The sequence below is a fragment of the Hakea prostrata genome, chromosome 4, assembly GCF_041222555.1.
Source record: "Hakea prostrata isolate BN-2017 chromosome 4, UWA_Hpros_2, whole genome shotgun sequence".
Classification (NCBI taxonomy): domain Eukaryota; kingdom Viridiplantae; phylum Streptophyta; class Magnoliopsida; order Proteales; family Proteaceae; genus Hakea; species Hakea prostrata.
The window spans coordinates 33,073,172-33,301,466 of NC_142603.1; the positions used below are offsets into that span (position 1 = coordinate 33,073,172).

The 228,295-nt window shown below is 39.8% G+C and overlaps 1 protein-coding gene across 2 annotated transcripts; it reads left to right on the plus strand.

Annotated features, from left to right (window-relative positions):
- The first annotated feature begins 67,495 nt into the window (after positions 1-67,495).
- LOC149018704 (P-loop containing nucleoside triphosphate hydrolases superfamily protein) lies at positions 67,496-168,826 on the plus strand. 2 transcript variants are annotated; one of them, XM_089152862.1, is made up of 22 exons: positions 67,496-67,987; positions 90,333-90,717; positions 110,986-111,102; positions 111,227-111,309; positions 129,491-129,637; positions 129,735-129,883; positions 129,964-130,094; positions 130,241-130,363; positions 130,669-130,742; positions 131,225-131,806; positions 132,032-132,143; positions 132,297-132,434; positions 132,553-132,885; positions 134,836-135,109; positions 135,238-136,694; positions 140,112-140,514; positions 140,615-141,540; positions 141,645-141,710; positions 141,792-141,917; positions 150,712-150,956; positions 151,049-152,238; positions 167,572-168,824. In XM_089152862.1, the coding sequence occupies exons 1-22, from the start codon at positions 67,863-67,865 to the stop codon at positions 167,640-167,642; spliced, it is 7,257 nt and encodes a 2,418-aa protein (XP_089008988.1). In that variant the 5' UTR covers positions 67,496-67,862; the 3' UTR covers positions 167,643-168,824. The 2 variants fall into 2 exon arrangements, with proteins under 2 accessions (XP_089008988.1, XP_089008989.1); XM_089152863.1 differs by lacking the exons at positions 67,496-67,987; positions 90,333-90,717; positions 110,986-111,102; ... (2 more) ...; positions 129,735-129,883; positions 129,964-130,094 and having other exon boundaries at positions 130,288-130,363; positions 130,656-130,742; positions 167,572-168,826.
- Positions 168,827-228,295: the final 59,469 nt, after the last annotated feature.

Here is a 228,295-nt window from a genome sequence, read left to right on the forward strand (position 1 = left end):
AAAAATTCGATGATTGGTCGTCTTCGATCGGATTTGGATGATGCCGGGGAGAAGATCCGGCGATCGGAGCGAACAGTTGGAAAGTCGGGAGCCAAAGGATCTCAAACGTTACCCGAAAGGCAAGCTGTCGTTCCTTTGCCCGAATCCCTTCCAACCGATGTTCGCAGAGCCTCGCGTCTTCAAGTATTTACACAAGAAGCCTTTTGTTGATATGCTGAATGCTTATAACTTGCAAAGCGTACGGGATGGTGAGAACGAAGTATGGGAATCAATATTAAGGAAGGATCCTCATTTTGATACGACTCCCTACAAAGTCTTGTTTGCCATCCTGAAGTATTTACCGACCCGGGTATTCCTCCTCCCGACCGGACCAAGGATAAGATTGATCCTCCACCTTCCGATCCAGATATTATGCAATATCCGGAAGATTCTCCTGTTTATTCTCCGCTAGAAGAAGTCAATTATGACGAGCTTGTACTGAATGCGAGTTTGGTCGAGGACCATTCTTCTCCTGGACAAGTAGGACAAAGAGTATGAAATTGCGGAGGATTTTATGCATACCGAAATATTTTTGTAATCCTCCTTTCTTCTCTTCTTCCCCTCCCTCCCCCCACACCCCCCCCAAAATTTTTTTTTTTTTATATTAATGACGAACCACTTTTTTTTTTTTTTTTAAATTTTATAAAAATTTTCTTTTTTTCTTTTTTTTTTTAGACTGCTCTCTTCTTTTTTTTTTTTTTTTTCCCCCCGCCCCCTTTTTATAAATTAAAAAATTATTTTTTTTTTTTTTTCTTCCCCCCCCCCGCCCCCTGGTATGGGGTTTTATTTTTTCCCTATAATCCCTTCCTTTTCTTTTTTTTGGGGGGGAGCCCGACACCCCCCCCCCCCCCCCCCCCGCCCCCCCCCCCTTTTTTTTTGGGGGCCGCCCCCCCGCCGGAAAGAAGAGGCGGCCTGGGCCCCCCCCCCCAAGGGGCCTGGGGGCCCGCTTTGAATCCATGAAGGTTGATGATGAGGTGCTATTTATGGAAACAGAATCCTGATGAAGATCTAATTAGTTGATGGACTTGGAGTGATCTCTATCTTGGTTTGAAGGCATTTCTACCTACTAGGTAAGTCACTTGACTTGTGTGCAAAACCCCTTTAGGTTTGGATTTGATCTGGGCCTTCAATTCCCTGTTTTGGCCTTCTTTGTCTGCATTGGTCGACTGATTGGTCGGCCAGGCCGATCGACCAATCCACTCGACCAATGGGTCTTGTCTTTGGCAATTAGGTTGATTCTTGCTCTATTTAAGCCTAACCTCGAGTCCACTTCGTATTTGCTGCCTCCAAACCCTCTGGAGCAGACCAAAGACCTCTCGCAAGTCATCTCTCTTGCATCCTTGGAGTTTTCTTGGCGGATCTTCGTCGGAACTCTTCTTTTTGCATCAAAAGGTATGTCTACTCTCTCTTCTTCTCCTACATCTTTGTTTTTCTTTCCTTTTTGAGTTGAGACAGTAGAAGAGATGCTGCATCCTCTGTTGCAAACATCTCTGAACATGTTCTCATGATCATCCTAAGGATTAAAGGCTAGAACAATGATCTTAACCATGATCATTGCAAGCTTTTGAAGGATTCATGATCAAACCATGATTTAATCTCTGTTAATTTCCTAATCTGAATTCCGATCTCTTTGGATCTTCTTTCATTGATCATGTTAGTGGTTAATGGTTGTGTTTTCTTTCTATGATCCATAATCCATAGAATTCTAGTTGTTCTCTTCTACCTTACTATGTGTTCTTCATGATGCATGATAGTACATATATGGTAGGTTTTATTTCCTTATTTAGATTTATGCTTCTAAGCCTTATACCATGAAGACCTATGCATGTTTTCATGTTTTCATTACCAAAGCAATGATCCATCTTCCTATTGTTCTTGTCCTTGTTTTCTATTTCAAACTTCATCAAGATCCATGTTTGATTTATTTATGGTAACTTTTTGTTTCCTAATTTGGGTCTTGATACCTTGATTTGATTAGTGTTTTGAGGTCCCCTATATGCTAGAATACTACTGATGTAGTCTACCCCTTGATTAGTATCCTCTTGAACCATCAAATTCGGATTTCATATCTCAAAACTCTGATTTTCTAAGCTCTTGTCTGCATTGGTCGACTGATTGGTCATTGGACCACTCGACCAATCCACTCGACCAATGAGTACGGCAACTCCAGAATTGGTGCATTTCGGATGCTTTGCTATATTTTCTGTTAGGGATCTTTCCTAATATGTGGTATATACTTGTTTAGGACCTTCTTCTCAAGTTTGCCAAGATCCTACTTGATTTCTTAGGATTCTTTGCGAGTTATAAAAGGTAAGGATGGTTATTTCCTTAATTACATAGATAGCATGAATCTAGTTTCTATATTTGAATATCATTAATATGTTTCCTAAATTAGATTCTTACAATGATATACTACTTGTTGCATAACTTTGATTACGGTAGCATTACTTATTCATATTGAATTGATTCATGTATGATTTACTTACCAATGTTATACAAATGTTTGTAAATATTGATTTCTTTCCATATATGGAGTTACCATATATGTGATGATATGAATTGATGCATGTGTATGCTTACGTATGGTTTGGGAAGGAGAGGTGTCCTTTTGACATTTCTGTCCTTGGACTACTACGGGAATATTATGGGATGTTTCCGGAGATGCCCTCTGGACACCTTCCTAAAGCTGTTGGATGACATATCTAGGATTGTCTAGTAGTGTTTGGCTAGGATGTCCTGTTATGTCGGACCCTAATCGGAGGGGTATTGAGACCGAACGACCCGTGGTAGCAATGGGGATTCATGGGCGCTCAAGACCGGTAACCAACCCGTGAGAGGACAGGAATCACATTGTGGGGGCCATTTATTGGTAGGGTTGCATATGGTTAGACTTGGGCTCACGGGCGCTTAAGACCGGTAACCAACCCGTGAAAGGACGTGAGAGCTTCCCGTTTACCATATGTGGATGATCAATAGGGTTGGTGAGTCCGTAGTCGGGGACTATGAGGACTCTAGTGTGAAGGATACCGGAAAGGATCGTCGGGGACGAGGAATGGAAGTATCTGGATCGACTTGATGTAACCAAGTAGAAGACTTGCATTTGGCTAGGTATTACACGACATGCGCCGGTACTTATACCAAATGGTTGTGAGAGAGTGTGTTGACTTAACCCCCTAGCCATGGAATGTCCCGAGGGATGCCGGACCCATTACCAACTGGATGATGAGTGATTGAGACTTTCCTACGAAGTACGGTGCTATGACTTAAAGCATGTCCGCCAATAGGAGACCAGCATACATAGAGTTAGATTCATTCATTCATTGCTTGTCTCATATCATATTGCATTCATGATTGTTACGGAATCCTGCCATTTATGTTATTATGGATTTTTAAGCGCCTTCTTGAGTTTCTTTGAAACTCATTCCTTTATTGTACAATGTTGTTAGACTATCCTGCAGTCTTGAGTACTATGACGGTCCCTATGAAGAAGCGCAAGGCGAAGAGGCATATCTCCGGGGAAGGTGATTGCGGTTACCACAATTACTACGAAGATTCCGCGGGTGGTTATGCTCCGTACAATGCTTAGTCCGACCATTGAGTGGAAGCGTCCTTGTGCTATTTATGAGATCTACACCTACAAGGATGTCGTCTACAAAGTGGAGAATAATTTAGTTACCCAATGTACTTGCTCTTGGGATTAGCTTTTATCTAGTTTATTCTTTCGAGCTACTTTTCCATTTGGATGTAAAGTGGGATTTTTGCTTCACTTTACTTATCTGTTGACACTACGATTATATATTTATTATTCCGTTTCGTTTACGATTCATTCTTTCTTTATTGAATCTATGATTTATCTTCCGCACTCTTGTTATGGTTGTTCATGATTATGTTATTGCTTATGTGGGAGGTTGATCACTCGATACCGATCTTCGGGCTGTGGATCACACTCTCGGGTATGCCGGATAGGGTACCGGCTGGGAGGGCGTGATGATTGGTATCGAGCCCAAGGTTCGAGGAGATCCTAACCACAAAAGGCAACAACTGAACATTCTGAGTCATTGATCTGAAGTGACTCTTCTACTCTTAGAAGTGAATAATAGAACAACTTGAATTAGAAACTTGAACTTTGAGGCATAACGAACATTTACGAATAACATACCATAATTATACTTGAACAAATGACACTAATGCAAGGAAAAGAAAAGTGCATAACATACAATAAATAAAGAGAAACAAAATGAACTTCATTAATTTCAAAAGTTTTACAATGATTACATCCGAAAAGCATAAATGGAAAATCCTAAGGTACGGTCTATCTAGGTGATCTACTCGATCTCTATATGCTACGAACTCCTCTGCTAGGCGAGTCACACGATGCTCTATCTGTCTGTCGAGACTCCATCCTCTCGTACATCTGCTCTGTCGACCTCCATCCTCTCTAGCATGGAAGTCATCGATCTCATCTGTGCACCAAGATCCGAAGTCTCCGGAACCGCATGTGAAGGGCCACACTGCCTCGAAATGTGATGAAGGAAACTCGTGATGCACGAGCTCGGCCTCGCGCATATCTGTATCATCTCCGGCCTGATCATCACTATCGGGACCGATATCCTCTCCTCCATCCTCGGATCCCTCATCCTCATCCTCGATTCATCATCATCCTCACCCTACTGGACCGGAGATCTCTCTAGCGATGTAGTCTCATCGTCGAATGGTCCGAGTCCCAATGGGGTATCCACTGTGATCTAGTGTCCATCGGAGTATCCTCGAAACTCACCCCGAAATGCACGAAGATCAAAGTCGAAGCCTCCCATAGCAAAGGTTCCGCATGCTAGGCCGCGAGAACTAAGTCCGGCATGACCTGCTGAATGATGTAGGAAAGATCGATCTCGAAGCCCATGTAGATGCGGTAAATGACCAAGGCCTCCATCAACTGTGACCCGATGGTGATGTCCGGCTTTCGGCATGATGTTTCGGCCGACTATGCGACCGATAATACGTGCGAGAACCCGTCATCCGTCCGCTAGTCCACGGTGTGAAGCATCGGCGGCTATCCCATAGCGTAGAGCATATCTCGCATGGCTCGTACGGCATCGGATGGCTGTCCCGGTGCTGCTCCGGCGGTATCCACACACACTGATGTGGGTAGTAAGGGACCTGCGGGATCTCGGCCCGATGTCCGGGTGGAGAAGCGAATGCGAGTGCAGTGGACCACTGCTCCACGAGGACAAGTCCGAGTGGATGTCCACGGCCCCGAGCCTCCTCTGTGTAAGTAAGGTTGCTTTGAAGAACAACCTCACTAGCTCCGGGTATACCGGCAAATCCTCGGTGAAGAGGTGAGTCCATGCATGGGTGTCGAACCTCTGCCGGATCTGAAGGCTACGAGCTGGCGTAAGTGAAGTAGACGCCCCATCTCGATGTTACAATAGCTGAAGTAGGCCTCGTACGAAACTCGGCTTCGAGGTGTGTCAAATAGGTCCGGTCTCCTAACCTCCTCTCGGGCTCGAAAGGAACCCGACCTCGCCCCCCCGAGAGCACCTACGATGCGACCTCTACCTCTACCTCCTCCTCGTCCTCCCCTCTGCATGATGTATACGTGAAAGAGACAAGAGACAATTCCAATTAGTGCTATTCAAGATTTTAGCCAAAAGGGTATTTTCGTAATTTTTCGGAAAATTTCAAATTTGGGGGAAATTTGATTTGAACATACTAGCATGTGCACAATACTTGGAATTTCATGTCTATGATGTTGTTTTGATGAAAATCGATCGAAAACTTGGATTAAAGCGAAAAATTCAGCAAGAAGAAATTTGGGGATTTTGCAATTTAGGTCAAAATTGGATTTTTGAAAAGTTGAAATTGGTTAAATCAAATTGTATGGACCTATCTACAATGTCATCTTGAGCATGTAGCATTTGATCTCGTGCGAAAATTTCAAGCGGTTTGAGAGAAAACGAAATTTTTCTAAAGATATCGATTTCGGTATAAAACTTTGCGAGATGAGCACCAAATGTGTTAAAACTTGTTGTCTATGCATGTCATTGTGTTTAAAACCTAGGGAATATGTTTCTAAGCATTCCTAAGCATGATTTCTAGCATTGGATACAAGTAAAGCATGGTTTTATTGAAATGCAAGCATGAGAAGATGAAAATGGAAGAAAGAATGAGAGATTTACCTTGTTTATGAAGATGGTGTGTTGTGGTGTTGTTGTTGAAGCACTAAATCACCTCAAGAACACTTGTGGGAACACTTGGATATTTTCCCTAGAGCTCTCTCACCTTTGGAAGAAGTTAGAATGAGGTTGGAATGTGGAAATGAGGCTTATAATGCGAATTTTCGTATTACATCTTCATTAGTCGGCGATTGGTCGGTGGGTCACTCGACCAACCACTCGACCAATGGTCACGGTGACCTCATTTGCTGTTGAATTTTTGGAAAATGTGATTTTTGCCTTATGGAATATTGTTTGATGACTATATGGATATATTTGATCATGATTTAAGTTTTCAAATCATTTGGACTTGTGGTTTATGTTGAATCTTCGAAATTCGGTATTTTGATGTTCTCGGTTTTTGCGAGAATGGTTACTACGAGAAGTGGGCGTGGTGAATCCGGTGGTCATGGTGGTGGTGAAATACCTCGGGGAGGTGGTGAAGTACCTCATGGAGGTGGTGAGATACCAAATGCTGATCGGGGTACTCATGAGATCCACTGGTGCCCCGAATGTTGGAAGTTTCGAGAGATATTGCCAATATCATGGGCAATATGATGCGGCGACAAGCGGCTCGGTTCAACCGAGATGTTGGTGGGTTTCATGACTCTGCATAATGAGACCCGGGCTGGTGCTAATGTGAATCCTCATGCCGCGATCCTGAATGCGGGAGGTTTAGGTGGAACTCCTCATACTACTTTGATGGAGAGTTTTACGAAGATGCAAGTACCCACTTTCTTGGGGGTTACCAAGGACCCCTTGTTTCCTAACAAGTGGCTTCGTGAGTTGGAGAAGGCTTTCCGGCATCTGCAATGCTCGAAGCTCGAGAAGATTTTGTTTGCTTTGAGCGAGAAGTTGCAACAAGAAGCTGATGCATGGTGGATCTCCACTCGTCTGTTTTGGAAGGTTTGCATGCGGGAGTTGTAACTTGGGAGTTATTCAAAGAGGCTTTTTGTATGAACTACTTTCCCGAGGCGGTGAAGGATGCAAAGGAAGCGGAGTTTATGATTCGACTCAAGGAACTTTGTCTGTGTTGGAGTACCAACGAAGTTCGAGGAGCTTCATTTCTTTGCTCCAGATTCTTTGAAGGAAGACCTCGCCAAAGCAAAGAAGTTCTTCAAAGGACTGCGCCACCTGCCATTAAAGCTTACCTCACGGTCCGGCCTATTGTGAGCTATGCTCAAGTGGTGCGAGAACTCGAAGAAGTTGGAAGAAACGAGAGAAGGAAAGTGCTCGTGTGCAAAAGCCTTGGCGATCAAGGAATTCTGGTTTGGTGGATCGCAATGACCGTCGTTATGTGAGACCTACACCCTACCCCACTCCTACCTTTCGGGCTAAGAGTGTAGGTCGAAACACGGGTTTTCAGCAGCCCGGCCGGTTTAAACGGTATGGCGGAAACCGATCACCAGCAAATGCAAGTGCAAGTGCAAGTGCGAGTGCAAGGCCTTTTGTTCGAAGTCCTCTGTTGCAGCCACCCCTGTTGGATCCGGCAATCTGTTTGCTTCTCTTGCAAGCAAGCTGGTCATTTTGCTCGTGCTGTCCGAAGCGGCACACTTGACAGCTTTGCCCCGGTGGTGAAGAGTGCTCCTGCTCCTCCCTCTGGTAGAGTTTTCAGTATTTCGATCTGCGAGCGGGATCCAAACCATGATGTGATTACGGGTACATTGTTAGTCGCTTCTATTTCTGCATTTGTCTTATTTGATACGGGTGCATCTCATTCGTTCATGTCATCTGCATTCATCAAGAAGACTAACCTAATCCACGAGAAGTTGTCTAGTTGTTTATTGATTAGTACACCTCTTGGTCTGTTGTGAAACTAGATAAGGGGTTATCTAGATGTCCTGTGTTGATTGGTGAAAAGAACTTGGAAGCCAATTTTGTGATTCTTGACATGAAGGACTTCGATGTTATTTTGGGAATTGGTTGGTTGACGAGCCCACAAAGCTGTGTTCCTTTGTTCCTCAAAGAAGATTCAGTTCCATATTTGTGGAAGTCCGGTCTTTGAATTTCAAGGTGAAAAGAGAAGGGTTTGTAAGAAGGTGCTTTATCTGCCTCTGATGCAAGTCTATGCCCTAGTGGATGATGCTTCATCTGAAGGCAAGGGTATAGTGGAGAAAAGAGTCGATGAAGTCGAGTTGTGCTGCGACTTTGTTGATGTCTTCCACGATGATCTATCGGGAGTGCCTCCGGACGAGAGATGTCGAATTCTCTATTGATCTCGTCCCTGGTGCCGCTCCTGTATCTAAAGCTCCGTATAGGATGGCTCCTACTGAGTTGAAAGAGTTGCAAAATCAGTTGAATGAGCTCATTGATAGAGGTTTCGTACAGCCTAGTGTGTCACCTTGGGGAGCTCCGGTCTTGTTCGTCAAGAAGAAAGACGGTAGTATGCGCTTGTGCATCGACTACCGTGAGTTGAATAAGTTGACTATCAAGAATAGATATCCGCTGCCCAGAATCGATGATCTCTTCGATCGGTTGAAGGGTGCGATTGTGTTCTCAAAGATTGACTTAAGGTCCGGATATCACCAATTGAAAGTGAAGTCTAGTGATATCTTCAAGACGGCTTTCCGAACGCGGTATGGTCACTACGAGTTTAGAGTCATGCCTTTCGGATTGACCAATGCTCTGCGGTGTTCATGGACCTCATGAACCGAGTATTTCATGATGTGCTTGATAAGTTTGTGATTGTTTTCATTGATGACATCTTGATCTATTCGAAGAGCGAAGAAGAGCATGCGAGTCATCTAAGTTTCACTTTGCAAAGGTTGCGAGAAAAGAAGTTGTTTGCTAAGTTTAGCAAGTGTGATTTACGGCTTAAGAGAGTAGTTTTCCTTGGTCATGTAGTTTCAGCCGAAGGTATTCGTGTCGATCTGAAAAGGTCCAAGCTGTGGCTGATTGGGAGAGACCGAAGTCGATAACGGAAATAAGAAGTTTTCTTGGATTGGCGGGTTACTACCGAAGGTTTATTGAGAACTTTTCTCGGTTGGCTGCTCCTATGACTAAGTTGACCGGGAAAGAAGAGAAGTTTGTTTGGTGCGGCGCTTTGTGAGAAGAATTTCCAAGAGTTGAAAGATAGATTGACAAGTGCCCCGGTTTTGACTATACACGATAGTTCCGGTGGTATGACGGTTTATACCGATCGTCAAAGATTGGTTTGGGTTGTGTCTTGATGCAACATGGCAAGGTCGTAGCCTATGCTTCTCGGCAATTGAAGGATTATGAGCGGAATTACCCCACTCACGATCTAGAACTTGCCGCCGTTGTCTTTGCTTTGAAGATTTGGAGACATTATCTTTACGGTGAGAAGATTGCCATTTTCACGGATCATAAGAGTTTGAAATACTTCTTTACCCAAAAGGAGTTGAACATGAGACAAAGGAGATGGTTGGAACTCGTCTCCGATTATGATTGTGATATTCGGTATCATCTGGGAAAGCAAATGTTGTTCTTGATGCTCTTAGTAGGAAGAACCGAGAAGAAGACTTTGGATTTGAATGCTTTGAGTTTACCATTGTGGTCTTCTATTGAGAGTTTTGATTTGGAAATCGTTCTCGAGAATTCTGATTTTATTCTTTACGCCATGACGGCAAGATCTGGTCTTAGAGATAAGATTGTTGCTCTGCGGAGTTACGATCAAGAGTTTTTGACCAAAGTTGAGAAGATTTCTTCGAATCTGAGTCGGACCCCGACTTTGGTATATCCATGGATGGTGCTTTGTTGTTTAGAGGAAGGCGTGTGTGCACCAAAGCGATGAAGTTAAGAAAGAAATATTGAAGGAAGCACACCGGTCGGTCTTTCTTTGTACACCGGGAAGCACCAAGATGTACAAGGACTTGAAGGAACATTTTTGGTGGATTGGTCTAAAGGCGGATGTTGGCGATTTTGTTGCCAAGTGTGAGACTTGCCAACGTGTGAAAGCCGTTCGACAACCTCCATCTGGATTACTTCAACCCCTTCCTATTCCTAGTTGGAAGTGGGAAGATATTTCCATGGACTTTGTGACTAGCTTGCCTCGGACAAGTAAAGGCAATGACCTTTGTGTGGGTGATTGTTGATAGGTTGACCAAATCAGCCCATTTCATTCCTATGAAGATCACTCATACTCTGGATAAGCTAGCCGGGCTTTATGTGGATAATGTGGTTAAATCTGCATGGTGTGCCATTAAGTATTGTCTCGGATCGTGATCCTAGGTTCACCTCAAGGTTTTGGAATAGTTTGCGAGAAGGCCTTGGGAACCCAATTGAACTTGAGTACAGCTCATCATCCACGGTCGATGGACAATGCGAGCGGACAATTCGGACATTGGAAGACATGCTCGGATCTTGTGTGGTGGATATGGGTGGTAATTGGGATGAACACCTAGCTTTGGTTGAGTTTGCCTATAACAACGGTTATCAAGCAACAATAGGCATGGCTCCATTCAAGGCTTTGTATGGTAGTACTTGTAGGACACCTTTGTCTTGGGTGAGGCAGTTGAAAGAAAAGTCTTAGGTCTGAGATGATTGAAGCTACAAGTGCTATGGTAGATATGATAAGAGAAAGGATTAAGTCTGCCTTGATCGAGACAGAATCTTATCTTGATAAGAGAAGGACCGATTTGGAATTTCAAGTTGGAGAGAAAGTCTTTACGAAGGTCTCACCAATGAAGGGTGTGATGAGATTCAATGTTAAGGGAAAGCTTAGCCCTCGTTACATTGGACCTTTCGAGATTTTGGAAAAGGTTGGACCCGTTGCGTATCGATTAGCATTACCTCCGCCTCTTGCTGGTGTGCACAATGTGTTCCATATTTCGATGCTCCGAAAATACATAGAGAATCCGGAACACATTTTGCAGCAAGCACTGAAGGACTTAGTGCTGATTTGACCTATGATGAAGAACCGGCCGAAATCCTCGGATAGGAAGGACAAGCAGCTGCGGAATCGCGCCATTCCTTTGGTGAAGATTCGGTGGAAGAACCATACCCCTGAAGAAGCTTCTTGGGAGAAGGAAGAAGACATGAAGGAGAAGTTTCCTTACCTCTTTGGAAGCACGGTACGCTTTCAATTTCGGGGACGAAATTTCTTTAAGGGGGGAGAATGTGAAACCCAGCCCTAACCTTGACCCGGAAACCTTGTTATTTGTAGGTCCGATGACCCGAAGTAAAGTAAGAAGTCAGCTTTGGGCCATCCCAGGTAGAGGACTTGGTGTACGGCTTTGAATCCATGAAGGTTGATGTTGAGGTTCTATTTATGGAAACAGAATCTGATGAAGATCTAATTAGTTGATGGACTTGGAGTGATCTCTATCTTGGTTTGAAGGCATTTCTACCTACTAGGTAAGTCACTTGACTTGTGTGCAAAACCCCTTTAGGTTTGGATTTGATCTGGGCCTTCAATTCCCTGTTTTGGCCTTCTTTATCTGCATTGGTCGGCGATTGGTCGGCGGGGCCGATCGACCAATCCACTCGACCAATGGGTCTTGTCTTTGGCAATTAGGTTGATTCTTGCTCTATTTAAGCCTAACCTCGAGTCCACTTCGTATTTGCTGCCTCCAAACCCTCTGGAGCAGACCCAAAGACCTCTGCAAGTCATCTCTCTTGCATCCTTGGAGTTTTCTTGGCGGATCTTCGTCGGAACTCTTCTTTTTGCATCAAAAGGTATGTCTACTCTCTCTTCTTCTCCTACATCTTTGTTTTTCTTTCCTTTTTGAGTTGAGACAGTAGAAGAGGTGCTGCATCCTCTGTTGCAAACATCTCTGAACATGTTCTCATGATCATCCTAAGGATTAAAGGCTAGAACAATGATCTTAACCATGATCATTGCAAGCTTTTGAAGGATTCATGATCAAACCATGATTTAATCTCTGTTAATTTCCTAATCTGAATTCCGATCTCTTTGGATCTTCTTTCATTGATCATGTTAGTGGTTAATGGTTGTGTTTTCTTTCTATGATCCATAATCCATAGAATTCTAGTTGTTCTCTTCTACCTTACTATGTGTTCTTCATGATGCATGATAGTACATATATGGTAGGTTTTATTTCCTTATTTAGATTTATGCTTCTAAGCCTTATACCATGAAGACCTATGCATGTTTTCATGTTTTCATTACCAAAAGCAATGATCCATCTTCCTATTGTTCTTGTCCTTGTTTTCTATTTCAAACTTCATCAAGATCCATGTTTGATTTATTTATGGTAACTTTTTGTTTCCTAATTTGGGTCTTGATACCTTGATTTGATTAGTGTTTTGAGGTCCCCTATATGCTAGAATACTACTGATGTAGTCTACCCCTTGATTAGTATCCTCTTGAACCATCAAATTCGGATTTCATATCTCAAAACTCTGATTTTCTAAGCTCATGTCTGCATTGGTCGTTGATTGGTCGTTGGACCACTCGACCAATCCACTCGACCAATGAGTACAGCAACTCCAGAATTGGTCTGTTTCGGATGCTTTGCTATATTTTCTGTTAGGGATCTTTCCTAATATGTGGTATATACTTGTTTAGGACCTTCTTCTCAAGTTTGCCAAGATCCTACTTGATTTCTTAGGATTCTTTGCGAGTTATAAAAGGTAAGGATGGTTATTTCCTTAATTACATAGATAGCATGAATCTAGTTTCTATATTTGAATATCATTAATATGTTTCCTAAGTTAGATTCTTACAATGATATACTACTGTTGCATAACTTTGATTACGGTAGCATTACTTATTCATATTGAATTGATTCATGTATGATTTACTTACCAATGTTATACAAATGTTTGTAAATATTGATTTCTTTCCATATATGGAGTTACCATATATGTGATGATATGAATTGATGCATGTGTATGCTTACGTATGGTTTGGGAAGGAGAGGTGTCCTTTTGACATTTCTGTCCTTGGACTACTACGGGAATATTATGGGATGTTTCCGGAGATGCCCTCTGGACACCTTCCTAAAGCTGTTGGATGACATATCTAGGATTGTCTAGTAGTGTTTGGCTAGGATGTCCTGTTATGTCGGACCCTAATCGGAGGGGTATTGAGACCGAACGACCCGTGGTAGCAATGGGGATTCATGGGCGCTCAAGACCGGTAACCAACCCGTGAGAGGACAGGGAATCACATTGTGGGGGCCATTTATTGGTAGGGTTGCATATGGTTAGACTTGGGCTCACGGGCGCTTAAGACCGGTAACCAACCCGTGAAAGGACGTGAGAGCTTCCCGTTTACCATATGTGGATGATCAATAGGGTTGGTGAGTCCGTAGTCAGGGACTATGAGGACTCTAGTGTGAAGGATACCGGAAAGGATCGTCGGGGACGAGGAATGGAAGTATCTGGGATCGACTTGATGTAACCAAGTAGAAGACTTGCATTTGGCTAGGTATTACCACGACATGCGCCGATACTTATACCAAATGGTTGTGAGAGAGTGTGTTGACTTAACCCCTGCCAAGGTTTGTCCTGAGGGATGAAGGACCCATTACCAATCGGCTGCTCAAGACCGGTGAAATGATCCGTGAGAGAATCCAAGATATCTTAAATGGTTGAGGATGTGAGTGGACTTTCCTACAGAAGTACGGTGCTATGACTTAAAGCATGTCTGCCAATAGAGACCAGCATACATAGAGTTAGATTCATTCATTCATTGTTTGTCTCATATCATATTGCATTTATGATTGTTACGGAATCCTCGCCATTTATGTTATTATGGATTTTAAGCGCCTTCTTGAGTTTCTTTGAAACTCATTCCTTTATTGTACAATGTTGTTAGACTATCCTGCAGTCTTGAGTACTATGACGGTCCCTATGAAGAAGCGCAAGGCGAAGAGGCATATCTCCGGGGAAGGTGATTGCGGTTACCACAATTACTCTGAAGATTCCGCGGGTGGTTATGCTCCGTACAATGCTTAGTCCGACCATTGAGTGGAAGCGTCCTTGTGCTATTTATGAGATCTACACCTACAAGGATGTCGTCTACAAAGTGGAGAATAATTTAGTTACCCAATGTACTTGCTACTGGGATTAGCTTTTATCTAGTTTATTCTTTCGAGCTACTTTTCCGCTGGATGTAAAGTGGGATTTTTGCTTCACTTTACTTATCTGTTGACACTCTGATTATATATTTATTATTCCGTTTCGTTTACGATTCATTCTTTTTTTTTTTATTTATTACTTAAATTTCTCACCCCTCCTCACTTTTTTTTTTTTTTTTATTATTATTATTTTTTTTTTATTTCTACCTACCACACCCACCACCCCCCCCTCACCCACCCCCCCCACCCCCAAAGCAGGCCACCCGACCGGCCGGCCCCCCCCCCCCCCCCCCCCCCCCACAAAACAAAAATTAAAAAAAAAAGTTAAAAAAAAAAAATGGGGTTTTATTTTCCTTTTCACCTCCCCGGGAATACGCGCCACCAGGGCCCACCCCCCCCCCCCATAACCCCAGTGAGACAGAAAACTCAAATTTTGGTGATTTTTGGATATTTTTGAAAATTGATTCTTGGATGATTATTTAATGATTATTTGATGATTTTAAGCCTGATTTGAATATGTTAAGCCTAAGGTAAGGTGATTATTGTTGAAATATTCAAATTTTCGGTGTTTGATTTTTTTTCGGTTTTGCAGAATGGTTGTGCTGAGGAATTGTTAGATTGGTTCTAGTAGCACTAGGAATGAAGAGATACTTCATGGAGACACACCTAATGGTAGTACTGGCCAGCAGCCCATGTGAATGGAGAGAATGTGACTAGTGCACCTAGCTCCAAAAGTTGGAAGTTTTCGCGATATTGCCAACATCATGGTCAATATTATGCAGATTATGCAGCAGCAAGCGAATCAATTCAACTAGATGATGATAATGAGACTCGTACTAGTGCGAACAGAAATCCTCATGCCGCAATCCCGAATGCGGAAAGGTTAGCTGGAACTCCTCATACCCATCTGATGGAGAGTTTCCTGAAGATGCAAGTGCCTACCTTCACCGGTGTTACTAAGGACACCTTGTTACCTAACAAGTGGTTGAGGGTATTAGAGAAAGCATTTCGTCATCTGCAGTACTCTGAGGCACAAAAGATCTTGTTTGCTAAACAGAAGCTCCAACACGAAGCTGATGCTTAGTGGACCTCCACCTGTCCTATTTTGGAACACTTGCATGCTAGTGTACTGACTTGGGAAATTTTCAAAGAAGCATTTTGTAAGAATTATTTCCCTGAAGCGGTGAAAGATGCCAAGGAAACTGAATTCATGGCTCTTGTGCAAGGACCTTTGTCTTTGCTAGAATACCAGTAGAAATTTGAAGAACTCTTTTTCTTTGCCCCGGATTCTATCAGACCTGATCGAGCCAAGGCAAAGAAAATTTTCAAGGGATTATGTCCTGCAATCAAGGCATATCTTACTGTTCTTCTGATTGAGAGCTATGCTCAAGTGGTTCAAGTTTCGAAGAAGATTGAAGAGACTGAGAAAGAAAGTGCCCGTGTGCAAAGAACTTGGCAGCAACGAAACCCTAGATTGGTTGACCGCACGAAGAGAAGGTTCACTAGACCTAAACCCTATCATACTCCTACATTTCAGCCTAGGAGTGTAGGCCAAAGTCCTAGTTATGCACCGGCCGAACAACAGCGTCAATTCAGTGGGAACAGACCGGCAATGAATGTTCCAAATTCTAGGCCAGTGAATGTGAACCCTAGACCTACAAGCTAGAAACCTCCAGTGGTAGCACATCTAGTTGGACCGAGGGACCCAGTTGCTTTTTCTTGGAAGCAGACCAGACACTTCACTCGGACTTGTCGTAAGAAGCCAAATTAGTCGTATGCCCCCATAGTGAAGAATACTCCTGCCCCTATGCCTGGGAAAGTGTTCAGTATATTTGGTATTGAACAAGATGCAAGCCATGATGTTGTGACAGGTATCATGTTAGTCGCTTCTATTCCTGCATTTGTATTGTTTGATACGGGTGCATCACATTGAATATCATTCATTTCATCTGCATTCATTAAGAAGACTGACTTGGTACCCAAGAATTTGTCTAGTTGTTTAATGATTAGTACTCCTACTAGATCTGTTGTGAAACTAGATAAAGTGATAGAAGAATGTCCTGTTTTGATTGGTGAAAAGAATCTGAAAGCCGATTTAGTGCTCCTTGATATGAAGGATTTTGATGTCATTCTAGGAATTGATTGGTTGACAGCCCATAAAGCTGTAATTGTTTGTTCTTCAAGGAAGATTCAATTTCAGATTGGTGAGAATTCAGCCTTTGAGTTTCAAGGTGAAAAAGGAAGAGTTAGCAAGAAGACTTTGACCACATTGATGCAAGTTTATGCACTGGTAGAAAGTGCTACATCCGAAAGTAAGGTCAAAGAAGAGAAGAAGAAGATTGAGGAAGTCAATGTAGCTTGTGATTTTAAGGATGTCTCTGGATAATTTGTCAGGTTTACCTCTGGATAGAGAATTAGAATTTTCAATTGAGTTAATTCTAGGAGCCACTCCGTGTCTAAAGCTCCATATAGAATGACGCCTACCGAGTTGAAGGAACTACAGAACCAACTGAATGAGCTCTTAGATAAAGGTTATATATAGCCAAGTGTATCGCCTTGGGGAGCCCCGGTTTTGTTTGTAAAGAAGGATGTTAGTATGCGTCTATGCATTGATTATCGTGAGCTGAATAAGCTAACCATCAAGAATAGGTATCCACTGCCCCGGATTGATGATCTTTTCGATCAGTTGAGAGGTGCAGCAGTGTTCTCGAAGATTGATTTGAGATCCAGATATCATGAGATGAAGGTAAAAGCTAGTGACATATGCAAGACAGCTTTTAGAACAAGGTATGGTCATTATGAGTTTAGAGCCATGCCTTTTGGTTTGACTAATGCTCATGCTGTCTTTATGGACCTAATGAATCGAGTATTTCATGATGTGCTTGATAAGTGCATGATTGTCTTCATTGATGACATTTTGATTTACTCAAAGAATGAAGAAGAGCATGCAAAACATCTTAGCTTCACTTAGCAAAGATTTAAGAGAACATTTTTTGTGGATTGGATTGAAAGATGATGTAGAAGATTTTGTAGCTAAGTGCTCAACGTGTTAAAGCCGTTCGACAACCCTCATCTAGACTTCTGCAGCCCCTTCCTTTATCCGGCTGTAAGTGGGAAAACATTACTATGGACTTCGTGACTAGCTTGCCTCAGACAAGTAAAGGTAATGATACGGTATGGGTAGTTGTTGATAGGTTGACTAAATCAGCCAACTTTATTCCTATAAAGATCATTCATACTATGGATAAGCTAGATAGACTTTACGTGGACAATGTAGTTCGTCTGCACGGAGTGCCTATCAGTATTGTTTCTGACAGAGATCCTAGGTTTACCTCAAAGTTTTGGAATGGTTTGCAAAAGCCTTGGGAACCTAGTTGAATTTGAGTACTGCTCATCATCCACAGTCTAATGGACAATCTGAGCGAACAGTTCAAATTTTGGAAGATATGCTTAGATCTTGTGTTGTGGATATGGGTGGCAATTGGGATGAACATTTAGCTTTGGTTGAGTTTGCCTATAACAACAGCTATAAGGCAACAATAGGCATGGCTCTATTCAAAGCTTTGTATGGAAACACTTGTAGGACACCCTTGTATTGGACCAAAACTGGAGAAAAGAAAGCGTTAGGTCCACAAATGATTGAAGCTACAAGTACTATGGTAGACATGATAATAGAAAGGATTAAGTTTGCCTAGTCTAGACAAAAATCATATGCTGATAAAAGAAGGATAGATTTGGAATTTCTAGTTGGCGAGAAAGTTTTCCTAAAAGTGTCGCCTATGAAAGGTGTAATGAGGTTTAATGTTAAAGGAAAGCTTAGTCCTGGGTTCATCGGACCTTATGAAATTTTTGAAAGGATTGGACCCGTCGCATACTATTTGGCCTTACCTCCATCACTTGCTGAAACTCATAATGTGTTTCATGTGTCAATGCTTCGAAAGTATGTGGAGAATCCGAAACACATACTGTAAAACCCAGCCCTAACCTTGACCCGGAAACCTTGTTATTTGTAGGTCCGATGACCCGAAGTAAAGTAAGAAGTCAGCTTTGGGCCATCCCAGTGGAGGACTTGGTGTCTGGCTTTGAATCCATGAAAGTTGATGATGAAGTTCTATTTATGGAAACTGAATCCTGATGAAGATCTGATTAGTTGATGGACTTGGAGTGCTCTCTATCTTGGTTTGAAGGCATTTCTACCTATTAGGTAAGTCACTTGACTTGTGTACAAAACCCCTTTAGGATTGGATTTGATCTGGACCTTCAATTCCCGTGTTTTGGACTTCTTTGTCGGCATTGGTCGTCCGATTGGTCGATCGGGCCGATCGACCAATCCACTCGACCAATGAGTGCTGTCTTTGGCAATTAGGTTGTTCTTGCTCTATTTAAGTCCAATCTCGAGTCCACTTCGTATTTGCTGCCTCCAAACTCTCTGGAACGAACCAAAGACCTCTGCAAGTCATCTCCCTTGCATCCTTGGTGTTTTCTTGACGGATCTTCGTCGAAACTCTTCTTTTTGCATCAAAAGGTATGTCTACTCTCTTTTCTTCTCCTCCATCTTTGTTTTTCTTTCCTTTTTGAGTTGAGACAGTAGAAGAGATGCTGCATTCTCTGTTGCAAACATCTCTGAACATGTTCTCATGATCATCCTAAGGATTTGAGGCTAGAACAATGATCTTAACTATGATCATTGCAAGCTTTTGAGGGAATCATGATCAAACCATGCTCTAATCTTTGTTAAACTTCTGATTTGAATTCTAATCTCTTTGGATCTTCTATATTGATCATATTAGTAGTTAATTACTGTGTTTTCCTTCCATGATCCACATAATCTATAAATTTCTAGTTGTTCTCTTCCACCATACTATGTGTTCTTCATGATGCATGGTAGTTACATATATGGTAGGTTTTATTTCCTTATTTAGATTTATGCTTCTAAGCCTTGTTCCTTGAAGATCTAAGTATGTTTTCATGATACCTTTTCCGGAAGCAATGATCCATCCTCCTATTATTCTTGTCTTTGTTTTCTATTTCAAATTCATCAAGATCCATGGTTGATCTAATTATGGTAACTTTTTGTTTCCTAATTTGGATCTTGATATCTTGATTTGATTGGTGTTTTGAGGTCCCCTATATGTTAGAATACTACGGATGTAGTTTACCCCTTGATTAGTACCCTTTTGAACCACCAAATTTGGATTTCATATCTTAAAACTCTGTTTTTTTTGGGCTACTATCTGCATTGGTCAACTGATTGGTCGACTGGACCAGTCGACCAATCCACTCGACCAATGAGTACAGCAACTCCAAAATTGGTCTGTGTTGGATGTTTTGGTATCTTTTCTGTTAGGGATCTTTCCTAATATGTTGTATATACTTGTTTAGGACCTTCTTCTCAAGTTTGCCAAGATCTTACTTGATTTCTTAGGATTCCTTTGCGAGTTATAAAAGGTAAGGATGGTTATTTCCTTAATTACATAGATAGCATGAATCTAGTTTCTATATTTGAATATCATAGATATGATTCCTAAATTAGATTCTTACAATGATATACTACTGTTGCATAACTTTGATTACTGTAGCATTACTTATTCATATTGAATTGATTCATGTATGATTTACTTACCAATTATATACAAGTGATTGTAATTATTGATTTCTTTCCATATATGAAGTTACCATATATGTGATGATATGAATTGATGCATGTGTATGCTTAAGTATGGTTTGGAAAGGAGAGGTGTCCTTTTGACACTTCTGTCCTTGGACTACTACGGGAATATTATGGGATGTTTCCAGAGATGCCCTCTGGACACCTTCCTAAACTGTTGGATGACATATCTAGGATTGTCTAGTAGTGTTTGGCTAGGATGTCCTGTTATGTCAGACCCTAATCGGAGGGGTATTGAGACCGAATGACCCGTGGTAGCAATGGGGATTCATGGGCGCTCAAGACCGGTAACCAACCCGTGAGAGGACAGGAATCACATTGTGGGGGCCATTTATTGGTAGGGTTGCATATGGTTAGACTTGGGCTCACGGGCGCTTAAGACCGGTAACCAACCCGTGAGAGGACGTGAGAGCTTCCCGTTTACCATATGTGGATGATCAATAGGGTTGATGAGTCCGTAGTCAGGGACTATGAGGACTCTAGTGTGAAGGATACCGGAAAGGATCGTCGGGGATGAGGAATGGAAGTATCTGGATCCGACTTGATGTAACTAAGTAGAAGACTTGCATTTGGCTAGGTTTTACCCCGACATGCGCCAAGACTTATACCAAATGGTTGTGAGAGAGTGTGTTGACTTAACCCCCGCCAAGGTTTGTCTCGAGGGATGAAGGACCCATTACCAATCGGCTGCTCAAGACCGGTGAAATGATCCGTGAGAGAATCCAAGATATCTTAAATGGTTGAGGATGTGAGTGGACTTTCCTAAAGAAGTACGGTGCTATGACTTAAAGCATGTCCGCTAATAGAGACCAGCATACATAGAGTTAGATTCATTCATTCATTGCTTGTCTCATATCATATTGCATTTATGTTTGTTCGGGAATTCTGCCATTTATGTTATTATGGATTTTAATCGCCTTCTTACCGAGTTTCTTTGAAACTCATTCCTTTATTGTACAATGTTTGTTAGACTATCCTGCAGTGCCGAGTACTATGACGGTCCCTATGAAGAAGCGCAAGGCGAAGAGGCATATCTCCGGGGAAGGTGATTGCGGTTACCACAATTACTCCGAAGATCCCGCGAGTGGTTATGCTCCGTACGATGCTTAGTCCGACCATCGAGTGGAAGCGTCCTTGTGCCATTTATGAGATTTACACTTATAAGGATGTTGTCTATAAAGTGGAGAACAATTTAGTTACCCAATGTACTAGCTACTGGGATTAGATTTTATTTAGTTTATTCTCTTTAGAGCTACTTTTCCGCTGGTTGTAAAGTGGGATTTTTGCCTCACTTTACTTATCTGTTTGATACTCTGATTATATCTATTATTCTGATTCATTTATGATTCATTCTTTCTTTATTGGATCTATGGTTTATCTTCCGCACTTTTGTTATGATTGTTCATGATTATGTTATTGTTTATGTGGGAGGTTGATCACTCGATACCTGATCTTCGGGCTGTGGATCACACTCTCGGGTATGCCAGATAGGGTACCAGCTGGGAGGGCGTGACACATACTACAGCAAGAACCTAAAGGACTTAGTGTTGATCTTTCTTATAAAGAAGAATCGACCGAAATCCAAGATAAAAAGGACAAAACAATTGCGGAATCATACCATCCCTTTGGTAAAGATTCGGTGAAAGAATCACACCCCTGAAGAAGCTTCTTGGGAGAAGGAAGAAGATATGAAAGAGAAGTTTCCTCATCTTTTTGGGAGCACAGGTATGCTTTCAATTTCGAGGACGAAATTTCTTTCAAGGGGGGGAATGTGAAACCCGGCCCTAACATTAACCCGAAAACTCTATTGTTTGTAAATATGAAGACCCAAAGTAGAAGTGGAAGTCAACTATGGGCCATATCAGTGGAAGACATGGTGTTTGATTCAGAACCCATAGAGATTGATGATGGTGTCCCATACTTGGAGACTTTGATGGAATTGGAAAAGAGACTACACCTTGATGAAAAGAAGCATGGTTGATGATCTTAGAGCTTGGTTAGACATGGTTTGAAGGCATTTCTCTTTGCTAGGTGAGTTATAGGTTGAGTTTTGAGAAGCCCATTTGATTTTGATAAGAGTTGGACCTTCATTTTCCTGACTTAGGCTTTGCTGACAGCCCGGGTCGACTGGGCCAATCGACCTTGTAACAAGCCCCATATTTCTAACCCGAGAACCCGAAGGTCTAATCGAGTTGATTTGTGGAGTGTCCAGATAGAAGTCCATGATCCATATCCAGAACCCATGGATCTGGATTCTCTCGATGATGAACCTGCCTTACTTGGAAGTTGGATCTCTAGAAGGCAAGTGTTGTCTGAAGATGTCTGAATTGAAGGTAAGACCGCCCCCATGTGTTGATTAGGGTTAGGTTGTATTTGGGATTCAACCCCTTGAGCAAAGCACCCTTGTATAGCAATATATTAGGGGGCAGTTGCTTGAGGCGGTTGATTGAACCAAGCAACCGCCCCAAGCGACCGCCTAGTTCTGCTTGTGAGAAAATACCCTAATTTGCCCCCAGACCTCTATAAATAGCAACCCTCGCCCACTTGATGAATATTATATTTGGGATTGCTGTTTTTTGGTGGTTAGGTGGCAATAGAGACATGCTGGAAGGTGAGCGAAGTGTTGCTGGTGATCTGGAATATTTTCTCTCCTTTTATTGTTGATCTAGTTGAGGTAAATGAATCCCCATTCACTCAGTCTCCTTTTTCAGTTATTAAAAAGAGTAGATTTGTTTTCCTCTTTGGTTGTTCATGGTCCTCTTATTACGGTATCCCCTTTTTAATGTTCTTGATGAGATCCTGTCCGAAAACAAAACCCTGCTTTCATGAAAAGGATGGATCTAATCAAAGGGAGAATTTTGGGTGATTGATCTGCGTTAATTCTAGGGTTTTGTTTTACCCCCTCGATTATAGGAGTGTTTAGTTCAAAATTCGGATTGAGATCATCCCAAAATCGGATTAAAATTGGATGATCAAAAGCCTGAGTTTCGAATTTGGAAACTCTCTGTTTTGGGGGCGATTGCTCAAGGTGGTCACTTGAGCCAAGTGACCGGCCCAAGCGACCGGCTGGGTCACAGTGAGTGTGTGACTTTTGGCTTTGATCCGATTTGGCTGATTTGACTTATGTAATCTTGTAACCCTATTTATAGGTGTTCTATGTTTCCACTAAAAGTCTTATAATTATTCTTGGTTTGCATTCTAGAGGACTTCTACTTATTTACAGGTAAGGATATGCATTCATGTCTTTATGTGATGACTTGAACATGCTAGATCAGTGTCTTTACTTACTGTTCTTTAATAGTATATCTTGTTGTAACTGTAATAAGCATGCTGATCTTATCATATACTTGTTGTTTGTATTGTTTTTACTTATACTTTATCAATTATGAATTTGGTATGATGATGATCGGTGTATTGTGGTTCTGATGGAAGGGGTATTCCATTGGGATATCTTGGCTTGAGATATCAGAGGGTTGTGGTATGGGACACATGCTCGCTGATGCCTCCTACACTATCATAACTACTGAATGACATACCTAGGTAGAGTCTAGAGTTGCATGGCTAGGAACCCCACATACTACTACCCTTTTAGTAGGGGAATTGAAGCCGGATGACCAGTGATGATGGTGATGTGACTCTGTTTCATCCTACAGCGGTAACCAGTACGTGCAAAGACTCAATGGTCCACCATTGTTCATGCAATGGTAGTGTTGCCTATGTTAGGGTTGGGCTCATGGATGTCCAAAGAGCGACCGGGTGTCATGAGGATTCATGAGAGCTTTCCGTCCCAACAATGTGGATGACCATAGGGTTAGGGAGGGGAGTCCAATTGTAAAATCCAGCTTTTACCTAACCTTGACCCGACCCGGACATTGTTGTGTTTGTAGGTCCGAAGACCCGAAGTGGTGGTAGAAGGGACTTATGGGCCTTGCTAGTTGATGACGTGGTGTCGGAACTCCGGTATATGGACATTGATGATGCTGCTCCTTCCTTGAGCACATTATCAGTGTTAAGTTAGAATCTGCACACTGATGAAGAGTGAGACAGTTGAGATATCAAACGGACTCCTGTGCATAATCCGAAGGTACCCCCTAAAACTAGACCTCTTGAGTGAACTGTAGGAGAAAACCCCATGCAATTTGACCTTGTATAGCCCTCCAAGTCCACACCTAAAGTTGCTGAACTTTTCTGTAAAATTCTGCAGAAACATGTTTTGGTCGATACTATTGGTCGATACTATTGGTCGATACTATCGACCAAATGTATCGACCAACAGGTTTTCTGAACCCAGGTTTAAAGATTCTCTGGAATATTCTTTTCTATTTATTTATTCCTCGAGACTGGAGCCCTATTCTAGCGTTTTCAACATCTGAGAACGTGGGAGAGCCTCTCAAGAACTTCTCCTTGGTAATGGTGAAGCATCTTCTCCATTAATCATTGCCAACCACTCATTTCCACTTTCTTGTTCCACTCTCAAGGTATGACTCTCTCTCCTAATCACTTTCTCACTCCTCTTTTCTCTATTTTACTATTGGGACCATGGCCAAGGTGTTGCAACCTTGCAAACACCTTGTCGTGAGCCTTCTATACCTCATACATTGATGTTTTCACCGATATGACTATGATTTATTCACCTCATGATCATTAACTACACATTTCCATGATTTATTGCTCACCAACTTGCTTTATTTACCAAAACTAAGATGAAGCCTATGATTAACCTAATATACACCTTGCATATGAGTTCAATGTTGCTTCAGAGTGATTCCCTACCTAATCCCCTATGTTTTCCCCCAATTTGCATTAAGATATAGCCAATGCCATGTTTAACAGCTCTTGACCTTGATAAATCAATTTGGGGATTTCTAAATGGACCATTGGATTATGTTAAATTCTTGATAATTAGTGTCCCTATGTTGTGCTTAGACTATTCCCCAAGTTTCGTATTGATCCGAGACCCGGAAGACCAAATCTGGGCCAAAACCCAAAAAGCCAGCTTGCTGTCCAAAATCCTTTTGGTCGATGCTTGTTGGTCGATACTATCGACCAAATGTATCAACCAACAGAGTTGCTATCAGCAACTTTTGCCTAGTCTTGATTCGTTTGATCTCCAATTGTTCTGAATTCTTCTCTAACCTTTCATATATGCTTGTTTAGGGTTTTAAGACTATTTGGGCCGCTTGCTTGTGATCTTGAACCATTCTCTTCTCCAATTCAAGGTAAGGATAGTTATCGATATAATTACTAAAAACATAAAATTTTGACTTGGTGTTCCTAACCTAGTGAACATGGTTTCTATTTCATATTCTTATCATGTTAGACTCGCTACATATGTCTTTCAACAGTAGCCTTGTGTTTACATTATTTTATTTCAATGTCTTATCATGCTTATCAATTTCAATATATGATGAATTATGTCAATGTCATGAATCAAATGTTTATTATGACGTTATATCTTGTGAATTAATATGATGAACTTGGGCATGTGATTGCTTAAGTATAACTTGGGATTGAGGAGTACCTTACTGGTGCTTCTGTCCTTGGACATCGGAGGGAATAGTATGGGATGTTCTCCGAAGGAGTCCATCGACGCTTTCCCAGGTTATTAGATGACATACATAGGACTCGTCTAGATGTATGGCTAGGATGTCCCTATCATATCAGACCCGATTCGGAAGGGCATTGAGACTGAACAACCCGTGGTAGTAGTGTGGATTTGTGGACGCTCAAGACCGGTAACCACTCCGTGAGAGGACATAAATTGCATTGCAGATACCCGGAAGGGGCCATTTATTGGTAGGGTTGCAAATGGCTAGACTTGGGCTCACGGGCATTCAAGACCTGTGAAATGATCCATGAGGGGGACGTGAGAGCTTCCCATCTACCATTTGTGGATGACCAATAGGGTTGATGAGTCCGGTGAGTAATTTTCGTGACTCTAGTGTGAAGGATACTGGAAAGGATCCCGAGAGGGGAGGAATGGACGTATCTGGAACTGACATGATATGATTAAGTAGATGACTTGCATTGGGCTAGGCTTTACCTTGACATGCGCCAATACTTGTACCAAATGGTGATGTGAGAGAGTGGTGACCGAAACCCCCAACCATGGATTTGTCCGAGAGGGATGCAGGACCCAATTCCCCCCGGTGATGAGTGACTGAGACTACCTAAAGAAGTATGGTGCTATGACTTAAAGCATGTCTACCATAGATGACCAGCATACTTAGAGTAGAATCATATTGCATTATATGTCTCATATCATCTGCATCATTTTATGATTATCTTGTGGCTTATGTGTTGAGGAATAACTTCCTTGCTGAGTTCTTTTGAACTCATTCCTTTTTTGTTGCAATATTTTGCTAGGCTACTCTGTAGGTGATTACTATGATGGTACGTTCCCTGAGACGGACCCGAATGCCTCATACTACTATCCGGAGGCTAGCTACAATGAAGACTTCGATGACGGTATCGAAGCAAATCCTCCGGCGTATTAGGGTTAGCCCTAGAGTAGTATGGGAACAGCCATGTTGGATCTCCATGGTCTTCGCTTTTGAAGAAGATTTATTTATTGTGGAGGAGACTTATAAGTAGCTGCCCCCCCCCCCTTTTTTGTGACAATTAAACTTGGAAGAATTGTAATAACTCTGACTTATTTTCATAACTTGAGACTTGTGCTTATTTAGTTTTGACCTCACTTCCTTTTGAAGGTGGATTCCCTGCCCTTCTTAATTTATTTGATATGATATTTACTTCCGTACTCTGATTATCTTTGGTATCTCATTTCTGAATTCTATTATTATCAATTGTTAGTTTAATATTGATTGTTCATAATTGTGTTATCGTCGATGTGGATGATGTGGTCCCTGAACTATGGATCTTTGGGGCTGTGGATCACATCCCGGGTATGCCAGATAGGGTACCGGCTGGGTGGATGTGACACCAATAGTGGCAGCCAGTTCATGAGGGTTCTCATTCCTAGGTTGCGAAGGATACTGAACCGAGTTGGTTGGTGCCATAGGGGATGTATCTGGACTTCATGTAGTGTGTTACTATTATGACTTGCATTGGATTGGAAACCCCGACATGCGCCAGTACTCATTGCCAATGGTCGTGGTGAGAGAGTGTTGACTTAACCCCAGTCATGGTTTGAGAGCCAGGTGTGGACTTACCCCTTTACCCAGGATCCCTATAGAGGTATCCAGTCCTTGCGGGATCAGAGTGACTAGACCTACCCAGAGGAGGATTGGTGTATATCTTAAAGCATGTCAACTGTTAGAGCCTTGCATGGTTAGATCTTAGTAGCACTCATACTTTTGCATATCATACATATCATAAATAAATTGCTAATCGTGTTGACATATGGATGAAAATTATGTTATCCTTCCTGAGTTTGTCAGAACTCATTCCTTTATTTCCATGTTATATTAGCCTGTACAGATGGAGGAAATGCGTCGGAAATTGGATTGGTACCCCATGAAGGAGCCTTCTCGTATGATGAGGATGTGGCACCAACAATGGGAGAAGGAGATAGCTTGTGCGAGAGCTCCTACGAGTGCATAGAGTGCGCTTATAGCACCCATTGATGGACGGAGGAGACAGGTTCCAGGCATTTTGCCAATCGTATGGAGAAGAATTGGAGAACCCCTCACCTTGTTAAACTTGAGTCCCAATTCTTAGCTTTAGAGAAAGAAACGGTAAAGAAGATTATTTAATTTATTTTGATTGCTTCCGCTGAACTCTTCATTCTTTTTGATCATTTATTTTTCCTTGATTATTTTATTGGAGTATTTGGACTCCTTTAATCTTTCTATTAATTATTGCACTTATTCTTGCTCTTGATTATCTATTATTTGCATTTATTAATATTGATGGTAAGACCGTGGATCATGTGACAATTCACTCCCACGGGTTGTCGCGGTCCGGACCGCGGTGGTGTGCCCCACGGTGACAATCGTTTAAGATCCTCTATTTAGGTTTATGATGCTCTATATAATAGAACTTCATATTTCTTAGCCTCCTTTGTTTCAAAACCCCTAGAGAACGTGGAGAACTCCTCTCAAAGCCTCTCCTTGGCATTGGTGAAAAACTCTTGCAAATTCTCAAGTTCCTCTCTTGTTTCTTCAATCAAAGGTTAGTAATCTCTCTTACATGATATTGATCTACTCTTACAACGATCTATTCTCTCTACTGACATTATGAAGAAGGTATTGCATCCTTGCAATCATCTTTTCTACTATCTCTATTCATTCTTTGGTGCTATGATCTTCATACTTGATCTTAACCATGATTCTTATGATTTTTTCATGAAACTATGATCACACTCTTGATTTTATTTCTCTAGCATGATTCATACATCTTCATGATTATTCTTATCCCTGATCTCCTGTTTTAATCTACTAGAATGAGATCTCATCATCTCTAGTTCTTCTCTTGAGTTCATAGCTTGTTTTCATTGAAAACAATGATTTTCACTAAATTAGAAAGTCATGTTTCTAAATTAGTAAGTATTGGTTTTGGTCAGTGTTTGATGTCTAATCTATGCTAGTTAGTCTTAGATTACTATTTTAGAGGTTCCCTCCAAGTTTTGTAGTGTTTCGGATCTTGTAGAATGAGTTTTGGATAAAAAATCAGATTTCTACTGCGTATTGTTCATTAGGTCAATTGCCTGGGTCAACTAGCAAAATCAACCCAGCCAATCTTCCCAGGAAGACAGCAAGGGATTTCTTCGTCCATCTTGATTCATTTGATGCCTATTCTTTTAGGATTGTTTCCTAATGACTGTATAATGCTTCTTTAGGGTTTGTTTGCTAACTTTGGATCCATTCTCTTGTTCACCCGGAATATCTTCAAAGTTAATTAAGGTAAGCACAGTGGTTTCCATATTAACATAGATTTCGTGAATCTTAGTTTCTATTTTGGGAATTTCATAGATTCACTACCATTCTTATACTTCTTTAATATGATGCTACTGTTGTAAGTACTTCAAGTCCAGTAGTACCTTGTTCATGTATTCCTTTATTACTTGAATCATGTATGATTACTTGTCCTTGTCATTTACATATGCAATTGATCATATTTATATGTATCTTTCTATATGATGAGATATCAGTTGTGTATGTTATGATTGAATTGGGAATGTGATTGATTAGGTATGATTTGGGATTGGGGAATGTCCTTTTGACATTTCTGTCCTTGGACATTAGTGGGAATAGTATGGGATATTTTTGATGGTGCCCTTTGATGCTTTCCAGGATTATTGGTTGTCATACCTAGGGCTTGACTAGCAGTGTTTGGCTAGGATGTCCCTGTAATATCAGACCCGATTTGAAAGGGTATTGAGACTGAGTAACTCGTGGTAGCAATGGAGATTCATGGGCGCTCGAGACCTGTGAGTTATATCCGTGAGAGGACATGAATCACATTGTGGGGACCATTCATTGGTAGGGTCACAAATAGTAGACTTGGGCTCATGGACGCTCGAGACCAGTGAGTTATATCCATGAGAGGACATGAGAGCTTCCCATTTATTATTTGTGGATGACAAATAAATGACTCCGTAGCTGAGAGGGATACGCTGACTCTAGTGAGAAGGATACCGGAAAGGATCCCGAGAGGGGAGTAATGGATGTATTTGGATCTAAGTTGATATAACTAAGTAGATGACTTGCATTTGGCTAGGTTTTACCTTGACATGCGCCAATACTCAGACCAAACGGTGATGTGAGAGAGTGGTGACCTAAACCCCAACCATGGAATGTCCGAGAGGGATGCAGGACCCATTACCAATCGATGATGAGTGATTTAAGACCTTCCCTGAAGTATGGTGCTATGACTTAAAGCATGTCTGCCCATAGAGACCAGTATACATAAAGTTAGACTCATACATGCATTGTCTGTCTCATATCATATTGCATAATGCTATGTTCTGTTATCTTGTTATTTATGTTGTTACGGAATAACTTGCCTTGCTGAGTTCTCTTGAACTCACTCCTTTCGTGCAAACATCTTTTGTTAGATTATTCTACAGGTATTGACGACTATGATGGCCAGTATGAGGAAGTGCAAACCGATGATGCATACTTCACTTAAGGTGCTAGCAGTTATGAAGATTACAGTGATGATCCCTTGTGTGATCATGCTGCGTACCAGGATTAGCCCTGTCTTGGAGTGGAAGCGACCATGCTTAGTTTCTAAAGTTTATGTTTATGAAGACATTCTTTATAAAGTAGAAGAAACTCTAGTTTAGTTAGATTATTTCTTTCTTTCTTTTGGAATCGGTTGTAATCTTCTTTTTGACCTTCGAGCTACATTTTCGCTGTAACTGTGGAGTGATATTCCGCCTCACTCTACATTTTGATTTATTATATTGGTATCATTTCTGCACTCTGATGTTATTTCGTTATATTGTTCTGATCACTCAATTAATATCGTTAACATTGATTTATTCTTGTTTTTTATTATATTATTACGAATATGGGAGGTTGATTTCCTCAATACTGATCTTTGGGGCTGTGGATCACACACTCGAGTATGTCAGATAGGGTACCGGCTTGGTGGATGTGACAATACCAATATAATAATCAAAGTGTAGAGTGTGTGGAAAATCACTCCAACACTACAGAGGAAATGTAGCTTGAAACTAAAAGGAAAAAGATTACAACCAATTCCCAGAAGAAAGGAAAGAAAAGAAATAATCAAACTAAACTAAGGTCTCTTCCGTCTTCATAACATAACTAAAGAAACTAAACATGGCCGCTTCCATTCCAAAGTAAAACTAATCCTAGTACGTAGCATGATCACATGAGGGATCCTTACCGTAATCTTCGTAACAACTAGCACCTTGAGAGTAGTATGCATCATTGGCTTGTGCTTCATAGTACTGGCCGTCATACTCGTCAGTACCTGCAGGATAGTCTAACAAAGATATTTGCAAAAAGGAGTGTGTTCAAAAGAACTCAGTAAGGCAAGTCATTCAGGCTACATCTTCTCTCAAAATCACACAAGGTTTCCATAATGGGATCTTCACTATCAATCTCCATTGGTTCTAGGTCAGAGCCAATGGGTTCAATAGAGAGGGTCCACAGCTGTCTTCTACCTTGACTTCGGGTTTTCGGACTTGCAACATAGATTTTCGGGTTAGGGTTTGTGCGGGATTTCACATTCAACCTTCCCAAAAAAATTTGGGATCTCAAGTTAGTGTTGTTCTACTTCCTTAGTGTATAGCATAGTGTCTCTCAAATGACCAACTATTATGAGTCTTGGTAAGAAACTACTAAGTAAAATAACTACTAAGTAAAATGGCATCATAAATAATTGCTAAATAGCAAAAAACTCTGACTCTACCAAATAAGGGCCAATGCGGGTCCATTTCTTGCTACTCAAAGCAACAACCATGTCATTCAAGATAAAGTAAATCCCAAAATGGACTCACACCATCTCTTTTACTGGCCAAAATACTTTAACCTTTCAATCCCAAATGTGAACCACTATAGGCGAGCCTAAGGTCTATAGCTCTACAAAGATGTCAGAGGATTCTCTTTATTGCTCGTCAATGATCTAAATACTCTGTAATGAATAATAACCACCCCAACTTTATAGCATACATTTGCATGAGTGCACATCATTGCGTGCATCAAACTATATATTGTATTTGGTACCTTGGACATGTGGTTTCTATTTCTCTTCATCAATCTCAAAGCATTGCTCTAAGCTCAAGATACATGCCTTGTCCATTTGAGTGTCTATGGGTTTCAAGTTGCTCATATGGAATCATTCAATGGATTTTCTTTATATAAGTCTGGTAAGACCTACCATAACAAGGAATTTCTTAATGCATTCCCTCACAAACTTCAGGCATAACACAAAGTTGGTCCCACTCATGTCTTTCATCTCAAGAAAATATAGGACATCCACTTCTAAATGGCGACAAGAATCTCAATAATGTCTCCAGCATATAGGATGTCAACATAATTAGATAAAGAAACCTTCCTTTACATATAGGATGCAATGAAATCCTTGAAATGAAAAGAAAAACAAATGGTAGTTTGAAAAGAAGATGAAAACCCTAATCCTTTTTTTTTATGAAAGGAAGACATCTAGGTTTATAAAGAACGGATGGATTTATTGGCTTTAACAGTAGAATTAATTGAGTGTAATTTAGGATTTTAAGTGATAGATGAAAACCCTAATCCTTTTATTATGATAGGAAGATATCTAGGTTTATAAAGAATGGATGGATATATTGGCTTTAACAATAGAATTAATTGAGTGTAATTTAGGATTTTAAGTGATTGAGGGTAATTTGGGGTTTATACTAAAATATCTTCCCAACTATGGTAATTTGGGATTTTAAAATAATGTTTAATAGTGAAAATATAATTTATTAGCAAATGTTAACTGATGGGAGGAGTTTGAAACCTTTGCTAGGTAAGAGAGGAGGTTAGTGATATTATCCAACTAAAAGAGGGGTCCAAGTGCTATTTGGTCAACTAAGAGGGAAGTAAGTGTGAAATCCCTCACAAACCCTAATCGGAAATCTATGTTGTAGGTCCAAAGACCCAAAGTCAAGGTAGAAGACATTTGTGGACCCTCTCATTTGAACCCATTGGCTCTGACCTAGAACCAATGGAGGTTGATAATGAAGATCCTACTATGGAAACCTTAAATGACTTTGAGAGAAGATGTAGCTTGATTGAAGATGGACTTGGGAAATGGACCTTGAGTACAGTGTTGACATCTTTGGAAGGTCCTATGAAGTCCTTAAGTTGGTAGAGGACCCATGCGGTGAATATGGCTTCCGGAGACCAAAATTCAGCATTTGACCAAGAGGGACTGCCATGGTCGATTGCAAGCTAGGCAACCAAAGTTGGTCGGGATAGAATTGTCTCTTTTGGGAAAATTTAGGTTTTTGGAGCCCTATATATTCAAACTTTGCCTCTTAGATATTGGAGAACGTGAGAAGAACCCTAGAACTTCCTCTTCAAGCCCAAGGTTGATTCCAAGCATCCGTGAGAGACTCCTCCATTGAATCTTCTTCTACAAGGTTGGTATTCACATCCATACTCTCTAGATCTTTCCTCATCACTGTTCTAACCCATTGTTGTGATTGTGAGGAAGGTCTTACACTACTCTAATGACATAATCTCTTATCCTCATAGTCCTAGAGTGAATTCCCATTCACTCTATTCTTCCGTGAAAATCACGATGTGATTTCGGTGTTTAACCTAGCATGATGACCATGATTTATTCTTACATTAATTGTTGATTTATAATCTATGTTAGATCTATTCCTAGGTTGTTTTATAACCATGATCTACTGATTTCTTATCTCTAGAATGAATCCCCATTCATTCTAGTCTTTTAGTGAGAATCCGCAGATCAAGCCTATTATGTGATTTATTAGAATATCATTCCAATGACTTTGTTTGATGTTTAAATCTTCATAGATATGCTTCATATGTTATTTTAGAATTTTCCTATTAATTTCGGAGTGTTCCGATCTCGAACGAAGAGTTTCTGACCAAACTTGGAGTTTGTTGTCCGTACACAGCAGGCTTGGTCACCTGCCTTGGTCGCCCCAAGCAACCAAAGGGATCTATGACAGCAACTTTGCCCTGTTTTGCCTTCATTTTGTCTCCAATCATTAGGGTTTGATCCTTATATTCTATACTTGTTTGTTTCGGGTTATGTTGGTGATTTTAGACTTACCCTCTGATCTTATACTTCGGAGTTTACGAATCAAATTCAAGTTGAGTACGTTCACTCACAATTAACACGATTACATGCTTTGATATGCTAGGACTTGTATGCAAGTGTTAGCTACTGTAGTTATACTTTTTCTATAATGTTATACTTCTATAATTCCAAAATATGTTTCATTATGTAAATTGCATACTTGTATGAATATGATTGATTCAATTGTGAGTTGGACCTTATTGTAATATTTATGGAATCATGATATGATGTGATTGGCTAAGTGTGGTTATGGATTGGGGAATGCCCTTTTGGAGTTTCTGTCATTGGACACCAGTGGAGGTGGTATGGGACGCATTCCTATGGTGCCCCTTGGCACTTTCCTCAACTATTGGATATCATACCTAGGACTTGTCTAGATGAGTTTGGCTAGGGAAACCCATTCATATCTGACCCTATCGGAAGGGGTATTAAGGCCGAGTGACCCGTGGCAGCAATGGGGATTGGTGGGTGCTCAAGACCGATAACCAACCAGTGAGAGGACACAATCACATTGTGGGGGCCATTCATTGGTAGGGTTGCACATAATAAACATGGGCTCATGGGTGCTCAAGGCCGGTACCAACCTGTGAGAGGACATGAGAGCTTCCCATTTATTATATATGGATGACCAATAGGGTTAAGAGCTACGTAGCCGAGAAGGAGACGATGACTATAGGGAGGGAGGTACCCGAACAGACTACCTAGGTGCGAAGGGGAGGCTATCATACCGGAACAGACTGTCTAGTGCACAGAAGGGAGGTATCCAACTCCGAGTAGATGTGACTCAGTAGATGACTTACATTGGGCTAGGTATAACCCTGACTCGCACCCATACTCATACCAATGGTGGAGTGAGAGAGTGGTGACCTAAACCCTAGCCATGGAATGTCTGAGAGGGATGCCCTAACCCAATTACCCGGAGAACCCAAAAGACGTGCTTAAGAGCCATGAGGGAAGAGTGACTGAGACTGCCTAGAGGAGTATGGTGTTCTATCTTAATGTATATCTAACACTAGAGACCAACATATTGTCACCTCCTCCCAGCCGGTACCCTATCTGGCATACCCGAGAGTGTGATCCACAGCCCGAAGATCAGGTATCGAGTAATCAACCTCCCACATAAACAATAACATAATCATGAACAATCATAATAAAAGTGCGGAAGATAAACCATAGATCCAATAAGGAAAGTATGAATCATATATAAATCAGAGTACTAGATATAATCAGAGTGTCAAAAACAGATAAGTAAAGTGAGGCAAAATCCCACTCTACAACCAGCGGAAAAGTAGCTCTAAAAGAGAATAAACTAGACAAAATCTAATCCCAGTAGCAAGTACAATGGGTAACTAAATTGTTCTCCACTTTATAGACAACATCCCTATAAGTGTAAATCTCATAAACAGCACAGGGGCGCTTCCACTCAATGGTCGGACTAAGCATCGTACGGAGCATAACCACTCGCGGGATCCTCAGTGTAATTGTTGTAACCGCAATCACCTTCTTGGAGATATGCCTCCTCGCCTTGCACTTCTTCATAGGGATCGTCATAGTATTCAGTACCTGCAGAATAGTCTAACAAACATTGTACAATAAAGGAATGAGTTTCAAAGAAACTCAGTAAGGCAGTTAAATCCATAATAACATAAATGGCAGGATTTCAGAACAAACATAAATGCAATATGATATGAGACAAGCAATGAATGAATGAATCTAACTCTATGTATGCTAGTCTCTATTGGCAGACATGCTTTAAGTCATAGCACCGTACTTCTTTAGGAAGGTCTCAATCACTCATCATCAGTTGGTAATGGGTCCGGCATCCCTCGGGACATTCCATGGCTGGGGGTTAAGTCACCACTCTCTCACATCACCATTGGTCTAAGTACTGGCGCATGTCAGGGTAAAGCCTAGCCAAATGCAAGTCTTCTACTTAGTTACATCAAGTCAGATCCGGATACGTCCATTCCTCGTCCCTGACGATCCTTTCCGGTATCCTTCACACTAGAGTCCTCATAGTCCCTGACTACGGACTCATCAACCCTATTGATCATCCACATATGGTAAACAGGAAGCTCTCACGTCCTCTCACGGGTTGGTTACCGGTCTTAAGCGCCCGTGAGCCCAAGTCTAACCATATGCAACCCTACCAATAAATGGCCCCCACAATGTGATTCCTGTCCTCTCACGGGTTGGTTACCGGTCTTGAGCGCCCATGAATCCCCATTGCTACCACGGGTCGTTCGGTCTCAATACACCTCCGATTAGGGTCTGACATAACGGGACATCCTAGCCAAACACTACTAGACAGCCCTAAATATGTCATCCAACAGTTTAGGAAGGTGTCCAGAGGGCATCTCCGGAAACATCCCATAATATTCCCGTAGTAGTCCAAGGACAGAAGTGTCAAAAGGACACCTCTCCTTTCCAAACCATACTTAAGCATACACATGCATCAAATCATATCTTCACATATATGGTAACTTCATATATGGAAAGAAATCAATAATTACAATCACTTTGTATATAATTGGTAAGTAAATCATACATGAGTCAATTCAATATGAATAAGTAATGCTACTGTAATCAAAGTTATGCAACAGTAGTATATCATTGAAAGAATCTAATTAAGGAAACATATCAATGATATTCAAATATAGAAACTAGATACATGCTATCTATGTAATTAAGGAAATAACCATCCTTACCTTTTATAACTCGTAAAGGAATCCTAAGAAATCAAGTAAGATCTTGGCAAACTTGAGAAGAAGGTCCTAAACAAGTGTATACAACATATTAGGAAAGATCCCTAACAGAAAAGATACCAAAACATCCAACACATACCAATTCTGGAGTTGCTGTACTCATTGGTCGAGTGGATTGGTCGACTGGTCCAGTCAACCAATCAGTCGACCAATGCAGACAGTAGCCTAAAAAAAACAGAGTTTTAAGATATAAAATCCGAATTTGGTGGTTCAAAAGGGTACTAATCAAGGGGTAAACTACATCAGTAGTATCCTAACATAAAGGGGACCTCAAAACACTAATCCAATCAAGCCATCAAGATCCAAATTAGGAAACAAAAAGTTACCATAATTAGATCAACCATGGATCTTGAAGAATTCAAGATAGAAATCAAAGACAAGAACAATAGAAGAATGGATCATTGCTTCAGGTAAAGGTATCATGAAAAGCATACTTAGATCTTCAAGGAATTAGGCTTAAAAGCATAAATCTAAATAAGGAAACAAAACCTACCATATATGTAACTATCATGATTCATGAAGAAAACATGGTATGGTAGAAGAGAAACAACTAGAGATTGATAGATCATGGATCATGAAAAGAAAACACAGCAATTAACTACTAACATGATCAATATAGAAGATCCAAGGAGATCAGAATTCAAATCAGAAGTTAAACAAAGACTAGATCATGGTTTGATCATGATTCCTTCAAAAGCTTGCAATGATCATGGTTAAGATCATTGTTCTAGCCATTAATCCTTAGGATGATCATGAGAGACAAGTCCAGAGATGTTTGCAACAGAGAATGCAGCATCTCCTCTACTGTCTCAACTCAAAAAGGAAAAAAAATAGAGATGGAGGAGAAGAAGAGAGTGTAAGACATACCTTTTGATGCAAAAGGAAGAGTTTCGACGAAGATCCGTCAAGAAAATCACCAAGGATGCAAGAGAGATGACTTGCAGAGGTCTTTGGTTCGTTCCAAAGAGTTTGGAGGCAGCAAATACGAAGTAGACTCGAGATTGGACTTAAATAGAGCAAGCAAGACCTAATTGCCAAAGACAGCACTCATTGGTCGAGTGAATTGGTCGATTGGTCCAATCGACCAATCAATCGACCAATGTTGACAAGAATTCCAAAACAGGGAATTGAAGACCCAGATCAAATCCAATCCTAAAGGGGTTTTGCACACATAACAAGTGACTTACCTAATAGGTAGAAATGCCTTCAAACCATGATAGAGAGCACTCCAAGTCCATCAACTAATCCGATCTTCATCAAGATTCAGTTTCCATAAATAGAACTTCATCATCAACTCTCATGGATTCAAAGCCAGACACCAAGTCCTCCACTGGGATGGCCCAAAGCTGACTTCTTACTTTACTTCGGGTCACTGGACCTACAAATAACAAGGTTTCCGGGTCAAGGTTAGGGCTGGGTTTTACACATATATAGAGTTAAAAGCATACTTGCATCATTATTTCATATCATTTGCATCATGCTTGTTCTAAACTGCTTGTAGTTGTTTATTGTGATTGAATACTTGCTGAGTTCTGTTGAGCTCGAATATTTTTCTTTAGATTCTATTGTAGGTACTTATGACTGCGAGATCCAGGATTACGAGACCACGACGAGTGACTCGTATTACATGCAAGATATTGGTTGTGACAAACATAACGGTGAAGATTTCCAGTGTGACGATGGAGCGTACCAGGATTAGCCCTATCTTGAAGCAAGTGCGTCTGTATTTGGATACGGAAGTCTTTGAGTTTAGACAAACATTATTTGAGTTTACAGAGTTGTATGAATAGACTTAGTCTTATTCTTGTTCTTAGTTTATTTCAATTGTAACACTTTAGAGTTACTTTAGAGTTTTGATCTGTTGTTCCACGTTTGACCTATAAAGTTATTTTCTGCTATACTCTATAGTTGTTATTTCTTGATTAGTATTATTTTATTCCGCACTCTGATTATACTTTGAGATTTATTCTGAGATCTTTCTTTGATTTGTTTCTTAATATAATTATCCATTGATTATTCTTTGCTCATGATTATGTTATTGTGCAATGAGGGTATATGATCGCCCTAAACTTGACAATGGGACTATGGATACCACACCTCCGGGTATCGCAGTTAGGGTACTTGCTAGGGGGATGTGTCTGGGTATCGCAGTTAGGGTACTTGCTAGGGGGATGTGATAGTAAGTGATGTTTACCCAATTATTTTTCATTTAATCCAAAAATGCATTCTTGAATTCATCTCACATTCTTGTATTCATCTCGTTTAAATATGCAAAGTAGAGAATGATAATTGATACCAAAAAGGCCCTAAAACTTAGTTGTTGTTGTTTTTTTTATTTTATTATTATTATTTTATTTTTTTATGCATTGGCACCTCCCTCCACTTTAGTCCCCTAATTTAAATGAGACTTTTAGACTCATCCATAGGGTTCCTCTGTCTTTTTCTCCCAAGGAAGATGTTCATCACTGGGTTGGGAACCCAAATGGTAAATTTTCAATGAAATCAGCTTGGGATTTGAGTAGGAAAAAGCTGAAAATTAGGGTAGAAGGCAATTGTTTGGGATAAACACTTGTTGCCCAGACAGTCGATCTTTGGATGAAAATCGCTTCAGGAAAAGGCTGCAGTAGAGGATGTAAAGTCTAAAGGAGTGGTGTTAATCTCACATTGTGACCTATGTGGGATGGCGAATGAACACCTTACACACCTCCCTTTGCACTGTCCTTTTGCACGTCACTGTTGAGCTCAATTGGCTTCTTCTTTCAACATTAACTTGGAACATAAGGAGTCGATGCATGAGACTCCAGTTTGGTGGTAGTAGCAGGCCAAGAGATGTGATCTTGGACAAGCTTAGCTGAATGGTTGTGCCCTAGTTATACATTTGTTGGGTGCAAATTTGAGATGCTTTGAAAGTTGCCAACACTTTTCAAACTGGGTGATGTTTCAAGTGTTTAGGGACAAAGGGCAGCAACCTTACTCCATATCTGGCAAATGTTTCACTCAAGGTATGCTTCTGAAATCTCACTCCTGAGGTCTAATGTTAAAATTCAGCAATGTGGAAGTTCCTCAATAGATATTGTCACATCCACCCAGCCGGTATCCTATCTGGCATACCCGGGATGTGATCCACAGCCCGAAGATCCAGATCGAGCGGCCATACCTCCCACATACACGATAACATAATCATGAACAATATAATCAATGTATAAAGTAAACAATAAATAGATCAAATGAATAACAAAAGGGTAATTAATCAGAGTGTGGAAACATTAAGTATCAACTTCTAAGTGACAAAATCTCAAAAAGAAAGAGTGATCAGAAGTCACTCCTTCACAACAGCGGAATAGTGGCAAATCAAGTTAAGTTACAACCAGTGTTATGAACAAATCCATGGAACTAGAGAGAGAATATCCAAATGATTATAGTCATCCAGGCGAATGGGGCCTACATATAGGTTTCCTCTATCCTAATGATATCCTCTTTGTATGTGTGGATGAAGTAAACCCAACGTGGCCGCTCCCTCACTAATGTGGGGCTAACCCTGGTACGCACTATAATCCTCCTCGGTATACCAATCCTGACTCTCCGCGTAGCCATCACCCGAAGGGTAGTATGCGGGATCATAACTCGGGTCATAGGACGTGCCATCAAGGTCTTCTATACCTGCAGTATAATCTAACAAATTGCACAAAAGGAATGAGTTCAAAAGAACTCAGCAAGGTAAGTCGTTTCATAATACACAGTTCATCCAACACAAGTCAAAATATGATGCAACATGATATGAGACAATGATGAATTATGATTCTAATCTTAAGTATGCTAGTCTCTAAGGTAGATATGTTTTAAGCCATAGCACCATACTTCTTTGGGTCGTCAGTCACTCCCCCTCAATCATAAGATATCTTGGGTCTGCCGTGGTAATTGGGTAAGGTCCTCATCAAGCCATGGTTGGGGATTTAGTCACCACTCTCTCACATCACCATTGGTATAAGTATTTGCGCATGTCGCGGCGAAGCCTAGCCAAGTGCAAGTCATCTACTCAGTCGCATCATGTCAGATCCGGATATTTTCCCTATGGCACCGACCAACTCGGTTCCGTATCCTTCACACTAGAGTCAGCGTATCCTATGGCACCGACCAACTCGGACTACGGACTCATCAACCCTATTGGTCATCCACAAATGGTAAACGGGAAGCTCTCACGTCCTCTCACGGGTTGGTTACCGGTCTTGAGCGCCCGTGAGCCCAGGTCTATCCATTTGCAACCCTACCAACAAATGGCCCCTTTCGGGTATCCGCAGTATAGTTCAAGTCCTCTCACGGAGTGTATACCGGTCTTGAGCGCCCTTCAACCATACTCTACCACGGGTCGTTCGGTCTCAATACCCTTCCGATTCGGGTCTGATACGACAAGGGAAAAATATCTTAACCATACACCTAGACAATCCTATATATGTCATCCAACAACCCGGGAAAGCATCGATGGACACCTTCGGGGAATATCCCATACTACTCCCTCCGATGTCCAAGGACAGAAGTGTCGAAAGGACACTTCCCAATCCCAAGTCATACGTAGTCAATCACAAACTCAATCTCATCATATTATACTAAATCAATGATTCATCATATAAACAAATACATATCATAACATGATTGATCATACATGAATCATAAAGTAAAACTGAACATGATATTCTAATTGACATATACATTCTATTACTGATAAGAAAACACGTAACAGTCATGTATAGTAAAGGATTACTCATATGAACATAACCATTAAGTTCCCATAATGTAAGCATGTTGATATAATTAACATACTTGAGTCAACAACTGTCCTTACCTTAATCAAGTTGTAAATAGATTCAATGATTACCAAGTATGGTTCCAAAATCAGTGTTGATACCCTAGATAATCATACAATTAATGTCAGAGAAGAAAGCAATTGAATTGGGGTTCAAACGGATCAAATTGGCTGAGTATAGGGCCTTAACAACTCTCGGTTGACTTGCTTGGTCGACTGTCAGTCGACCAAGCAATCGACCAAGACTTGTTATCTTCAGGACAGCAATGGAAACTTGATCCGAAACTGCCCTTCCGGTGCTCCGATCGTCATGAAATTTGGAGGGCATGTTTATAACAATAAGAGGATACTACACACTAATTTTCATGATGATCCAACGGTTCAATCAAAAATACCCAAATCGAATTTTAGGTCCTATATGATACTTAGCAAGAATCAATTTGGAATTTATAGAAATTGAAAAGGATGATAAGAATCAATCAAATGAGCGTTAAGAATCAAGCTAGAATCTTAATTTCATTATAGTCTAAGCTTATCATGCATCTACATATCAGATTTGAATCAAAATAGGTTAGATTGAATAGAATCAAAGTGATGGAGTGCAATTAATCTCATTTGAATCATAGCATAGCAAGAGTGGGGGAGGATTAAGAAATTGAAAGGGGGAAACTCATGGTTAAGTGTTTGCAAGGTTGCAGCACTTCAGCCATGGTTTCAAGATCATTAATTGATAGAAACATGAATAGATTAGGAGAGGAATAGAGGAAATCATATCTTGAGTTGATGATTAGTGTATACAATAATGATTGGAGTCAAAGATCTTCCCAAACATCAAGGAATAGCCCAAGAGAGTGTCCAACCTCGAGCTCTGGAGTGCCAATGATTAGTTTAGGTCCTCATTCACGAGTTCCAAAAAGGTAGGGGCAAAATGGGAAGAGATTTAGTGCGAATTAGAATTCCATTACTCTTGGTCGACTGGCTGGTCGACTGTCAGTCGACCAAGCACTCGACCAAGCTATGACAGCAACTTCAGGAGTGGATTCGGGAGGCCATACAAGGTCAAATCGAGCGGGGTTTTCTCCTACAAGTCAATCAACAAGTCTAGTTTCAGAAAATACCTTCGGATTGATCACGGGGTTCCGGGAAGTGCTTCAACTAATTCAATCTTCATCGATGCGCAGATTTTCACCCAATACTAACAATGTGCTCAAGTGAGGGGCATCATTGTCAATGTCCATAGGCTCCGCATCAAGCATCGAATCATCCACTAAGAGGGCCCACAGGTCTCTTCTACCACCACTTCGGGTCTTCGGACCTACAACAGTATAAAATCCGGGCCGGGTCAGGGTTAGGATAAGGCTGAATTTTACAAATATTCTAGAATCCTCCTTGTCAAGGTTGGGTTAAACTGAATATAGATAAAAGACCTTTAGACAACCTAACTAGGGATGGAGTAGGTGGAGTGTTTAGGGATCAAACGACAAAGGTATTGTGGTCCTTTCATTATATTTGGGTGTAAACTCAAATGTTGGAATGGGCATGTGCACTAAAGGTTAATAGCCTCTAGATTGAATGTGACTCTGATGTAGTTGTTGTTTTGGTATAGCAGCAGCGCATACCTTGGTGTCCTCTTAAAAAATGACAAGGTCTTGAGGCATATCTAGACTCTATATAGTGGAAGATTTCTCACTGTTATAGAGAGACAAATGTTGCAACTAATTTCTTGGCAGGATCAGTAGCAAGGTCCCAAATCTTTGAGGTTAATGCTTCTTAGTCAGTTACAATCAAGAATGAATTAGATTGGGATGCCTCTAAGCATCTTCACTATCGTTTATAATCATGTATTCAGTGCTCACAGGTTTTTCACCTTGAGGTTCCAATAATTAATCAAGAATGAATTAGATTGGCAACCATTGTTGTCAATTTGAGTGTTCGAGGTGGTTCCTCAAAACTTATATATGATTGTAATATTGAATATATGTGGCTTTACAATATTGGTTTTTGGGCACACAAATTTTATACCCGTTGGCGATGATTTATATAAAACTACCACTATTTAAAAATGTACTTTTTGCTATGAGCCCTTTGAAATGCCTAGGACCTTATGGTTTCTCGCCAACTTTCTTCTAGAAGTATTGGGATATAATACATATGGATTTGTATAATTTGGAATGTGAGATTTTTAATATTGGGGCTATTCCCTCGACTCTTAATGAGACTTTAATATGTCTTATTTTGAAGGTGACCGATCCTAAGACAACAATCAATTTCCCTCAATTGCTCTATGTAATGTCATATGCAAGATGCTTACTAAAATTCTTGCTACCCGTTTATGGGTTTTCTATAAGAGGTCATTAGTCCTTACCAGTCGACGTTCACTCCTGGGTGAAGTATCTTTGATAATGTTCTCATCGCTCATGAATTGTTTTCACTACATTCGAAAGTGCAAGAAGATGAAAACAAGGTTTATGGCTCACAAATTGGATATGAAAAAAACATATGGTAAGGTGAATTGGATATTTTTAGAGCATCTTCTGATTATAATGGTTTTCTAAGCTCAGTTTGTTAACTTAATTATGGGCAATTTAAGATGTATCACATACCATCTGTTGATTAATGGCGCTTAGAGGGGTTCTGTGACACCAAGCTAGGGTGTTTGACAAGGTGACCCGTTATCACCAGCTCTATTTGTTATCTGTTAACATGTGTTCTTACAGCACTATAAGAGGTTAGGTCACATTACCTATGTTCGAGTTTGCAATCATGGACAGGCAATTTCACATCTTCTATTTTTTGATGACTCCCCCATGTTTACCAAGGTCATATTTGATCAAATTCATCACATGAAGGAGCTTCTTGGCATATTTTACACAACGTTACGTCATGTAATAACCCCCATATTCCTAACCCAAAACCTAAATTGCAGGTCCGAGTATCCAAAGCTCTATCCATTTGGAAGAAGGTCAAGTTGGAAGATGCCTATGAGCAAAGTAAGAGCCCTTCACATGTTGGTTAAGGTTGAAGCAGATCTAGGGACCAATCAGGAGTGTAAAATGCCCAAGTACTAAAAAGTACTAGGGGTGGTTGCTTAAGGCGGTCGATTGGCCAAGAAACCACCACCCTGTCTATTGATTGGAAAACTTTGTTGAAAAACCCTATTTAGCCCCCGACACCCTATTTAAAGCCTTCCACGATCTAATTTCTTATTATTTTATTCCTAAAGGCTACTGTGGACTGAGAAGAGTCAAAGTACACATGGTTGGTAGAAGAGAGTCTCTTTTTGTGGAGAATCCTTCGAATTTTCTTTGACTTTTGGATCCTAAGTGAAGGTAAGTTTAACCACTCTCTTATTCTATTGAATTTCATCTTATTAGAGAATAGTCGTCCTCCAATTCTATTGTGGTGGATTGGAATAATATCTTTCTTTCCCATCGATGATCTCGATTAGATCATGCCAAGAGGACTAGAGTTTATATTCGATTTAATGGTGGATCTTATCGAAGAAGATGATGTGGATCTAGATTCTTCCTTCTAAGATCTATAGTTTGAGTGGCTTCTCTGGTGTTCTAATGACGTGGTTTAGACTAAGATTAAACCAAAATCAGATCGAGGATGGGTGATCAAAAGTCTAAATTTCGGACTTGAAATTATGCCCGAGATTGGAGTGGTCGCTTAGGGCAGTCAATCAACTTGACCAACCGCCTTAGGCAACCAGTTGGGTTCCAAAGGCTATTTTGAAGTTATTTCTGCTTAGTTTGAATCCTAGACTCTAATGTGACTTTAAGATCTTAGTCTAAGGGTTTTTTGGGATCTGCTAGGGTAATTGCTTGTGGGGTTTAGCATGTTTTTTCATACTTTTTATGCTAAGTCAAGTAAGGACACAATTGCATACGTAATTGTATTGCTTATTATGATGATTCGATAATTGCCCTGAGGATATTAATGACTTTATATCTTGTTGTATTTACTATCATGCTTGTTTACTCACTAATTATGATTTGTGAATAATGTGTATTGCATTTTACTTCTTTTGTGGAATGTTGTTGTTTGGTGTGACTATGAATTGGGGAATACCTGGTTTGGTACTCCTAGCTTGGGATATCAAGGGTTGAGGTATAAGACACTGTCCTCTGATGCCAGCAGCACTTTCATGGTTGTTGTACTTCATGACTAGGCTATCTAGAGATGCATGGCTAGGTTACCTACATGCTACTACCTGTCACATCCACCCAGCCGATACCCTATCTGGAATACCTGAGTGTGTGATCCACAGTCCCAAAGATCCAGTATTCAAGGAAATCATCCTCCCACGTTCACAATAATATAATTAAGAACAAGATTAAATCAAAAGTTAACTTAATTAAACAAAAGATCAAGATAAGGTTCAAGAATACAATCAGAGTGCGGAAAAATGATATCAATAGAATAAATCAAAATGTAGAGTGAGGTGGAAAATCACTCCACAATAGCAGTGGAAAAGTAGATAAAAAAGATAGGTTACAACCGGTTCCCAAAATAAAAAGGAAACAAAATACTAAGGTCTCAACAAATCTAATAAAGATAAAAAAGAGAATGAGACGATGTCCCATCATTGGCACACAAGTGAAAAAACCGAACTACTCTTAATAAGTATCAGTCTCGTACTGGTAGTCTTCACCATCGTATTCACCATAGCCAGTACCTTGAGTACCATATGAATCATCAACTTGGTCTTCATAGTATTGACCATCATAATCAATAGTACTTGCAGATAAGTCTAACAAAGATGTTGCTAAAGGAGTGAGTTCAAAAGAACTCAGCAAGGCAGTTCAATCCATAATAACATAATAACACATGAGAGCAAATCATACAGAATGCAAAATGATATGAAACAGACAATGCAGATATGCTTCTAACTCTATGTATGCTGATCTCTATTGGCAGACATGCTTTAAGTCATAGAACCATACTCCCATGGGTAGGGTCCATATCACTCTCCCTCAACCATCTGAGTATCTTGGGTTCTGCCGGTTGGCAAAGGGTCCTACATCCCTCTCGGACATTCCTTGGCTAGGGTTTAGGTCAACACTCTCTCACGACTCCGTTTGATCTAAGTCTAGCGCATGCCAGGGTTATGCCTAGCCAAATGCAAGTCTTCTACTTAGTTATATCAACTTAGCTCCAGATACTTCCATTCCTTGCCCTGGGCGATCCTTTCCGGTATCCTTCACCCTAGAGTCAGCGTATCCTATGGCTACAACCAACTCGGACTACAGACTCATCAACCCTCTTGGTCAATTACATCAAGTCAACAGGAAGTTCCCATATCTTCTCACGGGTTGGTTGCCGGTCTTGATGTCCAGAAACCCTTGTTCCACTTCTGCAACCATACCAATGAATGGCCCCTCACAATGTGATCTATGTCCTCCTCATGGATATTACGCACTGCTATTAAGTATCCACAAATCCCCATTGCTGCCACGGGTTGCTCGGTCTCAATTCCCTTCCGATCGGGTCTGATATAACAAGGACATCCTAGCCAAACACTGTCAACCAATAATTAGGGAAAGCGCCAAGGGCACCATAGGAAAGCGTCCCATACCACCTCCACTGGTGTCCAATGACAGAAACACCAAAAAGGCATTCCCCATCCCCAATCACAACCTAGGCAATCACATTCCCACATCAGTCATTTACAACCACAACTGATAACACAACATAAGTAAGTACGACAGTATTACAATTATAAGAAAGCTACTAGAATAGTAGTAATGATCATGTAATCTAATTCAATTACAAGTAAACATGCATATTAGGTTATTAGGGATCAACCATCCTTACCTTAAGTAACTTCGTAGAATTCCGTAGAATAATGAGGAAGAGGTCCAAGACTAGCAAATAAACCCTAAACAAGCATATAATAATAATTAGGAATAAGCCCTAGAAGATTAGAAGTCAAACGGATCGAATCGGACGAAGAAACAAGCTGCTGTTACAGTTGGCAGCTTGGTTGGTCGATTAGGTAAGTAGACCAACCAGTAGACCAATGGGGTATAAAACCCTAATTTGGTCATAACTTCTTCATTTGAAGTCTGAGCACCGAAATTCGAAAGGGAGCTTCCTAGAACATATTAAGACTATCGAAGAAGGTCAAAGCATCAAATCATGGTCAAAAGATAGGATCTTGATTTGAGCCATAAAATTAGGGTTTCATCATATATAATCCATGGCTCTCATGGAAAGGTTAGGGAGAATAAAGATTCACCCTAGAGAAAGAAGAGTAGAAATACATAATCAAGAAAGGTGTTGGGGAGGACCCAATGAATTAAAAGTGGATTTGGATTCCCCAATTTGGATACCTCTCATGAGGGTTACCCAAAATCATCTCTCAAAATAACCCAAGGTAGGTTCACAAGGGGTAAGGGAATCATAGAATTAGTATCTCAAAATCAAGAATAGCATTGTGGAGGATCCATCAAATTAACATAAAACATTAGTTTTAACCAATTTGGTTACCCTCTCATGAGGGTTACCCAAGGGTTCCCTCCCAAAATCACCCTACTTTTGGTTTCCCATGGTATAAAGGAAAATAGGGATCAATCCAACAATCATGGGGATAGAAGGAAAGATTGTAACACTATTATGAGACCTTTCCCACAAGCACCAAGATCAGTAGAAAAACAATGAGGGAGTAATCAAAGTCTCAGGTAAGATCAATTTCAAGAATCATTGCCATATGGCTTCAAGATCATAGAGTGAATTGGGGAATTCACTCTAGGGCTAATAGAATTGGAGAAGAGGCCATTATAGTAGTGTAATACATTTCTTATAATCAAAAGATCAAAAGAGTAGAAGAGAGAAAAAATCAAAGAAGAAACAAATCGATTACTAACCTTTTTGAAGAAGAATCGACGAAGAAACTCGGACAGATGCTTGAGGATCTTCCTTGGCTTTGGAGGAGAGGTTCTAGGGTTCTTCCCACGTTCTCTAGAGGCTTAGCACTAATTGCGAGTGAAAAACACGGAGTCCCCCCCCCCTTAAATAGCATAAAAAGTCCTAAAATTACCTGGATTTCCAATTTTGACCTTAATGACCCTGTTGGTCGATTGGCCAGTCGACCAACCATGTTAGCAACTCCAAAACAAGGATTTAAGGGCCCTATCTTCAATAACTTTGGATGGGCTTCTTTCAACACATCACTACTTACTTAGCATAGAGGAATGCCTTCAAACCATGTCCAGATAGGCTTTAGGTCCAACAACCAGGCTCTCCTTCATCAATGTGCAGTTTCTTCTCCAACTTAGATAGGGTTTCCAAGTATAGAGCACCATCATCAATATCCATGGGTTCTGGATCAAACACCATGTCTTCCACTGAGATGGCCCATAGTTGTCTGCTACCTTCACTTCAGGTTTTCAGACCTACAGACAACTGGGTTTCCGAGTTAGGGTTGGATTTCACACTACCCTTTCGGCATATTGAAGCCGAGTGACCTGTGATAGTAGTGACATGGTCTTGTGGGCATCCAATAGAGTAACCAGTCCTTGAAGAGACACAATGGTCCACTGTTTATCATACAAATGGTAGAATTGTATATGTTAGGGTTGGGCTTCTGGGCGTCCAAAAGACGACTTGGGTGTCGTGAGGAGGCATGAGAGGCATCCGCCCCCAACAATATGTGGATGACCATAGGGTTAAGGAATGTGGTCCAAAAGAGGTAACCAGTCCTTGAGGATTTACATTCCAAGGTGGAGAAGGATACTAGACCAAAGGAGCACTAGGCATGAGGAAAAGTATCTAGACCACATGTAGTGTGTTACTATATGAATTTGCATTGGGTTTAGAATGCCTGACATGAGTCAGTACTCATACCAATGGTTGTGGTGAGAGAGTGTGGACTTGTACTCCAACCATGGTTAATGATGAGGAACGTACCTCTTACTCAAGATCCTAAAGAGGTAGCCAGTCCGTGAGGGATCAAAGTGACAAAACCTACCCATAGGAGGGTTGAGGCTTATCTTAAAGCATGTCTGTCTAAATAGAGACTCGTATAGTTAGATTTTTAGATGCATTCATAACATATTCATCTCTTGCTTACTGTGTGATCATGGTAGATGTATGGAATTGTTGCCTTACGGATTTCATTAAAAATCATTCTTGTGGATTTTCTTCATTTTCTTTAAATGCTTTTGCACAAACAGGAGAAATTCCCTATGCATGGGAGAACACCACTGAATAGATACTGGAGGCGCCAGTGGGACCTAGTTATGTTGAGCATGAAACTTCTTGCAGGTGTATGGAGTGCTCTTATGGCACCCATTGATGGGAAAAGAGCCTTGGTCATTCACTGCATGGATAAGGGGATGAAGGAGGGTCTCATGACTTGTTTTATAGAGAGATTTGAGATAAAATACCCAAAAAAGCTGCAGGATAATAACAAACCATGATGAGACACCTTTTTGTTAATTTTTGCTTCCACTGATACATTCCTATTTGATTCATTCAGTAGTCATTCTCGAATTTTGGAACTTTATTTCTTTAATTAAATATTGAAATATTCTTTTTACTCTTGATTATGGGATTGTGTGTTTTATTTATTATTGATAGTGTAACTGAGATCTTGTAGCTGTGGATCACACCCATTGTCGAGGTGGGTGTGATACTATCGGGTGGGGTGTGACAGGTCAGGACATTAATCTTCACAAATCTTCCCTCACCTTCTCCCTTAATACACCATTGTGATTCAAACGATGGTTTTCTAGTATTGCACATTGATGCGTCCAAAATAAGCTCAGCCCTTGGATCTCCACGTGATGTCCAGCAAAACGAAAGCGTCAGATGTGGCCCGACCGCTGGGGTCGGAAGTCCACCTCCGAAGGCTAAGTCAGTTGATGAACTTAATCACAAACGGCTCTGCTAGAAGCACAGAGCTAATGAATGAAGAAACGGGAAAGGTGATCTAGATAGCAGGACGCTGATAGTTTGGATCTATCAGTATGTATCCGAACCTGAGTCTCAGATAGTATTCTTTTTGATCGATTGATCCCCTCCCTCACCTTGTATGGTAGTGAGGTTTATATAGAGTGTACCTTCGAATCTCCTTCGTTGGATGCACTCGAACCTTCTTCGAGTAGTCGTTGGATCTTATCAATAAGATCCGTTGAGCGATAGACTTCTACTAGTTTGGGCTAGTAGAGGACTCCTGAGATAACCGTTAGGTTATGCGATAGTTATCCCTTTGATGATGATTATCCGCAGCCGTCAGTTTGAGTCTGCTGTCATCAGGGTGATTACCCTAATCCATAAGTAAGATTAGGGCACGCTTGCAGCAGAATAATCTTTCTTCTTCAGCAAGCCATCTTCCGGCTCCGGTTCGCTCGGGAGCGATTCGGTCTTCTCCGTCTCGACCGGGGTTGAGGGTCGGACCAGGTATGAACCCGGTCAGATCATAAACTCTCCATATCACGAGCCCCCCAGACCAAGCGTTCGGTCGATCCTGAGGGCTTGGTTTTTAACTGGGTTCGTCGTCAGGTGATGATCTCTGCGTGCTTCATTAAATGTCATATCACATTTAATGCGGTGGTCACTTTTCCTCGAGCGTTGTGAGTGTAAGGCCACGTATTCTCGTTGCAGTTGATCTGTCGTGGCTCACATCATCCAAGCGACGGTTTCCGAACGCCTATTTCGGATTCGTGAGTTCAAACTTTCAAAACGTCTTTGAATCTTGATCGTTGATTTTGAATCAATCTCGATCGTTCAGATTCCCGAACACTCGTGCGGGAGTTTTAAAAGCGGTTCATTGTCTTCGTAGGTTTCATTCTTCCCGTCTGGAATTTGAACCTTTGTTGTCCGCCTTCGCGCCTTCCCGCTCTCAAGCTTCCGTCTCCTTGAATCGGTAAGTTTACTTGGTCTTTTCTTTTTGTAGTTTATCGTAACGAGTAATGGCGGACGATAGGGCTTCTTTAGTACCCCATGTTGGTGATAGCGAGTGATGCTTTTGCTTCTCCTGCTCCCGAACAGATCGATAGTGATAACAAAACCCTAACCGTCCTCTGGCGAGAGTTCGCTGAAGTTTCTCAAAAAGGTTTTGAAAGAAAAACCAAAACTTCTCCCTGTTCTTCTCGAGTCCGGATCTTCCAAGATTGTCGAGTCTTCTAGGCAGCCTCAAACCTCCGGGTCCAATGGTGGGCCCCGCTCTGTTCCTTCCATTTATAATGGAGAAACCCTTCTTTCAGCTGTCCAAGATTTTGACCTTCCTTCCTCATATCGAGTTAGGGCTCCCCACCCCGATGAGAGGGTTGATTCATCCCTTTCGGGTGAATTTTCTCTGTACATAGATGCACTTTGGAGAGCGGGGTTCGCTTTCCCTTTTTTAATCCTTTATTCTCCGCAGTTTTGAATCACTGGAACATTTGTCCCCGAATGCTCCTCCCCAATAGCTGGCGTCTCATCGTCGGCTTCTTGGGTTTGTGTTTTGAGCTTGGCATTATGCCATCTCTTTCTCTTTTTGTACATTTTCATGTTCTTTCTATCTCCCATCCTCCCGGATGGGTCTTTCTTTCCAAACGCAATAAGGCTGAACTTGATTGGAGGGGCAGCATCCTTGTCAAAGGAACTTGCCCTTCTAATCACAAAAGATGGCGCGAACGATACTTTTTCTGTCTAGCGCCTCCATCAGATCTTAACTTCCCGACCACCTGGAAGAGGTTTACTTCTTCGTCTGAAAGTAACCGGGGCCTTCCCTTATCCAAAGAAGACGAGGCGGCCATCAGGAAGATCAAATCCATTCCGTGGTATCAAGAGATACATGGATATGAAATGGAGTATAACTCCATCCTTCATCTTTGGGGCTTGGCTCATTGTGAGCTTCTAACCATCATCCTTTGATTTGACTGAAGTGATATGTCTTGAATTCCGATTCTTGTCCTTCTTCTTTGCAAGTGCCTCCCCGAACGAACCCCGAAAGCTGCGGGTGAAGGCCGCTAGGGCCGTTGTGACAGCCGAGCAACGATCGCCCGGGTCTTGACTGCAGATCAAGAGGCTTCTCTTCCCTCTCCCGACCCCTCTTACAGGGGTATCGGGAATATCGAGCCCGTAGCTGATGCTTCGGGTAAAGGAAAGAAACCAATGGTGGAGAGGGCTAACGTCTCCTCCTCCGTCCGAACCAAGAGGAGGCATGACACAATTGATGCTCCCTCCAACAAAAAATCCAAAGCTTCGACGGATGGTGAGGAAGTCTTCATCCCCCATTGGACCCTGAAGATGACCGACAGGGTCACTCGGGATCCCGAGAAAGGCTGCAGTGGAGCTCCCTCGGTCTTGCTCCTTCGATCGCCAAGAGTTTGAAGCCCTGGATGACACCTCCCTTGTTAGTCAATCTACAAGGTACCGGTCTTCTTGCTTACTTATGTTTTCATAATTTCTTATGACTTCTTCTGATATCTTCCGTCTTCCCGGGAATGCTTGTGTTGAGCTTTTATCAACACATGGAAGCATTGAGCCGGGTTGGTCGCACCAGCTCCTTCTTGCTGCAAAATTGTGAAGAGAAATTGGCCAAGGCCAATTCAGAAATAGACCAGCTGACTGCAGCTCTTTGTGGAGCTATAGAAAAAGCATGAGGAAGAAGTGATCTCCCTCAAGGAAGCTCTTGAAGCTTCGAAAATCGTGTCTCTGAGCGCGAGGCCGGGAAGCAAAAGGCAGCTGCCACGTTGTTTGGTGACAGCCTTGAAATCAAAAGTAGGGAGCTCGAAAAACATCCGAAGTTGGCAATCCCTAGCAAGCCCGAGCATATAAAGCCGGACCTTCGGAAGGAGTGCATTCGGAAATACCCGAACAGCGTACCTTTCTCCGAATTGCTAGGTTTCTACAACATTCGGGCTTATCGCATGGGGCAAAACGACGTTTGGGAGCAGATCCTTGGAACGATCCCCGACTTCGACACTTGCTCCTTTTCGTGAGGTATGCCACCCAGAGGTCTTCGGGAAAGTTGGTATGGATCTTCCGGACCGGGCTCGTGGGAGAAGATGATCCTTTTCCAGTGACCCTCAATATGAGGCATATCTGAATGACGAGCCGGCACTTCCAGGAGGAGAAATCACAAGCCGAGTCTCAAGTTGTTGTTGTAGAGGATTCAGCCGATGCCACTCTTGAGGAAGGCTCTTCTCATGGTCCTGAGAAAAGTCATCCCGACCAGGGTCCCTCGGGCAACAATGAAGAAAAGGCTTAGGGAGTTGTTCTTTTGTAAAGATGTACTCTCAATTTAATGAATAGACATTTCTTTATTCATGTTGGCCTCAAAATTTCCCCGTCTCCTGCCGAAGTATTGCCTTGAATATCAAAGTATTAATGATAAAACTTATCACTTAACTTCTCATTCCTCGCCGAATAATGATCTTGTAGAAATATTGTGAAGATGCGTTTCGGGAAGATGCATTAATCTTCCCCACTACTTCATTTATTGCAAAGTCCGCACGTTTCCCTTCTGCGAAGTTCAAACGTTTTCCTGCTTTTGTATACCATTCACTTGTTTCCAATGAATTGGAAATACATCCATTATTTTAATGGCGGTAGCGACGATTGGAGGTTTCTCTCGCATCGGTGCTCGCTTCCACATGTTTCCATGTGGCATCTCTTCGACCGTTGATCTTGCTTTTTGCGGATTTCGAAGCGTCGTTTCGATCTGGGTCGTCGGTTGTCCTTAGCCTTCAACCGTCGTCTTATACTTTAGGCTATTTAAAGCCTTCGTGGGTACTCTCCATCTATCCTGACTTTTGCAAGATAGATTTGCTAAAGTGCCAAAGCAACCTTTCATCCTTCGGCCTGCTTCCGTATTCCTCGTACTCCAACGACAGCTCTATCCATTTCCGAACAAGTGAGTTTTTTGATTTCTCATCTCTTTCCCCTCTTCCCCCGAAGTAAACTGCACAATAGTTATACTTGGGGTTTAGTTTGTTGGTCCATCCAAAAGCTTTAGAAAACTAGGGTTTCCCCATTGTTGCTTTGTTGTTTATTTCTCATCGATACGGCTGATTTTTTTTGTTGTTTTGCATAGTGGCTCCAAAGATCAACCCGAACTTTATCAGAGCAAAATCTTGCAAGAAAAGGGTTGCGTCGGTGGTGGTTGGGGCCAGTGTGGTGGTTTCAGCTAGTGAATCCTCCAAGCGTAAGGCGATCGCTTGGCGGTGAATCTTCAAGTCGATTCCCGCAGCTTCGGTGATGTCGTCCCTACGCCGCCTTTGGGCCGAAGTGATCGCTCGTCTTTCCCGGGAAGATCTTGATCACTCCGTTGCCGATGGTGCTGCCGGCACTCTCGCTAGTGAGCCTTTTGGTGAACCCCCCGAAGAAGACTCTTCGGGCATCCGAGGCAACTATGTTGGCGTCCGATGAAGGTGTGGTCCCAGCGAGTGCTGCTCCTATTTCTAACTCCGATGCTTGTTTGGCATCCTCCTCCTCTCCTTCGAGTTGGAGGATTTTGCCACCAGGAAGCGCCGTCGGGTGACAAGTGATGAAGCTCAGCCTTTGCTTGGTGTAGTTCATCCTTCTCATCCTTCGCTCAATTAGTGTCAAACGAGTTTGACAAAGCGTTGGAATGGTGTACTTTGCTCGAATGACTTCGAGAGCGCAGTTCTTTCCAAACTTCCAGATGAAGTCTTTACGAAGTCATTGGTGATGTAAGTCTTTCTTCATTATCCTCTCGATTTTGAAAAATTACTTTTCTGCTCCTCGCTAACTCGAAAGTTGTTTGCGGAGTCTTGCTTGGTAACTTCCACAACCAAGTGGAAGCAAGTACTAGACTCGATAGGTTGAGCAATGAAGTTTCTAGGCTTCGGGAAATCTCTGAAGCTAAAGATGTTGAGATTGCTCGCCTTCGGAATCTAGCTTGGGAGGTGGCGGGGAGAAAAGCATTCGATGATTGGTCGTCTTCGGTCGGACTTGGATGATGCCGGGGAGAAGATCCGGCGATCGGAGCGGACAGTTGGAAAGTCGGGAGCTAAAGGATTTGAAACATTACCCGAAAGGCAAGCCGTCGTTCCTTTGCCCGAATCCCTTCCAACCGATGTTCGCAGAGCTGCGTCTTCAAGTATTTACACAGGTAAGCCTTTTGTTGATATGCTGAATGCTTATAACTTGCAGGCGTCTCGGGATGGTGAGAACGAAGTATGGGAATCAATATTAAGGAAAGATCCTCATTTTGATACGACTCCCTACAAGGTCTTTTTTGCCATCCTGAAGTATTTACCGACACTGGGTATTCCTCCTCCCGATCGGACCAAGGATAAGATTGATCCTCTACCTTCCCGATCCGGATATTATGCAATATCCGGAAGATTCTCCCTGTTTATTCTCCGCTGGAAGAAGTCAATTATGACGAGCTTGTACCGAATGCGAGTTTGGTCGAGGACCATTCTTCTCTCGGACAAGCTGAACAAAGAGTATGAAATTGCGGAGGATTTTCCGAATATCGAAATATTTTTGTAATCCTCATTTCTTCTCTTCTTTTCCTTGACTCCCCACCAATGGTTGACTCATATGTTTGTTCTAGCAAAGTCGCGTCGATCTTGTATAACTTGTTAACAATCACTGTAATGACTTTCTTCTTTGATCAAAGATTGTATCCAGCTCTTGTAATTATTTTGATACTGGCCTCTTTGGATCTTCCCAAGAAATAAGAAATTACTTTATCTTTGAACTTTGCTAGCCACTTGAATCGCCGTTGCATTAGGTCTTAGTTGTCTGAAACAATGCCTTTACTTAAGGATTTCCGGAGAAATACAATAAGTCTGAGAAGGAACTCACTCGGGTTTTAAACCGATGCCTTATACTTAAGGATTTCCGGAGAAATACAATAAGTCTGAGAAGGAACTCACTCGGGTTTTAAACCGATGCCTTATACTTAAGGATAATTCAAAAATTCAATAAGTCTCGAAGGAACTCACTCGGGTTTCAAACCGACGCCTTGCAAAAGGAACTCACTTGGATTTTCATCCGATGCCCCGACTTAAGAAAGTTCGAAAGATTTTCCATAAGCGTTGAAGTGTTGAAGGACCCACACGAATTTTCATCCGATGCCTTATAGTTGGATCTTGTTCTTGAATGTGGTGTATGATGCCCCCCCAATCAAAAGATAGTTTGTTGAAAGCCAAAAATTGCATTGATTGAGTTGAAAATGATTACATCGCAAACAAAATTGAAATCATCCTCAAGGATAAAACTTTTTGAGATGCCTAGCATTCCACGAACGATCCAACTCTTTCTAGGAATCGATGTTCTTCAACTTGTAAGCTCCTGAACCGACCGGTTTCACAACCATATAAGGTCCTTCCCAGGAAGGGTCCAACTTTCTTTGGTGACGCGGGTCGGAAGCTAGGGTGTTTCTCAACACCAAATCTCCGGCTAAGTACCGACGATTCTTCACTCGAGTATTATAATGAGACGCTATGCTTCTTTGATAATGTTGAGTTCGTGCTATTGCCTTTGCCCGAACTTCGTCCAACAAATCAAGACTATCAAGCAGTCCTTGTTCATTTGCTTTTTCCTCGAACTCACGATCCCTTAACGTCCCCGCCATTATCTCCACAGGTGCCAATGCTTCGGATCCATATGCCAACCTGAATGGAGTTTCTCCTGTAGGTGTTCGAACCGTAGTTCTATAAGCCCACAATACATTATGTAGTTCTTCGACCCAAGAAGCTTTGTCGCTTCGAGTCTTCTCTTTATTCCTTCCAAGTAGCGTTCGGTTAGTAACCTCTACCTGGCCATTGCTTTGGGGTATGCCACCGAGGACATACGATGCTCTATCATATATGTTCCACGAATTGCTCAAATTGTGGACAATCGAACCGAGTACCATGGTCAGTGACAATTATCTTTGGAATCCCAAAGCGATATATGATTGATTCAAGCACAAATTTCTCCACTTTTTTCTCGCAGAATTGTCACCAAATGCGGCTTCTACCCATTTTGTGAAATAATCAATTGCTACTATCGATATTCCCGTCCGCTTTGATGCCTTGGTGAATTTGCCCATGATATCAATTCCCCACATTACAAAGGGAATGGGATTTAAAATTGAAGTCATAATTTCCGCCGGGCGCTTCGATATCTCGTAGCATGAATTTGACAGTTACTACATCGACGAACGTAGTCCATAGCAGCCTCTTGGATCTTAGGCCAATATAACCCAAGTCTTAGAATTTTGTGGGCTAGGGCTCGCCACCCATGTGAGCGCCACAAATTCCTTCATGAACCTCAGCCAAAGCTGATTTTACTCCTTCGGGGCCTATACATCTCATAAGGGGTCCAAGATAAGATCTTTTGTATAGTCTCCCATTCCGAATGACAAATCTAGCTGATCGAATCTTGATCAACCTTGCCTCTACTGGATCCTCGGGTAACTTGTCATCTCTTAGATATTCGATTATTGGATCCATCCAAAGAACGTTCGCTTCAATATAAGAAATTTCTTTCTCATGATAACTTGGAAAAGTTACCTCTTCAATGTAGACCGAAGGGTCTAGATTCTTTTCCTTGGCATTGGCTAGTCGGGATAGCTCATCCGCCACCGAATTTTCATTCCTCGAAATCGAGATATCTTCAAATTCCGAAATTGGTTCTCAAATGCCCGCACTATCTCCCGATATTTTTGCAAGCGTGGTTCTTTAATGCCATACTCCCCCTGGACTTGGTTGACTATAAGTCGAGAGTCACTATAAATAGTAACATCTGCAATAGCTAATGCCCTTGACAACCGAAGTCCCGCTATCGTGGCCTCATATTCCGCTTCGTTATTACTTGCATCAAATGCGAATCTCAAAGCATATCGAATAATAAATCCTGCTGGACTTTTTAATAGAATTCCAGCTTCTGCTCCATCTTTATTACTCGAACCATCCACATATACCTCCCAAGTGGTTGGTATAATGGGATCCTCAATGGTGGGTTCCACTGGTGCAGTAGTTTCTACTACAAATTCGGCTAATGCTTGAGCCTTGATTGCGTTCTGGGCTTAAAACTCACTTGGAACTCACTTAGCTCAACCGACCAGGATACCATCCTTCCGGACAAATCAGGTTTGTTAAGAACTTTACTAAGAGGAAAAGTTGTAAATACCTCAATTGGATGAGCTCGAAAATATGGCCTTAGCTTCCCGGCGGCCATCATGAGAGCCGAGCCGCTTCTCAATCTGCGAACATCTCGTCTCCGCATCTAACAACACGTGGCTTACATAGTAAATCGGCCATCGTTTCTTATCTTTCTCCCGAACAAGTACCGCACCGACCGACCGAAAGGGATGTCGCTAGATATAGCTGTAATGTTTCCCCCTTCTCCGGTCCGGACAAGATCGGTGGTTGTCCAAGTGCTTCTTTTAATTCCTCGAAAGCTTTCTCGGCACTCTTCAGTCCACTTTGCTTCCTTACTGCCCTTTAGGTCTTTAAGTGCCTTGAAGAAAGGCAAACATTTTTCTCCGGACTTGGAGATAAATCGATTTAAGGCAACAACTCTCTCCTCACAAACATTGTACATCCCGAATGGTTTTGGGAGCCTCCATATCAATCGAGCTTGTATTTTGGCAGGATTTGCCTCAATTCCCTCTCGTGATACCATGAAACCCAAGAATTTGCCCGAGGAGACTCCAAAGGCACATTTTTTGGGGTTCAACTTCATTTGATGTTTCCTCGATCGAGAAAACCTCGATCAAATCTGCAATGTGATTTGCTTTTGTAAAGCTTTTCACCAAGGCATGTCGTCAACATATGCTTCAACATTCTTTCCTATCAGCTCTTTGAAAATCTTGTTGACGGCCCTCCGATATGTTGCTCCCGCATTCTTCAGGCCAAAAGGCATGACCTTGTAATAATAGCTTTCACGATCAGTCATGAAAGCCGTATACTTCTCATCCTCCTTATTCATAAGGATCCGATTATACCTCGAGTAGGCATCCATAAAACTTAAAGTTTCATATCCTGCAGTAGCATCTATCAAGAGGTCAATCCGAGGCAACGGGTAGCAATCTTTTGGGCAAGCTTTGTTTAGATCCGTGTAGTCTGTACACATCCTCCACTTCCCATTCGCCTTTTTCACCATCACCACGTTGGCCAACCAAGTTGGGCACTCGATTGGTTCTATGAAACCAGAATTCTTAAGTTTTTCAACTTCGTTCCGAACGGCTTCATACTTTTCAATAGAGAAATTTCTTCTTTTCTCGTATCACCGGTTTCGCCTTAGGGTCTATCCGGAGTTTGTGCTCTGCAATGGCCCGATCTATCCCCGGCATGTCCTCAGCAGACCATGCGAATACATCCCTATTCTCGTTGAAGAAATAACTTCAACTCATCTTTAAACTCTTCCAAATGCTCGCACCCGACATAAGTAATCTTTTTCTCATCCTCGGTACACAGCTGGATTTGCTCCAGCTTTCTCCACCGGTTCGGGCCTTTGCATCTCTGTCTCTTCCCGATCATCTCAAACTTCTATGGGGAGGGCAAGTAACCTTCCTCGGACCCTCCTTGTCTTTTAAATAGGCAACATAACACCGCCGAGAGATCTTCTCGGTCGAGGAGACTTGACCGATTCCCATATCAGTTGGGAATTTTATCTTCGGGTGCTTTGTCGAAACAATAGCACCTATCTTGGATAAAGATGGTCGCCCGAGAATCATATTATAGGCTGGTAGTTCTCGAACCACCAAAAAATTGATTCGGACAGTTGTTTCTTTAGGAAAACTTCCAATGGAAAGATCCAACTGAACCGATCCTTCCGCTACCGCAGATGACCCCCGCAAAGCCATATAGGTGTGTAGATGAAGGTTTCATCAAGTCCCGATCCACCTTCAATTTTTGATATACTTCGTAAGAAATTAGGTCAGCTGCAGACCCTGTATCAATCAATACTCTATGCACTTCCCGCCGTGCAATCTCTACCTTGATTTGATGACTATAGCATCATCATGAGGTAAACAAAAATCTCTTTCGTCTTCTTCGCTAAAGGTGATAGAATCTTCACCATTCAGCTTCTTCCGCTTCTGCGCCTCTCCGACTCCAACAAATTTGGATTTGGTTTTTAAACTCCGGAATGATTCGGGCTCTGGACCCCCGAAGATGGTAAGAATCGGTGACCTAGTAGCAGCTTCAATCACCTCCTTGCCTTTTTTAGACTTCGGGGCCTCCCTCGATCGTTTTGAACTAACCGAACGATTCCTTTTAGGGGCAGCCACACGTGGCCCACGTGGCTCCTCCCTTCTCCCCGCTAACAAACCGGACAGATGTCCCCGAGATATCAATCTCTCAATATCCGCCTTCGATGACGACAAGTCATTAGTGTAATGACCATAGTCCTTGTGGAATCGGCAATACTTTTCCCGATCCCGCTGCTCTCTCCGGTTTCAAAAGAATTTTAGGCGGCCACTTCAAAATATTTTTTTCTTTTGAGGATATTCAAAATATCGGCCCGAGGAGCATTCAATGGAGTGTACTCACTTCTACCGGGGGATCTTTGGCGCCAAGGTTGGGATCTTCCAACCCGATCGTGAACATTCTTCTTTGGCTTCTCGTTCGCTCAGGAGCCTTTTGTTCCTTATTGGAGACTTTATTATCTCCTTGGCGCGCATCTAGAATCTCCATGACTTCAGCCTCGCTTCCGGCATCTCCGTACCAACTCAACATAAGTCGTGGGTATATCCCGTAGTAATAACTCCAGGAGTTTCCGATTTGTGAGTCCCGTGAATAGAGCGGTTCGGCTACCTATTCATCCAAGTTTTCTATCTCCATCGTCACTTTGTTGAATCTTTTCGGAAACTCTCCGATCGATTCGTTCTTTCCTTGTTTGACAATAAACAAGGTTTCTTCCGTTTTCTTGACTCGTATCCCACTCGGAATCGCCCTATGAATTGGTGCGCCAATTCGTCAAAGTTTACGATCCTTCCCGAGGGGAGGTTAGAAAACCACTTTTGTGCCGCTCCAGTTAGAGATGAACCGAAAACCCGCATAAAATTTCATCGAATTACCCGAAACCGCCATGGTCTCGTTGGTAATAGCCGATGTGAGCTGTTGGATCTCCGGAGCCATCGAATGTTGAGAAGGTAGGCAAACGGAAGTTATGGGGAAACCGATATCCCGCAATTGGCTCAAAGAAAAGGAGTCTTCCGAATGACCGAGTAAATATCCTCGCTTATTCTTCCCTTAGCCAATTGCCCTAACTTCTCATTGATGTTGGCCAATTCTTGACCAACTGGGTCGGGTGATCTTCAAAGAATACGATCACGACCTCGATTAACACGATCATCATGTGCTACTCGATCATCACGAACAGCCCGTCCTTCACGAACGTTTCTCTTGTCACGAATTGCTCGATCATCACGAACGGTTCTTCTGACAGAGGGTGAGTGAGTTCTTACCCCCGTATCCAACCTTGTATTTGAATCGCTTGTACTCTCTTGCGGTGCTGTCGAACCGATCGCCTCGCCTTGGTTGATCATCAATCCTCCGAAGTCCTCGGTCTCCTTCACGGAAATTCCGATCAACATTCCGGTCTTCAGCCATTCTTTGGTCACGTGGTATTTGATCACGTGGCAATGCACGTCTCCCTGAATCGTGTTGATCAGGTTCTTGTGGTAAAACCACTCGTCTGGTGAGCACGCGGAGTGCTTGGCTCACCTCCAAGAGTTGAATCTTTACCCGATCCAATTGATCTTGGATTGTATCGGAGGAAGATTATGTCCTCCCCGGCCATTATCCACCTCGATAGGATTTTGGCTTTCCTAGGGAATATCCGGATTATTCACCCTGTATCCCGAACACCGAAATTGCGTTGTGCGGCGGCTGCTGCGGCTGCCGATCTAGTCACCATGGCTTTTTCAAGTCGTTTCCCACAGATGGCGCCAAATGATGCGTCCAAAATCTGCTCAGCCCTTGGATCTCCACGTGATGTCCTCGCAAAAACGAAAGCGTCGGATGTGGCCCGACCGCCGGGGTCGGGAGTCCACCTCCGAAGGCTAAGTCGGTTGATGAACTTAATCACAAACGGCTCTGCTAGAAGCACGAGCTAATGAATGAAGAAACGGGAAAGGTGATCTAGATAGCAGGACGCTGATAGTTTGGATCTATCAGTATGTATCCGAACCTGAGTCTCAGATAGTATTCTTTTTGATCGATTGATCCCCTCCCTCACCTTGTATGGTAGTGAGGCTTATATAGAGTGTACCTTCGAATCTCCTTCGTTGGATGCACTCGAGCCTTCTTCGGGTAGTCGTTGGATCTTATCAATAAGATCCGTTGAGCGATAGACTTTTACTAGTTTGGGCTAGTAGAGGACTCCTGAGATAACCGTTAGGTTATGCGATAGTTATCCCTTTGATGATGATTATCCGCAGCCGTCAGTTTGAGTCTGCTGTCATCAGGGTGATTACCCTAATCCATAAGTAAGATTAGGGCACGCTTGCAGCAGAATAATCTTTCTTCTTCAGCAAGCCATCTTCCGGCTCCGGTTCGCTCGGGAGCGATTCGATCTTCTCCATCTCGACCGGGGTCGAGGGTCGGACCAGGTATGAACCCGGTCAGATCATAAACTCTCCATATCACACATACCCTCTAATTTGGGTCCGAAGAACTACTTGAGCTTACCTATGGACTTTGGCATTTCCAAGAAGGAGTTGTTCTGTGATTTATCTGCGAAGATTAGTGGCAAGCTTAATGGTTGGAGTCTAAGTTGCTTAGTCGTGCAGGAAAAGGAAATCTTCTTAAGTATGTTGTTTCTTATATGGAAAATTATGTAGGTATGCACTTCAAATTACCCTCTTCATATCATGACCATATTCAATCGATAGTTGCTTCATTCTTTTGGAGTAGGTCAGCCTATCAAAAAGTAATACATTGGGAAGTGGGATCAACTTTGTCGATCAAAGGAGCAGGGTGGTTTAGGCCTTCGTGACTCTGAACTTCAAAATCAAGCATTGCTATGTAAAGTTGCATATCAGATTTGGTCAAATCCAAATACATTGTCTGCTTGTTTTATGAAATTTGTATATTTTTCGAGAGGAAATTTCATGGATGCTTCCGTGGGTAATTCACCAAGCTGGGGATGGCGCGGTATTTTGTGTGTGTGAGGGGGAGGGGAGGGGGCCTTAAAGCAAGGATTGGGCAGGTCTATTGGCCGTGGTACCTCAGTGGATCTTTGGGCTAATAAGTGGATTCCTTTTGTGAAATCCACCAGATTTCTACCCCTTTAACCCATGGCTACAAAATCGAGAAAACCGGGCCTCGAGTTGACGGAAAATGTGGGCCATTCAAGTAGAGCCCGAAGGGTTGGAAATGGAACCAATGTTGGTGGATGACCCTTGTAATGACTCATCAACTCTCCTAAAGTTTAAGTGAAGAAAAAGATTAATCTCGATGGTGTAAAAAGGGTGATTTTGGAATGTCCGTAGATCGGCGATGGAGAATCCGATTGATGCAAATAAGGTATCAAATCGAAGATCGTCGAAAGACCTTTCCAAAAAGCCAAAAATCACCAAAATCGGAGTCCATTTGAGGGGTCAACTTGGGACCGGTTGAACGGCCGGTCGACCACCCCAACCCCCCAGCCATTTTCCAACTTCGGGGCAGAATCGGGTTTTTCATGTTTAAAACCATATTTTGAGTTTCTAACCTCTCATACTCGCATTTTAGAAGGCTAGTACGAAGATGAGGCTAAAGGAGGAAGAGAAACCAAGGGAAAGTAAGGTTTCTAACCCTTTGGACGCGTGCTAACACCCGGATCATTGCGGATGTTAGGAAATGTAAGAATCATCAAACCCTCTTCTTTAAGCTTAGTTTTTGGAGTAGTTCTTCGCAATAAATGATAGATTTGAGTAGTTTTTGCTTGATAGGTGTTTTGAATGCTTGCAAATAGTTTCATTTATGTTCCCTTTGGTTGGTAAGTGAGTTGTGCGAGTCGTTGCAAACGATTTTGCATTTTGGCTCTCAGACCCAGCCGAGAGCACTCGCGAGAGCCCAAAATTGGGGCTTTTTGATTAAGATCGAATTAGATCAAATTGAAGGTATACTTAGGACCCTATTGCTTCCAATTAGACATTCCCAAAGTTTCGTTTCGATTCGACTTCGAATCGATGGTGAAATTTGATTTTTGCCAAAACTAGGTTGAGAAAGGTGGGTTCAAAACTAGTTGATAGATTAGGCTTTTGTTGGGTTATTTTGGGAACTTTATTAAAACCCAATTGACTTCTAATTTATGTCTAATGATCCTCTTACATGATTAGGTTTATTTTGATTATAATCACCAACTTGTAAGTGTGACTTTGTGGAACCTTGGAGAGCTTATGATAACTAAAAAGGTGAGGAATATACTCAACCTTATCTTGCATGTTTAATTATGTAATTAAATTTCATTATTGATAATATTGTCTTGTTTTAATATTTATTATCTTGTGATTATGTGTGGGACTTTGCACGAATTAAAGGTAAGCAAGTATATTTGCTTCTATTTTCAATATTCTTTGAAAACAATATGAGAATATATGGGATGGATGAGATTGAATGGATTGAGTGTTTCTTTTACTTTCAAATTCTAAATCATTGATATGAAGATATATGGATGATGTTGAATTAAATTACTCTTTTTATTTTATGTTTCAAACTAGGGTTGTGGGTTCGCCCATTACCCTAGTGAACTTACATGAGTATGCATCTAGACTTAAGTACATGAATGCTAAGTGTCTAGAAGTGTTTGGCTAGGTAACCTCACGAGTACTACTACCCTTCCGGCAGGGGTATTGAAGCCAGTTAACCCGTGATGTTAGTGGCTGGGTCTTGAGCGTCAAGCAGGCCCACTATCATCATAGAGAGGTAGGGTTGCATATAATAGATAAGGGCTCCTAGGCGCTCAAGACCGGTGAAATGATCCGTGAGAGGACATGGAGAGCATCCTGTCCATTATATGTGGACGACCATTAGGTTAAGGGATGGGATCCAACAGATGCCTCCTGTTGAGGATTCCATTCATAGGTGGAAAGGTATTGAACTAAAAGGGCACTAGGCATGAGGGGAGATATCCGGACCATATGTAGTACGAGACTGTATGACTTTGCACTGGGCTAAGATTATCCTTGACACGTGCCAATCTCATACCAAACGGTGATGTGAGAGAGTGGTGACCTATACCCCAACCATGGCTTGACAGGACTTTACCCAACAACCACAGAGAACCCAATAGACGTCTCTTGTTGAGGGAGAGTGACTGAGACCGCCCATAGGAGATTGGTGTACAAACTTAATGCGTGTCTACCATAGAGACTTCATGATAGAGTTAGGAGCATAATATCATAATCATTCATACATCATATCACTATCATTAATTACATTATCGATACTTAAACTATATGTGTGGTGGATCTTGTGTACGAATGCACGATATGATGTGGAATCTTGTGGACGAATGTATGATAAGATGTTGAGTTGACCTCATTGAGTTCTGTTGAACTCATTCCTTTTTGTATGTTTGTTTCTATTAGAATATTCTGCAGGTTATGAGAACTCCTTCCAGTGGAGGATTCGTTGTCGGCAGGCTTTCTTGAAGGAGTGACTGAAGAAGATGTAGACTTGCATGGAGCTTCATGCCTATGCAAAGACTATTCTTATGAGGTTGGATTCCATTAGGGAATCAGTTTAGTTTAATTTCCGCTGCAACAAACTATGTTTCATTCAAACTCTGATGTCCATTTTGATTAACTTTAGATATATGGATGACTGTAACATTTTGATCAATCAAGTTTGATAACTTTATACTTGAACTTGATTTATTCTTGTCCTTTTAATTATGCTATATCTTGTGTTGTATGTAATTGTCACTGAACCTAGGTCTTGCGGTGTATCACCCCCACGGGTATTCGGGTATGGCCGGATCTGGCTGGTGGGGTGTGACACCTTTTATGTTTGGAATCACTCCTACTCGTCCATGAATGTTGTCTCCGCAATGTAGTTGGGTTGTAGAGTTGATTGATCAACTATTGATATCTTGGAAGGTAGATGTTGTTCATGAGGTGATCCATGGAGATGATGTGTAAAAAATCTCTTCATTCCACTAAAACAATTCCTAGGTGAAGATCACTTATTTTGGTGTGTCGGGCCAAATGAAAGATTTTAGGTTAGCTTGCTATCATCATTTAGCCAACCTCAAAGATTTGGCATCACAACAACAAGTCTCTACTTCAAGGATTTCATGTCGACAACTGATTCCATTTAAGGTTTGGAAGATGCTCGGACGTGTATGACTCTGCCTAAAATCCAACATTTCTTATGGAGAGGGTGTATGGATGGTGTTGCTACAGATGCTGCTTTGTCACAAAGAGAAATGCGAGTGCCTGATGTGTGCCTTCATTGTGGTGATAAGGAGATGGTAGGTCACATCTTGTTTGGGTGTCATTATGCTCACATGATCTGGTATGGTCGTGGATTAGGATATAGTCCCCCAACTGGTTCTTCACCATGCTTTCTGATTTTCTCCACTCATGGTCAACAATGCGTTCTTATGATAAGAGGTCTCATCGTTGGTAATGTACGCTGAGTTCTTTTATTATGTGGCAATTGTGGTTAACTCATTGCAAACTGGTTTTAAGCATAAGGAGATGCCTCCTACAATTGTTATTAGAAAGGCTCAAGAGGTCGGTGGTGAGTTTCAAAGTTTGCTAGAAAGTAGGCCTTCTCCTTCTAATTATATAGAGAATATGCCGCTGTTGATGGAGGTGGTTTCACTCCAACTTCATCATTGGTGCGAATTGATGTTTTTTGTGATGCGAGTTGGAATCCAAGGTCGTCTAAAGGGGGTAAAGGTTATGTGTTTAGGGACAACAATCGATCTTGTAAACATTATGTTTCCATAACAAGTGTGTTTGATTTAAGTCTACTTGGGGAGGCTCTGTGCTTGTGACATGCTACTGATGATGCTTTGGTATAGGGTTATCGTCGAATTTGCTTTCACTCGGATAATGCAATCTGTATTGCATATCTTCAATGTCACATTGCAGTAATACCAACAAGCGTGCAAGGTGTGTTAGATGATACTTTATGCTTATGTGCTTAGTTTGACTTATGTAATTTTAAGTTTCTTCTAAGGGCATCTAATGCTATGGTAGATGTTTTGACAAGGATGACCTTGTCTATCTCGGGTAGGTTAATTTTGCCACATTCCACGTTCCGGGACTGATGCGTTGACCCTATCTAGCTGTGTAACTGGGTAATTTAATGAAGTCCTTTGTTTACCAAAAGGAAAAAAAAAAAAAAATGAAGGTTTTTCTTGTAGTTGAGGCCTGAGGGTACACAGATTCCTTTCCACGGTTGAATCTTTGAATAAATCTTTAGCAAAAAAATATTTTTATTTCCCGCCAGGCGGATAGCTTTGTAGAATGCGCCTTAAACATCATACCCTTGAGGGGCAAATCCGTCACTGAAAGGCGCGGAACAGCCAAATCGGCATCGGTCACACCCTTCATTCCTTGCGTTTCTCCCTTCTCCTTTTCCCTTCCTGATAGTACTTCCATTTCCCGTTTAATGCCTTCTTTCATCGTATGAACTATTGTATTAGTTTTTCATGCTTAGAGTTCCCATGCTTCTTTTGGAACTTCTTTGCATGTTTTGAGAAAACCCTAATTTCCTCAAAAAGTTTTACATGGCGAAGAGGATTGCTACCAGAAGGGAGTTGTTGGACCGTTGGAGAGGCATTCAGGAGGATGATGAGGCATCTGGCTCCGATCCGTCTAAGCAGCGTCATCTTCTTGAGGCCAAAGAAAAATGGTTTGCCCCAATTTCGATTGACTTTTCTGATAAATTGTCACTTTAATCGATATCGACGTTTTTAATTTTAAATGACGACGAAAAAGATCGGTCTATTTGATTTTGATACAATGCACTTACTGAATTCAATGTCAGGTTTGTTTCATTTCAGTTGATAAGTTAGAAAAATTTGAATCTTGGGGGACTTTGTCGCGGTTTGTGCTCAAAGTTCAAATTTTGTTAATCCTTTTCTTTGGACCATTAATGCTGTATTGTTAGTTTTCGCAAGTTATGTTGAGAATCTTCTTCTTTTGTAGAAGAATGACTAGGCTACCAGTAAAGTATGCCATCTTTTGAGTACAAGTGAAATATGCTATCTTTTGAGCGTACTAGTTATTTTAAACAGGCGAAGGCACCATGTTTATAGGATTAAATTCTTCAATCAGTTTTAGAAGTTGAAGATAGATTCCTCCTCCTCCATTAAGTACTGCTAATCTCTTAAAGTAAATATATTTACTTGAGTGAGACAGAATGTCCTTGGCATTTTCTTGTTTGCTAGATTTGAAACCGTGCTGTAGGGGGGTATTTGTTGATATTTTGAGAAAGAGAATTGGTTTAGGTTCCAATTTTAATTCAGGTTTGCCCTCTTGTTGTCCAAGATCAGCTAGCTACTGACAGAACCATTAGTGAGGATCTGTAACAGCAAGCTAGAAGCTCAAGCTCTAGGGTTAAAATTCAAGATACGATTTACTGAAATGATTTATGTAAAAGCAAGACAATGAACAAAAAATTTTGAACTGAGAGATAATGAGAAATTAAATTTCTGGCTGAATAGTGATCAAACCAGATTGGAGTTTGTCAATTAGCCTACTGGGAAGGGCTACCAAGCAGTAATGGAACAGCTAAGTTACAGCAGCCAGCCCAGCTAACCAGCCCATGGCTATTTCTTGAACAGGCATTCAGCAGCCATGCAATGGGTCCTTCAGTTAGTTTTTAGTTTGTTTGAGCCCTTGGGTGTTATGTCACTTAGTCCATACTAGACTTATCTAATCAAAGTTAGAACTTAAGCCCAATTTTATCCATTAGTTTGAGAACTTGGTCAGACATGAGCTGGATTGAGGTCTTGCCTAGTTTGTGCCTTTTTCTTTTGACTGTTATTGAAGTGACGTGAACAGCAAAAAGAGGCCCAACAAGAGCTGCAAGAGAGCCTAGTACTTCCAGGCCCATCCGCACACCTCTAGGGGTATTTTAATTCTTTAGGCTTCCCCCCCCCCCTTTATTTAGTTAAGTATTCCAGTTGGGATCCTAATATGATTTTAAGAGTTCCAATTAAGTTTCTTACTTTAGTAGAGTTAGTTAATTGATTAAGGAATTCAGGTTGAAGTCTGGATTTGAATTTGATTTTGTCTTCTAGTCTTGTAAAGGCTATAAATTCTCAAGTTTACCACAGAGCAAATCATTTTTGATGAATAAAATATTGGGAGTTTACAACCAAGGAGGTAATTGGCAGGGTTCCTTTGAGGGGGACCCTGTGGTTGTCTAGATTGCTATTTTCAGTTTTCATCATTAAATCCTGCAATCCCATATTCAGCTTCGAGCTTCTTCTGGTAATTCCAGCATTCCCCAACTCATTGCAACCCTCCCCTGCCCTGCCCTGCCCTGTTTCTTCACAAGGCAGCCCCCCCCTGCAGCACGCGCAGCCCCTTCAGCCCTTTCGCGTAGTTAATTCAGGCCCATATCTACCCTCCCACCCCTCAACTGCCCTAGAACCCTTCCCAGCCCTCCCAGCCCCTTTGGTGCCCCCCAAAACCCTCCTTCTCTCTGGGTGCTCTGTTCTGGTGGTAAAGACAGAAAAGAAAAGAAAAGAAATTCAGAAAAAGAAGAAAAGAAAGGAGAAAAAGCGAAGAAGAAAGGACAAAGGAAGGAAGCCAGAAAGGAAATAAATGAAGAAAAAATAAAGAAAAGAAGAAGACAATAAGGCAAGAAGAGAGAGTTTGGGAAATATCTCATAGATCCTCCAATGAATTTCCCATGACCCATCAAATTCACCCAAACCAAGACCAAAACCCTGGATTTGCCCTAGATTTGACAACTCCTTCCCATCCTCCGTGGTTTACATCAATTGGTCTATGGATAGGGTGAATCATATCACCCCTCATGACGATATTTGCAACCACAGACCAACCATGAACATCCTTGCAAAGATTCTTGCATAAAAAATTGAAGATGAAGATTGGAGGAGGAGCAGCCTCTTCCATACTCGATTAAGGGCTGGTAAGTCAGTAGTAAGAGCCATCATAATGGGTGCTGTGCGAACATTATCTTTGAAGTAGTGTTACAAAGGGCTAGGCTACTGGTTGAAGAGCATCCAAAGCCATATTCGGTTGGGCTCTTGATGTGAACACAGTGAACCCCTTGGCTGAACCATAAAGTGGGCCCCAAGGCCACCCAAGCAAGCTGGCCAAACCCTCTAGGAGGAGTATTTTGGTCACTTTAGCCCTAATTTAGTGGCTGGTTTATATTTTCAGAGTTTGATCTTTATTTTCGGAAGAGTTTCAGTCAGTTAGAAAGTCTAGTTTGAGTTGTGTTTGAGTTGGTTAAGTTGTGGATAAGATAAGACTCTTTTACAAAGAGGGATCCTATCTTTTAGGTGGGTTCTTATCTTTTAGGAGTTTTTCTTTGATTAGAGTTTGTTTTGAGTTAGTTATTGAGTCCTTGGTTATCTTAAACTTTAGCACATGTGCCATTAGAATTTTAATTAAAATAGAATTCAGGCATGTGCTTATTAGAGTTTGAGAAAGTTACGTTTTATTTTCAGCATGTATCTTTTTAGATTCCAAAAAGAGAGATGAGCATTTAATTACTTTCAAAAGTGGATAGCATAGAAGCCAAATAGATTTCTTCCTAACTAGAAGGACTGATAGATTGTTGTGCAAGGATTGCAAGGTGATATCGGGGGAAAGCTTAACTGCACAACATAGACTTGTGGTCTTGGATATGTGCTTAGTCCCAAGAACACATAAAAGGTCCAAGGTAAACTATCCCAGAATAAGATGGTGGAATTTGAAAGGAGAGTACTCTAAATCCTTCATTAATGAAGTAGTCAAACAAGGAAAATGGGATTTTAAAGGGGATACCAATGCAATGTGGAATGAGATGGCTATGTGTATTAAGAAAGTGGCTAAAGATGTTCTAGGTGAATCAAAAGGAAAGATCCATTCTTATAGAGAGACGTGGTGGTGGGATAGTGAGGTTCAAGCTGCCATTAGGAATAAAAAAGCTAGTTTTAAGACATGGCAAAGAACTAAGGATGTTGAGGATCTTCAAAGGTATAGGTTAGATAGAAATGAAGCTAAGAAAATTGTGGGAAAAGCAAGGGAAAGGAAGTATGAAGAGTTATACAATAAGTTGGGCACAAAGGAAGGGGAAAAATCTATTTATAAGATAGCTAAGATGAGGGATAGGAAGAGTAGAGATCTTGACCATGTTAGATGTATTAAAAATGGAGATGGTAAAGTATTAGTTTGTGAGGAGGATATTAAGAAAAGATGGGAAACCTATTTCTCTAGTTTACTAAATGAGCATTCTTCAAGCACTTATGTTTCGGACGATTACACTTTTCACCAAGGCACTCGGTGTCCGAACTTATATACGTAGAATTTCGATGTCCGAAGTAAAAGAAGCCTTAAGGAGGATGAAACTCGGCAAGACACAAGGTCCTGATGAAATCCCAATTGAAGTATGGAAGAGCTTAGGAACCCATGGACTAGTTTGGTTGACTAAGTTGTTTAATAAGATTATGAGCACAGGGAAAATGCCAAATGATTGGAGGAGAAGTGTTGTGGTTCCAATTTACAAAAATAAAGGAGATATTCAAAGTTGTAATAACTATAGAGGCATTAAATTGATGAGCCATACGATGAAATTATGGGAGAGAATAATTGAAACCCGGTTAAGACACTTAACTACAGTTACGGAGAACCAATTTGGGTTTGTGCCGGGAAGATCTACAACGGAGGCTATTTACTTAATTAGGAGACTTATGGAAAGGTATAGAGAATGTAGGAAAGACCTTCATATGGTATTTATTGACCTAGAAAAAGCTTATGATAGAGTCCCTAGAGCGTTAATTTGGCAAGTACTAGAGAAAAGAAGTGTTGCAAGTAAATATGTAGATATAGTTAAGGATATGTATGATGGTTCGGTGACTAGTGTTAGAACAATGGGGGGACAAAGTAATGAATTCCCGATAACAGTTGGGCTACATCAAGGGTCAACTTTAAGCCCATATCTATTTGCACTGGTAATGGATGAATTAACCAAAGACATTCAAGATGAGGTCCCTTGGTGTATGCTTTTTGCAGATGATATTGTGTTGATTGATGAGACCCAAGTGGGGATTAATACCAAATTAGAATCATGGAGAGTAGCTTTGGAATCAAAAGGCTTTAAACTTAGTAGATCGAAGACAGAATATCTAGTTTGTAACTTTAGTCATGATCGGGCAGATGATGAAGTGGTGATACTTGACGATAAAGAGATTCCTCAGAGTGATTGTTTTAGGTACCTAGGTTCAATCATAAGTAAAAGAGGTGATTTAGAAGATGAGGTTTCCCAAAGAATTAAAATAGGGTGGATGAAGTGGAGAGGTGCATCCGGGGTCTTATGTGATCGGCGTATTCCATTAAAGCTTAAAGGAAAATTTTATAGGACCGTTGTCCGACCAGCTATGATGTACGGTGCAGAGTGTTGGGCTGTTAAAAAGAATCATATAGATAAACTCAGTGTAGCAGAAATGAGGATGCTAAGATGGATGAGTGGCAAAACTAGGATGGATAAGATAAGAAACGATCATATTAGAGTTGGTCTGGGAGTTGCTCCCATAAGTGATAAGCTTAGAGAAAGTCGTTTGAGGTGGCACGGCCATGTTCAACGGAGACCTATAAATGCTCCTGTTCGGAGAAGTGATATAATCCATATTGAAGGAACTAGAAGAGCTAGGGGTAGACCTAAGATAACCTTAGGAGAAGTGGTGAGAAAGGATATGTATAGCTTAGGCCTTGTATCTAGCATGGCCTTGAATAGAACCGATTGGAGGGCAAGAATCCATGTAGCCGACCCCATTTAGTTGGGAAAAGGCTTATTGTTGTTGTTGTTGTTGTTGTTGTATCTTTTTAGATTCCAATTGAAGAGTCCATGTTATGTGGTGGGATCCTAGTTTGTTATGGAATCCTACTTAGTGTTAGAGTCGTTTAGTAGGCTATAAATAGCCTAGTTTTTCTTTGTAATTCTTCTGGTCTGATTATCGAATAAAAAGTTATTGAGTTGAGGACCCCCGGGTTCCTGTTGGGGGGGGGGGCCTTGGCAGATTTTTAGTAAGTTCTTCAATATTCAGTACCTTCCTTCAAACTTCTTCAAGGTTCAAGAATTCTCTCTACAGTCTTCAATAATTCCAGCAGCCATTACAACCACAACAGCCTTCATCAAGTAAGTACAACCCCACCCCCTGCCCTCATTCCTATGACACCCTAATCCCTCCCCAGCCCCTTCCTATCCCCCTCCCTCTTCTTCTAGACCACCGCAGGTTTCTCCTCACCTTTTCATATTCTTCCTTTTATTTTCCAGAATATTTTTGGAATTTTCGAACTTTTTCTTAGACCTAAAATTCAAAGTCAGATCTACAGCAATCTAGCCGTTAGATCTGTCCCAAACTTTAGGAACATCATCCCCCTAATCCTACTGACCCTCTGTCCTAATTTCAACCCAATCGGATGAGAAGCCCTAACCCTAACCAAGAGTCCTAAGCCAAGTAAGAAACCTAGTTTGAACCATAGCCTTAAACGATTAATTCTTCTGAAATTGTAAAACGACAAAATCAGAGTTAGTTCTAGCCTAACCAAACTTTTGAATCATTCCATACTCAACCCTAGAAGCCTTAAAACATACAAAACCTAACTTGTGAAAATTCCAAGAGGGATTAAAATGATCCTCAGAATCAGCAATGCTTTGAGTATCTTCAATATAGCCAGGATTGACTGGGTGATGGGCAGCAACTTCAACTATCTTATGAGGATTGGGAATTAAAGCAACATCATTAGAAGCAACTTGAAAGTCGACCACTTCAGCTGCTATATTTTCTTGGCTTTTGGATTCAGCAGGAGGATCAACCTGCATATTAAAGACTGGGGGAGCAATATCTGGAACATCTGGAGCATGGTCTCCAATGGCATCTGGAACAACATCAACATTGGGAACTACATCTGGGACAGCATTATCTAAGACAGGAACAGGTGGAATAACATCTAAAATAGGTGGAATAACATCCAAAACAGGTGCTACAACATCAGGAACATTATCATTGGGAGCAATATTCTCCTCAAGGGCTTTTTCAAAAGAAGGGCCAAAGTCATTTCCGCTCAATAATCTCACCTGCAGCATGAGTAACAATTTCTTCAGCCATTTTCTTCAGTTGATCAATCAAATAGTCAAAAAACTCGTCACCTTGATTGCCAGGTTCAACCACTTTTTCAAAGGGGAGTTTATCACCATCAGAAGGATGAGCTGAAACTGGGGGAGTAGAAATTTCATGGTCTGGAGACTGGACAGATTCGGTGGCTCTTTCTACACTCTTTTTCTTGGGTTCAACATTTTTCTTGGCAGAGGATGACATAAGAACCTTTTTACCTTTGCTCTTCTTGGTCGCGGTCAATTCTTGACCTGAGGAGGGACCCATGGAGCAAAGTCTCCTCCTTGAGGTTCTTGCTTTTCCTGCAAGATTCTCATCAACCACTTCCTTAACAATTCTCACATCAGTACTTTCAAAGTCAACATTTTCTTGATCAGCCTTCTCCTGATTAGCTTGATCCTTCTCTTCAACAACTTTCTTTTTTACATTTCTGGGTTTCCTTTTTTTTGGGTCTCATCAGAACTGTGTTTATCCGTCGAACAATCGAAGGAATGTTTTTCTTTCCTTTTTCTCTTCTTAGACTTGGACCTAGTCTCCTTTTCTTCATGAACAACTTTTTGAAGTTTAGCAATGCTGGTGGCTTTCCAAACCCCTATTCCTGAAGAAGGTGTCAGATCAAAACAGAGAAATAGTAAAGGAGTATGCACAACTTAACTGTGGGAAAAAGGAGGAATGTACCTGGAAGAAGGCCATGACTGGGCAGTCCTTCATCAGTCTTGAAATCACTCAAATCAATCGGTTCTCCAGTGGGAATCAAATTCCAAGTATGTTGGTCATATTCACTGAGAACAGGACACTGATTCAGAGAAAGGAAAGAATCTTGGGTATGCAGACTCCACCGAGAGCGGTATTTGGAAGAGCAATGGCACAAAAGAAATACTTTTATCTCCACCCCTTATTGTCATGACGGATAGAAGAATCAGAAAAAATAGAATAGCTGCCTAACTCATTAGCAATGCAAGTTCTTCTGGAAAAATGAATGTAGCCATGCTCACTTCCCACTTTCAGGGTGTGATAATTTTTGAAGAGTTCAACAAAGGGGATGTGCCCCATTTTCTGAATGAAAGCAAAAAAACAGTAAACAAGTCTCCAACTATTTGGAGTAAGTTGGCAAGGACAAATGCGGTAATAATCAAGAAGAGATTGAACTATAGGAATTAGAGGAATTCTGAATCCAAACTCAAGGTGACTAAGATAAACATCAATGAGTCCAGGGTCAGTGGTATAGGGATAGTCAGAAGGTCCTGGGACCCAAGCTCTAACTTCAGGAGGAAAACAGTAATCCCGCAAGTAAGAAGGCAGTTCAGACTTCTTAATCTTGGAAGGATACCACTTTGGCCCAGCATATTTCGGGTTCTTCTTCTTCTCTTTTGTAATGTCTAAGGGCTGATAAGGAACTATCGCCTCATCATGGGCATAAGGGATAGGTTCCCAATCTGGCGGAGTTTGGTAAGAAGGAGGAACACTTAGGGTTTTTTCAGAGCCAACATTTGAAGGGGCTCCCACTTTACTAGAAGAACTTGAACTAGAAGGATTGATGGAATGATCCATGAGAAAAAAAAAAGGAGGAGAATAAAGACTCAGAGACTCGAATGATGTTTAAGAAAAATGATGAGATAAGTTGCAGACAACTTAAGAAGTTAAGAGAGGTCGAAGGAAGGTTATGGAAGAAGAGAGGTGACGAAGAGCAAATAAATATAAGGAGTGAAGTAATGTGATTGGAAACTCTTGAAATTTGGAGGGAAGATATACGATGATTCGAATGAAAGGTCATGGATCGATCGGAATTGACGTATGAAATTAATCACTTAATTTGGGAACAACACAACTAGACACGTGGATGACATAGGAAGTTGAGAAAAAGCATTGGAATCATGCGATGGAGAGTAAATAACATCTGGAATCGTGCGTCAAAGAGAGGATAGCGTCTATAAAAACCGAGGGGTTGCATTTATGAAGGGATGAAAAAGGCTGATGGATGAAGATTTTCAGCTGATACTCGAAATTGTTTGGGGGCTGAGTACAGTTGTTTGATGATTATAATGGTTGACTACTTTCCCAAGAGGAGAAAAACTCACTTTTCAATGAAGGTCAGGCCGTAAACCATGATCCGGATTTTGGAAAATCAAAATTACAATTTCAGAAATTAATTTCGACGGTGTTAGAAGTTCAAACGTTGATGAGTCAGAACTTCGCCATGTGGAGGATAAGATCAAAATTAACATCTTGGGTTGAATGCTTAAGCGATAACAATTAACTTCAAAAGGCAGATGCAAAGGGAATGGCTCTGATTGAATCCAGTATCCATTGATGATCTCTCCAACTGAGTTGAATTGAACGATACCCGATGAACTCCCAAGATCAAATGATGAGCTCTACAAAGCTATAGATTGACCTCAGAATCTCTGATGAACTAATTTGATTGAGGGCTGAGCTCGGATGTTTCTGATGAGCTCCACAGGTTGACAGATGAGCTCAGAATTCTGATGAGCTCTACAATGCTATAGATTGAACTCATAATTTTTGATGAACTCTCTCAACTGAAGGATGAACTCAGCGTCCAAATAATCCTTCATAACTGAAGATGAGCTCAAGTACTGAAGAGTTCTCACAGCCTACGCTTGACTAAAGCGAATCAGGGATGATTAAGCAAAAAGTAATTTATTGGTCAGAGGAAAGATCAAAACCTCCTGACAAGAGTCTCAATTTAATTTCAATCTGATCAACAGGCTTGGGGGCTCGTTTTACGAATAAATTACCCTAACTCCGGTTTATGACCGTTCGACCGGATTCAGCTAATGATACAAGTCATTTTACAGGTTTGCTCGAATCATGACCATCCGATCCGAACTTTCCACTCCGACGACCATTAGCAATGAAGAGTCACGTGAAAAGCCTATAAATAGGGACAAGATACTCACAAAAGGTAAGACATTCAAATTCTCACAAAAGCTCACACTATTCCCGCTTATTTTCCATTAAAGCTCCTCGGGGAGCTCTTAGTGAGCTTTGAAACACTACTTTTCGATCAACTACTGACTTGATCGTCGTAGACGGAACGTCGATCCAGCTAATCGGCTCCGTTTTTAACAGCTTCATTCATCTTGCAGGAAGTGTGAGTTCGAACCAGATTGATTAGATCTGAGTGTTTGGTGCGAGATTCTTGGTTCACAGACCTCGGTGAAATCTGCACCAACAATTATATTAGAGTTAATCTGGGAGTAGCTCCAATAAGTAATAAATCTACCAGAAAGTCGTTTGAGGCAGCATGGCTGCTCAATGGAGGCCTGTAAATGCCCCTGTATAGAGAAGTGATATAATCTAGATTGAAGGAATTAGAAAAACTAGGGGCCAAACCTAAGATGACCTTGAGAGAAGTGGTGAGAAAAGATATGCATAGCTTAGGCCTTGTATCTAGCATGGCCTTAAATAGAGCTGATTGGAAAGAAAGAATCCATCTAGCCGACCCTATTTAGTTGGGACAATTATTGTTGTTGCTTTGTTGAGGACCTGACACACCTTGTTGTATGGTTAGACAACAAGGAAGATGGGGAAGGGTTTAGGGAAAGCCCTTTAACCTATTCCGTTTACTTGAGTTACTAGATTGACTAGTCGATGCTTTTGGGCCTCGTCCCACTATGCTTCTACCCTACCGGAGGGTCTCCCTTTCTCCATTTCGTCTTGTTTAAATTGTTCACTCCTTAGGTATGAGGAAGTCAAGTCTTATGCATGGGTACAGTTAGAGGTAGAGTTAAGGTTTTCACTCTTACTCTCCTTTGTCTGAACCTGTGATCGATTTTCATGTGTTAAGGTCTTCGAGGGCGAACCTTTTGCTTTTAACACGGGCGAAGGAGCTCAAAAAGTATAAACGGCCAGCCCCCTCCTACGTTGACTCTGATGCGAGTTCCACAAGTTTAGGGAGTCTTACGACGTTCGCGTAGTATTGATGATTCACATAGAGTATATGATGTGAGTTTGGAGTCCCACACCTGTTGGAAGACTGAGGTTAGGGAAAGCCCCTAGAACTCTTGCCAAGCAGGCTGCAGCACCCTAATAAATGGATTACATTCAGTCCTTGGTTCTTTTACAGCATTCTAGTTTTAAACTCATTTGGAATTCATACCACAATTTGAAATAGCCAAAATAGAAATGTAATTGACACAAAACATTTGAGAGCTGAACTGTATGTTAAACATCACCTTGCATGGAGAAGGGCACATCTTGCTGTGATATTGGATTCTCATATCCCAAATAAAGAAACAAGTAAAACCAAAACAGAGAAAAACCATCTTAGAGTTAAATTGTCAAAGGTCTTATGTACATGAAGAGACCAATAAATATGAAGTAACTATCGATTAAAGAAATATTAAGTTCTCAACCTAAGAAGCCCTAGTGCCCGTAAGCGCTTAGTCCATTCACATGAAAGGAAAAGATGCCAGATAGACGTGGCATATATTCCACTAATCACACAACTGAGATCTGTTGAGGTCCATTTAGAGCATGGTTCGAGAACTCACAAGGTCTTGCTGAGATTTCACGAGATATGTCACTTTTTTAGCTAGGTGAGACAAGACGAGTGGTGAGATGAAAAATTTACATATGCTGAGATCTCACTCATATCATGTATCTCTCGGACATATTTCATGTATCTCAGATATCTTGATAATATCTTGGCCACCTTGGTTATATCTTGGATATATCTCGAATTCTCGTCAAGATCTCACCGATATCTCAGATATCTTGATAAGGTCTCAGAATTTTATTGTAATTTATACCCGTCATGTCATATGAACTTTGTAATTTGAACTTCGATGATGAACATATGCAGTGTATGATATATTATATTTTTTTCAAGTCTTGAACTGATGGGGGGGGGGGGGGGACAGAACACAGAAGAAAGAAACAAGAATGAAACCTGAGGAGACTTAGAATTGTAGCAAGGGAAGAGGGAGAAGAACACTCAAAAAAGAAGAGAAGAGGAGAGAGAGAAGGTTGAGGCTGATCTTATTAATAGAAGAGACATACTTCAATAATAAGACAACTATAGCAGGACTCTTGGCAGTCTAAAATGGACCAAAACTGATCTTATTAGGACTTTTAGCTTTCTAAAACTAACTAATTATCCTAAGTATCCTACCCAAATTAAAAATCTGATTACATAAATATCTCATAAATAAATAATAAAATCCTACATTATCTTTAAAAGTCTAATGCAAATCCTATTTTATCTCCTTAGAATCTGGATTTAGGGTCCACCAAATAGGAAGAATAATCTCCTAGCATATTGTTCAAGTTACTGTAGCATCAAAAGTAACTGGTTATGTTGCATCAGATTTTTCGTCTCATAAAAAACTCATCCTCGAGTTTCATAGAGAAAAGAATCTACCTCACTCGATCGGCATTGCAAAAACAGGATTTGATGGGTTGTTGCAGCATTATTCGTTCACAACCGTTGGGGAAAGAAATTAGAGGAAATAAAAAGGAAGGGACATAATAGAAAGAAAGATTTTAGGGAGGAGAAGAAAAATACGAAACAGAGATAAGAATGTTGTAGAATTTACGAGAGATTTGAGATTTACCAAAGTTTAGCATTTAATGCCAATTAATGTGGGACAGAATTGGGAAGAACAAAACAAGAAACCTGAGGAGACTCAGAGTTGTAACAGAGGAAGAGTGAGAGGAACACTCAAAATAAGAAGCAGGGAAGAGGAGAGGGAGAAGGGAGAGGGGACTACAAATGTAAAAAGCTCAAGATTTGATTCATCTTTTCTAGGGGTGCAAGTTTGGCCCTGACGGCGCTAACCCGCCGCCCTAAGCCCGCCTTGAGCCCAAATAGGGCTTGGGCTCAAAATTTTGGCCCTGAGGGCGGGCTAGGGCCAAAATATTCTAGCCATAACTAGGGCCAAGGGGAGGCCTGGGATTTCTCTTTGGCCCGTCTGTCTCAACCCGTCCTTGATTTTTGGCCCTTACCCTAGCCCTGATTTTGGCCTTGATTCTAGTCCTAATCCTGTCCCTAATTTTGTCCCTGATGCTTGATCTTAATGAATTAGGAGCAGGGACAGGGTTAGGGCCAATCAAGGCCAGGGCTAGGGCTAGGGGCAGGGCCAAAGACAGGGCCAATCAGGGCTAGGGACAGGGGATAGGGCCAATCAAGGTGGGAATGTGCTTGGCTTGGCCTGTAGGGTTTAGGGTTAGGGACAATAATCCTTGGCCTTGAATTAGGGTCAGGGCGGGAATTGACTTAGATTAGAATATATAGGGCGGGGCTCGGGATTGCAAAAGCCCAGCCTAGCCCGACCCTGTTGCAGCCCTAATCTTTTCCATCCCCTCCTTAATAAGCTGATTACTAGTGTTTAAATAATGAAAGTGGCACTCTAATGAGAAAACAACTACAATGGGTACCATGGCACTTTAAAACTAACTAAAACTGATCCCACTAGTACTCTTAGCAATTTAAAACTAATCCTAAATATCCTTTCCAAATTAAAAATCTGATTATATAATTATCTCAGTTAATAAATAATAAAATCATACATTATTTTTAAACTCCCATATAGAACAACATCTCCTTTTTTTCATCACCTCGCAAGCTAGATTTGGGGCCCAAAAAATAGGAAGAATAATTTCCTAGGTTACCGTTCACATTTCTGTAGTATGATTAGTAATTGGAAATGTTGCATCATGAACATTAATGTATTCATAAAAATTAAGAATATGAAGTGTACAATAGATTTATAAGCGTGCATCTTTAGTGCAGGGAATTTAAAGTTGGAGATGAAAAGGAATTCATATATATTTTTATCAAACCTATGGCCTCCATTGTCTTTAGAAGTCCTAAAATAGACTGGACAGCAAGTCTTAGCCTAAAAGACCTTTTATAAGTTACTTAGTTGGGCTATTGAGGTGGGAGAAAAAAATTACCACAACTCATCGAGATCTTGGTTGTTTGGCCAGTGAGATGGTTGGGGGGCGGGGGTGAGTTCTCGAACCATGATTGAGAAATAATGGCCTTCATAGTAGAAGATCTTGTAAGATCTGGGCCGAGATCTTGGTTTTCCAAGAGGTCGTGCCAATATTAGATACATGCCATAAAATACCAAAACCCATCCTAGTTCTCGCCTTCTCGGTCGAGTTGAGATCTTGGTCCATCTCGCCCCCTTTTTACCCAATCTTGCTCGAATTGAGATGAGATTCCTTATTTCACTCAACTCCTCTTGGTCTTGTCTCGACACCAGTGCTGTGTTCTTCATTTTTGGCGTAGTTCTAACTGGAATCTTGCTGGATTTTCGCTTGCAAGACTTCTAAGGAGTCCTTAGCTCATCTACAACAACAAAACGACTTCAATCAAGGGTATTTTAATGTGTTCTTCAAGCAAGAACTTTTTCCCAAATTTTTTTTCTTCCAAATACTATGTTATGAATAGTTTAAGTTATTTGATGTATCTTATCACTTGGTTTTCATTGATATGAATTTATGGTTTTGCATTTCATATTTTATAAGATAAGATTGCATGTTCATTCCTTCAGCATTTCGGTTTCTAACTTAGGGTCGAGTTAGAACTCATACGTAGGCTTGTTTTCTCACAAATCTAAGACCACCAGTGTGTTTAGAAGGCCTGAAATAGTCTAAATACCAAGTTTCAGCCCAACCTAACCCTTGACCCCCTGAGATGGGCCCTCGAGTTAGCCCCAATTTTTCTACCTTTTCCCTGCCAAGATATTGGTTTTCTGGCTGACTGACTTGAGGCCGAGATTTCTTACCATGATGGCCTTAACTGGAGCTTTGCATTCAAGACACACCAAAAAGGAAACACTTTAAAATTAGATAAATTAGAACGCCTTCAGAAAAACCCTTCCACCAAGAATTTAAATTTGAAGCACCTAGAATCACACTATTGATATATTGAGCAGTCAATTTAGTGAATAAGGAACAATGCTTAGAGAAGCAATAATCTACCTATCACTATTGTTAGAGAGGCGAAGATGATTAAAGAACTCAAAAAATTCAGGTGTAATTGATTAAGGGATATTAGCTAGGTTCCATTATTTCCCCACCACACTTAGCAACTCAGAGACAATAATTAAAACCAGGTTTGTATTAAGAAACAAGATTGTGGCCACGGATTGTAGGGGCTCAAGGGTCAAATAAAGAAGAAGTTGAGTAACCGGACTCAACAAGAGGAGAAAACTATTTTATAGAGCCAAGACAAATTGTGAGCAATACTCTTCCAAATCCAAGTTCTTCCCTTCGTCAAAGCCTTGGGATAAAAAAGTGGACAAGTTACAAAAATAAGGAGCCTTCAGCACTTGAGCCTTCAGCACTTGAGCCCACAGGGACTCTTCACCACTAAAGAAGATAACCTACCTTAATAATTAGAGAAAGGTTTCCCTTACCACTAGAGTTCCCATTCAAAAAATGTGACCTAACAGCATCAATATTCCTGCAGATTTACCTGGGGAACAAAAAGCATTGCATTGAAAGGACTGGAGGGCATAGCCTATAACACTGATTGTATAAGAATTTTCCTCCTTGCACTGGATAACATGTTGCTTTTCCATCCAGCAAGCTTCTCCCTCAGCCTGGCCACTAGAGGCTCCAAATCTCTTACCTTTGATATTGAGTGGAATAAATTTGCACCCAAATAGATTGCTTTTCTTGACATTTCTTTGATTCTGATCACACCATAGAGCATGAACCTATCCTCAGAAGACATTCTTGCTAATTTTTTTTTTCTCTTCCCAAGGTTAACCTCTTGACCTGAAAGATTGCCAAACAGCTCTAAAACGGATTTGATGGTCAGAAATTCCTCCTTAGAAGCTCAGCAAAAGATAAAAGTATCATAACCAAAAAAGAGACGCAGGAAACCTTGTGGTGCATTCCCCGGCAACTTGAGTCCCTTTAAAGAGGCCAAAGGTCTGAAGTTCGTTAAGAAACCTAGACAAAACTTCCATAACCACAAGAACAAGCAAGGACTTAAAGGGCATCCTTGTTGGAGCCCTTGAGAAGCCAAGAAATACATAAAAAGACTTTTGTTAAGCCTTATAGAGTATGAGGTAGAGGAAATAAAAGCCTCCACCAAGTTGCACCAGAGATCTCCAGATTCAAATAACTTAAAAATCCCTATTGAAAGCTCCATCAAGTTTGATAATAAGTATTGCCCGTGTCAAGCTTAAGAGCCACAAATCCAGATCTACGTTTCTTGCGAGCCAAGTAATGGAGAGTTTCCTTTGGAACAATGACATATCCATAACCTGTCCTAGAGGAACGAAAGTTGAGTGTAATGGTGAGGTAAGGGTGAACCTAGTACCGAAGGTTTCCCACACAAGCATGGTGGGAGATCTCGCGAGATATCTCGCTTTTTCAAAGAAGCGAGACGAGATGGAGATCGAGAGCAGAGTGTTGGGATATCTTGCCCTGGATCTCGCCATATCTCGCTGGAACTCTCAATTTTTGCCCCTTTTTTTGGGGATTTCAGCTGGATTTTCACTTACAACTACTCTTAGCACGTCTACAACATCAAAGGAAGATCAATCATTTTCTGCTTGTCTTATGAACTTATGATTTAATGACTTATATAGAACTTCTAATGGTTGTATAATTTTATTATTCTATTCTTGAAAATTGAGATTGTGATACTTATATGGATGGAACTTTGATGACATTTAAGTTATTTGATGCATTTGATACACTTGTTTTTCATTTATATGCCTTAAAGGTTCTATATTACATGTTGTATAACCTTGCATTCCCTAAACCTACAACATTTCGGTTTCACATGATGGGTAGACTTAGAAATCATACTTGGGGTTGTTTTTTGACAAATCCAAGGCCACTAATGTATTCAAAAGGCCTTAAATAGGTTAAATACCGAGTTTAAGCCCAATTGGGACCCTAAAACCCAATGAGATGGGCCATTGAGTTGACACCAAAAAATCACATATCTCGACCGAGATCTTGCTGAGATGGTTGAGATCTTGCTCGATCTTGCTCAAGAGCGAGATCTTCTACCATGCACACAAGCAAAGTCCGGGGGAGGGGAGGGGGGGGCATTTTTCTACGTAGCCTTACCCTAAGCAATTTTTGCTGAGTGGCTGCTTCAGTACCTTGAGCTCAGGCTACAACTGTGGTCTACCAACCATTGCACGAAGGTCCACCCTTGTCATGATGAGATAGCAGAAGCTAAAAACAGCTTCAGGTGGTTAGGAAGAAGCTTAGTGAGGAATTTGGAGGAGAAGAACTATTAACAGGCTAATATGCCGAAAATCAGAAACCACAGAACCCTCGGGCTTTTTATGGAATAAAGTAGAGGAGGGTACGATTAGCGTCAAAAGGGAGAGGACATGTGTGGGGAGTTATGTTTGAAGTTGTAATTCCAATATGACTTCAAAAGTTACTTTTTTCACAAGCAGTAATCTTAGTCTGTCTTTGAGTCCTAGTTTGAGTTTGAAAACTATGTCAGCTGTTGTGGCTATAAATATAAATGTTATTGTCTCTTGGCCCCATGATTTGAAGAACAAGAGTTCTGTTTTCAGCACAGCTGCCTCTCCCTCTCTCTCTCTCTCTCTCTCTCTCTCTCTCTATATATATATATATATATATATATACACACACACCCTTTAATTTTGGCCTAGAACATGTATCAGAATCAAACATGGCTGACCATATCAGTAGAGCTGCTACTATCTGATCTGACATCTAGGATGGGCTAATTTGTTATTCATTTTACATTGTCAGATTATTTATACTAGTATTCCATTGGACACTACAAGCAGGATCTAAAGATTGAGAAATAATTACATCTAATGAACAATGACCAAGGTTTAAAGAATTAGTGTTAGGTTTCATGTAAGGGTGATGTTAGAGACATATGGTATTATATTGTATCAAAGGCTATAGACATGGTCAAGATACAAGGTAATAGAATGTCTCAAGTTAAACAGTTCTTTCGGATTTTTGGGTGATTCATGACAGTTCCTCCACTCTTTCAAATGGTATCGAATACATCGATACGGTCTTAAGAAGCCCCTTCTATTAGGGAAACCAGCATCAACTAGAAAGAATTTCTCTTCAGGTACCTTTAGTTGACTTTCTCCATTCCTATGTATGGCATCATAAAAAACTCTTGAGTCTGAGGCTGAACCTTCCCAACCAGCGAAGATATAAGCAAACTTGTGATCATGATTGCACGCAGCCAAGATATTTTGAGTAATGTTTCCCTTCCTATCCCGAAACCTTTTTTGTTCGTCCACCCCTACCATTGCGAGGCACTGAGGGATCCATCTATGGCACCAATGCAATTCTTGAAGAACGGATAATGTTTAGCTTGGTACTCCCTCGTGCATGGAGGCTTCAACGATTGGATACAATTTTATTATTGCATTCAAAGCAAAATTAAAGTGTCGACTCACAGTCTCACCAGAATGAATAAATTGATGACCAACGTCATGATTCGAGTGGTTCAGCCCAAGTACTCTAAAAAACATCACCATTTGTTCCTCCAAACTCACAAACCTACTATCAAACATAAGACCCCTATCCCTCACCAATTTGCACAACCTGAAGAATGCCTTTCTACTCATTCCTAATTTGCTCTCGGCAAATGCGATTAGATACCCCAATAATTCTGTGTCTCTTGTTGGCCACGAAGAGTCTCGCCCCGGTATGAAGCTCTAGTTGGGAACAACAATCTTTTAATTTTTTCCATTGCTAGGGCAACACCAATAATCACAAATATCACGGCTTTTCTCCGCCTTTGTCTCCTTAACTCCTCTCTCTGTCTCCTAAGCTGTTCATCATCGTTCTCGTAATCCATTTCAGTAGTGGTCTACAATTAATTTCAATCAATTAGAATTATGTAGTATTTCTTCCTAACTAGAAGGACTGATAGATTGTTGTGCAAGGATTGCAAGGTGATACCGGGGGAAAGCTTAACTGCACAACATAGACTTGTGGTCTTGGATATGTGCTTAGTCCCAAGAACACATAAAAGGTCTAAGGTAAACTATCCCAGAATAAAATGGTGGAATTTGAAAGGAGAGTACTCTAAATCCTTCGTTAATGAAGTAGTCAAACAAGGAAAATGGGATTTTAAAGGGGATACCAATGCAATGTGGAATGAGATGGCTATGTGTATTCAGAAGGTGGCTAAAGATGTTCTAGGTGAATCAAAAGGAAAGATCCATTCTTATAGAGAGACGTGGTGGTGGGATAGTGAGGTTCAAGCTGCCATTAGGAATAAAAAGGCTAGTTTTAAGACATGGCAAAGAACTAAGGATGTTGAGGATCTTCAAAGGTATAGGTTAGATAGAAATGAAGCTAAGAAAATTGCGGGAAAAGCAAGGGAAAGAAAGTATGAAGAGTTATACAATAAGTTGGGCACAAAGGAAGGGGAAAAATCTATTTATAAGATAGCTAAGATGAGGGATAGGAAGAGTAGAGATCTTGACCATGTTAGATGTATTAAAAATGGAGATGGTAAAGTATTAGTTTGTGAGGAGGATATTAAGAAAAGATGGGAAACCTATTTCTCTAGTTTACTAAATGAGCATTCTTCAAGCACTTATGTCTCGGACGATTACACTTTTCACCAAGGCACCTGGTGTCCGAACTTATATACGTAGAATTTCGATGTCCGAAGTAAAAGAAGCTTTAAGGAGGATGAAACTTGGCAAAACACAAGGTCTGATGAAATCCCAATTGAAGTATGGAAGAGCTTAGGAACCCATGGACTAGTTTGGTTGACTAAGTTGTTTAATAAGATTATGAGCACGGGGAAAATGCCGGATGATTGGAGGAGAAGTGTTGTGGTTCCAATTTACAAAAATAAAGGAGATATTCAAAGTTGTAATAACTATAGAGGCATTAAATTGATGAGCCATACGATGAAATTATGGGAGAGAATAATTGAAACCCGGTTGAGACACTTAACTACGATTCACGGAGAACCAATTTGGGTTTATGCCGGGAAGATCTACAACGGAGGCTATTTACTTAATTAGGAGACTTATGGAAAGGTATAGAAAATGTAGGAAAGACCTTCATATGGTATTTATTGACCTAGAAAAAGCCTATGATAGAGTCCCTAGAGCGTTAATTTGGCAAGTACTAGAGAAAAGAAGTGTTGCAAGTAAATATGTAGATATAGTTAAGGATATGTATGATGGTTCGGTGACTAGTGTTAGAACAGTGGGGGGACAAAGTAAGGAATTCCCGATAACGGTTGGGCTACATCAAGGGTCAACTTTAAGCCCATATCTATTTGCCTTGGTAATGGATGAATTAACCAAAGACATTCAAGATGAGGTCCCCGGTGTATGCTTTTTGCGGATGATATTGTGTTGATTGATGAGACCCAAGTGGGGATTAATACCAAATTAGACTCATGGAGAGTAGCTTTGGAATCAAAAGGCTTTAAACTTAGTAGATCGAAGACGAATATCTAGTTTGTAACTTTAGTCATGATCGGGCAGATGATGAAGTGGTGATACTTGACGATAAAGAGATTAGGTCGAGTGATTGTTTTAGGTACCTAGGTTCAATCATAAGTAAAAGAGGTGATTTAGAAGATGAGGTTTCCCAAAGAATTAAAATAGGGTGGATGAAGTGGAGAGGTGCATCCGGGGTCTTATGTGATCGGCGTATTCCATTAAAGCTTAAAGGAAAATTTTATAGGACCGTTGTCCGAGCCAGCTATGATGTACGGTGCGAGTGTTGGGCTGTTAAAAAGAATCATATCGATAAACTCGGTGTAGCAGAAATGAGAATGCTAAGATGGATGAGTGGCAAAACTAGGATGGATAAGATAAGAAACGATCATATTAGAGTTGGTCTGGGAGTTGCTCCCATAAGTGATAAGCTTAGAGAAAGTCGTTTGAGGTGGCACGGCCACGTTCAACGGAGACCTATAAATGCTCCTGTTCGGAGAAGTGATATAATCCATATTGAAGGAACTAGAAGAGCTAGGGGTAGACCTAAGATAACCTTAGGAGAAGTGGTGAGAAAGGATATGTATAGCTTAGGCCTTGTATCTAGCATGGCCTTGAACAGAACTGATTGGAGGGCAAGAATCCATGTAGCCGACCCCATTTAGTTGGGAAAAGGCTTATTGTTGTTGTTGTTGTTGTTGTTATATCATAATCCCACAAAGTTGTAATCATATAGTAAAAATGATAAGGCGAGACAGTTATTACAAATAAGACAAGATAATATATGGCATACTGACTTGGTGGAAAATTTTCTATTTTTTGGAAGATTGCAAACCAAACAAAAAAGGAAACAGTAGATTCTTTTGCAGATTTTCTGTTAGATTTGGGTTTATTTGGCTTTCCTTTTTGGGACAGCTTTAGACCTTAGCAGATTGGTTTTTACTTTTTGGAATGTATTTAAAATCAGTGAGAGAGATTCCATCATTTATGAGAACTGATTTTAGGCTTGTACTCATCAATGAACAAAGCATTCATGAGGTGAGAGACGCTGCTGCAGAAGATGCAATACAAGTCTTACTACAAGTCTACATCTTTTATTGAACGAAAGTATAGCAAAAATAAAAAGGAAAATTAACTGATCTCAAAAGGGAACTCTAGATTCAGCAGATTTCTTGTTCATACAACTCGGCAATATGGCCAAGTTTCAAAACCTCCACAAAGAACTCATCTACGATGCATTCATGTCAACAAAATAAATAAATAAAAGAACTCAAATCACCAGAGAAAAAATAATAATAGTAAATAACAACAACCATTGAGCATAAAACACACAGCACAGAGCTCTCACGAGACTTTTTCAGGTTGATCAAGGGTTTATAAATTTCGACAGAAACTATTAAGCGGAAACAAACTGCAGCAGTCAAAAGGAGAAACAAAAATCATTGAAATCTAGTGAGAAGAAGATGTAAGCAATGACCTACAATTTTTTGCTGCTATTTTCGTTCAAAAAACCCTAGTATTCCTCAATCAAAACCAAACCTCCCATAGAAGAAGATGAAGAAGAACGAACTAGCAAAAGAAGATGAAGAAGAACGAAGAAGTAGAAGAAGATCTACCTTTTTCACTGTAGATGGGAACGAAGTAGAAGTAAAAACCTTTGGTATTCCTGAGTCGAAATGAAGCTCCTTCGACAGCTCCCACGTCATTCCGTCGAAATCGTAGACTTTCGTCTAAGTAAATTTGGTGAATGTGCAAATTCCTGTTTCTTTTATATTCAGGGTGAAAAAGGGTGAAATCTCCACACCCAAAAATCTACAAATTCACGATTATAGGCTAAAAACGTGAATCTCAAGATTTCATGAATCTGCCGATTCACAATAACCAAACGGGTATAAATCTTCCATTTATGAATCTAGCGATTTGAAATCTCTAGATTCAAGTGACCAAACAGGCCCTAATGTATGTACAAACCCATTTATCAATTAAATCAACCATATCGTGCTGGCCATCTGCCAATGCAATTTCATTTGCCATATTGTCTCTTTAGAAAAAGAAGAATCGGATTCTATTGTATTTGTAAAGATTGATACAATGGATATAAGCTGATATGGACCTTATGTCTAGTAAGGCCTTAAACAGAGCCTGATTGGAAGGCAAGAGTCCATGAGCCTGACTGGACAAGGCTTCTTGCTGTTTGGACATGATAGATATCAGCTGAGACAATATGAATGTAGGGAGGTAAAATTGTGTGAATGCATAAGCTTTTTGCAGGTTTATCATTTATGCTCAACCAGAGTTGACTCTTGATATATAATTATCTATATTTTAATTTTATTGTTTTCTATATGTGTAATTGTTCAAATATCTTACTAGTGGCATAATGGCTTCTGTTCTATTTGATATTTACTTTGCTTTTTGCATAGTTTATATTTCCCATGCTGGTGTTTTACCCTCTTGACCTCATTTGGCTCTGCAGGTTTTCTGATTGCTTCAATTTTTTGATATCATTATCGAAGGAAAATCATGTCTGGTGTGGGTCATGCGATTTAATGGGACCTCTTCTAGAAACCTTCTACAATTATCCAAACGATAAAAGCAATGATTCTTGTCTCAAGCTTCTATGGATTAGACTTTCTCAAGAAATGCAGCAATGTATACAATGCATTTGTCAACACCATCAAGCTCAGGAATTGTATAATGCTGAGTATGAATCAAGTAAAGTTAGCCCTCTTCTTAGCATTCTGCAAAGTTTGGATGAAGAAAGGGTCACTCAACACCTAAAAGAGCTTAATGCAAAGGTAGCCAGTGGGAAGTTTGATCCTGAGCGACATAATGCTGAAGTTGTGAGTATCATGTATGAGGTATGTGCGACACTCATCTTTTCTTATTTATGGTTTTTGTTTTTGGTTGGGATGGTTTAAATTTCTGAGGGAAGGGAGAGGGGGAGTGAGGTAGGCTTTGTACCCATGGTCCAAAATGTAATCTTTAACTGATTATACCTGGTTCTCCTTTGACATGTTATTTTGGGATTGAATCTGATGAACTATTGTCAGTACTAGATACCATAAATTCTTCTCTTCTGTTGCAATATTTATAAACACCTTCTGTGTAATATCTTGCTCGGATAAAGGGTATTCCAAGAATAAATAACTAAAATGGAAACTAAAATAAGGTCCTAAATCTCCCAAGAATAAAATCCTCATAAAATCTGATCTTGGCCCCCATAAAATCCTCTATGAATGTTCCCAATATGGCAAATAATGGGCTGTAACACTGTTCACGTGAACAGTGTTTTGACCTTCTAAAAGACCATCTGAACTGAATGGGCTGGCTTGAGATAGCTTGGTCCATTGCTGGTTCACTTGATTCTGCTTCCATGATGGCTGTTCTGCATCACTAACATAGTGGAAGAGGAAGGAGTGATTGAAGGCACTCGCACTGAACCCTTTGAAGTGCAAGATACGGTTCTTAAAGAACTCATGTATGGAGATGGCACTACAAGAGTTCAGGAAGGCACAGCCAAGATAGTAATATGTACAGAAGTGGTGGAACAAGAAGACCATAGGGGCATAGCTAATGACTTTTAGCTTGAACATGTTGGTTACATCATGCCCCCCTAGTTCTTTGCGGAGAAGGTTCCCAAACTTGAGTGTCTTATTCTTAGTGCTTCTATCTTGTTAGACTTTTGCCTAGGAATGGTGCAAGTAACAACACTCACGACACCCCCCCCCCCCCACGGCAAGATGTGAGGACGATTTCACATAGAAAATCTTTAGAGGATTGATCTGGAATCATATGATTAGCACATTTGTCATGAGATGACTGTTTTCAAGAAGGGGAGAGCTGATGTAACCCACCCAAAGCGGCCCAGAAAGAACCGAAAGAAGGCCCAAGCTCACTAGCATCTTGTGGCACTGCCGGGGGGCTGAACTCTTACGAGGGTATTTTGGTTATTATCCACCCCTAGTTCGAGCTCAATTAGTGATTGATTAATTCTAAATATTTTGGAGAATCTTTATCTACTTTTATTTTGTGCTTGGAGTCCTAATGGTCAAGTTTTCGGTTTTAGTCCATGTAGGAGTCCTAGTTGGAATTTAAATTCAAAAGATTCCCTTCTAGATAATTGTTACTTTATTTTCTTACTTCTTATGGTCCTTAAAAGCATGGTATAAATTTTAATCGAAACCACCAAAATTTCGATCGAAATTCAGTTTTTGAAAAAAAGAGACGAAACTTATGTGGAATAAAAAAAGCACCAGGTTTTTACTGAAACAGTCGAAAGTTTGAGTGAGATTTGTCGAAACTTGGTTTCGGTCTAGGCTGGATGGTCACTTTTTATAAAAATACACTCTTCTGGTCGAAACTTGAGAGATTTCGCAGGTTTTTCCCTTTCAGTTTCGACCCTTAGATCAAAATTTTGCTGGTTTTTTGTGTTTTCTACCTCTTTTTCACTCTAAATTAGTAACTCCTTTGCCTTCAATCAGTTCCTGGACAACTTTGGGCTAATATGTTATGGGCAAATTTTGTCTAGTATTCAAAGTACTAGTATAGACAAGGGATCGGTCCACTGATTCAGCCATGACTCAACTTGGAACTGAAGCCTAGTCTTTATTTTTGGTTATTGAATTATGTTGTATATGTAATTTTCAATCAAACAATTCGTCTATGCATTATGCAACACAATTTGTATTTCTTGGAACCTCTCATGTGTTAGTATACTTGAATGATAGCTTTTCAAAGGTTTTCTTTAGCAAAATACCAGTTCCAATGTATTCATTATGCTTTAAGTAGGTATTAGGCAATAAATTTGAAGAAAAACCCATCATATAAGGGTCAAAACCTATTGTTGAAACTTGGATCGAAATGTTCCTAAGTCTCAACCAAAATTTCAGTCGAAACCAGAATATCTTGCCTTCTAGCTTGGTCGAAAGCGGCCTTGAAACTAAGATTCCGATCCTTGCTTAGAAGTTTCCTTTCCTAGTTGTCAATTAGTTATTGAGTTGTAAAGGTTTCAAACCCAAATTGGATTCCAAATTAGAGTCCAAACTTGTTAGTTAAGTAATTTCAGCCCTGGTGTCTTTCCTTCTTGTAATTGGCTATTTGAAGGCTTCCATACCTAGCATCAAGGATCGTAGTTTCGGTTTTGAGGCCGGTTTCAACCTAGCCAAATACTGAAATTTTGGTCGAAACCTAGTACTTTTAGAGCAAAGTTTCGACCTTAGGTTAGTACCAGGTTTCAGGGTTATATAGACTTTATTTCATCTGATTCTTTGTCTCCTACCTATTTAAAACATAATAAACACAATTGAACTGTTAGTTTGCCTAAAACCATTGAAAAGTTATCATTCAAGTATACTAACAAATGATTGGTTTTGAGAAGTACAAGTGTATTGCATACAGGCATAGAATCATCAACATACATGGATTGTTTGAGTTACATATACAACAAGAGACAATTTAACAAAATACAATGACGAACAAGCAACTACGAGTGCTTGCCTGGAACCGGTGGATCCATCCCTTATCTGTAGTAGCACTCCGAGTACTAGACGAAAGCTTGCCATTTCATATGACTCATGAAGTTATCCATGAACTGAGACATTGTGTTTCTTTAGGTGGGATCATCCACATCATGAAGATATCCCATCCTTGGAAATGTTTCATAAGGGAAGATGCTCTGTATGACACCCCCTCTCGGACCTGGCCTAGGTCGCTCCTGGGTATTACTAGTACTGGAACTGGTAATAATGGTGCTCCAGAGATGGAATCAGCCAACAATGCATAGGTTATTGGTGGTACCGCTTCGTCAGCATAGGATCCATACCCTTATGTTGTCTGCATATTGCTCCCTGTGCCATCATCAAAAGTATTAGTAGACCCCCCAACTCCACCATATGCTGATGATGCTCCTCCATATCCATCACCATAGGGATCATATCCATATCCATAATAAGCCCCATATGGTGGTACAGCTGTAGACTTGACACCCTCCATGCCACTATACTATCCAGATCCTCTAGTAGACTTATCTAAGCTCATGGACCCCATAGCTTGCCAAAGCGCCACATCATCACCCGCGCCCACCTCATCTTGAGGTCCACGTTTTTGACGGGTATATGTATGTGGTGGTGATTCCTATGGCACGGGGGTGAATCGGTTGACGACTCTCCCTTGGAACCTCTTCATGTTGCGCTCGAGAACTTGCAGTGCTATTGCTGCTGGGTCCGAGATGGCGCACTATGTTGCATTTGCTACTTAAAACTTGCTCCACAGCTGCTCTTTGGCCCAGTGCAACCGGTGCTCGAACGCCACCATTACCATCGTCATCCTGGGCTAGCACAGTGGCCTCATCCTTAGTGTTGGAAAACTCTAGGTTATCTTCATTGTTTATGGATGCACTGAGGTGAGGCACAAATGGACGGGTGGGCCATATCAGCCCACAAGTCAAGAAGTCCTTGTCCCCGCCTTGGCCAAGAAGTCCTCCACATCAGCCCTCGTTTGCTCTACAATATGTCTACTGGACGACCTCACTCCTCATCTAGCAACGACTCTCATCTATCCCCGACACACTCATATTAGGGGGTTCATCATCCTCTACCTCAAAGATGTCGAGACAACTTGATCATGTTATTATATATGTCCATCCCTTGTCTAATATGATCCTCCCGGGGTCTTATATTGTAATGCACACAAACATGATCCTCTGGACGCTTCACACCCAATTGGATACACCTCTTTTAGTGGGTGAGGCTGCAAGTACTGCAATTCTGCTTGCACTTAGTAGCGAGCATGTCCGTGAGAGCACTTGTACATGCAATCACAAACAAGTTGGGTGAGTGGGTCCCATATAGCATTCACTATTCAGCTGCAACAAACATGTGGAATTCAATTAGTAAGGTTATAGTCCCATTAGAGACTTAGTGTCATACATAACTTAGGTAACTGACTAAAAGATAGAATATAAATACATAATGAATTAACTTACGCACATGGGTGGTTTCCTGTGCCGAAATTGCCACAGAGCGACTAGAACTTCCAATGGCATCTCTAAATGACTTCATCTAATATAAAGTGAAAAAATGACTATGTTAGAAATTTAGTATGAACTATTAAATATGAATTATGAAATGAAATAATTAACCTAAGTCACTAGTGCTCTAACAAATGAGAATCTTACCTTCGAATTAATTATTGCCTCGTTTAGTTTGCACTATAGTTTGGATAGCACTTATCAACTCTTGCCTCATCTCAAGCATGTCTTTGTAGTGGTACTTGAGATTTAGACAATATGCTGACAACTGACAACTGACAAGTGACAAGAATAAGAGGGAAGAGTGAGAATTGAAAAACATAACAACATAATAATAATAAATTGAAAATTAAATCCACCATTGGACTTAAATAACTCACCAGCTTTATGTAGTGGATTCTACAACTACTTCTTCCATCTATTTTAGATGATGTCAAGGATTTTTATTTTATTTTATTGCCCTTTGGGTAGGCCATTTGAACTTGTTTCTTCATCTTATCAATTGCAGCCCATGTGTGTGGTAGAGTTGGTCTTCTTTGTTGATCTACCATCCTCAAAACATGGACATGGGCTTAAGCAACTTCACTACAATCCTCTCATTACACTAGAAAGAGTCACTCGATATGGTATTGCTTGCTCTCCTCCCTCTTGTGGTTGAAGAACCCACCCAGTTAAACACTGCTCCATTGTGAACATGGACTTGAGGTTAACCTTCTTGCTCTCAAAGCTCTGTAGTGCAATCTAATTGGTCACAAATCTAGTTATGCTTGGCCTCACTAGTCATCTTGACATTTCTCACTTATCATTTGGAGTGCATATCTATAGTTATAAATGAATGTTTTGACATGTTGGGCTTTTTCTGCCACTTTCTTCACAATCTTGCATTGACCTATGTCCTTCAACATGAGGTCAATGCAATGGGTAGCACATGGAGTCCAAAAGAGCTTTTTAGTAGAAGGAAAAAGCAATGAAGCATCATTGCATCAACCGTGTATGTATTTAAAAATAAGAGAATATTAGGACTAATAGAAGCATGTATTTAATACCTGGGGTTCTCCATCTCTTCATCCTATCTTTTTTACTGTTGGATCCATTTTCTGTGACAATTTGGATCATATGATCTACTCTAACCTCCATCAGCTTTCTTCTACCTAGATCATCCACCAACTTGGGGAGTATTGTTCTCCCATCACAATTCAACATTAAATTGATGAAGAACTGTCTAGTGGGACCAATCCAACCCTCACATATAACAGTCATCCCATAGTGAGCCCACATAGGCTCAATCCTGTAATGTATTCATTTAGATCTTCTTTATGCTTAGGCAGGTCAACATTGTGGATCTCATGGTGGGGTGTGCTCGTGTATACCACTCCCAGCCTTGCCAATCTCCTCAAACATATTTGATATCTCTATAGTAGGGCCCTTGAGCTGCATTTGCTAGAATGCTGTGGTAGAAGCCCATTTGGAGAAAACAAGCCTCAATTTCTGCTTCACATTCCCCCACATGTGCTTTAACTTCCTCTGTTATGTTCTTGCATCCTAAATAAGGTAGGATTTGTACGAAGAATCATAATATCTGGATTTGTAGCTGATGCTGATGAAGCTCGGCCTCGTGTTGGGGCCAGTGGGGGTGGGATATGTGGCTCCTTCCCGACACTTTGGCACCTTCTTATAGTCCGGGGACTTGCCTCCTAGAGACTTCGGCTCTTTAGAGAACCTACTCCCATGATCCTCTGTTGCCTCCTCAAATCATCTAGCCTTTGCTGCTTCCTACTCATCATCATGGCTCTCTTTATTTGTGTTGCCTCCGAGTCAGGATCAAGTCCATACTCTTTTGGATCAAAGTCCTACTCTTCTAGCATTGGGAGGTCATCTGGGCAAGCATCCTCAAACTCCACTCTCTGTAGTCTCTTCTCCTTCCCCCCTCAAGTATTGTTTTGCCATTGACTGTTAATCTATATAGGCACCTTGAGGCATCCTATGACATTCCTATCTCCCCCAATTAGATGAACATTTAATCTAGCGGCCCCACCTCCTCCTATATGTTTCTTACAATAATTCCACTGAAGACTTCTTTTTATCTATTGTTAGCGCCTCTCGTGCTGCCAAGCAATGTTTGACTTCTTTTGAAGTATATGCCTGACATGAAATATACACCATCTTCAAAAGCATTACAAAAACTCCAAAAATTACATACATGCTCTTCTAATATTCTCTTATTTTCAAATATAAAACAAAATATATAATTAGTTTTTTTTTCAATTTTTAAATAATTCTCAAATAATTGACAGCAATAAATTCAATTTAACAATATTAAAGCGTAGATCAAGTGATGGTGTCTCATATATATTAAGTTCAAGCCCATGTATCATGTATACATATATTTTATCAAAATACATAATTTAGAAAATAATTTTTAAAATCAGAAAATTTAAAGAATTGTAGCAATAAAAAAAAAAAAGTTTAACTACACAATAATAGATCATAGTTCTAGACTAAACATATATTAATTTCAAAGCAATACATGATGATTTAAGGCATCAACAAAACAAAATTAAAAAAGGGAAGTTTGGAATCTCACATTGCAAGAATCTCCCAAGATCCTCAAAGGTGTTACAAAACAGGTGTTTGAAGGCAAAGGAATTATGGAAAGAAGGTGAAAATGGGATAGAAATCAACAAAAACCAAGGAAAAATAAGTTGGACTGTCAAAATGTCGCTAGGAAACAGAGCAAAAATGGTCAAAACCTGCGAAAAATCGCAGGTTTTGGCTAAAATCTTTGACTTCTATTAAAGGATTGGATTTGACCGTATTGGTTGAATGTCACACCCTACCCGACCCAAGTATCATTGCTATCACCCTCAATTGGTGGTATCCAGATCTCAAGTCGATCTTTGAGAAAACTGTTGCATCTTTCAACTGATCAAACAAGTCATCAATTCTAGGAAGATGATACTTATTCTTGATCGTCAGCTTGTTTAACTCATGGTAGTCTATGCATAGCCACGTACTACCATCCTTCTCCACAAATAGAACCGGGGGGGGGACCCTGTTTGTGAAATAAAATAACCGCAAACGCACAGTATCGTGTAGCTAACGAGTCGATCTCAGGGAGATATGCCACTTAAAATTCAATTTCTTAATGGTAATGCGAGAGTGGAATTAATCAATTTTGTTAACTAACTAATTAAACTAAACCAACGATCCTAATCCATACATCTAATGCAATCGAATTAAGACGAAAAATAAAGCAAACATAACCAACGCATAAATAAAATGCAGGAAGAAAAAAATGCAAACAATAAAAGGGAAGTGATCCGAGTGTCAGTTCTAGATCGAGGGAAGGGGAGTATAATTATAATGATTTTGACTGTGGACCCTTTGCCGTAGCTTACAGTCCATCGATCGGGGGAAAGGATATTAAAGAGAAAAAAAGAAAGAAAGAAAAATGCAAAAAGTAAATAACAAAGCAATAAACAAAGCAATAAAAGCAAAAGGGAAACCTTAACCAAAGAGAGGCACGACTGTAGGCATCTTTGATCAAGGACCCAGGGGAAGGGAGAACAGTAAGTAAATGCTGAAAGTAAATCCTAAATTAAGAAATGGAGGAGTAGATAGAAGCGAGAATGGAGGGGGGAGAGAAGATTATTGAAAAAGGTTACTTACTTGCATCTTTGAATCTTCAAAAAACACTTGAATAAACGATTCGAATCTCAACCAACCCTAACAACCAGATCTAGAATAATCTAGATCTGCAATTGCTAGACCCAGAGAGAAAGCGAAACCTCAAACTTGAAACTTGAAACTTGAAGTTGAACTTGAAATTGCATTGATAAAAATAAAGGAAATACACTTGCGTCAAATAAATTACACAACTTAAATCTTCCTTGCAAAACATTAAAACCTAAACATTTAATCTAGAATTAGAACCCACAAATTAATCAAAGAACTAGAGAAAACCTAGAGAAAGCTAAAGAGAATAGAAAGTGCAAGACTAAAATAAACTAAAGAAAAAATAAAGTGTCAACTAGACCTAAGAAGGAGGTAATATTTATAGGAGAAAGAGAATAATTTACAAACAAGGAAATAAAATAATAATAATAATAAGAATAATAATAATAATAATAATAGTAATAATAATATAAAAAAGAAAAAGAAATAAAAAAGAAAGAGCAAAATCCGTTAGAAATAAAAAGAGAGAGAGAGAATGTGTGGAGAAAGAAAAAAAATAAAAATAAAAATAGTAATACGTGAAGAGGGAAAGTGGAAAGAAGGAATAAAAAAAATAAAAAAACTTAACTTTACTTACACGTAGAGAATGTGGAGAAGAAAGAGAAAGAGTGGAAGAAGGAAAGAAGGAAGAAAAATCCATATTTTTAGAAAAACGATTTTGGGTTAATTAAGGAAAAAAATATAAAATAAAACAGTGAAAATAATAGAAAGTGGGAAGAGAGAGAAAACTAATTAGAGAAATAAATAAAATCTAGGAAAAAAAAATGAAATCTTCTAAAAAAATAGAAAATCCTAATCTTTGACTACTTGTGGGTCCCATACATTCATTCGATTACAATAAAGAAAAATAAAAATTCTAATCTAATTTTATAAGATATTCTAAGTTGGCCCATAATTGCATCTTTAGCACATCATGCTCCAAATCAGGCCCACTTTCGCACTTGAGAATTTGAACGGACCTCTTGACGTGTAAAAATTGCATGTTTCATACCCAAAACTCCAAATATTCGCTCCGGTCCTAAAAAATCATAAAATCTGCAAAAACAACATAAAACCCAAGGTAGCTCCACTTTAAGTGTGTAAAACGCATGCTTTATGCCCTAAGATTTCACACATAAATGTGTTCATTAGACCCCATGGTGACACACTAGGTTGGATGAACCCCTTGTCAAGTAACTCATTCAATTAACTTTGAAGTTCCTTCAACTTTGTCAGAGCCATTCGATATAGAGTTTTTGACACTGGAGCCGCTCTTGGAATTAAGTCGATGGTGAACTCTAATTCCCTTTTAGAGGCAAACCCGACAGATCTTTCGAATGTACATCCACAAAATCTCTGACTACATCAATATCCACCAAGTGTTTCTCACCTTCTGAGGCATCTATAGAAGAGGCAAGTAGTTCAGCATCCCTAGTCAATGCTTCAACTCTTACAATTGCCACCATGACCTTCTTGCTAGGTTTCCCTTGATTACCTTGAAATTTAAAAGGAGGAGCACCTTTAGGATGAAACTGTATCTTCCTTTTACAACATAGAATATTAGCTCGATGTTCCGTCAGCCAATCAATTCCAAGTATAACATCGAAATCTCTCATGTCCAACTTCACCAAACGAGCATTCAACTCTCTGCCGACGATGGATACATGGCAAGATTCCAACACCTCTTCTAGCCTTACTACTGATCTGGTAGAAGTATTAATGACGAGTCCTCTTTCCAATTTCTTAGGAATAATAGTGATGTGTCTTACAAAATATTATGCTATAAATGAATGCAATGCACCAGTATCAAATAATACTAAAGCAGAAATTGATGTTACTAGAAGTACGTCATGCTCATGTTCATATTCAGTTCCGGTAACACTGTACGCCTTTCCTGCCAAAGGATTTTATACCAGTCTTGTCACTACTAATTGTTGCTGGTTTGGCCTTTGAGGACAATTGCGGGAAACATGGCCTATCTTCCCACTAGTAAACATGTAATGTCCCTCAGAATTACTGATGCTGCAAGAGCTGAAGCTGGAGGCCTCTGGTTACTAACTGCCGAACAAGGATTTGTATACATTGGTCTAGTAGTCTGATTGCTTATGGCTGGATGCGTTGGTCCATTACTCAACCCATAGCTCGATCCATAACTCGATCCAGAACTTGCACCTTTAGATTGATAGGTGGGAGTAGGATAAGGAGTAGGCCTGGTAAATCTTCTATTGTTCCGGTCGGCAAAGCTATTTCTGTTCGCAATAGACTCGTGCAAATGATAGATTTCTTTTTCATCTTCTTCAGCCTTCTTAGCAGTTTGCACTATCTGAGCATAGCTTTCCACTGGATGTACTAAAAGATAAGTCGTGATCGAAGGTCTCAATTCCTTGAAGAACTTTTTTACCTTCTCCAAGTCTGCTTTTATCGATTTAGGAGCAAAGAAAAGAGTTCCTCGAATTTTTGTTGATACTCCAAAACTAAAGTGGAACCTTGAGTGAGAGCCATGAATTTCGATTCTTTAATATCTTTCACTAATTCAGGAAAATAGTTCTTGCAAAAAACATCCTTGAAAATGTTTCAAGTAACAATCTGATGTTGAGCTTCCAACATAGGTTACATTCCACCAAGCATTTGTTTTATGAAGCTTTTGTTCAGCATAAATGATCTTCTGAGCTTCGGTACATTGGAGGTACATAAAAGCTTTCTCCATTTCTCTTATCCACATGTGAGGCTGCAGTGCATCTATAGTAACTCCGTAAATGCAGAAACCTAGAGCTTCAAGAAATCCTTCATTAACTTGGCATGTGGTCCCATGGCAAAACAACCAGCATTAGCACCTATTGAGGAGGTACCGGCTCCATTAGGATTGGGATCTGCTTGTCTTGCTTGATGCATTGTCATAAACCCCTTGCATCATGTTGTTAAACTAAACTTTCTATTGATGCATTACATTCCCCAAGATATTCATCATATCTTCCATCAGAACAATTACGGGAGGATTAGGTGGAGCAGGATTCCCACCAGGTGGAGATACTCCTTCATTGCCAACATTTCCACCTTTTGCACCATGCAAACCTTTTGCTGCATTATTGGCTCCATTTTGCCCATTCAAACCATTTGCAACATTATTGGCACTAGTTTGCCCATTCACTACATTCCTGTTCCTCAAGTGAACCATCTTGAAAAACAGACTGTACCATTAGATCCAAATTTCAGTCTTTCATTTGGAATGCCTCAATTTATACAAACCCAAGTAGTTAGATGCAAAACAAAACAAAAATAATCCAAAACATCAAATTAGATTAAAAATTGAGCAAAACACCCAAACTTCCAACCAATTGGTTGCTTGGGGTGGTTGGTCACTTCAATCGATTGGCTTAAGTGACTGCACACTTGTTCGCGACGAAACTGAGTTAAATACGACTTTTGGGCTTCATTTACTCAATTCACACCTCAAGAACCCTAAAAGCTCTAGAGAAAACTTCCCCTTTGAGTTTAGAAGCGATTTTGAGGAGTCTGTTGGCTTCAAATCCAACTCTTACGTGATCTTTGTACGCAACTCTGGTAAATTGCTTGCCAAAATCTCATTTTCTTTCAGATAGGTCTTCAGTTAGAAACCTAACTTCTCTTCTTTGAATTTCTTTGCTGAAACTCGAAACTTTTCTAATATCTTTGATTTCAAATTATTGATCTTCATTCCTTTAGGCTTGTAATCATCCACTTTATAGTTCTCATGCAATTTCTGATTTCTCTTTTCTTTATTTTCTAAAATAAATTTAGATTCTTAACAAATGGTTGCCTGTGGAGGTAGGATGGTTCCCATTCGAGGTCTTGGGCGGAGGTGTGGATAGGGTGAGGCTCACTAACCTGTTGACCTAGGGTATTTCAGAACTGAGGAGACCCATGTATTGTACTTTACCCATTTCGGACATCTACCTATAGAGTATGAGCGCCCTATTATTACAGATGAGCTTATTGAGTTCAAGATTGCTGAGAGTTTTGAGGCTATAGGATGGGGTAGAATGTTGGCTTTGAACAATATTGCATATCCCATGTTAGTTAGGTTTTTCTACAACAGCCAGACCTTCTTCGAGCCACAAGTGGGCTATAATGATAGTAGACTTATCGTCCGGGAATAAGGTGAAGAACACAGAGATCCACTTCTCCACTTGGACTCTAGCTCACATCCTCAAGGTTCCCTATGTCCACTTAGAGAGGAGATGGTTTGCACCAGGGAACGATTCAGATGATGTCATTCACTGGGAGGAGAGGGCTCTCATTTTCTCGACCTTATGCGATGACACATGTAGTGGGTTCACTTTGGTGGTCGACAGACTCCTTTTGCCAGGCTCATCTCATGAATTGTTAGCATAAACCTTGTGCCTAAGGCGGGGCACTAGTGTGAGATCTCACTGATGCAAGCTTTGGTGACTTTTGCCATCTACATTGAGTACAAAATGGACTTGGCATTCGTCATCCATAATGCCTTGATTTACAAAGTGCAGCACCCAGAGGAGCGAATCTTGGTTATGGGTGTTTACTGACTCGGGTCTTTGAGAAGGGGATGCACTTCTAGGTGTGCTACTAACTTGCATCAAGCACATGGAGCAGCTAGCAGAGTGCCTTGGCATTCTTCGGCAACTGAGGCTAGCACCACCACCACCACAACATGACTAGATCTAGTTTCTTACCATATCAGCTCATTTTGATTCCCAACCTAGATAGTTTGACTTTTAAAGCAATTTTCAGCTTCCCTGATAATTTTTTGTAAAGCGTGAGTTCAACACGCTCTAACTTATGGAAATAAACTTTATTATATTAATGAAATAACCAATTACAATTATTTCAATTAGTATTATTGTCTATTATACACTTTATTGCTGTTGTTTTCTATGGCATGTGTTATACTTCATTTAAGGTAACTTGTGCATATTCAGAGTTCATTTTACTTTATTGTTCCATAAACTAATTCGTTGTTGTACCTATTATTCACTTCTAGTGTCGTGGGTCACTTCTGGATTTATGACCTAAATTGCTCAGGTATTATGTGCATTATTTCATATTGAGTCATGTAACCTGGGGCTTTGATACCTTTCTCACACCCCACCTAACGGTATTGGACCTACCCCGACAACCCATGGGTGTGATCCATAGCCACAAGATCAGGTTGCACTATTAGTAATCAATAAAGTACATAATCCCAAAATCAAGAGCAAGAAAAGAATGGTTCATCAATTGATAATAAATAAAATGTTTCAAAAATTCCAAAATGAATGCTAAGAGTATCTGAAATAAGAATATGCGAGCGGAAACAAAATAAAGAATGGTCTCATTATTGTTTACAATCCTCTTTAATCATTTTAAGGGTTTTCTTTTCCAATTTTTATATGAAAGGATTCATAAGTCCCTCTTTCATCCCTTTAACCCAATAATGAACAACCAAGGCCATATCCCTGTTAACGGGTGCTGTAAGAAGCATCCACATGAAGCTTCATGCTCATCGTAAGTAGTTCCCACTAATGACTTCAGTATCCTTTCAAAGGTGTCTTCCTATGGATACAAGATTTCTTCTCGTACCTGCATAATCATCCCAAGAAAACTAAGAAATCCACAATGAATGAGTTCAAAAGAACTCAGTAATGCAACAACTACATATATATACCATGGTCGCATAAAAATACAAGAATATGAAATAATGCAATGATATGCTAATTATGCATCTAATGAATCTAATTATGCAATTCTCTATCTAGGCAGACATGCATTAAGGTATACACTAGCGCTCCTTTAGGTAGGTCTCGTCACTTTGATTCCTCATGGACTGGTTATCTCTATTGGGGTCTTGGGCAAAAAGTATGGTCCACATCATCCACCTTGGGTATAGGCCACACTCTCTCACCATGACCATTGGTCCGAGTCTTGGTGCATGTTAGGGATTCTAAACCCAATGCAAGGTCATATAGTAACACACCGCATGTGGTCCAGATTCCTTTCCTTACACCTAGTGCCTTGTTTTTCCGGTATCCTTCTTTACCTAGGAATGCTAATACTCGCGGACTGATTATCTTTGTTGGACAACATTCTTTAACCTTATGGTCATCCACATATGTTAGGGCGGATGCCTCTCATGTCTCCTCATGACACCCAAGCCATTGCTTGCGCCGGTTGCTTGAGCCTGTTGGTCCAAGCGACCTTCTTAAGTAACCGCTAGGTTTTTGGGCAGAATTCCAAGTCCGAAATTCATATCTCTAATCACCCATCTCGGATATATTTTTGGGATGATCCTAGGCCTAAATCATGTTCCTTAGACACTACACAAGCCTCTCTAACCATGAGAAACGAAAAACTACTACAACGTGGATCTAGAAATTTCTCTCTTTCCGAAAGTATTCGCCATTAAGATATAAATAGGGTGTCGAGGGCAGAATAAGCAAATTTGCCTATACTATTCCAAGCAACCACCCAGGGTGGCGATTGCTTGGCTGATCAATTGCCTTAAGCAACCGCACTTAGTACTTTTCAGTACTTGGGCGCTTTGCACTCCCGGTTCATCCCTAACACTGTTGCAAGCTTAAACGTCATATAAACGGCTCTTACCTTGCTTATTGACTTTTCCAACCTTGACTCTCTTGCACTGGATATCCACCTGCCCAAATCATCCGACTTCCGACTAGATCTTCTTTTGATTCCAAATAAGGTAGGTTCTTCACCATCTTCTGCTAGGTCCATAGGTTATGGGGCCAAAACGTGGGCTTCAATTTGGGTGGCCCACAACTTCTTCAGACTAGAGGCTCGGGTACTTGGACCTGCAATTCGGGTTAGGATCTTGGGGGTTATCACATTGAAACTTAGGATTTTTGCGAAATCTAAGAATTTTCGTTTCGATTTTCCAAAAGACCGATATTTTGCTCAAAATTTCACATGTTTCGACCAAAATTGCTACCATGCCCAACATTGAGAGTAGACTTGATGGTGTAAATTCAATTCTAGGGTTTGGGTTTCATAGAAAGATTCCCTATAATTTAGGATTTGCCCAAAATCTTCCAGCAAATAATGTAATAATTGTATGGGATACCTAAAGGGTTGCTTTGAAATAAATGGGAGTTGAATGGAAATACTTGGGGAAAACTGGTGGGTTCTAAGGAGATGATGGGAATGGTTTTACGATATCCAAAATCAATATGGGATGTAGCAAAAATAAAGAGGAAGGGGAATTATTATCCCTAGAATTGATAAAAAGAAACTTACATCCCATAAAATAAAGAGGAAGGGAAATTATTATCCCTAGAATTGATAGAAAGAAACTAATTAATTCTTGTATTAGGGAAAAGATGGATATGGGTTGACGGAAAATTTGGAAATGGTCAATATGGGATGAATCTTGAAACCTCTCTTGAATTCTTTCTCTTGCTTCTCTTCTCTTCTTTTGTTCTTTTCTTTTTTCTTTCTATTTTTCATTTTTCTTCTCTTTTCTTTCTTCTTTATATATATATATATATATATTTTTTTTTGGGGGGGGGGTTTATTTTCTGATTTCCCCCAGAAACAGAGAACTGAGAGTGAGAAAGGGGATTTTTTTTTGGGGGGGGGGGGGGTGGTTCTCGCAGGGGCTTGGTTCTTGGGGAAATGGCCTAAGCGGATCACAGGAGGGTTGGGAAGATAGATAGGGGTCTGAAACAGCAGGGGAACAGAGTTCTAGGGCTTGCGGAGGTCTGGGAAGGGGGCTTCTGATGTGTGCAGAACAGGGGAGGGGGCAGGGACACTTTGTGGGTGTGGGGGAGGGTGAGGGAAGGGCTGAGGTCTTGCTGGTCTGAAGAGGAAGAGGGAAGAGAGGGCGCGATGGGTTTTCTTGGCCTGCACAAGGCAGAGGAGGGTTGGGGGAAGGCTTGTGCGAGAGAAAGGAGGCAGGGGATGGGGTGGGGAATTTATGTACTCACATGGCTGCTGGTGGAGTGACTAAAGGCTACTTGTTGAATGCCTGAAGATGGCTGGAATGAAGAAGAGGAGGCTGAACTTAAAGGTGGATGTGCTGATCTTGAACAAAAACTCTTACTCTGCCATGGCCTCTTGATGAGAATATAAGGACCTCCTGGCCAAAAACCTAAGTGGGCCCCCCAGGATGGCTCCAAGAAGCCACCCTAACCTGCCCAAATTTTGGGCATTTTGCCCCCTTTTTAATGTTGGAATTATTTCCATATAAATTTTAGAATCCTATTTGAGTTTAAATATTGTAAGTTGAGTTGTGTTCGGATTGGTCTTAGGAGTTGTGTTCGGATTGGTCTTAGGAGTTTGTTTTGATTAAAAGTTGTTTTGTTGAGTCCTTGGTTATCTTAAATTAACACATGTGCTTAGGAGTTTTAATTAAAAGAGAATTCAGCATGTGCTTTTATAAGTTGGCTCAAAGTCTAATTTTAGCATGTGTTTTTTAATTAGTAGATTCCAATCCGTCCTGGTCAAGTGGTGGGATCCTTGTCTATTAAGGGATCCCACCTAAGTTAGTCTTTTGAAAGCTATAATAGCTCATTAATCTTTGTAATTCTTCAGTCTTGATTACTGAATAAAGTTATTGAGTTTGAGGGTCATGGTTTCCTAGTTAAGGGGGCCATGGTTAGGGGATTTTGTTCAGGATCAAGCAACCTACTATCGAATTTGCAGCCTTTCTTCTTCATTTCAGCAACCTTCAAGCAATGAAGCAGTCTTTTTCTAGATCTACAGCCCTAATCAAGTTAGTACAGAATCCCCCACCCCATTCCCTGGCTCTTCTCTCTCACGCAAGACCACCCCCAACCCTCCCACCATCACTACCAGACCCCTGCAGGCCCTAGACCCTCCCCTTGCTGTTTCAGACCCCCTAACTCCTGTCCCTGCCGTCCCGTTATCCTCCCAGGGCATTCCCCCTTTCAGTCCCAACCCGTGCGAGGCCCCCAAGCCCTCCCTTCTCTCTCTCTTAGCCCTGATTCTGGTGGAAATCAGAGCAGCAGAAAAAAATACAGAAAAAAAAGAAAAAAAAAAAAGGAAAGGAGAAGAATGCAAAATAGAAAGAAAAAAAGAAAGAGAAAGAAGAAAAGAAAGAGAAGAAAAGATAGAAAGAAGAAAAGGCGATAAGAAATCAAGAAGAGGAAGAACCAGAAAGAAGAAAAAGCGATAAGAAATCAAGAAGAGGAAGAACAAGAATGAGATCTTTCAAGGACCAATCCGTATTTCTATCTTTATCTTTGCTTTTTCCCTTTTCCATTTATTTTTGTTACATGCCACATAGATAGAAATAATCTAATTTTACCCATACAGATTTTTTTTTAGAACCCTAAGCTTCTTTTCTCTCCCAAAAGCCTTCTCATATAATTTTAGGTTTGATACTTTCCAATCCATAATAGTCTTAAAATCAACCTTGGTTATTTAGATCTTTCCATGAAATTGTTGGAAGAGTCTGGGCAAATGTCAAGTAGGAAACCATGATTGTCAAACTTAATCAACTTTAGTCAATAATCAAAACTGAGAATTACATAGAATGCTAAGCTATTTATAGTTTTCAAAAGACCATAGGACCTAGTGGGAGTCTTTAATAGACAAGGATCCCACCATTTAACACGGACTCTTGATTTGGAATATAATAACTAAAGACATGCTGAAATAAGACTTTAACTTAATAAGCACATGCCTGAATTCTTTTAATTAAACTCTAAAGCACATGATCTAATTTAAGATAACCAAGGACTCGACAAAACGAACTTTAAATATAAACACAACTCCTAAGACCAGTTCATACACAACTCAACTTAAGAAATTAAATTCAAATAAAACTCTAGAATTAAATCTAGAAATAATTCCAGCATTGAAAAGAGGGCAAAAATGCCCTAAATACCCCTAGTAGGAGGCATGGCAGAAGATCTCGCTCTCGAGAGAGATCTCGCCACCTTGAAAAAGAGAGATCTCAACCATCTTGGTGAGATCTCGGTCGAGATATACAACTTTTTGGCGTCAACTCGGTGGCCCATCTCGGTGGGTTTTAGGGTCCCAATTGGGTTGAAACTTGGTATTTAGCTTATTTAAGGCCTTTTGAACACGTTGGTGGCCTTGGATTTGTTAGAAACAACCCTATGTATGATTTCTAAGCCTACCCATAGTGTGAAACCGAAATGTAGTAGGATTAGGGAATGCAATGTTATACAACATGTAATATAGAACCTTTAAGGCATATAAATGAAAAGCAAGTATATCAAATGCATCAACTAACTTAAATGTTCTCAAAATTCCATCCATATGAGTTTCACAATCTCAATTTTCAAGAATAAAATAATTATACAACCATTAGAAGTTCTATATAAGTCATTAAATCATAGATTCATAAGACAAGTAGAGAATGATTGATCTTCCTTGTTGTAGATGTGCTAAGAGTAGTTGCAAGTGAAAATTCAACCAAAATCCACAAAAAAAGGTAAAAATTGAGAGTTCCAGTGAGATCCAGGGCGAGATATGGCGAGATATAGCAAGATATGACGAGATATGGCGAGATTTTGAGCGAGATATCCCAACTCGCTGCTCTTGCCCTCCATCTCGTCTCGCCAAGGTGAAAAAACGAGATATCTCGCGAGATCTCCCACCATGGTAGGAGGTTCGGCCAGATCAAGGGGGCTTCTTGGAGCTATCCAGGGGGCTCACTTAGGGTTTTAGCCAGGGGTGTCTTTGTGTCCACATCACTTGAATAATTGAATAAAATCTGAGATTTCGAGGAAGTGTGGAGTCGTGGGTTCCTAAGAAGAAAGCTACGGCTGAGTGATTGTTGTCTGCAATTCTTCTTCTTCTTCTTCTCCACATCTGCTTCAAGCCTATGACAGCAACCTAATTCAAGCATTACAGCAGCTACAAGTTTTTTATCCAAGTAAGTAGAAACCTGCCCCTTTCCCTGCCTCTTTTAGCCCATGTAACCCTTCCCCATTCCCAGCGGCAGCAGCTTCACCCCTCCCCCCCCCTTCTTTCCTACTTCCTTCCCCTTTCTTGATCTTGCAACAGCATAGGAAACCAAGAAGCCCGTCACATACCCTATTTCTTCTTGATTCTGTGCAGAATTCCAAGAAAGAAAAAAGAGAAAGAAAGAAGAAAGAGAGAAAAAGAAACAATGTATACCTATATCAAACAATTCATGTATACTGGATGAATTGTATTTCGAGGCAGCCCGTCATAGACCCTATTTTGTTGACTTATTGTAAATGTAACCATTCTATCAAACAATCCATGTATGCTGATGATTCGAGGCCTGTATGCAATACAATTTGTACTTGTCGGAACCAATCATTTGTTAGTATACTTGAATGATAAATTTTCATTGGTTTTTTTTGGCAAAATACTAGTTTATTGGGTTTATTATGCTTTAAATAGGTAGGAGGCAAGAAGTCAGATGAAATGGACGTTATATATAAAGCCCGAAACCTAGGGTTGAAATTTCAAAAAAAGTCATATGTTTCGACTGAAATTTCGGTTGAAACCTAAAAATTTCGGTATTTTCTTGGGTCAAAATCCTGGTTTCATCCGAAATTTGTTCCTTGATCCCATCCCATCTGATATTGCTAAAACCCTAACCTCCCCTAGTCCTTCCCCATCCCCAAATCTTCAATCCCATCCCACCTATAGTGTCTTTCGGTAGTGAACCCCTACTTGTTCCGATCCTGATTTATTTTGTTAACATCCTAAACTTCTCTATCCGTCCGAAAACTACCTTGTCCCACTTTCCTTCCTGTAGGATACTAATTTGAGATTAAACCTCCCAGGGATTGTTTATTTGTTGCCAGCTGGTTCACAAAGAGAAGATCCTGATGACTGGCCCAGACCCTGGGTTACTTTAGGGTCTTATATTTAGGAGGCCCTTTGAAGGCCCATGGATTTCCCTTATCAATTTGAAAGCCTAAGTTGTGTAAGGGTGGAAGATGTCAGACCTGAGGTAAGATCTGGTAGAGAAATACCATCATAGGTAAGGATCCTTCAATTGCATACATCCAGCTCATAGGAGCGGTTATGACACCATCTAAATAGTTGATTCAATTAGCTTTTCTGGAACTTCAGTCTCTCTTAAAGGTTTTTTGTAACCCAAGTTTTTCTGTTCTTGTTGTAACCCTGAACTTTCACTTTATTGTACTAGCTCTCTAGTGTCTACCCATAAAGGTCAATTTAAATCATGATTTCTTCATTAACATTGTCTTCTTGGTTGTGTGGCTTGCTGTTACTGAAATTGTTACTTTCTCTTTTCTTCATTTATTTCCCTAGGACTTGTCAGATTATTTTATTTGGTTCACCTGTATATTTTATCTCCATTGCATGCTCTCTTTATGTCAAGCCCCATTATTTGGGATAATTTATTGCATACTGTTACAATGTGGTTGTGTGTATCATGCAGGTGTTAATGTTCCCAGGTTTATTAGATGATGAATCCTTGGTCGCAGAATTTCAAACACTAATTGAAGCAATTGATGATTCTCATGAACTAAGTTTGGCTGGACATCAGCAGTATCCAGTAATTGTCTTCTTGGACTGGCTGCCTCTGAAATTTATTATCATTTTTGTATATCTATTTTCTGTGTCTCTTTTTGCTCTTCATAGTTTTCTGAAATTAGCTTTCACTTTTTTTGTCCCTATAGGGTGTTTATGCACTTCTTTTTCTTAAAAGTAGGAGAACTCGTACTATCGGTTACCGCCTTGCTGGTTACATGGGAAAATTGAGGTATTATATCTTGTAGCTGTTCTTGTTGAAACCTTGAAATTGTTATTGTTACTATTTTATTATTATCATCATCATCATTTTTCTGGGATGGGATTAGGAAAGGGGGATGATGTACAATGACAAGGGCTATATTAAATGAGAAGGAAAAGTATACTGAAACCAGGGACACTAAAGCAATATCGGAGGCCTTCCGGAAAACCCCGTAATACTCCTTAACCTACATGCAAAAAAGTATGTGTGCTATCACGGAGCAACATCTGAAAAAAGAAACACGCTGAAACCAGAAGCAAATATGCGGCAGCCTACATCACTCCCTCCATCCCCAAGCACAGAACCGAGAAAAAAAGCAGGTAAAAGGTAATGGAAAACCAAGTGACGCAGGGGAAACCCTAAAAACTAGGGGACCTACAGCTACAAGGGTGGGTTGCTGTACTTTAGGGTTAGACAATTATTCATGGTAGATGGTAATAAATAAAAGGGAATTGCGGCAGTCCTAATCTGATTAGACATGCAAATTAGACAATCAAAGCAATGAAATAAAAGTCAATCTCAGCCCTAACTAATAACATAACTAAGCAAGGATCAATTAGGGAAACATGGGGATGGGGATCATGGCATTGTATCCCTAATTTGAATGCAAGTTTATCACGAAACTAAAGACAGATAACGAGGGAAATAAATATACCTACTGGTTCTGATGGGCTACAAAACAGAGGCAAGTGTAACGAATATTAAAGAAATAGGGATAGGGTTTCACTGTAGGATAAAAGAGTCGGATTTTAGAATGATTAGAGAAGTTGAAAAAAGAAAAAAAAGAAACTTCAGGATGTAAAGTTGCAGTAGGCTAACTGTAGGGGAAAAGAGGAGAATACCTCCTGCTGGGAAAGAAGGCAGCGGAAGGGAACAGAAGAAGAGAAGAGGAGGCAGCAGGGGCTGTTGACTGAGGGAGAGAAGAAGGGTAAAGAGGCAGCACATGCGAAATAAAGACATGAAGAAGAACAGATAGGGGTTCTTTTGCTGGACTGGAAAAAAGAAAAGAAAAGAAGAAGGCGTATTCATGCACACAAAAGAAAGAGCAGAGGATAAAGAGAAGATAAAAAGAAAAGTTCCAGAAAAGGGCTGCTGTAATGTGGGTAGGATAGGAGAAGAAAAAAGCAGAAAAGAGGAAGAAAAACAAGCAAAAAAAGCAGAAAAGAGTCAGACTTTTGAGAGAAGTGGGGTGGGCCCCAGAAACATTAAGAGAGGAGAAGCATGTGCAAAATGCCTTCTAACTTTATTTACATAAAAGAATACAAGCCCGAAAAAGGAAAGTGGGGAAACTAATTACAAACAGAGAAGGATTTGAATCCTTCTTTCTTCAAGGCTTCCCTTCCATCCGAACTGGCCCTCCATAAACTCCAAGAGTCCCAGATTTGGTTGGAAATGGCTGGATCTGAACTATGCAGTGGTTCTGGTCTTGGATTTGGAGTCTCTTCCCTTTCTTGACTACTTTTTAGATTTCTGAATACAGTACAGATCTGGTCTTTTGAATTGGCTGTTGGTTGCTCTGCATCAGTTGCTCAACTCTATTTGTATTCCAGGCCAAAAGAAAAAGAAAAAAAAACTGCATCTTTCTATTGTAAATATATAGGCACACACTCTAGTAAGTAAGCACTTGCAAATGCACACGTTTTGTATTAGTTAAATATATATTTTAAATTTGGATTATTTTAAATATTTTCATTGACTTTTGGGAGTTTATCTATTTAATTTAGCGCTAAGTTATGTTGATATTTTTAGTTAGCATTGTGTTAATTTTAGGATATTATCACTTCATGTGGCATTGATCATACGCAGTTTTATTTCCATATGTTCCATTCTTAACATCATACTAAATATAGTAAAGCAGGGTAATTAAGACCTTATAATGTAAAATAGATGCTAATAGATGATATAAACAACATAGTTAGTGTCTATATATTTGAAAGAGGAGTCAAGGGCATTTTAGAATTTGTATTGTCAAAGTGAATTCTCGTGATTCTTACTTGTAATGTAATTAATTTTAAAATTCTCTTTCTTCAATGGAATGCCAAACAAAACATATAGGGTATAAACTTTCAAGTATGTTTTCAATAACCAATTAATGTTTTTTTTTTGGGTAAAAGTAATCAATTAATTATGAGTTCTTTCAAAAAAGGTAATCAATGTTAAATTTTTTTTTTTGGATGATTAAATAATTCATTACCAAAGAGAATTAAAAGAAATACAAGAGCACAAGTGACAAAGCCTAGGCAAAACGAGGTAGAAGCCTCAACTAACAAGCAATCAGAGAGGCATTGTGCCAAGCAACTACCTTAAAGCAATAATTAATAATTAAAGCAAACTCGATACACAAGCACAAGTGGTCCAACGCCAATGTAAGAGGCATCGAGCCTAGCAACCATCTGAGAGCAACAATAAAAGCAAACTAGTTATACAACACAAAAGGCTCATAGCCATAAATAGAAAGGGCCCCAGCTAAACCGACACAGTCTCCCGTTCGATCCTAGCCATGAGAAGCCTTCCTTATAATAATGCACACAGACCTATGTAGTAGCACTAGAGTTGCAACAAAGATAGCATCACAAGATTCATACGAAGAACGAAGAGAACAGATTAGAGTCCAAAACACATTCGGAGAGTTCAACAATGATAGTCCTCATGGCTTTCCCCCAAAGCTAGAGAAGCCATCAATTGCTAGAACCCTCGATGAATTGAAGCGAACCCCGGAAGTAGGAAGGGAAGAAGAGAATAATTTGGATCTGAGGTCAAGCCTGAAATGGAGAGATCAACAATGATGGCTCTCATGGCTTACCCCTCAACACAAAAGAGGCCAAAAAGGAAAAGAACCCTCAACGATATGATGCCCTCAACGATATGAAGCTGATCCCAGAAACAAAAAGGGGAGAGGGAGAGTGAAGGAGAGACAAAGAGAGGAGAAGAATCCATAAAAGAGTTCGGATTCGAGTAAGAGAGAACGTCAATGATACCCCTTAAGGCTTCCATCGACACCAAGGAGCCATCGAGACTTGAATCCTCAACAAACAAAGATGAACCCTGAAACAGCCTTAAACACGCCTTTTTTTTTTTAGGACAATGGCCAGAAGAACAGGAGAAGATTAGGAGAAGAGAGAAGAGGAGAAGCGGAGAGGGAGTTCGGATCATAGAACTGAGATGTAGCTCGACCACTCCACCAAAGAAATAGAAGGAGAAGAAACAAAGAGAAGAAGAGAGAATGTTCGACCCAACCTCAGGAGAAAACAAGAGAGGAGGAGAAGCAAAGGGAAGAGAAGAATCAGAGGGAAGAGAGCAGATCTCAAATTTGAGATCATAATCAACCTGGCCTCTGCAGAAATAGACCAGAGGGAGGAGAAAGGTGCTCAGATAAGAGAGCACGACAAGATAACTGCCGAAACAGAGAGGAGGAGGAGAAGAGTGAGATAAGGAGGAGAGGGTGGCGGAGAGACACATGGGGGAGGACCACTAGTGTTTCTTTGCCTCCAGAGACACCGGTCGAGGAGAAGAGTGAGAGAAGAGAGAGAGAGGAAGAGAGAGGAGAAGGGAGAAGGAGGCGGAGAGACACACAACGAAGGGCCTCCAGCATCTCTCCGTCTTCAGAACCGTCGGACGAAAGCCTAGTAACCAGCTGCCAAACAGTTGCCAGCTTCTTCTATTTCTTCCTTGAACCTCTGTAGATCTGGCTTTACTGTTGTCCAGGGAGCCTTCTTCAATCAATGTTAATTATTGTTAAACCTATAGAATGAAAATTTGTTGGTGACTAATTAAAATGATTATAATGTTGGATATAATTTCAAGTTTGATTTTAATAACCGATTAAAAAGTATTTTTGGGAAAAGTAATCAATGAATTATTAGTTTTTAAAAGAAGATTAAAAAAAATTAATTATTACTAGAAATGATGTATTTGTGAGCAAGGGATATTTGAATGAGGGTTTATTTTACTCAGTATTTATGATTCAATAAATGATAAACTTGATAAGTATTTGATCCTGGCAGGCTCACTCGCCATCTTTGCCTCCCTATGCTTAACCACATTCGAAAAAAGCTTCAACTTTGGAAAGGCAGGCTTCTCTCTTTTGCCGGTAGAGTGGTGCTCATTCGCTCCGTCCTTCAATCCTCTTACCTCTATTGGTGTGGAATCTTTTCCATCCCGAAATCCATTGTCCATGCCATGGAGTCTTTGTTCTGTGCCTTCGTCTGGAAAGGGCATGAAGATTCCTGCTTCATCCACCTTGTTTGCTAGTCGACCATTTGTCGCCCAATCTCTGAAGGTGGCCTTGGTATTCGTCGAATCTCTGATGTTAATCTGACTTGCCTTCTCAAGCTTAACTGGAATATTGCCTCAAAGTAAGAATCCATCTGGGTTACTTGGGTTTATTCATTCTTTCTCCGTTTAGATTCCCACTGGACGGTCTCCGTGCCCCCCAATCTCTCTTGGATCTGGAGGAAAATCCTTTTGCTTTGTCCCTGTGCTCTCTCCGCTATCTTTATTTTTGTTTCCACTGATTCCTCTACCTCCTTTTGGCTAGACCCGTGGCATCCGATGGGCATTCTCTTTTTCCCTTTTTGGCCCTCGTACTGTCTATAACTCTTGCATCCCCAAAACAACCCCCTTGTCCACCTTCATTTCCAGTGGCTCTTGGACCCTTGCTCCCCTCCCCTCTCTCACACAGGTTTGGGACTCCCTCCCCACCATTTCTAGCTCCCCTAGTGACACTACCATCTGGCTCCCATCCCCTACCAAAACCTTTTCCACCTCCTCAGCCTGGAACCTTCTTCGCTCCCATAACCCTAATCTCCCCTGGCTTCCCTTGGTTTGGTTTAAAAGACACATCCCCCGGCACTCCCTTACCCTTTGGAGGGCCCTTCACCATGGCCTCCCCATGCAATCCTTCCTTATTGGCCGCCATATCCCTGTTAACCCAAGTTGTATCCTTTGTTGGAATGGTTCGGAGGACCTTGATCACCTTTTCTTTTCTTGCCCTTTTTCTAGATCTATCTGGGAAAAAGCCCTTTCCTATATTTGGCCCCGTTCGAGGTGATCTTTTGGTTTTGCTAGTGAGTGGTCTTGGATCTTGAGAAACTTCCTGGCTCTTCTATTTGCGATCGGGTTGGTAAGCTCTTGTTTTGTGCCGCTGTCCATCATCTTTGGTGGGAGCGTAATCTTCGGAGATGGACCTCCAAATCTCGCTCAAAAGACATGATTTGGAATGCCATCTATTTTGATGTTTCTACTAGACTTGTAGCTACTCCCCATCCCCTGATTGATGATACCCTAAGGAACAAGCTTATTGTTGTCTCCTGGGGCCTTACCTTTCTTTCCGGTCTTCTTCCTAAAGACTGTTCTTGTTTGTGCCGTTCTCTTTAATATATTATTTATTCATCCAAAAAAAAAAAAAAAAAAAAAAAAAAATGTGGGATTGGCTTAATTGAAGGAAATATAAAACCTTCCTAAAAAAAAGTGTCAGATGTGCGTTGATGCTAAATTTACAAAGAAGCCTCATTAGTCAGTAAATAGACGAAGTGAATTACTTGCTTTGATACATAGTGATCTATGTGATTTTAAATCTTCTGAGTCTAGTGGTGAAAAAGAATATATGGTTACATTTATTGATGATTATGCACGTTATACTATGGTATATTTAGTTCACTCTAATAAGGATGAAGCATCTAATGCTTTTATATCATACAAAATGTAAGTTGAGAACCCAACTAGGATGAGGATTAAAAGACTTAGAACCAATAGAGGTTTGGAGTTCTTAAATCTGTCTAGTTTTGTTGAGAGTAATGGAATAATACATGAAACAACAGCTCCATATCAACTAGAATCCAATGGAATAGCTGAAAGAAAGAACAAAACTCTAAAGGAAAGGATGAATTCATTACTTATAAGTTCTGCTTTGTCTTTTGATATGTGGGGGGGGGGGGGGGGGGGGGGAGCTATGTTAACAACTTGCTTCATTCTGAATCGTATGCCTCACAAAAGTACTGGTATGATTCCCTATGAACTATGGTTTAATAGAAAACCCAATCTTAAATATTTAAGAATCTGGGGGTTGTTTGGCTAAGGTTGCAATACTTGAACCAAATAAAAGGAAAGTAGGACCAAAGACTTTCGATTGTGTATTTATTGGGTATGCAAAGCATAGTTCAACATATATATTTATGCTCTTTAAAACCTTAAATGGCATATGTGAAGAAGGGGATATAACAAAATCTAGGGGTGCAGAGTTTTTTGAGAATATCTTACCTTTTAAGTTGCCTTCAATACAAGAAAAGGGGGTTAGTGGTGAATCTAATCAAAGAAAGGAAGTGGCGATAGAGGTTGCTAGTGATCAAATAGGAAATGAATATCGCTTATCAAGTGATGAAGGTCCGAGTAACCTACGTAGAAGTAAAAGACAAAGGACTTCTAAGTACTTTGGAAATGATTGGATAGTTTATTCAATAGATGATAATCCAACGTGGCTGGCTTATCTAATAGATAAGGATCCTATTTCATATAGAGAAGCAGTGCAATCAACAAATGCTGTTTTTTGGAAAGAAGCCATCAAAAGTGAGTTGAAGTTGGAGTCAATCATCTCCAATCACACTTGGGAGTTGGTTGATCTCCCTTTGAGGTTCTAAAATCTTAGACACTTTGGAAATGATTGGATAATTTATTCAATAGATGATAATCCAACGTGGCTGGCTTATCTAATAGATAAGGATCCTATTTCATATAGAGAAGTAGTGCAATCAACAAATGCTGTTTTTTGGAAAGAAGCCATCAAAAGTGAGTTGGAGTCAATCATCTCCAATCACACTTGGGAGTTGGTTGATCTCCCTTGAGGTTCTAAAATCTTAGACACTAAGTGGATATTCTGTAAGAAATTAAAGGCAGATGGATCACTTGATAAGTATAAGGCAAGATTGGTAGTTAAAGGCTTTAAACAGAAGCACAACATTGATTACTTTGACACTTTTGCTCCAGTAGCAATAATCACTACATAAGGATAATGAGAGCTATTGCATCCATTTACAAGTTTGTTATCCACCAAATGGATGTAAAAACAGATTTCCTAAATGGTGACTTAGAGGAAGAAATCTATATAAACAACATGAAGGTTGTGTAGTACTTGGCCAAGAGCAGAAGGTATGCATGCTCATAAAATCATTGTATGGCTTGAAACAAGTGCCCAAACAGTGGCATGAAAAGCTAGATACAGTACTTCTAGCTAGTGGCTTTCTGGTAAACGATGTGGAAATTTGTTTATACAGTAGGTTCCATCAAGGTAAAGGCATGTTTATCTTGGTATATGTAGATGACATGCTGATAATGGGAACAAATTTGGATATAGTGCAACAAACCAAGAAACCTTTAATGTCGAAATTTGACACAAAAGACGTGGGTGAAGCGGATGTTGTTCTTGGAATCAAGATTATCTGAAAGAATGAGGAGATAGTATTATCTCAAGCACACTATGTTGAGAACTTGCTCAAGAAGTATAATTATTGGGATGAGAAAGAGGTTAAGACACCATTTGATACAACTTGTTATCTTCAAAAGAATTTAGGAGATTCGGTTAACCAGAAACGTTACTCTTAGATTATCCGCTCTGTTTCGTACTTGATGATTTGTACTAGACATAATATTGCTTTGGTAATTGGGAAGTTGAGCATACTCATAATCCTGGATTACAACATTGGACTGCTATTAATAGGTTATTATGGTATCTAAAGGGGACAGTAATTATAGTTTATGTTATAATGGGAATCTTGCACTGTTTAAAGAATTTTGCGATGCCGATTGGATCTCATATGCCAATAAGTCATTAGCAACTAGTGGATATGTATTCACACTTGGTGGTGGGGCAATTTCTTGGAAATCTATTAAACAGTAGTATGGAACAAGCTCCACAGTGGAAGTTAAATTCATTGCCTCAGAGAAGGCAGGGACAAAAGTGGAATGGCTTCGGAGTTTTAGGGCTGATATTGTATTATGGCCCAAACCAATGCCCTCGATGTCACTTCATTGTGATAACACGACAGCAATAGCTAAGGCTAAAAACCGTGTATATAACAGAAAGAGGAGACATATTTGGCTCAGACATAATCTTGTTAAGCAATACATAAATGAAGGAACGATAGCTATCGATTTTGTGAAGTCCGAAAAGAACTTAGTGGGCATGTTCACTAAGGCATTGCCTACTTCATTACTTAATAAAGCATCTAAAGGAATGAGCGTGAGGCCTCTGTGTGTGGGACACCCTACCTATGTGAAGAGGTTTTAATCGTGAATTAAGTTCAAATAGTAAAAACAAAGTCAAAAGGGGACCTGTTTAGTATTACTATTATTTTTTTGATTCTGGTTAGAGGGTAAAGTAGTACCATCACAATGTAAGAGATTGAGCATTGGGCTTTTAATTAGCCTTATCCTACGAAATGTGGGGGTGTGTTAACTGTGGTGCACATTGGCTAACCTAAGCGAGTGTAGAGGGTGTGGCTGCCCTCGATTGGAGTTTTAAGGCGAACTCTTTAAACACTCATGAGACCAAGATAGGGGATATGGCCTAGAATGTCCCATTGATATAATTCAGGAGATGTGGACGTCGACTAGTGGGACATGACAGGTGAACTAGCCAGCTAGGATGAAGAGGAAATGTTCAAGAAGTCTGACTTGACCTATACTCTGTATCGTAGTTCATTAGACCTAGTGTAGGTTCAAGTTCAGAAGACACCTTCAACGATGTGTCCTGCTAAGTCAAAATTTATACAACACTCATTCTCATTTTGCTGATATTTTGAAACTTGTGGGGGATTGTTGGATTTTGGTTTTAAAAAATAAATAATATAATATAATATAGGACTCGTTTGGATGTAAAGATTCCGATCCAAGGATTTGGCAATTCGGCATTTACGGGTAACCTAATTTACCATATTTGTTTAGTCCTACATTGGATGGAGCTAATGATAATATTGATTATATATACATTGATTGCTCCTAAGTGGGGTGTATGCCTGTAGAGTGTTAAATATGGATTATGCGCATGGTCGAGTCGGGCTTGGTTGAGGCTGTGGTCTATGGACCCTAGTTTGACCAGGCCATGGAACATATATAATATTAATTAATTATTATTAAATGTCTATGATGAGACTTGGGACTTGGGGCGTGGTTATAATCCAGAAAACCCATTTTTGGGTTTTGCTGTGGGGAGGTGACTATATGATCAGTCACAACTCTTTCCCTTTAGAGGTGACTTTACGAACAGATGCTACTCTCCTATATAGGTGTCTGTACAAGTTTAGGAGTATATACGAGAAATAAAAAACAAGAGTTTGCTCTCTGGTTGTTGGAGTAGAAAAATTCGTGTTTTGAAAAGTGAAAAATTTCTTGTTTTTGCTTTCTTCCCTTCTTGTGTTGTATACTTCCTTCGTATCTCCTCTGCAAGTAGAATCTATTAGAGTGCTAGCCTCTTAATCTAAAGGAGTTGTTGTATCTTGGAGGTGAGGACATTGTTGTCAAAACGTCCGCTTAGGCGCGTTGGCAAAGTGGTTTTTCAACCGCTTAATTGACGCCCAATCTGTAAAGGAACTCTAAGGCCCAAAGTGACATAGAACCTATTTTTTGCTCCAGGGGCACTGCCCCCACACCCCCGTCGGCAACAGAATGTGAAGCATAAGCCATACTCAACATCAAGAATCAATGAATCAGTAAATGCTTAGGCGAACACTTTGACAACCATGGTTTGATGAGATGAACTTATGTTTGTGTTATTTTTTTGAATTTTTTTTTCATAATTATGATTCTTGAATGCTTGTTTTTTTGGGATGAATATGACTATAGAATATTTTTTAGCTTATTATAGAAAGTAGTTGTATTGAAAAGTAGTTATATTGGAAAAATTTGGACCCAACCGCTTTGGTTGCCTTATTGCCGCCTAGGCGCTGCTTTGTCGCCTAATTGCCTTCGCAGGGCCCAAATCGCTTTGGTCGCCTTGCCGCTTTGGCAACTATGGGTGAGGATGCCAAGGTCAAACCCGATTTACACTTAAGGGGGTGTTCAAATCAAGGAACAAATTTCGGTTGATATGGGAATTTCGACCTTGCAAAAGGCCGAAATTCCTATGTTTTGGTCAAAATTTCAACCGAAACTAGACACTTTTTTCTGGAGAATTGTAACTTCAATTTCGGGCCTCATATGGACTCAAAATTATTTGGATTCTTACATACTACCTATTTTAAGCATAATAAACACTATAGAACTACTAGTTTACCAAAAAAATTATTGAAAATGTAACATCCAACTTTCCAAGTATATACTACATATGAGAAGAAGCGAGAATGTTACTAATTACAAGTCTACTCTATTCAATGTCTCCCTCTTCCGTCTGCATCCCATACAAATGACAATACAAGTCCCATGATGTTTGCCCCAGATAGTTGTCGACGTAGTCAACAACGCAGCTCTGTACGTGGCCTCATCCACATGCCTACGATTTCCTGACGGCGGGAAGTTGTGAATCTCCAAATAAAGAACTTGCTCAACTGCATATGAAAAGGCTAGTGGTGGGCCTTGTGGCTATGCAATGGAGTGGAAGATTTGCTCAACAAATGAAGGAGCACGCTAGCTATCAGTATAAGGATAAGGTCCGTATTGACAATAAGGTTCCAGTGGCTGACTCTGATAGGTGACAGTGGGAGGGACACCATAAGCTCCATAGGCTGCTCTATAACCATAAGGCTCCACTATTGGCTGACCCTGAATCTGATAGCCAGGAGGGACACCATATGGTCAATAACCATAAGCTCCATAAGTTGACCCAGTAGAACCAATACTCTCCCCAGTAGTATCATATGAGGACTCTACAGGCCTATGCCATCCAGATCCTCTGGAGTGGAGGAGTCTCTAGAATCATCAACGCTCATCGATCTCATGGATCCCACCAAGCTCTCGGCATCAGCTGGACAGTAGGACCCATGTGATGGTGTGTCCTCTGCGCTATAGCCGTGCTGTCTCCCCTTCCCCTTCCTCGAATATGTAAAGGAAACATTTTGGCCTCGAGATGCAACTCCAGTATGGAGTTCTCCTGCATTTTCAACCCAACTTTCTAGTAGTTGGAGCCATTATCAGTCACAATTTGTATCACATTTTCCACTCCAACCTCCTTCACCACTTGCTTTAATAATTTATAAATATATTTTGCATCCTTCTTATCATCGGATGCATCTACTGACTTGAGGAACACTGTCCTCCCATCACAATTCAACATGATATTGATGATGGATTGTCTAGTGGGACTAGTCCAACCATCAGCCATCACAGTCACTCCATAATGAGCCCACATGGGCTTTAATCCCTTAATATACTCATTTAAGTCCTCTTTATGCTTAGGCAAATAGACATTACATATCTCATATGGAGTGTGTCCTTGTACACCACTCCCAGTCTTTGCCTATCTCCTCAATCATATCCCTATAGTAGGGCCATTGGGCTATATGTGCTGGAATACTATGGTAATAAGTCCATTTAGAGAAAGCCATCCCCACTTTTTCCTTCACACTCCCCTATAAATGCTTCAACTTTCTTTGCTTATGCTCAGGCCTCGCAAATAGGGCCGGATCATTGTGAAGAATCTCCAGATCCGGATCTGTAGGATGTGCTGACAAAACTCGACCCCTTGTAGGGTCCTGTGGGATAGGAACCTCCTGTCTCACACTTTGACTCCTCATAGGGACTTGGGAGTTGTCTGTGCCTCCCATACTTACTGGCTCTCTAGAGGACCCAGAACCCAGAGACCTCTATTGGAATACACCGATCACACAAGACCCCGAACACACTTCTCTAATTCATCCATCCTATTTTAATTCTTTGGGAAACATCATCCTCTATATCACCTCTTTTATTTATGATTGAAGCTAGGTCCCTAAAAGAATCACTTTGGGGAATCTCCTTATCGTCAAGTATCACCACCTCATCGTTTGCCCGATTATGACTAAAATTACAAACTGGATATTCTGTTTTTGTTCTATTTAGTTTAGAGCCTCTTGATTCCAAAGCTGCTCTCCATGATTATAATTTGGTATTAATCTCCACTTGAGTCTCATCAATCAACACAATATCATCAGTAAAAAGCATACACCAGGGGACCTTATCTTAAATGTCTTTGGTTAATTCATCCATTACAAATGCAAATAGATATGGGTTTAAAGTTGATCATTGATGTTGCTCAATTGTAATTGGGAATTCATTACTTTGTCCCCCTATTGTTCTTACACTTGTCATCGAACCATCATACATATCCTTTACTCTATCTACATGTTTACTCGCAACACTTTTTTTCTTCTCTAGTACTTGCCAAATTAACGCTCTAGGAACTCTATCATAAGCTTTTTCTAGGTCAAAAAATACCATATGAAGGTGTTTCTTACACTCTCTATAGCTTTCCATAAGTCTCCTAATTAGGTAAATAGCCTTCGTTGTAGATCTTCCCAGTATAAATTAAAATTGGTTCTCCGTAATTGTGGTTAAGTGTCTCAAACGGGTTTCAAATACTCTCCCATTATTTCATAGTATGGCTCATTAGTTTAATATCCCTATAATTATTTCAACTTTGAATATTTCCTTTATTTTTGTAAATTGGACCCACAATGCTTCTCCTCCATTCATCTAGTATTTTCCTTGTGCTCATAGTCTTATTAGACAATTTAGTCAACCAAACTAACTTATGGGTTCCTAAGCTCTTCCATACTTCTATTGGGATTTGATTAGGACCTTGTGTCTTGCCTAGTTTCATCCTCCTTAGTGCTTATTTTACTTCGAACATCGAAATTCTCCGAATATATGTTTTAAAATTGGTGCCTTGGTGAATGCTGTAATCGTCCGAATCACAGGTGCTTGAAGTATGCTGGTTTAGTAGACTAGAGAAATAGATTTCCTATATTTTCTTAATGCCCTCATCACATACTAGTACTTTACCATCTCCATTTTTAATATGTCTAACATGGTCAAGATACTACTTTTCTTATCCCTTTTTTTAACTATCTTATAAATATATTTTTCCCCTTCCTTTGTGCCTAACTTATCGTATAACTTTGCATATTTCTTCTCCCTTTCTTTTCCCATAGTTTTCTTAGCTTCATTTCGAGCCAACCTATACCTTTAAAGATCCTTAACATTTTTAGTTCTATGCCATGTCTTAAAACTAGCTTTCTTATTCCTAATGGCAGCTTGAACCTCACTATCCCACCACCATGTCTCTTTATAAGAATGGAGTTTTCTTTTTGATTCACCTAGGACATCTTTAGCCACCTTTTTGATACACATAGCCATCTCATTTCACATCGCATTTGTGTCCCCCCTCAAAATCCCACTTTCCTTGTTTGACTTCTTCATTAGCAAAGGATTTCAAGCACTCTCCTTCAAGTTCCACCATCTTATCCCTAGATTGTTAACCTTGCACCTTTATGAGTTTTTTGGGTTATGCACATATCCAAGACCACAAGTGTATGTTGTGCAGTTAAGCTTTCCCTTGTTATCCTTGCACAACAATCTATCAGTCCTTCTAGTTAGGAAGAAATCTATTTGGCTTCTAGGATGTTCACTTTTGAAAGTAATTAAATGCTCCTCTCTTTTTGAAGTAAGTATTTACAATAGATAGGTCAAAAGCAATAACAAAATATAAAATTAAGATCCCTTCCTCATTCCTCTCGCCAAAACTAGATCCTTCATGTACACTCTCATAGCCTCTTTGGTCTTTTCCAATATGTCCATTTAGATCACCTCCCATGCTAATCTTTTCTCCTTGACAAATTCCTTGCATTAATCCATCCATTTTTTTCCCAAAATCTAGCTTTAGACTTTCATCCAATCCTACTTGAGGTGCATATGCACAAATTATATTTACAAACTCTTTCTCCATTACAAGTTTGATAACAATAATCCTATCACCCACTCTTTTAACACCCACCACATCATTTATAAAATCTTTATCCACTATTATACCTACTCCATTTTTATTAATTTTATCCCCATTATAACAAAGTTTAAAGTCATCCAACTATTTTAGCTTTTTACCCTTACATCTAGTCTCTTGAATGCAAGCTATGTTTTGGCCCTTCACATATAAGATAAACAAGGAAAATATATCAAAAAACATTTGTCACATAACTCATCAAAACCAACAAATGTTTTTTATAACCCTTTAAATCCACAAAATATTGTCTTTGCCAATAAAAAAATAAATCTAACTATCTATGTCAGATGGTGTTTGTTTTTCAGAATCATATAGGAAAGGAGTACTAGAGATAATGGGCAGTTGACTCAAAGTACCATTGTAGACTGGAGTATCAATATCATGAGAATATTGGGTTTTGCTCTTCCATTGCAATAGGAATTTCTGCTTTGGGAAATGACATCAGCAAGTCAAAACGTGTTTAGAAGACATATTGTGTGATTGTTCTATGCTATTTAGGGGTTAAATTTGATCTCCATGTCTGAATCCATTCTAATTTATCTTGATATTTTGAAGAAGGTGTTTATGTTATAGAATGAAATTCCGAGACACTATATAAATAGTTTATGAAAGGGGAAGTAAGTTACTAACCAGCAAAAACGACCATTGATGACGAGCAAGTTGTGGGTTTTGTGTGTTATGATTTGTTAGTGAAGCAAAAACAGAAGAAGAGAAAAAGAAAACAATGGGAATGAGTCAAATGATTGAATATATATATATATGTATGTATGTATGTATGTATGTGTGTATATATATATATATATATATTAGGATTTTCATAGTCATTTTGGGTTTCTGTTTTTTATTATTTATTTTTTTCAAAAAAAAAAAAGTAAAAAGCCAAGTAGTATGCCAATTAGACACCAATTAAAATGGCGATTAATAAGGAAATCAATATGGCTACGTTTAGAAGTTGTGTACGGCATTAAGTGCTTGCTTAATGTACAGCAAAAGGTTTTTTTTTTCTTTTTCAATTATGTGTTTGGATACACATATTAATGCATCAATTAATATGTGTATTTACCAACTATGGTCCACACTTAGGGGGTGTGTGTGTGTGGTTTTTTTTTCTTTTTGCTCTTTCCAGTTGATCAGGTTCATGGTGGGAGATCTCGCTCTCGAGCGAGATCTCGCTACCATGAAAAACCGAGATCTCGACCATCTCGGCGAGATCTCGGTCGAGATATGCCATTTTTTGGGCGTCAACTCGGTATCCCATCTCGGTGGGTTTCAGGGTCCCAGTTAGGCTAAAACTTGGTATTTAGCCTATTTGATGCCTTTTGAACACACTAGTGGCCTTGGATTTGTGAGAAAACAGCCCTAAGTATGATTTCTAAGTCTACCCATATTGTGAAACCGAAATGCTCTATGATTAGAGAATGCAATGTTATATAACATATAATATAAAACCATTAATGCTATAGGATTAGAGAATGCAAGGTTATATGACATGTAATATAAAACCTTAAGGCATATAAATGAAAATCATGTGTATCAAATACATCAAATAACTTCAATGTCATCAAGATAACATTCATATGAGTATTACAATCTTAACTTTCGAGAATAGAATGATAAAAGTATACAACCGTTAGAAGTTTTATATAAGTCATTAACGTATAAGTTCATAAGACAAGTAGAGGATGATTGAGCTTTCTTTGATGTTGTAGATGTGCTAAAAGTTGTTGCAAGTGAAACTTTGGCTAAAATCTACAAAAAATTTGGTAAAAAATGAGAGTTCCAGCGAGATATGGCGAGATTTGGGGCGAGATATGGCGAGATATGGCGAGATATGGCGAGATATAGCGAGATATGGCGAGATATGGCGAGATCTCGAGCGAGATATCCCATCTCGCAGATCTCGCCCTTGATCTCGTCTCGGTTTATGAAAAAACCGAGATATCTCGCGAGATCTCGGCGAGATCTCGCGAGATCTCCCACCATGATCAGGTTACTAGTCTAAGTGTTAACACCTCGATGCAAGTGGGCTAGGAGCTGTCCATGTTAGTTAATAATATATCTAATCCTGTCCCAAATCATGTCCTGTTGGTAGAAGGTGTCCTATTTGTTAGGCTGCTAAACAATAGATTTATTCCCCACTCAATGGAAGAGTACATCATTGCCAGTTTTATATTATTTGCTTGAGCAATTGCTTGTGAGATCTCTGATTAAATGGAGAAGGCTCTAGTGTTTGAACTCCATTCATTCCATGGTAATTAAACCCCAGAGGAATCCCCTTGGTTACTGGGTGATTTAAACCCTAGTTCCTAGTTCCTACATCTGACTATGGAGTCAGTCTATAATTTTGGTTTGTCGTTACAGGCCTGCTGCCTCATGAAGGAGATCTACATCTCCATCCCCTCTTCTTCCCCCTTATTTTTTGTATGATCTTTTCCTATTAATCAAATCAACCAAACCCTAACTGTAGCCTGATCTGTCTTTAGTTCCATTTATCCCACCCTATGATGAAACCCGAAGTCCATGATTAGGGTTTCTAGGTAATCCCCCTAAATTAGGGTTAGCCCAGGAAAGTCCAGCAAGGGAATTTGGCTCAACCGCAGGGTTTCAGAAGGGTTCTAAGGTCCAAACAAGGGCTGGGGTCTTAAGACTGATTTAAGTAAACTAGGATTTTGTGAAATTCTGCAAAATTGATTGAAGAAGTGTTGCAGAATTTTCCAGAATTCTATTTTTAGGGTTGTGGATGGTGGGAATGGGTTCTATACTCAGGGGTGATGCTAGGGATGGGTAGATAGGTGCTTGAGGGGTTTGGAAATTGGGTCGAATGGGGGAGGGGAATTTGCTGTCATGCAGAAAAGGGGGAGAGGATGGGGAGGTCATGGTGGTGGGAGAGCGGGTAGGGATGGGGTGGGGCTTCTTAACTTACTTGAAGTCGAGGGAGGTTGTTGGAATTCCCAGATGGAAGCTTGAAGATGGAGTGCACAAACTTGAAGAATAAAGCACAGAAAGCTAGCTGCAGGGTACCCAAGAGGGATCCCACGACTTTACCAAAGCCAATTCTTTTAACTCAATTCATTTAATAATCAATAACTGAAGAATTACATGAAAGACTAGGTTATTTATAGCCTCCACAAACCATCCTAGACTCAACTAAGGAATCCCTACCAAATTGGGATCCAATTATTTACTAAAATAAGACTTAATTAAAATAGAACTCCTTTAAGATAAGGTTCCTAAGATTATGGAACCCTATCTTTACCTACTAACAACTCCAACTAACTATCAGATACCAACATTAACTCCACAACTAGGACTCCAAATGGAAAATAGAAACAGACACAATTTTTCTAAAATAAAACTGGACTTGGTCAACCAAATATGGCTTGATCTAGGGGTAAGAAAATGACCATTTTACCCCCAGACAGATTTGGCTCCCCAGATGGGCTGTTGCTCGTAGATGGGCTTGGGCTTCTTTGGGGCTGATTAGAGCTGGTTACATTGCCTCTCCACTTTTGGAATACTATTACTCATCCTAATTCCTAATAACCCTTACCCTATACTCAAGGCCCATCCATTGTGTCATTTGAAACCCTAGAACCCCCTCAGCCATAATTTTACCCGAAACGTTATCTTCTGAAGCAACGCCTTACCACCAGCAGAATCTGCTAATTTTTGGTAGAAATCTATTATCCTTACTACTTGAACCAAGTTTCAGCCCTAAACAGCAAACAATTTGAAAGTTCTCTCAAGCACTAGTTTTTTCTTGAAAACCCTGATGTCAGAAAACCCACATATCACCATGAATTTCAACTCCAAACTGGACTGTTACTTCCCACGTCTTCCTCCCCCCCCCCCCCCCCCACCTCCTTAAAAAAGAAAAAAGAAAAAAATAAAGAACCTAGTTTCTTCATATTCCTAATGCTGAAAAACCTGCAAAACAGTGAAAAACTAGTTTAACTCTCATTCCTTCTTATTGAGTGGGTCCTTTTTGAATCTCCTGGCGGCATTAGTCCTTATTCAAACTTTCAATTTAAGGCTACATCAGTTTTCACTTTTATTTAAATATCTGTTTTATTATCCATTTATGTATAGAAGGTGGATCTGTGGTGCATGTCTCTCTTCCACTACCCCATGAACAGAGTTTCTTGATGTCTTGTCAAATCATACATGTTAATTCATTTGTATATGTAGGAGAGCCACAGATTTGGAACCTTTGCAACCACTACTCAAGAAATGCATCAGTCTTTTAGAAACAGAGGTTTTGCCATCAACATCAGAGACTTCAAGGCCAAGAGTGCAGCTTGAACGTATCACTGTATGGCTTGGAATTAAAGCATTGTAGGAAAACGGTGGCCCTGAAATTGAATTATCGTTTTACTTTTCGATGTTTCCAAGAATTTTCTTCTAATGCCTGCTTTTTTGATTTACCTTGAAGGCTTGGTTTTTTAGAACCTCCAGCATTTGAAGAAGGAATATTGGAACAATATCCCATTTTTCTCAGTATTGTACTAAACCATGTCAGTGATGATTCACTTGAATTTAGTTATGCAGTTAACTGCTTGAGACTACTGTTTGAAATGCTTGGTAAGTTCTCTTTTGTCGTTCTATTTTGTCTAGAATATTCTTCTGAACATGTAATAGAATTTCCTTGGGTGTGCCTTTAGGATGTAAGCTGTGGTTGAGGACGTCATTGTCACCTAGTGTTATGCGCAACACACTACTGGGTCAGTGTTTCCATACTCGAAATGAGAAAAGCCATAAAGAAATTTTTGATCTTTTCCAGCCATTCCTGCAGGTGAGGCCACGGATTGTGAATCCTTCTGTTTTGTTTTCTGAGTATACTTTTCTGTAGTCATGTTCCATGGTTATTATCATTCTTCGTGGCTTTTTGGTTATTATGCTCCTGATATAACTGATAGAGTGTCATACCTCTTTGTATAGTCACTTGAAGCATTACAAGATGGGGAGCATGAAAAGCAGCGCAGGCATTTTCTCTATTTTCTCCTTCATCAAGTAACTATCAGTAGTAACTTCAGTATTTTAATGAGGAAAAAGGCTTGCCAGGTTAGCTTATTTTTTCTTCTTTTATATCAGTAGACATCTAGTTCTTGATTTTAGAGTGGAGCAGGCTTTGATTGTTGAAGCCTGTAGTTGGGTTCCTTGGGGATGTAGATATAATTGACCCACCTTGTGAGGGATATGTTGACCTAAAAAATGCATTTGATTGTTATAATGGTAATCATTTTAATCGAGAATCATGGATATTCAGTAAAATTGTACTAGAGAATGGAAAGTTTCCCCTTCTTCTGTTGTTTTGCTTGTCTATCAGCTTATTTGCCTTGCTGTTTGTTGCAAGATTATGTCTTCAGATAGCCCTTCTCATTGTACATCGAGGCTATAAAATGAACCCGCCATGCCCGCCTTCTGAATGTGCACTTATGTGGTATGTAATATTTTTAAATTTTCTATTTCTTCCTACATGACACCTTGAAAACTGTTATTTCATTTTTAACGTATTAAATGGATGTCATATGAATTTTCTGTTATTCACATGATCTGACATGGTATATATTAAAAGTACACTTTTACACAATGTATGTTTGTATACAATTGATTGGCTTCATACATGGGAATGAGATATTGGTACTGGTCTCTGCAGATGCAGATCCAGATTGTCTAGCATCCGCTGGACCTGTCAATTTTACCCCTTCTTTAAATTAAAAATTGAGCTTTTTATTTTTTTTCATTTTTTTATTTTTTAAAAAAAAGTTTGCCTTTTGATCAGATACCTATACCTGATCCAGGATTGGCAAAGTATTGATTTTACCTTGACTGATGCTGATGCAATGTCGTTGATCTTATAACGTTACATCAATCCGTGCTTCATATGTTTATTACTCACTTCTTAGTGATGTTACTGGACAGGGGACCTTCTCTGTTGTGTTCTCTAAAGGATTCATCTCTTCATAATTCTCTTCGACAACCTGCCTTTGATCTCATTCAGACTATTATAGTCTCAGATGCTGCTGCTCTGATTACTTTGTTGTTTGAGTGTCACACACCATTGGACGTTGATACTAGCTTGCCTGCTGATTTCAATGATGATGACGATGAGCTTCTGTTTTCGCACGATGTTGAGGAGAGACACAACAGTTGTTGGAGTGAATTTAGTGGGCAGAGCAAACTTACCTCTCAGGATTGTAGAGATTGGATGTGCATTCCTTTGTTATGGTTTGATGTTTTGGTGGAGATCGATCCTTCAGTTCTTCCTGTATCATTTTCTAAGGCTGTTGTCTGGGCTTCATCCCGTTTTTCTATGATAGAGCCTGAAGATGGTAATCTGGCACTATCTGTAAGAGATTGGCTCTTATCCTATGCTGGAACTATTTCATCTTCTTTTGAGTGGGAGATTCCTACTGGTTCTGATCATGGTGGAGATGGGAATAAGTCAAATAATTCAGTCAAAGCATCAGCAATGTGCATTACATTAATAAAAGCATTCAAAAGGTTTTCTGAAGCAAGAGCTTTCTTTTTTATATCATGTTCAGCAACCAAGATGATGACATTATTTTCCATCTTAATTGTTGTAGTTTGATTGCTTTTTTATTTTTAAATATATATATATATATATATATATATATATATATATATATATACATATTTGGTCAAGAAAGCCGGAAGGGGGTTTATATTGCTTTCATTGTGACGGAGGTGTTTTTTTTGCATCTGCAGGTTCTGTGCCCATTTTTTAATTAAGATGGAACAAGGAGAACTATGGAAGCAGTGGACATGGGAACCAAGAATGGCTGAGAGCTTGATCCTATTGCTCGTTGATCCAGTTGATGTATGAATATTATTCTTTGTCTTAACATTTTGTTTCTTTTGAGTGACTTCGGCACTATGCCAATTACTGTGCTGCCTCCCTGCGTTCCCATCAATATTGGTCTGTTACTTTATTCTAATTTATTTTCATTTTCTTTTTCCGTGTTTGATGCAGATTGTAAGGCAAGTTGATAGACTTATTCTGGAACAAGTTTCAAACACACGGGATCTTGCTTCTGGTTTGCAGTTCCTTTGCTCCAGTGCATCTTCGCTCTCTGCCATTTATTTGGGATTGAGACATGCATTCAAACTGGTATAAATCCTTGAAATCTTCTGAAACATTTATGTACCTATGTCATTTACATTTGTTAAGATGTGCCGTGCACAGAACTATAGTTCCTTCTTATGTTTGTCTTTCTATATATTTCCAGGTCCAGTTGGATTTCGTTCTAGCGAAGTTTCAGAATTTACATCATTTTTTCTTTGTCCTACGGAAACTTCTCAAAGATGCTGTTGCTGCTTCCCAAACTTCCACAGACAATCCAGTTGGTAGCTCAAACCTATCAAAGTTATCGTCCTCAGGGGGATTTTTGCGGCAGCCTGATTTTGATGCTTTATCTGAAAGTGATCGCAAGAATCCATTAAATTCTCTATCTAGTAAATGCTGGGAGAAGTTCTGTTGCTTAGCAACCGAAATTTCATGGCCTGCTATAAGAAAATGCTTGGTGGAAGGGAAGGAATTCATAGATAATAAAAGCTCCCTGGTATGTTTCTTCTAAGTTTGGCCTTTCATTTGACTGTGTTGATTTTATGTTGGTGATTTCTTTTCACTCTAAACTGCAAGCAATTGGTCAAAAGTGCCCTACTTTTCCCTATAAATCATAGTCATGCTAACGGTTTTCAGAGGTGAAGACATTTTATTTCTTTCAGGACTAATCAGATGCCAAGCTAAGGTAAGCTGGGGAACATTTGGCAACACTCCAATATAATCCATTTGTTGTCCTTTATTGTGTGAAAAAAAAGAAGAAGAAGAAGAAAAAAACAGCTGAATCTCATATTGACATATTTGTTCGTTTTCTTTTCTGTTGGGATGAACCAGAAATTGCAAATAAAAGGGGTGGGGAAGCAAAAAGGGTAAGAAAAAGGTGCCTTGCAAGGAAACAAGTATTTCTCTTGAACATTAGGGTACCCAAAACATATCATGAGAGACTAGGTTAACTCATAAGGAGGTATTCCTCATTAAAAGGGGGAGTTGAAATAGTAAAAGGTAAACAACACTTCCAGAAGGACCAAAATAAAGTGCCTATTTGAGAAACTACTGAAGGGTGGCTTGCTTGGTTGCTCCTAGTACTCTCAATGATTGACATCAAGCATGTAACTGAAAAGGAAACTATCATAGGTAGGTTCATTGCCAATCATCTATGTCCATCTAATCTTTGTGTCTCTGCCCCTAAAGGATTTATTTATTTTTGAATGGAAATGGAGATGTCGTTAACATTGAAACCACTGATTCATTAGGGGTTTGGCAGTTATTTTTTGATGGAGTAGCTGATCAAGTTGGACATGGTGCAGGAATACTTCTGAACCAGGTGTATCTCATATAACCTTGGTATTCAACCTCATCTTTGTCCTGGTAGTCAGAGCTGTTCTATGACCATCCCTTATATTTTCTTTGCTTGGTAAGCTAAGGAAGCACATTTCACACAGTACTATTGTACAACATGGATTGCTCATGACAAGATTGGCCTTCTCTATAATGTAATGTAATAGAAGTCAGAGTCAGTTGTCACTGTTCACATTGTTGCCCTGAAATACACTTGAATCTTTTGTCACAAAAGTGGCCTTTGTGAAACTGTGGTACTTTTTGTACAATCAACTTTGGAGTTCATGGCTTAACTGTATTATGGTAATTCTGTTAAATGTGCTTGTGTTTTTACCTCACCGGGTATTGTATGTTAGTAATGGGTTGTTGATATGGGCATTGATTTAGCCTTCTCTATTTACTTTTATCTCTTTGATCTTCTCCATACTCATCTTTCTGCACTCTTTTATGGAAAATCTAGTTAGTTTGTTGCATCTTGATATACTGTAGTGCTTGGCAAACCAGGTTTGGTCCATGTGCAACTGGGTGTTACACATTTAATAAGCATCTAAAAGCTTGCCTTAGGAGTAGCTCATTTCTCTACTTGAATAGGAGTTGGCACTTTCTTGTCCTGTAAAATCCAGTTAGTATGAGCCAAAAAGTTAGGCCAAAATATGTCTTGTTAGTTGCCTTATTGAAGAAACCACTGCCACACTCATCTGAAATCTTCGTCAAATATCTTATCCTTTCTTCTGTTGAGCTAAACATGTCACAATGGCAGAAATGTCTAAAATTCTAACCTGGTAACCTACAGTATTAATCTTCCGTTGTTGGCCATATCAAACTTCTGGAAGAATTCATTGTAAATTCAGAAGTTGAGAATTTACCAAATCTGTCTTTCAGATTCACATTTAATATGCAAGTTATTAACAGTCTCCCGATTCACGTTGCTCAGGATTTACATATAGGCTGCAGTGATTATGTTTAGGGAGTCCATTGTTATCTAAGCAGCACAATAGACCTCAGGTTCATCATATTTTTTCTCTGTTGCAACTTGCAATTGGCTTTGGGTATGGCAAGTTTTACCTTTGCTTGTTGATATATTCTTATTAGTTTTTTGTTTGTTATTCAGATGACTTGTGTTCGTTTGCTTGAGATCCTTCCAGTTATTTTTGGGAGGCTTGAATCATCTATTCTTAAGCTGTCTGGGAGTCAAAGCACCTTGGATGAAGGGCATTTGGATTTAAATTTGCTTCATGATTTGATAGACTGGGGAAAGTCATCACTTGCGGTTGTAAATAGATATTGGAGGCAGACATTATTTTCTTTTTTAGATTTACTCAAGGTTTCATGTGATCGTAATTCTGAAAGGACAATCAAGGCCATTGAAGAACATATCTCATGTGGTGGGTTCCACCTCGTCCCCCTTCTCATATCTTACATAATTCGTAATCATCTTTTAGTTTAGTGCTATTATTGTAATGCCATGTTTCTTTCTTGCTGTATCGCTTGACATGTTACCTGCTCTTTTCAGGGAGCATCCTCATAGATGAATTGAAGAGACAATTTTCACAGCTATCAGTCCCACTAGCACGTAATGCTGATTGTGTAGTGGGAAGAAGAACCTTGGCTGCACTGCCATCTCCTAAAAGTTTGAATTCTGATGGGATATCTTTAGCTGCTGATACAAAGCCTACCCCATTACAAGGCATAGATTTGCAAATAGTGGACTCAGTGGCAGTGGCCAATAACGGTTGTAGAGATGATCCAGTTCTTCTTTCAGATGATGAAGAGGCAGAGGGAGTTTCTCCTGAGGCAGTCATTTTGTCTCATGGCAAGTCAAGTTGTTTGATGTTGGATGGGAAGACCGTAATTCCAATTGCTGAACACAGCAATTTGCAGGGTAGTAAAGGGAATAGCTCTGTTAGCTTTTCAAAGAACTTACATGGGTCGTTTAAGGTTAAAGACGCTGCAGAAAATGCTGGGATTGCTTCTCAAATGTATAATCATGATGCATCCAAGGGAAAACTTGTTTCTGCTGCACCTCATCAATTGGAAGCTGAAGCCGAGGTGAGAAAAGAAAAGATCTCTTCATGCGTTAGCAATGCTTCTCCATGTCTAAGTAAAGCTGATCCTATTCACAAGAATTCATTAGACAGTATCGAAGAGAAGACATCGAGAAGTAAACTCTCCTCTACCTCCCTTCATCAGTCACAAGGTGTAGATGGAAAGAGAAAAGGAAATATGTCTGCCTTCAACTTAGATAATGCATTCCAATCTAAGCAGAAACCAGATTCTATTCTCAAGAGCTCATCAGAAAAAAGCTTGGATCAGCTAAGTTTGAGAGGGAATGCTGGTACCAATATGAACTCAGAAACACGGGATACTGTTATAAGTGAATTAGTACATGATCCCAAAGATGATCCATTAGAGGCTGCACTCAAATCTGCTGGACATCCAATGCCGTCATTGACAAAGTCAAGTACATCTGTTCCTAGAAGGAAAGTCGTGCAACTTCAAATGCCTATAGAAAACAAATCTAGTTTTCTACATAGGCTGGATGGTAGAAGTAAAAGGTTGAAGCGTCCAAGACTGGATGACTGGTACAGACCAATTTTAGAAATTGATTACTTTTCAACTGTGGGACTATCATCAAAAAATAATGATGAGAATCCAACTGCAACAAAATTCAAGGAGGTGCCTGTCTCTTTTAGTTCACCTGAACACTATGAGGAAATCTTTCGGCCTTTAGTTTTGGAGGAGTTCAAAGCTCAATTGCGGAACTCCTTTTCAGAGGCATCTTCATCCGAAATGTGCTGTGGAAGTCTTTCTGTACTTTCAGTTGAAAGGGTTGACAGCTTTCATCTAATTCGCTGTGTTCCTGATGCAAGTGACCATGCCACATCTAGAGGCTTGTCAGAGAATGACCTGGTTTTGCTGACAAGGCAGCCCCTGCAAAATTCTGCCCATGATGTTCACATAGTTGGAAAGGTATTTTCTTTATGTGCATATTAATTGAGAAAAAGTAAGGTTACAATCCTATAAAATATTATCTCTGATAGATCTTTACTCTGATGCGGCATATGTTGTTTGGTGCTAAAACATGGCATGTTGCTTTTGATGATCCAGGCTATTCAAAATAATCAAATTTCCTTATCTGCCATCTTTTCTTTAAATGGATAATGTGATTTGCAAAAAATGAGAGAAGAAAGAGAGATCGTGAAGATGAGAAACAGAAATAGAGAAACCAGATGAGAGGGAGAAACAGAAATCGATAGAGAGAATAGGACCACCACTGTCATTGTGAGGATCTCCAAATAACAGACACTTTATTTATGGCATAAATCTAGTTACACAATCAAATTCGAAATTAGAAATATGGACTCTTTAACACTTGCATTGAAACCCAGCTTGAGATTTAATGCCTTCCTAAAATGCCCTTCTAGCACTCTGCATCAAGCCAAATTAATATGAAACATTCTCAGCTTGTTACAACTTACAAATATAACTCACTCATTAGCACCCAAAGATTTTGTGAATAAATCAGCCAACTGCTCTCCGGTTTGAACATGACAAATAGAGGTCAGTCCCTGTATCAGCTTCTCACGAACAAAGTGGCAGTCTACTTCTATATGCTTCATACTCTCATGACTCAGGCCAAGCTCACCCACAAATTGCTTAATCCATATGAGTTCACAAGTAACAAGTGTAATGGCTCGATACTTTGAGTTTGAATTGGATCGAGTAACCGTTGTCTGGTTCTTACTCATCTAAGACACAAAATTCCTTCTAACCATAGTAGAATAGTTTCTGGTAGATCTCCTATCAATTGGTGAACTGATTCAATCTGCATTAGAAAATCCCTCAATTCTCTTATGACCATGATTTGTGCAGAGCCCCAGGCTAGGAGCTCTCTTATGATGCCTCAATATGTGTTCGACCGCACATGGATGAGTGGTTTGTGGACTAAGCATACTGACAGAAAAGGTACCATCAGGTCGAGTCACAACAAAATAATCTTATTTTCCAATTAGCCTTAGATACTAATTTTTGTATCACCAAGCGCTTCTTCAATCTTTGGGCATAAGTTTTATATTTGGATCCATTGGGGTATCCAAAGGCTTCGAACCTAGCATCCCTATTTCAGATAATAACTAAATGGCATACTTCAGTTGGGATAAAAGGATTGTTTACTTTTACTAAGCTACTTCTATTCCCAATATATTTAAGTCTCCCTAAATTCTTGGTTTGAAACTGTTATGCAAATAGGCCTTCAATGCATCAATACCAACTGAACCATCTGAAGTAGTAATAGAATCGTCAACATACACAACAATATCCTTCTTGTACTTGACTGACAGAAGATGACTGATAGAAGAATACTGAGTGTTCAATCTCACAAGAATTCAAACCACAATCTGTCACAACTGAAGTAAGTTACTCAAACCATGCATCTGGTGGTTGTTTCAGGCTTTCAGGCTGTATAGTAACTTATTTAGGCGACACACCAAACCATTCTCCCCAGAGCAACAAACCCTAGTGGTTGCTCCATATAGACTTATGGAAAAACCCGTTAAGAAAAACATTCTTCACATCTAATTGAAACATGGGCCAATAATAATTAGTAGATTAGGAAATCAAGTGTTGAACAGAAGTGAGCTTCACCCCAAGGAAAAAAGTATTGAGATATTCTACACCACGTACATATCCCTTCGCCACAAGTCTAGCCTTCAATCTAGCAAGAGAATCATCGGGATTTACCTTCACTGCAAGCATCCAATGACATCCAATAGTTGTCTTCCTAGGAGGTAAGGAAATAAGTGATTTAAACAGGTTGAGGTCCCATAATTTTCCCAAAACCAAGAGGCCCAATCCATAGCTTACCGAATACCCCACGGGTATTTTGGTAATCTTTTCAGCCTTTTGGGGTTCAAAAGGGCTCTAGTTGGAACCCCCTTGATCTAGGTTATGGATCTATCTTTAATTTTTATTTTTTTTTATTTTTTATAATTTGGATTAGTATTTCGTGAATTATGAAGTCCTAGTCAGTATGGGATCCCAATTAGAATCCATTTTAGAGTGAGATTCCTTTTGATAATTACCCTTAATATTGCAAGTTGTTTTTTATAAATTTCCTTTTTTTGTGGCTACTATTTATTGATTCATAAGGGGGATCTTAGTCTATTAAGGACTCCCTAGTTGAGTCAAGTTTTGTTTTCAACTACTCACAATAGAGTTGAAAGCGCTCTTAAACTCAAAAGAGGGCTAAAATGCCCTATATACCCCTACTAGGGGGTTCAGCCAGATCAAGGGGGCTTCTTGGAGCCATTTGGAGGGCCCCACTTAGGGTTTCAGCCGGGAGGGGGGGTCTTTGTGTTCACATCACCTAGTTCCGCTGAAACTCTCATAACTCCCAAACCCTTCAGTTAAACCCTAAACTTCTACACCTACCCTAATTTTGATCCAAAACCTAAGCTCAACTAAGAATCCTAAACCCCATAAGAGACCTAATTCTACCTGGAAAAGTTCTGTAATTAGAGATTATGAAAAACAAAAAACTTCTCGAGTTTCTAGACTTATTCCTAGCCTAAACCTAACACCTAGATCCAAGCATTGGGAACCCAATCAGACCAAGCCGCTGAGTTCCTTGAGATTTTCAAAGTGTTTTAGTTTCTGTTTGTACCACATAAAATTGTTGTATTGAAAAAAATGTGCTACAACTGCTTTGGTTGCCTTGACAACAATGGTAGATTCCTTGCAGGGAGTAGGACAACCCTAATCACTGCTTTACAAACTAGGAATCCCTTTCTAATCAGGACTCCTAAACAACTTGCAAATTAAGGACTCAGAAAAATAAAACTGTCTAGGTTCCCACAAGCATATGGACCCAAGTATGAATAATTGGACTCAACGGAAAATCGCAAAAAATGACCAAATTATCCCTGGTGGAAACAGGGTGTAGGGCTTGGGGGAGCAATCCTAAGCCCTATGCTGCCCCTGGAAATAGTTTACATCAAGAATGAATCTGGTTACACAATTGAAGTCAAAGTTAGAAGGTAGAGTCCAACATGGACTCAAATATTTGCTCAACAACCCAGCTCGAAATTAAACTCCATGCCTAAGTCTCGACCATTTTCTATCTTAAAAATTAAAATGCCCTTCAACAGTAATAATGTTATTTTCATGAAAGTTCAGTGCTTGAAAGTAGTTAATCAGATGTATCTAGTGTTCACAAAACTGGGAAATTAATTTTATATGAAGTCTGGATTTGTGGTACCTTTTTCAAGTGTTGCTGTTTGCCATTTGTAGATATTAATGTTTATTGGTAAGATTTTGTACTAAAACTTTCTAATTACTGTTGGAATTGGGTATAGTGTACCTTACTGACACATTTTTGTTCTATCTCAGGTGGAGAGGCGTGAGAGAGATAATAAGCGAAGGTCATGTATACTAGTTATTAGGTTTTATCTGCAAAATGACTCTTTGCGTTTCAATAAATCTAAAAGGCTTCTTATTGAAAGAAGCAAATGGTACGTAAGTCGCATTATGAGCATAACACCTCAACTTCGAGAATTCCAGGCACTCTCATCTTTAAGTGATATCCCTATACTTCCCATTATATTAAAACCCACAAGTCACTGTCTTGGTCAGTATGACTTGGAAAGGACTGGTCTAGGAAAGCTGACTCAACCCTTGCAGCAAATTCTTAATTCATCATTCAATGATGGCCAGCTCCAAGCTATCAACGATGTCATTGGAACACATGGCTCGAAAAAGGAATTTGAATTGTCTCTCATCCAAGGTCCTCCAGGTAGATGATATTTTGCCATCTTGTTTCTCAGATGATGTAGTTCAAAACGTTTGCTCTCTAGTTTAGCTGCTACTTGCCATATGGATTACTTTTTTTGCAGGTACCGGCAAGACTCGAACTATTCTTGCTATTGTCAGTGCATTGCTTGCTTTACCTCCACAACAAAAGTGTGATAAGTCAAAGTTTCAAAATAGATATCTTAGACCCATCAGTATTTCATGTAGCAATACAAGAATCAGTCAATCTGCTGCAATTGCAAGGGCTTGGGAGGATGCTGCCTTAGCTAGACAACTTAATGAGGAGGTGGAGAAATCGTCTAAATCAGTTGAAAATTCTGCTAGAGTACGGGTGCTCATTTGTGCGCAATCTAATGCTGCAGTCGATGAGCTGGTAGCGAGAATATCTACTCATGGTCTCTATGGGAGTGATGGGAAGATGTACAAGCCTTATCTGGTAAGGGTTGGAAATGAAAAAACTGTTCACCCAAATTCACTTCCCTTCTTTATTGATACTCTTGTTGTCCAACGCTTGGCTGAAGAGAGGATGAGTGGAAGTGATGCCAAAAATGATGTGATGGGGGAATCTTCAATGGTACTCCGATCTCATTTGGAGAAAATCGTAGACCAGATTAGGTTCTATGAAGCTAAGCGCTCTGAGTCGAGGGATGGGAGTTTGGACCCAAAAAAATCTTCTGAAGGTGTAGCACCAACTGAGGATGATAGCCTGGAAATCTCGTATGCAACAATAGGGACAAAGCTGAAGAGACTTTATGAGCAGAAGAAAGAAGTTTACTTAGATCTTGCTGCAGCACAGTCTCGTGAGAAGAAATCAACAGAAGAAATTAAAGCTCTTAAACATAAGATACGGAAATCTATTTTGGAGGAAGCTGAGATTGTAGTGACTACACTGAGTGGCTGTGGTGGTGATCTCTATGGAGTTTGCTCTGAATCTCTATCAAGTCATAAGTTTGGGAGTTCATCTGAGCACACATTATTTGACGCTGTTGTGATTGATGAAGCTGCTCAAGTATTTTCTTTCTTCCCTTTCCCTTTATTTTTGGCATCATTCTTTTCCCAGTACTTGGTATATACTGTTATGTTACTTTTATTTATTTAGTTTTTTAATTGTAGGCTTTGGAACCAGCGACTCTGATTCCTCTTCAGCTTCTGAAATCAAATGGGACCAAATGCATAATGGTGAGGGTTGTTGGGAATAGTGATAGGTGGAACATTGTCTTGTTTATCAATTCTTATATGCTTCAAATTCATTTTATGAAGGTCGGTGACCCAAAGCAACTTCCTGCAACAGTGATCTCTAATGTTGCGAGCAAATATCTTTATGAGTGCAGCATGTTTGAGCGTTTACAAAGAGCTGGTCATCCTGTTGTCATGCTTACGGAACAGGTGAAGTTACTTGCCTATATTGAAATTTGAAGATATTATTTCTCATAAGGTATGTTTCATTTACAGGCCCCAATGGGTATTCATAGTTACAACTTACAATCTGAGTAAATTCCACTCTAAGTAGGAAGGGGAAAAAAAAAGTAAGAAAACTAATCCTAGACTTAATAGGAAACAAATCTAACACTAAATAGGAAGCTGATGTAGAACATATAATTAAAAGAGGAGTCTTATTCACTATGACGAATGGTAATATCCACAATGCAATCCGCGGACTTATGTTTTCTCTGATAGACTTGAAGAGGCAGTGTGATAAGCCCCTTCTATCACGAGTCTACACTCAACAGCGTGGAAAGCAAGTCCCTAAAATCTAGGGAAGGAAACGATTGGAAGTTTTGAAGAGTCATATTACATTCAGGTTACTTTTTAGGATTAGAGTTGAATTAGGAGTAGAGTTGAAGAGTCCTACTCGAATTGGGATGATTCTTTTGATTAAAACTCTAGGAACGTAATTGCTATAAATAGGGGGAAGGAGAGTAGAAGGGACATGTTTTGAGAATTAATTGGGAAGTTGAGTGAGAGTTCTTGCTCTGGGGTAGCCGTAGGATTCACCTACTGCTAGTAGAGTGTTTTGTTTTTAGAGATTCTTTTGATTATATTGGAGATGGCTATTATCGTGGTGTGATAATTTTTCAATTACTATTCTGTTGATATTGGGTCGTATCACAGTGTCTGATAGAACTAAAAATGGAATAGGAGGAAATCATCCAAAACAACACTCTCACCAGTCGGGGATGGACTAGAATAATATGGGGCATCCTCAAAAAATGTCACATTATAGCTCACAAATTGTCTGCGTCGAATAGGATCATGGCATTGAAAACCTTTTTGAGTGCGTGAGTACCCAAGAAAAATGCACTTTATAGACCGGGGAGAAAGCTTATCAGCCATATGATGTACACTTGAAGAGATTTATTAGCCTGCTGAAATTGAAATAATTTTTCATAGATATTATATAGATAGATATGGGTCATATTCTTGGCTTGGGAATATGTTTCCTGCAAATCATCCCATATTCCATTGGCACTCTTGTGGAACATAACATTGGCCATTGTTTGTGAATTTTTAAAAGTAACCGCAAGCGCACGGTATCGTGTAACTAACGGGTCGATCTCAGGGAGATATGCCACTTAGAATTGATATTCTTAATAGTAATGCAAGAGTGGAATGATTCAATTTTTGTTAACTAATTAACTAAACTAAACGATCCTAATTTATATGTCTAACGCAATCGAATTGAAACGAAAAATAAATTAAACACAATCAATGCATAAATAAAAAACAGGAAAAAAAATGCGAACAATAACAAAGCAATAAACAAAGAAATAAACAAAGCAATAAAAAGAAAAAGAAATAGCTAAAATGCAGATGCAACACCACCCGTCACCAGAAGCAGAGGCATGACTGTAGGCTTGCTCCGGTTATGTGGTCCGAGATGATGAATGAATAGGCGTAAATAACAGAAAGTAAATAACAAAGCAATAAACAAAGCAATAAAAGGAAAAGGAAGCCTTAACCAAAGAGAGGCACGACTGTAGGCATCTCTGATCAAGGATCCAGGGGAAGGGAGAACAATAAATAATGCTGAAAGTAAATCCTAAATTAAGAATATGGAGGGGTAGATAGAAGCGGGAATGGAGGGAGGAGAGAAGATTAATAAAGAAGGTTACTTACTTGCGAATTGAACAAACGATTCGAATCTCAACCAACCCTAACAACCAGATCTAGATCTAGAATGATCTAAATCTGCAATTGCTAGACCCAGAGAAAAACGAATCTAAAAAAACTGAAACTTGAACTTGAAGAAGCTTGAACTTGAATTGCATTACATAAAAAGATTAAACCTAAACATTGAATCTAGAAATTTAAATCTCACTAATGCAAGCAAAGAAAACTAGAGAAAACATAAATAAACTGAAGAGAGAAGAAAGAATGCTTCTACTAAGCTCTAAGACACGTTCTCCTTTGATGGAGTATGCTCTCCTTTTATAGAGTTTACATGAGATATGAAGTACGGCTGAATTTGAATAAAACTCAGGGTTTCTATCTGACTCAACCAATTAGGGTTTTGACGTAGTAATCGCGCCGACTTAGAGAGATCAGATGCATAATTCCACCGTTGGATTTGAGGTTTAAGTAGTCGTGAAGCTCTCCTCCAAAAATCAGCACGATCGGACATCGGATGACCATTCGATGAAGGGTTTGATCGAAACTGGACAGAGGCATTCAAAAACGGGATTTTTCCTCTTTTTCTTTTTGAATATAATTCTTTTTCCTCTTTTTCTTTCTTTAATTAAATCCAAGATAAGAGATAAGATATTGAGATATGCAAGGACTCTTTTCCATTTGGACTCTCTCAATAATATCTTTGTAGATTTGATTTAAAATCTCAGGCAGAGATCAAATTTGCCGTCTTTATCTCTTCAATATTTCGGAGTTGGCCCATAATCACACATCTCTAGCCCATCATGCTCCAGATCAGGCCCATTTTTGCATTTGAGAATTTGAATGGACTTCTTGACGTGTAAAATAGCATGATTCAAGCCCAAAACTCCAAATATTTTCTTAAATCTTGAAAAGTCCTAAAATCTGCAAAAACAACATAAAACCCAAGGTAACTCCACTCTAAATGTATAAAATGCATGCTTTATGCCCTAAGATTTCACACATAAATGTGCTCATCAGATTCCCCCACACTTAGACTAAGCTTGTCCTCAAGCAAAATTAAAGAAAATTCAAATGCAAGTAAGAAACTAGTGCAACAAAATAAATCCTAACTCACTTTCATAGGAATCACGGTTACACTTAGCATGTGCAACAGGCCTTTAAACCACTAGGTTACCCCTAGAGGACGAGTTTTGTCTCGTGGATGTTTGCAGTGAATGTACATCCAAAATTCCAATATTAGCTCAAAATAAAACATTGCAAATTCCAACTCGTAACAATTGGTAAGTACTCATACAAGATCAATAGCTATGACAATTTTTCTCACCATTGATTTAAGATCCCCCACACTTGAACTTTATTACCCCATATTGATTCTTGAGACTTAGCATATATCTCAATCAAGGACTCACCTTATATCTTTCAAGTACACCTCTCCTTTAAGCAAAACCACTCATAAAGTAAGGGGACCAAGGACTAAGGTTTTGAAGTATTTTTGACCAAACAATTTTACCAAGGCATTGATGACACTTGTATTTATTTCTCTTTTTTTTTCTTCTTTTGAGTAGTGAACTCTACATTACTCCACTACGGTTGGCTTGAATAACATGGTGGAGCAGACACCAGAAACCCAAGTTACTTTGTAGCTTTGCTTTGTAGTTTCGATCAAGTCACCTCGATTCCTGAGTCGGAGTGCCCTGTCTAGTTCCAAGGAATTCAACTTTTACTTTCTACTCTTTTTTTTTCATGCCCTACACAAAATTGATCTCAACTTCTAGCCAAAGAAACAAGGACCCACAAAACTCATAGATGGTTCGACGCCTTAAGTTAAGGGCCTTTTATTTTTCTAAGGAAAGTCTCATCTCAACATATATACAAGTTACCTTCCTCTCAACAGGGTTTTTATGTGTTCATGATGGGTACCAAAATCACTCTTATTTCACACATCATAGCAATTGAAAGAATATGTATACTAACCAAAAGTCAAAGTTAAAATCTACAATGAACCTATACCCCCCCCCCACACACTTAAGTAATGCAATGTTCTCAATGCATGCATGCTAAACAAGGAAGACAAGTGAGGGGTATACCTTTCAGTCAAGATGTGCTTATCATGGGAAGCTTTAGTCTTATCTTCAATATCAATGTATGATGGGGAAGGTACTCCAAATAAGAAAAACCGTGAATCGAAAAATCATCTCTAAAGATCTGAAGAAAAACATTCACAATGTTAAAGAAAATTCTCATCATACGTTGAGGTTCTCTAGAAGGTTTTGCATCTTTCATAAGATGAATATAATGTTGTTCAATGGAAGAGCTTAGACCTTTGACATTAGTGATAGACCAACTCAATGCTTCTCTATTATCATTCAGTAGTGTGATCAACTCTTCTGCTTTGTCAGAAGTTAAATCAGAGACAACAATGACAGGAAGAGAATTATCTTGTCCCAAGAAAGCATACTGCACGTTAGAAGGCAACTCTTTCAATTCTAGCTTGGGGGGTTCAATTATTGAGGGCTTGGGAATGGAGATGGAGATGGATAGTGGATTAATAGGCTCCAAAGGTGTGTAAAAATTTAAGACTTCGGAAAAGAAAGTTTCACTATCATCATCCAACATATCCATACATTCTTGAAATTTAGAATCAAAATCAATCTCAAAGTTGGTAATCACATTATTAGGAAAATCAAAAGATTCCTCAACTTCTATGGGTTTCTCAAACAAACCTTTATTAGGAGATACTTGAACATTTTCCTCATCACAGTGGTCACTAATCTCGCTCTTTTTATTAATATGTGACTCACCTGTTAAATACCCTTTCCCACTTCGCAATGTAGATACAGAATTAATTGAAGCTAAAGAAGAAGGGGAGGATTCAACTTGGTTGACTTGATTTGGTAAATTTGATGGTCTTTGTTGAATCTGAATCCTAGGATTTAACTCAGGTTGGCTAGGCATTTTACCTCTTTCTCGCTCTGACAAAGCATTTGTAAGAGTGGAAATTTGTTTTTCCATATTATGCATAGAAGCCATAAAGGTGCTGGAAAACACTTCCATATTTTTCTCTAAGGTAGAAAAACGAGAAAACTCCGAATTGTTACCTCTGTTGAAACCAAGTGATGATTGATTTTGTGAAATGAGAGGCATATGAGACACAATAGGAGAATTGACAGGCCTAGCTAAATTGGGATTCTGAAAATTAGGGGCTTGAGGGAACTGGACATTTTGATTATAAGAAAATTGTGCACTTTGTTGTTGAGGGGCACCAAAGTGATTTTGTGTGGAATAATTGCTTAATCCATTTTGGTTTTGCCCTTGAGATCTTGATGATAGTATCATCTTGGGCCTAGCTAGAACAAATTTTATCAGTCTTGGCAAGGGGGTCAGCGTCAATAAATTTGAGATTACCCATTGCAAGATATAGACATGAACAGCTTGGGACTGTAATAGGTAGTTGGAACTACCTTTTTAATTTGAAGGAAGTAATCTAGACTCAGCAATACTAATGCTGGAATCGACAGTTATGGTAGACATGTAAAACTGAGGTAGATCTTACCAACGGTAGGATAAATCACACAAAAACTGCAGCGCAGGGAGCAAAACAGCACGATCCACAACTTGGATAAGAAAAAAAAGGGTATTCTGCAGCGCATAGAATAGAGGGGTATGTAGGGTAGTAAGACTGTAGTTGATCCAAGCTCTGGGATCTTTAGTACAGGCAGTAGATAGTGAGATCAGTTTACATGAATGACTGATCTAAAACCATATTACTTGCAGCTATAGGTGGCTGCGCACCAAAGGGAACAAGAACAGAAAACAAACTCCAGAAGAGCATGATGGAGACAACACTGATTTGATTAAAGGAGCTCTAATACCATGCTAGAAATCAAGCTCTAAGAATAAAATTAGTCACTGAACTTGAAAGAGAAAGCAAGGAAGAAGAGAAAGAAGAAGAAAAAGAAGAGAGAACAGCATCAACCTGCAATTCTAGATCAGCTTCCTAGAATCGCAGGCTTGTTTATTTATAGCCTTCAATCGCTGGCTGTCACCGGAGTTGCTAATTTTGTCGTCGATCAAGTGGAAGCTGAAGAGAGTAGCAGAGGGAGAGGACGAGAGGTTCGGGGCTTAGGGCTCGCAATTGGGTTGTCGAGTGAAATTCTTGCTAATTCTTGCTTTTTTTTTGTTAGAAATGATCCCATGTATCTCATGTAAAACTTATATAAGCACTCAACCATTAGATGATTCCCAATTGGAATCTAATTTCTAATTCATTTTTGGCCTTTAATTTGGAATAAAAAATATGGTGGTTTTTAAAATCCACAAAGGCGGTCGCCTAGGGGTCCTATGAGTTCGAGGCAATGCATCCGGTGATGCGTCAGAGCCCGAGGCGACCGCCTTATGGACTCCACATAAGGCGAGAATCGCCTCAGCCCCTCAATCTCCGTCAGGACGCCTAAGCGACGTCTTGACAACTATGAAAATACGCTCTCTTGGTCGGAACCTGAGAGATTTCGCTAGTTTTTACCTTCAAGTTTTGACCCCCAAACCAATTTTTGCTGGTCTTTGGTGATTTCAATCTCTTTTTTCACCCTAAATCAGTAACTCCTTTGCCTTTACTTAGTTCCTGGACAACTTTAGGCATAATGTGTTATGGGCAATTTTCGTCCGGCATTCATAGTGCTACTATAGATGGGATGGATCCCCCAATTTCAGCCAAGCACTCAACTTGGAACTGAAGCCTAGGACTTTGTTTGTTGTATATGTAGGTATCAAACAATTCATGTATGCATTATACAATACAATTTGTTCAAATTTACAAAGTTTGTATTTCTCGGAACCTCTCATGTGTTAGTATACTTGAATGGTAACTTTTGAATGCTTTTATTTTTTTCTTTCTTCCAAGCAAAATACGAGTTTCATTGTGTTCATTATGCTTTAAATAGGTAGTATGCAAGGAATCAGATGAAAAACCCATCATATAAGTGCGAAACTTGGGTAAAAATGTTTGAAGTTTTTGAGTTTCTGGCCTGGTCAAAACTTGCTTATCCCAGTTCTGACCTAGTCAAAACCGGCCTCGAAACTGAGATTTAATGCTTGGGCCTTGATCAAAAAATATGGGATCTCCCATAAGTTGGCTATCTATACCACCCAAACTAGTGGACAAGTGGAAGTTTCCAATAGAAGGGCAGCTGCTAACATTCTTATGATCCCATCTCCACCCGCAAGATGCCACTTCAAACTAGTGGTGCCACCTCCTATTATCTGTTTGCTGCAATAGTTGCATTCTGACTCTCTCTTTTTTGGGTCAGTTAATGGGGGGCTCTCCCATAGTTCCATGTGACCATGCAGTATCCCCCATGATATAACAGGAAAGTTGCGAAGAAGCAAATGCCAGACTTGTTAAAATAAACAAGATCACTTACAGTATTAACATTAACACTAAATTTGACTCCTAAACAACTATGGACTATAATTTCAAAATAGAGTTTGTAAAAAAAAAATTCCCCTTTTTGAAGTTTTCTTTCAGACATTTTTCTAGCATTTCACCTATCAGTTGTCTAAATTTTTTTTAATGTAATTTCAACAATTATTACATAAAATTCAGTTAATTGTAAAATATATGAACAAAAAGGAAAATCAACACCCTGGAACCATATAGATGATAATTGGTGAGTAGGATACTTAGAGCTAAGAATTCAGCCTCAAAATTAACTGTTGAAGTTCCGCTTTGGTCCCCCCATGTTGGAACCTTCACCTCAACTATCAAAACTCGCAAGTCCTGCTTGTTTTGGTCGAGTTATTTTTTTTTTCTTTTTTCGAAAGTCCCATGAACATCTATTGGTGTGAACCCATCTTGTCTCTATAGGCCAAGATTTGAGATACGTAGTTACGACTGAGATATGCTTCCATGATTAGCACAAAGGCTTTGTAATTGCATCCATTTGTAGCTCAATGTAGTGCGGTCCATGCTTGGTCCTGAGTTGAAGATGATTTTGTGAGAAATTTAGTACTTTGAGTCATATTACGTCGGTGAAAAAATCAGGTCAATCAGAGTTTGGAGGAAAGAGATATGATCAATTAAGTAAAACTATATAAGACAAGTTAAAAGTCAAAAAAAAAAAGAATAAAGAAGGGGAATGCCTAAACAGAATGTGTGTTCCAAACACGTTTAAAATGGGATGATTTACTTTTTGCCCTTTTTTGGCATTTATGTTGCAGTATGCATATGAAAGGCATATCTGACTTTAGAATCCTAATTTTAGAAACAAGAAAGCATGAACAACACTTGAACAGTCTAGTTTTTATCCCTTCAATTTTGACCTATTTTGACCCCAAAAAAAAAAAAAAAAATTTTGTGGCCTTTACATAGTCGTCATGCTTGGGCCTTAATTTCTTGCTGAAAACAAATCTTCAACAAAACAAAATATTGCTTTATTGTTTTATGCTGCAAAAACGTTTATCCATGTGTATCTTGACCATTCCATGCATGAGTCCGGATCCTCTACCCACATGGTTGGATTCTTGACATGTGTCCAATCTCAAAGCAATATTTTCTTTTTTTAACAAATTAGCTAAAATAGAACTTAACAACATTAATCACTGTTTTAACTAATTTACTAAAAAAGAAAATGTTATTTTGAGATTGGACACGTATCAAGAATCCAACCATGTTGGTAGTGGATCCAGAGTCCCCGTGCATATCTATGGCGCTCCCAGAAATATAGCCATCCCTGCCCCCCCCCCCCACGTCAATCCCACGAGAAATGTATATCTCTGATACAATATGTCTCTTAAAATCATCCGGCTGATATGAAAACCTGATACTAAAATATCTGCTTGTAATCTTTTACCAATGACTCAATTTTTAATCTGTGATTTTTTACACAATGCATATGTTTTGCACTTGTACTAAATTACAGTTTGTTTGAGAGTCCAATTTGCCATTATAGCCTGTTGTGGTGCGAATTGGTCTATTTTATTGGTACGCCTGCCACTCTTGAATTCTAGTTCCTTTGAATGGAAATGCTTTCGATTAGCCTGGATGCTAACATGTTTTATTTTCTATTTACAGTATAGGATGCATCCAGAGATAAGCCATTTTCCTTCACTGCACTTCTATGAAAACAAATTACTAAATGGAGATCAGATGGGCAGTAAATCAGCATCATTTCATGAGAATGCATATCTTGGACCATATGTGTTCTTCGACATTATTGATGGGCAGGAACAGCATGGGAAGAACTCTGGATCACTATCTCTCTATAATGAGTGTGAGGCTGATGCCTGTGTTGAAATTATAAGCTTTTTCAAGAAGAGGTATGTCCCTCTACTGAAAGGATAAGCCATCCATCTTTGGTAGTTTCTGTACAATAAACTACTTCTAAATGTCATAACTAATTCCTTGGCAGGTACCCATCAGAATTTGTTGGTGGAAGGATAGGCATTATTAGTCCATATAAAAGTCAGGTTTCTCTACTGCGTTCTCGTTTTTCTAGCGTATTTGGACCCAGTGTCATTGCTGATATGGAGTTCAACACTGTGGATGGTTTTCAAGGTCGTGAGGTTGATATACTCTTACTTTCTACAGTGAGGGCTTCAGATTTGAATAATAAAGATCTTGGGATCAACTCAAGTACTATAGGTTTTGTTGCTGATGTAAGGAGGATGAATGTTGCTTTGACAAGGGCCAAGTTCTCCCTGTGGATTTTTGGAAATGCGAGGACGCTGCAGACAAATCAGAATTGGTCTGCTCTTCTCAAGGATGCTAAAAAGAGACATCTGGTTATATCTGTTGCAAGGCCCTACCAATATTTGTTTAGGAAGCCATTCTCAGGTTCAAGTAAAAGGAGCATCTCATCCAGTTCTGATTCTCATTTGGAAGATCCAAAGCTGAGTGAAAAGATCAAAAAAACCAGTAACTCTATTGAGAAAAGTATTAGCAGTTCGAAGGAAGCCAAGAGAAGGGAAACAAAAAATGTATGCTCCGATACTGGAAGACAGTCTGGCAGAAGAGAAGATGATGGAAATCATAAAAATCACAATTTTTCAAAAAAGCGTGAGTACCCATCGGATATGCTTCCAAAAGGTGTAAACAGATCCTTGAAGGGTGCAAAGTCATTCAGGACTGAAAAGTTGGCAGATGTCCCAGGTGAAGACAAGAAGAATGGCCATGAAAAGATTAACCTTGATGATGATTTGCACACCATGAAGGTGAAACCCTCATGTGAATACTCAAGAAGTGAGAATAGTCAATCCCATAAGCACAAGGAAAAAGATTCTAGTGACAGAGCTCTGAAGTTGGAAGGGTTAAAGGGGATGGTGGAATCTTCTGAGCATGATTCTGGCAAGAGCAAGTTAGGAAGCTTAGTGCCTGCTTCAAAATCTGTCCATCTAGACACACAGGGAAATGATGAGAATGCACCCAGAGATTTAAAAGAGACAAGAAAGCAGCAACGTGATGCTGTTGATGCTCTTCTGTCTTCTGCTTTAATATCTTCAAAGAAGCCCGAAATATCATCTAAGTCCATTCCTGTTAAAAGGCCAGTTTCCCCTACAATCACTACCAAAGGTACCATCAGGCCTCCTAAGTCAAGAAAAGGTAACACTTTTTGCCTGATTGATAAGTAATGAATTTTCTTTTAGTTTCTGGTGATTTTTTTGTTACAAACTTGAAATGGAAGCTAATTGTTTTTTTAGATATTCCACATTTCTTTTGATTCAAAACCCCTGCATATTGGCTGTACACATTAAGAAGCGATTAAGATCCTTTATTTGCCTGTCATATCTTCACGTATATAATATATTTTGTGTTTACGGATGGCTGAATACTTGGTAGTCTGGGTCCTGCATGACTGGTCCGCAGATTAAGTTTATAAGAGGTGTTTCAAGCATACTGTTTTTTCTTGAATTTTGTTATATTAATTTGCTTTGCATTTGGATTGCCTCATTTAGTCAGAACCCATATTTCCTATACATCTGATGATGCAGATCAACACAATGGGGTTATTTTCTCTAAAAGATGCCCGGTGTTAGGTTACTCAGGTCATGAACTCTTAATACCATCAGCTTTTAAGTTGTAATGGACCTCTTTATTGGCCCAAATTGAGGGGGAAATTTTGAAATACAAAAAATAGGGAGATAACTGTTTTTTTTTTTTTTTTTTTTGGGGGGGGGGGGGGGGGGGGGTAGTCTTTTGTCTTTTTGTTGGTCCAATTGGTTAGGATTTTAGTTTTGGGCCAATTTATGGTTGCATATGACCACTTAAGTAAGCCACATGCCTGCTGAGTCAGCAGCTCATTAATGAGCTACTTGTAGCCTCCACGTATAGGGAGAAGTAGAACATAGATTTAATTATTTAAGTATGTATTATCTCTTAAAAGATAAGGGACTTTTATAGTCTTATGTGAGTTAATTTGAGTTCAGCACTTCTTACAAAATAGGAATTGAATTAGTTGTACATTCCTTTTATATCTTCGATTTGTAAGCTGATAACAACCTTTACTTAAGGCCCATCATGGGAGTGTCTGTTGAATAATCGAATTCAATTTGCTTCCAAACTGCATCATTGTGTCTGTTCCCTTAGTTTCTCTTGGAGACAACAGCTAGTGGAATGGAGGATTTTCCCTTTTTGTAGGGTTTGAAGCCCTAGTTTTGTTTGGCAGTTGGTCTGCCATCCTTGATTTGCCAAGCAGGTGAAGACTTCAGAAGCCTTAACTTAGTTTGGAGATGATTTCCAACCCCCACCCCCTTCCCTTAATTATTTATTTATTTTTTAAAAATTTTTCCACATTGTTCATTTCCACCCCCCCCCTCCTCCATTGAACCTGCAACTTGTACACCACTGGCGCCTTTGTTCCAGCAGAAGATATCTAATTAGACTCACCCCTTGTTTCACCCTCTCAATTGCCGTAACAGCAGCAGCATGGTTTGATCCCATTATTGACCATTTGACCCTTTTCTTCATTAAACCCTACCCTAGCTACCATAAAACTACAATTTCAAACCTCCATTCAACCTGAAACTTTATTTGACCCTTTCTGTCTATTAGTTTTTAATCACCTTTTAAGGAAAGAGCTACCCCTACAAAACCTCTCTGAGAATTGACATTCGCCCACCATTTCATATTTGAAATCCCCCTTTTCTGCACATCAATCTCCCAAAGCTCCATTTCAATTGACCACCACAGAATCAAAACAGACCCCTCTACTTGTTGGCTGAGATGATCGGTTGAAGCTTGCTGCTGCTTATGAAACGACGGCAACATAGAAGAATTCTAGTCAACAAACCATAGCCTAAAAAAGCTTGCTTAGATCAGCTTGTTGCTTTCAATTCAAATCAGACTTGACATCATAGGCTTAAAGGCAAGGGTTGTAGATCTCATACCTCGAATGCACTCCCTAGGGGACCTGATTCCTACAGGGAGCATTCATTTTCCCATCCATGAACTATACAGTCTCAAGTCCCTATTCCTAAAAGAAATGAGAATTGCAGTGGCAGTGATGGAAGTCATTGGAGTGGGAATGCTAATGTTAGGGATGCCTAAATTAGAGATTATGTTATGTTGTGACCCGATTTCTTGTACCTGACTTCGAAGATGAACTCGCACCGACATATTTTTATGTGCAACCCAAATGGCCCATTGGATTGACCTGTTTACCTATTTAAAATCTTCATATGCATCTGACACTCTCCTGGTCATATTGTTAGATTAGAGATTTTTTGCCTTAGGGTTTTGGGTGAGAATTTTGTAATTCCGTTTTGGCGACTAATTGAGAGATCTCCATTCTTTTCTTCTTCTACATAGTGCAAAGTTGTCTTTCCTTGCCTGTGAACGTAGTACACCATATTGATGTGTACCACATTAAATCTCTGTGTTCTTTTTGTTTTGATTTTTGTTCCTATACGTGTTTTGTTGGTCTTCATTCTAACAAACTAGTATTTGGGCCTTTGGTTGATTTTGGTCTAAACATCCATTGTTTCTACATCAATGAAATACGATATTGAAAAATTCAATAAGAACGTCAGTTTCAGTTTATGGCAAGTTCGAATGTTGGACGTTCTTACTTAGTAAAGAGTGAGGAAGGCCATATTTGGGAAGACGAAGAAACTTGCGACTATGTCTGATGACGGTGGAATGAGTGATGTAAACCCAACTTTAGGGTTAGGGTTTTTGTGGATTTTCCCTAAAATTAAGGTTTGCCCTCTAATTTAATTGGGTGTTTGGACTGGTTTTAGGGCTCAAAAGGGTTAGGTTAAGGGCTGTGGGTTTCAGACTTACAAACTTTCTGTAAAATAGTTTCAGATCTGGAGTTAACAGTAGATTTGGAAACTGGGGTCTTAAGGTTTCAATTAGGTGAGGAATGGGGCTGTTTTGTTGTTGTTATAATTTTAGATTTAGGCCTAAGGGATTTAGGGTGAACTAGGGATTTGGTCTAGACGTTGAAGAAGATGGACTGCAGAAATTTAATGAAGAGGATGAAGTGCAAAATCTTTAGAGTTGTTAGGATTTTAGGCTTTAGATGGAATTAAGGGTAGGGATGGGATGACGGGTGATGTGCAATCCAATTAGGAGGGAAAACTGGAGGCAAGGGTGGGGATTAGGGACCTAATAGGGGAGGGATGCTACTGCTGCTGCTGCTGCGGGGAAGAAGAAACAGAGAGGGAGGGCTGTATGGGTTGGAGAAGGGAGGAGGGCTGTTGCAGGGGAGGAAAGGGTCGGGGAGGGCCTAGGAAATATTGTAGGAGGTGGGGGAAAGGTGCAGGGTGTCATGGGGGGTTGGGCAGGTTGGTGCCAAGCCATGGCAGCAAGGGGGGAGGGGAAATAGGGTTGTGCAAGGACAGGGCTGGGGGTGAAGGGGAAGGGGGTGGGGGTGGGGGAGCTTTGCATGGGTAGCCAAGAAGGGGGAAGGGAGCTGGGGGTATCAACTTAATTGATGAAGCTGCTGCTGAGGATGAATGATTGCTGCAACTTGAAGATGTACTGCTTTAGTTGAATCTAAAGACCTAAAAATCCGCCATGGCCCTCCCAAAGAGAAGCATCACTTGTTTCCCACAAGCAATAATCAAATTTTATTAATCTAGACTTAACTTTCAAAGAAAGAGTGGGCCTTAATTTATAGCCCATTAAAAGAACTTGACACTAGGTGGGGTTCCTTTATATATTAGAATCCCATCTGTTGGTTGGTTTGATTCTTTAGTAGTTTGGTTTATTTATTTATTTAGTTTGTTATTTCTTGTTGCCCAAGTAAGGGTATTTATGTAATAGTGTTCTTTTCAATTTATTATAAATAAAGGGCTTGGGATCACATTGATCTCTTCAAGCTATTCTAGTACAATCAACTTTAGCGGTGTCAATTTACAGCCCGAACCATTAAAACTGAACCGAACCGGCCCAAACCGAACCTTAATGGGCTGTGTTTGGGCTGAGGGTGGCAAAGCCCACACCAATCTGAACCCAAACCGCAACCCATTATAACCCGTTAAATAGTTTAACATTAAATATTGTTTGAATCATCATATTACCATTATGTAGTTGGTATAGACTATCAGAAAAATTGAGCATGAATTCAAAGATCAAATAGTCATTCTACTACTTATAAGAAACAATTAGAAGGATTAAGTATGAATGTCCAATTGAATGTGCAAAGTTTGTTTAAATTAAGTAAATATTCATCAAGTATGAGAATTTTGATTAAGTATGATTATATTTATCGAGAGGTATTTCTTTTGCGTATCAACTAAATACCAACCCAAAAAAGAGACGGATTTCATAAAAGGGAAAAAAAATCAACATTCTCGCAAAGCAATAACCCAATTTCAAGACAACCAATCGTAGCACAAGTTAGAATTTAAAAGGATTTTTGTTTTGAAGATTTGTCTCAGGACTATCCGGTGGAGCCTAAGGAATGAGCTTGCAGTTTCTATGTTACTAATTATTTGAGTTCTTGATTTCTATAAGGTGGGTGGGATTTCTACAACATGGAATGACTTTTCATTTTTTAATGAAAATTGACAATAGAAATTTTGTTTTCCATAGAATTTTGGCTCTTGTTATAGGATGCTCGACTATTTATTTTTATTCTTTTTCTTGCATACCATAAATTATTAGCCCAAACCGTTAGTCAACCCGAGTATAGACCGTTAGCCCAAACCGTTAGTTAGCCCGAACCCAAACCACACCAAACCGAAACTGGCCCAAAATCGTTATTTGGCTAACGAGCCGTGTTTGGGCTGAGTGTTTTTGAGCCCGAAACCGCCCCAAACCGGACCGTTGACATCCCTAATCAACTTTCTCAACATGGTATCAAAGCCAAGTCTGATCCATCACTGAGAACCTTCCACCTTGGGAAGAAAAAAGGGATTGAAAAACCATTGCAAAACCCATCACACTACCACCCCCCTCTTCCGTCAAGCTCTGTACATTGCAAAAGCCCAACCACCTTCACTTTTTCCATTGCAAAACATTGTTACAAGAAAACAACAATAAGCCTTTTCCCAACTAAATGGGGTCAGCTACATTGATTCTTGCCCTCTAATTAGTTCTGTTTGAGGCTATGCTAGATACATGCATGGAACAAAATTCGACCGAAATTAACAAAATTTCGGTCGAAATGCCTATACTTTTCCAAATTGAAACGAAATACAAGGATAGATACGAAAAGTGTCCCATATCATATCAAGCCGAAAAGACACAATGATATGCTATAAAGTGTCCATTTCGACCTATTTTTCGACCTATTGTCAATTTCGAGCCTACCGAGCCATATCGCCTTAGACATTTTCAAATTTCTTTTTATTTCTCTTGACTTCATCCCTCTTTTCACCTAATTTCTACAACTCTATTTCATTCAAACACTAGATTTGTGAATCAAGGGTGGAATCTTCAGTAGTTAGATTTTAAGAATGCTTTTCTACATGGAGAGCTTCTAAAAGAAGTATATACGGATGTGCCCCCAAGTTATTCTAGCCCCAAAATTCATGGGAAAGTGTGCAAACTAAGGAGAGCCTTGTATGGACTAAAGCAGACCCCTGGGGCTTGGTTTTGGAAGATTTCATGAGGCTATAGTCTCCTATGGCTATAAGCAAAGTAATGCAGACCATACCCTATTTGTTAAATGGGTTGATTCTCATATTATAGTACTTCTGGTTGATGTGGACAACATAGTTATCACAAGAAGTAGTAAGGAAGAAATTACAGCCTTGAAGACCTTGGGGATAGAGCTTAAGATAAAAGACATGGGCAAGCTTAGGTACTTTCTTGGGCTAGAACTAGCGTACTCAACTAATGATGTCTCTTCATCTCAAAGAAAGTACAGTTTGAACCTGTTAGAAGAGACTAGGATGTTAAGGCGCAGACCTACCGAGACCCTAGTGGAGCCTAATCAACACTTGAAGGCGAAGGATGGAGAATCGGTTGATTAAACCAGCTATCAAAAGTTGGCAGGGAAGTTGATTTATCTGTCACACACTAGGCCAAATATTACTTTTGTAGCCAGCCTTGTTAGTCAATACATGCATCATCCTTACTCTTCACATTTTAATGCAGTGTATCGCATGTTGAGATACTTAAAGGCATCTTAATTTTCTTCTCATGGGCATCTTAGAATTAAAGCATATGCAGATGCAGATTGGGCAGGAGATCTACATCTGGTTATTGTGCTTATGTGGGGGGTAACTTGGTGTCATAAACGAGCAAGAAACAGGCTGTAGGTGCTCGTTCTAGTGTTGAAGCGGAATTTTGAGCTCTGGCTCAAAGCATCTGCGAGGTACCTTGGTTGAAAGTCCTTCTTCAGCAACTTGGGGCAGATCTAGAAGAACCTCTAAGGTTATTTTTTTACAGCAAATCAGCCATCAGTATAGCCCATAATCCAGTTCAACATGACAGGACCAAACACGTAGAGATTGACAAGGAGAAGGTTGAGTCTGGGCTGGTTCAAATTTCTTTTGTCACATCTGATAATCAGCAGGCTGATGTGTTCATAAATAGTTTGAGTGTTAAGTTATTTAGTAGCATTATTAGCAAGTTGGGCATGATAGGCATATATGCACTAACTTGAGGGGGAGTGTTGTGAGTCATGAGTTTAAGTAAGAAGGGTAGTTTTGTTTGTTAGGATTTTTATTATTTTAGTTCCATGTCAGGTATTCCTGTACTCCATCTTTCATTCTATTGTTATAAATAAAGGCCTACAGTGTCACACTGACATATGCAAGAATTCATTCGACATTCCAGCACTGACGGTATTGTTATAGAATGAAAGGAGGACTAGTTTTGCTTGTTGAAGAAGTCCCTATATGGTTAAAAGTAGTCTCCTAGATAGTAGTATAAGGGTTTAGATTATGTTATGGCTACTTTGAGTTATAGTAGTGCAAATATGACTATTGTGTATACTTTGGAAGACTTTCGATCGTTCATTCATATAGTTGCTATTATATATTGATGATGTGTTGATTGCTGCTAGAGATATGAATGAGATTATCATGTTGAAGCAATAGTTGAGCACAAATTTGAGATGAAAGACTTGGGGTAGCAAGAAAGATTCTTGATATGGAAATCAAGAGGATAGAAAGGCAAGAAAGCTATGGCTATCTCAACAGAAGTACATGAGAAGGTATTGGAATGTTTAAGCATTAAGGATGCAAGACTTGTTAGCACTCCAATTGCACCTCACTTTAAATTTCAGCTACCCTATCATCTCAAACAAATAAAATGGTGAATTATATGTCACATGTTCCATACTTTAGTGCAGTTGGTTCCATTATGTATGCTATGGTGTGTACACAACCTAACATTTCACAGACAGTTAGTGTGGTAAAAGGATATTTATCATGTCCAGGTAAAACTCATTGAGAAGCAATGAAATGGATACTTATCTGAAGAGGACTTCTAGTGTGTGTTTGGAATTTGGGAGAAATGATAACAAATTAAAAAGCTACTCTAATTCAGATTATGCAAGTGATCTTGACAAAAGAACGTCACTCATAGGGTAGGTGTTTACCTTGGGAGGTTGTGCTATCAGTTTGAAGGCTACTTTATAGGAGACAATTGCATGATTGACTACAAAAGTAAAGTATATAGTGGTGATTGAAGCAGTTAAAGAAGCTATTTGGCTTAAAGGCTTGATTAGATAACTCATTATGGTCCAGGAGGAGATTGTTGTGCATTATAATAGCCAAAGTGCTATTCTCTTGACTAGAGGTCAGATGTATTAGGAGAGGACGAAGCACATCGATACTCGGTAACATTATGTCAGAGAAGTAGTTGTTGAAGGCAATATCCAAGGGTTGACAATCAGTACTAAAGATAACCCAGCTGGTATGTTGATAAAGCCTTTATGCACTACCAAGTTTTAGCATTGCTTGGACTTTATTAGTGTTGGTCACATTAGAGCTTTGCCCATGAAGGGGATATTGGAGAAGATGAAGACTATTCAGCTATGTATTTGTTACAATCGGGATTTGTATTTTTTTCATCGATCCACATCTTGCAGCAATGGACTAAGTTATCGGCCAACCGGTCCTTTCCTATATATTTAGTAATATATAGTGTACTATCACGACTATAGTGCCCGCATCCATTTTTCAGCTGGGTGAGCCTTCATTTTTTGGATCGTCTTCTGCCCAATACGGTACCTTCTTGTTTTTTGGTTCCCATTGGGTTTTCTTCATATGCTTCTTTTTCGCCAAGTTTCATCCGATTTGTTGTGGATTGGATGATGGAGAAACCAGCAAGCAGCAAGAGGAAGAATTCAAGTCAATGTGGAAATTTGTTATGTTGTGACCCGAATTCCCATGCCTAACTTCGAAGTTGGACCCACAACGACATATTTTGGTGGGTACCTAAATGACCTGATTTAGGAGATCTGTGATGGAAGCAAAGGGTGCGGTACGCCATGACCTATTTACCCGATTAAAATCTATATATGTACCTGACATTCTCCTACAATGTCATATTGTGGGATTTTGGATTTTTTTCCTTGAGGTTTTTGGTGAGAGTATTGTAATGCTGTTTTGGCAATTGGTTGAGAGATCTCCATTTCTTTCTTCTTCGACATAGTGGAAAGTTCTTCGTCAACAGATGTAGCACACCATATTGGTGTGTGAACCACGTGAAATCTCGTTGTTCTTTTCATCTTGATTTTTGTTTCTATTCATGATTTTCGGTGCTTATTCTAACAAATCACAGTGTTAAGATACAAAGATTGGGCAGGAATGTTCCAAAGCAAGGAAGTCAGATATGACAAGTGATGTAACCAAGGAGACAGACCCTGCCCTTTTTCCTGCGGCCCTCCAGGAAGGCTGATTCGACCGGGGGTAGATTGGTCATTTTGCCCTGTCTATTGGGGTCCTAATGGGTCTTATTGGATACAAAATACTGTTAGGATCCCATATCTACTTTTATTTTTGAATTTGAGTTAGTCTTTGATTAGTTATAGAAGAGTGCCAATCAGGTTAGGAGTCCTAGTTAGAGAAGGATCTACTTAGTTGCACTCCACTTTCTACAAGGAGTCTTTATCTACTTTCTATTTTAAGTTTGGGTCCTTGGTTAGCAAGTTATGACAGAGTCCTTGTCCCATCAGGAGTCCTTGTTGGAATTCTATTTTGAAGTCAGATTCCTTCTTAAAGTAGGAGGTTTTAATTTTGCAAGTCTTTATTTGGAGTTCTTAATTAGAATTCCTCTTCTAGTTGATTTATTCTTAGTTTAACTAGGAATTCCAATCCAAATAGAATTCCTTGTTAAGTCCTAGCCCAAGTAGTCATTTATTTGTTGAGTCTTAATATGGTTTCGTTCAATTATAAGGCTTATAAACAGAGCCAACCCCTTTGTAACAAAACAGACTTGATGATCAATTAAATGAATTGAGAATTGAAGGAAGAATTGGAACAGTGGGTTCCAAGGGGGAACCCAACCCATGGCTGAGTTGTTTATAATTTTCTGAAATTTCCAAATTAGCCCTCCCTTCTTCAAGCTTGTGGCAACCCAAAAACTTAAACTCCACTGCTCCCCACACAAAACATCCAACCTCTATCTTTTTCCCTAACCAACAACACTGGGCTTGAAAACGGACTGATACTTGGTCTATTTATTCCCACGGCCAACATTTCACTCACCAATCATTCTACTTCATTCTTCTGTGTATGCAGGTAGCAGTAGGGCTTAATTTTGGGCATATTGCTGCCATTTATGAGTCTGATTCGGTGGTCAATGGCCCTTGTTGGTGGCCACCCACTTGGCTCAACGAAGAGATGGTCAAAATCAATCATCAATTCTTCTAGTGGTGGGATATATGACTCAGTACTTCTAGTTCCTTGAGGACGAGAATTTAAAACCAAAATCCTTCCCAGATTGCATCACCCTACACAGCCTGCAAACTGTGGTTTCCTTGCACAATAGAGAGGTGTCCCCTTACAATCTGATGTGTTACCATTCCATTAAGAACTCATAGTCTGTTTCCTCCAGTTACTTTATATTTCCCCCATCGTGGACGACGACTCTATGCCCAAAATCATATCATCATTGCCCAAGTTGATAGGCAACAGGTTCAGAGAGAAAGGGGCACCACCATGGTTTGCAAGATGATATGGTGAGGCCAAGAGAGGCAATAGAGTGCGACGAAAACCAAGCAACACCAAGCAAGGCTACAAGGTATCGCCTTGACCCAAAAATGGTAGGTGCCTAAGTGGATGCTTTGACAACCATGGGCACCTCCAAACTCAACTGGCACCTCGTGGCAAATCACCTGTCCTGGAATGCTTTGTCCTCCCCCAACTTTACCTTAAATTCTTCCATTGCAAGTCCAGCCCCAACTTCTTTGCCAAATCTCAGTCAACAAAACTATGTGTTGCCCTGCAATCAATCAAAATGTCCATACATCAGCCCTCGAAGTTTTGTAGGTGTGGGGAGTTGGTTCCAACTAGGGAACTTCTGGAGAGTTCCGCCTCCTCTTCTAGTGGCTCCCCTTGCTCAAAAACTACTTCTTGATTATTCCAATCCCCAAGGTCATCTTTGTTTAGCAGCATGACTACCTTCTGCTTGTTAGGGCATACGCGATTTCGTGAGTAAGGCCCATCACACCTGAAGCAAGATCTTTTCTGTACTTAGTACGCTGGTCTTCAGACGACAGCCACTGGTAAGTCGATCCACTTTGGATCTCTACAATTCCCATCTCCTGGGAAGGTAAGGTGATGCTTCTTGTGACTTGACTTGATTTTGGGTCTAGTCCAAGTGGCAGGCTTGAGTCTCATAAAACTGACCTGTGGGAAATGCCGAATTGGGCCTTCAAATTGACCTACCAGCAGCGAACTTGAAGCTTGCACTTGGTCTTTGGTTTTGAGACAATCGGCCTGACCTGGTCCAATACCACTTGGTTTCTGGCTTCTATTGCATGGGCCAAGTCCGTTAGTTGACCTAAGGGGACGGTGTGAACAATCAACCTCTGCTTTGATATCTTCTCCAAGTCCCATGAGGAATAACACACACTGCTAGTTAATGCCTTTCAGCATGGTGCTGCCAAAAGCCGTTCAAATTCTCCCTATTCTTGGCAACTGTCCCAGTTTATTTGAGGGTTATCAACTCTTCCCGTGGGGATTTCAATTGCAAGGACTCAAATTGCTATGGCAGGCCTTCCGTTAATTTGTCCCATGGTTGGAAAGGCACACTTAGTTTTCGGAATTGAAAACAACCCGACATTGCACCATTGAAGCAGACTAGGACCACCTGCAACCTCTCATCTTCTCAGACACCACTTTGGGTAAAATTGTACACCACCCCATCAGGATCTTTGCCTGAAAACACAGGCAATCCAACAATGTTGTTTAGTCTCTCTTCGATTCCATTCTATGATGTCATGCTCAAATTCTTCTCTTAAACCATGAGAGGAATCACCTATGATGACCTCAAGACATGGAAATTCATTCCAATTGATCTCTCTTGCATATATATCTTTATGTAGGCCCTATTTCTTCCATGAAGGTTTTGGATTGTTGCCTATCCATTTCAACTTGTTGCACACCATCCCTCTCTAACTAGGACTCCTAACCGGACTGCGACTCTTCAATAACTTGACTAAAACAACTCCAAACTTGAAAATAAAAGTAGATGTAGACTCTTAACAGCATTCTGCATCTAACAACCCCTATTGAATTATTGCAAATCAAGTACGTAAGTATTGTTGTAGAATTCCATCTTAGTATAAAAGTCTCCTTAAATGATATTTTTCAGAAAGTCTTGAGTAGATATAGAAAAAAAAAATCTCGAATCTCCCCCTCCCGTGTAGCATTACACATGAACAAATAATGACGACCAATTACCAACATCTCAAAGTATGAGTGCAAAAGAAATCCAAGAAGGAAAAGTAGCACCCACAGAGCAGATATTATTCACCAATAAATATGACCAAACAGCTGTAAATTATCTCACAAGACAAAGTTTTGTTTACCATGAAAAAATAGAAATTCTAAACCACCAATAACACTCAAAACAGGGCGGCCACAATTTAGATCAGAAGAAATTACTGAACCAGCTTTGAATCTGATAAAATAGGGTCAGCAGATAGCAATTCGCAATAGTAGTCAACAGAAAATCAGCCATAATGAGTGATGGATCATGATTATTAGGACAAAATAAGCGCTGCGGTTGATTCTGATTATAAGACCAGCAATACCATACTCAAAAAGATTTCCAAGGAATAACATAGGTGAAACATTCAATAGAGGCAGCAGGAGTAAACTTCAGTACCAGTAGTATCTTTTTTTTTTTTTTGAAAGTCGCCAAAACTAGGCAGCAGTAGTAGGATGTAATAGATCCAGAAAAAAATACTAAATTATAACCCAGTAATAGGGTACACTGTAGTTCCACCAGCATTTTTTTTATTTATTTATTATATTTTTTTTTTTGGGGGGGGGGGGGGAAGGTAACTGAAACAGTGCAGCAGCAGTAACAGATCTACAAAACACCAAATTAGAACCTAGTAACTATCCCATGCGATCCAATCAGGGTCTAAAATAGAGATGCAGGAACTTATTTCATAATCCCTAGGTAGTTCGTGGCTTCAATAACATGTAATCCTTCATATGTTGTGAAAGAAGGAAAAAAAATATTACATATTATAAAAACAAGGGTAATTTTCATCTGGACCCCCTAAGGTTTGGTCTCTGTCATTTTTAGTCCAAAAAAACTGAGACTTTGCATATGCCTCCCCTATACTATAGAAAAAGTCAATTTAAGGACAAATCGTCACTTCTATGATGAATTTACCCTTATTCTTTTTTTTAATTTAAATTTTTTTATTTTTACATTTTAAGGGGTTAAAGTTTATTAATTTACAAAATCAAACCCTCCTTCATTACTCGATTCCCAAATCCCTGGTTCTATCAACTCTAAATCCTTATTTTCCAAATCAAGTTGAACGCTCAATAAAGTCTGAACTTTCTTGTTCTACAAAAGTAATACAGAGCTCCGACCATTTCGGCGGTAAAGACGATGGATTCAAACAATTCAGAATTAAATTCCGGAAATCGAACAGTAGCAAAAGGGAAGGAGAAACATCTACAGTAATAAAAGGGAATGGGAAAAAAGATGCACCAGATACTGTTTCTGTACAAAGTGACAACAAGATTGAACCAAAACCAATTCTCCTCACCTCGCCAAAAAAAAACAGTAAGGGCACGATTTTGCACTCTAAGAAACACAAATCCAAAAACAAAGAGAAGACTAGTGTAAGGGAATAGAGATATACTATCATTCGGTCCATGAAAATCCACATAGAAATCTTGCATGCCATCGTTGATCATCTCCACCTTGTAATCGCTCATCATCCTCAAATAAAGAAAATAAAGCAACAAATAATCTAAAAAACAGAACAATTTGAAACAACAAAGACAAAAGGGCGAACGAATCGAAGAACTTACAGCTTCATCAGGTCAATTTCTCGGCGTTTACTTAGAGAAGACATGATTTTACTTCTGTAATGAGAAACAGTTTGCGGTTTTAGAATTCAGTGAGAGATGAACTTAGCCGAATAGACGAGTTCTTCAAGCAAAAAAGCTAATTAGCGGGCTCTAGACATAATCTCCAACGTTTCACCCATTAATTTGCATTGCCTAATCTTCAACAAGATTTGGAAAACAATATTTAGAATTGGTAAAACTAGGGATTTGGGAATCGGGTAATGAAGGAGGGTCTAATTTTGTAAATTAATAAACATTTAACCCCTTAAAATGTAAAAATAAACAAAAAATAAATTAAAAAAATAAATAAGGGCAAATTCGTCATAGAAGTGATAATTTGTCCTTAAACTGACATTTTATATAGTACGGGGGAGGTAGATGCAAAGTCTCAGTTTTTTAAGACTAAAAATGACATAGACCAAACCTCAGGGGGTCCAAATGAAAATTACCCTAAAATCAATAGTTGCTTGCACACCAAAGGCATGAATATGCTGAAGTTGAGATTAGAAGAAGATGGTTTGGGATTTTCTTAGACTAGTTACAAAGGCTTTTGTTAGAAAATAAACTTTAATCAACCAAAACAGTGCAATAAGAAGAACTAAGAAGAAGAATTGATAGGAATCACATAAGCCTGCGATTCTAGCTTAGCACTCCTAGAATCGCAGCCTCTTATTTATAGATATCAATAGTCTAGATTACAACTTGAGAAGCAAGTCATCTTGCCTCTAAAAAAGGAAATAAAGAGTACAACTTATGGACAAAATTTTCTAGTAAAACTAACTCCTAAAATCTGTCCAAAATAGAAAGTACTGAAAAAGGAAAGTTCTAAAATTAGTAACTAATAGAAAATAGAAATTATGCTTTCTAGAAATTACCAAAACTTGTGTAGCAAGATTCCTATATTAGAAAGAGTAACATATCTAAAAAGAAAACAAGGAATAATGGCATAACACCACGTTATTGTTCACGTGAACAGTAACAGCCCAAACTTCAGCAACTTTGATACCGTGTTAGAATTTTAGGATCCCATTACCAGCCGAAGAATTAAGGGAGAAGAGAAAATTCACATGCGTGTTAAGGATCTCCCCTAGTACTAATATAAAATCAAATTGTTGTTTAGAAAAAAAATTCTAAACTGAATTACAGCAAAAAGGAAAATCACATATTGTATAAAATCTCTCAGATCTACTATAAAGGATAGTTTTTTCGGGAGATTACTTTTCAACTAAGCAATAAGAAATTAAAAAAAGTGATTAAAACAGAAAGTAACAAAAATAGAAACCTAAGCTAAAAAGCCTAGAATAGAAAGTGAAAATATCAACATCATTTGTGCAAGTTTATCCTCCATTTTCTTTACATCACAAGTCCAAAATTATTGTGTTTTTGTTTATCTTTAATAATGCAATTGACTTCCAGAATTCCATTTATTTATATTTCTCCCATCCACTTCTAGAGTTCCATTTATTTTCAATTATGCCATCCACTTATAGAATCCCACTAATTGTAGTATTGTACCATTCTGCCATCATAAGCCTATTTCATGGAGATTAGTTGAGGCTATTCGATCCTTTCAATTAGTGATGGATTCTGAAAAAGGAAAATTCAACTTAACTAAGTGTTCAACTTGAACGAAAAAATAAAAAAATAAAAATAAACCAAACCCATATCCAGGAGCTGTTCTTGCAATGAATTGATCTGCACTCGTAAGGTTTTACCTGTTCAATATTTGGCTTTCGAAATTCTAATTTCATGCATCAGCCTATTGAAGCATGTTGATCTTTTAATTCTTGTGATGCTTTTGTTATATTAATATGTTACTTGTGTTATTAATTCCTTTGTTGATTAGGTTTCTCTCCTTTATACTTTCTTTAGTTTTTGTCCAACTTGATTGATTGATTGATTGAATTGAGGTTAAATTTTATCATTATCTTATAGGCAGGCTCGACTATCTATTTGATGCAATCCTTTTTTACCTCAATTTTCATAGGTTCATCCTCAAGAACTAGGAACTTGGAGGAAGAATGGAAGTCTTTCAAGGATTTGCTTGGGAAAGATTAGCCACCATGTTAATGACATTTGATCAGCTGCGTAGCCTTTTAATGCAACCTTGAGGTAATTGGATAGCAACTAGTGGTAACTGTTAGCAGCAGTATACCATTGTTCCCTTCTATATGAGAGCAAGATTTTACTTGATATTCAGTTGTTAACCCCTGTAAATTAGTCGTTGTACAGTAATTTTGTATTCTGTATACCTGGGAAAAGCTAGGGCCTAGGTTGGTATTTCTTCATTTAGCCTGCAGAGCTCAATCAAGGCCAATTTGATAAGTTCTCAAGTTCTTTTGTACATATGCGGTTTGATATGTGATAGTTTATCAGGGGGAAAGTGCAGTATTTTATTTGTGAGAGTGATTGCTGGTTGGGCATAACTTAATTGGGTGAGGGGGCATTTTGCATACTTTGTATACAAGGGGCAATTGGAAAGTACGAAATCTCGCCAAGATTTCGCGATTCGCTAGTTGCCGAAACTAGCAAATCAGCAAACGCCAATATTTCCTTATTTACTTTTCCTAAATCCCGATTCCCAAACCAATCCCTATTATCATGACAAGCAACCCTAGGGTCCCCACTTTTAAACTTCAAAAAATCCCAACTCATTTCCATCCTGTTAGTCGCGCAACCCCAAGAGAAGATATTTCTTCTCTTTTCAAAGTGGGGTTGCGTCACTTGCGTGTGAGATAAGTTTGAATTAAACTTCACATCTTCATTCTTCACTGAGGTTTTAAATGGAATAAAAAGATGAGAAATAGGTAGTGGTTCCAGTGATTCAAGGCTTCTATTTCAAGCGGTGGTTTCGACGATTCAAGGTTTCAATTCCAGGCGGTAGTTCCGGTGTTAAAAGAAGAGAAGAAGTGAAGAACAACAAAAGATGGGAGGGTTTCGGACATACTTTGCACCTTCTAAGACTAGATTTTGCTACTGGAGTTTGAGTTGCAAAGTTTAATTTTTTTGAGCTTTTCTTCTTCTTTAGTTCTTCAGTCTTCTCCATCAAAGAAAGGATTTTACCGATGATAGAAGGACTTCGACCATGACTTTGAACACGGTCGGCAACATTTTGCAGGTTCAGTGCCGATTTTTGGCTGATTCGGCATTTTTCTGGTGATACTCAGCAATTTTCTGACGATATTGTTTAACTTTGTTTTTAAATGCAGCTTTTCAGGGCGAATTTTGCCGAAATATTTTACCATGTGCAAGGTTGGGGGTGGATTATTTTTTTTTTGGTAATACTATTCCTCCAGTCCACAAGGTTCTTATTTTGCAGCACACTGCCTACTGGCAACTTTTCGCTTAATTTTTCCTCAACATAAAAGATTTTCTTCTGTAAAAATTCTCATCACTGCATGTTGGATATGATTAAAATGGTGTTGCAGTGTTCTAGTTGCTTCTGTGCGTCACCTGTAATCATTCAGATGGTGATTGGTCTTCAGGATAATGAACTCTACTTTTTTCTTTCCTGACGAGAAAGAAAAGGATTAAATTGTAGAAGGGATAGAGCATTTGTACAGCATTATCATGACTAAATTCTAAATCTTTTGATTGTCAGAAGTTGAGAGATATCGAAAAAGAAACACTAGATGAACAGCCTAAAAAATTGATAATCATTACCTAAAAAATTATGAAGGGAAAGGAGCATTTGTACAGCATCATCATGACTAGTTCTAAATCTTTTGATCCTCACAAGTTGAGAGATATCTAAAAGTAACACTAGGCTTAAAATATTGATAATTAGTACTGCTTGTGTGATGAACAGCTGAAGAGCATGATTTCCCAGGACGATAAAATGTAGGAAAACTTAGGGAAACATATACTAGTAAAAACTGACCATACATGTAGGAAAGAAGTGAAATGTTTTGAAAATCAACTTTTAGTTATATTGTATCTTTCTTACATTGGTACTTGGGTTTGCATACAGAGAATTACATTTTTACTTCATTCAATAATAATTTCAGTTGAGATGTATCTTTCTTCGCTCGATAATAACTTCAGTTGAGATACTTCCTTCTAATTAGTACCAAATTTGGAGAATTAACCAAAGTGTTCCATTGAAGCAAAATGAGCAATAAAAACTTAAGTAAACATTCAAAATCTAAAAGATGACAATACAAAATAATAAATGAATTAGTGAAAATTTAAAAAGAATAAGTGACTCTATAGTGAATCTACAAGAATTTCTTTGCTAATGCCTTGCTCTAGGCAAAGCCGCTTCTCTTGCGACATTCATCTTTGGTGACCTATTAAAGAAACGTTCATCACCAAACAATTCTTCACATTGTTATTCTCAAATTTGAGAGCTTGGCAGAGATGAAAGTGAGATTCACATGGTGGTGAATGGATGGGGAATGAAAGATATGTTTTACTTATCACCCATTTATATATATATATATAAATACGTCTGTATAATTTGAATAGTTTTATTCTTATTAGTTTAGCATGACATCTTTGCTTAATTTTCTGGTAGGTTAATATGTTTGGTTGAAAATTTAAAATAAAAAAAAAGAAAAAGAAAAAAGAAGGTATACCTCAAGAAAAGGAGTCCTAAAATGCAATATGATCAATTCTCAATGATATAGCAATACATTTACAATTAAAATGTATGACTAACAGTTTCAAACACGAATTAAGTAAATAAACTTCTGCAAATTTTACAAATTATCATACGAACAAATAAAGCCTAAACGACAATATTCGTTTATTGATCGATATTAATAAAGATATCCTCTATTGATATCGATCTAAAGTTAAAAAGAAAAATAAATTAGAGATGATACGATTGCTTTTAGTGAAAAACTACAGGGATTTGAAACTCCAAAAAGGAAATGTGACTTACTAATAATTAGTAAACCCATTTTTTAAAACATCCAATAAGTTAATTGGAAAACCCAAAATTAAATTGTTGGACGGAAATAACGGTTTCGTTTCCTTACGACTCTCATAAGAACTATAGTTCTTCCTATCGTCAATCTCTGTCTTTTTGGTAATATACTCAACTCTTTCTCGTTGGGTTCGTGGTGTGTAGAAGAACACAAAATTTTTCTTTGAAATGCACATGATGGACAATGGGCACCATAAATCAGTGAAGACCGAGAAGAAGAAGTGAACTTGTGCACTAAAATCTTGAAGAATCTCATCATTGTTGTACTCTATGTAGAGCTGCTTCTCTGGCCATCCATTAGAGAAACTCTCATCTCTGTTGGTGTATGGGTAGGGAACGAAAGATTTTTTTTTTCTTTTTTAAGTAAAAGCAAACAAAACATATGATATCTTAATAAAAATCATACCCCAAAAAAATCTTAATATAACAAGAGAAAATTCATATTTTATCTTTTTTGTTTTTTATCAAAATTGTATTGCCTTTTCAAAAAGTGTCAGATATTACAATATATATTTTTTTAGTAAGAATAAATATTTTTCCATACTTCATTATATTATTGAAAAAAATATCACAAATAACATCAAGATTCCTATTTAAAAGATATTTCATTCAATTTAAGATTCTTAAAGAAGTAAGCTTGATCAAAATGATTTCCAAACCTAGCCAATAAAACCAAAAATGGATTAAAAGATATTGCATCTCTATTTCTTTAAAGGTTTCATTAGCAATAATCTCATCACAATGACCTGAACAATATTATTTCTAATGGCAACCATATTAGCACATTCACTTTACATGATGAGTGAAAAATCATATAATGAATTTGTTTTAGGGAAAAATAATGTGTTCTTACCTTCTCCTTGATGCATCACCCCAATAAGTCCATCCCAAAGAATTTACAATGCCATCTAAAGCACAATCGAAGGAGACAGCTGTTAGATATCAACCACAGGCTCTTCTTAAGTAGACATCTCAGTTCTCTTAATCGTACAATTTATGAAAGAGAATCTCGTGCTATCATAGAGCCAACAAGGCAATAAACAAAAGAAAAACCACCTTATATTACAGTTGTATAAACTCCACACACTGAGAACTCTTCTTTAGTGAAAAGTACGAGGTTGCTCATATCAAAAGCCAAAAACTAAAGAAAGTGAATGAATAAATATTTTCAAAGCGGAAGCTAGTATGTAAGTGATACGGAGGAAATATGATCGAACTTGGTTCATACTCGGTTTGATCCCCGACCACGGTTGAGACGGAGGGAATCGACTTGCTTCCGAGCGAGCCGGGTCCAGAAGATAGCTTGCTGAGGAAGAAAACTAAATCAGCTACAGGCACACCCTAATCTGACTTATGGATTAGGTTATTTACCCTAATGACGGCAGGCATAACTTGACGGCTGTCACTTATCATCATTGAAGGGATAATCATCGAATAACCTGGAGGTTATCTCAGGAGTCCTCTACTAGTTCAAACTAGTAGAAGTCTATCGCTCAACGGATCTAACTATTAAGATCCAACAACTACCCAAAGAATGCTCGAGTGCATCCAACGAAGGAGATTCGAAGGTACACTCTATATAAACCTTACTTGCCTACGAGGTGAGGGGGACTCAGATCCACATACACACTGGTAGACATAAACTATCAGAGGCTTACGATGTAGGTCACTTTCCCGGTTCTTCATTCCTTAGCTCTGTGCTTCTAGCAGAGCCGTTTGTGATTAAGTTCATCAACTGACTTAGCCTTCAGAGGTGGACTCCCGACCCCAGCGGTCGGGCAACATCTGACGCTTTCATTTTGCAAGTCATCACAAGGAGATCTAAGGGCTGAGCAGATTTTGAATGCATCATTTGGTGCCGTATGTGGGAAAGACTTGTAGAGCCATGGTGACTAGATCTGCAGCAGCCGCAGCAGCCGCTGCCCAACGTGATACTGGTGTTCAAATTCCTGGAGAGAATAACCCGGATATTCCCCAGAGAAGTCTACCACCTCTTGAGGTAGATGGTGGTCAGGGAGGACATCATCCTCCAGAGACATTCCAAGATCAATTGAATCAGGTAAAGATTCAACTCTTGGAGGTAAGTCAAGCACTCCGTGTGCTAACCAGACGAGTGGTATTACCGTAAGAACCTGATCATCGCGATTCAGGGAGGCGTGTATTGCCACATGATCAAAGATTGACTGAAGATCGGAATATCAGTCAAAACTTTCGTGAAGGTGACCGAGGGCCTAGGAGAATTGACGATCAACCTAGGTGGGACGATCGGTTCGACAGACCAAGGAAAGTACGACCCATTCAAATACAAGGTTGGATACAGGAGTGAGAACTCACTCACCGACTATTAAACGAACTGTTCGTGATGATCGAGCAGTTCGTGATGAGCGGAATGTTCATGACGGACGGGCTGTTCGTGATGATCGGATAGCTTGGGAAGATCGTATTGTTCGAGGTCGTGATCGTAATGTAGAAGATCACTCGACTCATATTGGTCAGGAATTGGCCAACATCAATCAAAAACTAGGACAGTTGGCTAGGGGAAGGATAACCGAGGATATTTATTCAGTTATTCGGAAGACCCCCTTTGCCGAGCCAATTGCGGGATATCAGTTTCCCCACAACTTCCGTTTGCCTACCTTTTCTACATTCGATGGCTCCGGAGATCCTACGGCCCACATCGGCTATTATCAACAGACCATGGCAGTTGTCGGTAATTCTGATGAACTTCTCTGCAGGGTTTTTGGTTCATCTTTAACCGAAGCAGCACAAAAGTGGTTTTCGAACCTCCCATCTGGAAGGATCGTAAAATTTGATGAGTTGGCGCGCAAATTCATAGGGCGATTCCAGAGTGGAATCCAGGTCAAGAAAACGGAAGAAACCTTGTTTACCATAAGACAAGGAAAAAGCGAATTGATCAGAGAGTATCTGAAAAGATTCAACAGAGTAACGATGAAGATAGAGAATTTGGATGAGCAAGTAGCTAAAACTGCTCTATTCATTGGACTCACTAACCAAAGACTCTTGGAGTTATTACTACAGGATATGCCTGCAACTTATGCTGAGTTAGTACAGAGATGCCAAAAGCAGGCTGAAGTCATGGAGATTTTAGATGCGCGCCAGGGGGACAACAAAGCCTCCACTAAGGAACAGAAGGCTCTTGAGCAAAAGCAGGAGCCAAAGAAGAATGTTCGTGATCGGGTTGGAAAACCTCAGGCTGGCGTCAGAGATCTCTCGGTAAAAGTGAGTATGCTCCATTGAATGCTTCTCGGGCTGATATTCTGAAAATCATCAAACGGCGAAATATTTTGAAGTGACCACCCAAAATTCCTTTGAAGCCTGGAGAGCAGCAGGATCGAGAAAATATTGTCGATTCCACAAGGATTATGGTCATTATACTAATGACTGTCGTCATCTAAAAGTAGATATTGAGAGATTAATATCTCAGGGACATTTGTCCAATTTTTTAAGCAGAAGGAGGGAGGAGCCACGTGAGCCACGTGAGGTTGCCCCTAAAAGGGATCGTTCGGTTAGTTCAGAACGATCAAAGGAGGCTCCAAAGTCTAAGAAAGGCAAGGAGGTGATTGATGCTACTCGATCACCGATCCTTACAATTTTCGGAGGTCCATAACCCGAATCACTCTGGAGGTTAAAGACAAAACCTAAATTTGTCGGAACCGGAGAGACGCAGAAGCGGAAGAGGCCAAATGGTGAAGATTCTATCACCTTTGGCGAGGAGGATGAAAGAGGCGTTTGTCTACCTCACGATGATGCCATAGTCATCAAGGTAGAGATTGCGCGCCGAGAAGTGCATAGAGTTTTAGTTGAGACAGGGTCTGCAGCTGACCTAATTTCTTATGAAGTGTATCAAAAGCTGAGGGTGGATGAGGACTTGATGGAGCCTTCATCCACGCATTTATATGGCTTTGCAGGATCATCTGCAGTAGCGGAAGGATCTGTCTAGTTGGACTTATCTATTGGAAGTTTTCCCAAGGAGGCAACCGTCCGAATCAATTTTTTGGTGGTTCGGGAACTTCCAGCTTATAATGTTATCCTCGAACGACCATCTTTGTCCAAGATAGGTGCTATTGTTTCAACGAAACACCTGAAGATAAAATTCCCGACTGACATGGGAATTGGTCAAGTTTCCTTTGACCAGAGGATCTCTCGGCAATGTTACGTTGCCTATTTAAAAGACAAGGAAGGCCCAAGGAAGGTGACTGTCCTACCTGTAGAAGTTCGAGACGATCGGGAAGAAGTAGAAATGAAAAGGCCAAAGCCAGTAGAAAAGCTGGAGCAAATCCAACTGTGTATTGAGGATGAGAAAAAGATTACTTATATCGGGTCTGAGCAGCTGGAGGAATTCAAGGATGAGTTGAAGTTTTTTCTTCAACAGAATAGTGACGTATTCGCATGGTCTGCCGAAGACATGCCAGGAATTGATCGGGTTGTTGCAGAGCACAAACTCTGGATAGATCCGAAGGTGAAACCAGTTATCCAGAAAAGGAGAAATTTCTCCATTGAAAAATACGAGGCCATTCGGGGCGAAGTTGAAAAACTGAAGAATTCTGGTTTCATAGAACCAATTGTAACAACCCCCATATTTCTAACCCGAGATCCGTATTTCAGGTCCGAGAACCCGAAGGTCTAGTTGGGGAACTTGTGGAGTGTCCGGATTAAAGCCCATGATCCATACCCTGGACCCATGGATCTGGATCCTTTATCTGAAGAGCCTGCCTTGGTTGAATCTTGGATTTCTGGAAGTCAAGTGCTGTTCGGAGATGTCCGGAATGAAGGTAAGATCTCCCCCATCTCTTCTTTAGGGCTAGGTTGGTCTTGGGTATCAACCCCCTAGCAAAAGCACCCTTGTATAGCAAATTACATGGGGGCGGTTGCTAGTGGCGGTCGATCAAACCAAGCGACCGCCTGGTCTGTTTTCGGGGATTTTGCCCAATTTTTCCCCTTGACTTCTATAAAAGGCAACCTTCGTCTAATTAACGAGTACTTTATTCGTGGTTGCTTATTTGGGAGGTTAGACGGCTGTGGGGAAGATCCAAAAGAGACTCTGGAGTGTTGGCAGTGACTTGGAAGATCAGTCCTTACTTTCTCTGACTCTCTGGCGTGAGGTATTGAATTAATCCTTTGTTCTTTACTCTCTTTGTCCGTTAAATTAGTGTTAACCCATCCCCTCGTCTTTGTGATTACCCCCTTGGATATTTTAACTCTCTTTTTAATCTATTTGAGATGAATTAACTATAAACGAAACCCTGTTTCCATGAGAAGGTTAATCCAGTCAAGGGGAGAGTAATGGGTAATCTATTGATGGTAATGGTTAGTTTTCCCTCACCCTTTTGGCTTAGGGAGTATTAGATTCGAGGCTTAGGTCAAGATTACTCGAAATCCGGATTGAAAATGAGTAATCAGAGGCCTGAGTTTCGGATTGAAATTCACTGTTTTTGGGGCAGTCACTAGTGGCGGTCGCTCAACCTAAGCGACCAGCTGGTAAACAGAGACCAAATGGTTTTTGGTTCTTATTCAAATTGATTCATTTAACTTATATGTTACTGTAACCCTGTATATAGGTAACCATTGTTTGAAAGAAAAGTCATATAATTGTTATCGGATTTCATTTTACGGACAATCTTATTATATGCAGGTAAGGACAATTCATCCTATCTCTTGAATAGACTTATAATATGTTAATCTAGTGTATATTTGAAATCATATTTCTTTATATATGGCTGCTGTTTATATGCTTTATATAGAAATCATATTACTTTACTGCTGTTTGTCTTACTTATATACATATTGTGTTGATTATGGATGTTATGGATTGATGGTAGTTGGTATATGGTTCTGATGGATGAGGTATCTATTTTGGGATATCTTGGCTAGGGATATCAGAAGGCTATGGAATGGGACACATGCCTGCTGATGTCTCCAACACTGTCTTTACTATTTGATGGCATTTTTAGGTAGGGTCTAGATTGCATGGTTAGGTACCCAACATGCTACTACCCTTTCGGTAGGGGGATTGAAACCGAGTGACCTGTGATGACAGTGATGTGACTTGGTGGTCCACTGTTAGTCATATAAATGGTAGGGTTGCATATGTTAGGATTGGGCTCATGGATGTCCAAGGATCGGACCGGGTGTCGTGAGGAATCATGAGAGTATCCGCCCCAATAATTTGTGGATGACCATAGGGTTAAGGCATGAAGTCCAACAGCGGTAGCCAGTCCGTGAGGATTCTCTCTCCTAGGTTGCGAAGGATACTGAACTGAGTTGGTTGGTGCCATAGGGGATGTATCTGGACTTCATGTAGACATGTAACCAATATGACCTTGCATTGGATTAGAAACCCCGACATGCGCCAGTACTCATTACCAATGGTCGTGGTAAGAGAGTGTTGACTTAACCCCCAGCCATGGAATTGAGAGCCAGGTGTGGACTTTCCCCTTTTTCCCAGGATCCCTACAGAGGTTGCCAGTCCTTGCCGGATCAGATTGATGAGACTTACCCAGAGGAGGGCTTGTGTATAACTTAAAGCATGTCAACTATTAGAGACCTGCATAGTTAGAAGTCATAATATCATTCATATGTTGCATTCATTCATATTATTTGTGTATCTTGACATTTGTTGGATAATTGATGGGATTGTGATTGTTTCTTACTGAGTTCTCTAGAACTCACGTCTTTGTTTTGTATTGTTTATTAGCCTGCACAGAAGAAAGAACTTTACAGGAAGATGGACTGGTTTCCTATGAAGGAACCATCCCGTATGAAGAAGATGTGGCACCGTCAGTGGGAGATGGAAATAGCATGTGCGGGAGCTCCTGTAGCTGCATGGAGTGCGCTTATCACACCTATTGATGATCAAAGGCGGAGGGTGGTCAGAAAGTTTGCTCGGCGAATAGAGTTGAATTGGAGAACACCTTACCTTGAGATCCATGAAAAACATTTTTTAGATTTAGAAAAGGAAACTGGGAAGAAATTGATATAACCTTTTTGTTTACTTCCGCTAAAACCTTTATCCATTTTATTCATTATTTCTTTCCTTTATTTATTGACATTGGAGTATTTTGGACTCCTGTAATTCATTTAATTCAGTTATTGAATAGTCTTTACTCTAGATTATCTTTATTTGTCTTAAATATTGTTGATAGACTAAAACCTTGGATCTTGTGACGGATCGCACCCACGGGTTGTCGGGCGGGTAACCGAGACCGGTGGGTGGGGTGTGACACCAATTGATTGCCCAACTTGGTTAGCCAATGTGGTAATGGTCAAGAAGGCAAATGTGAAGTGGAGGATGTGTATAGAGTACACAAACCTCAACAAGGCTTGCCCTAAAGATTGCTATCCGTTGCCTCGGATTGATCTCTTGATAGATGCGACTACAGGATATGAACTCTAAGTTTCATGGATGCCTACTCAGGATATAATCAGATCCTTATGAATAAGGAAGATGAGAAGTTCACGGCTTTCATGACTGATCATGAAAGCTACTATTACAAAGTCATGCCATTTGGCCTGAAAAATGCAGGAGCTACATATCAGAGGGCCATCAACAAGATTTTCAAGGATTTAATCCCGAAGAATTTTGAAGCTTATGTTGACGACATGCTAGTAAAGAGCTTTACAAGAGAAAATCATATTGTAGATTTAACTGAGGTATTTTCAGTACTGCGAAAGTATCAAATGAAGCTGAATCCAGAAAAGTGCGCCTTTGGAGTTTCTTCAGGCAAATTTTTGGGCTTCATGGTGTCACAGAGGGGTATTGAGGCTAATCCTGCCAAAATAAAAGCTCTAATTGACATGGAGGCTCCCAAAACTGTTCGTGATGTGCAGTGTTTGACAGGGAGAATTTCCGCTTTGAATCGTTTCATCTCAAAGTATGGGGAGAAGTGTTTACCATTCTTCAAGGCACTCAAAGATTTGAGGGGCAGCAAGGAAGCAAAGTGGACTGAAGAGTGCCAGAAAGCTTTCGAGGAGTTGAAAGAGGCACTGGGACAACCACCACTTTTGTCCCGACCAGAGAAGGGGGAAATCTTACAGCTATATCTAGCGGCGTCCCTTTTACCGGTCAGTGCAGTACTTGTTCGTGAGAAAGATAAGAAACAGTGGCCAATTTACTATGTGAGTCACGTATTACTTGATGCGGAGACACGATATTCGCAAATTAAGAAGCAGGCTTTGGCTCTCATGATAGCCGCCAGGAAGCTAAGGCCATATTTCCAGGCTCACCCAATAGAGGTATTTACGACTTTCCCTCTTAGTAAAGTTCTTAATAAACCTGATATGTCTGGAAGGATGGTGGCCTGGTCGGTCGAACTCAGTGAGTTCCAAGTGAGCTTTAAGCCCAGAACGACAATCAAAGCTTAGGCGTTAGCTGATTTTGTAGTAGAAACTACTGCACCGGTGGAGACCACTATTGAAGATCCCATTATACCAACCATTTGGGAAGTATATGTGGATGGCTCGAGTAATAAGGATGGAGCAGGAGCTGGAATTCTATTGAAAAGTCCAGCATGATTTATCATTTGATATGCTTTGAGATTTGCATTCGAAGCTAGTAATAACGAAGCAGAATATGAAGCCCTGATAGCTGGACTTCGGTTGTCAAAAGCATTGTCCATTGCAGATGTTACTATTTACAGTGACTCTCAACTTATAGTCAACCAAGTCCAGGGGGAGTATGGTATTAAAGAACCTCGCTTGCAGAAATATCAAGAGATTGTGCAGGCATTTCAAAAGCAATTTCGGAATTTGAAAATATCTCAGATTCCGAGGACTGAAAATACAGTGGCAGATGAGCTATCCCGATTAGCCAATGCCAAAGAAAAAAATCTAGACCTTTCGGTCTACATTGAAGAGATAACATTTCCAAGTTATCATGAGAAAGAAATTTCCTATATTGAAGCAGAGCGTTGCTAGATGGATCCGATAGTCGAATATCTGAGAGATGACAAACTACTCGAGGATCCGAAAGAGGCAAGATTGATCAAGATACGATCAGCAAGATTTGTCATTCAGAATGGAAGACTATACAAAAGATCTTATTCTGGACCCCTTCTGAGATGTTTAGGTCCCGAAGGAGCAAAATCAGCTTTGGCTGAAGTTCATGAAGGAATTTGTGGAACTCATATGGGTGGACGAGCCCTGGCACACAAAATTCTAAGACTTGGTTTATATTGGCCTAAGATCCAGGAGGCTGCTATGGAGTATGTTCGTCAATGTAGCAATTGTCAAATTCATGCTATGGTATCGAAGCGCCCAGCGGAAACCATGACTTCAATTCTAGATCCCATCCCCTTTGCTATGTGGGGAATTGATATCATGGGCAAGTTCACAAAGGCATCAGGCGGACGGGAATATCTGATAGTAGCAATTGATTACTTCACAAAATGGGTTGAAGCCAGTGCCCTGGCAACAATCACTGAGAAAAAAGTGGAGAAATTCGTGCTTGAGTCAATCATATATTGCTTTGGGATTCCAAAGATTATCGTCACTGACCATGGCACTCAGTTCGACTATCCACAATTTGAGCAATTTTGTGGTACATACATGATCAAGCATCATATGTCCTCAGTGGCATACCCTCAGAGCAATGGACATGTAGAAGTTACTAACCGAACGCTGCTTGAAGGGATAAAGAGAAGACTTGAAGCTGACAAGGCCTTATGGGTCGAAGAACTTCATAATGTACAATGGGCTTATCGAACTACAGTTTGAACACCCACAGGAGAAACTCCATTCAAGTTAGCATACAAGTCCGAAGCGTTGGCACCTGTGGAGATAATGGCGGGGACATTACGGGACCAAGAGTTCGAGGAAAAAGCGAACGAGCAAGAACTGCTTGATAGTCTTGATTTGTTGGACGAAGTTCAGGCAAAGGCAATAGCATGAACTCAACATTATCAAAGAAGGATAGCGTCACATTACAATACCCGAGTAAAAAATCGTCGGTACTTAGCAGGAGATTTGGTGTTGAGAAACAACTTAGCTTCAGACCCACACCACCAAAGAAAATTGGACCCTTCCTGGGAAGGACCTTATATGGTTGTAAAACCAGTCGGCTCAGGAGCTTATAGGTTGAAGAACATCAACACCCAGAAAGAGTTGGATCGTTCGTGGAATGCCAGGCATCTCAAAAATTTTTATCCTTGATAATGATTTCAATTTTGTTCGTGATATAACCATTTTCAACTCAATCAATGCAATTATTGGCTTTCAACAAATTATATTTTGATTGGGGGGCATCATACACCACATTCAAGAACAAGATCCGACTATAATGCATCGGATGAAAATGCGTGTGGGTCCTTCAACACTTATGGAATTTTTTCAAAATTTCTTAAGTCAAGGCATCGGATGAAAATCCGAGTGAGTTCCTTCCGCAAGGCGTCGGTTTGAAACCCGAGTAAGTTCCTTCAAGACTTATTGAATTTTCGAAATATCCTTAAGCAAAGGCATCGGTTTAAAACCAGAGTGAGTTCCTTCTCAGACTTATTGTATTTCTCCGAAAATCCTTAAGTAAATGCATCGGTTTAAAACTCGAGTGAGTTCCTTCTACAAGGCATCAGTTTAAAACCCGAGTGAGTTCCTTCTTAGACTTATTGTATTTCTCCGGAAATCCTTAAGTAAAGGCATCGGTTTAAAACCCGAGTGAGTTCCTTCAAAGACTTATTGAATTTCTCCGGAAATCTTTAAGTAAAGGCATTGTTCTAAACAACTAAGACCTAGTGCAACAGCGATTCAAGTGACTAGCAAAGTTCAGGATGAAGTTAATTTCTTATTTCTTCAAAAGACCGAAAGAGGCCAATCTTTACATCAAACATGAGATTACAAGAGTTGGATACAATCTTCGGTCAGAAAAGAAAGTCATCATCGATGATAATTAAGAAGTCATACAAGATCAGCACAACTTTGCTAGAATAAACACATGAGTCAAGCAGCGGTATGGATTCAAGAAAAAGAAGAGGAGAAATGAGGATTACAAAAAGCATTTCAGTATGTATAAAATCCTCGGCAATTTCATACTCTTTGTCCAGCTTGTCCAGAAGAAGTATGGTCCTCGACCAAACTTGCATTCAAGGCGAGCTCTTCACAATTGAATCCTTCCAGGGGAGAATAAATAGGAGAATCTTCCAGGTAATGCATAATATCCGGATCAGAAGGCGGAGGATCAGTCTTATTTTTGGTCCAGTCAGGAGAAGGAAGACCCAGGTTGGTAAACACTTCAGGATGGCAAACAGCACTATAGGGAGTCGTATCAAAATGAGGATCTTTCCTTAATATCGATTCCCATACTTCGTTCTCACCATCCCGGTACGCCTGCAAGTTATAAGCATTCAGCGTATCAACAAAGGGTTTACTGTGTAAATACTTGAAAATGCAGGCTCTGCGAACGTCAGTTGGAAGGAATTCGGGCAAAGGAATGACAGCTTGCCTTTGAGGTAACGCTTCAGATCCTTTGGCTCCTGACTTTCCAACTCCTCGCTCCAGTTGCCGGATCTTCTCCCTGGCATCATCCAAGTCTGACCGAAGACGCTCGATCACCGAATTCTTTTCTCCTACAACCTCCCAAGCTAATTTCCTAAGGCGAGCAATCTCATCGTCTTTAGCTTCAGAGATTTCCCGAAGCCTGGAAACTTCATTGCTCAGCCTACTGAGTCTAGAGGCTGCTTCCACTTGGTTGTGGAAGTTACCAGTAAAACTCCTACAAACAACTTCCGAGTTAAATAGGAGCAGAAGAGTAACCTTCAAAATCAAAAGATAATGAAGAAAGACTTACATCACCATTGACTTCAAAAAGACCTCGTCTGGAAGTTTGGAAAGAACTGTGCTCTCAGAAGTCATTCGAGCAGCAGTACACCATTGCAACGCTTTGTCAAACTCGTTTGACACTAATTCAGGTGAAGGATGAGAAGGATGAACTACATCAAGAGAAGGATGAGCTGCATCACTTGCCAACCGACGACGCTTCCTAGTGGCAAAATCCTCCGGCTCCAAAGGAGAGGCAGAGGATGCCAAACAAGCTCTAGAGTTGGAAATAGAAGCAGCACCTGCTGGGACCGCACCTTTCCTTAGACGCCAACATAGTTGCCTCAGATGTCCGAAGGGTCTCCGTCGGGGATGCATGAACGATCTCTATAGCAGGGGCATCAACAACGGAGTGATCAAGATCTTCCTGGGAAGAACGAGCGATCACTTCAGGAAGAAGAGGCGTAGGGGTGACATCCGTAGAAACTGTGGGAATCTGACTTGAAGATTCACCAACAGCAGTCGCCTTACGCTTAGAGGATTCACCAGATGAAACCACCTCGCTGGCCCCAACCACCGCCGACACTAGAACGATTTTCTTACAGGATTTTGCCCTAATAAAGTTCGGATCGATTCTGGGAGCCACTGCGTACACGAAACCAGTCGTATTAGTACAAAAACACAACAACACAAGAAACGAAGGAAAACCCTAGTTCTCTGTCAGTTATGAATACTCTGAATACCCATTAAATAAACCCCAAGTATTCTACTATAAAGTTTACTCGGGGGGGAAGGAGAGGAGATTGGTGATAGCAAAAAGCTCACTTGTTCAGAGGCTGATAGAGTTATTGTTGGAGTACGAGGAATACGGAAGTAGAGCAGGAGGACGGAATGTCGCTTTTGCAAATCTAACTTGCAGATAGCAGGATAGATGGAGAGTACCCTCGAAGGCTTTAAATAGCCTCAGGTATTAAGACGACGGTTGAGAGCCAAAGGCAACCAATGGCCCAGATCGAAAAAACACTTTGAAATCCTCAACAAGTGAGATCAACAGTCAAAAGGAGGCGACGTGGAAATAGGCACCTGATACGAGAATACCTCCAACCGTCGCACTACCATTTAGATAATGGATGTATTACCAATTCATTGAAAACAGTGAATGGTATACCAAGGTAAGAAAACGTTTTGACTTTGCAGGTAGCAGAAGGGAAACATGTAGACTTTGCAATAAATGAAGGAGTAAGGAAGAATAAAGGCTAAGGCATCTTTCCAAAACATCTCTTCATGATATCTTTACAAGATTATCATTCGTCGAGGAATGTGAAGTTAAGTGATAAGTTTTATCATTTATATTTTGATATTCAAGACAAGCTTTCGATAGGAGACGAGGAAATATTACGGCAAACATGGAAGAAGTATCTATTCATTAATAAGGAGGATCAATCTTTACAAAAAAAAAGAGAGGGGATAACTCCCTAAGCTTCTTCCTCATTGTTGCTCGAGGAGTCCTGCACAGGAAAGCCTTTCTCAGGATCCTGAGAAGAGCCTTCCTCAGGATTGTCGTTGTCAGAGTCCTCTCAAGTAGCTTGTGACTCGGCCTGTGACTTTTCCTCTTGGAGTGGCGATTCATTAGCAAGATATTCCTCATATTTTGGGTTAGCTGGAAAAGGATCATCCTCTTCCCGAGCCCAGTCAGGGAGATCCATGTTTAACTTCCCGAAGACCTCTCTGTGACACACCTCACGAAAGGGAGTTGTATCGAAGGAAGGGATGGATTCAAGAATTTTTTCCCAGACGTCATTTTGCCCCAAACGGTAAGCTTGGATGTTGAAGGCACCCAGCAGTTTGGAGAAAGGTACGCTGTTCAGGTACTTCCGAACACAATCCTTTCGAAGCTCCGGCTTGATATGCTCGGGCTTGCTAGGAATCGCCAGCTTCAAGTATTCTTCGTACTCTGCGCACTTAAACTCAAGTCTGTCACCAAACAATGTGGCAGCTGCTTTCTGCTTCTTAGCCTCGCGCTTGGCAGCAACAACGCGAGCCGTTGAGGAGTCGAGGGCCTTCTTTAGGGAGTTCATCTCCTCTTCATGTTTTCTCTGCAGCTCCTTAGCAGCTGCCGACAGCCGGTCTATCTCAGAGTTGGCCTTAGCCAAATTCTCTTCACAGGTCTACAGCAAGGAGCCGTTGCGGCCAACCCGGCTCAATGCTTCCATGTGCTGATAAAAACTCAACACGGCATTCCTGGGGAAGAGGAGATTATCAAAAGAAGTCATAAGAAATTATGAAAAAATGAACAAGCAGGAAGACCGATACCTTGTGGACTGACTAACAAGGGCATCATCGTCTAGGGCTTCAAATTCCCAACGATCAGAAGGTATAAGACTGAGGGAGCTCCATTCTGCAGCTTTCTCAGGGTCTTGTGTCACCCTATCAGTCAGCTTTAAGGTCCACTGAGGGGTGAAGACCTCCTCACAATCTTCGGAATTTTTGGATTTTTTATGAGAGGAAGCATCAATTATATCGTGCTTCCTTTTGGTTCGAGCGGAGGAGGAGACATTTGACCTCTCCACCATCGGTTTTTTCCCTTTACCCGAAGCGTCAACCACGGGCCTGATGTTCCTGATACCCTTATAAGAAGGGTCGGGAGAGGAAACAGAAGCTTATTGATCAGCAGTTAAGGCTCTGGGCGACCGTTGCTCAGCTGTCACAAAGGCCCTAGCGGCCTTCACCCGCAAGTTCTCAGGGTTCATTCTTGGAGGCACTACAAAGAAGAACAAGAATCAGAATTACGAAAAGACATATCACTTTAGTAAATTTGAAGGATGATGGTTAGAAGCTCATAATGAGCCAAGCCCCAGTACTGAAGGATGGAGTTATACTCCACCTCAAGTCCATGTATCTCCTGATACCATGGAATTGATTTGATCTTCCTGACGGCTGCCTCATCTTCTTTGGATAAGGGAAGGCCCCGGTTACTTTCAGAATAATACTGTTTCCAGACGGTCAGGAAGTTAAGATCTGACTGAGGCGCTCGACAGAAAAAATATCGTTCGCGCCATCCTTTGTGGTTGGAAGGGCAAGTTCCTTTGGCAAGAATGCTGCCCCTCCAATCAAGTTCAGCCTTATTGTGTTTGGAGAGAAAAACCCAACCGGGAGGATGGGAGATAGAAAGAAGATGAAAGTGCACAAAAAGAGAAAGAGATGGCGTAACGCCAAGTTCAAAACACAAACCCAAGAAGCCGACGATGAGACGTCAGCTATTGGGAAGGAGCATTCCAGGGCAAATGTCCCAGTGATTCAAAATGGCTGAAAACAAAGGATTGAAAAAAGGAAAGCGAACCCCGCTTTCCAGTGCATCTATGTACAGGGAAAACTCTCCCGGAAGGGTCGAATCAACCCTCTCATCAGAATGGGGAGCCCTAATATGATAAGAAGAAGGAAAATCAAAACCCTGGATTGCCAAAAGGAGGGTTTCCTCCTTGTAAGCGGAGGGCACAGAGCCAGGTCCGCCATTAGACTTGGAAGTTTGTTTTAGCTGCCTAGAAGACTCGGCAGTCACCCTAGGAGTCTTGGAAGATCCAGACTCAGGAAGGGCGGAGGAAGTTTCGGCTTTTCTCCCTAAACTTTTTTGGGAAACTTCAGCAAATTCGCGCCAGAGGACAGTTAGGGTTTTGTTATCACTATCCGACTGCTCGGAAGGAAGGGAAGCAAAAGCTTCGTTACCACTACTATTACTGATACTAGGTACCAGGGAAGAAGAAACCCTATTATCCTCCATTACTAGTCTCAGTAAGGTACCAAGAAAAAAAAAATAAAAGACTGGAGACAGGAAGTTTAAAGTTTGCAAAAGGATCAGTAAACTTACTGATTCAGTGAAGCAAAGGCTTGAGAGCGAGAAGGCGCGAAGCAGACAACGAAGGTTCAAATTCCAGACAAAGAAGAATGAAACCTACGAAGACAACGAACCGCTTTTAAGCATCCGCACGAGTGTTCGGGGATCTGAATGATCGAGATTGATTCAACGTCAATGGTTGAGATTGGAAGACGTTTTGAAAGTTTGAACTCACGAATCCAAAACAGGCGTTCGAAAACCGTCACTTGGGTTACGTGAGCCACGATAGATCGACTGCAAAAGAGACGCGTGGCATTGCCCTCACAACGCTCAAGGAAAAGTGACCACCGCATTAAATGTGATATGACATTTAGTGGGATACGCAGAGACTATTGCCTGACGAAGAACCCAGTTAAAAACCAAGCCCTCGGGATCGACCGAACGCTTGGTCTGGGGGCTCGTGATACGGAGGAAATATGATCGAACCTGGTTCATACTCGGTTTGATCCCCGACCACGGTCGAGACGGAGGGAATTGACTCGCTTCCGAGCGAGCCGGGTCCAGAAGATAGCTTGCTGAGGAAGAAAACTAAATTAGCTACAGGCATGCCCTAATCCGACTTATGGATTAGGTTATTTACCCTAATGACGGCAGGCATAACTTGACAGCTGTCACTTACCATCATTAAAGGGATAATCATTGAATAACCTGGAGGTTATCTCAGGAGTCCTCTACTAGTTCAAACTAGTAGAAGTCTATCGCTCAACAAATCTAACTGTTAAGATCCAATGACTACTCGAAGAAGGCTCGAGTGCATCCAACGAAGGAGATTCGAAGGTACACTCTATATAAACCTTACTTGCCTACGAGGTGAGGGGGACTCAGATCCACATACACATTGGTAGATGTAAACTATCAGAGGCTTACGATCTAGATCACTTTCCCAGTTCTTCATTCCTTAGCTTTGTGCTTCTAGCAGAGCCGTTTGTGATTAAGTTCATCAACTGACTTAGCCTTCGGAGGTGGACTCCCGACCCCAGCGGTCGGGCCACATCTGACGCTTTTGTTTTGCAGGTCATCACAAGGAGATCTAAAGGCTGAGCAAATTTTGGACGCATCAGTAAGTAATTGAAAAATAAATATACAGATAACTGAACAAAACATAGACATTAGGAGAATGTTGTGGATGATATTTTCAAATAGAAGGGGTCTAAACCTTGTATTCAACATTTCCTCCATCTTCGTTCTAAAAATTATCAAATAATCAAATAATAAGAGAAGTGCACTTCATGACCCGCTCTACGATATTATTATAAAAAAAAGAGGAGACGAGAAGAGAAAACCTAGGTTAGAAGTTCCACAACTCAATTCAAAAGAAAAACACGTGTAGAAGCAACTCTCCACCAACTTTAATCGGTTCTTCACACCAAATTTCTCCATGTACTCTCTGTATTCTCCTTTTTCCTTGCTCTACCGGTTGCAATGTTGTTCCAAGTTTCTTCAATTCCCTTATATGAACACAATACTACATTTTTTTGAAGAAAATTGTATACGCCAATAATTTGCATAGTTATGGCAAGAAAATAAAAAGTGTAAATAAATAAAAATATTTTAATAATTTGAAGAGAGGGATTCGTTGGTTTAAATATGGAAACAAAATAAAGATGTAAATAAATAAGAAAGATTTTAATATCTTCAAGAAATAACGATTCAAATATTTTAGAAAACATACAGAGAGATTGGTTCGGTTAGGTTAATTATTGCAATGCAAATTAAAAATATCAATAAAATTTTACTTCATAATTTCCAAACTCTTTCAAGTAATATTTCCCTCTAAAATAAAAACTTTCTTAAACTCTTTTGTTTCTACCCTCCTCTTAATTAAGTTTTTCCTTTTTGGTAAATAAGCAGATCTTTCCCTCTAAAAAAAAATTATGAAATTTTTTACAATTTTTGTTTTCTATTTTTTTTCAATGAAATTTCTATCCTACTTATTGTTTTCCAATTTAAAAAATTAAAAAAAAAAAAATTCTTTATTGGTGTTTTAGTTGCCTTAAAATCCTTTTTTTTTTTTTTAAGAGAACTTTGAATACCCAGCCAGCCGGTACCCTATCTGGAATACCCGAAGGAGTGATCCACAGCCCCAAAGATCAAGTTTATGAACGATCATATCCACTTAGCACAATAATATAATCAAAAGCAAGAACAAATCATTGTATTCAAGTAATTTAATAATAAAAGTCAAGAAAGGATCTCAGAAGGATCACAAAAGAACATTAGAGTGCGGAAAATGATACCAATCAAGTGTAGAGTGAGGCGGAAAATCACTTCATAGACAAGCGGAAGGTAGATCAAAAGGTTACAAACGGTTCCCAAAAGAAAAAGGGGGAACGGACAACTAAGGTCTCAACAAATCTATAAAAGTCAAAAAGAGGATGGAATGATATTCCATCGCTGGCACACAAGTGCTAAAGCTGAACTACTCCTGATAAGTATCAGTCTTGTACTAATAGTCTTCACCAACGTAATCACCATAGCCAGCATAGTATGAGTCATCAACTTGGTCTTCATAATACTGACCATCATAGTCAACGGTAGTAGTACTATCTGTAGGGAGGTCTAACAGAAGATGTTGCAAAAAGAAGTGAGTTCAAAAGAACTCAGCAAGGTAGTTCAATCCATAATAACACATGGAAGCAAACCACACATAATGCAAAATGATATGAAACAGATAATGCAGATATGCTTCTAACTCTATGTATGCTGGTCTCTATTGGCAGACATGCTTTAAGTCGTAGCACCATACTTCTTTGGGTCGTCTATCACTCCCCCTCAACCATTTAAGATATCTTGGGTCTGCCGTGGTAGTTGGGTTAAGGCATCCCTCTCGGACATTCCGTGGCTGGGGTTTAGGTGACCGCTCTCTCACATCACCATTGGTCAAGTATTGGCGCATGTCAGGCTTAAGCCTAGCCAAATGCAAGTCTTCTACTTAGTTATATCAACTTAGTTCCAGATACTTCCATTCCTTGCCCCAGGCGATCCTTTCCGGTATCCTTCACCCTAGAGTCATCGCATCTTTATGGTAAAATCCACCATCTCGGACTACAGACTCATCAACCCTATTGGCCAATTACATCAAGCTAACATGTACTTCCGTTTCCTCTCACGGGTTGGTTACCGGTCTTGATTTCAGGGGTCCACATTCCACTTCTGCAACTGTACCAATGAATGGTCTCTCACGAGTATCCGCAATGTGATTCATGTCCTAAATAGATGTAACCCGGTATCTAAAGTGCCCACAAATCCCCATTGCTATCACGGGTTGCTCGGTCTCAATTCCCTTCCGATCGGGTCTAATATAATAGGGACATCTTAGCCAAACACTTCTAGACATTCCCTAGGTATGTCAACCAGTAATCAGGGAAAGTGCCAAGGGGCACCATAGGAAAATGTCCCATACCACCTCCACTGGTGTCCAAAGGAAGGAACGCCAAAAGGGCATTCCCCATTCCCCAATCACAACCTAGGCAATCACATTCCCAATCAGTCATTCACAAGCACAATTGTTAATACAACATATAATCATTCATAATTGAAATAACTATTGAATAATAAGAACAAGTACTATTGTAGTTGAAGAACTACAGCAGCCATATGATTATAAGAAACTAATTACAACAGTGATATGATCATGTAATTCTAAAACAAATACAAGTAGACATGCATATTAGGTTATTAGAGATCAACCATCCTTACCTTAAGTAATCTTTAAAGGATTCCGTAAAATAAATGAGGAAGAGGTCCAAGACTAGCAATTACAACCTAAATAAGCATATAATAATGATTAGGAATAAGACATAGAAGATTAGGAGTCAAATGGAAGAAAATAGAGCTGTTTTGAGGCTACTGTCTATGTTGGTCGATTGGTTGGTCTACTGACCCAGTTGACCAATGGAATAATACGGGGCTACAAACCCTAATTTGATCATAACTTCTTCGTTTGAAGTTTGATTGGTCCGAAATTCGAAAGGGAGCATCCTAGAACATATTAGGACTACCCAAGAAGGTCAAAAGATAGGTTCTTGACTGAGCCATAAAGATTTAGGGTTTTAACGTATACCCACCATGGCTCTCATGGAAAGGCTAGGGTGAATAAAGATTCACCCTAGTGAATAAAAGAGTACAAAATCACTTCTTAGGAAAGTTTTGGAGAGGACCCAACAATTAGCAAAGGATTAGGGTTTTCAATTAAATATCATCTCATGAATGTTCCCCTAGATTGGTTCTCAAAATAACCCAAGGTAGGTTCATAGAGTGAAAGGAAAACATCTGTTTAGTAATTCAAAACAAAGAATGCACTTGGGGAGGATTAGAAATAATAGGGTTCCCAATTGGATACTCTCTCATGAGGGTTACCCAATGTGGATATTCTCTCATGAGGGTTACCCAAGGGTTTTCTCCCAAAATTTCTTCATATAAGGGTTTTCAATTGTCCAAGAAACATTAGGGATCAACTCCTCAATCATGAAGACACAAGGGAAGGTCATGGTAATGGTATGAGACCTCCCCCACAACCATAAACTTTGTAGGAAAACAATACAAAAGGGTAATCAAGAATTCAGGTAAAATCAAGAATCAATAACATTAAGAAACAAGAACATCACCATATGGTTTCAAGAACTTCAAGAACATAGAGTGAATTGGGGAATTCACTCTAAGAAAGAAAGATTAGTCAAGAATCAAGAAACAAGAACATCACTGTATGGTCTTCAAGAACATAGAGTGAATAGGGGAATTCACTCTAAGAAAGAAAGAATAGCATTTCAAACACAAGAAAGGTATTGGAAAGGTCTAACAAGGAGAGAAAACAAGGTTCTCAATTAAAGTCAAAAGAAAGAAATTATAATCTTACATTTAGGGTTTTACCAACCAGAATCTGTGTATCCCACAAAAAGACTAGGGAGAATAAAGGTTCACCCTAGGGAATAAAGATAAAGAAATCATAATAATGAAAGGTTTTAGGGAGGATCCAATGAATTAAAAGTGGATTTGGATTCCCCGATTTGGTTACCTCTCATGAGAGTACCCAATTTGGACTCTCACAAAAATCACCCTTTTTTTGGTTCACAGAGAACAAAGATTCATCCTAGGGAAAACAAGAGTAGAAATACGTAATCAAGAAAGGTATTGGGTAGGGTCTAACAATTAATAAAGGATTAGGGTTTCCTAATTTGGTTACCTCATGAGAATTACCCAAAATCAGCTCTCATCGAATAACCCTTACTGCTGGTTTCCAAGGATGGGGGAAAGAGGGAATCAACCTAACAATCATGGGGATAGAAGGAAAGGTTGTAGCACTGATGTGAGACCTTTCCCACAATCACCAAAATTAGTAGAATAATAATGAGGGAGTGATCAAGATCATGGGTAAAGTCAATTTCAAGAATCATCGCTATATGGCTTTAAGAGCATATAATGAATTGGGGGATTCACTCTAGGGCTAATAGATTTAGAGAAGAGGCCATTACAGTAGTGTAATACATTTCTCATAGTCAGAAGATCAAAAGTATAGAAGAAAGAACAAATTCAAGAAGAAACGAATTGATTACTAACCTTTTAGAAGAAGAACCGATGAAGAAACTTGAATGGATGCTTGAGGATCATCCTTGGCTTTGGAGGAGAGGTTCTAGGGCTCTTCCCATGTTCTACAGAGGCTTAGAACTGATTGTGAGTGAAAAACATAGAGTTCCCCCCTTTAAATAGCATAAAGAGTCTAAGAATTACCAGGATTTCACCAAACTGACCAAACTGCCCTTGTTGGTTGATTGGTTGTCAAAGAGGAGGTTCTAAGGTCCTTCCCATGTTCTCAAGAGGGTTAGAAACATAGTGGGATTGTTTACCACAAAATTCCATTAAATAAAGCTTTAAAAACCCTAAAAACATAATTTTACCAAATTGCCCCTGCCTGGGCAGCTTGCTTAAAAATAGGGATTTAATGGGCCTAACTTCAATATTTTTGGATGGGCTTCTTTCAACACATCATACTACTTACCTAGTATGGAGGGATGTCTTCAAACCAGGTCCAACTAGGCTTTAGGCTCATCAACCAAGTTCTTCTTCATCTATGAGTAGTCCAACTCCAAATTAAGTAAGGTTTCAATAAGGAAACACCATCATCAATATCCATGGGTTTTGGGTCAAACACCATGTCTTCTACTAAGATGGCCCACAAATTCTTCTTCCGTCACTTCGGGTCTTAGGATCTACACTAAGGGAGAGGTCTGACCTGACTTCCTAGGTCCTTCCAAGGATAACAACACGATACTTCAAGGTCAAACATTAAACAAACCCTTCTTCACCCAAAACAAATAGGGTGTCTAGGCTAGGGTTGGGCTGGATTTCACAACTTCAAACCATATAGGGACTTCTTCACCAAGAAAATGAGGGCCTCTTTTCCTTCTACAACAAAACCTCGAACTTATGCATATAAATCCGTTTCTGGTTCACCATACAAGAATGCACTTTCACATGAGTTACTTCAACACTAAATTATGTATAGCAACTAAAACGAGCAACACATGAATAGAGTTGTGCATAATGACTGGTGAAAAACCATCATTAAAATCAACTCCCTATACCTGAGCATAGCCTTTCGCAACCAATTGTGCCTTGTATCCGGCGTCTTCAACACCAATGGTAGACTCTTTCCTCTTGTAGCTAGACCCATTTGGAGCCAAAAAAAAATTATTCCCTTATGATAGATTAACAAGCTCCCATGTTTGATTTTATAAAGGACTCAATCTTCTCATTCATGCCAACAACTTCTTTGAAGAATCAATTACAAAGATTGCTTTTGAATATGTTGCAAACTCATTGTTTTTAATTACATCTACAATAGCCAATGCATAAGTGACAATTGCAGCATCCCCATATTTTTCTAGTGCCAAATGTTTCTCCTTGGCCTATTTCTAGCAATGTTATACCCCTCTTCTTCTCAATTCCCTGGAGCATCTTCTTCTTCAATAAAAGTGGGCAGCTAAACTGACATTGATTGCGCTTATTTTGAAGATAGACCGTTCACTTTACTTTTCCCTAGAATTTTTTTGGCTTATATCACTTTGAACATAGGATCTGAGTAACACAACTGACTCATCAGATGTTACATCTGTGCTAAATATAAACTTAGGATTCTTTTGGATTAGGACACCATAACCTAAATCCCTTAAATCTAGTCCTTACCCAAGATAAATACACTTTTAAGCCCTAGATTCCAACTTCCCATCATTCACATATGTAAAAGGAAGACATCTAAGAGTCTTTAAGTTATAGTAACTAGTAGATTTGTGAAATCCCCTAGATTCCTAACTAGATAACCCATCATTACAGGTCCAAGAATTCAAAGTGCTGGAAGTAGACAACTTTGGACCATCGAGTCGAGACCGTGAATTCAGGGGTTGAACTTATAGACACAGATAAGATAGGTGATGACCCAGCCACCTTAAATGATTTTGGAAGGAGAAAGAAAGCCAACCTGTATGGCATAGGAAGGTGGATTTGGCACACACATAAATCAAGGTTGAAAGACTCCAATGCCCAGGTAAATGAACCCCATTAAGTCAAGCATGTTTAGGAGAGTATCTTGACCATAGCCTAACGAAAACTGCTTTTGGATGAGAAAGATATAAGGGCGGTCTCCCAGAGTTAGTTGGTTCAATTGACTGACTTGCCCCTACCTAGAAAAGGGTATTTTTTGGGTTTTTGATGTTTGAAAACCTATTTTATTGTTCTTTTACCTCTTACATGAATATTTTATATTATTGAAAGCTGAGAGCTTGGGAGAGGAGAAGATCTTGGGGATTTTTGGAATCTTTGCAAGTTTGGTGGTGCCGAAGCGCAAATAGCAAGGATAAAGGCATGTTGAGGTAAAGAAACCTTCAAAACCCTTTTTTCAACTATTCTATTAAGGTATTTATGTTGATAGATAGCACTGATGGTGGTGGCTGTGGCAGTTGGTGGGAATTGAATGTTTATTGATGATTCTAACCATGTCTTCCAACCCCATTGAGTGGTGATTTGTGTTGTTTCCCCCATTTTAGTTTGATTTGCCAACTCAAAGACACCTTCGGGAAGCTCTTTATTTACCAATTTGGGGATTCATGTAAGGAGACGTTGTGAGATGTTTTGGGAGTGTTTTTGGAGCATTACTACTATTCTATTGCAGCTCCAAAAGCCTACCAAAGGTGGGGTTTCAAAATGAAGCAGAGACCAACTTTGTGAAATCCAGCCCTGACCTTGACCCGAAAACCCTATTGTTTGTTGGTCTGATGACCTGAAGTAAAGGAAGAAGTCAACTATTGGCCATCTCAGTGGAAGACTTGATGTTGGGCCTAGAATCCATGGAAGTTGATGACACTTGTTCAGGACTGAAAAGGAAACTGCACCTTGATGAAGATGGGGTTAGTTGATGGACTTGGAGTATTATTTGACTTGGTTCGAAGGCATTTCTACATGCTAGGTAAGCCATTTGGTGTGTTTGTGTGTGTAAAAGCCCTTTAAGTTTGGATTTGATCTGGACCTTCAATTCCCTATCTTGGCCTTGCTGTCTTGATTGGTCGACTGATTGGTCAACCTGGGCAGTCGACCAACCAATCGACCAATGAGATATGATTTGCGGATTTAGGTCTTGGTTGCTCTATTTAAGTCCAATCTCGAGTCTAATTCGTCTTCTCTGCCTCCTAAGCCTCTGGAACGAGTCAAAGCTCCATTTCAACCATTTCTTTTGCACTCAAGGTTGGATTCTTGCAAGGACTCTTGCATTTCTCTTCTTCTTGCATAAAAAGGTATGTCTACACTCTCTTCTTCTTCTCCATCTCTGTTTTCCTTTTATTGTTGGACTGAGACAGTAGAGTAGATGCTGCATTCTCTGTTGCAAACATCTCTCCACTCATCTCTCATGTTTTTCCTAAGGGCTAATGGCTAATACAATTATCTTAATCATGATCATTGCAAGCATTTGAAGGAACTATGATTATCTCTTTTGATCTTCTTCTTGATTCATCTCTTGATTCGATTTCTGATAATCTTAGATCTATTTTATCGACTAGATTAGTATTCAATTTCTGTGTTTTCTTTGCAAGATTAGTAATCTACCAATCTCTAGTCCTTCCTTCTTGATCATACCATGTTTTCTTCAAAAACCTTGACTGATACATTTATGGTAAGTTTTATTTCCTTATTTGTATCTTTAGATTTTGGTCAATGATAGTATTAGATTTGTTCTTTAGCACTAGAATACTATCATTGTATTTTCCCTTCTTGTTGGTGGCGATTCGAACCGCGAAATTCATATTTCAGATCAAAAATCTCTGTTTTTGTCTGTTCATGGACTCGTTGGTCGACTGGGTCAGTAGACCAATCAATCGACCAATGAGGATAGTAGCCCCATATTTGGTCTATTTTGGATGATTTGATCTTCTACCTTCTAGACTTCTTTCCTAATAAGGTATGTATACTTGTTTAGGATCTTCTTGCCAAGTTTAGAAAGATTCTCCTTGATTCTTGGGATTCTCTTCAAGTTATATAAGGTAAGGATGGTTACTTCTATAATTACATAGATTGTGTGATCTTGGTTTCCATATTAGAACCTTTCGGATTTGTTACCATAATTAGATTCTTTTATGAATATACTATTGATATACTTACTTCAATTACAATAGCATTACTTACTTGCATTCTTTAGTTTATGAATGTCTTTTAATATCAATTGTATATGAGATGGATCATAGAAATGTATGCTTTCTATATATATACTAGAATGGTGTATGTTATGAATGATTGTGATTGATTAAGTTGGTTTGGGGATGGAGAGGTGTCCTATTGACACTTCTGTCCTTGGACATCAACGGAAATATTATGGGATGTTTCCGAGGGTGCCCATTGACACCTTCCTAAATTGTTGGTTGTCATGCTTAGGGCTGTCTAGCAGTGTTTGGCTAGGATGACCCTGTTGTATCAGACCCTAATCGGAGGGGTATTGAGACCAAACAACCCGGGTAGTAATGGGGATTTGTGGGCACTCAAGACCAGTAACCAATCCATGAGAGGACATGAATCACATTGCGGTTACCTTTTTGGGGCCATTTATTGGTAGGGTTGCATATGGATAGACTTGGGCTCATGGGCTGTCACATCCACCCAGCCGGTACCCCATTTGGAATACCCGGGATGTGATCCACAGTCCAAGGATCAATGATCTGAGGTCCATGCCTCCCACATACACGGTAACATAATCATGAACAGTAATAATCAATGGTAAAAACAATTAATACTAAGTATCATGAATAAGATAAGATTAAATAAATCAGAGTGCGGAAGACCATAACAGTAAAGTATGAACATAATCATAAAGGTGAGAGAAAGTATGATAACAACTCTCTTAGAGCAGCGGAAAAGAAGTGTGATAACGTTAATTACATGTCCAAGTATCAAAAGATAATCCCAAAGATAAGTTAGTTACAAGACCAAAGGTTCCACAAATACACCAGAGAAATGGGGCACTAAGCTAGGGTTTCTTCTATACTAATGGTAGTCTCCTCAACAGTACGGATGAAGTAAACCCAACGTTGCCGCTCCCGCACAACTGTGGGGCTAACCCTGGTGCGGATAGTAATCCTCCTCGGCTCCAATATATGGATCCTCACCGACACCACTACCCGGAGGGTAGTATGTGGAATCATAGTCCGCCTCAAAGGAGGTGCCATCATAGTCCTCGGTACCTGGAATATAATCTAAAAACATTTGCACAAAAAGGAATGAGTTCGAAGAACTCAGCAAGACAGTTATTCCATAATTAGAAATCATACACATTCAAAACATAGTATAATGCAATGCAATATGGAGCATATGATGCAAATATGAGTCTAACTCTATGAATGCTAGTCTCTAGGGTAGACATGCTTTAAGTCATAGCACTGTACTTCTCTGGGTCGTCAGTCACTCTCCCATTTCCATATCTTGGGAATGCCTGGGGAAGATCGGTAAAGTCATCAAAAAAAACCATGGTAAAGGGATCGGTCACCACTCTCTCACATCACCATTTGGTCAAGTACTGGCGGATGTCACAGTAAAGCCTAGCCCAATGCAAGTCATCTACTCGGTCGGTCAAATCAGATTCAGATACGTCCATTCCTCGCCCTCGGCGATCCTTTCCGGTATCCTTCACACTAGAGTTAGCGAAATCCCGAATTTCAGACTCATCAACCCTATTGGTCATCCACATATAGTAAACGGGAAGCTCTCACGTCCTCTCACGGATTGGTTACCGGTCTTGAGCGCCCATGAGCCCAAGTGTATCCATATGCAACTCTACCAATAAATGGCCCCTTTCAGGTATCCGTAGCATGGTTTATGTCCCCTACCGGATTGGTTACCGGCCTAGAGCGCCCATCCAACCATACACTACCACGGGTTGTTCGGTCTCAATGCCCTTCCGATTCGGGTCTGACACGACAAGGATAAACCTAGCCAACCAACTAGATAGTCCTATGTATGTCATCCAATAACCCGGGAGAGTGTCGATAGGCACCAGCGGAGAACATCCCATACTATTCCCTCCGATGCCTAAGGACAGAAGTATCAATAGGACATTCCCCACTCCCAAGTCAATACGTAAGCAATCACATATTCAAGTTCATCATCATTCATGCATCCAATACATCTTATCATAAAAGTTAAAACATGATATTGAAATGAATCATCATAGACATAAGTAAACAAGAATAGTAATGTAACATGACAAGAGTATAAAGATGTCAATACTACTGTTCTAACACATATATAATAGTCTTATTAAGATTAAAGGTTCCATTCATAAACAAGAACATAAATCATAAGTTGGTGATCTATATGTTTATGGAGATAACCATCCTTACCTTGGGTTGGATTGATGATGAATTGAGAGTACCAAGAAATAGTCCAAAATAATTGTTAAGGCCCTAAACAAAAATCAATAATAAGTTAGAGAAGAAACTAGGAAGATTGGATATCAATTGGATCAAAAGTGGCCAAGGTTGCTATCAACAACTTTGGTCGATGGTATCGACCAAAAGGATCGACCAAAATTTCCTTCGGGACAGAATGATGGATTTTGGGTGTTTTCATCCTAACTTGGTTTTCCGGTGTTCGGATCAATCTGAAACTTGGGGAAACACTTAACAATAGTAGTAGGACACTAAAAGTCAAGAAAATTACCCAATCCAATGGTCCAAACAAAAAGCCCCAATTTGAGATAACAAGTTCAAGTGATAAACATCATGGCATGAGTTGGAATTGATTGCATTGATGAGGAATGGCATGTAATAGTTAGAGGAACTAATAGAAATCCAATTGGAATCATATAGAAGTGATAATCATGAACATAGCATACCCTACAACTCAGTTTGGTATAAAATGACATGATGTTAATAGAAGAATAGAGGAATACATAAGCTAGGCATGAGGTGGAGGCATAGCATCAATGGAAGAAACTCATAGGTTAATCATGTGTAGACACTTGGAGTGGTGGTTGCAAGGTTGCAACACCATTTCCAATGTCTCACCAGCAAGAAGGGAAAAGAAAAGAGTAGAAAATGGTAGGGTAGAGAGTGGAATGGTGATTCATACCTTAGTGTGGAAGAAGTAGACAAAAATCAATAGTAAACAATGAGTTTTTGATGAGGTGCCCTTCACATTAGCCAAGGAGGTGCCTTGGGAAGCTCTCCCCACGATTTCAGGTGAGAAAATGATTGCACAAGGTTCAAGGCTCGAGGTCATAATAAATAGAATAGGAATATTCCATGGAATCTTTAACTTGGCATACTGGGAAACTTTGGTCGATGGTATCGACCAAAAGGATGGACCAAAATATTTCTCAGCAGAAAAACAGGTTTAGTTCAACAACTTCAAGTAGGGATTTGAAAGGCTATACAAGGTCAATTTGAGTGAGGTTTTCTTCTACAATTCAATCAAGAAGTCTAGTTTTGAGGAATACCTTCGGATTGTGCACAGGAGGTCAATAGGTACATCAACGAGATTAATCTTCTCCGATGCGCAGACTTTCCTTAAACACTGATAATGCCTTTAAGCAAGGGGTATCATCATCAATGTCCATAGGCTCAGTCTCCGAATCACGATCATCAATCAGAATGGTCCATAGGTCTCTTCTACCACCGCTTCAGGTCTTTGGACCTGAATACAACAGTGGATCCGGGTTAGGGTCAGGGTTAGAATAGAGCTGGATATTACATGGGCGCTCAAGACCGGTAACCAACCCATGAGAGGACGTGAAAGCTTCCCGTTTACCATATGTGGATGACCAATAGGGTTGATGAGTCCATAGTCAGGGACTATGAGGACTCTAGTGTGAAGGATACCGGAAAGGATCGCCAGGGGCGAGAAATGGATGTAACTGGATCTGACTTGATATAACTAAGTAGAAGACTTGCATTTGGCTAGGCTTTACCCTGACATGCGCAAGTACTTAGACCAATGGTGATGTGAGAGAGCGGTGACCTATACCCCCCTCCTAAAGAAGTACGGTGCTATGGCTTAAAGCATATCTGCCAATAGAAACCAGCATACATAGAGTTAGAATCATAATGCATCATATGTTTCATATCACATTGCATCACACTTTGCTTTGAAATCTTGTTATTTATGTTATTATGGATTAACTGCCTTACTGGGTTTCCTTTGAAACTCACTCCTTTTGTACCATATCTTTGTTAGACTTCTCTACAGGTTCGGAATACTATGATGGTATGTATGAAGAAGCGCAGGGAGAGGAGGCATATCTCCCGCAAGGTGATAGCTGTTATGACGATTACTTTGAGGATCCCTCGAGTGATCATGCTTCGTACCATGATTAGTCCATCTGTGGAGTGGAAGCGTCCTTGTCTTATCTCTGAAGTCTATACTTACAAGGACATTCGTTACAAAGTGGAAAACAATTTAGTTACTTTTTTGTACTTCTTATTGGGATTAGTTGTAATCTCTTTTCTTTCTTTTTGAGCTACTATTCCGCTGTTTGGTAGAGTGAGTTTTCCGCCTCACTTTACTTTATGACTTGACATTTTTATCACCTTTCATACTCTGATGATATATGATCTTATTCCTTCCTTATTTGGATCTCTCATTTATATTTTGCACATTGGTTATTTATGTTCTTGAGTATGTTATTGCTTATGTGGGAGGATGATTTCCTCGATACTTGATCTTCGGGGCTATGGATCACACACTTGGGTATGCCAGGTAGGGTACCGGCTGGGTGGATGTGACAAACTTGGTTCGCACCCAAGGGGTAGTCGACCAGCCCTTTTTGGCTCAACTGACCAGCCAATCCCAAGTCCAATTAGGTAATTTGTCCGATCTCAATCTAGTTTGATTTCAAATGTTAATTCACAGATTACCATTATAATTGATAGGTTTTGGATGATTTGTTGGCCTTCTTTTGGTGAATGATTTGATACTTCCAGGGAGTGCTAACTCCATGACAAGTGAGAGATACAACATTATGTATTTGCGTATTAAATCCATATTCCAACTCATGCTATTATACTTGTGTGTTCTTATGAATGGTAGTATAGGGCATGCATGCATGGGTGGTGATGTTAATATATTTCTATATGCTATTCATTTATTTATTTCATCTCAATTTATTATAATGAATATGATATGTTAGGAATTGGGTGGTTATATATTACATGTACATTTACTTGGGGTTATGGGTTTGCTCATTGCCCCTGGTGCCTTACATTCATTTGGACATTTAAGTGTATTATTTGTAGGTTTCTAGACATGGCTAATTTACCCTTTTTACTGTCACATCCCCCCAGCCGGTACCCTAACTGGCATACCCGGGTGTGTGATCCACAGCCCCGAAGATCAAGTATCGAGGAAATCATCCTCCCACATATGCAATAACATAATCATGAACAGATAAAATCAAGTATAATATTATAAACAAAAGATCTAATCAGGAAATGAATATCAGTATAATCAGAGTGCAGAAAATGATACCAGATGTAAGCACATAAAAAAGAAGTAGAGTGAGGCGGAAACTCACTCCACAGTTACAGCGGAATGTAACACGTAAGTCTAAAAAGAATTACAACTGATTCTAAAGAAAGTAAGGAAAGGAAATCAAACTAAACTACGAGTTTTCTATCCTATAGATAACATCTTCAAAATAGTGGACTTCATCAATCCAACATAGATGTTCCAACTCTACGTTACGTCTAATCGTAGTATGCAACTTGATCGCTCGACGGATCATCAGGGTTATCTTCATGGTTGCCAGTACCTTGCGTGTAGTACGCTTCATCGACTTGCGCTTCATCGTATTTTCCTTCATAATAGTCAATACCTGTAGAATAATCTACAAAAAGATTGCACAAAAAGGAGTGAGTTCGAATGAACTCAGCAAGGCAAGTTAACTCATAACAACATAAATAACATGTGGCAGAACATAACAAGATGCAATGCAATATGAAACAAATAATGTATGTATGCATAAACTCTATGTATGCTGGTCTCTATTGGCAGACATGCTTTAAGTCATAGCACCATACTTCTTTGGGTAAGTCTCAGTCACTCGGCTCTAGTTGGTAGTGGGTTCGTCATCCCTCAGGACATTCCATGGTTGGGGGTTAAGTCACTACTCTCTCACATCACCATTGGTCTAAGTACTAGCGCATGTTAGGGTAAAGCCTAGCCAAATGCAAAGTCTTCTACTTAGTTATATCAAGTCAGATCTAGATACGTCCATTCCACGCCCCTGGCGATCCTTTCCGGTATCCTTCACACTAGAGTCCCCATAGTCCCTGACTACGGACTCATCAACCCTATTGGTCATCCACATATGGTAAATGGGAAGCTCTCATGTCCCCACACGGGTTGGTTACCGGTCTTGAGTGCCCATGAATCCCCATTGCTACCACTGGTCGTTTTCGGTCTCAATACCCCTCCGACTAGGGTCTGATATAACGAGGACATCCTAGCCAAACACTTAGCCCTAAGTATGACAACCAATGGTTCAAGAAGGTGTCAATGGGCAACCCTAGAAACATCCCATACTATTTCCGTTGATGTCCAAGGATAGAAGTGTCAAAAGGACACCTCTCAATCCCAAACCATACCTAATCAAACACATTCTCAGATCAGTCATGACATACACAATCAACAACTCATCATACAAAAGAGAATATAAAAGCATAATCTAATCATTAAACAATATATAGTAATAAGCATTTCATATAAACTTGAATAATGAAAAAGAATACATAAGTGAAGTACTACTGTACTTACAGTAGTATATCAGAAGTATAAAATACAAGAACAATAAATAAACTCAGAGTTTCTTAAATTAGAAACCAAAGAGTACGCGATCTATGTTATTATGAAATAACTGTCCTTACCTTGATTAGATAATCCAAAAGATCAAAGAGAGAGGCTCCAAACTTAGCAATTAAACCCCTAATAATCATATATATAACATTAGGAAAGATGCCTAAAAGATCAGAGAGCAAATGAATCAAACTGAGCGAAAAACAAAGCTACTGACTTCATTGGTTGATTGATTGGTCTACTGACCCAGTCGACCAACAGAGTCAGTATGAAGCAAATACGAGAATTCTGATCCGAAACTCAATCTACAGGGTTCGGAATTTCACGAAACTTGGAGGAAAACTATATGATAGTATTCTAACACTAAGGAAGTAAAGATCGGGCACTAATAATGATTAAAAACATTACCTTCAATTAAAATCATGGTTTCCCAATTGGGTGAAAACCCTAGAATTCGAGGAAAAATATACTATGGAACTCACATAAAAGACAAGGGATGATTTAGATCTCATCCAAGAAAAAGGTAATCAGAACCAAATACAAGTACATCATGAAAATTAGATTCGGTCGGCTAAGAAATCAGATCCATAAGAAGAACTAGGGTTTCAAACAGATCCTGAAGACTAGGGGGATCAACCCTAAAGAAAGAAGAGACGGAGTGGTTGCAGATGCAACATCTTCTTCCCAATCTCGCAAGATTAAGAACTCCGGAGAGTTCCCTTGTTGGTGTTGTTTTGGGGGGGGTGGGGTTCTTGCTGGGGTTCTTTGAAGTCACCGAAGAGAGTTTCAAACGAGTCTTCCCACGTTCTCAAAGTGTTTTGGAGGCAGAGAACACTAAGAAACACAAAGTGTGTTTAAATAGAGAGTGAAAAACCCTAAAATTGGAGTTTCTCGGATTTAACACATCATTGGTCGAATGCTTGGTCGGCTAGCCCAGTTGACCAATCAGTCGACCAATCAAGTCAGCAAAGTTCAAATAGGGAATTGGAGGATCAAATGAACACCAAACCTAAAGGGATTTTGCACACACATCAAGTGACATACCTAGGGTGTAGAAATGCCTTCAAATCAAGTCAGATAATACTCCAAGTCCTTCAACTAATCTCATCTTCAGTCAGGTGCAGCTTCCTTTCCAGATCTGCACAGAATTCCAAGTATGGAACTCCATCATCAATATCCATGGGTTCAGAGTCAAACACCATGTCTTCTACTGAGATGGCCCATAAATGGCTTCTTCCTTTACTCCGGGTCTTCGGACCTAAAAACAACCGGGTTTCCGGGTCAGGGTTAGGGCTAGGATAGGGCTGGATTTCACAACTACCCATTCAACATGGGTTTGAAGCCAAGTGGCCCATGATAGCAGTGGCTGGGTATTGTGGGTATCCAACAAAGGTAACCAGTCCATGAGGAGACACAGGCCCATTATCATATCGTGCAATGGTGAGGTTACCTATGTGGAGGGTTGGGCTTGTGGTCATCCAACAGAGGTAGCCAGTCCATGAGGAGACACGAAAGCATCTGCCAAAGCATATGTGTACGACTATACTTTTTACAGAATGATACTCCAAAAGAAGTAGCTATTCTATGAGGAATAACAGTCCTAGGTGGAGAAGGATATGCGGACCAACAGGGCATTAGTCTGAACCACATGTAGTATGAAACGTAGTTGACCTTGCATTGGGCTAGGCTTATCCCTAACGTGCGCCAGTACCCAACTATGGTGTGGATGTAGACCGTACCCCTATATTGCGGGATCCCAATAGAGGTAACCAGTCCATATGGGATTAGAGTGACGAGACTTCCCATAGTAGGTTGATGTTCTGGCTTCATGTGTGTCTACCATAGAGACTAGCACCGGTTAGAGTTATTGGGACATACTTGCATGTATGCATTATTTCATTTACATTTACATTTACATTTACATCTCATATTTGGCACATGTGTTAAATGCTTGATATATAATTTTGTTGATCTCACTAAGTTTTGTGGAACTCATTCCTCGAGAAAACATTTTTCTTTAGATTCTTTGACAAGTTATGAGAACTCCATCCTTCCAGAGTTCACGAAGCCATTGGAGCCATTGGAGCCATTTGATACCCTGACGGATGAGGATGTGGAGGCCCACGTGACTTGTGTCCAAAGATGGATTACTCTTACACTGTTCAACTCTTTTGATCACTAGGTGGTTATTTTCAGGGATGTGATGGAGTTTGATTAGGATTGCATTACCCTAATCTAGGAAATTGAACAATTAAGCTAATTACACTTTTGACACTCTTAAACATAATTCAGTCCTGATACTTTAAACTTAGACTTCCATTGATTTGACTTTGACTTTACTCTAATTGTCATTTTGGATAATTGTAATTACATTATATTTTGATACCTTTATTATTCCTACTCCTTGATTATGCTATTGTGTGTGTGGTTATGGATTGACCATAAACCAAGATCTTGTGGTTATAGATTACAACCAAGGGTATTCGGGTAAGTCCAATATTGGTTGTGTGGGGTTTGATAAGATTCACCTGAGCAAACATCCTTTGGAGCCTTGCACTCTATAGTTGCATTCAGAGACCTATTCACCATCTATGTTATTGTATTTATTGCTTTGCTCAGAATTCCATGCCTAATCCTACATTTGACAACATGCACATTGCCTTCTCTAACAAGGTTGTATCAATGCACTCTACTACTCTATTTTGTCATCTCCACAACTGGATGGTGTGTTGCAATTCCCTCATTCCTATGGAACTCATTGAATAGAACCTTCAATTTTCTTGATCACCTTGTTTGTCTTATCACCACTAATTCTAGGCTCCAAAATAATAATACTATTTGGTCTGTACTCATTTTTATATTGCTTTAGGGTGGTAGAAAAAGCTTTACTACCTACAGCCTACAATTCCAGGAAAACAAATTCATTAGAGTAATAACAATCTTCATCCATCTTCGTAACATCACCATAGGGACCACTTTGCTTAGCATTCTCCAATGACATAACATTTGTTCAATTTGGATATAAGAGATTTCGATCGGGTGGCTTCGCTTGATTATAGAGAATAGCCAACTCACCTTTGTCGATTCTCTTTCCTAACTCCAAGAAAGAGAAATCTTCCATCAATAAGTTTTGATAAATATCTCTTCGCCTAAAATAGGTTCCACATAAAGTTGCATACTTTAATTACTGATACTACCCAAATCATCTATTGGACTCTGACACGCACGTCATCAGGCATAGTGTAAGGCATCCTTATCCACAATCTCGAGGATTGAACATTAAAAGAAGACTCCACAATTGGTCCACTATTGCCTCCAACTTCCATAAAATCCTCCTCCTTCACATTTCTAGCATTGAAATCCAACCAATTAGCATGGAAGGATTGACGAGTATTTATGTGGCTTCTAAAATTATTCTCCATGAGCCCCACTTCCCTATCCTCTTCATTATCTTCCATTCTCAACACATCAAAACAAGAAGTTCAAACTGCCAACATATCTTGGTTTCCATTCCCATCATGGTTCAAATTGCCTCCTTTCAATTGCTTGATTCCCCCCACCACTACCACTTCTGGATCCACAGCGAGCATCTTTCAGAAATTTTGGCTTTTGAGCCCACATCCAGGGACCATAGGTGTCCATTGTTTGCATTATCCAACAATGGAAAAAATGAAAGTACATGTGGCACTCATAGACTGAGTGTCGCTGGATGGTTGCTCAATTCTAGGCTGTAGAGGATTTCAACCCCTTATTCATAGTATGATTCTCCTTATGATGACTAAATGAACCACATTCATAACAGAGAAGGTGCACATATTTTTATAGAATATGATGAACCCTCCCTTGAGTTTGAATTTGGATAAAAGAGGTTTTTCACACCCACAAAAATTGATTTTGCTTGGGAGCAGCGCTGCTCTTAGCAATCAAAGGCCCAGATGCAATTTGGAGTTTAGAGCAAATCTGGACCATTGACTGAAGTGTTCATTCAACGGTCTAGATTTGCTTTGGACCCCAAATTGAATCTGGACCATGCGCTGTTGGGAGCAGTGCTGCTCCCAAGCACATTCCCTAAAAAACTTGCCCCTTGTCACCTGCTCTATTGTGAAATCAACCTTAATGGCCCTCCCACTTTTCTCTTAGATTAGTAAGAGACCTTCTATCAAAATATTCAATAGATATTCTTGGGAACCTCACCTAGACCACCAATTTCCTCAATTCAATGCTCATGGAGTTGAAGTCCAGTTCTGCACGTACGGATTGAAAGATAATGATTAGCAACCATCCAAGGGCTCTCTGTGCACTTTCCCGTAATCACCAATGAACCCAAATTTTGCCATATAGTAATGGGGACAAATCGTCTTTTGTGCACATCTCTCTACTATGCATAGCAGTGCAACACAACAATTTGACACGTGTTATCTTCTTAATAAATTGTGAAGATTAGAAAGCTAGCTTTTAGGTCAAAGAGACTCATTTTTATGACCAATTTTGGCTAAAACCCACCCATTTCTAAGACCCGGTTCTAGAAATGAGAAACCCACCATTTTCCCCATTGTTTTCCCTCTCAATCCATTTCCTAGTCTCTCATTCTCTCACTCCATCTCCCTTTTCTTAAGCTAAGAAATGGTACCAAGAGCAGCTACAGGTAGGAGGCTTGTTTTCTTCTCCCTATGAGTAAATTTATTTGCTTGTATTGGAAACCGATGTTCTACTTCCACAGTACAAATGCTGTATTTCTAGTGTTTCTTGACATTGTTGAATAGGAGAGACATATTGGACAAGGAAAAGAAGAACAGCAGAGACATAAAATGCAGATTAGAGCCAGCATTTAATAGAAAACATAGATGTTGCTGCAACCATGAAATTGTATATCAAGCACTGAGAAGGGACATGGGAAAACTGAAGCATTAGGGACATTTGTTACTGTGAATTGTAAGTGATGAAGTTTTCACCCCCCCCCCCCCAAAAAAAAAAAAAAAGAAAATACAATAGTCAAGGGAAAGATTTGCCATGAAAGAAGAGTATATATGTATATAGATAGAGGTATTCTCCTTCTGTGAGCCATATCAAGGATTCTTTCATGAGAAAGATTCCACTATATAGGCTGCTATTTTCCATCTATCTCTTCCTCTTAACCTTCCATCATCACAAAATGGTGGTTCTACAAAAACCTCCTATCACAAACTTTCATAGCTTTAATAAATTTTCCTTGTGTGACCCATAAAGAGGATTCTTTCAAAAGAAAGATTCCACTCTATAGGCTACTATTTTCCATCTACCTTTTTCTCTTAACCTTCCATCAATTCATCCACTTCTCCACATTGATAGCAAGGAGTATACTTCTTAACAAAGCCTCTAGTTCTTGGAGGTCTTCAAGAACTTTAGTTATGGTATTCATCCATCCTACAACAATATTGATCCATTCAATTGTGAACAACTTTTATGCCCCTTATCTCTTGTGCAAAATACTAATTGGTCGTCGAGCATCCCATTGGATGTGCCACAAATGTTTCCTCGTAATATGAGTCCATCTTCTACACACCCCAACAATGTGTCATGCATGGAAGGTACAAAAGTCCAAAAAGGAGAAAAAGAAGAAAAAAAAAATTAAGTTCTCATCTAATATCCATGCAAATGCAGAGTCCAATGCCTCAACATATCAAGGACTTCATTTTAGCCTTTTGGAAAAAGGTTGAGAAACATATAAAGGCCTTTTAGGGAAAAACTGAAACTATAAGGTCTATGAGAAAAGATTGAAACCAAGTCTTCTGAAGAGAAGACTAAAACTCAAACAAAAACTAAAACATAAGTCTGCATTTGTAAAAAAACTAAGGGCATGTTTGCTTATATGAATCCAGAGATTTCAAATCTCTGGATTCACATTTGGGAGATTTATACCCGTTTGGTTTTGTGAATCCCTAGATTGATGAAATATAGAGATTCATCTTTTTACACTAAAAACGTGATTTTGTAGATTTATGGGTATGAGTTGAAAATTTTAAACCATGATTCCATAAATGTTTTTTTAAAGATGAATCCATAGATTTCATTCCAAGGATTCAGGCTAACCAAACATTTAATTTTATGAATCATGACTCCATAGATTTTAAATTTATAGATTTGAAATCTCTAGATTTTTGAAATCTCCAGACTCAAGTAACCAAATAGGCCCTAAGATTTTTTTTACGCATGGGTCCTTTTAGTAGAGCGTAAGCTAATGTTGGGTTTGATAGTGTAATAAACTATATATGGATCCCTAAGCATCTAAGACCATCTCCGACCATTAAATTTTTTTCAAATTTCAACCTAGAGGGATCAAAATGCCCCTTACGTTCTTTAATACATATTATATGACGAAAATACCCCCACTATCCTATTTTTATGAACCTCCCCCTTCACCTTCACCCATATTTTTCCTTCACCTTGCTAGAACCATTGTTGAAAACCGCCCCAACGAAAAGAAGAAAAAAAAAGTTTGTTGTCCCACCTTCTCTCCCTTCTCTCCACCATGAATTTACCCTCAATAGGATCATCTCTATGGTAGGGACACCTTACAAGTAAAAATCTTTTCACACATATACATTGGTGGATGAAAGATGTGGATCAAAACTTTTGCTACCGCCTCCTCCTATAGAGATGATTTTATTGAAGGGTCAATTCATGGGTGGGAGAAGGGAGGGGAGGTGGCACGTTGGTGACATATTTTTTTCCCCTTCTTTTGTGGGGTGTTTTTTAGTGTGGTGGTTTCTGACAGTAGGGTGAAGGAAGAAGATGGGCGATCAAGGGATTTCCCCTTCGCCCAACTATATGGTTGATAACAATAAGATGTTGAGGATATTTTAATCATATCATATATATCAAAACAACTTCAAGAGGTATTTTGGTCCCTCTAATTTTGAAATTTAAATAGAACTTAATGATGAAATGGTGTTAGTTCCTTTAGGACCTTGACGTAATTTATTGAAATTAGCGTATGCTCTACTAAAAGGACCCACTCTTAGAAAGCTCAAAAACTAATAAATTTGTAGTTGTTAATATGTGATATAATATGTGTGGTATTGTTGTTATTGTCCTCATCTTCCTCCAAATCTCCATAAGTAGGTACCTTAGTAGTTAACTACTACATAATTTTTTCTCTAAATCTGAAGTTAACTAGAAACAAGCACAAAACTTCCTTTTCAAACATCCATAACCTTTACTAACCTCTATTCCAGATCTAAAATTCAAACACCACAATTGTCATTTCAAATTTGAATTATAGTCCAACTATTATAATTGACTCATTCTCCAATGACCAAAATTCGTTCATCAAACTTCCTCATCATTTGCTCTATCGGTCACCTGTATAACCTCTTACTTATTGACTGTTCATTGCATCAATCACTGTTTACCAGCCCATTGCTAACCATTAATAGTCAATTGCACTAAAGATATGGTACAAATAAGAAGAGAATAAGATAAATCAACAAACAAATGATGAAAAAGAAATAAAAAGGTCGGTCTCCATCTCCCTCCATGTATGCGAAAAATTCTATTTTCAAACTCAAAAGTAATAAATTCTTTCCATCTTTTATTTCTTTCACGTCAAACACAATGAATCGATTATTAAACCCAAGTTTTTAAACTTTTAAATTCTATAATCATTCTCTTTGTATGAGAGAGATTGACCTTTGGCATAGCATACTTAGATTCCTTCCAAACAAACCTAGGGATAATACAAGTTCTATTTCTCTATAATAGTGGCAACCTCATAGATAGAGTCAGAAATTAAGTAAGTCTTGAGTTGGAACCTCCAACTCTCCAGGCCTTCCAGTCCCCCTCCCCCCCACACCCAATAAAAATCCCATCTTTTGTGACTATGGGCCCCAGTCCTTGTGAGATATCGATAGCTTAATCTTCCTTCCAAGCTCGCTCGACTATGCCATTCTACCCTCTCCATAAATTAGATGATCATTTTAAAGCTATTGTTGCCCTAAGAACCCTCAATCCAAGGTAACAAGCTCCATTTCTTTTTGCAAACCACACAAACATTCTATCATACCGAGAACGAGGTAAAACCAAAACTTTCTCCAGTAAAGGACTCCTATGAGGTGAATCCTAAGCTCCGATAATATCAATAACTTCCCTTTCTCCTTTTTTTTTTTTTTGGGGGGGGAGGGAGGGGAGGGGTATTAATGAAGACTTCCATTGAGAAATAGAATAAGATACAACAATTGGATCCATGGTAACAAGCTCCTGGATCTAGGGATCGGAATTAGACCATACCATCTCTCTCGATAGAGATAAGGCCCTCGTAGCTAGAGAATCCGCATATGCATTTGCCTCCCTATATACATGTTCCAGTCAGTACTCTACAAACATGAGCCAAAGAAACTTAATGTCCTCCAGAATAGTTACTTCTAATGGACCTTGGAAAGCATGGATGTGAGCCTCAATGGCTTGGACTAGCTAGCTCTTAGTAATCTATCTCGACAGTAACTTTATCGAAGACTCCCCAAGAATGTATAATAATCCATCAAGCATTGCCAAAGCTTCAGCTTCTAACAGAAAATGGGTGTGGGCTGGTTTGGAGATTGCTACCTTACATTCCCCTTTAAAATTTCTTACCATAAGGCCCAACCCAGCTTTCCCTTCCTTCCTCCAAGGAGCATCGGCATTCAATTAGAACTAGCTGATTTTTGGTGGTTCCCATCTCTGTAATGGTCTCGGCTTCTTCATTTTTAGAGCTTTCTCAATCTTCATGTGCACGTCCAGGTATTCTCCATGTGCTTTACAACCCTCCTAATCACCTCTTCTAGTGACCATCTTACCTTGCTGAATATCATTTCATTTCTAGTCACCCAGATTTGCTGACAGAATAACGCAACGTCCCTGCAATTATTTTTCTTTCTTCAACGCCACCATTGTCACATCCACCTTACCAGTATCCATCACCCCGAATACCCGAAGGAGTGATCACAATTCAATAGATCAAGTCTCAGACAATCATAAACCAATCCACACAATAGACTAATCATGAGCAAGAATAATCAATGTTATATATATACTAGTAAAGACGCATGTGCACATGCACGTGTAATGTGTTCTCAAATATAGTTGTTTATCAAAGATTATGTCTTGGTCTGAAAGAAACCACAGACATAAATAAAATTATATATATGTACATGAAATTACTTTTTTTTTTATGCTACTACTATTTATCTTCAACTACAAACCTACCTTTACTTTATGATATGAGGAGGCTGGATCTTTCATTGTAAATTATGAATTTTCTTTCTTCTAGAAATATAATTATATTCCTACAAGAAATTGATTTTCCCCCCTTTCAGTGGATGAGATATTCTTCTATAGGTTTATTTATTTATTATCTTTTTAAGGGAATACTATGGTCTAGTGGTTCCGATTACCAGTCTTATTTTCATCCTATTTGAAACGGTTAGTAGATAAGCCATTTATAGGGTTTGGTTCAAAATATAATAAACCCGCTCCAAATCGGCTTTGGATCTTAATCAACTTAAAGCTGATATTATAGATCTAAAACACTAAATTTCTAACTTTCCTTTATAGATTTTTATGATAACTTATTAAGAATGGGTTCTATTCAATTATTCAAACACTCTTACTCACTGAACAAATAAAATAGTCAAGCTTACCAAGTGTATAGAACAAGTAAGATCAGTATTAATCTTCACTGAATCAAAGTTCACACAAGAGAGAGATGGTTTGCCATTATTAAACTTTAGTGAGCTAGCAACCGTCTCAAAATCCTGAGGTCACTTTCTATTGGACTTGGTTTGCCACAAGTTAATGTGGAAAGCCATTATCTAACAAAGTGGTAGAGATTGAAGGATCTTGATATCATATTTTGAGCTTGTTGACACGGTCCAATTTATCATAGGCCCAATGGTATAATATTAATGGGTCATACATGGTCTAGCCCAACTTAGCTAAAGTTACTAATGGGCCACACCTGGCCCAGCCCAACTTAGAAAGAATACTAATGGGCTACATTTAGCCCACATTCTAGAAAGAAGGGAGGTTCTAGAGGAATCTACATCTAGAAAATATCTTGTCTCTAGAAATGTCCCTAGAAATATCTAGACCCACTAGAGTATTCCTAGCCGTTAGATTCTAGACACTTGTACAAATCACAACCATTCATTGTATCCTACCTCACCTATAAATAGGGGAGGGACTCATTTGTACAAAGCATCAAATAAGTGATCAATACAAGTTCTATCAAGGTTCTCTTTGAGCTCTAAGCTTTCTTCTACTCTCTCTAGATAGGTTTTAGGCTGACTTAGTGCAAGTAAGTGCTAAGTGCCGGCACGGTTGGCTTAGTCAATAACTAAGGTAGTGACATTTGTGGTATCAGAGCTTCGGTTGGGTGTGTCAAGCGTGTGGGAAGACACGATGACAAGCGAGTCCGAGACGTTCAATGGCGCACAAGAGGAGCTAAACCGTGGGATGGAGAACCACACCACCAAGGATAGGCGCAAGGGCAAGGAGAAGTCTGTTGAAGTTGGTGCTACTATGGAGCCACATCTAACACGGGTAGAGTTGGCGATGGCCGAGGCAAGGGAACGCCTCGACGTTGGGGAGCAAAGGACCGAGGAGCTCGATGGCCGGATGGACGAGCTCAAGGAGTTCCTATTGGGTGCTCTCAACACCATGGAGCACAAACAACAACAACAGCTTGATGCTCTTCAAACCCAAGTGGTGGAAAGGATTGCCGCGGTGGAAGCTCGTGTGCATGAGTTGAGTAGAGAGGTAGCAACGTGCAGGAGAACCACGATTGGTGGGAATGTGTGGCGTGAAGGACCAAGGGTGGAGGTGCCAAAGCCCAAAGCGTTCGAGGGAACAAGAGATGCTCGGGAGGTTGACAACTTCCTATGGCACATGGAGCGGTATTTCGAGGCTACGTCAATGGAGGACGAGTCTACCAAGATCAAGACCGTGCAACTCTACCTCACTGAAACCGCAGCTCTATGGTGGAGACGAAGGTACAACGACATGCAAAGAGGTACGTGCACCATAGACACATGGGAGGATTTCATGAAGGAGCTTAAGAAGCAATTTTACCCGGAGAATGCTGCATCCTTGGCCTGAAAGAACATCAAGAGGCTAAAGCACACGGGGGCCATTCAAGACTACGTGAAGGAGTTCTCAACACTCATGTTGGAGGTCCCAAGTATGACCGAAGAGGAACTTCTCTTCAACTTCATGGATGGGCTCCAAAATTGGGCCTCGCAAGAGCTACAACGTCGAGGTGTACAAGATTTTGCTACGGCCATAGCGGCGGCGGAGTCCTTGATAGAGTTTAGAAGGAACGAGTTTAAGGCTAAGAAGAGCAACAATGACAAAGGTGGAGGAGAGAAGGGGTCGAAGACCGACCACACAAAGGAAGGCATGAATAAGTCCTCTTCGAACAAGGAAGGTGGCAAGCAAGAAAAGAAGAAGAAATTCCAGCCCAAAGACAAGTGCTTCCTTTGTGATGGACCACATTGAGCTAGGGATTGCCCAAAACGGAAGGCCCTAAGTGCACTCCTCGAAGACACAAACTAAGAGGAGGTGCACATGGGATCATTGCAGCGGCTTGGTGCTATCAAGGCCAAGGAAGACAAAGCCCCTACATCAGCAAAGGGGTTGATGTATGTAGAGGTGTGTATCAACGGCAAAATGGCAAGGGCCATGGTTGATACGGGGGCAACATACAACTTTGTCTCAATGGAGAAGGCAAAATGTTTGGGGCTCAAAATGAGCAAGGAAAGAGGGAGCCTTAAGGCCGTCAACTCGAAGGCACGCCCTATTGAGGGAGTTGCCAAGGGAGTCGAGATGACAATTGGGGCTTGGAAAGGGACCGTGGACTTGTCGGTCGTGACAATGGACGACTTCAACTTGGTGCTTGGCATGGAATTCTTGACAAGGGTCAAAGTTGTACCCATGCCATTCTTAAACAAGGTGTGCATTATGGAGGAAGGAGCACCTTGTATGGTCTCGACAATACAAGGGACTAAGGAGGGGCCGAAACTTCTTTCGGCCATGCAAATGGAGAATGGAGCCGAAGAGGGGCAAGTCACACATTTGGCAGCACTCTTAGAAGACAAGGAGGATGTGCCTAAGGCGGCCAGACCGAAGGAGGTCAAGAGAACTCTAGAGGAGTTCAAGGATGGGATGCCCCCGGAGTTGCCCAAAAGCCTACAACCAAGGCGAAAAAGGTTGGATGTGGTTAAGTCATACTTAGATAAAGCCACAAAGAAGATGAAGAAGTGGGCCAACAAGGATAGACGACCCGCAAACTTCAAAACAGGGGATATGGTCATGGTGAAGTTACTACCCCAACAATTCAAGTCCTTGCGAAAGGTGCACAAAGGACTGGTTCGTCGGTATGAAGGCCCGTCCAAGATCGTGAAGAAGGTGGGTAAGGTTTCTTACCAACTAGGTCTCCCACCAAAGCTTAAGATCCATCCTGTCTTCCATGCAAGTATGTTGAAGCCTTACCAAGGAGATGCGGAGGATCCTAGTCGTGGGACTTCTACAAGGGCAACTATGAGCGTAACGACATCCTATGACAAGGAGGCAGAACATATAATGGCGGATTGAGTAATGCGCAAATGTGGAGTGCCTCCGAGTCGAGAGTATTTGGTGAAATGGAAGGGATTGCCCGAGAGCGAAGCAAGTTGGGAACCAGATAATGCATTGTGGCAGTCCCAAGAACATATAAGGAGGTTCCATGATGAAAACACGACGAGGACGTCGATGGAATAGGTGGGGGAGAATGACACGGTCCAATTTATCATAGGCCCAATGGTATAATATTAATGGGCCATACATGGTCTAGCCCAACTTAGCTAAAGTTACTAATGGGCCACACCTGGCCCAGCCCAACTTAGAAAGAATACTAATGGGCTACACTTAGCCCACATTCTAGAAAGAAGGGAGGTTCTAGAGGAATCTACATCTAGAAAATATCTTGTCTCTAGAAATGTCCCTAGAAATATCTAGACCCACTAGAGTATTCCTAGCCGTTAGATTCTAGACACTTGTACATATCACAACCATTCATTGTATCCTACCTCACCTATAAATAGGGGAGGGACTCATTTGTACAAAGCATCAAATAAGTGATCAATACAAGTTCTCTCAAGGTTCTCTTTGAGCTCTAAGCTTTCTTCTACTCTCTCTAGCTAGGTTTTAGGCTGACTTAGTGCAAGTAAGGGCTAAGTGCCGGCACGGTTGGCTTAGTCAATAACTAAGGCCGTGACATTGTGGTCTGAAAGCTTGGCCTTATTTAATGTACATGAAAAAGTTAGAATAAGGAGAGCATAATATTATTCTCTATGTGACTTTCTCAAGAAAAAGAAGAATGCATATATTCAATTTGTGAGTACCACCAACCTTACTTTGATCATTGGTCTAAGCAATGCGATTTTACGTTATGGCCTTTAAGGTACCAATACGTGATCCTAGGTCTCCAGGGAAAACAATTAAATTTTGACCTTTGAAGCAATCAACGGTACCTGAATGAACTCTATGAATTTTGTCTTCCCTTATTCAATTTGTTTCTCTATTGCTCTCCCCCAACCCTTTCTCTTTTGAATATTTTCTCTAAATTTTACATGATTATTCTTTTGCTAAAGTGAGAGGGCTAATAACATAGACAAATGCAAAGGGAGTCCCTCTAATTTTTTTTTCTTCTTGAAATAGGCTTTTGCCTATCAGATTTCTCTGAAGGATATCAAGAAGTTGAATACTTTATTCAAATGAGCCAAAAGGGAAAAACCCAAAAGAGAAAAAAGAATGAACTCTTCACAAGTCCAAATGGCCTTTGCTCATGTGGGTTGTGTTGTTAGGGCTAACAATTAGCTTCACAAAGACAAGAAAGAGAAAGCCACAATGACATTCAAATATAGAAGCAAGCATCAATTGTGCAGAATCTAAGAGTTTGTCAAGGATAACTTCAACCCTTGCATCGCCTTTTTTGGCTCTAGAGATAACATCTCTATTTTATGTTAAAATTTAGACATCAAGTTTGCAATGGGGAGAAGAACGCCCACAATTTTGGAGTGCCTGGCAGAAGGCGTGGGTTGTTGATGAGTATTCAACATTGATGATGAAGCAATCAGGGGTAGTTTGTCGGTGGGCTACTCGTCATGGTCCATTGGAGAGCTCAATCAATTTTCTCAGGCAACACACTTCTTCCCTTCCCGACATCTATGAACAACTGCAACTTAAATTCAAATTCAACCATTTTCATGGGTGTGGGCTAGATTATGTAACCAACAATCTTGAGAATGACTCCTTTGTGGACAACCCAACACCACGCTCTAACGTTTGTGACCCTAGATATGAATAGGAGACGAGGAATGAGCAACTTTCTTCATCCCAGGGACGTCTGTATGTTGAGAGGATCTCTGTAGTTGGAGAAAGTGATAGAACAAGGTTTCACGTATCATTATTAAAATGATTTCACAAGAAGTTGCAGCTCTTGGTCACAGAGTCCATCTTCAGTAGCATCTGAACTAGGTAGATTTATAGCAACGAGCTAGCATATTGGCATTAAGATAAAACCTTTCTCTTGATCCCAAGCCATCTTTCTCCCTGAGCACTACTACATCAACCGTCACCCTTCTACACCATAAAAACAGCAAAATACATAAAAAACGGTTGAGTTTTCCTTCAATTTGTTGCTTATGTGGCACAATATCAACTGCTAGTAATAAATGATTGCATGGTTATTATATAACATAAATCAAAATTAATTGCACAGAGATAATGATAACACTTCTTAGTAAGAGGTCTTGGATTTGACTTTTCATGGTGGTACATGTAATAGTCCCCATAATCTCCTAATATAAAAAGATATCGGTTTTAAAAAATAGATTTAATTGCACAGGCAAACCATGAAGAGCTTGGATTCACTGTACATACACCCAAGTATTCACCATATGTACACCAGGTGAGAGTACATTTGTGAACCAATCATTTGATATTTATATTGACATATAACTACTTTGATTCAAAAATTCAATCAAAACAAAATATTCTCAGTTTGCAATTGTCAGATATTTTTTTGTATTCTGGGAATTGTAGGAAAGACAAAGAAATATAATTAGTGGAGTGGAAACGGGACTTCTATATCCTAACCATTTTATACTTTTATTTGCAAGTTTTTCAATTTGTGTGAGGTAGTGGTGGTGAAGTAGAGACCCACAATGAAAAACTTATGAAATTCTTTTAGCCGTGGGAGCTACAATGGGTCTCCTATAGGCCTTCCTATTTTTGTGGTAAAAAAACATTGGGAGAAAACAGGGAGGTGATTCAGACTCAATATAGTAATGGGATGGGGTACTTGTTTGAAGGATCAACCGAATAGATCAACAACAGCCAACTCCCCTCATTTTGACTATTTTGAAGGTAAGCGACATAAATATGTCCTATAATCTTATTATACATGACTTAAAAAAAATAAAAAATATATTTTTGTGTCATTCAAGTTAAGAAGATACCGTAGCGATGGATGCCCCCACTATCTTATGCCTGAGGCAGAGGAAGGACCGTACTAGATATTCACAAAATGAGCATAGTAGGAGAGGAGGTCGAGGAGTTCTTATTTGGGATCTGGACTGTCACATCCACCCAGCCGGTACCCCATTTGGAATACCCGGGATGTGATCCACAGTCCAAGGATCAATGATCTGAGGTCCATGCCTCCCACATACACGGTAACACAATGATGAACAGTAATAATCAATGGTAAAAACAGCTAATACTAAGTATCATGAATAAGATAAGATAACTAAATCAGAGTACGGAATATAGATAATAATAGAGTGTGATCAAAATCATAAAGGGTGAGAAGGTGTGGTAGCCACCCTCTCAGAGCAGCGGAAAAGAAGTAAATCAAGTTAGTTACATATCCAAGTGTCACCAGAATAATTCAAAAAAACAAGTTAATTACAAGATCCAAGGTTCCACAAATACACCAGGGGAATGAGGCACTATGCTAGGGTTTCTTCTATACTAATGGTAGTCTCCTCAACAGTACGGATGAAGTAAACCCAACGCTGCCGCTCCCGCACAACTGTGGGGCTAACCCTAGTGCGGATAGTAATCCTCCTCAGCTCCAATATACGGATCCTCACCGACGCCACTACCCGAAGGGTAGTATGTGGAATCATAGTTCGCCTCATAGGAGGTGCCATCGTAATCTTCGGTACCTGGAATGTAATCTAAAACATTTGCACAAAAAGGAATGAGTTCGAAGAACTCAGCAAGGAAGTTATTCCATAATTAGAAATCATACACATTCAGAACATATAATAATGCAATGCGATATGGAACATATGATGCAGATATGAGCCTAACTCTATGAATGCTGGTCTCTAGGGTAGACATGCTTTAAGTCATAGCACCGTACTTCTCTGGGTCGTCAGTCACTCTCCCATTTCCATATCTTGGGAATGCCCGGGGAAGATCGGTAAAGTCATCAAAAAGCCATGGTAAAGGGATCGATCACCACTCTCTCACATCACCATTTGGTCAAGTACTGGCGCATGTCACAGTAAAGCCTAGCCCAATGCAAGTCATCTACTCAGTCGGTCAAGTCAGATTCAGATACGTCCATTCCTCGCCCCCGGCGATCCTTTCCGGTATCCTTCACACTTGAGTCAGCGAAATCCCGGATTTCGGACTCATCAACCCTATTGGTCATCCACATATAGTAAACGGGAAGCTCTCACGTCCTCTCACGGATTGGTTACCGGTCTTAAGCGCTCGTGAGCCCAATTCTATCCATATGCAACTCTACCAATAAATGGCCCCTTTCAGGTATCCGTAGCATGGTTTATGTCCCCTACCGGATTGGCTACTGGCCTAGAGCGCCCATCCAACCATACACTACCACGGGTTGTTCGGTCTCAGTGCCCTTCCTATTCGGGTCTGACACGACAAGGATGAACCTAGCCACACAACTAGACAATCCTATGTATGTCATCCAATAACTCGGGAGAGTGTCGATAGGCACCATCGGAGAACATCCCATACTATTCCCTCCGATGCCCAAGGACAAGTGTCAGTAGGACACTCCCCAAATCCCAAGTCATACGTAAGCAATCACACATCCAATCTCATCATTTCTCATGCATCCAATGCATATTCATAATAGTAATCAAATCATGATATTGAAACGAATCATTATAATCATAAGCAAATCAAAATGATAAAGTAACACAACAAGAGTATAAAGATTTAAATGCTACTGTTCTAACACATATGTAACAGTCTCATAATGATTGAAAGGAAATTTAGGGATTTCATTCAATAAATAAAGCACAGTTCAATATTTGATGACTTATATGTTTATGGATATAACCATCCTTACCTTGGATGAATTGATGATGAATTGAGAATACCAAGAATAGTCCAATAGAATTGTTAAGGCCCTAAACAAACATCAATAATAAGTTAGAAAAGAAGTCGGGAAGATCGGATGTCATTTGGGTCAAAACTCGACCAAGGTTGCTGTCAGCAACAACTTTGGTTGATGGTATCGACCAAAAGGATCGACCAAAATTGTCTTCGGGGCAGAATAGTGGATTTTAGGGATTTTGGTCAAAAATAAGTCTTCCGATGTTCGGATCAATCAGAAACTTGGAGGCATACTTAACAACAGTAGTAGGACACTATAAATCAAGGAATTAACCCAATCCAATGGTCTAATTAAAAAGCCCCAATTTGAGCTATCAAGTTCAAGTGATAAACATTATGGCATGAGTTGGAATTGATTGCATTGATGAGGAATAGCATGCAATAGTTAGAAGAACTAATAGAAATTCGATTGGAATCATATGGCAATGTTTAACATGAACATAATACACTCTATAGCTCAGTTTGATATCAAATGGCATGATGTTAATAGGTAAATCATGGAATACATATGCTAGGCATGAGATAGAAGCATAGCATCAATGAATAGCTAAGGAAATCATGGATTGAACATGAGTAGGCACTTGGAGTGGTGGTTGCAAGGCTGCAGCACCATTCCAAATGTCTCATCAGCAAGGTGACAATAGAAAAGAGTAGAAAATGGTAGGGTAGAGAGTGGAATGAGGAGTCATACCTTAGTGTGGAAGATGAAGACAAGAATCAATGATAAACTAAGTGTCTTTGATGAGATACCCTTCACACTAACCAAGGAGCTGCTTTGGGAAGCTCTCCCCACGTTCCCAGGTGAGAAAAATGATTGCAAAAGGCTCAAGGCTCGAGGTCATATTAAATAGAAAAGGAATATTCCATGGAATTATTAACTTAGGAGACTGGGATATTTTGGTCGATGGTCCTTGGTCGATGGTATCGACCAAAATATTTTCAGCAGAAAACTCAGGTTTAGAATAGCAACTTCAAGTAGGGATTTGAAAAGCTATACAAGGTCAAATTGAGTGAGGTTTTCTTCCACAATTCAAAAGTCTAGTTTCAGGGAATACCTTCGGATTGTGCACAGGAGGTCATTTGGTACATCAACCATATTAATCTTCTCCGATGCGCAGACTTTCCTTAAACATTGACAATGCATTTAAGCAAGGGGTATCATTGTCAATGTCCATGGGCTCGGTCTCCGAATCATGATCATCAATCAGAATGGTTTATAAATCTCTTCTTCCACCGCTTCGGGTCTTCGGACCTGAATACAACAATGGATCCGGGTCAGGGTCAAGGTTAGAATAGGGCTGGATATTACACGGACGATAGTTATCTTGTGGCACAACCTAAAGTTTCTATAGCTCGGTTTGCATCAATTCTCGAATTAGAGGCGATTTAGGATGGTCTCTTGTTAGCACATTCGCTTCAATTACCTATGTTGTTTCTAATTGTCAGGTTGGAGAGTTTAACTTAATTATTCTTTTGAAGGGAAAAAGGAAAAAAAAAGAACTTGTTAATTGTAGATTCACAATGTGTCATATTTTTCTCGTCCTGTGTTCGAGAAATGAAATTTCAAGTTTTTATTCTCAATAAGAAAAGTCATAGATCAACTGGCCTATTTCCAATGTGCAAATACAACTATTGCATTGCTTATACCGTATTTCCAAAATCAGAATCTAGTTTCATTTATTAATGAAAACAAAGTTAGCAACTCAAGACATTCTAACAAAACCTGAAATTTCTTTGGTACAGAAAGCGTTAAAATCGTAAAACTTGTTGAGAAAGACTAAAGTGTCGTGCATTAAATCTGTTTGGCAGGGTCTTTGCTTATAGTGTAAACAGGTTTACGTCATCTTCAAATTAAGTGTCTCATATATGCAATGATGGGGGAAGGGTAAGAGTCGTAAGACAATCATTTATAATTTATTGACTGTTGTTTAGACTTGAAAAAAAAATGAGTAAATGAGATTTTCTTCTCCATATTTTTTCGGTTTCAGTATCGATTTCATGCTTTTATCTATTTATATGTGACAATTAGGGGGAGGGAGAGAGAGAGAGAGAGAGAGAAGGCCATTCACTCACCAACGCTGGGTTGTAGGTCCTCAATCCTGTCACAGGGTGGAAAAGAAAAAGAAGCTCTTGAGAGAAATTAAGCCACAGAGAGAAGAACAGAATAACTATGGCGTGTGGTTTGATGAGTATTTTTGGCTCTTCCATCTCCACCCCCACAAACGACATTATCAAAGAGCAAAATGGAGTGGCCTACGTAGACGATCCAGTATTCTCAAAACAATGCCCAAGTCTTAGCTCTGCTTTTACTCAGGAAATCTCATTGAAGCTGCTTCCAAAGAGCCCAAACTAAGGAGAAGCCCTTCAATGGGATCTTCACAACCCATCTTCCATATTCAAACTTGACACTGAGCTTTTCTTTCAAATGCAGTGGGGGAGAAAATGGTTTCAGTGTAGAATCCAAAGGTGGGCACTGGATTAGGAGAACATGAAAGCGAAGTGGAAAAGGAAAAGAGGGCAAACTGGGTAGAGAGGTTTTTGGAGCTCCAAGGTTGTTGGATGAACAAACAACCGAGAGAACAAATGGATGGTGAAGGAGACAAAGCGGGAGAAGAAGATGAAAGTGTATGCGTGGTTGATTACAGTTGCGGATGTTGAAAATGAACGAAAAAAGAGCTTCCATCAAGAATAGTTCGAGCTTCTTGGTCTGATACCAAGCTCTTTCCTTGGCTAATATGCAAGAGCTTTTTATCATGTAAATAGAAGAATACTGAGTTTTTTTTTTCCCCCGAAAAGAAATACTGAGGATTTACGACCTTTCAGGTATTGAGGCTTAAGGACATTAATAGATTGCTAAGATCTATTTCTTGGAAGATGGAGAGTTTTTATATATAATTGCCTTCCCAATTGTAAAAGGAACATCTGAATATGTAAAATTGTAATTGTAATAAATTTATAGTTATAGTCTTATAGATATATTTACTTGTGTACACCTAAAAGGATAATTTGAAAAGTAAAAGATTTTGTGGAGAAATTTAAGGGTAATTTGAAAAGTAAAAGGAATTTGCAAAGAAATTCAAGACATTTCGATGAGAGAAAAAATAGGAATGTCAATAATTTTCATTTTCTTATTTTTTTTGGTAAAAAGAATTCCAAGAGATTTAAAATGTTGGAAAAAAATCTAATTTAAAAGAAAATAAATAAAGAAATATTAATATGTTGGATATCTTTGCATCATTTATTACCAATATTATCGCTTCACAATAATTTCAAGAGATTTGAAAATATGCAAGCTAACTTCCTAAAATAATTTGTGTTTAAAGACGGTTTATATTTCCAATAGGGAGGGTAGATATGACAGTATTCATTTCAACTAATTATTCATTAATAATAATTGTAACTATTAATCATATTTGTGAATGAAATTTACAATTAATTTGTGTTTATAGACTGCTTGTATTTCCAATAGAGAGGGGTAGATATGATAGTATTAATTTCAACTATTTATTCATTAATGATAATTAACTCCGCTAGTGTTTTGCTGCTGGTCCCAAGCCCGAGTACAGGAGGAGGGTTGGTGCGTCAGGTCGGCAGCCGGCACCGAAAAAAATCTAGCCAAACCTTTTTTCATAGATTCGACCTTATATGATAAAAGTTATACTAGGGCGTTCCCCGACAAAAGAAGTGACGCGCTACACTATGGCCCAGGTGTAGTGATAAGTGGGCAAGGGTTAGCTAGGGCGTTCCCTGTAAGCGACGCGTCGTATCGGCGCCTGGATGCGGTGATAAGTAGGCAAGGGTTCCCGCGCCATGGATGAGTGCGGGTAAAGAAGCTAGTCTATAAACGTAGGATTAGATTGGCATCTTGGAACATAGGATCTTTAACTGGTAAGAGCTTAGAATTGATAAGTGTTATGAGGAGAAGAAGGATTAATGTAGCTTGCATTTAAGAGACTAGATGGAAGGGTAAAAAATCCAAAGAGTTGGATGACTTTAAACTTTGGTATACTGGGGATAAAACAAATAAAAATGGAGTGGGTATAATGGTGGATAAAGATTTAAAAAATGATGTTGTGGATGTTAGAAGAGTGGGTGATAGGATTATTGCTATCAAGGTTGTAATGGAGAAAGAGTTCGTAAATATAATTTGTGCATATGCACCTCAAGTAGGATTAGATGAAAGTCTTAAGCTAGAATTTTGGGAAAATATGGATGGATTAATGCAAGGAATTCATCAAGAAGAAAAGATTATCAGGAGGTGATTTAAATAAACATATTGGAAAAGATTAAAGATGATATGAGAGTGTACATGGACGATATGGTTTTGGAGAAAGGAATGATGAGGGGATTTCAATTTTAGATTTTGCTACTGCTTTTGATCTCTCTATTATAAATACTTACTTCAAAAAGAGAGATCAACATTTAATTACCTTCAAAAGTGGACAGCATAGAAGCCAAATAGATTTCTTCCTAACTAGAAGGACTGATAGATTGTTGTGCAAGGATTTTGCAAGGTGATACCGGGGGAAAGCTTAATTGCGCAACATAGACTTGTGGTCTTGGATATTTGCTGTCACATCCACCCATCCGGTACCCTATCTAGCATACCCGAGTGTGTGATCCACAACCCCGAAGATCAAGTATCGAGGAAATCATCCTCCCACATAAGCAATAACATAATCATGAACAGAAATAATCAATGTGTAATAATATAAACAAGAGATCCAAATAAGGAAAGAGTAAGATTATATAATATCAGAGTGCAAAAGATAACAAATTAAGTACCTAATCAAAAGAAGTAGAGTGAGGCGAAATCTCATTCCACAAGTGCAGCGGAAGTAGCTCAAAAGAAAGAAAGAAATTACAACTGTTTTCAAAAAGAAGTAACAAAACTAAACCAAAGAGTTTTCAACTTTATAAAGAATGTCTTTATAAGTGTAGACTTCTGAAATCAAGCATGGACGCTTCCACTCCACGGTCGAGCTAATCATCGTACGAAGCATGATCACACAAGGGATCTTCACCGTAATCGTCGTAACTGCTATTACCTTGCGTGAAGTATACCTCTTCACCTTGCGCTTCCTCATATGGACTATCATAATACTTAGAACCTATAGAGAAGTCTAACAAAAGATATTGTACAAAAAGAGTGAGTTTCAAAGAAACTCAGTAAGGCAAGTTAAATCCACAACAACATAAATAGCATGATTACAAAACAAACATGATGCAATATGATATGAAACAGACAATGTATGTATGGTTCAACTCTATGTATGCTGATCTCTATTGGCAGACATGCTTTAAGTCATAGCATTGTACTTCTTTAGGAGGGTCTCATCACACAACACCGGTTGGTAGTGGGTCCTTCATCCCTCGGGACAATCCATGGCTGGGGGTATAGGTCACCGCTCTCTCACGTCACCATTGGTCTAAGTACTGGCGCATGTCAAGGTTAAGCCTAGCCAAATGCAAGTCTTCTACTTAGTTACATCAAGTCAGATCCAGATACGTCCATTCCTCGCCCCTGGCGATCATTTATGGTATCCTTCACACTATAGTCTTCATAGTCCCTGACTACGGACTCATCAACCCTATTGGTCATCCACAAATGATAAACGGGAAGCTCTCATTTATACAATGACATGATCAATCTCATATACAATTGACAATAAAAGATATTCATAAACAAAGAATACATATGTGTAATGCTATTGTAGTTGAAGTACTTGCATCAGTAGTATAACAATGAAAGAATACATTTATGGTAATGAATCCAAAGAATCCAAATATAGAAACTAAGATTCACGCAATCTATGTAATTATAGAAGTAATTGTCCTTACCTTATTTAACTTCGAAGAATATTCCAAGAATCAAGGAGAATGGTTCCAAACTTAGTAAGAAGATCCTAAACAATCATAGATACCTTATTAGGAAAGAGGTCTAAAAGATAGAAGGTCAAACCTTCAAAACATCCCAAACACAGAGCTACTGACTTGCTTGTTCGATTGGTTGGTCTACTGACCCAGTCGACCAAGAAGTCGACCAACTGAGTCAGTACCAGACAAAAATGATGTTTCTAATCCGAAACTTGATTTACATGATTCGAAATGTCACCAAACTTGAAGGAGATTATTATAACAGTGTTCTAACACTAAAGAGTAAGACTAGACACTAACAATGATCAAAACATAAAGGTACTAAATAGGAAACAAAACTTTCTATAAAAGTAACAGTTAGGGTTTTCGATGAAAACGTAGTATGATCATGAAGGAAAACCAAAGCTTGAGGGATTATCATTATAGTAAAGAAATAATAGACATTATACACTAATCTACAAAGAAAACAGATCTAATCATGCTTAAGAATCAAATCGAAGATTGAATCAAAGAAGAGGAGCATAGCTTTATGAAAAACTTGCAAGATTAAGTTAAGATCACTATGATGATCATAAAACCTTAAGAATAATAAGGGATTAGTGAAGAGATGGTTGCTAATAGAGAATGCATCATCATCTTCACTGTCTCAAACAATAAGAATTAGAAAATCAGAGATGAAGAAGAAGATGAGAGAATAGACAAATCTTAGATGCAAGAAGAAGAAGAATTGCTTGAGTTCTTGCAAGAATATCACCAAGGATGCAAAAGAGAAGCTTGGAATGGAGTCTCTACACTTTCCAGAGGGCTTAGGAGGCAGAGGAGACAAAGAGAACTCGTAGACAACAATATATAGAGCAACCAAGACCTAAACAACAAAACAGATCTGGTTGGTCGATTGACCCAATTGACCAACCAGTCGACCAAGCAGGACAGCAAGGCCAAGACAGGGATTTGAAGGGCCAAACCAAAACCAAACTTAAAGAGCTTCACCACACACATCCTATGACTTACCTAGTATATAGAAATACCTTCGAACCAAGTCAAATAATACTCCGAGTCCATCAACTAGGTGCAGTTTCCTTTTCATTTTTGAACAAGTTTCCATATATGGAACACCATCATCAACTTCCATGGGTTCTGGGTCAAACACCATGTCTTCTACTGAGAAGGCCTATAGATGACTTCTTCCTTTGCTTCAGGTTATAGGACCTACAAACAACAGGGTTTTCGGGTCAAGGTCAGGGTTAGGATAGGGCTGGATTTCACATGTGCTTAGTCCCAAGAACATATAAAAGGTTCAAAGTAAACTATCCTAGAATACGATGGTGGAATTTGAAAGGAGAGTGCTCGAAATCCTTCGTTAATGAAGTAGTCAAACAAGGAAAATGGGATCTTAAAGGGGATACCAATGCAATGTGGAATGAGATGGCTATGTGTATTAAGAAGGTGGTTGAAGATGTCCTAGGTGAATCAAAAGGAAAGCTCCATTCTTATAGAGAGACGTGGTGGTGGGGTAGTGAGGTTTAAGCTGCCATTAGGAATAAAAAAGCTAGTTTTAAGACATGGAAAAGAACTAAGGATGTTGAGGATCTTCAAAGGTATAGGTTGGATAGAAATGAAGCTAAGAAAATTGCGGGAAAAGCAAGGGAAAAGAAGTATGAAGAGTTATACAATAAGCTGGGCACGAAGGAAGGGGAAAAATATATTTATAAGATAGCTAAGATGAGGGATAGGAAGAGTAGAGATCTTGACCATGTTAGATGTATTAAAAATGGAGATGATAAAGTTTTAGTTTGTGAGGAGGACATTAAGAAAAGATGGAAAACCTATTTCTCTAGTTTACTAAATAAGCATTCTTCAAGCACTTATGTTTCAGACGATTACATTTTTCACCAAGGTACCAATGTCCGAACTTATATACGTGGAATTTCGATGTCTGAAGTAAAAGAAGCTTTGAGGAGGATGAAACTCGGCAAGACACAAGGCATTGATGAAATCCCAATTGAAGTATGGAAGAGCTTAGGAACCCATGGACTAGTTTGGTTGACTAACTTGTTTAATAAGATTATGAGCACAGGGAAAATGCCAGATGAATGGAGGAGAAGCGTCGTGGTTCCAATTTACAAAAATAAATGAGATATTCAAAGTTGTAATAACTATAGGGGCATTAAATTGATGAGCCTTACGATGAAATTATGGGAGAGAATAATTGAAACCTGTTTGAGACACTTAACTACAGTTACGGAGAATCAATTTGGGTTTATGCCGGGAAGATCTACAATGGAGGCATTTACCTAATTAGGAGACTTATGGAAAGGTATAAGAATGTAGGAAAGATCTTCATATGGTATTTATTGACCTAGAAAAAGCTTATGATAGAGTCCCTAGAGCGTTAATTTGGCAAGTACTAGAGAAAAAAAGTGTTGCAAGTAAATATGTAGATATAGTGAAGGATATGAATGATGGCTCGGTGACTAGTGTTAGAATAGTGGGGGG

Bases quoted from the DNA above. Each gene is read 5' to 3' on its own strand.
- LOC149018704 (XM_089152862.1), top strand. From the start codon at position 67,863: ATGGCGAAGAGGATTGCTACCAGAAGGGAGTTGTTGGACCGTTGGAGA. The intron at 67,988-90,332 runs GTTTGCCCCAAT...TTGGCTCTGCAG, and splicing joins CTTGAGGCCAAAGAAAAATG to GTTTTCTGATTGCTTCAATT. The intron at 141,541-141,644 runs GTATTTTCTTTC...TTTTAATTGTAG, and splicing joins TGATTGATGAAGCTGCTCAA to GCTTTGGAACCAGCGACTCT.